This window comes from Bufo bufo, chromosome 3, assembly GCF_905171765.1.
Source record: "Bufo bufo chromosome 3, aBufBuf1.1, whole genome shotgun sequence".
Lineage (NCBI taxonomy): Eukaryota > Metazoa > Chordata > Amphibia > Anura > Bufonidae > Bufo > Bufo bufo.
Window position 1 is genome coordinate 340,034,271 of NC_053391.1, and position 270,237 is coordinate 340,304,507.

Genomic DNA, 270,237 nt, shown 5'->3' on the forward strand with positions numbered 1-270,237 from the left:
AGTATAATGAACCCCCAATTCCCCCCCACTGTATAATGACCACCTGTGGCCCTGCATTCAGAATAATAACCCCCAGTCGCCCCCATTTAGAATAATGACCCCCAGTAGCCCCCACACTGGGGGAATACTGTATGGAGGGGGCTCTGGGGGTATTTATACTGAATGGAGGGTCATTGGTGATCATTACTAAATGGGGGACACTGGGGGTCATTATACTATGTAAAGGGCCCTCACAGTATAATGACCCCACAGTGGCCCTCCATTCAGAATAATGACCCCCAGTCGCCCCCACACTGGGGGTTATACTGTATAGAGGGGGCACGAGGGGTTATTATATTTAATGGGGGCTCTGGTGGTCATTATGCTAAATGGAGGGTCAATGGGGATCATTATACTAAATGGGGGGCACTGGGAGTCATTATACTGTGTAAGGGACCCTCACAGTGTGATGAATGACCCCCCAGTGGCCCCCTCACATACCTATCATTGCAGGGGAGCTGGTGGTCCTGTCATTCACTAACCGCAGCTCCCAGCTCCCCACATGAACCTGGAGCCGGCCCTGAATGACCCCCAGTAGCCCCCACACGGGGGGAATACTGTATGGAGGGGGCTCTGGGGGTCATTATACTGAATGGAGGGTCATTGGTGATCATTATACTAAATGGGGGACACTGGGGGTCATTATACTATGTAAAGGGCCCTCACAGTATAATGACCCCACAGTGACCCTCCATTCAGAATAATGACCCCCAGTCGCCCCCCCACACTGGGGGTTATACTGTATGGAGGGGGCACGAGGGGTTATTATATTTAATGGGGGATCTGGTGGTCATTATGCTAAATGGAGGGTCAATGGGGATCATTATACTAAATGGGGGGCACTGGGAGTCATTATACTGTGTAAGGGACCCTCACAATGTGATGAATGACCCCCCAGTGGCCCCCTCACATACCTATCATTGCAGGGGAGCTGGCGGTCCTGTCATTCACTAACCGCAGCTCCCTGCGCTCCTTCTCTCCTCCGGCCCGCTGCAGCAGTGAGCCAGGCCTGGAGGAGAGAAGGAGATGTGCAGTGATGGAGCTAGAACTGACTGGGCCCCACAGCAAAATTTAGTACGCCCCCCTCCCCCCCCAATGTGTGTTCACATTACGTTTTTCCTATCGGTTTGATGTATAGAAATGTGCAGCACTCCACGTTTTTGTATCCTGCAGAGTCAAGTAAAAAATGCATACGTTAACGTATATGTTTTTTTACCATGGAACTGTATGGTGAACGGACGCCTCTGTACGGCATCAGTCTGAGGCATCTGTTAACGCAGACATTTTCAGTATGCATTAAATGGATGGCAAAAATGTGATGTGAACCCAGCCCTAGTGTCAGAATAAGCCCCAGTACACAGCGGAGCAGCGTGGCGGAGAGGGGAGGCCGCCATGTACTGACAGAGCGCTACCTGGTCCTGGTGGTCAGGGGTGAGGACTGTGCTTCCCAAGGATCATTTTCTACTGGAAAATACAGGGCACAGTATAATACACTAGAATCTATATACTATAAAGATATTAGCCCCACCCCCGAATAATCATACGATTAGGGGGTCATTTATTATATAGAAATACGTCTATATTAGGCGTATTTCTGACACAGATGTGGCGCAAAGGTCCTTAACACCGCAATCTGTATCTTTTCTCGCTCATGCCAGGTCTAAAAAAAGTGGTGTGGGCAGAAAGGGATACAGTTATGGCCATCCAGTTATTGGATACCACCGCCATATAGTGATAACACCGCCATATAGTGATAACACCGCCATACAAGGATAAAACCACCATACAGTGACCGGATAAAAGGGTATAAGAGGGCACAGTACAGGGAATGACTATGGGCACTGCACAGGGTGGGGGGCACAGTACGGGGTGGGGGGCACAGTCACATGACCCTGTGACGTTAGAAGGTCCTTATGGTGAATGCGGTTCAGATGCCACCATAATGAGAGGCAGAGGAGTGAGACAGGGGCCCGGGGCCCTGGATGGACAGGAGGGGTGGACACAGCAAGTAGGTTGAAGGGGCTCTGAGGGGGATTCATACAAGTAGTGGCAGGAGGTCTGTGCAGGGCAGCAATAGGAGATAGGAGGGTGGGACAGGAGCCCTGGATACATGAGGGAGGAAAGGAGACAGCAGGGGCTCCATGAGGATGAGATAGGACAGGATATGGGGGGGGGGGGCAGGTGTCATGGAGACAATCAGCTTAATAAAACAGTAACACAACTAAATAGAATGAAGCAGCAGTGTCCCCCCCCCCCTTTCCTTCTGTCCCACAGAGAAGAGACAGTCACAGTGCAGACTCACTTACAGACTGTCTCCACACTTCTCTGCTCCAGCTCCAGCCGTGCGGTCTCTCTCCAGTCTCCTCAGGTAGCGTGTGTCCTGTGTAGAGGGGGCGTGTCCTGTGTAGAGGGGGCGTGTCCTGAGTCTCTGCAGCTCAGAGGGCCCACCAGAGGGGTACTGCGTATGTGAAATGACAGCAGTGAGAGCTCCCATCTGTATTCATGGAAGTGCTCATAGCAGCTCAGTGGGCCCCCCCAGGAGCATTGGGCCCCGGCACTTGCCCGGGGATGCCGGGTTATGACGCCGGCCCTGGTTGTGATGCAGCGAGTCCGCCGTTGAGTAGGGAACCCGTTGTTAAAAATTTGAATCCCACCCCTGGTTATTCCATATGAGCATCTATTTTCTTACAATAATGGCTGTTATAGCTGGGGCCAGCTCCTTTTCTGCAGGAAAAAATATGGTGCAACATGCTTTCCCTATTGAGTCCACCAGAGCAGAAATCAAGCTTTGCAATTGCTCTCCACTCCACTCATCTCCACATGGTCCACACATTCCATACTGTGGAGCATACACCTTCTGTGATACCCAGCTTCCCTAATAGGTCCAAAAAGGCTGTCTTCGCTGCTTGGTTCTGGGCATAAAGCAGAGCAAGTTCTGCAGTTATATCTGATTACCAGTGGCATAACTAGATTTCTATAGGCCCCAGGGCAAACTTTGGATAGGGGCTCCCCCCTCCCCATAATATGTTGGAATGAATTGTAGTATGCTTCCGCTGATCACTACACAAACCTGAAGTGGCTACAGCATGTGTGAACTCCCAGACCATACAAATAAAATGATGCCCCCAATTAATAAAATATTAATGACCTGTTTTAATGTCCCTTACGCTAATAAAATGTATGTGATGAAATTGATTAAATTAAAATTAATTACCTGCTGGCTATGCTTCTGACTGTGCTCATGAAGTAAACATGGCACAATAATGGCGAATCTTCTTGCTCTCCACAGTGCTCCTCCCCTGCCCTTCCAAAGCCCCAACAGGTATTGGCTGCTCAAGTCAGCTGGTAGCCTATGCAGGATGGGAAATTAAAGTGCCCACCCTGGATGTACCATATAACTCAGTTCCAAACCGTCCATCACCCTCTGTGTCCACCACTATCTGCCCCCCCACCCAGAACCAGCACATACACCAGCAATCCATCAGCACCCCTCCAGCACCAGATATCAAAGGTCCTCCCATGCCCATGATAGAACCTTCAGTAATAGTAAATAATGCCCCCAATAATTGCCCCAGTAAAAAGGCCCCTATAGTGCCTGCTATATTCCCCAATAACAATAATACCCATATAGTGCTCCTGGTAATAATAATAACCACATAGTAACTCAGTATTAAAAATGCACCCTTAGTGACCCCGGTAATAAAAATAACCATTGTGTCGCCCCAGTAATAATAATAATAGTGCACCTAGTAGCCATATCTCCTATTGTGCCTCCAGTAATATTAGTGCCCCCTATTTTGTTTCTGATAATAATAATGGTAACAGTGTCTCCCAGTAATATACCCCCACTACCACAAGTGCTGTCCCTATACTGCCCCCAGTAATGTCCACCACTGCCCCCAGTAATATCCCTATAGTGACCACAGTAATTTTCCCCCAGTCTTCACCCACTGGTAATGGGACCCAGCATTGTTACTGAAGTTTATGCCGAGCCCCTGTCAGAGGGCTCATCACAGCAGCGTTACATCCACTCATTCCGGCATCTAAGAGGCCCCAGCGCTGCCCTACTGTCACGGCCATGGCTATGACCGTGACTCCTGAACCGCATGCGGTTGTCAGCGGTTTTCATTGGTGTTCAATCACAGGTGAGGGCTGTGGTATTGGCCTCACCTGAGGTTGCCGCTGGCAACAGTATGTATGTGGCAGCGTAGCAGGCTGAGCTGTGCCATGCAGCTCGCTACGCTGCGCATGCGGTTTTGTGTGTGATGTGTGGATGTGTGCACTGTGTTTTATGTTATTGTGTGCACGTTCCCTTTAAGTGGTGTTTTCCCTTCCCTGGTGTTGGAAGGGTTAATCCCCTTCCTAGTGTGTGTGATCACTGGGTGTGTCCGACTGTGGGGTGTGGCTTCTTGGCCTATAAAGCCTCACTGCTTTTGCAGGCCTTCAGGTTGCTTCAGCCATGCTTAGCTGAGAGCAGCCTCATGTATTTGTTACCTGCCAGTAAGAGCCACCCCTGTGGTCATAAACCTTTATGTCAAAACCTTAATGTCATAACCATAATGTCGCTTTAAGTTATTTCTAGTTATGTGTGATGTCCGTGTGATGTTTTATATGTGATTTTGTGCAGCTATGGATCTGGGTCCCTGTGTGGGGATGCGTTTGTGATCTGCACCCTGCTAACACAGGGATCCAGTCAGCAAGGCTGTGGCAGGTAGGTGGAACTCTTTGTTCACCTGCCATATCCATAGAGCTGTTTATGTCTCCCCTTTTCCTGCAGCTTGGCCGTTGAGACTCCTGCTCCTCCGTGTCTAGGAGGAGTGGGCTTGTCTTACTCAGCTCCTAGGTGAGGGTCATCTTGAGGGCTAGCAGGGACTTTTAGGTTCCGGAGCATGGGCCCTCCTACCATCAAGGTTGGCTCATGTAGCTAGGAGCCAGGGTCAGGTTAGGGATGCGTTTAGGAGGTGACCTGCTCCCTAATCCTGTCTTCATGGCCAAGCAGCCGTAACATCACCGGGCTCCACACGGCTGAGGATTTCCCCCATCCTCAGCCGTGACACCTACTGGTAGTATTCACGTATTGTGTGAGTGGGCGGAGCCTGACCAATGTACATCAGGCTCCTCCTACCCACTTAGTATGTGAATACTACTAGTAGGGCAGTGCTGGGGCCTGGTAGATGCAGGACCGAATGCTGTGATTAGCGCTCTGATGGGGGCCTGGCATGAAGTACACAGAAAAAGCCGGGCCCCATTAGATGTGAGTGCACCCTCCGGGAAAGTTACAACCCTGCTGATTTTAGATATAATCTGTATCTAAAATATTGACACTGGCAATCATTTCCCACCTTGTGCATTCCTCCTGAAAAGCACTGGAGGATAATCCCAAAATTTGCCAGTTTTGGAAATGGGCTCTATAGAAGTGTGTATTTAGCATGTATTACAACAGGCAGATGTTTGGTTTTGCTTTGTTTCTTCCTTTAAATCAACAGGAGTCAACAACTCACCTCCAGGCGCAAAGTGAAAGAGCATGAAAAATGCTGCGTTTATCTTGGCAACACATTTCAAAACCCAGGCTTGGATAGCGCTTATATTCACCTCATCTCCCCCGTAGATTGAGAAATAAAATGCCTTGTGGAGTTTCAGGAATTTTAGATTGATAGCAGTTTGGTGGTTCTTTTGGCTGCATAATGTCGGCCATCTATCTCTCATATATGTTATTATATCACATAGTTACATGATCAGAGATATTTGAAGAAAACTTCCCTGCTTAACAACTCCAGTTGCTTGTACAATCTGATTCTACTGTTGATTTTTTTAAACATATGTTTAGCTAAGCTTTAAAGAGGACCCATCACCACTTCTGACAAGTCTATGGCAGCAATTGTCATGGTGGGCAGGTAAGAGGAGGAGTTATAGAAGGTTACAGTGCCTGATAGGTGGCTCCTAGTAGATATCTGTCACACCTCGCCCACTTCCCACCACACCCCCTTTTCAGAAATTGCCAGGGACCACACAGAAATGCTACTTGTGATGAAATTTGTCGCAAGTGGTATATAATAGGTCATAAAAACTGTAGGGGTTAATTATTAAACAGAAATACGCCTATATTAGGTGTATTTCTGGTGTAGATTGTGGAGCAAATGACCTTTTCCCCGCTCACCCCAGGTCTAAAAAAAAGTGGGTGTGGCGTGGGCAAGGATGGGCCAGAAGGCCCGTCTCATTTACCATTTTATATGCCTGTTTTAGCCGTAGAAAATGGTCTAAATGTAAGACAGCAAGCAAGCTGTTTTACATTTAGAAGGGGCGGTGGATCCGCTGAAGGCAAATTCACCCCCCACGCAGGGCTTTATTAAGACATGCGTCTAAAATGCCAGTCTTAATAAATGTGTTCCTGTGTTTGCAACTTTTTTATGCCACAAAAGTGGTGCAGGGAGATGATAAATCTCACCTTATGTTCCTAGAAATTTGGGTGAGTGGAAATGATGTTTTGGTTTAGGATTCGTCATCTCTAAGGGCTGGCAGCTTGATGATGAGGGAATTAGAGCCTATAGATAGTGGGCAGGTTTAGATACTCGGCACCTTTACATGCTATTGTCCCTTTTCCTCTAATCATGCTGTTCTGGCACTGAAACATATCGGGGGACAATAGTGGATATTTATTTAGCATACACTGAGGTGCATCACTGTGGCTGAAAATACAAATGTAAAATCAAACACAATGCAACAGCACTCTGCAAACAATTTTACTAATGCTACATATACTATATAAATGAATATGAGCCAACTAACGTTGTGTTTTGTCTTTGCAGTATGTATTTGGAGGAGTGGCTGTGTGAAATATTAACACTAGTGTTAATCGAGCATGCTCAGCCGAACACTGTGTGTGCTCGAGTCAGTGTATTTAAATGTAATTTAGCATCTATTTCTGAAAAGTTTCTGCTGGGTTTTGAACTCCCAACCCCTTGTACACATTAGAGGCAAAGACCTTATCCACTCAGCTATAAAGCTGAATGCTAAACTGTGTCAGAAAAATCTCCCCAAGTGTCCCCAAGGACTAACTCCGTATATGGATATAGCGATATATGGAGTCAGAGCAGGGACTCCTAAGCCGAACTATAGTCCTGACACCCTCCCCTCTTTAGAGCAGGGGGTGCCTGGGGTTCTCCCATTGACTTCAATTGTGCTCAGGTGCTCGGTAGAACACCCGAGCATTGCAAAGTATTCTACTTGAGCACGCGAGCACTTTGGTGCTCGATCAACACTAATTAACACGATTGCTCACCTGATTGTGGGAACGTCAAGGTCTTGAAAGTGAGTTAGAAGTCCAGTGGCTGTTACAATCCAGATGACTGGAGTTGACTGAAGCAAGGCCTAATCAAACAACAGTCCAAGCTTAGTAACAGATAAATTGAATTAGTTCTAACATGAGGAAGAGGCATAGACATATAACCGTCCAAGTTTGGTACACCAATGAATGTTAACAGTTGTAGCATGAGGTAGAAGCGTAGTCAGGTAACAGTCCAAGTTCTGTAACAGCTAAGAAAAGTAGTTTGTAGGAACCTCAGAAGCAGTAGCTAAACTAGAGACTGGATCCAGCAAGGTAGAAGTGGGAAGGCCTGTCTTAAAGGGAATGTGTCATCAGAAAATGACATTGTTTAAATTACGTTTTTATGTTTAATATATTTTTAAAGAATTCTTGATTATGTTATTTTAAATTTCCCATGTCAATATCTAGAACCAAAAATCTAACCATATCTAAACCATAAATCTACCAATATCTAAACCATAAAATCCTGCAGTTTTTTGCACTGGCCACTAAGCCTAATAATGATTTTGAAAGCATATGTCATTTTTGGACAATGATCTCTGCATAAGTCACAGAATATGCCTAGAATATGCTTTCCCATATACAGTTGCAAGAAAAAGTATGTGAACCCTTTGGAATGATATGGATTTCTGCACAAATTGGTCATAAAATGTGATCTGATCTTCATCTAAGTCACAACAATAGACAATCACAGTCTGCTTAAACTAATAACACACACAGAATTAAATGTTACCATGTTTTTATTGAACACGCCATCTAAACATTCACAGTGCAGGTGGAAAAAGTATGTGAAACCCTAGACTAATGACAACTCCAAGAGCTAATTGGAGTGAGGTGTCAGCCAACTGGAGTCCAATCAATGAGATGAGATTGGAGGTGTTGGTTACAGCTGTCCTGCCCTATAAAAAACACACACCAGTTCTGGGTTTGCTTTTCACAAGAAGCATTGCCTGATGTGAATGATGCCTCGCACAAAAGAGCTCTCAGAAGACCTACGATTAAGAATTGTTGACTTGCATAAATCTGGAAAGGGTTATAAAAGTATCTCCAAAAGTCTTGCTGTTCATCAGTCCTCGGTAAGACAAATTGTCTATAAATGGAGAAAGTTCAGCACTGCTGCTACTCTCCCTAGGAGTGGCCGTCCTGTAAAGATGACTCCAAGAGCACAGTGCAGACTGCTCAATGAGGTGAAGAAGAATCCTAGAGTGTCAGCTAAAGACTTACAAAAGTCTCTGGTATATGCTAACATCCCTGTTAGCGAATCTACGATACGTAAAACACTAAAGAAGAATGAATTTCATGGGAGGATACCACAGAGGAAGCCACTGCTGTCGCAAAAAAATATTGCTGCACGTTTACAGTTTGCACAAGAGCACCTGGATGTTCCACAGCAGTACTAGCAAAATATTCTGTGGACAGATAAAACTAAAGTTGAGTTGTTTGGAAGAAACACACAACACTATGTGTGGAGAAAAAGAGGCACAGCACACCTACATCAAAACCTCATCCCAACTGTGAAGTATGGTGGTGGGGGCATCATGGTTTGGGGCTGTTTTGCTGCGTCAGGGCCTCAACGGATTGCTATCATCGAAGGAAAATTGAATTCCCAAGTTTATCAAGACATTTTGCAGGAGAACTTAAGGCCATGTGTCCGCTAGCTGAGGCTCAACAGAAGATAGGTGTTGCAATAGGACAACGACCCAAAGCATAGAATTAAATCAACAACAGAATGGCTTAAAAATAAGAAAATACGCCTTCTGGAGTGGCCCAGTCAGAGTCCTGACCTCAACCCAATTGAGATGCTGTGGCATGACCTCAAGAAAGCGATTCACACCAGACATCCCAAGAATATTGCTGAACTGAAACAGTTCTGTAAAGAGGAATGGTCAAGAATTACTCCTGACCGTTGTGCACGTCTAATCTGCAACTACAGGAAACGTTTGGTTGAAGTTATTGCTGCCAAAGGAGGTTCAACCAGTTATTAAATTCAAGGGTTCACATACTTTTTCCACCTGCACTGTGAATGTTTACATAGTATGTTTAATAAAAACATGGTAACATTTAATTCTTTGTGTGTTATTAGTTTAAGCAGACTGTGATTGTCTATTGTTGTGACTTAGATGAAGATCAGATCACATTTTATGACCAATTTGTGCAAAAATCCATATCATTCCAAAGGGTTCACATACTTTTTCTTGCAACTGTAAGTCAATAGGGTCAGCTCCAGACCATTGTGTCTATGACCCATGTTGCTACGGTAAAGCAGTTTTCTTAATGCTTTCTACATGCTGTTAAGAACAGCTCAGACAAGATGGCCACCCCATAATCATGTTCAGGAAATAGAATAAATAAATCTGCAATCAGAAAATAAAAACAGATTAGAAGAAAAGGATATGTGTTGCTATCTGGTTTTAACTGGCAGATAAGATTTTTTGGTGACACATTTCCTTTAATTAGGAAGTCCAAGGATGGAGCTAATTAGACAAGATTATCAAGGAGCAAGAAACTGTCCATCAGATTGAGAAAAGGAGCTGTCAAGAATTACCAGTAGCGCAGTAAGAAGAGATACTGTCTTGGAGGCAAGAGTTTCTGGGTTCAAATCCTGATAGACTGCTTCGTTGTTGGTTGAGCACTTCTAATTACCTATCCTTACCAGAGGCTGTTTTTAATTCTTCTAGTATAATGCTGGATCCTGTTCTCCCTGAATTAATTAGAGGTCAGTTGGCACAAGGAGAGAAGTCATTACAGAGTAGGGTCCCATCTAAAAGAAGGTACCTTGCCGGTTGCCGTGGTGGATGGGCACAAATTATTTTGATGAAAATATTTTTGCTAAGTAGCACATATTCATTTATATAGTTAATATATCATTAGTAAAATTCAATCTACAATCTATAAATGCTTGCAGAGTGCTGCTGCTTTGTGTTCGGTTATACTTTTACATGTTCAGCCACAGCAATGAACACCTGCACATTTATTTAATTTTATAGGATGTGTTAACTTTTACTAGTTACATTTTTAATGGCAGATATTAAGGGACATATCTTTTTATGTATCTAAAGTATGTATCTAATGCAAGAAAGACAGGGGGACAATAGCCCTAATTGCTGGGCAGCCAAGAGAGGCCAGAGGAATCTGAAGGGACAAGCTATTCTGACATCTGGTCACTGTGGTCTTATGACATATCTGCAAGTACACATCCTGTTTATTAAAATGCCCGATCATGCACATTAATGCCAGTTAGGCGTACTCAATAATAATACAAAGTGCTTATTTAACAGTGCCACTGTGTCCTCATAACTTTGCTACAAGGTTGGTTAGGATAATGTTAATGATAATGTAACCCTAACCCATAATGTGATGATGTAAGATGTGTTGAGGTAATGGCAGACAAGAAAGCTTAAGCAAGTGGTCAGAACTTCATGCTAAACATAAAAACATCATTTAAACATTAGGTCATTTTCTGATTATACATTCCCTTTAAGCCCTTGCTTAGTGGTTAGTTCAAAACTGATAGAAAGTAAATTCTACTGCCTATTTTCAGATTCAGTATCACACTACAATGCATTTACGATTATGGTTTCCTCTGCACATTCTTGTAACTACAGTGCTGTAAAAGTATTTCCGACTGAAGAGTACAATCAGTTGACACTATAGCTAGTGTGTAAACATTTGTGGTTTGGGGTTTTGGTTTTGTGTATGCAAAGCCAAGATTTTCTATCATGTCATGTACTAAGGGCAGACAAAGTATAGAAGGCAGAACTGAGGCATGGAAAACAATAACCTAAAACTGCTACATCTTGGTTTGGTATATTTTACACAAATGTTTTCACACAAAATGGTACTGTTCATTAGTAAATGTGATGCTTTTTATGACTTCTCTTAGCCACAAGCCTTTTTCTAGACACTTTTCAAAACTTGCAAGGGAAGTGTAAAACTTTAAAACACATAATAAATTTGGCATGTACTGGATGCATTCTTTTTTAATAAATACTTTGAGTTTTCAAAACTAGACAAATTGACGCATTTAATATACCAGAAGCACCAGCGCTATTGTACAAAATACTAATGTAAGAGCTGTTTTAATACATCAGAACTACTGTGCTGCAAAAATCAGCCACTAACATAGTATAAAACCTCATACAGTACATGGGAAGACAAGTACAAAAGCAGAGGTAGAGACAGAAACATAGTGAAAAGACAAAGAGGAAAAATGCATAAAAAGACATAGGGAGTGCCCAATGATGAACCCAAATGCGTTACACTGAACTTGGAAAAAAGCTGTCTGGTATTCCACTGTCGTTTGGAAACTGAACCAATGAAATCATGTTCTGTGTAATTTTTCATGTGTATTGTGGGCATAGACAGCAAAGTCCTTCATTCACTTTACCTCCTTAAGTCTGGCAAACCAATAGGCTGGTTGTCAGAGCCTTAGTTTGGCATGGATACATACTCATGTGGCATTGTATAGATGTGGAGCCACTGACTAGAGCAGTGATGGTGAACCTTTTAGAGACCGAGTGCCCAAACTGCAACCCAAAACCCACTTATTTATCGCAAAGTGCCAACACAGCAATTTAACCTGAATACTACAGTCCAATATAGTATATCTTCCATGTACTTCCTCATTTAACTATAATAGTCTGCCTGCATTCAGTGCACTGCTTGTGCCGTTCGTAGCGTGCACTGTGCTGATGAATGGCAGGAAACGTCTAAGGCATATTGGTACACCCAGGGCTCTAGAGGATTGGTAGGTCATATAAGGGAACTATGAATAGGGCAGGAATAAAAGGGTGTGGGTAATCTGTGTAATGTACCTTTTTCAGATCCATATTTCCAACAATATGTAGAGATAATGAGTATTAAGGCATGGAGTTTACCACCTGGAAAAAAGTTTCTAACCCACTTGTGTCCTACTAGAAATGACTTACATTTGTGTGTGAGCTGATGAAGTCTGCCCATTGTTCAAGAGTAAAGGTTATAGTAAAGTCTTTGTTCCAGTTCTAACTGCTAAAAGAGGTGGAGGTAGACAATGTGAGAATTTTATAAATGCAAGGCAACGCATGACAAATATTTCCTGGAGAGATGGCGGCAGTCAGAGGAAGTCCAAGAGTTGTGTGGGCTGCGCGTACTGCTAAGGCTACTTTCACACTAGCGTTCGGGGCTCCGCTTGTGAGCTCCGTTTGAAGGCTCTCACAAGCGGCCCCGAACGGATCCGTACTGCACCAATGCATTCTGAGTGGATGCGGATCCGCTCAGAATGCATCAGTTTGGCACCGTTTGTCCTCCGCTCCGCTCAGCAGACGGACACCCGAACGCTGCTTGCAGCGTTTTCGTGTCCGCCTGGCCGTGCGGAGCCAAACGGATCCGTCCAGACTTACAATGCAAGTCAATGGGGACGGATCCGTTTGACATTGACACAATATGGTGCAATTTCAAACGGATCCGTCCCCCATTGACTTTCAATGTAAAGTCAGGATTATACCATCAGATCGGAGTTTTCTCCAATCCGATGGTATATTTTAACTTGAAGCGTCCCCATCACCATGGGAACGCCTCTATGTTAGAATATACCATCGGATTTGAGTTACATCGTGAAACTCAAATCCGACAGTATATTCTAACACATAGGCGTTCCTATGGTGATGGGGACGCTTCAAGTTAGAATATACTGAGAACTGTGCACATGACTGCCCCCTGCTGCCTGGCAGGTGCTGCCAGGCAGCAGGGGGCAGACCCCCCCCCCTCCTGTATTTAACTTATTGGTGGCCAGTGCGGCCCCCCCTCCCTCCCCAGTATTAATTGTAACCAGTGCGGCCCCCCTCCCTCTATATTCATCGGTGGCCAGTGCGGATATTAAATATGAGCAGTGCGGTCTCCCCCTCCCTCCCTCACCAGTATTAAATATGAGCAGTGTGGTCTCCCCCTCCCTCCCTCCCCAGTATTAAATATGAGCAGTGCGGTCTCCCCCTCCCTCCCTCCCCAGTATTAAATATGAGCAGTGCGGCCTCCCCCTCCCTCTATTCATTGGTGGCCAGTGCGGATTCAAAGTATTGTGATCAGTGCGGCCTCCCATCTCTCCCCCCCCCCCCATCATTGGTGGCAGCGGAGAGTACCGATCGGAGTCCCAGTTTAAATCGCTGGGGCTCCGATCGGTTACCATGGCAGCCAAGACGCTATTGCAGTCTTGGCTGCCATGGTTACTTAGCAACAAATAGCAGCATTATACTTACCTGAAGAGCTGCGATCTATGTGACCGGCCGGGAGCTCCTCCTACTGGTAAGTGACAGGTCTATAGGCAATGCGCCGCACAGACCTGTCACTTTACCAGTAGGAGGAGCTCCCGGCCGGTCACATGGATCGCAGCTCTTCAGGTAAGTATAATGATTCTATTTGTTGCTAAGTAACCATGGCAGCCAAGACTGCAATAGCGTCTTGGCTGCCATGGTAACCGATCGGAGCCCCAGCGATTTAAACTGGGACTCCGATCGGTACTCTCCGCTGCCACCAATGATGGGGGGGGGGGGGGGAGAGAGGAGAGGCCGCACTGTTAACAATACTTTGAATCCGCACTGGCCACCAATGAATAGAGGGAGGGGGAGGCCGCACTGCTCATATTTAATACTGGGGAGGGAGGGAGGGAGGGGGAGACCGCACTGCTCATATTTAATACTGGGGAGGGAGGGGGAGACCGCACTGCTCATATTTAATACTGGGGAGGGAGGGAGGGGGAGACCGCACTGCTCATATTTAATACTGGGGAGGGAGGGAGGGGGAGACCGCACTGCTCATATAATATGAGTCATATTTAATATCCGCACTGGCCCCCGATGAATATAGAGGGAGGGGGGCCGCACTGGTTACAATTAATACTGGGGAGGGAGGGGGGGCCGCACTGGCCACCAATAAGTTAAATACAGGAGGGGGGGGGGGGTCTGCCCCCTGCTGCCTGGCAGCACCTGCCAGGCAGCAGGGGGCAGTCATGTGCACAGTTCTCAGTATATTCTAACTTGAAGCGTCCCCATCACCATGGGAACGCTTCTGTGTTTAGAATATACTGTCGGATCTGAGTTTTCCGAAGTGAAAAATCAGATCTGAAATAAACTGTTATGCAAACGGATCTGTTCTGAACGGATGCAAGCGTTTGCATTATAGGAGCGGATCCGTCTGATGAAACATCAGACGGACCCGCTCGAACGCTAGTGTGAAAGTAGCCTAAGATGAGAGGGCACAAGGATCAGGGCACTCCTGCAGGGAGGGAAGTGTTTTTCAAGTGGAGCCGTCTAAGAAACAGAAATTCCCAAACCAGTTAGCAAGAAACAATGTGCAAAACAGCCCCCCTTCCCCCTCTAAACTTGCGGGGGGCCAGGGTTCCCCAGAACTGGATAAAACTGGGATAGGTGAGGAAAAATAACCTTATTGGCGAACAAGTGAGCAGCAGAATTTAGAGTAGATGCAATAGTAGGATGAGAAGCAAGGATTCTAAGAGACTTGGGCTTGGTGTAAGGTAACGTAGAGATGAGAGAAGAAGAAAGTCTGTTCCATATGAATCCTCAATCCTGTGATAATACAATAGAATATAAAGGCCAATATGCCCATTTAATTTGGGATCAACCAACAAGGACTTTAGAATTTTATCAGGTATCCCTGTCTAGATAAAGTTTGTGAGCATTGATGAGAGAGATAAAAAGAAGAAAGGAGGTAAGTGAATTTGAACGGCCTGAAAAAGGCATAATATGCAGGGAAGAACATTTATTTTTAAGTCAGAGAAACACCCTAACCGCAAGAATGTACCTTTTGCCGACTCAGAGAAGTCCATTTTATTTATTTTTTGAGGCAGGGTGACAAGGTGAGTGAGTAAATATGGCACATTCCCTTACCAAGGAAAATCCCCAGGTACTTGATTGAGTCTCTTGCCCATTTGAATGAGAGAGAATCCCATAGATCCTTTACCATGGAGGGTGATGTTTAAACACTCAGACTTTTTGGTAATTTATTTCAAATTCAGTAACTGTGAGTATTTATGTAGATCCACCAAGAGATTGGGTGTTGAGATTCTGGATGACAAAACAAAGAATAGGAGATGTTCCTCACATGCCTCTACTCTATGGTGTACAAAGCCAAATGTATGTCACCAAGATCAGGGTATTTGCATACCTGGCAGAGAAAAGGATCTGGGCAAAGGACTAAAATCAAAGTGGACAGGGGGAAGCCCTGTCGGGTGCCATTGATGATGGGAAAGGATGAGGAGTGGAGGCCATTGACTTTTTCCCTCAATGTGTTCTAACTAGAGATGAGTAAATCAGTTTTAATTGAATAAGATTCTTATTAATTTCACATAAATCAGTCTGTCTGAATCCAAAGTTTTTGTGATTTTCTTCAGACGACTTGAGCAAAAACAGCGCCCAGAGCCATTTTACTGTAGAATTTGGTGAGGAAAACTACAGGAAGGAAGAAGATGGAGGATCCTGGGAGGGAGGTGGGAGAGGGTTTGCCTGACATAGATCAGGCAATCGTGCAAGATTTTGGCACCTGCTGCTGAGAACGCAATAGAATTCCATTTTGTGTTTCACTTGCAACCCGAGAGCCTGTGTCTTGGATTTGTCTGCCAAAATGCAGTACTAGCTGTGCTATGGACACACTATAGGGAGAGAACAGGGAGATATAATTGTGTAGATTTTAGGGTTTTATCAGGCAAAGTTTAGAGAGTGAGGTACTGGTCATTCTGAGATATTGTTTCATAGTTTATACATCTTGCTGGCAAGTACTATCATAGTTTATACAGCTTGTTGGAAAGTTCTATTCTGCCACAAACTCATTTTTTCTGTAGATGGACAGCCAGACAGCTTTTTCTGTAAAACTAAAAACCTAAGGTTTCTACAGTTTATAGGCTTATTGCTAGCACGCCAATGGCATACATTTGAAATTGGACATTTAGTGACATAGTTGGACATAGTGACATTTATCAATATAACCAAGTTAGTGAATGCATTCCGTTACTCAGAGATTGCATTCAGTTACAGTAAAGTTGCAAAGACATTTTACTGCAATGACATCATTAGTATACCTATGTTATTGAACGCATTGTATTAATGCAAGATAGCGTTAAGTTTCAGCAATGACACCATTAGTATACCTATCTTTATGGACACATTGTATTACTGAAAGATACCATTCAGTTACAGAAAAGGCATTTTACTGCCATAATGCCATTATTGCATCCATGTTATTGAATGCATTGTATTACTGCAAGACACTGTTCAGTTATAGCAGAGTTGTACATGCATTTTGCTGCAATAACGCCTTTGGAGTTTGAACGCATAGTCTTACTGCAAGATTCCTTTAAGTTACAGCAAAAGCATTTCACTGCAATAACGTGATTAGTATACCTGTGTTATTGAAAGGATTGCATTACTGCAAGAAAGCGTTCAATTACAGCAAGGGTATTTCACTGCAATAACACCATTAGTTAACTGTGTTATGTAACGTATTGTACTACTGCAAGATACTGTTCAATTACAGCAAAGGGATTTCGCTGCAAATACACCATTAGTATGCCCATCTTATTGAATGCATTGTATTACTGCAAGATTGCATTACATTACAGCACTGTGACAAAGGCATTTTACTGCAATAATGTCATTAGTATACCAGTTACTACAAGAGAATTTAGACTAGAACCTTCAGAATCACAGTTGCATATCCATGAAGCAAGCATGATTATAAATAATAAAATGGCTGCACACCATTATACATACAAACAATAGAGCTAAGAAATAGGGGTCATTCTAAATAAAAGTGGTACAATACCGACTATAAATGAGTCAATGGAAGCTCTTAGCGCACATATTTGATCAAACGTGTGTCGGGCCCATCTACCAGGCGTCAAGGTGGCTTCCACAGATGGGTCCCTAACACTAGTATACTGCCTCTCTTTGGACTTACCTAAGCCTACAATATTCAGGGCAGTGTAGGAACCAGCTACATACGTACTCTGCTCAGAAGTCCAGGTAGATGGGCGTGTTCAGTCTAAAAGAGGCGCTACCTTCAATATATACCACAAGAGAATTTAGACTAGAACCTTCAGAATCACAGGTGCATATCCATGAAGCAAGCATAATAAAAAAAAAAAAATGGCTGCACACCATTATACATACAAACAATAGAGCTAAGAAATGGGGGTCATTCTAAATAAAAGTGGTACAATACCGACTATAAATGAGTTAATGGTAGCTCTTAGCGCACATATGTGCTCAAACATGTGTCGGGCCCATCTACCAGGCGTCAAGGTGACTTCCGCAGATGGGTCCCTAACACTAAATATACTGCCTCTCTTTGGACTTACTTAAGCCTACAATATTCAGGGCAGTGTTTGTCTGGCAAGGTGCACCCCACCATGGACACCTACAGCAGATGATACAGTTAGGGACAGTACATGTCTTTCACAGCCTACTGGTTCATTGTTTTTTAGTGTCAGCGGAGAGGCAACAGCGTAGCATCAAGGCCAGGTCGAATTGACACCTCCACATTTGTGTCGGCCTTGTTTACACACCAGGCTTATATGCCTCCTCCATGGACATCCTCCCATCCTCAACAGAGGTAGGGCAGTGCGTCATTCCCATTTTCTCTCTCTCCTATCATATGGGTGAAATGTAGCATTGACATGCTGTACAGCAGAGCAGGCTCCTGCTGAAAGCTCTCTTGTAGTAGTGTGCTATTCAGAGCTTTCAAGTGAGCTGAGTGGGCTCAGGCCCACTGCCATAGTGCATCGGTAAGTGCTGTGCCAAGATGTATCAGCGATCTGTACACAGTACTTGTGTGGCCCCATTACTCAGTACAGTGAAATCCATACACACGTACACCGCTGACTTGTCAGCGATGTACAAATGTAGTGATTCTAAAGTGCTTCGAAGAGCCGAAGCTGACTATTTCTTTGGTAAAAAAAAGCTAAATCCATAAAAAAAAGTATAATCGAAAAATTATTTTTAGGAGATTTCCAACATTTTTTAATAAAGTTGTTTAAAAGTTTAGTAACTCTTTAACGGAAAAGTTAAAAAGGTATTGCTTTTCAAAGGGAGGAATTAGAAAACAAAAATGAGAGCAGCAAAATTGCCCCAGGAGTTAAAAGGAATCTGTCACCCTGATTTTGGACCATTATCTACAGTGATATGTGTAGTACTGCAGATATGTAGTCCAGATCACAATTTTTTTTATTTCTACTGCCTCTCGTTCCCCCTCTATCAGCGCTTAGAGCGGTGTTGAAATACATGAGGACTGCTGTGCATGCACACACAAGTCCTCTCCATTATGTTAGAACAACACAGCAGTCCTGACTTTGTATTTCAGTGCTGACAGCGAGGAACAGGGGGCAGCCGGAAAATATAAAATAGTGATCAGGACTCCTTATGTAGAGTGCTACTCATCCATTAGTGTAGATAATTGTCCAAAATCCAGGTGATAGATTCCATTTAAGGATGGATTCACATGTGACAGACTTTATTGTTAAAATTTCTGAAACTGTCTTTTTCATCCGAATACAGATTTTCAGTTGCAAAAATGTCTGCATTATGGTCAGGGATCTGCCACCTTCGGCACTCCAGCTGTTGTGAAACTACAACTCCCAGCATGCTCCATAAATTTCTATGTTAGTTCTTAGCAGAGCACATCAAGTATGCATGCTGAGAGTTGAGTGCCGGAGGTTGCCTACCCCTGCCCTAAGTGTTTTAACTATGACAAGTGCTCAGGTTTGCATAAAGAGGTCCCATTTCTGCACACATCCCTACAATCCCATAAAATCTGCTTTCCCTTTGGGCTCCTTCACACGCAACAGATTTTGTGGCAGAAAATTTCTGTAACAATCAGTTCCATGCATTTGAAACAGTCACGCAGAAGTCCATGTGCATGCCACCAAAATAACCCCATTCAAATAAATGGAACAGATTTTAATTTAAAGGGGTTTTCTCACCAAGACAAGTCCTTAAAGTGAATCCATCACCATTAAAATGCAGTCTGATCCGTAGGTAGCATTGAGGTGGTTAAAGAAAATGACATCACAACTACCTAAGGTGAGCATAAAGGTCATACAAACCCTTTTGCCTATCAGGTTTCACCTTATGGTCTTGTGCTCCTTATCCTTTTCTTCCAGCAACCACCACACTGCAGGTAGCATGTCGAAGAGCATGAGGAGCTAAACAGATTGATAGGGTACTTTTACACTTGCAGCAGAGGAATCCTGCCGGATCCGTAAAAACGTATGTTAAATAATGGCTTTTGTAAGATCGATCAGGATCCTGATCCATCTTACAAATGCATTGAAATGCCGGATCCGTCTTTCCGGTGTCATCCGGAAGGACGGATCCGGCATTGCGGTATTTTGAATGCCGAATCTGGCACTAATACATTCCTATGGGAAAAAGTCCCGGATCCGGCATTCAGGCAAGTGTTCCGGATTTTTGGCCGGAGATAAAACCGTAGCATGCTGCGGTGTTATCTCCGTCCTGAACAGTCAAAAAGACTGAACTGAAGACATCCTGATGCATCCTGAACGGATTGCTCTCCATTCAGAATGCATGGGGATAAAACTGATCAGTTCTTTTCCGGTATAGAGCCCCTAGGACGGAACTCAATGCCGGAAAAGAAAAACGCTAGTGTGAAAGTGCTCTTAGTATAAATTATTCATTTATATCCATGCTCATTGTGACTAAGGAATCGTATGGGCGGTCCTACTCAGTGACTGGCAACTTTCCCTGTCATTGATTAGGATCACCCACACAATTCCTTAGCTCACAATTTCAGTTGTACTGAATCTCTTACCAGAAAACTCTATATTTCAATCTGCTCAGCTCCTCCTGCTCTATAACAAGCTGCAGGTTACACTGCATTTCCACAGTGAGAAATTGCCTTTAAAAATAAATAAAGCTGATTGCTACAGAATTAAAGGGAGTGTCTCGCCACTCATTTTCATTGATAGGGAGATGTAGTATTACATGCCGGCCATTCAAATGAATGACAAACCAGCCATACATTGAAGGGATGAGCCCACCTGGGTTGGGAATCACTCTTACCATTCTGGCTCATAGAGTGTGGTCTCATGGAGAGAAACCATCCTTTATGATGTCCATATGCCCTGACAGAACAGATGGACAAGGGCTGTCTTAATTCTTTTACTATATTCAATTATAGTGAAGAGAACCAATAACTTCCTAGAGTAAGAGAAAAAATGTGTCTTACTTGTTCTCTTAGGAGAAGACACATGGGGTAACACTGCATATGTGTAACGGCAGGTGTGCTGTTCATTGGAACCACATGGCTGTTCCTCTGAACTGTTCTCCTAGGATTCTACGTTTAATACTCACTTAGTACACCGGGGGTTCTTTTATTTCTAAAGCAATGAGCAGGCAACGTTACCTACTGTACATTATAACCTACCCAGCACATACTTACCAAGACACCAAACCACATATTTAGATGACTTAATGCTGTCAGAAAACTACCAGTAAGCAAATATATTAACATGCTTTTGGTGCCAATAATTAAATGTACTAACATTCACTTATAGTATGGATAAAGAACAAAGAATTTCCAAGGTACGGTGAAGTCAGCTTTGAACATTCATTTTTCATTTTTCTATAGGGTGCTACGTGCATTTTTTTATTTTTCCCACACACCCGCTTTGATAAATCTATTTAGATACCACTAATATGGATTTTAAAAACAAATGATCGGTGTGCAGTCAAATACATAAAGGTACTCTATTTTTCAGAAGCGCGGCGAACTCCTTTACGATGTTAGGTGTTACTGAGCCTACTGGACTTACAGCGTATTTTAAACAATAAATGACTATTCAGTCAAGGTGCTAAATGGAGAAGCAGAAGAAGGATAGCAGATCAGTCATCAGCAGATTGTTAGTGGTTTCTGGGCAGCAACCGTTCCTTTTTTCTGCACCTTAACATGAGTGAACACAAAAAGGTAACAAAGATTTATTACAGTGGTTGAGCTTCACATTACATCAGCGCAGTAAAGTGCAAATCTGATTTAAACAGATTGAAGCTATTCCTTAGAAACATATATCTAAAACATCTAGATATCAACCCTTTTCCTAAACATTCAGAATTACTCACAGAATTTAATTTAGTTAACAGATGAATATGACATATAGTGTTTATCGTTCAATTAATCCTGGAAACCCCCAAAATTAATTTTGGCCACAGAAATAAAAATATCCAGCACAGATGTCCACTGATCAACATATGAAATTTCTGGAACCTAGAAATCACACTATCCTGTTTAGGCGCTTCATCACCAAATCTAAAAATGAGGTTTTACACCAAATGAACCAAGCAAGGTAGAATCAATTCTCAGTTAGACCCATGGACAAAAAATTTGGTGAGGTGCCCTTGTCCACTGAGGTTGAGTCTAGATGCTGCATACATTTTCACAGCATATGGTCTTCCTGACTAACCCACAGCCAGTCTATATGGTTCATAGTTACATTGTTGATAAGGTTGAAAAAACACCAGTCCATCAAGCCCAACGTATGATCCTATCACGTTAGTACAGGGGAAGTCAAAAACCTCTGTGAAGCAGGGGGCACATCAGAATAAATCCCTGGATCAATAAATCCCATCTCCAGTAACCTAGTACACATATAGTAATTTGTTGTATTGTTACACTTAATTAACCATCACATCATCAGTAATAGTGGAATCTTCTTTCCTCCGGATGAGTTGTCATAGTTACAGGCCAAGGTATAAAAAGATCACGGGTAAAATCTCAGTTCTGTACATTCATGTTTAAACATAGCAATTATATTGTCCCCCTCAGCCATTTTTATTCCAAACTAAATACCTAAGTGATAACCTGTCTTAGAACTGCAATTCACCAATTTCCATAAAGTAGCTCTCTGGGACTTTATCTATCTTTATAATAGGTCATCAATATCAGGTCAGTGTGGGTCCGACTCCTGGCATCCTCACTGATCAGCTGTTCTGCACTATATTACTTGCACGGACCATTTATATATTTGTATAGGTTAATCATATTCCCACTTAGACGTCTCTTCTCAAGACTAAATAAATGTAATTCTTTTAATCTTTCCTCGTAACCAAGACCCTCCATGCCCCTTAGCTCAGGACATCATTTATATGGACTGGTGGCCAGAACTAAGTTCCATATAAGGTCTCACCAAAGCTTTGTAAATTGGTAATATTACGTCCCTGTCCTGTGAGTACATATCTCTGTTAATTGTAGAGATTCTAAAAAATGGGGTACTCAAGGAAGAAATGTTGATTTGCAATATGCGGCAGTGGGGGTGCACAGTAAAAAATTGTGCAGGGTGGGGGTGTGACAATGCTGTGATTGTCTAGTGATGGTTGCCCCCTTTCAGTAGGTACAATGAGTAGCTGTGTCCATTAGTATACAGTCCATAAAAAATTGTCTTTATGTAGTACCACATAGAAATAATGTAAAAAATATATAATGTGGATAGAACATTAAAAGGATACAAGGTAAAAAATAATACGTAGAAAATAGTAGGTAAAAAATAAGTGGTATATCAGTCGGGTGCTGTACTTTAGTGTGGCGTCCCACACATTTGGTAAAGACTGCACCCCGACTGTTTACCTTCTTTGTGGGGTATGGATCTCCTGGCTGTTGGAGCAGCCTTACAGCGCTCAGCGATGTCTGTTTTCCCGGTCTTCTCGGCGTGCCGCGTGTGTGTGACGTCACTTTTCTGGCGTCTCGCGTGTCTTTGCCGGATTCGGTATTGGGATCTTCGCTGGTGGTCTTTTTTCGATCCAGGGGACTTGGATGAAGTCGGTGGTGTGGAAGCGCTTCCAAAAATAGGGTTCTTGGCAGGTTTCTACAGGGAGTGCAGAATTATTAGGCAAGTTGTATTTTTGAGGATTAATTTTATTATTGAACAACAACCATGTTCTCAATGAACCCAAAAAACTCATTAATATCAAAGCTGAATATTTTTGGAAGTAGTTTTTAGTTTGTTTTTAGTTTTAGCTATTTTAGGGGGATATCTGTGTGTGCAGGTGACTATTACTGTGCATAATTATTAGGCAACTTAACAAAAAACAAATATATACCCATTTCAATTATTTATTTTTACCACTGAAACCAATATAACATCTCAACATTCACAAATATACATTTCTGACATTCAAAAACAAAACATAAACAAATTAGTGATCAATATAGCCACCTTTCTTTGCAAGGACACTCAAAAGCCTGCCATCTATGGATTCTGTCAGTGTTTTGATCTGTTCACCATCAACATTGCGTGCAGCAGCAACCACAGCCTCCCAGACACTATTCAGAGAGGTGTACTGTTTTCCCTCCTTGTAAATCTCACATTTGATGATGGACCACAGGTTCTCAATGGGGTTCAGATCAGGTGAACAAGGAGGCCATGTCATTAGATTTTCTTCTTTTATACCCTTTCTTGCCAGCCACGCTGTGGAGTACTTGGACGCGTGTGATGGAGCATTGTCCTGCATGAAAATCATGTTTTTCTTGAAGGATGCAGACTTCTTCCTGTACCACTGCTTGAAGAAGGTGTCTTCCAGAAACTGGCAGTAGGACTGGGAGTTGAGCTTGACTCCATCCTCAACCCGAAAAGGCCCCACAAGCTCATCTTTGATGATACCAGCCCAAACCAGTACTCCACCTGCACCTTGCTGGCGTCTGAGTCGGACTGGAGCTCTCTGCCCTTAACCAATCCAGCCACGGGCCCATCCATCTGCCCCATCAAGACTCACTCTCATTTCATCAGTCCATAAAACCTTAGAAAAATCAGTCTTGAGATATTTCTTGGCCCAGTCTTGACGTTTCAGCTTGTGTGTCTTGTTCAGTGGTGGTCGTCTTTCAGCCTTTCTTACCTTGGCCATGTCTCTGAGTATTGCACACCTTGTGCTTTTGGGCACTCCAGTTAAGTTGCAGCTCTGAAATATGGCCAAACTGGTGGCAAGTGGCATCTTGGCAGCTGCACGCTTGACTTTTCTCAGTTCATGGGCAGTTATTTTGCGCCTTGGTTTTTCCACACGCTTCTTGCGACCCTGTTGACTATTTTGAATGAAACGCTTTATTGTTCGATGATCACGCTTCAGAAGCTTTGCAATTTTAAGAGTGCTGCATCCCTCTGCAAGATATCTCACTATTTTTGACTTTTCTGAGCCTGTCAAGTCCTTCTTTTGACCCATTTTGCCAAAGGAAAGGAAGTTGCCTAATAATTATGCACACGTAATATAGGGTGTTGATGTCATTAGACCACACCCCTTCTCATTACAGAGATGCACATCACCTAATATGCTTAATTGGTAGTAGGCTTTCGAGCCTATACAGCTTGGAGTAAGACAACATGCATAAAGAGGATGATGTGGTCAAAATACTCATTTGCCTAATAATTCTGCACGCAGTGTAGAGGGGAGTCACCAGACGCGTTTCGAAGGACTGAGCTGCCTTCTTCATCAGTGGTAGCCCTCTGACTGCTGTTGTACTGCCTTTTATGCTGCCCGTGGATCTTTCAAAAACCTGGACTGGATCTCATTTTATATGGTCCAGACTTTTGGATGTGGTGGTTCCATCGAAAATCTGGGTAAGTGTTGTTTTACTGTTTTCCTATGTGTAACTGTTTACTTTTTCTACTGCAGTTAGCGGTATGGTGTGTGTGCTGGTTATTGTTTTGGTGCTCTATTGTGATTTCTGTTGTGGTTTTGCGGTTTTTGCAGTGTCTATGTTTGCTGCGGTACCGCTGCGTTATCCGCCGGTCTGTTATGGGACTTTGCTTCTACTACCGCTGTGTTTTTCTAGTGGTTAGTTCTTTGTTGGTTGCTGGTTTCTATTATGCTCTGGATTCTGTGTTTCTTTTTCTGCGGTATTTTGTCCGTGTTGTGTTTTTGTTTGAGATGTTTGATATCTAAGGTGCCTTGTGTAATTTCTTGTTGTGGTTTTGATTTTTTGATTTTTTGTTTTTTTGTTTTGTTTCTGTTGTTGCCTTGCGGTATTGCTGCGTTTTTTCATGGTTGTTGTGTCAAGTGGTGGCGGGGGATGTATCTTTGGTGACATGGGTGATAGGTATATAAAGGTGAGTGGTTGGGGTAGTGTGTTCTGCCCTGGGTGCTGGCGAGGAAAGGATCTTTTGTTGCTGTGCGTTTTCTCCTTTGTGAATTTGGGTGCGTTTTTTGGATCTATTGTAGTGATTTGTGTGGTGTTTTTTCTGTTGATGGTGTGTGTTTCGAATAACTGGTGATCCATATTGGGGATATGTGTGTGTATTCCTGCAATGCCATAGTGTTTCTAAATACGTTTTTTGGTGCGTTTTTTGGTGCGTCTTTTCAGCACTGTGTTTTTGGGGGTATTAGAAAAAGTAAACAGTTACACATAGGAAAACAGTAAAACAACACTTACCCAGATTTTCGATGGAACCACCACATCCAAAAGTCTGGACCATATAAAATGAGATCCAGTCCAGGTTTTTGAAAGATCCACGGGCAGCATAAAAGGCAGTACAACAGCAGTCAGAGGGCTACCACTGATGAAGAAGGCAGCTCAGTCCTTCGAAACGCGTCTGCTGACTCCCCTCTAGAAACCTGCCAAGAACGCTATTTTTGGAAGCGCTTCCACACCACCGACTTCATTCAAGTCCCCTGGATCGAAAAAAGACCACCAGCGAAGATCCCAATACCGAATCCGGCAAAGACACGCGAGACGCCAGAAAAGTGACGTCACACACACGCGGCACGCCGAGAAGACCGGGAAAACAGACATCGCTGAGCGCTGTAAGGCTGCTCCAACAGTTAGGAGATCCATACCCCACAAATAAGGTAAACAGTCGGGGTGCAGTCTTTACCAAATGTGTGGGACGCCACACTAAAGTACAGCACCCGACTGATATACCACTTATTTTTTACCTACTATTTTCTACGTATTATTTTTTACCTTGTATCCTTTTAATGTTCTATCCACATTATATATTTTTTACATTATTTCTATGTGGTACTACATAAAGACAATTTTTTATGGACTGTATACTAATGGACACAGCTACTCATTGTACCTACTCAAAGGGGGCAACCATCACTAGACAATCACAGCATTGTCACACCCCCACCCTGCACAATTTTTTACTGTGCACCCCCACTGCCGCATATTGCAAATCAACATTTCTTCCTTGAGTACCCCATTTTTTTGAATCTCTACAATTTCAGAATATCTACTTCTCAAACCCATCCTTCTAAAAATAAATATATATCTTTTACCATCACCTGTGTATATTGCTTCTTTAGCACCTTGATAGATGTAGAGTGCCGGTCCTCCATTATATACCTTTATTGTTATAAACTACCCTCCTGATTGGGTGAATCAGTCCAGAACCAGAGCACCTATACATTGCAGTGATCAGGTGAGCCACCAATAACCTATCTTTCTCTCCTCAAATTTACAATCACCCACATTGGTGCCGCTCCCTAAACACTTACAATGGACATCTGGAATCATGCTGAGAGCAAGAGACTCAGAGTAGAACAATTCACATTTGAAACAGGAAACACTGAAATAAATAATGACAGATCCACCACTGAAACATTTAGAGAATTAGAATCCCTACTACACAAACAACTCCGCCAAAATTGGGAAATCAAATCCCTTGAATATTGTATTAAAAATAATAGAATCCCCAAAGGCCTACAATTAATAAAACTCCCAGCTCAAAACCTCTGCAATGCAGAATTCACCAAAGAGTGGGAAACATTTCTGATGACCCAATCCACCAACCTTACACAAATGATTATAAAGAGAAGAACCCAAATATTAAATGAGACCACTGAAAAAATTACACATATAAAGGAAACAATAGAACAACTACCAAAAGATGAGGAATATAACACATGGCAAGATAGACTTTGCAAAAGCTTAGACAAACTAGAACAGGAAATCATGGACAGAAAAATAAAAAAACTCAGATACACATTTGACAATATCCACACCACAAAAAAGCCACCACAAGAAAGAAACAGACAACCGGACCAAAATGAACCGGAAATAATACAATCAATCCTTAATATTCCGACCACCAATCGATTTGAAACCCTATCCAATGAGCATTTTTTAGACAAAACCCCCCCCCACCACAAACCACGAACCAGGAAGATGACACACCCCTCTCCATCCAGAGCACAACGCCTCCCCTCCCCACTTACACACCAATACAACCTGAGAAACAAACAAGAATACTACAACCAGGAACACACACCGCAACAATATTACAAACCCCCACAGACACAACACCAACACACGAACCACAACTACAGACAAGAGAACCCACGGAGACAACACTACAAACAACAGACACAAGAAGAAAGAACAAGACACGGAGAGGAAAACGAAAGAAGAAGATACCCCAACAGATACTAGAAGAATCAACAATAACAAATAACGACAACAATACAGTAATAAACCTCAGCACAAAAAACTTGACACCACCACAACTGAACCTCCTAAACAAAGGACTAAAATTTGCCCCAACCACAAAAATAGACAAATTCCACACATTCATTGGAATAGAGAAATTCATCAGAAAACTCTGCCTAAAAAAATATTTCATGAAAAACCCAATCACATCAAACATGACAATAGCCACAACCCACAAGCACACAGAATTAAAACCAAAATCAACCAAATTCCCCAGACAAGAAATCAGCCAAGAAATAGCCACATTTAGAAAATGTGTAGAATCCGACATCAGACGACTAAAACACAAAAAATTCAGAAATAATCTATCTAACCAAGAAATCCATGCAATCAAACAACTACAAATACAGAAAGACATCATTATCCGCCCCGCAGACAAAGGAGGAGCCACAGTAGTTCTAGATAAAGCCCAATACGAAATGGAATGCCTCAGATTACTATCAGACAACACCACATATCAAAAACTTTGTAAAGATCCCATCAACTCATATGACCAAATATTGAAAGACTACTGCCAAAAAGGATTAGACAACAATTTCTTACTTGAACAAGAAGCAAAATTCATCCTAAACACACCACAAAGACTCCCGATATTCTACTGTTTACCCAAAGTCCACAAAAGTCTAGAGAACCCACCAGGCCGCCCAATAATTTCCGGTATAGGATCATTCACATCAAACCTTTCACAACACATCGACAGATTACTCCAACCAGTTGTCAAAAACACAAACACATACATCAAAGACAGTACACAGATAATCAAGACAATGGAAAACATAGACTACAACCCCAACTGGATCTTAGGCACTCTAGACGTCCAATCACTATACACAATAATAGACCACAAACATGGGATCGCAGCATTAACCATACAACTAGAAAAAAGTAAGGAATTCAAAAAAGAACAAATAAACTACATAGCAGAAGGTGTTGAGTTAATTCTGGGACACAATTATTTCTCCTTTGACTCCACTTACTACCTACAAACCAGGGGCACAGCGATGGGCACCAGATTCGCCCCCAGCTATGCAAACCTCTTCATGTCACAATGGGAGGATGACCATATACAGCATCGGCTGGGGACGGATCTGGTGCTATGGAAACGTTACATCGACGATGTGGTCTTCATCTGGCAAAGAAGTGAAGCCGATCTAAAAATATTCCTGGAAGAAATAAACAATAACCAAATAAATCTACAATTCACAGCTAACATAAACAAAACTGAAATAGAATTCCTGGATTTAAACATCAAAGTAGAAGACAATAAACTCACATGCTGCACCTTCCACAAACCAACAGCAAAAAATAGTTTCATCCTCTACTCCAGTTGCCACCTTCCAAGATGGCTAAACAATATACCTGAAAGCCAATTCAGACGCCTGAGACGCAACTGTACAAAAGACGACACATTTGAGAAAGAAGCCGAGTCCCTAAAAGCACAATTTATTGAAAAAGAGTATCCCCTAAATAAAATAGAAACATCCCTCACTAAAGTAAGGAAACTAAACAGAACCTCTTTCTTCAATGACAAGCCCGAGAAGAAAGAGATAACACAAAAACAAACAAACGAAACCCCAAAACTGATATTACCCTTCAGCACACAACACAAAAATATCGAAAAAATTATCAACACTCACTGGCACCACATCCAAAAGGATAAAATGATAGGCCCATCCATCTCCACAAAACCCCACATCATATACACCAGGGCCCCAAACCTAGGCCTGAAAATCGCGTCATCGGTCAAAACACAACAGAAAAAACATAACCTAACAATAAGCACATGGCAAAATCTCAAAGGGTTCTATAGATGCAATCAGTGCTCCAATTGCAAAACCACCTCATTCAAGAAAAAAACCGAGAGAGTACAATCCACAACCACAGCACTAGAACACGAAATAAAAGAATTCCTTACCTGCAGCAGCACAAATTTAATTTACATCATCACCTGTCCCTGCAAAAAACAATACATCGGCAGAACAAAAAGAACTTTAAAAAAACGAATATCAGAACACATAAGCAACATCAAAAAAGGTTTCGAAACTCATTCACTCTCCAAACACTTCAAAACACACCACAAACAAGACCCATCAGGACTATCGTTTGCAGCACTGGAAAAGGTAAAAACAGATTGGAGAGGAGGAAACTACATAGCCAAGATGTCCCGTATTGAATCAAAGTTCATCTTTGAGTTCAATACAATCATACCAGGAGGCCTAAACGCCGACTTTGAACTATTCGGATTCCTATAAATCACCACAAAGAGTGGCCGCCGCTAATTGACTAGCGGTAGGCGTCCGGCTGTCTACCAGCACCCTTACCGACACTTGACACGTGGCCGCCACCCTACCGACACTGAAAAAAGAAGAAAAAGAAAAAGAAGAAATAGATAAACCTATAGAAAACACCATCAAAAAGACTGAAAAACCAACCACCGCAAGAATGACCAAAACAAAACAAACACAAAAAACACACAACTCGACACTGAGCCCCACAACCCCACAGCAGTACCACAAGAGACTTTAACAGACACTCCTAGATACCGCAACAATAAGCCCAACCACACACTACATAATACATAAAAACCAGATCCCAATAAACTGCGCCAAAAATGAGCATACAAACACAACCACATTAGACAATACACGTAGCACCACCAACACAATCCATCCCCACACCGAACACACCACCCTCACGTCACACAACATATCCCCATTTAGACATCACCATCCCACAAATATTCCCCAAAACACATCACAATCAAACACTGCAGTCACAACACTAAACAAAAATCACGTTAGGTCCCCTTAACACAGAGCTCACTCCAAAAAGCACCACAAATCCCTAATACCCCCAAAAACACAGTGCTGAAAAGACGCACCAAAAAGCGCACCAAAAAACGTATTTAGAAACACTATGGCATTGCAGGAATACACACACATATCCCCAATATGGATCACCAGTTATTCGAAACACACACCATCAACAGAAAAAACACCACACAAATCACTACAATAGATCCAAAAAACGCACCCAAATTCACAAAGGAGAAAACGCACAGCAACAAAAGATCCTTTCCTCGCCAGCACCCAGGGCAGAACACACTACCCCAACCACTCACCTTTATATACCTATCACCCATGTCACCAAAGATACATCCCCCGCCACCACTTGACACAACAACCATGAAAAAACGCAGCAATACCGCAAGGCAACAACAGAAACAAAACAAAAAATCAAAAAATCTAAAAATCAAAACCACAACAAGAAATTACACAAGGCACCTTAGATCTCAAACATCTCAAACAAAAACACAACACGGACAAAATACCGCAGAAAAAGAAACACAGAATCCAGAGCATAATAGAAACCAGCAACCAACAAAGAACTAACCACTAGAAAAACACAGCGGTAGTAGAAGCAAAGTCCCATAACAGACCGGCGGATAACGCAGCGGTACCGCAGCAAACATAGACACTGCAAAAACCGCAAAACCACAACAGAAATCACAATAGAGCACCAAAACAATAACCAGCACACACACCATACCGCTAACTGCAGTAGAAAAAGTAAACAGTTACACATAGGAAAACAGTAAAACAACACTTACCCAGATTTTCGATGGAACCACCACATCCAAAAGTCTGGACCATATAAAATGAGATCCAGTCCAGGTTTTTGAAAGATCCACGGGCAGCATAAAAGGCAGTACAACAGCAGTCAGAGGGCTACCACTGATGAAGAAGGCAGCTCAGTCCTTCGAAACGCGTCTGGTGACTCCCCTCTAGAAACCTGCCAAGAACCCTATTTTTGGAAGCGCTTCCACACCACCGACTTCATCCAAGTCCCCTGGATCGAAAAAAGACCACCAGCGAAGATCCCAATACCGAATCCGGCAAAGACACGCGAGACGCCAGAAAAGTGACGTCACACACACGCGGCACGCCGAGAAGACCGGGAAAACAGACATCGCTGAGAGCTGTAAGGCTGCTCCAACAGCCAGGAGATCCATACCCCACAAAGAAGGTAAACAGTCGGGGTGCAGTCTTTACCAAATGTGTGGGACGCCACACTAAAGTACAGCACCCGACTGATATACCACTTATTTTTTACCTACTATTTTCTACGTATTATTTTTTACCTTGTATCCTTTTAATGTTCTATCCACATTATATATTTTTTACATTATTTCTATGTGGTACTACATAAAGACAATTTTTTATGGACTATATACTAATGGACACAGCTACTCATTGTACCTACTGAAAGGGGGCAACCATCACTAGACAATCACAGCATTGTCACACCCCCACCCTGCACAATTTTTTACTGTGCACCCCCACTGCCGCATATTGCAAATCAACATTTCTTCCTTGAGTACCCCATTTTTTAGAATCTCTACAATTTTAGAATATCTACTTCTCAAACCCATCCTTCTAAAAATAAATATATATCTTTTACCATCACCTGTGTATATTGCTTCTTTAGCACCTTGATAGATGTAGAGTGCCGGCTCTCCATTATATACCTTTATTGTTATAAACTACCCTCCTGATTGGGTGAATCAGTCCAGAACCAGAGCACCTATACATTGCAGTGATCAGGTGAGCCACCAATAACCTATCTTTCTCATATCTCTGTTAATGCATGATAATATCCAGCTAGCCTTGGAAGCAGCTGATTGACATTGCGTGCCTTTATTTAGTCTATGATCTTAACTCAAATACGCTCAGCTCCTTCTCTACAAATGACTCTCCCGGCCCCTATTACTCCCCCTACGACATAAGATACATGCATAACTTTACATTTATACACACTGTCTCTTATTTGCCAAGTGTTTGTCCAAACACTCCAAGTCATCTACCGCAAGCCTTAGAGGAGCAGAGAAGAGGATGGGAGTGGTAGTGGTTCTGGCTGCAATAATTAATCACAGTGGCAATCCTCACACCTATGCTCCCAAGAGCAATGATAGGAGGGCACACCCTTTCTTCCCTCTGAGCACACTCTGATGTTGGGGCTCCTGCCTGATGGTAGATGTGGTACCTTTAGTGTTGTGGGGTTGGTGTGGGTGCAAGGCAGGAGACAAAGGTGCTGTGGTGCTCGAATCTGTAATCAGGCCAGTTGTAGAAAACAAACATGTCTCTCTTTACTAAAGTTAAAGGATTGTTCACCTTGATCCATACAGAGATATGCAGGTACATTAAAAAACATTAACATAATAAATAACATTACATAATATGGACAGTTTGCAAGTACCGTGTTTTGGGGTACTAGACATCTTCAATAGATTACACCATACTACATAGCTTGGTGTCATCTGCAAAAATAGAAGCAGTGCCATTAATCCCATTTTCTATTTCATTAACAAATATGTTAGACTGAGCTTTGAACCTTGGGGTACAATACATATATGCAGAGACAGTTTCCAACCCAGTTACAAACTATAGACCTTATTTTACCAATTAAAGTGGTAAATATTGATGACCTATAGTTCATTAATATCAGAAAGGTTGATGGATACCCAGAACCCCCGTCGATCAGCTGTCCTCAGCAGCCACCATTGTAAAAAATGAATACCGATGTAGCTGGAAATATCGCTCTTTCCACTAATTGTTTATGAGGGACAGTGAAAAATGTCTTTGCTAAGTCCAAGAAGACTATATTCATAGCCACACCTATCCAGGCTTCTATTCACCTATTCATGACAGAAAATCAGGTTAGGCTATTTTCATATGTACGTCTGTCCTCTTCAGAAAGCTGTTCCAGCATAAAATGCCGGGAATCGGCTGGATCTCTGCTGGACCCTTATAGTCAATGTGGTCCAGTGGGCAAGTGGCAGCATCCAGCCCTATCTGGAGAACTCTGCTGGAACAGCCTGCAGGAGAGCTCTGCCACAGATGGGAAACTAGCCTTAGTCTGACAACTGTTCTGGCTATCACTTATATTATTTACTGTACAATATCCTGTATATAGTACTTTAAGAGCCCCTCAAACTATTTTTCTATAACGGAGGTTAAACTCACTGGTCTATAATTACCTGGGGAAATCCTAAAGCCCTTTTTTTAAAATAGGCACCAAATGTACTTTGCACCAATGATTAGAACTGTAGGAAACTCTAGGAAAACTCTAACAACTCTAAACAGTGGCAGAGTAAAAACTAAAGTGAATTATTTAAGAACTCTTGGGTGTAATCCATCTGGACCTGGAGCCTTGTTCTCATTTACTTTATTTAGCTTAGCTTGGACCATATCCACATTCAGCTATTTAAGTATATTACTGGATGTATTAACAGCCCTGGCACCACCTTACATCAGCTCCTTTCTCTTCTTTTGTATATACAAAGCTAAAAAAAACATTTAGTAGCTCTGCCTTTCCCTGATCCCTAGTGACCATGTACCGATTACTACTATTTAATGATCTTACCTGCTCCGACTGTGGGTTTTTTAGCATGTTAATTTCTTTGTTTCCTTGTTTCCTTTATTTGGCCATCTACAATTAATTTTGTATTCCAGCTGAATGTATTTTTTACAGAAGTTCTTTGTAATTTTTCCAAGGCTACACAATTTATTTTTACATTTTTAGTTTTTTATTGCCCTTTTAACAGTTGGTAAGCAATGTGGGTTTTTTAGTCCTTTTTGCATGTTAGAGATAGATCATAAGACAGGTAGTCTAAAGATCGGCCAAATGTATCACAGTAGCTCTTGATGGATCACAGCTAGGCAATGTTGTCTAACTTTATTCCACCTCTTGGTTCACTTTCTTTTCGACAAAATTTAGTCATAAAATGGTACATCTTGAGTCACACTACTTTCCAGCCACATCAATTTACTGCTATGCTTTGCCCCCCTCAGCTAGTGAGGCGCAGTGGTTTATTCTTTTTGACTAGTTCCTTCATAAATATGTATACAATGAGATGTGCTAAGTTGTGCCAAAGAAAAATTGCCAAATGGTGTCATTTACACCAGAATTCATGGGCAGAAGTGTGGACCTATATTTTCACTAGACAGAGGCAGTTGTATGTGAAGCCTCATGAAGTGTAGTTCAACATCATCAACACCATAAAGTAGTTCTATAAGAAAAGAAGATGATTTTTTTGTTCTTCCATTCTTTGGCAAAGTCTATTGGAGCTTTTTCTTGCATACTACGGCGCTCATGCCTCTGCATTCAATAAGCACCTTTTGGTTTTTGTCTTCCAACCCTGTAAATCCCAGGCAGCTGCTGTTTGCCCATTGATGTCATAAAGTTTTTATTTCATTTTGCATTGTAAACTGAATGCATTACACTTTGAAGTTAGAACTGGACCAGTCACATTGTTCTCTGTAAGCCAAGTTCATGCCAGCAAAGCTATTTGGAATCGTGGGTAAATGTCTCCACCCACTACAGCTTCACTTATCAATATTAGGATCAAGATTCTAGTGACAATCTAGCGGTAGGGAATATTTACAGACTAACTGACTACAGGGTTTATGTTTTTCAGTTAATTATAAAAAAAAAACACCAAGTATAATAAAACCTTAATAACATTTTGCTTCTCCATTATTACACTTGAGCGCCATACTGCCACTTTAATTATACCATCCTTCAATTTTGAGCCCACAAGTTATATTTCTGTTAAGTTTCCATAACTTTCACACAAATAGCTCATGTGCATCTAAGGTGATGAGAAGATAATCCATTGGTATACGGAAGGGGAAGCCAAAAAGGTTAAGAAAATGAGTTTTTCTATCTCAATCTGGAAAATTTATAAAACTACATGAAAAAATAGGTCTTCTAACAACTGTACAAGGTTGGCCACCAAATCTTTCACCATCAGATAAACAATACTTTATATGTAGCTATCTTTATTACAATAGTTCCTAGTGTTATTACCTGAGAAAAGTGTTTTCAATTCTGGGCAAAATTCGTTACCATTACCAAGCATCTTTGAGCAGAACTGAAATTATTTTGCCATCTCTGCTGTATAAATCTCAGCCTTTGCTCCTGCAGTCTCCTACAGAAACCTCGAGAGAAACACTAGCCAATTACATTTCATTTCACAACATATTGGAAAATATCTTATTAGGGAAAGTGGAATCTTTCTTACCTTCTAGCAAGCTAAAGTTACTTTTCCTTCATTTAAACTCTATGTAAATGTTCTGAAATCTCATATTCACAAACAAATCCATCTAGTGTGAAACATTAAACAGAAGACAGGAGAGAATTGGCATTTTCTCAGTGTTTCAGTAAAACAGATGGAGAGAATATCAGAAGAATATCTGAGGGCAGTTAGTGCAGAACACAAAGCCCTTATATCACACTAGGATGGAGCCAACACTCATAGGCTAAAGTACCAGTATAGCCTGTATAGCAGCTACTATTGGGTCCATAAACTATAGTAGAGGGGGCATCACCACATTTTATTGACAGAAAAGTCCTTGGAATGAATTCAGATCACTGAGAAACTGAGGTATGTGACACATAAACACAATGGAGCACAAAACAACCATGAGCTTTTCATAATCTAATTGAGCAGGGCCCCAATTTAAGTTTGGCTATTGGGCCCTATGGTTACAGCATAGCGTCATGATAGATCCTCTTTTATGATAGCCAATAGAGTTAGAGGTAAGATGGATTTACGGGGGGCAAGTGTCAGGCTGATTACCGTAAATGAACACTAGTATGGTCTGGGTAAGGCCTCTTTCACACGAGCGTGGCGGATTGGCTCCGGATGCGTTCAGGGTGCGTTCAGTGAAACTCACACCATTTTGCAAGCAAGTTCAGTCAGTTTTGTCTGCGATTGCGTTCAGTTGTTAATTATTTTTTCCGTGCGGGTGCAATGCATTTCATGCGTTTTTCACGCGCGTGATTAACCCCTTCTCGACTTTTGACGTACCGTTACGTCATGGGAACCACTGAGTTCCCGCAATTTGACGTAATAGTACGTCATAGTGATCGCGCGGGCACCGGAGCGGTGCGCGCGATCACTGCAGGGGCCCGGCAGTCCGTGGTAGCCGGGCCCCTGCTGTATCCGCCGGCATCGTTGTAAAAGCCGATGCCGGCGGATTAACCCCTTCTATGCCGCGGTCTGCGCTGACCGCGACATAGAAGAGGTTTGTGTCGGGTGAAAGATCGAATCGAGTCCCCACACTGCTGTGGTGGGGACCCGATGCGACACAAGGCAGCCCGATGCCGTGCAGAGGCTGCCCAATGCCCTTGCACTGCATCGGGAACTGCCTTCTATGGGAGCCGAGGAGATCCAGCCTCAGGCTGGTTCTCCTAGGCCAGTGTTTCCCAACCAGCGTGCCTCCAGCTGTTTCAAAACTACAACTCCCAGCATACCCGGACAGCCTTTGGCTGTGCGGGCATGCTGGGAGTTGTAGTTCTGCAACAGCTGGAGGCACGCTGGTTGGGAAACACTGTCCTAGGCAACCTGTTAGTGTATGAATCAGTGTCATACACTAACAGGCAATGCATTACAATACAGATGTATTGTAATGCATTGCAGAGGGGATAAGACCCCCAAAAGTGAATGTCATAAATAAAGTAAAGTAAAAAAAAAAGTTAAAAAAGGGGTTTTAATAAAATTAATAAAGTAATAAAATTAATAAAGTAAAAAAGAAAAAAAAAACGCCCCTTTACCCTTATTTTATAATAAAAAACATAAAAAACAAACAAATCCCACAGATATTAGGTATCACCGCGTCTGTAATGACCGGCTCTATAAATATATCACATGATCCACCCTGTCCGATAAACACCATAAAAAAATAAAATAAAAACAGTGTAAAAAAAAGCCATTTTTGTCACCTTACATCACAAAAAGTGCAACACCAAGCGATCAAAAAGGCGTATGGCCCCCAAAATGATATCAATAAAACCGTCACCTCATCCCGCAAAAAATTAGCCCCTACCTAAGACAATCGCCCAAAAAAAAAAAAAACTATAGCTCTCAGAACATGGAGACACTAAAACATAATTTTTTTTCTTTCAAAACTGCTATTATTGTGCTAAAGTGACATACATAAAAAAATATATACATATTAGGTATCGCCACGTCCGTAACAAACAGCTCTATAAAAATATTACATGACCTAACCACTCAGGTGAACACCGTAAAAAAAAATAATGTGTAAAAAAAAAAGCCATTTTTGTCACATTACATCACATAAATTGCACCAGCAAGTGATCAAAAAGGCGTATGCCCCCCAAAATAGTACCAATCAGACCGTCACCACATCCTGCAAATAATGAGACCCTACCTAAGAGAATCGGTCAAAAAATACAGAAACTATGGCTCTCAGACTATGGAGACACTAAAATATGATTTTTTTTTACTTCAAAACTGCTATTATTGTGCTAAAGTGAAAAAAAATTTAAAAAAAGTATACATATTAGGTATCGCCACGTCCATAACAAACAGCTCTATAAAAATATCACATGACCTAACAACTCAGGTGAACACCGTAAAAAAAAACTGTGTAAAAAAAAGCAATTTTTGTCACATTCCATCGCAAAAATTGCAACAGCAAGTGATCAAAAAGGCGTATGTCCCCCAAAATAGTACCAATCAGACCGACACCTCATCCCGCAAAAAAATTAGACCATACCAAAGAGAATCGGTCAAAAAATAAAAAAGCTATGGCTCTCAGACTATGGAGACACTAAAATATGATTATTTTTTGCTTCAAAACTGCTATTATTGTGCTAAAGTGAAAAAAATAAAAAAAAGTATACATATTAGGTATCGCCACATCCGTAACAAACAGCTCTATAAAAATATCACATGAACTAACCACTAGCCATATTTGTCACATTACATCACAAAAATTGCAACAGCAAGTGATCAAAAAGCGGTTTTTGGGTGGTTTCTATTATGTAAGCCTCACAAAGTGACTTCAGACCTGAACTGGTCCTTGAAAAGTGGGTTTTTGAAAATTTCTGAAAGATTCAACTTCTAAGCCTTGTAACATCCCCAAAAAATAAAATGTCATTCCCAAAATGATCCAAACATGAAGTAGACATATGGGGAATGTAAAGTAATAACTATTTTTGTAGGTATTACTATGTATTATAGAAGGAGAGAAATTGAAACGTGGAAATTTGCTAATTTTTCCCAATTTTTGGCAAATTTGGTATTTTTTTATAAATAAAAATAAAACATTTTTACTCCATTTTACCAGTGTCATGAAGTACAATATGTGACGAAAAAACAATCTCAGAATGGCCTGGATAAGTCAAAGCGTTTTAAAGTTATCACCACATAAAGTGACACTGGTCAGATTTGCAAAAAATGGCCTGGGCAGGAAGGTGAAAACAGGCCCGGGGTTGAAGGGGTTAAAAACTGAATGTTTATAAACAACATCTCTTAGCAACCATCAGTGAAAAACGCATTGCACCCGTACTTGCTTCCGGATGCAATGAGTTTTTCACTGAAGCCTCATTCACTTCTATGGGGCCAGGGCTGCGTGTAAAACGCAGAATATAGAACATGCTGCGTTTTTCACGCAACGCTGAACTGATGCGTGAAAAAACACAGTACACATGTACACATACCGATTGAAATGAATGGGTCAGGATTTAGTGCGGGTGCTATGCGTTCACGTCACGCATCGCACCAGCGCGGAAAACTCGCTCTTGTGAAAGGGGCCTAAAGGTGTCGTAGATCACCCAATGAACAAGCAAAATGCTCATTCATTGGGTGCAATCATTGTTTATGCAGCACATGAAATCCTCATTTCTGAGCAGCAGATCATTGTTCCCACAGAATCAATGAATCTGTATGAGGATAAGTGATTGCAGCCATTTTTCATCCCCATACAGTGTAAATGCAGCTCTTACCTCCACTGATGAGCAGGTAGTTATCAGGAAGGAACAGTTAATTCCTGATAATTGCCTGCTCAGTTGGCACATGTAAAGGCACGTTTAGAGGCCAATTATCATGAATGCTAATACTGATAATTGGCTCTGTGAAAGGGTACCACTAATCATCTGAGCAAAATGCTTGTTTGTCGGGTGATAACATCTTTCATGCTGCATCTAAAATGGTCATTTGTCAGCAGCACATCTCCCTGTATGCTGCCAATAACATGCAAAGTGAAAGGGGGATGAACAATCGTAATAATGATCATTCGTCCCCCTTTCATTTAGCATGGGGCCACTTGAAAAGTCCTTCAAGCAAGCACCAGTTGACTTGTCAATGGGCGCTGGTTACTGACCCCACATCAGCCCATGAAGTGGACATTAAATGAGCTTTCCGAGATGTTAATACTGATGACCTATCCTCTGGAAAGATCATCAGTATCTGATCGGTCGGGGTCAGACACCCAGGGCCCCCGCCGATACCCTGTTTGAAAAGGCATCAGCATTCTTGTGAGTGCTGTGGCCTTCTCACATCTTTTCCCCTGCCAGTGGCGACATGTTCATCTGTCACGTGGCCTAGGTGCAGCTCAGCCCCGTAGAAGTAAATGGGGTTGAGCGCGATATCAAGCACAGCCGCTATACATTTTATGGTGCTGCACTTAGTAAGCTGTGAGAAGGCCACGGCGCTCACAGGACCACCAGTTCCTTCTCAAACGGCTGAGTGTCGGACCTCCACCGATCAGATACCGATGACCTATAATCTATGTACTTCAAATGAAGATGACATGTGTCTTAAAAACTGTGTTTAGTATTGATTGCATGCCATTTCATAGAAATCTTTTAAATGCAAACTTCCGGCTTTGCATTTTTAATAGGGTCTTTTTATCCTACAGAGGGACTTGACGTATGATCTGTGAGAGACTTTCCTGGAAGCACCAGCTGTTGTAAGTATGATTGTGCATTTCCCAATCACAACTGGGAATAATGTCCAAGAGAAACCCAGTGAAACGGAGAGGAGGACTCTTTTTCTGAGCAATTGATATCTCCCTCACATATTCTGACACTTTTGTGGTATCTGATTTTCTCACAGCAATTTGCTGCAGTGTCATTTCTCCGCGGCCTCCAGGCATTGTGTCAAGGTGTTAATGACAGTAGGTTCGGAATGTGCTAATTCTCATTATCATGTGTTTATTGGGAGGAGGAGAAGGAGAGAATGAAACTTCTTTTTATTGCACACAATTTGAGAACATAGGTGTAATGTGGGAATTCTAACAAGCAGGAGGCGAAGGCATTAGTCCACTCTAGTGAAATCCCTTCAGCTTCATGCAAGAGAGTCCATTATGTGACAATGCAGGAAAACAGCATTAGGCGAGCGTAATGGCTGGGACACTGTTTGCACTGTGTCAGCATTACAATATTGAGGCCAGGCTTTACACTCATGTGGTAGGAATTTCATTGAAAGAAAATGTTTATAAAAAGCATCTACAATCCTGTATCCGCCGATAATGCAGATGATCAAAAACAGATAGAAATGGACAAGCCTAGTCAAACAATTCCGTTTTGTAGTGGACTTTGGCCTATCTTCATCCTTCAACTATTGTTAACATACACATTGATAGTGATAATTGTTAAAGGGGCTGTGCCAAGGTTTAAACTCTTCCCTATCCATATTATAGGAGATAAGTGTCTGTTCGGTGGGACTGCTGCCGATCACAAAAATGGGGATCCCATCCACCATATAAGTATAACCACGGTCAAGCATGGGCATTCATCTCTATGGGACTGCTGGAGATAGCTAAGTGCTGTACTCTGCCATTTTTGGCAATCCCATAGAGATCATTAGAGTGGCAGTACACATAGGAACCCGTTTTCATCATCAGTGGGGCTCCCAGTGGTTGGAGCCCCATCAATAAGACACTTATCCCCCCCTTGGTGGATAGGTGATAAGCTTAAATCTTGGCATGACCACTTTAACCCGTTAGTGACCACCAATATGCCTTTTTTAATGACGAGCCTTAGGCTTGACTGCAGCCTAGTCTAAGCACTGCATTGGCTCTCTCATGACAGCTGGGCTCCTGTTCTAATGGCCCAGATCAGCATAAAAGCAATCCATGCTGTTTAACACCGTAGATGCCGTGGTCAATAGTGACTGTGACATTTATGTGTTTTAGAGGGAGGGGGCTTCTCAACCATTGGGGTGCTGTTGTCTTTACATGGCAGCGGGGTGCCTAATGAAGTGCAGTGAAGTGTATACCTATCAGGCTGTATATCTCTGATGCAGACTTATAGTACATGTCAGCATAGTATTGACAGCGTAATACACTGTACTGCTTGAGCAGTACAGTGTATTGTAGAAGCGATAAGATGATTGCCTGTCAGAGTCCTGCACTACACAATTATCATGCAACTTATCCTGCATCGTGAATTGCATACAAAATGAATAAATAAATTGAGAATTGCAGTTTTTTTTGCTTGTTTGCTTATTTACATCCCCCATCCAGAAAGAGTTAATAAAAGTTAATCAGTAAGTTATGTGCACCCCAAAATGGTGCCAATAAAAACTATAACATGTCCTTCAAAAACAAGCCCTCATATGTAGGGATGAGCAAACTTGTCTTTTACAAGTTCAAGTTTGGGGTTTGGGTTTTATTACAATTCCATTATGGATTCCGTTACCACAGTCCATAACAGAATTCTATGACGGAATCCATCACGGAATGTTTTTGAGAGGACAGATGTATCCGTTATGCGGCCCATCGACTTCTATTATGATGGAATGCCAAATGGAATGCCTCTTAAAGGCATTCCGTTTTGGCCGTGGCACCGGAATCCATAACGGAATTGTAATAATACCCAAACCCTTGAACCGGAACTTGTAAAATAAAATTTCGCTCATCCCTACTCATATGGCTATATTGACAAAAAGCCAAAATAGTTATAGCTCTTGGAATCCAAATTGCTTGGTCACTAAGCCCCAAAACAGGCTGGTCAGTAAGGGGTTAACAATATGATCACTATGATTGCCACAGATTTGCAGCATGGATTCCACAGCACCAATCCACAGCACAATTCCACGAAAAACACAAGCCATGAATCATTACAATAAAGTAGGAAAGCTGCAGAAAAATACCTGTGTATCCATCTTCAAATGTAGCCTGCTATTTTCAGATTATAATGCCGATTTTGCAAAGTATCAAAAAATGAACCTTGCTGTAAGTGAAACATTGCAGGCTAAGCCATTATCCGTGCACCTCAGTGATAGGAATATTACCTCTACATTCTGTTTGTTTACAGTGCTCGGTGAATTGGGCGTTTACACCCCGCCAGACAGGACATGTCACTGTGCATGAGAACAATGACTCGCATGTGGTTTCTGTGAATGCTGGCATTCTACACAGAAAGCGATATGTTACACAGAACCCCTTCTCTTCTGAGTGATGTCATGGTGCTGAGGCAGAGCTCTTGTCAGCTACACAATAAACAGGTTTACTGGTAAAGAGTTCTATTCCACCATCATCTATAATCCAGAGTCCACATTCTGTCACTATGTGTAGCTTTATGAGTTTTATATTTCGATGACCCCTTTGATTGCACTTCCTTTAGATATGTACCTTTCTAGACTTAAAAGGGTCTTCCGAGATCAGAATACTTTTTAAAAATTTAGGAAATGTCATAAACAGCAAAAACGAAAAAAAAAAATACTCACCTGTTCCATCAACCCATCACTACAGTGCCGCCACTCTGATGGTCTCTGCCTGTGTTTGTTGATTTTCCTGCAGCAGTGATATGTAGTACATAGCCACTGCAGCCAGTCACACAAGTACCACACAAGTCCACTGAGGCCAGTGTTTGGTCTCAACAGTCACATCAGTGTATGATGCATCACTGCTGCAAGCAAAACAATAGTGGGCACAGACGACTGGATTGACTGTGCTGGATTGAGGGAAGATTAACTGACTGAGTAATGGTTCTAGGTTATTTTATGGCATTTCCTCCCTTTCACCATGTTTTCTGATCTATGTACTGGAGTGGTGGGGGATTTATGACTCGAGTAATGTTTATTTTGTTGCTTTTTATGGCATTTCCTCCCTTTTGGACAACTTTTTTCCAATCTTGGAAAACCCCTATTACTTTATGTAGTTCATATTTAGAAACTAATGCATGAATATATTTTCTTCTAGGAAAAATCTGATTAATAGCACATTCTGATATGAGGAATCGCCTGGCCTGACTGCCGCCAAGCTTCTTCCCCTTTGTTATCTCAACTGCCCAGGATTTCAGCTCAAGTCTACCTGTTACCGCTGCGTTAACCAAACTTTAGCAAACTAAGGTTTAGAACCAAATTAAAACTCTATCTGGCATCACTATTGGGAATGTTTTTGTCCTAGGTGATTGACACATCTAGAAAAAGGCACATGTCTACTGAAAGATGCCCCCACCATACTAGCACCTGTCTTTTCTGGACACTAAAGGGGGGCATTTTCTTTCAAGAGGCCATGGAAAGGCTCTTTGATCACCCGCTGCCTAACAAGAGACATCTTATTGTCAGCTAAGGTGCAAAGTATCCAAAAGAGGCCGTTAAAAATAGTTTAAAAAAAATACACTACTGCTTTAGGTTTTACCGGTCTCTTTAATTAGTTAAATGGGATTACGGTTCTTTGGTAATTGTTATTTCCTTATGCTTATGTTATAATGGTGGGCGAATATCATTCAATACAAAGAAATTCCATACTATAGACTGCTATGTTGAGATATATAAATTAATAGAGGTCTTTTTGTCGCCATCCCCAAGGTTCACACTTGGTGACCGTATTCAGGCTCAGCGTTGATATAAAAAAAAGTTATGGACCCCTTTTAGAATGAAGCATTTTATATCTCACTAGTTCCTGGTGTAGAACTGAGCAGCAAAGAGTTAAAATCCTCTGTCAATCCCTAGAGGAGGTGGCACTGGCATGCAACAGATATCTGGCTTAAGTTAGAGGGGAAAAACTGGATGCTTTGGTCATTTAAAAAAGTGAGAGGGAAAGTGAGAGTCAGTCGTCTGCATGAAAGTGGATGGAGCCAGAGCAGCAAACACGCTGGGTCTTCTCACTGCTTGAACACTTGGTTTTGCTGATGGGCTACAATACAGACACAGCCAGACCCCTCTCTCTCTCCTCTCTCTGAAATCCAGTTGGAGTTATCACTAGCTGTCTTCTGCGAGCCAATATTTAGCATTGAATTCTATTCTCCTTTAAATCAGAAGAATCAAATCCACATTTCTGGAGACTTTTATACATTTTCTTTGGCTTTTGGGGAGATTTTCTTGCAAGGATTGCTTATTAAAACACATCCATTCTCTCCGTCAAGTGGAATTTATATTGAAGGTAAGATTTGGGGAATTTTAAGAAATATTTTTTAAGCTTTCATGTTGATTTCTACACCTTTTCTGTGAGGGATAGGAGACAAAAGCCTGACTCCACAATTAGGAAGAGTGAAAATCATTTGTACTTCTGTTTGTATAGGCAGAATATGTACCATGATATCTCCTGAAGGCAAAATGCAAACAGTTTAGTTTCGCAGGAGAAACAGACATCTTCAATGGTCAGAAGGCATTGATTTACTGACAGGCACTTTTTGAAACAGATGCAGAAGAGCTGAATGTGTTGTTTGACTCTTTGGAGCTGTGTTGCTTGTGCATCATGACAATTCTCTGAGTTGAGCTACTGTAGTAGGCTTATCTGGAGTCCTATGTAAAATCACATTGTGATATCACCAGGAGCTCAGGCGACCTGAGCTCTGCTACATACGTTTCGTAATTTGGTGTGGAAGTCAAGACTGTAGCAGCAAAAAACACCAAAAAAGTTCTAAAACTATTTTCTGTTGTTGCTTTTCACTTTGTTTAACAGGCTTGGTGCCAAGAAGATCCTTTAGTTATCAGATTTGGAATTTAACATTCATTAGGATAAAAGTATGTTTTTTTTGGGGGGGGGAAGGTTCTTCTTGCACGATTTGGATCACGGAACAGAGAGCGTGAGGTTTGCTCTGTAATATGTGCATGTGTTTAGAGAAAAGTAGCTTCTGCAAGGTCAAATTTACAATTCCATTTTAATTTAAAACAGACATAACTAGGTCGTAGTTAGTTACTCCACAACAGAGAGAGGGCGTGGAGATATTTTTCTTTATATATTTTCTCAAACAATTTTCCCTCTTTGTGAAGAGCTTGGAAACAAATTGACTTCAGCACTTGTGCGAGTTTTGTGACATTTTGCCCATGCTTAAGCAATGAGTCTTTTTTGACCTATTGCACTTTACATTTTAATTTTCATTTAGTGGCCACTGATGCAAGCTGGAAAAAGTAACTAAAAAATGGCATCCTTTATGTCTATATATATTAAGCTAAATTACCATATTTTCTGAAACCAAGGAGAAGCTAGATGAAGACAGAAGCAAATACAGTACAAGTGGGTCCTAGAAGAAATGGTATGTATTGTCTTACAGATGGCCACCTAGCAGACAGATCAAAAAGATCAGCATTATCACTAAGAAAATCTCTGATCTGAAACTACATTCCCCCCAAAATTTTGACATACTGTATCCTGCACATTGAAAGCCCATACAGGTAGATAGATCTCCTTTATTTCAACACCATTTCTTATAGGGAGAGCTACATCCATTCTCAAATAGGTCAAATAACTAACCGCTCACAAAATTTCAAGAGAAATATTAAAATCAGCATAAAACCTTGAACTACTCAAAAAAGATTACGGTTTGTAGCGTGTTGGTCAAATTCTTCCAGTTTCCTCAAATCTCAAGATTAAATATGCCTCCTTGAAGTCTAGTCAGTGAGATACGGTATATACAATTCTGAGAAGCTGGGCTTCCTCGCTGAAGGTAGTGTTTTACCCTAGCTTGTTACCGTGCCAGGAACATGTGCTTTCTCTTCTTGGCACGCCCACTGATTAAAAGCTTTCATTTATGAGCTAACAAATCTGCTAACACCTGATACCTCTTTAGCTGCCGCTTTGAGTCCACATAAGCGGGGGACCTGGCAGTGTTACAGTAAAAAGTATCATTTTCTGCTTTTCAGGAGACGTACAAAGCTCCGATGACTGAGCTGATTAAATCTTTCCTAGCTAATAACCTAATATTATATTGGATTGCCCTGTGTAACAATAGTCTATGTCTCAATAAAGAAACACTTTCTAGTTTTGCAAAAAGACACATTTTGTCTCATGGTCCACCCTGGGTAACCTTATCCAGTTATGTGGAGAAGTAGAAGCCAAGGTGACATCACACGCACGTTTATTAATGACATGCTCTTCAGGCTGAAGATTTAATCCTATACTGTATATGCCAGAGGCAAATTTGCTGCTAGAGGGAGTTTTGGGCCAGCATAGTGTTTCTCTCATTCGTTTTGGCATGATTTCTATAGATTACAAAAAGCATACTCCTTCTCTATCTCGTTAAATGGTCTAATCTTCATCCAGGTTTTTTTTTTTTTTTACTCATAAAATTGTCATCACACATATGGAAATTGAAGAAAAAGGAAAAGCAAGCTGAACCAAGAGAACTGTGAGGTTCACAGTAATGATCGCTTACTTCAGATATCAAAGATGTTGATATGAGAGTTGTTATGTAGGGAGGACCTGTCACTTCTCCTGATATATGTGTTGCAATGAATAATTTTATTCTACCTGTAATAACAATGGATCAGTTATCAGTTGGGGAAGGGGGGGTGTCCCTACATAGACTGATAGTGTCCAATCAGATCTGACAAAGTCAACAAAAGGAGTAGCACAACACTGAGGTCTAATAAAACCTGCTCCAGAATTGGTATTTTTTGACATGTCAGTAGTGGTGGTGGTAGGTCCTCTTTAAGGTGCTAGATCAGATGATATAAAAATTGTAAGGTCAACCTACTATTTATTTTCTATGATGGAGGGTGCTTGATCAAGTTTTATCTTTGTTGCATTATTAAGGCACTGCTGTAGTCAGTGACTGTTTGATTGAGTTTTATCTTTGTCATATTATTAGGGCACTGTGACTGCAGTTTATAGTGAAGTAGTTTTAATTTAACTCCTGACTCAATACAAGCTTGCCATTCGACTCTGTCCATCAACCCCATGCAGAAGATCTGATTGTTCAGACTGTTTTATGTCTTTAGACATAGAATCCCAGTAAAAAGTCATTTTTATTTTATAATGAAGCGAACTATGATAATAGATCAGGGATCAGCAACCTTCGGTACTCCAGCTGCTGTGAAACTACAACTCCCATCACGCAAACATACTGAGCTGTTCTTCTAACTCCCATAGAAGTGAATGGAGCATTTTTGGAGTTGTAGTTTCTGAACAGCTGGAGTGCCGGAGGTTGCTGTTCCCTGTTCTATATTATAGTCAAACAAATTAAATAATTAGGTAACTGTGTTTCTTTTAAAGAGCATCTTTCAAAATGATCATCCCTATTAAACCAGGGATATTGCCTGGTAGGGTTGATCATGTTGAGTAAAACAATATATTTATTTTCTAAAAAGGGTTAATAATGGTCAAAATATATTGACTTTTATATTTATGTAGTTGGAGCACCAGAGGAATGGCCATAGAGCTAGGAGCACCCTTTGTGCAATGCCCGTGCTCCCTGTCCCCCCCCGCCCTCCACTCCTTTCAGTGACTGGACTAGACATCTCATCTAGCCTGGTGTTCTCAATGCATCGGCAAGGCTCAGTGCTTCACTAGCAACTAGCATATTGAATCAGACGGTTCTTCCTGAGTTTGGGAAGCAGCAGATCCATTGAGCAAGTGCCCAGCCAGTGGATCTGATGTGTGCTGTTTTCCGAGCTTATCAGATCTACTGCACAGGAGCCATGGTGCTCCAACAATGTAATTTACATAAACATAAAAGTTAATATATCATGGCCATTATTAACTCTTCATAGAAAATAAAGATACCATTTTACTCAGCGTGATTAACCATACTAGGCAATATGCCTGGTTTAAAAGGGTTAATCATGCTGACAGAGGCTCTTTAAGAAAAAAAATAGACATTACTCAAGATTGAAACCAATGAGACTGGATTCCAGCATTTCTTCAGAGATGCATCTATGAACTCAACATGACTTAGTAGGTAGGACTTTTAATACTGAGCTAGGAGGTGTTTTTCTTTTTAAACCTACATTATCCTTAGGCCATTTTCACATATTCGGTATTTGGTCATTATTTTGCAACTGTATTTGTAAGCCAAAACCATGAGTAGGTCCAAAACACAAAAGAGTATCTGTCAATCACTGACCATGGCATTACCAGCCTCAGCCTGTGATTGACTGAGCTAGCCTTTCCTGGAATTTCCAGCACATCTAGTATGTCCAGTTAGGACCAGAAAATGAAGAGAAGTGTGAACCAGAACAACAGTAGGTAATTGGTGGAGGTGAGTAGTGATTCTTTTTTGTTATTAAAGGGCATCTGCAGATTTGTACCTATGAAACTGGCTGACCTGTTGCTTTTGCTCTTGGCAGCTGAAGGTATCTGTGGTGGTCCCATGTTCATATGTGCTCCCATTGCTAAGAAAAAGTATGGTTTAATATATACAAATGAGCCTCTAGGAGCATTGAAGGCATTGCTGTTACACCTAGAGGCTCAGCTCTCTCTGCAACTGCTGCAGCCCCTGCACTTTGATTGACTTTAGGAGGTCAGGACCAGGTGTGATGATGTTTTCACTGCTTGACCCTGTCAATCAAAGTACAGAGGATGCGGCAGTTGCAGAGAGAGCAGAGCCTCTAGGAGTAACAGCAACGCGCTCATTGCTCCTAGAGGTTGATTTGCATATATAATTTTTTTTTTATAAGCAATGCAGGCACATATGAATATGGGGCCAACACAGATGCCTTCAGCTGTCAAGCACACATGCAACAGATCAGCCAGTTTCATAGATACAAGTCTGCTGACAGATGCCCTTCAACCTCTGCTAAACCTTATTCTTGAAATCTTGCTGGAAAATCCCCTTTATAAAACAGGACCCATTGGTATGCAACACAAGGGGACAACAGTCTGTGCAGGCCATGTGCCTAAACCCTTGGGATGCTGTCAAAAGTTTCTTTGCTCTGAAGAATTTAAACTTTAGCTACAGTATCTCTGTATCTGTCTCTGATATTGAATGAGAAGGATTCTTAACACTTTGATCCTGCAAAATCATTTAACTTTTCAGTTAAAGCTATTTTCTGGTGATCACCTTGTCACCTTCTTGTAAGTTCTGCAGACAGCTGCGACAGCTCCTGTATCTTAAATGAGTCCTCCACAGAGGAGCATTTCAGATCTCAGATTCCTAAATTCTGTGACTTGAGGTAAAAAGTGAGGGATTGGAAGAGATTTATCAAAACTAGTAACTAATAAGATTCCTTTTGAAAAAGTGATCTGGTCAGTTGCAATGAGAAACTGTTCCACTTTACTTTGCATGACTTTTGATAAATCTTTTTTGTGTTTAATTCCAGTCAAAGAGGTTCTACTTTTTTGATCTTTTCAACACATACTATACCACCTAACATTCCCATATTTGTGGAATTGTTCTTCAAAACTGACATCAAAGGGGCTGGCTTTATGCAAATATTCCCCAAGTTGGGAGGATTTGTGGACATTCCTATGAGGCAATGTGGTTGGGCTTAACAATGGTCCATGAATGGGAGTACAAATGTTGGGAGGTATGCTTTTAACGAAATATACTGTAAATGTTAGCTTTCAGTTGAGACTGGAGTTGCCTTTTAACATTTACAGTTCTGCCATTATAGTAGATGATAACAGGAGACTTGCCATTAAAGGGGTTGGCCACTTTCTGGCTACTGTTCATCAAAGTGTTTGTAAGATGATACTAATATAGCCTTTGTTGATATTCTGCACAACTTTCTGCATTTCAAATGGTACTATGCTTACTTGGTGGACAGGTCTCTTGTGCAGTCTACACAGAGGTCCTGTTAAAAAAAAATGGCTGCTGAAGGAGGGTCATGTGAACAGGTAAATCACTCAGTCTCATCTATTCAAACTTACTGCACCTGCCATCTCCACTTGCACTGTTGGGTGTTTTACAATGGAGGAAGCTGAGTGATGTGTCTGGTCACATGATCCACCAGCAGCCATCTTACGGACAGGACCTCTATCTAGACCGCACAAAAGATTTGCTCAACAAGGGGACATTGCTTATGAAATATAGCAAATGGAACAGAATATCAACAAAGCCTATATTAATAGTGTCATATAGTCAACTTACATACACATTGGTCAATAGTAATCAGAAAATGGACAATCCCTAATAATTTGGCTACTCTATATTTCTACAGAGTTATCAGCAGTATGTTCCTTGTGTGCAGGGTTGTGTTACTTCTACTCTTTATATGATGGCTAAACATTACAAGTAAAATGATGGGAGATGAGAAGTTGTCTGTGTTTATTATAATTGGACTTTATATAATGGGCCTGATGATCTGAGGACATGTAAATATAGTTTGTAATTATGTTGTGATTAGGGAAGCAGATGTCAAAACTGTTTAGTATCTCAAGTGTTTACTGTTCATCTGATTCGACATAACAAATGATACCACCCATAATTGCTTATCAGATGACGACAGCAGAAAGAATCACTGTCGTCCCTGGCCGCCTCCAAGTGATGTCATAGAGGATGAGAAATACAAGCTATTAGTAACTGCTTATGTAAAGTTATATCAGTGGCCCAACTGGAGATCACAAATGTCTTCTTGCCAGGTAGCATCTATTAGGCAGGAAGCGGCTTATGAGATGATCCTATAGGAGCTTACTTTCCAATGCTTAGCAAGTTACAGTATGCATGTGCCAAATAGTTTTCATTTGTGCATCGGTGCTGTTATGTATAAGACATAAATATCATCATTGATGATATCTGCCAACAACCAAAGGTGTGTGAACCTTGTCAAGGAAATTAACTATTGTATATTTTTTACCTTATTTAGTTGCTTTGTCTCTATGAGAGAAGCAGTGGCAAAGGCGTTTTGTGGTAGAGCCCCCTCCTTTTTGCATTGGGATGACCATGGTTCGGCTGATAGCTAAGTTTGGCCATACTAGACTAGTTTGTTAGTCATGACTCTAGTCCTTGATGGGAAACACATTTATTATGTTGTCTGAGAAGTACAAGCAGTTGTAGCTATATAAGGCAGGACTCTGTAAAATTGTTGCAAATGTAAAGGAGTAAATCCTATAATTTGGTTTCCCTTTTGATTAACTGCTACATAAAATGGTTGTGGAACCACTTTGCCAACTAACCAGTTTGGTGTAGGGCTAAACCCTAAGGGTTTTATTCTGGAGCCTCCCCAGTATTCACCATTTAACCCCTGTACAGGGATCTGGACTTTGCAGCAGAGGAGTCACCAGACTGCTAACTCCTGGGATATCCCTGGTGTAGTTGGCAGCTTACACTCATGGGTCAGAGAAACTAGTGCAAAGCACCAGAGACACATACTAGGCATTAATTCAGAACCAGGTAGAATACAGGAAAATCCAAGGCAAACACATAATACAGGCAAGAGAAAACTTAGATCACTGGCAGAAGGACAGACTTCAGGAACCCAGACATAACCATTACAGGAACCCATTAATACATGTGTAGAAACTTAGTAAGACAGACTTCAAGAACCCACAGAGACATAACGGTCACTAGAAGGCAGTGGTCAAGACATCTAGGTGAACGGAAACACAAGATGCTCACACTATCGCTACAGGGCATAGTTCAGATACAGCGGGTACAGGAAAACAGACAGACAGATAATGCTCCAAACAGACTTTAGCAGAGCACATACAAATCCAAGACAAGGTCAAGCAAAGTACATAGTAATGCATAGAACAGACTCACAGTAAAGGCATACAAAACTAGGTTAGAATTCAGACAAACGGAACAATCCAGATGCAAACTTAAGAAATAAACTCCAACACAGGGGTCAGACAGACTTCAAATGGATCAAAACAGGACATGACATATTGCACAACCAGGGCAGGACACAGGACTCAAGCATATACCCGATACAGAACTCAGGTATATATAGCAGACTTAACAAACACATTAGAGACCATTAGCTCATACAATACAGAACAGAGAAAAGGTATAAGTACATTAAGGCAGAATTCACACCACAAACACCTGAGGCCAGGACACACAGAACAATGGCTACATGAACTACCACTGAACGGCACCATTTCAAACCCACAAGCAGACAATTTCTGAATCCATGGTACAATAGCGACAAATGAAATGTCATTATAATATTAAAATTCACAGTGGGATTTTGGTGATCATATCAAACCAACCTGAAAAATGTATGCTGCCTGATAATAATTGGATTTGATGAAATTGTTCATTTTCGTTATTATGTATAATTGTTAAAAAATTATCTGAAATTCTCAGTCCTATATGTGTAAATCCAGTATTTCCTATAAATTAGATACTTGGCCAAGGGAGGTGACTGAGACTTCACCAATCAGCGCTCTCAGAAGCTCAGCACCATTTGTTCCACCGTTAACTATGAATAGCAAATGGTCATATTCCAGACAAATCAAAAGAAAGCTCAACTCAATAGGGGCCAAAGACCTTCCTAACCTCTTTAGTTATGTGTTGGTAGATCATGATAATATTTTGATGGTGGGCTCTAGAGCTCTTCTCCTTGGTTCTTCTCCTGGCATACTTGGTCATACTCTTATATCCCAAGAACTGTATAGAACACTTTTTCAACTATCTCCCTGCACATGTTCATCCACAATACTGATGCAGGATGGCTGAAGTGCCAGTTACAGGATCTGCTGGTTCTACATTCTGCATTTTGAGGAATTTAGACTATATTCCAGTTGATGTAATGTTTCTTTAAGCAGATGAGTATATGGTTTTAATATAATTTTATACCTCATGGTACAATTTGAATCACAGGCTATGTAGACATTTTGAAGATTACCCTTGGGTGCACTGTGATTTCTGTAGGTTGTGGCTCATGGTTACAATTTTGTTGTTATGTGAGTTGTTAGTAAATCTCCCATCTCCTCAGGCAAAAAATATATAATCTGGAAAAATGTGGTTCAGAATCCATGGCAGAAATTGGAGGGTAACTCTCAGATTTCTACCAGGGCCTGAAATATGAACTGCTGGTGAGTCCACACACAGATGAGCACATTTCAATGAGTGTCAAGATGTGACATGTCACTTCTTAAAGTTGATTTCCAATTTGCATAGGATAGGTCATCAATATCTGTAGCCCAGAGAACCCCTTTAATAAAGTGATCTAGATAGCCAGCATCCATGTTTGCTCTACCTTTTCGTACTTACATTAGTTGACATTTTTTGTACAAGGCTTACTTTCACACTCGCGTTGTGCTGCCGGTTTTGAGATCCGCATGGGCTCTCAAAACCTCAGCACAACGCTTCAGTTTGTCCCTATTCATTGTCAATGGAGAGAAAACTGAACAAATCAAAATGGAGTGCACCAGAATGTATTCCATTTCAGTAGTTTGCATTCCCATGCTGGACACAAAATCGTTGCAAGATCCGGCGCCCATTGACTTACAATGGTTTTAGAGCTTGATCCGTTGCTTTCTTTTTGATATAATAAAACCGGATCTGTTCTGAACAAGTCTAGCCGGTTGTTGAAACTGAAGTGTTTTGCTGTGGTTTTTGTGAACCCCTGCCGGATCTCAAAACCGTAACGCAAAAATGCTTATGTGAAAGTAGTAGGTTATGGCCAAGTGAGGAGATACTGTAGCTTAATTCAATATAGCAATGACACAAACCTGCTGTTCGTACTGAACAGCTGAAGTATGACTGAATCAGAATTAAATTTGAAGATGCTGGATGGCTCACTAACATACTGGACCTCTTAACTGCCCCTCTAGACTCTCTGAATTGTGCCATGAGCTGTACTGGGCATATGTGGCAGAGTCTGGGAGACTTTATGCGTGCAAATCCTAATTGTTGTCAGCGGCAAAAAGTCAAAAAGTCAATAAAAAACTAAATGGCCTTTAATATTACCCCTTCATTTGCTGAAAAACACAATGCCATGTCATATTTAGCATATAACACTACTTACACATCACACATATGTCCTTATATAGTTTATACACATCAAATAGCACTCCTCTGTACAAAAGAGCAATCTGCTAAGGCCATCCCAACGTCTCCTCTGAACATTACTCTCTACAAAGCAGATCAAGCATCTGCTGAACATAAATCGACTATATTAATCCGCACTGCAACTATTTTACAGCGTCATCCTGTTTTTCTTTCGAAATTTGAATCTGGCAAGAAGAAGCATTCCTTACACTCTTTTAAAACAGTCTTTAAGAGCTGGAAGTAAAATTTGACCTGAATATGTTGCACTATACATTGAATCCTGCATGAACAGATAAGAAAAACTGAGTATAGCAAGAAGGACTAGAAAAGCATAGCAAATATAAAAACATTCGAATAGCTTTTAGTGACGAGCGAGCATGCTCGTCCGAATACCTGTTCGGCTCGAGCATCTCTATGCTCGGCAGATGCGAGTGCTCGGCTGAAAAATTTGGGTGCTCGAATACAATTTAATACAATGGAAGTCAATGGGAGACAACCAGGCACCCCCTGCTCAGAAGACAAGAAGGTGTCTGGTTCATAAAAAAAGGTTAGAAATTGATGGAAACCCCATCAAAATGGTTTAGCAACAGCATTAAGAGGATAGCTGGATGCGTCTTAGATTCCTATTAAGTATGACATACAATAGACAACCACACAAAGGCTATATGCTAAAAGCCAGGTACGTACAAGCCATCAATCTATCCATAAGACAGATGACAGGCTTAGTCAGCATACCTTACAATGGAAGCCTTGTGCACTATGAGATATTCCAAACTGGCTCTCATTTGACTGAGAATGAGTGAACCTTAAAGTTATTTTGCATCTGTTGGATCGCTTGGGTGGACCTGCACACCTAGATCAATATAATTAGGGAGACAAAAAGTTTTCCGATTGTCCTAACATAATATTCAATAACCTTTCTATACAGTTTTGTCATGTAAAAACTCATTTGCATAAACATGGGCTTATGGGGAAGACATGCAAATGAGCAGAATCTGCCCTGTTTTTCAGCTGTCATAAGACTATGAAACCAATAGATGGCGCTATGGAGTTATGAACAGCGCCCTCTATTGGTTTTACAGTCTTATGACAAGTCTAATATTCTTGTCAGAAGACTATGAAACCAATAGAGGGCTCTATGGAATTATGAACAGTGCCCTCTATTGGTTTTACAGTCTTATGACAAGTCTAATATTCTTGTCAGAAGACTCTGAAACCAATAGAGGGCGCTGTTCATAACTCAATAGCGCCCTCTATTTGTTTCATAGTCTTCTGACAAGAATATTAGACTGTATTCTTATGACAAGCTTATTAGCCTTTTGCATGGAAAATTAGTCATTAGAATATTCGCGATTAGAATATTCGCGATCTACACTAGGATGATATCTGACACTGGGAAATCTGGGTAATAACTCAGTGATAAAATCTGACACTGGGAAATCTGGATAATAACTGTCGATCTATCTGAGTTATTACCCAGCTTTTCCAGTGTCAGATATTATCACTGACTTACTACATAATTATTACATAATAATCGCTATATTGCTATATATTCGTTTTTTAGAATATTCGTAATATTCTAAAAAAAGAATATATAGCAATATAGTGGATATATGTGTTCGGGCTGAACACCGAATATTTTGGTGCTCGCTCATCACTAATAGCTATACCTTGTAAGTAATATGTCTATTTGAAGGACCGTAAAAGCTTTTCAAAGGAAATAGGAAGTGACATAAATAATAAATTAGAGGGTTTCCACTCAAATATGTTCATGCCATAAAAGTCTTCTTGGTGGGGGTTCAACAGCTGGGGTCTAAACTGATCCCAGGAATGAGGAGTCCTCGTCCCTGATCTCAGGAAACACACTTAGTGGTTACATTCTACTGAAATGAATGAGAGATATAGAAACAACCAGGGAGCACACTTGACTGTGTCTATCATGGGCATTGCTAGGGTCGAAAAAGATCCAGGGCCCAAGCCACAACAAATAAGTCCCTTCTCCCCCCACACCGCATTTTGCTGTACTTGTTATACAGCAGCACATACCTGTCATATCCAGTGCCTCCAGGTGACGTCTCCTCCAATGTAGATCTTCTCTGTCATCATCTTTTCCATTTGGTATGTACAACGTCTTTCAGACACACCTCGTCTCTGCAGAGTGTGACACACAGACATCTTAGCTCCATCACTTTTCTGTCGTCATCATCCCCTAACCTGGAGTCCCCACAGTGTTATCCCGCTGCTCGCTGTGCTCCCCAATATCACCAAATACTATCCTGAAGAAAATAACTGCCATACAGATAGACCCCCCCCATAGTAATAGTGCTCCTCATAGTCCCACCAATAGTAATTCCCTTCTAGAATGCCTTCATTAGTACTACTGCCCACTACAGTGTCCCCAACAGTGATAATGCTCCCCAAGAGTGTCCCTATTAGTAATACTGCCACTACAGTGCCCCCAATCGTGCTAACGCTCTCCAAGAGTGCCCCCATTAGTAGAAGAGCCCTCCAGTATTAATAATACCCTCACAGAGCTCCCAGTAGAAATAAGGCCCCCTATTTTTCCCCCAGTGGTAAAAAAGCTATCTACAGACCCCTCAGTAGTAATAAGACCCCCTTAGTGCTCTTTGTAGAAAAAAGGCGGATCTATAATTCCCTCCTATAGAGCCCCCAGTAGAAATAAGAATGCCTTAAATGTCCCCTGGATTTGCAGTGCCCCCTGTAGTTATATTCCTACCTCCACTATATAGTCCCATGTAAATAACATCACACCATCTCTCCAGCCCCCTCAAATATACAGTCCCATGTAAATAACATCCCTCTCTATCTAGAGCTCCCTCCAACATACAGTCCCATGTAAATAACACCACTCCCTATAGCCCAGGCAGCTTCTTTCTGCCTGTTGGTTTCCTGACACACTCAGGCCTTGGGACACTGACTGGGAGCTTTTGTCACGCTGCCTGTCCAGGAGCCTGTTCTGCTGTGTTACTGAGTCTTGCCAACACAACACACCTCTATATTCCTGCTGCACTGCCACTGCTGCTGTTCTTCTTGTGGGTCCCTAAAAACTTTTTAGCAAAAGCCAAGGCTGCACAGCTTGCACTCTGTCTCAGGCTATTGCTGAGCTGAGCCTCACTTCCTGCCAGCCCAGTACTGATCAGACGAGCGAGGAGCAGCCGAGCCAGCCTGACTTCCTGTGCACCCACAGGATAACTAGTAAGAGGAGAAGTGAGGAGGAGCCAGCAGCCAATCAGGTTAAAAGATCCACTGCAGTCGTTGCTGCCATACTTAGCGCAGCGGTATTGCGCTGGCGCCCACGGAACCCGGCTGTGTGAGTGAGTCAGCTGAGCCAGCCCAGAAATCAGATGTCATGCCGCAGCTGATGTAAGCAGAGTAGCTGCCTTAATAGATGTAATATCGCAGTGTGCAGCACTGCAGCCAGTCACAACCAGTCTCCCGAGTCCTGAGGTTTGGGGCAAAGGTAGTTTGATTCGGGGCCCTGGCCCCGGATAAAAAGCCCTAGCAACGCCCCTGGTGTCTATATTATTTCATTTCAGTGAGTAGCCACCTCTACACCAGAAGTGGATTTGAGACCGCCTTATTCAGTATATATTCATTTCAGACATTTAAAAGTGCCTCTGGGTTCTGGCACTGTATCAATACCGTATTTTTCGCCCTATAGGATGCACCGGCCCATAAGACGCACCTAGGTTTTTGAGGAGGAAAATAAGAAAAAATATATTTTTAACCAAAAGGTGTGCTTTTGGTGGGTTTGATCTAATGGGGGATTATGGGGGATTTGTGGATGGCACTGTCATGTGGGGAATCTGTGGATGGCACTGTTATGGGGGGAGCTGTGGATGGCATTATGATGGGGGGGCCTGTGGATGGCATTATGATGGTGGGGGGGATCTGTGGATAGCATTATGATTATGGGGGGATCTGTGGATGGCATTATGATGGGGGGGATCTGTGGATGACACTGCTATATGTGTCATCCACAGATCCCCCCATAACAGTCCCATCCACAGATCCCCCCCTCATAATGCCATCCACAGACCCTCCCATCATTATCCCATTCACAGATTCCTAGGGAGGGACTGTAGTAGGCGGGGAGAGCGGCGGGGCTGTGCAGGCACTGTACTCTGGTCCCGCAGCTCAGTATGTACTGTATTATACGTAGTGTTAATCATTAGATCTAAACTAAATAATAATGATGCGCTCCCCCTGCTCCCCATGTGCTCACCGGTACATGTCACCCTCCTGTAGTAAGCACTAGCAGCTAGCAGGCAGGCCGGGCGGCCGTAACTCACGTGCCTGCTCCACCTACTTTATTCATAACACTACGTATGATTAACACTACGTATAATACAGTACATTCTGAGCTGCGGGGCCAGAGTACAGTGCCTGCACAGCCCCGCCGCTCTCCCCGCCTACTACAATCCCTTCTCCCTCTTCACTAATACATCGCAGACTGCGATGCTGCAGCATCGCAAACTGCGATGTAAATTGCCAGTATTCGCCCCATAAGACGCAGGGGCACTTTCCCCCCACTTTTGGGGGGGGGAAGTGCGTCTTATGGGGCGAAAAATACAGTAAGTGTTAATAGCATGGAAGAGTGAACAGAAAAGGGCAGTAAGCCAATTCTTTCCAGTGTAAGGTACATATACTGATTGGCATGGAACATGATGGAGTTTATAGTTCTCATCATTCAAAGTGAACTATACCACTTGTACCATCTTACTATTACTAATTTTTCTCCACAAAAGTGGCCCTTCACTGTAGGTAGAACAGACTGTTTTTTTATTGATGAAACTATTATTATGTGTTGCTATGTAATTATTATATAGTTATGCTCTATTACGGGCTTTAGGCATTTAAGCAGCTCCCGCTTTAGACAAACTGTCCAACCATGTATTACATGGTTGGCCATTGATCTTAAAGGGCACTTGTCAGCAGATTTGTACCTATGAAACTGGTTACACCTATGTAACTCTTCCTGGCCCTGTCAATCAAAGAGTAGAGGGGACAGCAGTTGCAGAGAGAGCAGAGCCTCTAGGTCAGTGGTCCCCAACCTTTTTTGCACCAAGGACCAGTTTCACGGACAACAATTTTCCCAGGGACCGGGTGGGGTGGGGGGTTATGGGGCGGGGCTTAGTGGGTGGGCGGGGCTTAGGGGTGCTGGTCACTTTTAAATGTGAGGTACATGGGGGGGTACTAATGTAATAGCACCATGTACCTCAGATTAATAATAGGTGACCTTATGGCAGGGCTTGACAAATTTCCTTGGAATCTAAGAGCCAGCTAAAAAAGTTAGGAGCCATTTTTTTTTTTACTTTATAAAGCCTTATTTTCAGCTACAAAAATAACACGTGACACTGACGTCACTGTATGTATAATCCCTGCGCTGTGACGTCACTGAGGAGAATATATATCAGTACGGGAACATATAGAGAAGTCATCAGATGATTTGGCCATTCAGTAGTCTTAGTTCTTATAGGAGCTGCAACCCGGCGTTCCAAGACTCCTGAATGGGTAAATCATATGATAACGTATCTAAATGTTCCTATACTGAGATATATTCTCCTCAGGAGACAAGGAAAGCTGGGTGACAGACAGCCTGTATACCACACAGCTCTCCTAGGAGCTGCCACCCAGCTTTCTGTGTGGTATACAGGCTGTCACCCAGCTTTCCTAGAAAGGGACAGATTTAAGAAGTGGCCGAATGGTAACTGCAGGGATGGAGCACGGAGCAGGAATGGCCACCAGTTGTGGCTAGCAGGAGCTCCGGCCTAATGACAGGGTATGCAGCTCCCCGCTGGGTTCATGGCCGTGCTCGAGGCCAACTTGGCTGCAGCAGGCAGACATTACAAACTTTGCAGAGCGCATCATTTACCGCCGCAGAGCCGGCCGTGCAGGGACCTGGCAGCACTTGGTGCCCCGGGATGTTACGCTGCCCGCAGCCCCATCATGTCCCCAGCTGTATACAGCAGGAGGAATGATGATGGGCTGATTGTCTTCCCTCCACTTGTCAGCGAGTGCAGCGTCACTACCTGTGCTCCCGCTCTGCCTCCCCTGCACTAACTCTTCTCCCCCCGCCAAGGCTCTCTCACCGGGACACGGGCTCTGATGTCTGCCGGCCGGGCTCTGGTAAAGGCTTCGCCATTTTCAACTGCCCTGGAGATGATGCGCTGCGACCGATAGACGGGTAAGTGCACAGATGACAGACATGTGTCGACTCGACACTATCACCATGCCGGCTGCTCGCACAAATCCCCATCCCCCCGTGTAATGAATGGATCACAGATGTGAGGCGCGACATTGGCAGGGCAGATCGCGGAACGACACTCAGTGATGCACAGGAGATAGGAACCTGTTATGTGTCACCCTCGCCGTCTGCCCCCTGTCCAACTCAACACAGTCTGACTGGTTACCTGCTGCCCGTAGCCGCCTCATACTCCCGCTGAGGGCACCGGACAGAGCTCTGAATTTTACCGCAACATGAGCCCTAAGTCTGCGCGCTCTCTGGTACCAGCCAGTCCACCAGGGCTACAGTCTCTAGGGCCGCCCCTGGCAACGGCCAGTGCGTCATAGAGCATTAACCTATCACGGACGTCTCCGCTCCTCTGTACTACCGCGGCCCGGAAAACAATCTTCCAGGGCCCGGTCCTGGGCCGCGGCCCGGTGGTTTGGGACCGCTGCTCTAGGTGTAACCAGTTTTATAGGTACAAATCTGCTGACAGGTGCCACTTAATGGCCACCACCTAGTACTACATTTCCTGGTAGCGTCAAATATAGAATATGAAATATTTTCAGTTGTTTCACACTTGTTTGTTATGTATATAATTCCACATGTGTTAATTCATAGTTTTGATGCCTTCATAGTCATGAAAATAAAGAAAACTCTTTGAATGAGAAGGTGTGTCCAAACTTTTGGTCTGTACTGTATCTGTTTTAGTAAGAAGTTCATATAAGAACCTAGATGCCAGTATGTACATACTTTAATAAACATACAGATAAAACTCTCCATCCTCCAAAATATACAGTGTATTCGGAAAGTCTTCAGTTTGTTATGTGTTGGCTTTGTGCTAAAATTAAAAAAAAAATCACATTTTCCCACATCAATCTGCACTTGATCCCCCTTAATGAGAAAGTGAAAACAGAATTTTAGAAATTTTTGGTAATTATTTAAAAAGGAAAAACTAAAACTTTTCATGGACATAAGTATTCAGTTCATTTGCTATGACATTAGAAATTTTGCTCTAGGGGCCTCCCATTTCTCTTGATAATTTTTTAGATTTTTCTACGCCTTGTTTGGATTTGATATAGAAAAATACACCCTGTCTATATAAGATCTCACAGCTGACAATGCATATCAGAGCAAAAGCCAAGCCATGAGGAGAAAAGAACTATCTATAGAGCCCAGAGACAATATTGTCTGTGGAGGCACAGATCTGGAGAAGGGTACAAAACAATTTTGCTGCACTGGAAGTTCCCAAGAGCACAGTGGCCTAGTTTGACATAAGTTTGGAACAACCAAGACTCTTACTAGAGCTAGCCACCCCACCAAACTAAGCAACCAATGGAGAAGAGCCTTGGTAAGAGAAGTGACCAAGAACTCCATGGTCACTCTGGCTGAACTTCAAAGATCTTTTGTGCAAATGGGAGAAAATTCCAGAAGATCAACAATCACTGCAGCACTCCTGCAATCTTGACTTTATGGCAGAGTAGACATAAAGAATACTCTCCTCAGTACGTAAAGGACTCTCAGACAGTGAGAAACAAGATTCTCTAGTCTGATGAAACCAAGATGAACGTTTTGGCCTCAATTCTAATTGTCATGTTTGGAGGAAACCAGACACTGCTCATCACTTGCCCAGTACAATTCCTACAGTGAAGCATGGTGGCAGCATCATGATGGTGGAATGTTTTTCAGTGGCAGGGACAGGGGTATGGGTCAGAGTTGAGGGAAAGCTGAATGGAGTAAAGCACAGAGATATTCTTAAAAACCTCACCCAGAGTTCTCTGAACAGACTGAGCCAAAAGTTTACCTTCCAACAAGACAATGACTCTAAGAAGATAGACAAGACCACTCTGTGAATGTCCTTGAGTGGCTCACCCAGAACCCTAACTTGAACTTAATTTAACATCTTTGGAGAGACCTGAAAATGGCTGACTACTGATGGACCCCATCCAACCTGACAGAGCTTGAGAGGATCTGCAGAGAAGAATTGCAGAAAATCCACTAATTCAGGTGTGCAATATTTATGGTATCATACCCAAGAAGACTGGAGTCTGTTATCATGGCCAAAGGTGCTTCAACTAAGTACTGAGTAAAGGGCCTGAATACTTATGTCAATGCAAGATTTTAGTTTCCCAATTTTAATAAATTAGCAAAAATTTTGAACATTCTGTCTTATGGGGTATTGAGTGCAGAATGATGAAGACAAATTTGACTTTTTTTTTAAAGGCTGCAACATAAAAAATGTAAAAAATTAAAATTGTTTTAAAGAGGTTGTCTCATCATGGACAATGGGGGCATATCGCTAGGATATGCCCCCATTTTCTTGTAGGTTTTTATTGCACACATCCTTGTTCCTTCTGGTGAATTGAACTGTGGCCCTGTGGTATCTGGCACCAAGATGTTAACAGTAGTTCCTTTAAGTTCTTTAAATTGTGAGGTGGAGCCTCTATTGATCAGCCCCCAGATGCTTGAACAGATTTAAATCTGGGGAATTTAGAGGCTAACACCTTGTACTCTTTGTCATATTCCTCAAACAATTCCTCAACAATTTTTGCAGGGCATATACTCCCGCTGATAGAGGCCACTGCTATTAAGGAATACTGCTACTATATATATGGGTATACTTAGTCTGAAACAATGTTTAGATAGGCAATAGCTGTCAAAGTAACATCCACACCAATGCCAGGACCAAGATCTTCCCAGTAGAACACTGCCAAAGCACCATACTACTTATTTTACATAGTACATCCTCATGCCCTTTCTTTCCCAGGTAAATGATGCAAGCAAATTATGTGTGATTCATCGTTCCATTGCTCCATGGTCCAGTATTGATCCTCCATTGTAGGTTGTTTTAGTGGTGGATGGGCGTCATTATGAGAACTCTGACAGCACTGTCATACCTCTATATCTTATGCAACATTAACTTTTTCAGCAATTCTTCCACAGTAGCTCTTCTCTGGGACTGGACCAGATGGGCTAGCCTTCACTGATCCTTTGGTGCTCAGGCCCCTGTCACTGGTTCAGCAATTGCCCTTCCTCTGACCTCTTTCATACTGATCACTGCATATCAGAAACACCCCAGAAGACATTTTGGAGATGCTCTAACCCAGTTTTAAAATTCATTTAGATCCCACTACTTGACACATGTTATTGCCATGAGATAATTAATGTTAATCACTTTACCAGCTATGAATTTTATGTTATATATTGAGCATTGGCTAATGTATTGATTACTTATTGAGTTTTATGTTATGGCTGATCAGTGAAATATTTCCATGGCATTCTCTAAAGTGGCCTTTTTGCAGCTATTTTTCTCCATTAAATTCAAAGGAAAAATATTTAAATAAAAAACGGATCTTTTTAATGCAGTACCACACATGTGGTTTTCAAGCAAAAATAAAATTTCCTAAAATGACACGCCGTCGCCAAAAATCGTATGTCAAACATGCATTTTTTTTGCATGGTTTTCTTTGTTTGATAGTGCCATGATTGGCAACCACATCATTATCACCCGTGTATATTGACCATAACAGGGCCTTTACTGGGTTGTGTCTATATGAAAATCATGGAAAGTGTTAAGGATTGTGCAATATAACATTTCTTCCCTCTGCCAGTGAAGCACTCTACACCTCATTTCGGAAACTTCCTGAGCAGCTCCAAAACACAAAATTGCATTAAGCAAGTCATTTACATACCTAAAATGACACATTTGTTATACATTATTAATTTCCCAACACCAAATGTGGTAACTATCCCATCTAATGCCTAACACTATTGATAATTATTTCCATGTGTCAAGCAGAACATGCAGCTTTAATATAAGTCCTCAACAGAAGGCTTCCATGTTCTATCAGTCTTTTTTGTTCTCCTATATTCTGTAATATTCATATCTGGTAGTTCTAATGCTCACATTTTCACCATTTGAATACTCTGTATATCGCTTCTCCTGCTCTGAAGCCATGAAAGCATTTTTATCTTGGGATAGTTGCAGGAATACCTTATGAAAAGTACAACTTCCTCACATCTCCCATGAGCCATCCACTCAGAGCATGACCTCTTGTTCAAACACATTTTAGGATATAATTCCTCTGTCTTGTGTGTATTTTATGGGTCTCTTACCATGCATAAATTCTGTTAAGTGAGGGGGTAATGTGTCTGTAAAACAGAGCAATAGTGACCCCTGACCATTAACTAACCGCACTCAGTACTGAGCATGTTGTCTTTGTTATTTATGGGCATGAATAATTCCAGCACAGTAAGCCAACCAGCATCATTTGTAACTCAGCAGCTTTCAAGATATCTGTCAACTGTGAGATGTAGTCAGGAGTACTTCTAGACTGTACCCTTAACATTACAGAGAGATTTTAAGTTATAGCATATATCATGCAGCTGGCTATATTCTATAAAAATACTTCTCAAGTCAACGATTGCTATTATGTCTCAATCTTGGCAAAAAAAAAGTCTATGTGGGGCAAGAGGTAGTCAGAGTCAGGGCCGTCTTTAATATTGATTGGACCCTGGGCAAAAATTTACTTGGGCCCCCTGGATCCTGCCTTCCCACACCTTAGCAGGCAATCACGCCCTCCACCACAACACACACATAAAAAATCCACACACCTGGTAGAGTCCAGTGAATGACTGTAAATACTTCCAGTTCTGAAGACTCCAGCGGCTCAGGATCAGTGCTCTGGACAGCTGGGCTCAGGCTGGAAGTGGGCACCTCTCTGCAGGAAGGAGACCAGGGCTCGGCTCACCCTAGTGTTACAGTTCACCCCACAGTATGCAGTATATCACCCTATAGTATACAGCACCACACAGTATACAGTATAGCACCCCACACTATATAGTACCCCACAGTATATAGTAGAGCAGTATAGCAGCCCACAGTATACAGCACCCCACAGTATACAACACCTCACAGTATACAGTAGAGCAGTATAGCAGCCCACAGTATACAGCACCCCACAGTATACAACACCTCACAGTATACAACACCTCACTGTATACAGCACCCCAAAATATACACGATACAGCCCCCCACACTATACAGTACAGCAGTATAGCACTCCACACTATACCGCACCCACAGTATACAGACCCCCACAGTATACAGCCCCCCACACAGTATACAGCCCCCCACACAGTATACAGCCCCCCACACAGTATACAGCCCCCCACACTATACAGGCCCCCACACTATACAGGCCCCCCACACTATACAGGCCCCCCAACACAGTATACAGCCCCCCACACAGTATACAGCCCCCCCACACAGTATACAGCCCCCCACACAGTATACAGCCCCCCACACAGTATACAGCCCCCCACACACACAGTATACAGCCCCCACACAGTATACAGCCCACCACACAGTATACAGCCCCCCCACACAGTATACAGCCCACCCACACAGTATACAGCCCCCCCACACAGTATACAGCCCCACACACAGTATACAGCCCCCCACACAGTATACAGGCCCCCACACAGTATACAGCCCACCACACAGTATAAGCCCCCCCTCCCACAGTATACAGCCCCCCCACACACAGTATACAGCCCCCCACACAGTATACAGCCCAGCACACAGTATACAGGCCCCCACACAGTATACAGCCCCCCACACAGTATATAAGCCTCCCACACAGTATACAGCCCACCACACAGTATACAGCCCACCACACAGTATAAGGCCCCCACACAGTATACAGCCAAGCACACAGTATACAGGCCCCCACACAGTATACAGCCCAGCACACAGTATACAGGCCCCCACACAGTATACAGCCCCCCACACAGTATATAAGCCTAGGAAGGGGGGGCAAAAGAGTGAAAATAAAAGAGTCCAATTGCCCCCCGAAACAATGCCAGAACAGGTCAGAAGCACAGAGGTTAAGAAATGATAAGCTCAGAGTCCTGTCTACAAATGCTCGCAGTTTAGGTAAAAAAATCAATGAACTTGGGTCAATAATGGCATCTGAAAATGTAGATTTAGTGGCTGTTACGGAGACATGGTTTAATGAAAGAAATGACTGGGACATAACCATACCAGGGTACTCTTTATACAGAAGAGACAGAGAAGGCAAGAAAGGAGGAGGAGTGGCCCTGTATGTGAAAGATAGCATTAAATCTAACCTAATACAAGTTGGTGAGGCCAACATAGAGTCAGTTTGGGTTACGTTGCAGTTTGCTAACCATGCAGTAACTCGTGTAGGTGTGATATATAGACCACCTGGTCAAGTTTAAGAACTAGATGATCTACTAGTTGAAGAAATAGCTAAAATGACAATGAAAGGAGAAGTTATCATTACTGGAGATTTCAATCTTCCAGATATAAACTGGAAAACCAAAATAGCAAGTTCTGCCAGGAGTACAGATATTCTAAATTCCCTACTGGGGTTATCTCTACAACAAGTGGTTGAGGAGCCAACCCGGAGGGAGGCCATTTTGGATTTGGTATTCACAAATGGGGATTCGGTATATGATGTCATTGTAGGCGAAACCTTGGGATCTAGTGATCACCAGTCAGTGTGGTTTAATATAAGAACTGTGAAAGAGTCCCACCACACAAAAACAAAAGTTTTAGATTTTAGAAAAACTGACTTTTCAAAAATGAAATTAGTCATAAATGAGTCCTTATTAGACTGGAACGGATTACATGGAGTCCAGGAGAAATGGGACTACTTAAAAGGTGCATTATTGAAGGCAACAGAAAATTGCATTAGACTTGTCAGTAAAAGCAAAAAAAGGAAGAGACCACTGTGGTACTCAGCAGAAGTGGCCCAAATCATTAAAAATAAAAAGCTAGCATTTTGTAATTATAAAAAAAAACCAGAGCAATGAAGATAAGGAAATCTACAAGATTAGGCAGAGAGAGGCCAAGCAAGTTATAAGAACTTCTAAAGCGCAGGCAGAAGAAAAACTAGCTCAGTCTATGAAAAAAGGGGATAAGACATTCTTCAGATATATAAATGAAAAAAGGAAATTAAAACAAGGAATAACTAAATTAAAAACAAAGGACGGAAGGTATGTAGAAGAGAATAAAGGGCTAGCCGACTGCCTTAATGAATACTTCTGTTCAGTTTTTACAAAAGAAAAAGGAGAAGGACCTCCACTAGAAAGGATGACTAATAAATCATTTGATGCATGTATCTTTACAGAGGAAGATGTTCTAAGTTTGCTGTCTAAGGTGAAGACAAATAAGTCACAGGGGCCTGATGAGATACACCCAAAATTATTAAAAGAGCTTAGTGGTGAGCTGGCAAAACCGCTAACAGATTTATTTAACCAATCATTAGTAACAGGAGTCGTCCCGGAAGATTGGAAATTGGCAAATGTCGTGCCCATTCACAAGAAAGGTAGTAGGGAGGAATCGAGCAACTATAGACCAGTGAGTCTGACATCAATAGTAGGCAAATTAATGCAAACCCTATTAAAGGATAGGATTGTGGAACATCTAAAATCCTATGGATTGCAAGATGAAAAACAACATGGGTTTACTTCAGGGAGATCATGTCAAACAAATCTTATAGATTTTTTTGACTGGGTGACTAAAATAATAGACGGTGGAGGTGCAGTAGACATCGCATATCTAGATTTTAGTAAGGCTTTTGACACTGTCCCACATAGAAGACTTATCAATAAACTGCAGTCATTGAGCATGGACTCCCATATTGTTGAGTGGATTAGGCAGTGGCTGAGTGACAGACAGCAGAGGGTTGTAGTCAATGGAGAACATTCAAAACAAGGTCATGTTACCAGTGGGGTTCCACAGGGATCTGTACTGGGACCAATTTTGTTTAATATCTTCATAAGTGATATTGCAAAAGGCCTCGATGGTAAGGTTTGTCTTTTTGCTGATGACACAAAGATACGTAACAGGGTTGATGTTCCTGGAGGGAAATGCCAAATGGAAAAGGATTTAGGAAAACTAGAAGAATGGTCAGAACTCTGGCAACTGAAATTTAATGTGGATAAGTGCAAGATAATGCACCTGGGGCGTAAAAACCCAAGGGCAGAATATAGAATATTTGACACAGTCCTGACCTCAGTATCTGAGGAAAGGGATTTAGGAGTAATTATTTCAGAAGACTTAAAGGTGGGAAGACAATGTAATAGAGCAGCACGAAATGCCAGCAGAATGCTTGGATGTATAGGGAGAGGTATAAGCAGTAGAAAGAGTGAAGTGCTTATGCCGCTGTACAGAACACTGGTGAGACCTCACTTGGAGTATTGTGCGCAGTACTGGAGGCCATATCTCCAGAAGGATATAGATACTCTAGAGAGAGTTCAGAGAAGAGCTACTAAACTAGTACATGGATTGCAGGATAAAACTTACCAGGAAAGGTTAAAGGACCTTAATATGTATAGCTTGGAAGAAAGAAGAGACAGAGGGGATATGATAGAAACTTTTAAATATATAAAGGGAATCAACTCGGTAAAGGAGAAGAGCATATTTAAAAGAAGAAAAACTACCACAAGAGGACACAGTTTTAAATTAGAGGGGCAAAGGTTTAAAAGTAATATCAGGAAGTATTACTTTACTGAGAGAGTAGTGGATGCATGGAATAGCCTTCCTGCAGAAGTGGTAGCTGCAAATACAGTGAAGGGGTTTAAGCATGCATGGGAAAGGCATAAGGCCATCCTTCATATAAGATAGGGCCAGGGGCTATCCATAGTATTTAGTATATTGGGCAGACTAGATGGGCCAAATGGTTCTTATCTGCCGACACATTCTATGTTTCTATGTTTCTCCCACACAGTATACAGCCCACCACACAGTATACAGCCCACCACACAGTATACAGCCCACCACACAGTATAAGGCCCCCACACAGTATAAGGCCCCCACACAGTATACAGGCCCCCACACAGTATACAGCACCCCACTATACAGTAGTTTACAGTATATTAACATAACAGCCCCTGTCACCTCTGATGTAATCTTCACACAAAAAAGCTCCACAGTTAATTCCTGCTAGGACCTGTAATGACCTCATAGCCATGTGACCAGTAATTGCTAGGTTACTGGTCACATGGTGATGATGTCATTAAGGTCCTTGATCACAACTTAAACACAGTACGATGCCTGTGTAGGCTAGCTGACAGCTTGACAACCGGGGCAGTAGCTAGCAGGGCCCAAGAGGCAGCTGCCTTGGGCCCCCCAGGAGCAACTTGGCCCGGGGCAGCTGCCCCTTTTGCCCCTTGGTAAAGACGGCCCTGGTCAGAGTAGGTGGTAAGCTATTGCACCATTCACCATTCACTAATCACTGTATAATTAAGAAAAATAGGAATTGGTGGGAAAAAATTCAACAAGGGACCACTAAATTAAAGAGGCTGTGCTAAGTTAGCAAGATATCCCCTATCCAAAGGACAAGGGATAGTTAACTGATTGGGGATTGTACAACCGCTAGGACCGCTACCGGGCCTGAGAAAGGGGGTCCCATCCCAACAACAGGCCTAACATGTGCCATGCCGCTCCATTTATTTTCTGTGGAACCGCTAGAGATGGCTCGGTCTGCTGCTCCATCAGGATGAGGGATTGGTGGGACCACTGTTCTCAGGATTGGTGGGACCCCCACCACTCAGTTATCCCCTAAAGTCCATTAACATCAGGGCACATTCAGAAACTACCACATTTAGCATCAACACACTTTTGCCTTTGTTCTTTGGAACACTACAGGTTATTAAAGAGCACTCCAACTAAAACTGATACAATGCCGCCTAGCACTGGGTCAATTTGCCATTTTCCCCCATCAAATTGAGTCCTATTCTGGAGAAACCCATTAGGCCATTTCCAAATAATCTGGGTGTATACAGTTTTTGGGTGTTAACTTCATTCTGTACTTCCCTGTTCCTAGTGTCACTATTCAGTGTATTATGCGCACTGTCTTTATTACTTACTGATATCAGTATGAACAGTGCTCATGGTCCTATGCAAATAGGAGAATATATACATGGGAAGATAGATTAAAAATTTATGGTATATAAACAAATATGCAAAGCAATTATTATTACCAATTTTTATTAGTTTTATGTTCAAATGTAGGAAGAAAAAGGTTAACTAGTGACATGCTATAAAGCTGTAATACCATTTCCAACCTCTAAATTCATTTTCAGTTTGCATCCTATGAAGTAAACACAGCAATAACACAAACTCTCTCCTGCCATAAATTGTAGGCCGATAGCTGTTGCCCACACTGATACACTGTAACAAACTCTGCAAACCTCACTACTCTCATATGATATCCTCCAGTCCAAAGACCACAAACCCCACACTCCCTGAGGCTGACGTCGCTGAGTCTGACTGGTTTGTTTTCATTCCGACACACGTGGAGCGCTGTTAACTGAATGAGCGGACTTGTTTGCATTCACATTACTACTTCTATACCATCTCTGGTGTAGTATTTGGACCAACTTGGAAGACCCACACTGCATAAGAGAGAGTTCACATCTCAGTTTCATTTACTGTTCTTCTGATCCATCAGAAGAACAGAAAAAACAAACAGGATCCTGTAAAAAAAAAATCCTGTTGCACATTTGGCATTGCCATTTCTGTTTGAGATAGTTTTTTTAGACTGAAAAAACTGCATTCCGTCTTTAAAAGGGGATATGTCCACCAATCTTTTATCAGGAGTAAACGTGTGGGGACCAGGAGAGAACTAGGATTCAGTTTAGTGCTTATACTATTTGTTTTAAAGAATTCTGTAGTGTAAGGCCCCATTAACATTACCATAGGACCGCTGTGTCCATGGGTCCGCAAAACATGGGTCCACAAAACCGGACACCGGCGGTGTGAACTCCACACCACAAGATACGGCAACAGATAGGACATGTCCTATGTTTTACAGAGCAGAGGCACGGACTCAGAAGCCCATGCCTCTGCTCTGCAAAATATAGGACATGTCCTATTTTTTGCTATATCTTGGGGTTCGTGGACCGATTCAAGTCAATGGGTCTGCAACACGGGCATGGCAGCCATACAGTTGTGTGAATGGGGCCTTACTGATATAGGTATCTGAGTAGGAATTAGACTAGCTAATAGTAACATTGATAATATGTACTAGTGTGTTGCCCTGGTGGAGTGTGAGGAAGCCATTTGTGGTCTTTGGCCTAGAGGATATTAAGTGAGTGCGGTGACATTTTCCATTTTGAAATAGGTAGTTGAACAGGTGCCAATTTTTCATTAGCAGCCTGATATAGCTGCTATTCAAGTATTATGATTTGGGGATTATGCAAGCTACTGCAGTATGGCTATATCCCTAGTCATTTTTATTCTGGTATGTGGAGTCTACATAATCTATATGGGGCTATATAGCACCACCTGGAATCAGATACTATATCATAGAAAGGAACTACAGGTGAAACTCGAAAAATTAGAATATCGTGCAAAGTTCATTTATTTCAGTAATGCAACTTAAAAGGTGAAACTAACATATGAGATAGACTCATTACATGCCAAGCAAGATATTTCATGCTTTTATTTGTTATAATTTGGATGATTATGGCTTACAGCTTATGGAACCCCAAAGTCACAATCTCAGGTACCCTTTGCTCAGGGGGTATGGATTAGTTAGCTGACTAGAGTGTGACACTTTGAGCCTAGAATATTGAACCTTTTCATAAAATTCTAATTTTAAGCTGCATTAATGCAATTCCTTTTAATTAGCATTACTGAAATAAATAGACTTTTGCCCGATATTCAAATTTTCAGAGTTTCACCTGTATACAGGACTTTGTGTGCCGCTGTACCATACTTCATTGGGTGCCATATTTACAGAGCTATTCACCCCTAGAAGCAATGCTCTTGTATAACTTTTATGAGATTCTGATATTGATGAATTATCCTCAGCATAGGTCACCATTATCAGATCGGCGGGGGTCTGACACTCTGCACCACCACCGATCAGCTGTTTGAAGAGGCTGCAGCTCCAATCATTCACTTGAATGCGCCATGACTGATGAATGTGACGTCACTGACCTAGAAAGGTGCCGTGGCACTCAATTGAGCATTGTGTCCTCTTCAAAAAGCTGATCAGTTGGGAAGTGTTGGGGGTCAGGCCCCCACCAACCTGATATTGATGATCTATCCAGAAGTTTAGGCCATCAATATCAAAATCTCGGACAGCCTTTACTGAATTTACTAATCCTCCAGATCACGCAGTCTGCAATGGTAAAACACTCGGTAACACTGACATGGAAAAGGATCTAGGAATTTTAATAAACAGCAAACTAAGCAGTAAAAAACAGTGTCAGGCAGCTGCTGCCAAGGCCAATAAGATAATGGGTTGCATCAAAAGGGGCATGGATGCCTGTAATAAGAACATATTCCTACTACTTTACAAATCACTAGTCAGACCACACATGGAGTACTGTGTACAATTCTGGGCTCCTGTGAACAAGGCAGACATAGCAGAGCTGGAGAGGGTCCAGAGGAGGGCAACTAAAGTAATAACTGGAATGGGGCAACTACAAGTACCCTGAAAGATTATCAGAATTAGGGTTATTCACTTTAGAAAAAAGACGACTGAGGGGAGATCTAATGACTATGTATAAATATATCAGGGGTCAGTACAGAGATCTATCCCATCATCTATTTATCCCCGGGACTGTGACTGTGACGAGAGGACATCCTCTGCGTTTGGAGGAAAGAAGGTTTGTACACAAACATAGAAAAGGATTCTTTACAGTAAGAGCAGTGAGACTATGGAACTCTGTGCCTGAGGAGGTGGTGATGGTGAGTACAATAAAAGAGTTCAAGAGGGGCTTGGATGTGTTTCTGGAGTGTAATAATATTACAGGCTATAGCTACTAGAGAGGGGTCGTTGATTATTCTGATTGCCTGTTTGGAGTCGGGAAGGAATTTTTTATTCCCCTAAAGTGGGGAAAATTGGCTTCTACCTCACAGGGGTTTTTTTGCCTCCTCTGGATCAACTTGCAGGATAACAGGCCGAACTGGATGGAGAAATGTCTTTTTTCGGCCTTATGTACTATGTTACTATGTTACATGATACAACTGATAAATTGGGTTATAATACTAAAAGTTCAATTATTTTTATGACTTGATGATAGTAGTTCTTGTTAAAGGAAGATATGATTTTTGGTAATTTTCCTTTTGTTTCCACTTTATTTTCTACATTTCGAAATGCATTTGGCAAGGCTTTCCTCTTTCACATTCCTTTTACAGTGTTACAGACGTTATAGTTTAGTTGTAGTAGCTATCCATGGAGCCAATCTAAATCAAGACCCTGTTTCCAGTTTTACTGTTACCATAGGACATATTAGCTCTAGTATTTTATCTAAAGCTTTAACTGCATGTGCAGGAAACCATTCTAAGTCAGCCGTGAACCATGTGAAGCAGCAGTGTTGACTTTCTAGAAGTCTGCTTAGCAGTGGAAGACATTTAAGTCTCATTTTACACTCTATAGCCTTCCAGTTGGCCAGACTAATAGACACAGCAATATAATGCATTCCTGTTGCTCCACTGAGAACACTATATTTTGATTATCTATAGTCCAAAAAGTTCCATGTGTGTAGCCTAACAACACCCCAGATAATTGTATTTATTTGGATAAACTCCATACCTCCAAACTGTTCCTAGTTTGTGAAAGGGCTGAAGATCTTCTTGTCTCTAATTCATTGCAAATTTTCTATGTTTGGCTAGATCTTTATGCATAAAGTAGCAATTTAATTCCTACATTCAGTCCAGTGATTCCCAGTCTTATTACCTCATGGGAATTCTTGGAAAAGTTTCTATCCTTAAGGGACCCCTTATGCCATTTCTTCTTCAAAGAAGCTCGGCGTAGGGTTGCATAACCCATTCTATAATTCTTGCCCATTGCTATAATTTGGCTCAGATATATTAACTGCTTTGCCATGCGTCTTTGAGCTGGCTGAAATCAGATCCTGGCCACCCTGGTTGGGTTGGGATACCCTGATTATCACCTTTTGATTTGGGTATAACAAAAAATCAGAGGGCCTGATAACAAATTTTTTATCTGGCCCCCTTCAATTGTGGCCTAATACACATTCATGCATAAATACTGTATATACACATATGTACACATGAACATACACGAGTTGCAAATACAGTATATGTACACATAGAAATTATTACATTTTGTAGTTTTACTACTTTTTTGTGAAATCATAACAAAAAATAAAAATAAAGTCACAAAACTGTATTTTTTAAAGATCCCTAGACAAAGTTATAACCAGGAGCTGTTAAAAAGACTTTCAAAACATACCTAGTCAGGTCCTCAAGCCATGTGGAAGAACATCATGGGTTCCACAGAAGAGGATGAGAAGAAATCTGTGTGCGTTATATTTCTGTGAGTGTGTGTGTATAATGTGTCTGATGTTTGTAGTTATACTGGGGGATGTGTTTAGGAGGTCGGTCTGGGGTCTGTATTACAGTAGTTTTTGGAGTCAGGATTCTGCAATTATTTATGGTTTTAGGGTTCTGTATCTCTGTATCTCTTGTATCTTGTGTCTGCATTAGTTTGGGGGTCTGGTAGGAGGTTTGCATTTTCTCTTGGGTCTTTTTCTGTCTGGTCTTGTATCTTAAATTATTCTAAGGCCTGTAGCTATACTGCGGCCATGTTTAGTGATTCTGGTCTGGGGTCTGCATCAATTTAAGAGTCTGGTCTGAGTTTTGTATTTACTGTGAAGTCTGAATTTCTTTTCTGTGGTCTGTAGTTATTCTGCTGTCTGTATTTATTCTGAGGGTCTGGGGTCTGTATATATTCTGTATATATTCTGGGATTTTGCCTGGCAGCTGTATTTATTCTGGGGTCTCATCTAGGGGGTGGATGTATTTCAGGGTTTAAACTGCATTTACTCTGGGGGTCTGCATTTATTTTTGTGCTTGGACTCAGCTCTAAATTTATTCTTGGGTCTGTAGTTATACTGGTGGCTGTGTTTCAAGGGACTGCACTGGAGTCTGTATCAGTTTAATAGTCTAGTATCAGGTTTATATTTACCCTAGGGTCTGAATTTATTAGCTTTTTTTGGTCTGTAGTTTTTCTGGGGTCTTGTGAGTGTGTTTATTCTGCGGTCTAATCTCGGATGTGTATTGATTCCGGGGTCTCATGTGGGGTCCATATTTTTTTGGGTCTTCTGGGTCCTGGGTTTATTATGAGTTTTGTTCTGAGGTCTGTAATAATTTTGCGGTCTATTTATTCTAGGCTAAGTGGTATATACTTATTTTGAGGGCTTTATTCTGGTCCCTATATTTATTTTGAAGTCGTTGGTTTGTAATCATTTTGAGGGTGTGATGAAAGAGTCATAGGGACTATTTGTGAACACATTAGGTTATTCATTTTTGGGTGCATACCCTACATAAATGGGATAAATTCCCTGTATTTCCATGATGTACATTGACTACTCTAAAGTAGTACAGTATGGTCACTGATTTCAAGCTAAGCCATATACGCAAGCCCAGTGTTTTTGATGGTAAAACCTAAGCATAACACAGTCATACACACATATATAACATACACATTCATAATAGATAGATAGATAATAGATACATATGAGATAGATAGATAGATAGATAGATAGATAGATAGATAGATAGAGCGAAACAGTAAAGGGAATTGTATGGGGAGGCAGGTATTTTCCTCCCAGTGTGTGCTGCTGGACTTATTAGCGGCCAGGTGGGGTCAAACACCGGACGGGACTCAAGTGCCGGTCCGGGTTTTGACAACACCTAGCTGCCTTTAAAAGACAGCTGGGTTCAGCAGAAAGGATCTCTGTATTGGGATTTGAGGCTTGTGCTGGGCTTGGAGGTCTGAGACCAGTGTGAGGAGAAACAGGCCGCCTAAAGTCTGTTCATGGACTCTTTGAGGCAGAACTGCCAGCTGGGTGTAAAATAACACCAAAACCAAAAGGTGACTTTTTGTGTTAAATGTAACTTTTTGTTTATGAACTTGCCAAGAGTGTGAATAAACACTGAACTGGTTGGTGCCTCTATACTGCGTCCGCTTATCCTGTCTACCAGATCGAATCCTCACAATAGATAGATAGATACCGTGCCTTGCAAAAGTATTCACCCCCCCTTGACTTTTTTTTGTATTTTGGTGCCTCACAACCTGGAATTAACATAGATTGTTTGCATCATTTAATTTACAGAACATGCCCACAACTTTGAAGATGTTGTTTTTTATTTATTTATTGTGAAGCAAACAACAAATAGGACAAAATAACAGAAAAAGTCAATGTGCATAACTATTCACCCCCTAAAGTCAATACTTTTTAGAGCCACCTTTTGCGGCAATCACAGCTCCAAGTCACTTTGGATAAGTCTCTATGAGCTTTCCACATCTTACCACTGGGATTTTTGCCCATTCCTCCTTGCAAAACTACTCCAGCTCCTTCAAGTCTGATCACAGATTTTCTATTGGATTGAGATCTGGGCATTGACTAGGCCATTCCAACACATGTACATGTTTCCCCTTAAACCACTCAAGTGTTGCTTAAGCAGTGTGTTTGGGGTCATTGTCCTGCTGGAAGGTGAACCTCCGTCCTAGCCTCAAATCACGCACAGAGTGGTACAGGTTTTGCTCAAGAATATCCCTGTATTTAACACCATCCATCTCTCCCTCAACTCTGACAAGTTTCCCAGTCCCGGCTGCTGAAAAACATCCCCACAGCATGATGCTGCCACCACCATGTCTCACTGTGGGGATGGTGTTCTTTGGGTGATGTGATGTATTGCGTTTGCGCCAGACATAGCGTTTTCTTTGATGGCCAAAAAGTAAAATTTTAGTCCCATCAGACTAGAGCACCTTCCTCCGTACATTTTGGGAGTCTCCCACATGCCTTTTTTGCAAACTCACAACGTGCCTTTTTGTTTTTAGCTGAAAGTAATGGCTTTCTTCTGGCCACTCTGCATAAAGCCCAACTCTATGGAGCGTATGGCTTATTGTTGTCCTATGTACAGATACTCCAGTCTCTGCTGTGGAACTCTACAGCTCCTCCAGGGTTACCTTAGGTCTCTGTGCTGATTCTCGGATCAATTCCCTCCTTGCCCGGTCCGTGAGTTTTGGTGGGCGGCCGTCTCTTGGCAGGTTTGCTGTTGTGCCATGTTCTTTCCATTTGGTTATGATAGATTTGATGGTGCTCCTGGGGATCATCAAAGATTTGGATATTTTTTTATAACCTAACCCTGACTTGTACTTCTCAACAACATTGTCCCTTACTTGGTGGAGAGTTCCTTGGTCTTCATGGCAGTGTTTAGTTAGTGATGCCTCTTGCTTAGGTGTTGCAGCCCCTGGGGTCTTTCAAAAAAGGTGTGTATATGTAATGACATATCATGTGACTCTTAGATTGCACACAGGTGGACATCATTTCACTAGTTATGTGACTTCTGAAGGTAATTGGTTGCACCAGAGCTTTTTATGGGCTTCCTAACAAAGGGGCGAATACATACGCACAGGCCAGTTTTCTGTTTTCTATTTCTAAACAATAGCTTTATTTATATATTTTTCTCATTTCACTTTACCAACTTAGACTATTGAGTTCTGATCCATCACATAAAATTCAGATTAACAAAGCAAATTTAAGGCTGTAATGTAACAAAATACGAAAAAAGTCAAGGGGGGTGAATACTTTTGCAAGGCACTGTAGATGCAGAGGACATAGCTTATACAACATTTCACAGTGTCATCTATAGGTTAGCTTCTAAAATATCTGAAAAACCTGTAGTTCATGCACAAGAGTGAGCCCTGTTCATGAGTGGAAAAGATTTAAAAAAAATATTTTTCTCATGAGAAAAATGACTTTATTTACTCATTTTTCTTTCCTATCTAACAGAAGTATATATATATATGACATATGTTAGAGACAATGGTATAGAACTGACTGGGCCCCACAGAAAATTTATGAACACTTTTAACCCACCCCCCTTTTTCCCAGCAACCCTCACTCCTGTGAGTCTCCTACTCATATATACTGCATGTCATGTCACGGTATATACTGTCACTGTACTTAATTTCATTGTATAATACTGCTGATGAGGGGCCTGACAATAAAATCTTTCCGTCCTCTCGGATCGGCCCCTTCTAAGTTTGGGCCCCGTAGCAGCCGCTTCTTCTACTTCCACTATAGCTGTGCCCCTGACTTGGATTGACTTGTGGTAGTGGGAAAATCCACCTCTGCCATGTCTACAGTGGAGACCAAGCAACATAAGCCAAACATTTTTCAACTAACCACTCTTCGGCTAGTCCCCTGCTGAAGATGGAACTAAGGACTAGTTTTTCTCTGCCATATTTCTGCAAGAGTTTCTTTCTCTCCAATTTGTAACTAAAAATCCATGAGTCTAGTGACAGGTTTAGTAAACGTCCAAATTCAAGACAACAAACTTTGAGCAAATCTTCACGTGATAAAATACAGTTACCGTCATAGCTGTCATATTTTTCAATTATAATGCTCATGGAATGAAAATAATACGTTAGATTTGGCGGACTTGAGTCTTTTTTTCAACCTTGCTTGTACCACTGCAGTACTGGAAAGAATTTTAGACTGTGCAATGCGACCTATTCATCTCAAAATAAAGTGCAGAAGCAGAGGGAAATATGCCCATTATAAAGTATTGCAGGATTTATTTCTATTAAATAAGTTATTGTGTACAGACATAATTCCTTCTCTGCACGCACTTGTCGGTATATGCCGGGAACAGATCTCAGTAGGCTACTAAAGCAACAAGTTCATGTCTTTGCAATGAATTTTACAGATAAAATAACATAATTTATTATGCCCAATTAAAGAAATTGAGTTATATGTGTATAATTTATGCAGTTACTGTACTGGAAATCTACCTCTTCTAATAGCTTTTCAGTTGACTATAGAGCACACAATACAAGAAGACACATATTAAAGGGACACTTCCATCAAAATGGGGTATTTTTTTTAAACTGAATCTTCATAGAAAATATTTTTCTTAGAATTTTTGAATGTCTTTCTTTTCCAGTTCAGCAGTGCTATACCATTTAAAATTAAATACTAAATATTGTCCTTCTATGGCTGTCAGTGCAAAGAGATAAACCTCCTATGTAGACCTGTAATCTACTGTTAGTTTACTGCTGTTGTGAGGGACAGACCTTTTTTTGTTAGTATAATTGATTTGTAGAATTGGGATAACAGTATGGCAGCTCTATTGGTCTCTTGATAGACCAAGATAAAGAGCACTGCACTTACCAGTGACTGAGAAAGTCCTACAAGGCTGTCGGCCATGAAATTGGCCAGGAAATTAAGAGCCAGGGCAGGAGGTAAAATACATGGGGTGACTTAAAAAATGTCACCCATAAAATAATCCACCTTTTTCAAATAATTATGTGAGACTCACAATGTTGTTTTTCCTGATTTTCTAAATTGAGCCAAAGCCAGTAGTGAATTCAGCAGAATTATAAGCCTTTCCTTGATATGTTCCTTATCTTTTGAATTTAATTTTGGATTCAAAATCTGCATCAAAAGCTATGGCTTTTTTTGTTTAAAAAAACCACAAAAAACACTGTGTGAAACCATTAGGGATGAGTGTTCTGTCTTCATGCATGTTCACACAGTGTGCAGTCTGACATTCAGCATGAACCATTCCTGTCTTCCAAATAAGAGGACTGTTCTTTGTAGTCTAACTTGTTTATTGGTCAACAGGTTGTACTCTCTGCGCGATGCAAGTGAGTGAGAGATTGTACAAGTGTGCGATTGATTGATTGATAAAACAGGATTGTTTGGTAAAACTACAAGAATACAAATATCAAATTTAAGTATAAAGTATAGAATAGCATGTACTGTAACATTTGCATAACACTGAAGAATATGGTAAAATGGCTGCCTAACATAAGATTACATGTCTAGCTAACAGTAGTAAAAACTCCCTGAGTAACAATTATAACTAACTGAACAGCTCTGTATAACATAATGTCCCTGAAATAAAGGTAGATGTCTCACCAGATATGACTTTACAAGGATGGTGGAGTTTGAGAAGGAGACATGCATAGGATAGCTCTGCTGATGTGTCCTGGAGACTGAAGGGTTCTCTTTCCCAGGATGCTTTGCCCTCCCACAATGCAGTGCACCACCCACAATGCAGCAGTCTTTGTAAAAACAAAGTGTAGTACAACTTAACACCGCTAGATGGTGCTATAACCACACTAATCACTACAGAAATACCAAGACTCTGGCAGAATGAACTGGAATAATTTCTGCTGGGCAGAACAATGAGCGAATCGACTTCGGATAAAACATCAGAAGTCAATACTGTATGGAGCAGGAGCTTCGTACAGTATTAGAATATATTGGCTCCGATGAGACGAAGTTATTACCTTGGAACCGAACCCGAGTTTGGGAAATGTTTTTTTTACAGTACAAATTAATTTATGAAGTTATTACCCGAAGTCTAGCGAGACTTCAGTTCATCGCAGCCAATACATTCTAATACTGTACGGAGCTCCTGCTCCATTCAGTATTGGAACAAAGTTTTATGCGAATCGATTTTGGATATTTTATCCGAAGTCAATTCGCTCATCCCTAGAAACCAAAAACAAATCCTCCTTGACTTCAAATCTGACATCAGAATAACTCCCTGGATCAATGACCCATGTCCAATATTCTAACACATCGAATGTCTAATATTATTTCAAGAAATGCATCCAGACCACTTTTAAACAGTTTCATTTAATTAACCATTACACCATTATATGATGGACAGTTCAATAGTCTCACTGCTTTTACAGTAAATAATCACTTTCTGTGACCTTATTTGCAAGTTGTAGAAAGCTGGGGACAGTCCCAGTGGACATCAGTATGGTGGCCATTTGTGGTTGCCACCACAGGTCTCTGTTACAATTAGAGATAACACAGAATGAAATGTTTAATGGAGTTGTCCAGGATTTACTGAAATTTTGCTTAAAAAAAAACAAACCATTGCACACAAATTAAATTCCCTGCCAATCCAGCACCACCACTACAGTGGTCTCAACTGGTCCTTCAGCAATGGTGTCACATATATCATTCATGTAACTTCTGCAGCTAATCACTGGCCTCAGCAGTGATGTTTGCATGTAAGGCACGCAGTGGTCATGTGAGTCATGGTATGTGGTTATTTGGTTGCATTGCCCATTTCCAGCTCTTAGACAAATATTGTAAAATCTAGGATAACCCCTTGAAGATCTTACCACACAAAGGCACTTTGCAATATGTTAGGCAGAATACTCTTCATCAGTTAACCTTGTAGATAAAAATTTATTTTATTTCTCTATGTTCAAATAATTAGTAACTCGTGAAAACATCTGCAATGGGTCACACTATATACCTTATTATACATACATGTTGTATCCAACAATTATTCTTTTATTTCATGTTCGATACCTCCTGCCGCAATAACACGACCTCAAGTAGTTGGAGACAATTATTTTTATTTACAAATACGTATTTGTAAATAAAAAGAAGTGTCTACAACTACTTGAGGTCGTGTTATTGCGCCAGGAGGTATCGAAAACGATGGACCACCAATACTCCACACCCATCTATTGTCTCTCATCACTCCTCCAGGAGGACTTGCAACTCCACAAGTGAGGAGCGAACGATACCGGCAGCACCGACCACTATCTAAACATATGCCTACACTAGTGTTGTGCCTATGCTTGCACAACACGAAAAGGTAAGCATAACCATTACCTTTTTTAAACCAACTCATTATGAAACTATTCCCCTATGAGCGCCTCTCCCTTTCTTGCCACATATGCTTTATTTCATGTTGTTATGTCCAGGTCTGCAAGTGTTCCATGATCATTTAAGAAGGGTACTGTTTTTCAGCCACACTAGATTATTTATTAACTTCCTATTTTATATATATCACCATACTTACTAAATCACAAGAAACAGGGCAATTCAACCATTGTCAGCCACTTTAGCAGGTATGGAGCTGTTTTTCTGTTTTTTAGTTACTCAGTTGTGCAACCTGCACAAAGGTATTCAAAAATATCATCCTGCTCCTGTAATCTCTTGTCTATTAGTCTTGTCTATGTTATGTCTTTTGGTCATACCTATGTGCCTTTCAAACCTACTGCTAGGACACCATCAGCATAGAGTTTGTATGTTCTCCCCTTGATTGAGTGAGTTTTTTCTGGGCACTCCAGTTTCCTCCCATACTCCAAAAACATATTGAAGTTTAATTGGAATATAGATTGTGAGTCCCAGTGGGGGCATGGACCAGATCATCTCTGTACGGTGGTTTTAAATACTATATAAATGAATAAAATAATAAATAATACTTAGATTAGCTCACACAGGGAAGATACTCCTACAGAAAGGCTGGAACGTCCACATAACAGCTCATATGCACCCTCGGATGAGCTAGCGGTGGAAATTTGTACTCTGAGAGTCTCCATTCACCTCAATGTAGGTCACAGTTTTGTAGAAAATGTAAAACATGTTATGACTGCAATATAAAAATTCTGTAATATAGTAATAAAAGTATACTATGAGTAACATCTGTAAAATGATAACAAATGTCTCAAAATAAATTGAAGTTACAATGCGTTAGTCCAGATTCCCTGCAATTTTCACCGTTTTTACTGGACATGTTGTATGGCTCTGACTTTTCTTTCTTGATTATGCAAATGGAAGGATGTAAGAACAAAGTCAAAAGGACTTCGTGTTTTGCTGTACTGAAACATTTGTGCCCTTTTGTAGAACAGCTGATTCAGAGATTCTGCTCTGTTCTCTCTGCCATTGTCCTCTCTCGTCAGTTCCGATATAGAGAATGCAACAACTTCATTAATCACAACTCATCAGTTTAAGCTAATGTAGTTGATTATTCTCATTCACTAAATTCATGGTCAAGTGCCATATCCTGAGATCTAACAGCATAACTGCCTGACCGGAGCGCTAGACTTCATATACTGGATGATTATATAAACGAACAATATACATCACACCAAATAGGCAGGCCTGTGTGAGAATTTGTGGCAACAGTTATTCTACAAATCTGCAAATCTTCAAAATGTATCTGTGAAATGCCTGGTGAAGAAAGAAAAAAGATATCAAGACAAAAAAAACAAATACAAACACATTTTGTTGATTTTGTTAATTATTATTAATTATATTTTTTTATTAAAGGGATAATCCCATGATTAATGTACAAAAATTAAAATCAGACATGACATATAGTACACCACAATCTCTTTCCAACAACTCTAGAACCAGCCCTGTACCTCACATGAATCCAGAGGTCTCCTTATGCATTGCTCCAATTAATGTGCTAGATTTATTTCAAGCTGGCACTTCAGAGGGGGTGTCATTTCTACCGCAGCTCAGGGATGTGTCCTTTCTGCTGCAGTTCTCTCTCTATCAGAACGCAGCAGGCAGTTGAAGGATGGAACTGAGCATGCGAGTCCACCTCAGCAAGGTGGACAGAGAAATAAGAAAAAGAACAAACAGCAGGTGGCACTATACAGATAGATACCATTAAATAACTTGGTGGCTATACGATTCTTTTAAATTATATGCAATAAAAAAAGTATTCAGATCTACAGTAGGTGCTGGTTTGAAAACTTGCTGAGTATTTTTTGTGGGACAACCCCTTTAAATTGAGTTTCTAGGAATTGCAGCACAGAGGCTCAATGGTTAACACCGCTGCCTTATAGCTCTGGGTTCTGTGCTTGAATAAAATGAAGGCCAAAAACGACACTGAATTTATATGCTCTCCATGGGTTTCCTTCCACTCTAAAAGACATACTGATTGGGAATTTAAATTGTGAGCTCCCCTGGAAACAGTGATTGATGGTAATGTCTATAAAAGTGATGCAGAATTTGATGGCATTTAGAAGCAAGAGAAATGAAATAAATAATAATGTGATGACTTCAAGATGTCATTAATATCTGATTGGTTGGAGTTTGTCATAGTATAGTGGCCGTGCTTGGTATTGCAGCTCAGTCACATCCACATAAAGGAACTCCCAAGCCAGAATAATAAGAAAAAAACATAACCTGCTTTGTCTTAACTAGTGATGAGCGGCAGGGGCAATATTCGAATTTGCGATATTTCGCAAATATTTTGTAGAATATTCGTCATATATTCATGAATTTGAGAACATTATATAAACAAAATCCAGCCCTTCCTATACATTCAAGCTCATACGCACTATCACCAGAAGGGGGAGAGGGAGTTCAAGACATGGCTGCAGCCTGAGAAAACAACGCACTGCTTTTCACAGTCTGCAATTGTGATGAAACAAGAGCAAAAAACAAGACACATGTGGAGATTATGTTACATTGTGTTGATTCTTTTTTCTTTGTTTGGATTCTGAGTTTAGTGGCCATTCAAATGAGAAGGATAAGCAGAAAGATCATGTGATCTAAGGAGGTTATATCACAGGCTGAGGAAGAGTCTGCAGCTCTTGCCCAAGTACCATATCCCCTTCCAACTGCTGATCTGCAGGAGTGCTGGGAGTCATAACCCCATCCATTCATATATTAATGACTAGGGATGAGCGAACACCTGGAAGTTCGGGTTCGCCGGGTTCGGCCGAACTTCGGCTCAAAGATCGGGTTCGGAAACCGAACTTGACCCGAACTTGACCCCGAACCTCATTGAAGTCAATGGGTACCCGAACTTTGGGAAAAATGCCTGTAAAATAGACATAGTAAGGGCTAGAGGGCTCCAAAAGTAAGCAAAAAGGGGGTAAGATCAGGACAATTGCCCTGCAAACAAATGTGGATTGGGAAATTACTTAAAATAACATAGAATACTAAAAAATTAAAAATAATAATCTTGAACTATGAGGCGGAGGTCAAAGTGGAGTAGGAGGTTGAGGAGGCGGTGGATGTGGTGGTGTAGGTGGAAGCGGCGGTGGAGGAGATAACCAACACTGTTTTTGTTGTTGTTTTTTTTTATTTTATTTTTTTATAAATTTGGAAAGACACCAAAACATTGGGAAATAGAAAAGAGAATGCAAAGAGAAAGTGCACTGGAGTATAACAATGGCTGGGCGCGTCCGGTATACTTGTTTACTCAGCACAAGGTATGAACAAGTCCTGAGGGATCCATGCCTGGTTCATTTTAATAAACGTGAGCTTATCCACATTGGCTGTGGATAGGTGGCTGCGCTTGTCTGTGATAACGCCCCCTGCCGTGCTAAACACACGTTCGGACAATACACTGGCCACAGGGCAGGCCAGCACATCCAAGGCGTAAAGGGCAAGCTCAGACCATGTGCCCAATTTGGAGACGCAGAAGTTGAAGGGGGCAGATCCGTCATTCAGTACGTGTAGGAGTGTGCACACGTACTGTTCCACCATGTTGTTGAAATGCTGCCTCCTGCTAAGACGTTCCATATCAGCTGGTGGTGCTGGTTGTTGTCGAGTGCTGACAAAGCTTTTCCACATTTCGGCCATGCTAACCCTTCCTTCTGAGGTGCTGGCGGTGCCCCAGCTGGGTTGGCGACTTCTTCCTCCTCCTCTGCCTTTGCCTAGGCTGTCAGGTGGGAATGCCATCAGCAGCGCATCTACCAGCGTGCGCTTGTACTAGTGCATCTTCCTATCACTCTCCAGTGACGGAATTAAGGATGGCACGTTGCCTTGTAGTGGGGATCGAGCAGGGTGGCCACCCAGTAATCAGCACTGGTTAGAATCGCTCATGTGTGCCAGGATGCCCAGAGGCAATGACAAACTGTCCTCTGTGAGATGTGTATCGTCTGTGTCCTCTGTATCCCCCCAGCCACGCTCCAGTGATGCCCATGAGCTGCTTTGCGTGCCACCCTGCTGTGAACACGATTCCTCCTCCTCATTATCCTCCTCCTCCACATCCTCCAGAACTGTACCCTGGCTGGACAGTTGTGTACCTGGCCTCTATTGGTGCAGGAACCCACTCTCCGAGCCACTTGTGAATGACATAGAAGTGGGATAGTAACGCTGAGGACGGCGTCATCGGCACTGGCCATGTTGGTGAAGTACTCGAAACAGCGCAACACGGCACACACGTCCTGCATGGAGGCCCACTCGGTGGTGAAGTTGTGCTGTTCCACAGACTGACTCACCCGTGCGTGCTGCAACTGAAACTCCACTATCGCCTGCTGCTACTCGCTCAGTCTCTCCAGCATGTGCAAGGTGGAGTTCCACCTTGTGGGTATGTTGCATATGAGGTGGTGAGCGGGAAGGCCTAAGTTATGCTGCACCGAAGACAGGTGAGCAGCAGCAGGGTGAGAATGCGCTTTCTGAAGCAGCTCTGACATATCAGGGTAATTTTTAAGGAACCTCTGCACCACCAAATTCAGCACATGGCCAGGCAAGGGATGTGCATTAAACCGGCTACTCCCAGAGCTTCTACGAGATGTCACTCGTTATCTCACACCACCAGGCCGGGCTTGAGGCTCAGTGGCACCAACCACTCATCGGTCTGTTATTCCATGCCCGTACACAGCTCCTGCGTGGTGTGAGGTTTTCCCCCAAACAGATGAGTTTCAAAACTGCCTGCTGTTGTTTCCCCCTGGCTGTGCTGAAGTTGGTGGTGAAGGTGTTACGCTGTTACGCTGACTGGATGAGGAGGTGTTAGAGGAGGAAGTGGAGTAGAAGGAAACAGGAGGCAAAGAAAAACGTCCTGCAATCCTCTGTGGCGGAAGGACATGCACCAATGTCATGCACCACTGCTATCCGCCTCAGGCCCAGCCGCCACTGCATTTACCCAGTGAGCAGTTAGGGAGATATAACATCCATGCCCGTGCTTACTGGTCCACATATCGGTGGTTATGTGGACCTTGCCACAGATGGCGTTGCGCAGTGCACACCTAATTTTGACAGCTGAACGCTTCCATGGGCAGAGGCGGCTCTAGACTTTGTGAGGCCTTAGGCGAAACCTAAACATGAGGCCCCCACAAAGATCGTTGGGATGCCTGTGATCTCCCGTACGGCGCCCCGTCTCAGTCCTCAAGAAATAAGCTGTGTCAACCACCGCACGGAGCGGTGGTGTGGTCAACACTCCCCCTCCATGCATCTCCATGGAAGACTTGGAGATACACAAGTGCTGTATCTGCGGCTCTCCCATAGATACATGGAGGGGGAGTGTTGACCACCGCTCCGGGTACAAGGAGATCCGGAGTACCATACTGGAGATCGTGGGGGATCCCAACGGCCAGATCCCCCCGATCAGACACTTATCTCCTATCCTTTGGATAGTGGATTTATTTTCCTATCCCGAAGTATCCCTTTAATATGCAGTGACATCACAGTAAAGGGTTAATATGCACAGTGACAACACAGTACAGGGCTTATATTAACAGTGCATATTAAACACTTTGCATTAACTCTGGCCCAGTTCTCTAAATCGACCCTCCCCCCACACACAGCATTTTGCTGTACTTGCTATACAGCAGCACATACCTGTCACATCCAGGGCCTCCAGGTGACGTCTCCTCGGATGTAGATCTTCTCTGTCATAGTCTTCTCCATTCAGTCCGGACACTTCTCTCAGCCGCCTCGTATCTGCAGAGTGTGACACACAGACATCTTAGTGTCCTCACATTTCTATCATCATCCCCCAACCTGGAGTCCCCACAGTGCTATCCTGCTGCTCGCTGTGTCCCCCAATACCCCCAAATACTATCCTGAAGAAATAATAGTGCCCCCAAAGTAATAGTGCTCCTCATATTAATAGTAATAGTGCTCCTCATGGTGCTCCACCAATAGTAATTCCCTTCTAGAATGCCCCCATTATGTAATTTGCCCGCCACACTGCCCCCATCATGTAATTTGCCCCCACACTGCCCCATTATGTAATTTTCCGCCACACTGCCCCCATTAAGTAATTTGCCCCCATTAAGTAATTTGCCCCCCACACTGCCTCCATTAATTAATTTGCCCCCCACACTGCCTCCATTAAGTAATTTGCCCCCCACACTGCCCCCATTAAGTAATTTGCCCCCACACTGCCCCCATTAAGTAATTTGCCCCATTAAGTAATTTTCCCCCCACACTGCCCCCATTAAGTAATTTGCCCCCCACACTGCCTCCATTAATTAATTTGCCCCCCACACTGCCTCCATTAAGTAATTTGCCCCCCACACTGCCCCCATTAAGTAATTTGCCCCCACACTGCCCCCATTAAGTAATTTGCCCCCCACACTTCCCCATTAAGTAATTTGTCCGCCACACTGCCCCCATTAAGTAATTTGTCCGCCACACTGCCCCCATTAAGTAATTTGTCCACCACACTGCCCCCATTAAGTAATTTGTCCCCCACACTGCCCCCATTAAGTAATTTGTCCCCCACACTGCCCCCATTAAGTAATTTGTCCGCCACACTGCCCCCATTAAGTAATTTGTCCACCACACTGCCCCATTAAGTAATTTGTCCCCCACACTGCCCCCATTAAGTAATTTGTCCCCCACACTGCCCCATTAAGTAATTTGCCCCCCACACTGCCCCCATTAAGTAATTTGCCCCCACACTGCCCCATTAAGTAATTTGCCCCCACACTGCCCTATTAAGTAATTTGCCCCCCACACTGCCCCCATTAAGTAATTTGCCCCCCACACTGCCCCCATTAAGTAATGTGTCCGCCACACTGCCCCATTAAGTAATTTGCCCCCCACACTGCCCCCATTAAGTAATTTGCCCCCCACACTGCCCCCATTAAGTAATTTGCCCCCCACACTGCCAGGGAGGGGGACTCGGAGGGGGGGGGTACAGCAGCCAGCAGGACAAGGACACACACCTGAACACCTTGGAGGATTCTTTTTCGGTTCAGTGGCACCAGTCCACACTCCACAGTGACAGTCCACCACCACTGACACTGTCTTCAGGGCGGTGCTGGCGGCAGCCAGAATGGTCAGGTCAGGTCACCGGACAACAGACACAGCCGGTGAGGTGAGCAGGGACCTGGCAGCTGGCGCTCCTTCTCTCCCTGCCTGTGCAGCACTCTGAGGGCAGGGCGGGTCTGCCGTTGCATTTAGAGACGTTCCTTCTGCGGTGGCACGCTCTGAGCCCCAGCAGCCTCTGCTCTCTTAAAGAGGCAGAGAGCAGAGGGGCTTGAGCAGCCTGGCCACGGCGGCTCGTCTGAAGTTAATGTCTTTACCTAACTAGAACTAGGTCCGGAGGAGCAGACAATTAAATTGCGGCGGTGTCAGGTGCTGGTGGGAGCTAGAGCGAGGCCCCCACCAGCGCGAGGCCTTAGGCGGTGGCCTAAGTGGCCTAATGGAAGAGCCGCCTCTGTCCATGGGACAGTGTGAAGATGATCGGTGATGGTGACGGAGGTGATGGCGTTGCTTTCACATCCTCTGTTTACTAGGTGGCAGGTGCCATTGTCTCTCCAGAGGGGGAGGAAGAGGCCAAGACTGCAGCAGAAGAGGGAGCAGGATAATCCAGAGATCTTTCGTGGTTTTTGAGGTGTTTACTCCATTGCAGCTCATGCTTTGCATTTAGATGCTTGGTCATGCAGGTGGTGCTCAGGTTTAGAACATTTATGCCTCGCTTCAGGCTTTGATTGCACTCGCGTCTTGTCGTCAGCACATTGTCTGAAGAACTGCCATGCCAGGGAACTCCTTGGAGCTGGCTTCGGTGTGCTCAGTCTCTGGGTGCGGTGGGCAGTAGCAGGCATACTGGCTAGGGGACGGCTGCTCCGCTTTTGCACCCTGCTCCCTCTTTCGCTGTGCGGCTGGCGCTGTGTGCCCAACACCTCTTCCTCCAAACTGCACACGTTACTCGCATGACCTTGATTCCATGTGGGGTCTAGGACCTCATCATCCTCCACATCATCTTCCACCCACTCTTCATCCCTACCATCCTTGCCGGTCTGCACACTGCAGAAAGCCGCAGCAGTTGTACCTCACACAAAAAATGGGAATATTTCACCCACCGAACTAACAGACAGATTAACAATTATATTTTTGTGTCAGGGGCGCAAAGATAGTGCATTGCACCCACAAAAGATCGCTATAGTTCACCCACAGAATTAACAGCCAGATTTAGTATTACATTTTTGTGTTAGGGGTGCAGCCTTTCAACAAGCTTTATTAAATGCCCGAACACCGAACTCGAACCCGAAACTTCTCCGGCAAAGTTTGGGTTCGGGTCCGGGTACCCGAACTCGCAAAGTTCAGTACGGACCCAAACTTTACAGTTCGGGTTCGCGCAGCACTATTAATGAACTATCCTGAATATTAAAGTCCAGGAAACCCCCTTTAATGCACACATTCATCCAAAACTGAAAATTTATGAATGCAGTCATATCACTGCTACAACCAAGTAAACAGAGGGTGGCAAGGAGAGTAAATAATATTTCTTATATTGCTTCATCACATTTCCCCCCACTGCTTTCAGCTAATTTTTGCCCAACTTGAACAACCCCTTCCCGTTTGGTTTACTCCATGATCATCTCAACATTCAAGCTCCCATTAAACAAAGCTTCTGAAAAGTTATGACATGTTAACAAATTTGTATAAAATAATAAGTACCATTTAAATATATTCCATGTATTCTGGCATTACTTGATAGAACATAAGCTATAGAATTGGCGTTCAACTTGTGTCCTCCAACTCCTTATGTTGTTATCAAGAGTTAAGAGTTGTAGCTGGTCTATAGAATAAAGGTTGAGTACACCATGAAATCAATAAACAATGGCAGATTTCACATGGAGTCATCTAGTTATCATGCATCCTTAATACTTTCTACACACAGTAAATCAAATGTATAAATGGACCAGTATCCTTCCAGTAAAGAAATGTCTTGTGGATAGAAACTAGATCCACATAAAGGTATTCCAGATAAACAAACATCTCAAACCAACAAACATTTTATTTTTAATGTCACTATACATTAGGATTATGACACAACTGTTTGTTGGATTATCATATGAGTTAGTTTTGCGTCAAGTGTTTCTAATTTTTTGCTGTCCTAACCATACCATGCTATGTTCCTTTCTGGAACACTATGATGAATAATACAAGGGGTATTTCAATGAATCATTTGGTTACATTTGTAGAGACAATGCAACTATAATAAAGACTATTTTTTTAGTTTGCTAAAAAAAAATGTACAAAAATATTATATCTAATCCAATCAGTTTGAAAGGAATTTAATTGGATACAACAGGTTTTAGCAGAACTAGAAAACTCTGCCTCAGTTCATAGCCCTGAGGTCATTCTGAGGGGAAAAAAATGAAAGATTTTCAAAACAATGAGACAGATTTGGAATGAAGTCAAACATCTGTAATGTTTGGGAAGCCATCCTAACCTGGCAAAGAAACTTGGGATGTAAACAGTGGTACGGTTAGACTCATACATCACTAAAGTCATGCAAACCTAATTATACACACAATAGCTTTCCAGTAAATCAGACTAATAGGTATTCTTGAAGTCCAACGGTAGATCATAAAAACTATATTGGGTATTCCATAGCCACAAGTCAATAGCCCTATTTAGTGCATTATGCATTAGTAGGTATCTAAATGTAGATTTTCAAAAGTCCAGCCTCCACCTCCTCTGCATTTTATTTTCATAAGAAATGGTCCAAAGACCCAAGAACTGCTACCACAATGTGACTGGCGCTTGAGAGTGTTAATTCATTTCATCATCTGCTGGCTGAACACAGCACAAGTTCAGACTCATTGCATGTATTCAATAGGCCTTGATTCTTAAGCTAACATAGAACTAAGCCAGATGTTTATACACTGGTAACAGCTGGACTAATTGATTAATGAGGTGCTAATTATACTAAACTGAAAATTTTGGGATAACTCTCATTGAAATATCTATAAACATATACTCTGCATGCCTACCTCTTGCAATTTCACATCTGCAAGTTCTTAAGTCATAATATGATTCAGAAGTACTTATAGACCAACTGGCAAGACACATTCTCTTTTCATGTAGACTTTACCTAGTTTGGTACATGTCCTCACCTTTTACTAAGGTTTTCTGTTCTGAAAGGGTGTTTCTGGTTTTCATCAATACCCTTTAAGATAATCATTTATGAAGGTAGCTGTAATTTTGGAATGTATTTCTTTAACCTTTTTTGCTCCAATTCTCTATTCTGGGCTGTGGTCACCTAAACATGTTCATCCTTCTTTCTTTACTGTGGTGTTATGTACATGGGCATGTCAAAGCTGAAACAAGAACAGGGGAGTGTATATGCGACTAACTGGATGGGAGGAGCTAAAAACTAGCTGGGTGTTGTTAGGGGTGGTAGTGGAGCTTTGGTAGAGAAAGAAGACGTGCATCATGGGGTTTGGTTGTATACAACAACAGGAAGTGCTACATACAGGATGTAAACCAGAGCGATCTGTTAACATAGTATAAACAAGAGAGTCCAAATGTAAAAAAGCATGGGGAACATGTAAAAGGGGTAAACAACTACATGAGCATATTTGTTAAAAACTATAAATATCCCCAAAAAAAACTTTAAGGGTCTTTTGCATAGGCTGATGATCGACTGGATAAATGTTCGTAAGAATATTCACTTACAATTATTGCCTATGTAAATAGTTTACCATTTACATCGGTCAATTATCAGTAACCAGTATTCGATAATTGGTGCAATAATGTGACCTTCTTAATGGGCCATAACCCCTTCCCCCTGCATGTGATTTGGTTGTTATTGCACAAGCAATTTTTTACATGTTGTGATTGTTGACTTCCAAGAGGTATAACTTTTTTATTTTTTCCATCGATGTAGCTGTATGAGGGCCTGTTTCTTACGAAACAAGTTATAGTTTTTATTGGCACCATTTTGGTGTGCAAATAAACTACTGATTAACTTTTATTAATTCTTATTTTGGAGAGATGGGAAAAAATACCAATATTGACAAAGATTTTGTGGGTCATTTATCAAGACTGGAGTTTTATACGCCAGTCTTAACAACTCCCTATATCTGGTGGACAGATCTGCCGAAGTTATGAAGAGGCGCAGGCCTCTACATAACTTCAGTGCTTCCAGCGCCAGTCTAAATGTAAGCCAGCTTCTATACATTTAGACCATTTTCTACACCTAAAGCAGGCACAGAAAATGATAAATGAGACGGCCCGGCTCCTTCCCCTCCCATGTCACTCCCACTTTTTTGATCTGGCGCGAGCGGGGAAAAGTCACAGATTGCGGCGCAAGTAGCTCCTGCGCCGCAGTCTAGCCAAAGATACACCTAATTTAGGTGTATTTTAAATTTTGCATTTTTCAGCATAAATAACAAGATAACTTTACTCCACACCTTTTCAAAGTTCTGTTATGCCTCCTTTGTTTATATGCTGTGGGGGCATAAAACAACAATCAGTGAACTCTCCCTCATATATTTGTGGGTGTGAGCAAACTACCCAGCCCCTCCCCCTACAATTCAGATATAGATATATAGATTAGATATACACTCACCTAAAGAATTATTAGGAACACCATACTAATCGGGTGTTAGACAGCCCTTTTGCCTTCAGAATTGCCTTAATTCTATGTGGCATTGATTCAACAAGGTGCTGATAGCATTCTTTAGAAATGTTGGCCCATATTGATAGGATAGCATCTTGCAGTTGATGGAGATTTGAGGGATGCACATCCAGGGCACGAAGCTCCCGTTCCACCACATCCCAAAGATGCTCTATTGGGTTGAGATCTGGTGACTGTGGGGGCCATTTTAGTACAGTGAACTCATTGTCATGTTGTCATGTTCAAGAAACCAATTTGAAATGATTCGAGCTTTGTGACATGGTGCATTATCCTGCTGGAAGTAGCCATAAGAGGATAGATACGTGTTCTCATTCTGTTTACGCCAAATTCGGACTCTACCATTTGAATGTTTCAACAGAAATCGAGACTCATCAGACCAGGCAACATTTTTCCAGTCTTCAACAGTCCAATTTTGGTGAGCTTGTGCTTTTTCCTATTTGTAGTGGAGATGAGTAGTACCCGGTGGGGTCTTCTGCTGTTGTAGCCCATCCGCCTCAAGGTTGTGCGTGTTGTGGCTTCACAAATTCTTTGCTGCATACCTCGGTTGTAACGAGTGGTTATTTCAGTCAACGTTGCTCTTCTATCAGCTTGAATCAGTCGGCCCATTCTCCTCTGACCTCTAGCATCCACAAGGCATTTTTCCCCACAGGACTGCCGCATACTGGATTCTTTGTAAACCCTAGAAATGGTTGTGCGTGAAAATACCAGTAACTGAGCAGATTGTGAAATACTCAGACCGGCCGTCTGGCACCAACAACCATGCCACGCTCAAAATTGCTTAAATCACCTTTCTTTCCCATTCTGACATTCAGTTTGGAGTTCAGGAGATTGTCTTGACCAGGACCACACCCCTAAATGCATTGAAGCAACTGCCATGTGATTGGTTGACTAGATAATTGCATTAATGAGAAATAGAACAGGTGTTCCTAATAATTCTTTAGGTGAGTGTATATGTGTGTATATATATATTTTTATATATATAGCAATATATTTATAGATATAGATCTATGTATACATAGATATGGATGAATATATTCTTATATGCACATAGAATTACCTATGTGCGTCTGGTTGTGGGGGGGTTTATGGGCCGGATCACTTGTGACAAGAATGCTGTTTTGGCAGGGCTGCTCTGCACTGGTGAGAGATCGCGCATGCGTGATTCTTCATAGGAGCCGGCCGGCAGCAAGATGCTGAGAGAAGCCTGGTGGATGACGTTGGGGGTCACATAATCCGCAGCACTGCAGGTGAAACAGGACCACAAGGAAATATAAAGTAATTTACAAAAGGACTGTTTAAATCGGACAACCCCTTTAAGGTGTTGAGATTGAAGAAGCATTTATCTGAGGTTTAGATTTTTTCAGTTTTTATGTAATTTTTACTTTTTGTAGAGTATGGTATTTGTAAATATGTATATTTTACTTTTTTTAGGGGACACACCATCAGATGGTAGTTGTAGACTGTAGGTAATAAGAAACTATTTCATGCAATATGCAATGGTTCCATTTGTAATATATTTGTGCATATACAGTATGTGCACTCAACAAGGTGCGTTTAATTTCTGTGTTGGTCTCCATTAGTATTTTCTTTTAAAGTATAACTGTCATTTCAGTTTATTTTAATATAGTGTAGGAGCAGGGATGTTAAATAGTTTTGTTATACACTTTATTAGGAAAATGTGTTTTCTTTGTACTAGAAAATTGTGCAGTCTTCTTAGCAATATTCTAACTGAGCATTGCTAAGAAGAATCTGCCATTAGTCTTTAGTGTTGAGCACGAATATTCGAATAGCGAATTTTTATCGCGAAAATCGCCACTTCGAGAATTCGTGAATATTTAGAATATAGTGCTATATATTCGTTATATCGAATATTCTGCATTTTTTTCTATCTGAACACATGATTCCTCTCTGCTTCTTGCTTGTGGGCCAATGAGAAGGAAGCAATGTCAAGTTCACAACAATACTTAGTGCACAAATCAGTAATCTGTAGTTAGACCTGCTAAAATGTGAAGTTGCACGTAGTGCGATAAAATATTCTAATCACTGCCGATTAGCGCAATAGCGAATATATTGGAGCACTTGACTCTATCTGCATATAAAGCTATTCTAATGTTCTACCGTGCCAACCATTTTCACCAGTCTCAGGAAACCTATACCAGCTTGAAAAATGTAGCCAAAGTGACCCACGCCTGGATTTCGCGTTACGAATTCACATTACACAATTTTTACATTGCCGATTTATCGCATTCAATAAAATTATCTTGAATTCTCGAAATTCGCGAATATATAACAAATATTCTACAAAATATTTGTGAAATATCGCGAATTCGAATATAGCCTCTGCCGTTCATCACTATTAGTCTTCAGTTCTACTGATAGCAGAAAACACCTGTGTGTAACATGCAGAAGTTTCCAGCCTGCATACCACAAGGTGAACCTCATAAAAAAACTGAATTTCAATTTTTGCCCTCCTCACCCCCAAAAAATGAGATATACACCAAAATGGTGCCAATAAAAACTAAAGCTTGTGCCACAAAAAATAAGCCCTCCCATAGCTCAGTCAACAAAAAATAAAAAAGTTATGGCTCTTAAAAACCATTTCAGTAAATTCCATGTTAGAAAATCTAGATGCAGCTCCTTCCCTCCTGAGCCCTGGCGTTTCTGCAAGCAGTAGTTTACGGCCACAAATGGGGTATTTCTGTACTCAAGAGAAAATGGGTAGCAAATTGTGGGGTGATATTCCCCTGTTATCCCTTGAGAACAAGAAAGTTTGGGCCTAACGCACCATTTTCGTGAAAAAAAAAAAGAAATTGCTGTGTGCCCATGCAGTGGTTTATGATCACATATGGGGTGTTTCTGTAAACTTCAGAATCAGGGTAATAAATACTGAGGTTTGTTTTGCTGTTAAACCTTGATGTGTTACAGGTGAAATGGATTAAAATGGAAAATTTGCTGCGAAAAATGAAATTTTGAAATTTTACCTCCATATTGCTGTGGAATACTTAAAGGGTTAACAACATTTCTAAAATCTGTGTTAAATAGTTTGAGGCATTTAGTTTCTAAAATTGGGTAATTTATGGGTGGTTTTGATTATGTAAGCTTCTCAAAGTGACTTCAGAACTGAATTGATCGTCAAAAAAAAGTTGATTTTGGAAATTTTCTTGAAAATTTCAAAAATTGCTTCTAAACTTCTAAATCTTCTAAAGGCCTAAAAAAAAAAAAAATAATAATACCATTGCCAAAATTATGCCAACATAAAGTAGACATACAATATGTTGAATGTGAAAGTATTTTATGAGGTATCACTATTTGTCATAAAAGCAGAGAGATTTAAATTTAGAAAATAGTAAATTTTTTCAAATTTTTGGTAAATTTTGGGGGTTTTTTTATGAAGAAAGGTAAAACATATTAACTCAAATTTATCATTAACCTGACTTATATAACGTGTCACGAAAAAACATTCTTATAATGGCTTGGATAAGTAAAAGCATTCCAAAGTTGCCACATAATGTCAGGTTCGCAAAATTAAGGTTTGTCTGGAAGGGGGTAAATGGCCTGGTCTGGAAGTGGTCAATGTTTGCTCTATTTAAGGTAATATGTGATCCTACTTTTAGGCATCATTGAAGGGGTTATCCCACAAAAAGAATTTATTACCTATTCACACAGTTAATCTCATAGAGTCATTTCACGTATCACTATTTTGAATTTAGGTTATAATCTACATCATTACAGTTCTCATCTGCTATTTCCTGGAAGGTACTGATTTTCCTTCTCGAGATTTAGGTAGATGGGAGTCTTTAAAGCAGTGCTCACTTGAAAAAGGAAGAAAGCTGTATCTCTAGCTCTAACACCTGTAATGTATAAAAATGGGTGTGTGACTAAGGAATTTAATATATAGCATGTGAAATACATCTACTGATTTCATCTTCCAGCCTCATTTCTTATACTATGCAGCTAAAAGCATAAGTAATACTGCAGAATTACTATAACCTCCTCTGGTAACGTGGATCTCCATACACCACTGTAATCTAGCAAGTGATTTAAACCAGACTAGACTGGGTAATGTTACTAAAAGGGAAGTCATTATATAAAACTTTTAGGCAATCAAGTTATTTTTTTGTTGGCTTTCTGTTACATTTCACTTTTTTTCTCGCTGTACTTTTGCTCTGGGAAAGAGCAAAATGCCAATGAAACCTTCCAATTTTATGGTGTTCTGGGTGTGAAGTTTCATCAAAATGTTCTGTTCACATTTCAGAGGTCTTCACTCTAAGGCCCTTAAAAACGCTACAGCTGTAGAAAACAAGACATATCGCAGCTACTCTGGAGATTATGTATGGGTGGTGTGACAGCTTTTTAAAAGTATTAAATAAGTCCATTATTTTATTTCAACCTGAATTTTTTACTATATGCTATTACAATTACAGTCCTGATCAAAAGTTTAAGACCACTTGAAAAATTCCAAAAAATCATATTAAGCATGGCTGGATCTTAACAAGGTTCCAAGTAGAACTTCAACATGCAACAAGAAGAAATGGGAGTGAGACAAAACATTTTTTGAGCATTCAATTTAATGAAAACAACGAATAAACTGAAACAGGCTGTTTTTCAGCTGATCAAAAGTTTAGGACCACATGCCTTTAAAAGGCCAAATCTGTGCAAAGATGTGGATTCATTGTCATTTTCTGTCAGGTAGTCACACGTTGTGATGGCAAAGGCAAAAAAACTCTCCCTTTTTGAACGTGGTCGGGTTGCTGAACTGCATATGCAGGGTCTCTCACAGTGCGCCATCGCTGCTGAGGTGGGATGCAGTAAGACAGTCATTTGGAATTTCTTAAATTCTTAAATGATCCTGAGGGTTATGGAACAAAAAAGTAAAGTGGAAGACCCCAAATTTTTTTATCAGCACTGAGCCAGACGATCCAATTGGCTGTCCGTCAAGACACTGGACAATCCTCGACCCAAATTAAGCCCCTTACTGATGCAGACTGCAGCCCCATAAACATCAGACGGCATCTGAGACTGAAGAACTTCAAAAACAAAACGCGTCTTCAAAGACCTCATCTCCTTGAACGCCACAGAACTGCTCGTTTGGACTTTGCAAGAGAGCACCAAACATGGGACATTCAAAGGTGGAAGAAAGTTTTATTCTCTGATGAGAAAAAATGTAACCTTGAGGGGGCGCCATAATGGTCTGGGGTGCTTTTTCCTTCAGTGGAACAATGGAGCTTCAGGAAGTGCAGGGGCGTCAAACGGCCGCTGGCTATGTCCAGATGTTGCCGAGAGCATTCCTCATGACTGAGGGCCCTCGTCTGTGTGGTAACGACTGGGTTTTTCAACAGGACAACGCTACAGTGCACAATGCCCGCAGGACAAGGGACTTCTTCCAGGAGAATAACATCACTCTTTTGGCCCATCCTGCGTGTTCCCCTGATCTAAATCCAATTGAGAACCTTTGGGGATGGATGGCAAGGGAAGTTTACAAAAATGGACAACAGTTCCAGACAGTAGATGGCCTTCGTGCAGCCGTCTTCACCACTTGGAGAAATGTTCCCACTCACCTCATGGAAACGCTTGCATCAAGCATGCCGAAACGAATTTTTGAAGTGATAAACAATAACGGCGGAGCTACTCATTACTGAGTTCATGTTTGGAGGTTGGATTTCTGTTTTGGGGGGGTTCAGTTTTTTTTGGAGGTGTGGTCCTAAACTTTTGATCAGCTGAAAAACAGCCTGTTTCAGTTTATTCGTTGTTTTCATTAAATTGAATGCTCAAAAAATGTTTTGTCTCACTCCCATTTCTTCTTGTTGCATGTTGAAGCTCTACTTGGAACCTTGTTAACCGCCTCACGTCCGCCCATAGGATATAAACGTCCTATGGGTGGACGTCTATTTCTGACAGCACGTTTTAAAACGTCCTGTCAGAAATAGCAGCTGCACGCTAATCGTGCAGCTGCTGATCGGGTTGCCCGCTGTCAGTGACAGCAGGGCAACCCTAAGACAAGGCAGGGACAGTGCCCAGGTGTCCCTGCCTTCACGATTGCTGCAGACACAGCGCTCACCGAGCGCTGTGTCTGCAGAGCATGTGACCGCCGTGACCGGAGAGTGCAGGAGCTGTGTGAGGTCTCTCAGAGACCTCGATCAGCCCTGCTGTGAGGCTGTACAGCGCAGGATTGCTGCTGTACAGCCTCTATAGGGGTGCATTTGTCCTGTAACTGGGGCTACTATGTCAGCCCCAGTTACAGGAGAAATCAACAGTGTAAAAAAAAATAAAAAGTGAAGTAAATGTCCCCCAGAGGTCTTGTATGACCTTATGGGGGACGAAAAGTGTAAAATAAAATAAAAATAAAATAAAGGGTTGAAAAAATAAAATAAAAAAAAGTTTCACATGTAAAAAAAAAAAAAAATCCCAAGTAAGGAATAAAAAAAAAAAATTCAAAATAGAAAAAATAAAATAAAATAGACATATTTAGTATTTCCGCGTCCGTAAAAACCAGCTCTATAAAAATATCACATGACCTAACCCCTCGGGTGAACACCGTAAAAAATAAATAAAAAAAACAGTGTCAAAACAAGCAATTTTTGTCACCTTGAATCACAAAAGGTGCAACACCAAGTGATCAAAAACGCGTATGTCCCACAAAATGGTACCAATAAAACCGTCACCTCATCCCGCAAAAAATGAGCCCCTACATAAGAAAATCTCTCAAAAAATAAAAAAACTATAGCTCTTAGAACATGGAGACACTAAAACATCATTTTTTTGGTTTCAAAAATGCTATTATTGTGTTAAAGTGAAACAAATGAAAAAAAGTATACATATTAGGTATTGCCGCGTCCGTAAAAACCAGCTCTATAAAAATATCACATGACCTAACCCCTCGGGTGAACACCGTAAAAAAAAAAAAAAAAAAACTGTGTCAAAACAAGCAATTTTTGTCACCTTGCATCACAAAAGGTGCAACACCAAGTGATCAAAAACGCGTATGTCCCACAAAATGGTACCAATAAAACCGTCACCTCATCCCGCAAAAAATGAGCCCCTACATAAGAAAATCTCTCAAAAAATAAAAAAACTATAGCTCTCAGAACATGGACACATTAAAACATAATTTTTTTGTTTCAAAAATGCTATTATTGTGTAAAACTTTAATAAATGAGAAAAAGTATACATATTAGGTATCGCCACGTCCGTAACAATCTGCTCTATAATAATGTCACTTGACTGAACCCCTCAGGTGAACGCTGTAAAAATAAATAAATAGAAACTGTGCTAAAACAACCAATTTTTTGGTCACCTTGCCCCATAAAGTGTTATAATGAATGATCAAAAAATCATATGTACCCAAAAATAGTACTAATAAAACTGGCACCTTATCCCCTAGTTTCCAAAATGGGGTCACTTCTTGGGAGTTTCTACTGTAAGGGTGCATCAGGGGGCTTCAAATGGGACATGGCATCTAAAAACCATGTGGAGTTCCTTTCCTTCTGCGCCCTGTCGTGTGCCCATACAGCAGTTTACGACCACATGTGGGGTGTTTCTGTAAACCGCAGAATCTGGGTAATAAATATTGAGTTTTGTTTGGCTGTTAACCATCGATGTGTTAAAGAAAAAAATTGATTAAAATGGAAAATCTGCCAAAAAAGTGAAATTTAAAAATTTGATCTCCATTTTCCTTTAATTCTTGTGGAACGCCTAAAGGGTTAACAAAGTTTGTAAAATCGGTTTTGAATACCTTGAGGGGTGTAGTTTCTACAATGGGGTCATTTATGGGGGTATCCACTATGTAGGCCCCACAAAGTGACTTCAGACCTGAACTGGTCCTTATAAAGTGGGTTTTGGCATTTTTCTTAAAAATTTGAAGAATTGCTTCTAAACTTCTAAGCCTTCTAACGTCCTAAAAAAATAAAATGACATTTCCAAAATGATGCCAACATAAAGTAGACATATGGGGAATGTTAAATAATAAATAGAACCTAGGACCCCAGTGCTGCAAGGCACCAGTGCTAACCACCAAGTATCTTTTACTTTTCAGTTCACACATACTTGCTACTTTTTTTGGTCTATCACATAATATCCCAATAAAATACATTTAAATTTGTGGGTGTAATGTAAAAAAAATGTAGAAAAGTTCAAGGCACAGTATATGCCAGTTAAGTATTAACCCCTTCATTATGCAATGGTTTTCTGTTTTTCAATCCCTGCCTTCCCAGATCCATACATTTTTAATGTTAGATAGCCTTATAGGAAGTTGTTTTTTGTGGGACGAGTGTTACTTTCTAATGACATTATTTAATATTACTTATGATGTAGTCTGAACCTGGAAAAAATAATTCAAATGGTACAGAGTTCCCTATGCAGTAAAACTGACCAGTTTCTTTCATTTTCCAGGTCAGTATGATTACAGCAATACCACAATTATATAATTTATCACGTGTTTTAATACTGAAAAAAAATATGGGAAAAAATAATATGGAAAAAAATTCTCACCCCCATAACGTTTTTATATTTCCTATGAAGATGTGTAAGGCCTTGTTTTGTGCGAGACGATCTGTAGTTTTTATTGACACTATTCTGAAGCATGTATACATTTTTATTCTATTATTTGGGGAGGTGAAGTGAACTGCAAATCAACCACTTTATTCATCATAAGGGACAAATATGTTTATATTTTAATCATTCAGGTTTTTTTGGGATGCGAAGTTGCATATCATATTTACTTTTTATTGTTTAATTATTTTATTATGAGGAAAAAAATTAATAAAATTGTTTTATATTTGAAAACTTTTTTTACTTATCTTTTATTTATTTAATGCACTTATATAGTGCTACTATATTCTGCAGCACTTTACAGACATTAGCATCCAACTGTCCCCAATGAGTCTCACAATCTAAGGTCCCTATCAGTATGTCTTTGGCGTGTGGGAGGAAACTGGAGGAAACCCATGCAAACACAGGGAGAACATACAAACTCCATGCAGATGTTGTCCTTGGTCGGATTTGAACCTAGGACCCCAGCACTGCAGGGCACCAGTGCTAACCACTGAGCCACCGTGCTGCCCATCAATGAAAGTTTAAGCCCCTTACTGGGCTTGAAAATGCAATCCACAGTGTATGACAGATTTGCCATTTTCTTCTGCCACCTGCAGGCCTCCATAACAACTACTGCTATAATATCCTAGAACTCTTTAGAGACAGCCAGGCTATTAGAATGAACAACTTCCCTGATCTCCACTCAGGAAAGTTCTCCAGACACTGGGAGCACAGCGCTCCTGGGGAAAGCTGGCATCTGAGAGTTAAATATCTGCAATGGGCATAATTGCTGATCACAAAAATTAGCCCCAAGGGTCTACTGTGAGTAACAGTACGTACTTAGTGGCTATGGCGCCTGCTCAACCCTGAAGCATGCGCCATCTTTAAATAGACATTCAACCATACATGTACTGCGCATATCAAGGGATTAATGCATTTTATTGCACCAAGATGCCATGCATTACTGAGCACATTGTGCTGCAATAACAGCATTTATATACCAGTTAATTGTTAACCCATTGTATTGTATCATTATTACTTACACCCTTGTGCTATAACAACAGCATGTACTGAATGAGAGAGTTGATAAGCTCAAAAATAGTCCTTGTACAGGGTTACCCTTGTTAAGCTAAAACTTAACTTTTAGGCCTCTTTCACGCGGGCGTCACGGATTTGGGCCGGATGCGTTCAGGGTGCGTTCAGGGAAAATCGTGCGATTTTGCTTGCGAGTGCTTCAGTTTTGCATCACGTTTTTCCCGCGTGTGTGACATGCGAATGGCATGCGTTTTTCACGCGCGTGAGAAAAAAACGTATCCATCCACTACATTGAACTTTACTCCCAACATATATCAAAACCCCAAGCATACATTATATTAGTGGAAAGGTAAATTTGTGGCCGAGTTTTGGTTGTGTGGTTGGTTAGTGTGTTGGGTAATAGGTTTTAATTTTATAGGAATAAATTACATTTTAAAGAGGGTATGTGAAATATGTATTAATACCTCATTACTGTAAAGATACATTTTAGCACTATTATTAAATGTATGCCAGTATCACCATCATAATTAAGAAAGTAGTAGTTGGCCTTATTATCAAATACTAAAAACTATCATTACATGTGTCATGTCACTAAACTACATCTGTATTGTCTAGACCAGGGATGGCCAACCTGCGGCTCTCCAGCTGTTGTAAAACTTCAACTCCCACCATGCCCTGCTGTAGCCTGGTAGCTGTAGGCAGTCTGGGCATGCTGGGAGTTGTAGTTTTGCAACAGCTGTAGAGCCTCAGGTTGGCCATCCCTGGTCTAGACTATTGTGTGCATAATGGATATTAAAATGTTTGGAAGTTTATTTGGAAGATATGTATAATGAATTGACAAATGTCGAATAAAGTCATTCTATTGGTTAATATAATTTAAATTCAACTAAATTCATACGTATGTGTGTAAATGGTTTATAAATCATGTTTATATAGTAACGTGTATTTCGGTTCTATAAATGTATAGGAAACGTGTACAATTATTGTGTTCTATCAGTGTGTGCTAAAAAAATTAAATTAATTATTTTATGTGTATAAGAAAGACCGCAAACAAGGAAATAAATGAAAACAAAACTCTGAGTACTTAAGGAAACTTTAAAAAAAAATATTAACTAACAAAAAATATACATCACAAATTACAAATTAAGATAACGGTTGGGTGAACCTGGCGGAGTCTGAAATTGCAACCCATGGTAGGTGCTTGGGGAATGAGGGATAGAGTGCTGTGATGTAGCAGCTTGGGAGGCGGAGGGGCCAGGATGGCCATATGTAGTATCGCCATACGGTTGCCTGTATGGCCTACTTTGTGGCCCATAATGATCCCTACTTGTAGGGTATTGTGGCGGCCCCTGGGGAACCTGGGAAATTGGCTGGGGCCCAGATATGTGCCCATATGTTCTCCAATTTTCCACGCCAAAAAATATGTCAGACGGATCATGAGGAGGAATGGCAGCATCCACAACAATGCCGATAGCCGCCTCAGTTCTCAGCAAAAGGTGTGGTGGCACACTCCTCAAATGATGCGCCAGACTTTTGGCAAAATGGTCCAAATGGTCCTCCTGCATGGGGCGTCTTCTGGGTCTGCTGCTTATTGACAAAGTGGGGGGGGACCCTGTCCAGAGGTAGTACCATGCGTGGCTGTTGATGTGGATGTCTCCACACTTTCTGCAGGTGGGCCAGATGTAGTGTCCTCCTCACAGGTGCTTGAGTGCTATGGTGCAGACTCATCACCTTCCTCTTCAAGGTTGTCCTCCGTTCTAACAATAAACATTTTTTAAAAATTATTAATATATCAACACACTGTTGTAATTAAATTAGTCACGTTACATCCTACTACCATATATAAAATACATTTACCACATAGTACTACAGTAAACAGGACCTGTCACCACTTCTGACAATCCTGTTAAATAGCTTCATGCATTCCCTATTTCATAACAATTCTGGAGCATCTATTCTTATGAATCTATGTAGTGTCCAGTGGCGTACCAACCATATAGGCAGACCACGCAGCTGCTATGGGGCCCGTGAGGAAGAGGGGCCCGCAGTGGAGGAGAGGCCCCGCCCCCTAATTGCTACGGTCTATCTTTCTAAAGCTAAAGGACCTTTGATGATGTCATCACAGGTCCTGTAAGGGAACTGCACAGTGTAAAGTGTAGATCCCAGGTTAGAACAGTGCATCTGCCAGGACCTGTGATGACATCATCTTCAGCATCACAGGTCCTGCAGTATCTAGCAAAGGAACTGCACCAAAAATGGTGTAGTTCCTAGGTTTGAAAGGTACATCTGCCAGGACCTGTGATGACATCATCACAGGTCCTTCAACCCCTAACAGTAAGTATTAGAAGTTCACAATCAGCTCTGCATTGATCCATGCAGACTGGAATGGAGTGGTAAGAGGAGGTCCTCCACTTCTTGTCATTTACCCCCCCCCCCCCCCCATGCCCTGTTTTTACTGATTGCACACCAATGTATAATACTTCAGACAGGTACAGTGACCACTACCTCATGTACCTCCCACACAGTGACCATAATGCATAACTGACGACATATTTCTATAAACAATGCATCTACAGTATTATACCTTGTATGCCTCACATCTATATATATATTAAACAGTATTATAGATGCAATATATACAGATATATAATATATATTGCAGTGTACTGATATGTGAGGTACGAGGTATAATATATGCAGTGTGTATAGATATGTTGTATATACAGCAGTGTACTGATATGTTAGGTACGAGGTATAATAGATGAAGTGTGTATAGGTATATTGTATATACAGTATTGGATTGATATGTGAGGTACGAGCTGTAATTTATACCTCACATATCAGTACACTGCTATATTTACTATATACCTGTACACACTGCATCTATGATACCTAGTACCTCACATATCAGTACACTGCTATATATAAATATATCTGTACACACTGCATCTATTATACCTCGTACCTCACATTACACTACTGTATATACTATATACCTGTACAGACTGCATATAATATACCCTGTACTGCACATATCAATACACTTCTGTATATACTATATACCTGTACACACTGCATATATTATACCATGTTCCTCACATATCAGTACACTGCTGTATACACTATACATCTGTACACACTGCATCTATTATACCTCTTTTGTGTGCCAGGCCTGTTTTGTAATCCCAATCCGGCCCTGATGCATAAATTATAAAACGCAGCAGCGAACATAGTTCATGGAACAAAGAGAGAGGCCTGGAATGGGTAGTGGGAGGGGCTATAAAAGGGGAATGGGGGCCCAATTTAGATTCTTGCTATGGGGCCAAGTGATTTCTATGAACGCCCCTGGTAGTGTCGTTCCTTTATTATTCCTGCTACAAAATATAATTTAATTGATATTAGCCTTCAATAAAAGGGGACAGAGGGGTTGTAAACAGTTGGGGGGGGGGGGGGGGGGTCTACCTGCACAGACTCATTATTAGATCCAATCACTGCTGCCATGTTTATGAGTGCAGGTAACCACCCCCAACTTATTAGTACCCCTCTGTACCCTTATTGAAGGCTAATATCATTTTAATTATAAATTCTAGCAGGAATAATAAAGGGACGACACTACATAGATTCATAAGAATAGATGCTCCACAATTGGTATGAAATGGGGAATGCATGAAGCTATTCAAACAGGAATGTCAGAAGTGGTGACAGCTCCTGTTTAAATAACCAACATATTACATATGTGGTCATGTAGAAACATTAGATAAATTAGAAGTGGCATAGCTGGTCATAGCAAATTATCACGTTACCCTTGGGAATGTTGCTCACCTACTTTGGAAAAAGAAAGGAGGATTCGGCTTTGTTGTTATCGCCAAATATAACATCTCTAATTTACGGAATGTAAAATATTACAGTACCAACATAGTCAACATACAGTGTGTATAGATAAACATGTAGTGGTCATTGTTTAATAATAACTTACGGACTCTGATTGATGGTCGGACGCAGGAACATGAGCTGTTCCTGATACATATAGGGCCTTTCTCTGTAAGTGACCTAACTACTGCGGCTTTTAATTAGCTCCTTCCGGAATTGGTCCCGGCAGCTCCGCCAGTGGTTCTTGACTTCATCAACTTTGTTAAAAACCTACAAGAAAGAAACATTTTCCAAACAATACAATACCAAAGGACAGCGTATGACATGTGCTATGCTAGGGAGGACAGCGTAGATCACACATGTTTAGATTGGCCACTTACCTAACCTCTGTCGACTTTGGCCTTTACTTTGCTCCCATATTGCCGAAAAGACCTCCTGGGCTACTTGCACCCATGTGGCGTCCTTAATAGAGCGGTCTTGGTATTCCCACGAACGGTTGTCCCAAATGCAGGGCCACTCCTGCACGAGGCCAATGAGCCTCTCAACATCCATAGGTTTTGAGCCTTTGAAGATGCTTAAATCATTACGCAAGGGCAGGAGACTCTCAAAGCACACGTTTGTCATTACACAGTCTGAAGCCAGCCACTGAGAAACTGAACTTCCTGTCTTCAATCCATTCACTGTTGCTTAGTTACTTGCGTTTACAACGGAATGCAGTGCATCCGGATGCACTGCGTTTTTCACGCATTGCCATTCATTTCTATGGGGCCTGCGTTGCGTGAAAAACTTACAAAATAGAGCATGCTGCGATTTTGACGCAACTCACAAGTGATGCGTGAAAAACAACGCTCATGTACACAGCCCCATAGAAATGAATGGGTCCGGATTCAGTGCGGGTGCATGCGCGGAAATCTCGCCCGTGTGAAAGAGGCCTTACTATTTATTCTAAAAGAAAATACTATCGGGGTACTGCTATCACTCTATCATGGTATAAAGATCACATCTATCATCTGATAGGATATTGGAGTGAGGTGTTGGCTTAAAGTGCACATGAAATTCTGGTGGGCGGATAATCCAAACAAACTAACTAACTAACTAAATTGAGTGGTCTCAAACAGCAGAAAAATGCTCAAAACCCCAAATGCTGTTGCGCATTTATAGATGAGGGAGCAAATCCTGCACATGTGATCCGTTGCTAACAGTAATCCCCAGCAAAAATGCATACAATGGAGGATGACAGCAACAGACCACATGTGCCACAAAGACATCCTACACAGGTCTTAAAATCAGAAAATGCTCAAAACCCCAAATGCTGTTGTGCATTTCTAACTGGGGGAACAAATCCTGCACACGTGGTCTGTTGCTAACAGCAATCCCCAGCAAAAATGCATACAATGGAGGATGCCTACAGAGGACCAATGTACCAAATGGACATCCAAAATTTTTTAGGATAGCCCAATGTGCGGATGTGATGGATTATATACAACAAAACATTACAAAAATTGGTGCACTACAATGGTAAATGCAATTGACAATATATGGCTAAACCACTCTGATAAAAAAAAAAAAGAGACTTTCACCAATATAGTCTTATATCAAGAACATGCCGAAGCCCGCGCACCTCGTCAAGGTCTCTCATAGTGGTACGGGACGTAAGGCTAACCTACCTGTGCCAGTGGGCAGTTACAGGGGCCGTATGGGCAATTACAGGGGCATGAAGTCCGACACACAGCAAACAACTCCCAGGTTGCCTCCAGCGTGAAATCACTCATACAATGGGAGGAGGAAGGAAGCTGTGAGTCCCACTTATCACTGACTAAGGAGATGCAGGCCGCACAGGTGCACCAGAGCTTGGCTCATAATACTAAATCATATATACAAACTAACTAAATAGAGTGGTCTTAAACGGCAGAAAAATGCTCAAAACCCCAAATGCTGATAATCCACCAGTATTTTGGGATGAATCTGTAGGTATCCAGATTAACCAAGGTCTAGTGGTCTCAGTGTGGTCTGGCTACAGGCTACTTATTAGATTCTTCCAAAGTAGCCGAGGATTTTGTGATTTCTCGCTTTTGTAAGCAGTCATACATAGGACCTATTTATATACCAGTTACCCTTTAACGCATTTTATTGCTTCAAGATTACTGTGCATTATTACTGAATGTAGTGAGAAATAACAGCATTTATATACCAGTTACCCAATTAGAAGAAGTGGATCAGCACTCACTTTTTGATGCTAATAAATCTTCACTTGATTGCCATAAGCAGAATACAGCCTAAACAGCCTTTTTCAAACAAGAACCAGTTACCCATTAATACATTGTATTGTGTCAAGATACCATGCATTATTAGTGAATGTCTTGTACTATATTAACTACATTAATATAACAGGCATTCCGCACATTGTATTACCACTGTAAATTGTTAATACCAGTGTGTATTGTCTTTGCAGTAGGTTAGGGACATTTATTTGGGCATCTGTCTTTAAATTACAGAAAAAACTATTGCAATTTTGCTAGTACCATTTAAAAATCTGTGTAGCAAACCTATGACTTTTTTTTAAAGGGCTCATAATAAAATGTCTGATAAACAGAAAAATGGAAAACTAGAGACCTCTGCCTCATCATTCAAGAATCAGAATGTGGGTAGTGCAAACAGCAGTAGCAGCAGCACCAAGCTTACATCCAGCCAGTAGTAGTAGTAGGACACAGTTCTTCCTTGCTTCCGCTCTTCCACATTATTATTGAGAAGAAAAAGGATGAGACTGAACTGGGTGGTTCATTCCTCCTCTCAGTCACAGCAGGATGATGTGGATGTCACCTCTTATTCTGACACTGCCTCAGGGCCAGGGTTCACAGTATTCCTCCTGCTCCTCCTTCTTGCAGCTCCAGAAAAGCTTTTTACTTGCATCATCTCTGTCTTCACTGATCCCTCCTAAAGGGTGCCTTACTTTTTCTTAAGAAATTGGAACAAATCCCCATGTGCCATGGAAAATACTCAAGGGAGTCTCCATGTTGTTCACAAGTTGTGTGAGAACAGTGTTTGAACTGCAATAAGCAGGTTCAGGGGGAGGTGGGGGACCCCATGAATAGCTGTGTTTATGGTAGTAGTAGTACTGGCACTTGTGGTGTTGGCTGTAGGGGCAGCGGTAGCAACAGTGGTGCTTGGGACAAATACAGTGCAGGTTATCGGGAGGGGGGGCAAGGAGCCCACAATGACATATGTATCACAGACTGATAAAAGTGGCACGGACATTGAGGACTCTCATGGTGATTGTGTGTTGGACAGGACCTAGGACCTGCTTCTATTATGTTCAGTTTGGAATCTGGTGATGCTGCTGAAACTGTGGGCACAGGCACAAAATGTGCTAGACCTAAGTAAGCCAAGTTCGGTTGCGGCTAGCTCTGTGTGAGTATCTCCAATCTGGCAGTTTTTCCTCACAGTGCCAGAAGACACGATGGAGAAAAATCTGATTATTGCTGGACAGCCATATTTAATACCCTCTCCGTCAAAGCAAACTGCTCCCAAATTGCTGTATTATCAGGACACACTGTGTATGCAGCTTGCTGCAGCTTTTGACAAGCAGACTCTTTCTGCCCACATGTCTGACTGGGAGGCCCCTCTTCAGGCCCCGCAGATTTACCCACCTCCCCCCAACTCCACTACCACAAGCAGCAGAAGCAGTAACAGTCAGTTCAGTCTCATGAACATGATGGAGCAGTTTTTTCATACCGCCTTATCAACCAGGTTCAGTCCTACATGGACTGTCGCCTTTCTCCGGCACTTACCATGTTTCCTGACCGCATGGACTTATGGGGCGACCAAATTGGAACAGTGTCCGGAAGTGGCCCAGTTTGCTCTGTCTGTAATGTCTTGTCCAGACTCCTGTGTTATATCAGAGAGGGTTTTCAGCGTGGCAGGTGGTGTTGTTGCTAGAATACCCAGATGTTGACTTTTATGCCGGACAGTCTGGTTTCCTCGCACCCTGTCCTCCCTCCTGCATAAGGCCTAGACGGACGCTTGGGTGTCGTCATTTTCAGTGGCTCCACACTTAGGGCTCATGCACACGAACATTGTTGTTTTGCGGTTCGTTTTTCACAGATCTGTTGTTCCATATCTGAGGGGTTTTTTTTCTCTCTGATTTAAGTCCTCTTCCGTTCCGTTATTCCACAAAACATATCCGTATGGTTTCCGTGCGGATCGGAAACGGAAACAGTAACTTATTAATCACCAAACACATGAGCAATATGGGCTGGGCATAGCATTTTTACAGTATGGATCCGCAAAATACGGATGAAATACGGATGACATACGGATGTGTTCCGTGTGTGTTCCGTATTTTTTGCGGACCAATTGACTTGAATGGGGCCTCGGACCGTGATTTGCAGACAATAATAGGACATGCACTACTTTTTTGCTGAACGGAAATACGGAAACGGAATGCACACGGAGTACCTTCCATTGTTTTTGCGGACCCATTGAGGTGAATGATTCCGCATACGGTCCGCAAAAAAAACCTAAACGGAAGTGGAAAGAAAATACGTTTGTGTGCATGAGCCCTTAGACAGAAATATTGTGCTGTCTGAGCGTGAGCTGCAGCCATAAACTAACTGAAGCTTTTCCTCATCCCCAGTCAGTTAGTAGAGTCCAGCTGACATGTCACTCCGTGCACAGTCCACCTTCAGGTCTTCATGTATTTTTTTATATCTTTATTTTCATTTTTTTGTCTGACACTGCTACTGGGAGGGGGCATGGCTTTGCAGAGCCCTCCTTTTTGGGGTGAAGCACGTGGCCGACCTAGTTTTCACACCCAAACAAACAAAGTTGTCCTCTACCATTGTAAAAAAACATCACTTTTGTCAAAATGAATGAAGCATATTAACACTCCTCTGGCAGAGGCCGATGAATAGATCTGACATTGCTGATGGTATCTATTTATAGCCGATCTCATCATGTCACTGACGCTGTCTGCCTACCTATCATCATGTTCCGTTCTGTATGGCTGGTGCTGCCACCGCCGCAGATGAAAATCACTAATTCTAATCCCATTACTGCCACCTCCATTACCCCTACACAATCCACCACTAATACGAGTACTACCCCAACACAGCTGAACCCACATCTCCTTACTGCCTTGTCAGTTCTATGATGTGCTGCTACTCTTGGCGCTGCTATTGAAGCTACTATTTCTCCTACACACCTTACCCTTTCCACTATTACCCCTACATAACTTATCCTTTCCACAAACACACTGTACTGCTGCTGCTCCCAAATAAAACGGAGAATCTTTCCAATTTTTTCCAGGCTTGTTCAGCTTTAGAACAACCCACTGTTTCTTCTGACAATTAACACTTGTGTGTATAAATACAAGCAGCTATTCTGCCCCATTAACACCTAATTTTTGAACGCTTGCGGAGAACAAGCTGCTGTTTTTCATGACATTAACATTTGTGTTGTGGGCCAGGGATCTGCCCCTTTTAAGGCATCATTTTTGGATGGTTGGTCAGAGCCAAGTACATTCCTCCAGGCGCTGCTGCCTGAGCGGTCAGCCATTTAGACATGGCAACAGAAGACACCAGCCATGCAGACACGGCCTCCTGAAAAGAAAACTGCAGGTCTCCCGCTCCAGGGACAGGAAACCACTGAGGTTAGAGAGAGGCTCCACCTTTTTATTCTGCAGGTTTCCTGTCCCTGCGGGCGGATCCTCTCTCTGTTGTGCTGTCGTGGGGGAAGGGAAAAACTATGTTTTCTGTTTGTAATGATTTTATCAAAAACCTGGTTAGAAGGGCCTGGCCTCTTGGAGCAGGGAAAGTTGGGTGGGTCCTTGCTCCAATTAGCCATTTCAGGTATTTGTTGTAACTGTGGCTAATCACCTGAAAAGCTGGGTGTGCTATAAAATGGCAGACAGCACACTAGCTGGGGGCCCCTCTGCTCCTCGTAAAGCTCTGATGTGAGTAAAAAGTAACTGTGTGGTTTGTTTATGGTGCTGGGTACAAGGCTCAGTTTCCTTTAGTTAGAAACTGCTTGATGTCTAGAGGTAGCAGCCAGACGACCAGGGTTTTCTTTTATTTTGTACTGTTTTGCTTAATACCTTTGCCTGCAAAAGCCAATAAAACTGGCTGAGGCCAGTTGCACCATACTTGCTTTGACTGCACTGTGTTTTGTGCGCCAACAGCACCCGTCTATCCCAGGAGACAGTGATCCCATGAGCTAATCCCATTACAATATATATATTGTAGTTATTGAAGGATGAAACTGAGCATGTGCTGCCACCTCAGAGCTGAGCAAATAAATAAGAAAAAAAGCAAACAGCAGGTGGCGCTACATAGATACATTTAGCTAGCAAGAGTTCAGCTTGGTCCACCCTCTTCCCTCAGTGCTTTGTGGCAAGGGGCAAGGGAGCACCTAGCCTCTCTGCTGCCTGAGGCTAAAATTGAACCCCCCCTGCGCCCCCATGCCAAATTCTCAACCTAACCCCTTCCCTCCAGCCCTACTGTTAAAGACATACTTGGAAAATGTTACATACAGTGCTACACAACATACAGGGTAATACAGCACCACATACCTCTTACATCCAGTGACGTCTCCTCTGATGTAGATATTCTCTTTCCTCATCTTCTCCTTTCAGACTGGACCACCATGATGATTTCTTTCAGCTGTGTCATGACTCTGCACAGTTTGACAAACAGACATCTTAGTTTACTACTTTAGTATTATCCTCCCCAACTTCTCAACATCCCATCCTGCCACCCCCAATACTATGGCCCCTGTGCTCCCCAACACTATACTGCAGAAACAGTCCCCCTGAAAATATTGGTACCATACAGATAGCGCCCCCTTCAGTAATTATTTGCACACAGTGCCCTAAAAAATAACTGCACCCAGCAAATAGTGTCCCTGACACTAATAGTGTAAACATAATGTCTCCCAAAAGTAATTGTGCTAACTCAGTGAAACTTTTAGAGACCGAGTGCCCAAACTGCAACCCAAAACCCACTTATTTATCGCAAAGTGCCAACACAGCAATTTAACTTGAATATTACAGTCCAATATAGTATATCTTCCATGTACTTTATCATTTAGCTATAATAGCCTGCCTACATTTAATCCAAACCCCCCATGTCCAACATTATACATTTACTACCCTTTTCTGACACTGTTGATATGCATATCAAAAGTGTTCATAGCAGGGGTCCCAGCTCTGAGATCCCTGCTGATCTTTATAATCTGCTTCTCCTCACTGCTGAGGAGGATGGTGAAGACGTCCCATAGACTTTATATTGAGACTTCAGTACAGCGCTCAGCAGTGAGGAAAAGCACCGCTGTGCTGAGAGCTTCAGACTGCTTGTTATAAATATCAGTGGGGGTCTTAGAGCTGGGACCCCCACTAAAGCCCACTGTCCACCACTGTAACATCAGGGACCCCACTGCCCAGCAAGGCCGCTTACCCTGCCAGGCACCTTTGGGTAAAGATTGCGCACCACTGCATTAGCCTCCCGCTTCATATCTTTAAAGCGGTGCGCTGAATGCTCCAGCAGCCCATTCAAAACGTCCAATAACAAAGCTCCTTTCTGTAAGGAGCTTTGTTATTGGTTGTTTCAGGCAGCAGCATTGCTGTGCTGCCTGTGCCCTTCACAGTGCTTACTGCGCTGATGAATGACGAGAAAAGTATAAGGAGTATTGGTATGCCTTAGACTTTTTCCAGGGAGTGCGTGCCCACAGAGAGGGCTCTGAGTGCCACTTCTAGCACACTTGTATAGGTTCGCCATCACTGTGCTAAGCTGATGCCCAACACAGTATCAGTGCTCCTCAAAGTCCCACCAATAGAAATAATTATCTGCTAGTGCAGTGTTACAGTGCCCCCAATAGTAATAATGCCCCCATTGTGCCCATACTAGTAAACATGTTCCCCATTTCCCCCCAGTAGTAATACACTGATGAGCAAAAGGGTAACAATTTGTAGTGTACAAGAAGAAAAATATTGTTCCGCCATCAGGAGCAAAACAGTAACAATGCAGTTACATGACAATAATCTGCATAACTAATCATATGCTAAATAGCTGCAAGTCCAATTTATATATGAGATAGCCACAATGATTGTCTATAAAATGATGGTAGTCTCACATTCAAAGCTGTAGTGGATGGTGAGATATGGAGCCTGAAGGTGAAAAGTTCAAAACATTGTTACCTTGTTACCCTTTTGCTCGTCAGTTTAAGTCTCCTTATAATGTGTGCCAGTACAAAAAAAATACCACCTTACAATGTGTGCCAGTGCAGAAAACATCACCTTGTAATGTGTGCCAGTACACAAAATACCCCCTTACATTTCAGATCAGACCCCCATATCAGATCCTCAGATCAGACCCCCATATCACTCCTCAGATCAGACCCCATATCAGATCCTCAAATCAGACCCCCATATCAGATCTTCAGACCCCCTTATCAGATCCTCAGACCCCCATATCAGATCTTCGGACCCCCATATCAGACCTCATATCAGAGTCAGACCCCCATATCAGAACACAGATAACACCCAAAATTAATAAATAAACTTAGCTCTCCTGCTCAGCTACTCCTTTACAGGTCCGGCATCATCTCCTGCAGTCCCCGCTGAACTTCTCTGGCCCTTTGCTGCACCTGACTGTGTCAGGTCCTAGTGCATGCTGTGCGTCCTGATGCTGTACCCAGTCAAGACACAGCAGCGCAGCCCGGAGAAGACCAGGGAGGACGGATGAGTATAGCACTTGCAGTGCTTTACTCCCCCCGCTTAATGCAGACTAGTGAGCTCTTCCATAATGGAAGTGCTCACTAGTATTACTTTTATAAGATACACTGTGTCTTATAAAGCGAAAGATACCATAATTGGTAATGCGCTTCTTGCAAGGGGGTTCTGTGGGCCCCCCAGCTTAGGACCCAGTCGCAATTGCGACAACTATAGCTACACCACTGTACATAATATTGAATAACTTCAGGTGCTGGTTTGAAAACTGTAGAATATTTTTCATAGGACAATCCCTTTAAGTAGATGTATTTTCTATTACAGTACCTGTCCTGAGACGGACAATCTACAAGTATAAGCATATAATTAAAAAAACTTTCAGCATTTGCCTCATTTACTCATCGAGTTTGTTAAGGAAAGTACCTGAGAACTTCTATTCAGTATAATATAGGACTATAGTGATAAATGTTAGCTGCAATCTAGTAGATGACGTCTCTGGCCATTTCATTTGGTCTAGTGCACTGCCGCTGCTTAGGTCATTTACTGTAATGACATCCAGATCGCTCTATGATGTAGAAGTAGTTCTCATATTGTACGGCATATTAAATTATGTGCACATGCAGGCCATGGTTCTTAGGGTGGTTGGAAACCAGGCAATTTGACACAATCCAATTTTTCTGGGCGGATGTCTTGCAGTAAATTGTAAAATTCCATCTTCTGCCTCAGTACTGTGGATTTGTAGCATGTTTAACACATTAACCCCAGGAAACATCAGCACTTGTCATTACATGATGTGTATGTCAAGACATCTCTCCTTTCTTCTCATTCTCCTTCCATCTCCCACATCTGGATCTTGTCTTGCCCTGTCGACTAATCCCACGAGACCCAGTTTACAGTAGAGAATACCATGATATGTCCAGAAAACGGCAGTACCTATATATATATATATATATATATATATATACACATATAAGTAGTATTTAAAAATATCTGGGATGCCAGATCTGTGGATCTGTGTAGCCTCGAACAGGGATGGGGCAATAATATCTGGTTTACATTACTTCTGCAAATCCTCATGTTTGTTTGAAACAGCTGAAGCCAAAAGAGCATGTGGCTATAAAACTAGGAGCGGTTTCAAGATAAGGTCTTCTCAGTTAAAATCTAAATTGTTGTTGTGACGAGTATGGTTTTATTTTCAGATATCTGTCTGAAGTGGAATTAACATAGGCCATACATTTTAATTCAAAAGTAATACCACGTTCACAACATGCAGCTACTTCAGGCTGGGAGCTGGACACAACTGATATACAAGAAAATGGATCAGCCAGCACTCACCCTGTGCATGCTGCACGGGATAGGAGCAATCTCCACTAATGCTATACAACTTATATACAGTCCTGATCAAAAGTTTAAGACCACTTGAAAAATCATATTTTACATTGTTGGATCTTAACAAGGTTCCAAGTAGAGCTTCAACATGCAACAAGTAGAAATGAGAGTGAGACAAAACATTTTTTGAGCATTCAATTAATTGAAAATAACGATTAAACTGAAACAGGCTGTTTTTCAGCTGATCCAAATTTTAGGACCACATGCCTTTAAAAGGCCAAATCTGTGCAAAGATGTGGATTCATTGTCATTTTCTGTCAGGTAGTCACACATTGTGATGGCAAAGGCAAAAAAACTCTCCCTTTTTGAACGTGGTGGGGTTGTTGAACTGCATAAGCAGGGTCTCTCACAGCGCGCCATCGCTGCTGAGGTGGGACGCAGTAAGACAGTCATTTGGAATTTCTTAAATGATCCTGAGGGTTATGGAACAAAGAAGTCAAGTGGAAGACCCCAAAAAATTTCATCAGCACTGAGCCGGAGTATCCAATTGGCTGTCCGTCAAGACACTGGACGATCCTCGACCCAAATTAAGGCCCTTACTGGTGCTGACTGCAGCCCCATAACCATCAGACGGCATCTATGACCTTGTCTCCTTGAACGCCACAGAACTGCTCGTTTGGACTTTTCAAGAGAGCACCAAACATGGGACATTCAAAGGTGGAAGAAAGTTTTATTCTCTGATGAGAAAAAATGTAACCTTGATGTCCTGATGGTTTCCAACGTACTGGCATGACAAGCTGATCCCACCTGAGATGTTTTCTACGCGCCACAGTGGAGGGGGCACCATAATGGTCTGGGGTGCTTTTTCCTTCAGTGGAACAATGGAGCTTCAGGAAGTGCAGGGGCGTCAAACGGCCGCTGGCAATGTCCAGATGTTGCCGAGAGCATTCCTCATGACTGAGGGCCCTCGTCTGTGTGGTAACGACTGGGTTTTTCAACAGGACAACGTTACAGTACACAATGCCCGCAGGACAAGGGACTTCTTCCAGGAGAATAACATCACTCTTTTGGCCCATCCTGCGTGTTCCCCTGATCTAAATCCAATTGAGAACCTTTGGGGATGGATGGCAAGGGAAGTTTACAAAAATGGACAACAGTTCCAGACAGTAGGTGGCCTTCGTGCGGCCGTCTTCACACTTGGAGAAATGTTTCCACTCACCTCATGGAAACGCTTGCATCAAGCATGCCGACACGAATTTTTGAAGTGATAAACAATAACGGCGGAGCTACTCATTACTGAGTTCATGTTTGGAAGTTGGATTTCTGTTTTGGGGGGGTTTAATTTTTTTTTGGAGGTGTGGTCCTAAACTTTTGATCACCTGAAAAACAGCCTGTTTTAGTTTATTCGTTGTTTTCATTAAATTGAATGCTCAAAAAATGTTTTGTCTCACTCCCATTTCTTCTTGTTGCATGTTGAAGCTCTACTTGGAACCTTGTTAAGATCCAGCCATGCTAAATAGGATTTTTTGCCATTTTTCAAGTGGTCTTAAACTTTTGATCAGGACTTTATATATATATATATATATATATATATATATACACAGATCCGATGTCTGTACACTGACAGCGCCGGACAGAAAAACTGAGCATGCAGCATTTTTCTGTCCGGGCCTATTTGACATTGGGTATTACAACTGAACTGATACACCGTATGACAACGATCCCACAGAAAATGATGGGATCAGTTCTGGCTTCAGTTCCACATTTTCTGCTTCACGCTGGAGGGGAACTGAACCCGATCACCGGACATATGTGAAGGGGGCCTCAGCATTACATTATATAGACCAAATCTACTGTATTTTGTAAGCACAACATTTACGAACCAAATACAATGAAATCCATTGATCTCATGATTAAAATGAAAAATGAAAATCAGACATTATATAGTACATGACAGTCTCTTCCTACACAAAGCTAGAACCAACTGGATACCTAACATGGATCCAGAGATCTTCTCATTAATTGCTCTGCTAGATTCACTTCAAGCTGACAGCTCAGAAGGTGTGTCCTTTCTCAGGAGGCATGTCCTTTCTGCTGTAGCTCTCTCCCTATCACAGCTCAGGGGATGTTTTCTTTTCTCAGGAGCCATTTCCTTTCTGCTGCAGCTCTCTCCCTATCACAGCTCAGGGAGTGCGTCCTTTCTGCTGCAGCTCTATCCCCAGCACAGTTCAGGATTGTTCTTCCTCGGGTATTGTTTTTTCCTGTAACTGTCACTGCTTATAACAATAGATACAGCTGGTGGCAGTTGAAGATGGAACTTAGCATATGTGGAAAAAAGCAAACAGCAGATGGCGATATACAGAAAATTTTTATTGAATAGCTCAACGGCTATACTAAAGTTTCAATTACACACGCAATTTATAATATAGCCTTTGTTGATATTCTGTTCTATATTCTATATTTCATAACGTATGTCCCCTTGTTAGCCAAGTCTTTTGTGCTGTCTACATGTAAGTCCTGTCCATAAAATGAAAGCTTATGGAGGGTCATAACGCCAGGCAAAAATAACTCCAGACACATCACTCAACCCCTTTCATTCCAATACACAGCACCTGCCATCCGCACTTACACGGTTGGGAGTTTAGTGCAAGTGTAGTATGTCTGAGTATTGTGTCTGATCACATGATCATCCATCAGCGGCCATCTTAAGGACCAGACCTCTATGCAGACAGCACAGAAGATTTACCCAAAAAAGACACATGGCTTATGAAATATAGCAAACATCTCAGAATATCAACAAAGACTATACTATAAAATGCCATATAGTCATCTTACCAACACATTGGTCAACAGTAGCAAGAAAATGGCCAACCCCTTTAAAGGCACCCACTCTACATGGAAGTATGCTTAATAAATTAACTTTGGGGGAGAAAGACTCCTTTTAAGCTTTCAGAAGCATTACACATATATCGACCATTCAAGGGGTTGTCTTATTTCCACTTAGGGCCCCTTTTTTGAGCCAGAGTAAAGTACTGCTCAGCAATTTAATTTTATTTGAATGGCCAGGCCACATTTAATACTACGATTTTCCCTGTACTGACCACTGTAAGCTATATGTGCAGCAGGCCGAACTTTCCCTTTTTACCTGGGATTTGTTCCAAATATACAGAATTCATCACAAACTACTGACTGATCCTACTAAAAACAAAGACGTGGGTTCAATTAGATAAATGCAAAAATTACAGTCACCCAATTATTTTAGGGAAACATCTGCTTGAAACTAAACTTTTCCAGTTGCTAAGAAAGCTTCAAATGATTTGCCAAACCATTTGAGATGTATTCATTTGTATATTGAGTTCTTTTACATAGTTTATCTTTAGAAAAATGTGTTTGATTTATCTAGCTAAAAATATGAAAAACTAAGCGTCATGCTGTGCATGGAATGAGGAAAGTCCAAATATGAGGATAGATTTAGATGATCAAAAATGTTTTCCACTTCTAACAAATGGTAGAACAAATGTCTTCACAACTGGATAATCACAAGTAACAGATGTGGGAAATGATCATGGTACACACAGAAAATCTAGAAAATTATTTTCTTTTTTAATCCAGTGATTCAGAATTATGGTTCATCAATCATCAAAACAGTCCCAAAGATGAGTCCCCAAAATGCCACATGGCATTTTGGGGGTCCTGCAATTATTTTTATTACTTAAAAAAAATAAAAATAAATGAGATCTCTATGCAGTTTGGTAGTCTCATTCTCTTAAAAGCTGCACACTCCATGCATTTCATAAAAAATCGGAGTAGGGGGAGACAGAGGTGACAGTCGCATCCAGTCATAGTGCCCAAATTGGCCTAATAGGTCCCTCTGCCTTTTGTCTCTCTTTTTTTTAAAACAGATTATTATTTTTTTTATAGTGACATCTGCCTATATACAGAATCTTTCCATTGTACAACCATGATACATATCAAAAGTATACAGACATATATCCATTAGTCACAGTCAGAGATATTTTCCAACTTATATCCCACCCTTCCCTCACCCAAACTCCCCGCCAGTGATGGCCAGTTCGCATTGTTCGCCCGCGAACATATGCGGGCTGCCATCTTTTTTCACAAGTCCGGCAAGGCACAGGTAAGCCCCATACCTGTGCGCGAGCCGGTCTTAAAACAAGTGTGGTCAGCAGGAGCAGGCAGTTCCGAGAACAGCATTTGTTTTTAGACCGGCTCGCGGCACAGGCACAGGTAAGGGCTTACCTGTGCCTCGCCGGACTTGTGAAAAAAGATGGCAGCCCGCATATTTTCGAGGGCAAATAATGCGAACTGGCCATCACTGCTCCCCGCTACCCTTTCCCAACCCCACCCCTTCTCATTCTCATTGTGGTCTCAGGTACAAGCATCCATCCCTGTCTCCTCTGTCCCACAACTAAGTAACTCTCAGAGTACGAGTAGCCAGAGTGCTATTGGTTATCCATGGCAACCATAATTTGTCAAATTTAGATGCCACTCCGCTCTTCTGGAATACCGCCTTTTCTTGTATGACCATAGAGTTTCACCTTCCTCACAAAGTCAACTGTTAATGGTGGAGATGTTTGTATCCAGTGGTATGCAATGAGCTTCCTAGCAACACAGAGTAATCTTCCCGCCGCCATTTTCTTGTGTTCTGTCAAATGTAGATCCTCCACCAAACCTAGTATACATATTTTAGGGTCTTTCCGCAGGGTCACTTGATAACAGTCAGAGATTATCTTTAACACTGAATCCCAGTAAGAGATAAGCATTCGATATTGCCAGAGCATGTGTATCATCCCTGCCCCCTCCTCCCCACACCTAGGGCAGCAATCGTCCGACTGAACACCTATCGTACATAAAAATATCAGTGTCTTGTACACTCAATGTATGATATAAAATTGTGACAGCTTGGCGCCTTTGCACAGAGACATTTTGGGGACTGCTTCCAGAATATGCGACCATTCAGCCTCCGTTATCCCTTCTACCTCCTGCTCCCATTTTGTGATCCTGGATAATGGGTGTTTCATGAGAAACCTATCTAAAAGTAGTCGGTCTACCAGCAAAATCATTCCTCAGTTTACTGCACCTGGGCTCAACAATTTGAGGAAGGCATCCTCCGAGCACCTCACAGGGGTACTTCTATGCATGGTGTCAAAAGGATGCCTAAATTTCAAATACTGATCTATGAGCATCTATGAGGCAGATGGAATTCCTCCTGCAACTTTATAAAAGCTTTAAGGACATTATTCTCCAATACGTGATCCAGTCTAGCTATTCCACTTTTCTCCCACGCCTCAAATCTCTCCAGTACCCTAAATTCTGGGAGCTTATCATTCCTTCATAAAGGAGAGAAAATAGTATACATTGATATATCTCAAAGCTGACGTATTTTCCCCCATACCTTACCAAAAAACTCAACAATTGCAGGACTTCGACCTCCAGTAACTCCTCCCCCCCTTCCAGCCACGCCACCAGATCCTTGCATCCCGAGATATTACATAGTATCTGAGTGGAAACATCCCATCTATTGGGGTTGTTCCAATATTGCATATGTTGACTTTGTGCTGCCAAATAATAAATCCAGGGGTTTGGCAGGGCTACACCGTCCTCTGTCTTGTTATACTGCAAAGTTTCCAGTTTAAGTCTGGCTTGTCCCTTTTTCCACACTAAGTCTCTGAAGCTAGCATTAATCTAGCATGGAACCTATCCAGGGGAATCCATATGGGGGCATTGTGGAGCACTTAGAGAAGCTGGAGCATCTTTATCAGGTTTTCCCCCCTGCCTATGATCTAGAGAAAAAGTTTACACCAGGCAGATACCTTCTCCTTAAAAGTTGTTAGTAAAAGGGAGAAGGTTCAGTTTTTCTTAATTAGATACCGATGGAGTGACCTCTATCCCGAGGTACTTGAATTGGGACACGCATGGAATGGACACTTCTCGGTGAGTGGAGACAGTAGACTGCCCATCTATCAACATCAATGCGGACTTACCCCAGTTAATGGTGAGGCCATACAGGTTACCAAATTTCCTAATTATGTCCATTGCTGTCAAGGAAGCCGCCATATCCCCAGAACTAGCAGGGTATCATCTGCATACAGCGCTGTCTTACTCTCCAGCCCCCCATATATAAACCCCTGTACACTCTGAGAGCATCGGATATATACAGCCAGAGGCTTTATGGCTATGGCAAACAGGGGAGACAGGGGGCATCCTTGTCTTGTTCCCCTTTACAGAAAAAACTGTCTTGAAATCCCCCCATTTGCTCTCACTCGGACCGAGGGTCTAGATTAGAGACCTTTAACCCAAGATACAAAGCGGTCCCCAAAGCCAAAAGACCCCATCACTTGCCACAAGTACCTCCACTCCACACTATCAAACGTCTTGGTGGCGTCTAGTGATAAGATTGCCCTGTTCCCCACATTATCCGACTGTACTTGCAAACTCATAAAGACCCGTCTAATATTTATGGAGGTAGATTTCCCGTGCATGAAGCCCGTTTGGTCTTCATGGATAATGGACAGGATCACTCTAGCCAATCTATTGACGAGTATTTTGGCCAGGATCTTGATATCAGTGGTTAGGAGAGAGATAGGCCTATAGGAGTCTGCTAACTGAGGGTCTTTTCCTGACTTAGAGAGAACCACTATCAGTGACTCCTGCATTGAGGATGGCCCAAGAGCCAGACCTCCAGAGAATAAATAAATGCCTGCAGGAGATGAGAGGATAAAGAATCCCTATATGTTTTGTAGATCTCTATGGGCAACCCATCTAACGCCAGAGCCTTATCATTAGCCATCCATTGTATTGCCAATTCCACCTCTTCAATAGTAATAGGGGCATCCAGCATATCTCTGCTTTCCATCGATAGAGTAGAGAGTTGAACCTTAGTCAAAAATCCAGATATCTCCTCATCAGAGGGGGAAACTTTAGAGGTGTATAGTGTGTAGAACTCTGCCAGTCAAGACACCCTCCTGATTAGATACCACCATACCTGACTCTGTCCGGAGCGAGGTTATATACAGGTGAAACTCGAAAAATTAAAATATCGTGCAGATTATATTTATTTCAGTAATGCAATTTAAAAGGTGAAACTAACATATGAGATAGACTCATTACATGCAAAGCGAGATATTTCAAGCCATTATTTGTTATAATTTGGATGATTATGGCTTACAGCTTATGAAAACCCCAAAGTCACAATCTCAGGTATCCTTTGCTCAGGGGGTATGGATTAATTAGCTGACTAGAGTGTGACACTTTGAGCCTAGAATATTGAACAATTTCACAATATTCTAATTTTAAGTTGCATTACTGAAATAAATGAACTTTTGCACGATATTCTAATTTTTCGAGTTTCACCTGTAGTTCGATTTCTGCTGCACCCTTACCACCATAGCAAGCATATGTCCCGCCTGTTCTCCCTCTTCAAAGTGTTGTTGCCTATAGAGCTGCAGCTTCCTATTTGCCATGTCAAGTAAATGATCATTCCAGTCATCTTGAGCCACCTTTAATCTTCCTCCATTATCAGACGAGGGGAGCTGAACAAAGGCCTCTTCTGCCTCACACAGCGCCCTATCTTTCTCTCTGGACTTCAACTTTACTTTATGTATGTCGCTTATATACAGTCCGCTAAGATATGCCTTCATGGCATCCCACACCATATGGGGTGAGGTGGTTCCCTTGTTGGTTTGGAAAAACTCCACCAGGCCCTCCCTAATTTGATCCTTGCCTTGCACCACCTTTATCCACAAAGAATGCAGCCGCCATATTGACAGACCACAGGGCCCCTGCTCTCCCACTGACAATCTCAAGCTCATAGGAGTATGATCCGACAGGGACCTAGGTAAGTATTCCATAGTCCGAACCATAGGTAGAAAGCGCTGATTGGATAAGGCAAGGTTGATGCGGGACAAGGAAGAATACATAGAGGAACAACAGGAGTACTGGCGTTTGTCACCATGCTTAGCTCTCCAGACATCTATTAAACCCACTTCAGCTACCAAGCGTCCAAATGAGGTGAGCCCCGACACCGACCCCACTGCCACTACCCCGTGTCTGTCCAAGGAGGTACTAATCACATTATTAAAGTCTCCCACAATCGGACAGGGTACCTCTGAATATTGAGCTATGAATGCCAGCACCCAATTGAGAGGCACACTAGTATACGGTGGGGGAATATATATATTGGATAGTATCATCTGCACATCCTGTACAATACATAGCATACATATAAACTGACCCTCCGGATCCACCTCTGCATTCAAGAATTTAATTGGTATATTCTTGTACACCAGCACGCTGACTTCTCTAGAATGACTATTGTGCATAGCATGAAGAGCAAAGCCCTGCCAGTTTTTGCTCATTAAGTGTACCCTATCTGTTGCCATATGAGTCTCCTGAAGACAATATATTGCAGGAGCGCGGCGCAGAAGGAATTGAAAAATTCCCATCCGCTTGGTTGGGTCAGCCATCCCTCTGACATTCCAACAAACAATCGATACCTGAGGTGCCATAATGTCCTATAATGTAGTAACCGTACCATGGAGTGTTTCGCCCTAACCCCCCACCTCCCCATAGCCTTTGCAACAACCCGAGACCAGAATTAGAATCCCACCTAGCCTCCTCCACCCCAACAACCCGCAGAACTTACAAAATTAAGTATGCGCCATCCACCAATGGGCGAGTACTAAATACCCAACTATTAGCGCAACACAAGTCCCTAAACTGGAAACTATAAGCCCAAAATAAACTGCAGAGTGAACTATATAAGGCACTGTCACTTCCCCACTCCTTTCCGTGCTCTCCTCTTCCAAAACTAAAGAGGGCTAGCACGATAGGTGTTGTAGTGCTCCACACCTCCCCAGCAGTAATGTAAAACATCAAAAATAACATAAAAGGATATGCTCTGTCCTTTCAGATAGAGTCCACTCGGTGTCTAATCTGTGTCTCATGCTGATCCAACCATTGCAGCCCGACAATGGATCCTCGAAGAAATGTGTTCCTCCCAATGCCACTATCCTCAGCTTGGCGGTAAAAAGCATAGTGTATTGTATCTGTAAGGCCCTCAGCCGCTTCTTGATGTCAAGAAATTTCACTCGTCGCTCACCTCAGTGAAGTAGTCAGGATACACAGATATTTTACTGCCTATGATAGTGAAATCAGCTTGATCACAAGCTTTCTGCAGGATAGTGTCCCGATCTATGTAATGTAAAATCTTGGCCAGTATAGGTCGAGGTGGCCTTCCAGGTAGTAGAGAGCGCATAGGCACACGGTGGGCCCTTTCTACTACATGCAAGACCGATAGGCCGCCGTCCTCAAACTTTTGTGCCAGCCATTTTTCAATAAACTCTGTGGGATTATTCCCCTCCATCTGCTCCGGTACCCCAACCAGACACATATTGTTAGGGCACGATCGGTTCTCTAAATCATCCACTTTAAGGAATGAGGCCTCTATATCCTGCTCTGCTCTCTTTGTTATCGTAGTTAGGGAGGCAATCGCATCCTCCATGTCTGAGACCCTTTTCTCCACCTCCTTGGTGCGCTCTGCCACCTTGTGCAGATCATGTTGGATAAGAGACAAGTCCTCCTGCAGCCCCCCCATCTGTGTAGTGAGTAGTGACAAGGAGTAATTACATGTTGTCAGTGCCGCCATTGCATCTTAAAGCATGGGCTCCTTACCAGTCCTTTCAACACAAACATGGCGCCGGGGATGCTGTGGCTGTGGTGAGATGCTGTGGCTGTGGCTGTGGTGAGATGCTGTGGCTGTGGCTGTTTTGTGAGGGTATGGCCTCCTCAGATGATTCCCCATTAGGGTTCACACTACCGCTGCCCTGATCGCGTCTTCCTCAGTGTAAATGGTGCTTGGTTCCTTGGCCTTCCAGCCAGCCTTCTCCAGCCATGCCATGATGTAGCGCCATGGCTCCCTCTTCCCCGGCGCCATCTCGGGTTTCAACATGTGGAGAGAGCATCTGCTGTCTCCGAGGTATTGCCTGGTTGTAGCTCCCATTAGGGTTCTTTTCTGTGGTGTTACAGGTGCGTTCATGCAGCACATCAGTATAAGTTCAGGATCATGTGCAGGAGCTCCGGGCACAGCGTCCTACTCCATTGCTTGTCAGGCCACGCCACCCCCCCTTCCCCTTCTCTCTTTTAGTATCATGTTCAGGATTTTGTCTTCGGATTTAGGTGTAGATTCAACTGACATTCCACCATCATTTCATACCCCATTCATATTTCAGGAAAAAAACTGTGTGGAATAATGAACACGCTGCTGATTTTAGAAGCTACATTATGTAAATTATTGACACATTATGTTGGAGGCCCATGCCCATCCCAGTTCCGCTCTCCCTGGCAAGCATGGATGCCACGCTACTCAACCATTCCCCTGTGTTGTGACAAGACAGACCTATGGGCCTTCCTCTCCTTCTTTCTGTTGGACATGGGTGCCAGAGTAGCTGGATTATTCTGCTTGTAAGCCACAGCCTTCTTGCCAATAGTACTTCTCACTGCCTGCAGGCTGTACATGCTCCCTCTCGCTCTTAAAGGGCCAGTGTGCACCCTCATCTGCCTTAGTCTGTGGCTGGCCACCTAGAGGTATGTAAATACACCTTTCTCTGTGAGAGAGTAATTGGACAATGAATTCTTGTCTGCTAGAATCCTGCAAAGGTGTGATGTTCTATGTTTGTCTGCCTGTGTACTGTCTTGTGCTTGTTTCCTGGATTTGACACTTTGCTGCCTGACCTGACCTCTGCCTGACCTGACCTCTGCCTGTTCTTGAGCTACCTGTCCTGACCTTGGACTTGGCATGTACTCTGCCTTCCCTGATCCTGGCCTGTCCCTGACTATGGTTTTGTCTAATCCCTTGGTGCTCCACACTGGTGTTTTTTTAACTCCCCATGGGTCAGCAGTCACTAGAACAGAGGTAACTAAGAGAGGTAGTAGCCTGGTCCTTCTTCTGCAGCAAAGTACAGATCCCTGTATAGGGGTTAAAGGGTGAAAACCATGTGGGGACACTTACATAATGCTCTTGGGAGTAACTCAAGCTAATTTTGTCCAGGTAACACAGTGGATCCACATATGTTGCGCAACAGATAGAAAGATAGATACGTCAATAGATAGATGAATAGATAGATAGATAGATAGATAGATAGACAGATACAGAGAAATAGGTAGATTGATAGTTAAATAACTTAAATATCTTAACCAAACAAGGGATAACCAACTGTTTGTTTATGAAGAAAACTAGCTAGGTAATAAAATCTTGTGAGCACAGCACTTTTGGCATTGATCCAATAAAAGGAAGAATGACAAGTAAGCTACCACTTTCATAGAAACATTAGCAGAGACTAGGCTGCGGCTTCACATGGTAGACAATGAGAAATTGCTGTTTGTGAATTGGGAAGGAAAAATTAGAGGTTTGCTGCACAAATAATTGACTATTTGATTACAAATTGAATGACTGTAGACTTTAGCACATACAACCAGTTGTTGGATTATTTTATCCTGTATAAACATTATTTTATTCTTTGGAGCATTTGTCACATTGAAGAATAGTCCTATTACTTATGTCACACTGTTCACATTATGTTCAATGTAAATAATGACAGGCATGTATATGTTAATGTTTCCGATATATGTAGCTAATAATGAGAACATCTGACTTCCCAACATGTGCAGAAACGCATTTAATTATGCATTTCATCTTGTGTTCTTGTCTGCATTATAACAGCACCTGACAGTGGTAACTTTCAAGGTTTCAGGACCTGTCCTTGGTTGAACTCAGCCAAGTTTCCGATCCAACATATGAGTGTTCAAAATTGTCTGACAATAGTAAACAGTGTAGTGCAGATGCTTCCTTCTAATAGAGAACAATAGATTCAGCTCCAAGTCATCAAAAGAAAAAACCTGAATAGAAAAACCGTTTGGCCATAATTTAGTTTTCATAGAGACATTTGCTTACTGTGATGTTCACCATGGGGAAAAAAGAGTTGAGTTTTCATGTACATAAAATATGTGCTGGGTGGGTGACTACTCCTCACGTTCCAGGACGGGTCTTGACTGGCCTATATAAAAATCTCAGCCAGCAGTGTCAGGTGGTGGGTGGTAATTACCTCTATTTCTGACAGAGGAGCTCTGGCAATCGCTGGATTGGGATCTGAGCCGTGTGCTAGGCTGAAGGCCTAAGTTTCGGAGGTCTCCTCTGTCCTGAGCAATGCTGATCGGGTGGGAACTAACACCTAGGATAACAGGTGACTGTTTTGCTGTATGAACTGTCTAGGTGTGAACGAACACCAAAACTGCAAATGGACTGTCGTACTGTTTTGTTGCCATAAGTGTGAATAAAACACTGACGTTTTTGAGTTACAAACTGGTCTTTGCCTCTATACTGCGTCCGCTTGTCCTGTCTACCAGAGCGAATCCCCACTATATATATATATATATATATATATAGCTTGACGAGGGCCTCATTGAGTAGGCCGAAACGTTGCTGGGGAATTAAAGTTTGGGGTCTTCACCCGTTCACCATTATCTGGAAGTGCTGCCTCGTTCTTTGGAAATTATATATATATATATATATATATATATAAATATATATATATATATATATATATATATATATATAGAGGAATAAATACATCGCAGCACATCCATAAGGTGAAAATGTGGGATCCTTTATTCACCCAAGCAGCAACGTTTCGGTCCGCTTGCTGGGACCATTTTCAAGGCTTGAAAATGGTCCCAGCAAGCGGACCGAAACGTTGCTGCTTGGGTGAATAAAGGATCCCACATTTTCACCTTATGGATGTGCTGCGGTGTATTTATTCCTCTGGATGTTTGACACTGTGGTCGAGTGTCGATACCGCTGGCACCCAACATTTGCTAAAAGGAGTGCTGCCCTGAACTCTCATCTATATATATATATATATATATATATATATATATGTAGGAAAAAGGCAGGACTCCAAGGAAATAAAATAAAAAAAACACTTTATTCACCTCAGTGGCAATGGCGACGTTACGGCTCTATACCAGAGCCTTTCTCAAGCAAAGTAACAGGACATTGTGAACAATATATATATATACACCCACAACTGATTACATCATATCATGTGACCAATACATAATTACTGCATTAACTGCTTAATATCTGAATACAAAAATTAAAAACATGTCTTAATCTCAAAACTTGCATGATTAGTGACAATAAAAAATATTCCAGCTAATATTTTTTATTGTCAGTAATCATGCAAGTTTTGAGATTAAGACATGTTTTACATTTTTGTATTCAGATATTAAGGAGTTAATGCACTAATTATGTATTGGTCACATGATATGATGTCCTCAGTTGTGGGTGTATATATATTGTTCACAATGTCCTGTTACTTTGCTTGAGAAAGGCTCTGGTATAGAGCCGTAACGTCGCCATTGCCACTGAGGTGAATAAAGTGTTGTTTTTTTTTTTTTTTTCCTTGGAGTCCTGCCTTTTTCCTACTTATTATTGTGGGATTGGCTTTTCCCAGCGGGCCGTGCACCCATTACTTGTTGGAGGCTGTGCTGCCTTTTTTTATATATATATATATATATATATATATATATACACTCACCTAAAGAATTATTAGGAACACCTGTTCTATTTCTCATTAATGCAATTATCTAGTCAACCAATCACATGGCAGTTGCTTCAATGCATTTAGGGGTGTGGTCCTGGTCAAGACAATCTCCTGAACTCCAAACTGAATGTCAGAATGGGAAAGAAAGGTGATTTAAGTAATTTTGAGCGTGGTATGGTTGTTGGTGCCAGACGGACCGTCTGAGTATTTCACAATCTGCTCAGTTACTGGGATTTTCACGCACAACCATTTCTAGGGTTTACAAAGAATGGTGTGAAAAGGGAAAAACATCCAGTATGCGGCAGTCCTGTGGGCAAAAATGCCTTGTGGATGCTAGAGGTCAGAGGAGAATGGGCCGACTGATTCAAGCTGATAGAAGAGCAACGTTGACTGAAATAACCACTCGTTACAACCGAGGTATGCAGCAAAGCATTTGTGAAGCCACAACACGCACAACCTTGAGGCGGATGGGCTACAAAAGCAGAAGACCCCACCGGGTACCACTTATCTCTACTACAAATAGGAAAAGGAGGCTACAATTTGCACGAGCTCACCAAAATTGGACTGTTGAAGACTGGAAAAAATGTTGCCTGGTCTGATGAGTCTCGATTTCTGTTGAGACATTCAAATGGTAGAGTCCGAATTTGGCGTAAGCAGAATGAGAACATGTATCCATCCTCTGATGGCTACTTCCAGCAGGATAATGCACCATGTCACAAAGCTCTAATCATTTCAAATTGGTTTCTTGAACATGACAATGAGTTCACTGTACTAAAATGGCCCCCACAGTCACCAGATCTCAACCCAATAGAGCATCTTTGGGATGTGGTGGAACGGGAGCTTCGAGCCCTGGATGTGCATCCCTCAAATCTCCATCAACTGCAAGATGCTATCGTATCAATATGGGCCAACATTTCTAAAGAATGCTATCAGCACCTTGTTGAATCAATGCCACATAGAATTAAGGCAGTTCTGAAGGCAAAAGGGGGTCCAACACCGTATTAGTATGGTGTTCCTAATAATTCTTTAGGTGAGTGTATATGTGTGTGTGTAAAAGGCTCATTTCTGACTGAAATTTGGCCACACAAAAGAAAACAATCCTCACAGCAGGGTATAATCCAGTTCAGTGGGATAAACAGCAAAGGGAATACAGTCCACAGAACTCTGCTTACTGGTCACAAGGGTAGCAAAGCTCTAGATCCTCCTCCTCGGTATCCCTCAGGTGTGTTAACCTCAGCATTAACTCCCTTCTTTAGTGGGATCCACATGCAAGTCTCTCCAGACAGCTGGTCTTCTGTAAGGGTTCCTCCACTTCTTTCAGAGCAATGGGTCTTCTTTCAGTATCTCCTAGGTTGCTGGTTGCAGCATCAGCTCCACTATGGTTTATATCCAGGTCGCTCCGAAGATCCCTGTCTCCTCTTTAGCTCATGTCTTAAAATACCTGAGTAGGGGGCATCTTGGGCAGTTTCTAGTGCCTCTTATCAGAGAAGGCTGCTTTCATTAATCAGAGCACAGAAAGAAGCATCTCAGGCATCCAGACAATAGATGTGCAGCCGGGAAGGTGTGCAGTGTCCCGATTGTCTATTCTCAATGAGAGTTTATCTGGAGGACCCTGACAGCTAGAATGAGAAGCCAGCTAAGGCTACTTTAACACTCGCGTTTGGTGCGGATCCGTCATGGATCTGCACAAACGCATCTGTTCAGATAATACAACCGCATGCATCCGTTTAGAATGGATCCGTTTGTATTATCTTTAACATAGCCAAAACGGATCCGTCTTGAACACCACTATAAGTCAATGGGGGACGGATCCCTTTTCTATTGTGCCATATTGTGTCAGTAAAAACGGATCCGTCTCCATTGACTTACATTGTGTGTCAGGACGGATCAGTTTGGCTCATTTGGCTTTGCAAGCAGCATTTTGGTGTCTGCCTCCAAAGCGAAATGGAGGCGGAACGGAGCCAAACTGATGCATTCTGAGCGGGTCCTTATCCATTCAGAATGCATTTAGGGCAAAACTGATCCGTTTTGGACCGCTTGTGAGATCCATGAACGGATCTCACAAACGGAAACCAAAACGCGAGTGTGAAAGTACCTAAGCTTATTCAATTATAACCTACTGGGTTGTTCTCCAGACCATGGTAGACTATTCAGACAATACACATGACAACGCAAAAAGGCAACACTCACATAAAACTATGTGAAATATGAAATAATGGTAAAATATAAGCCAAAATCATACATTAAATGCACTTAACATAATACACCTTCTCTTCTTAGGGGTCCGATAGAAGAGAGCAACATACTGCTCAGTGTGTGTCTTTTGGGGGCTGACTTTATAGGAAAGAGCTGCCCACTGTGCTGTCCTCTACAGTAACAAATGGCAAAACTGCACATATTTCCCTGCCAATGGACAACGAGACACTCTTCCAGGTTAATGGGTGCCGACTGCACATACACTGAATGTCTTCACATATCGAGAAATGAACAGAGCCTTTTAGGAGGTACACTTTGACTTTAGTGGGGCTGTGGCCACAGACTCCTGCTCACAGATAAAAAAATAAAAGAAAATTCCAATCACCAGTCCAGGTAGATGTATTGCTGAATGAAACAGCATATAATAAAGAGCCACTACTAGGTCACATGTGACTTGGGAACATTTAGCCACTGAGGCCAGTTATTGACTGCAGTGGTGCACATGACCCCATCTGTGTGAAAGTTGACAGAAGAGGACCAGAAATCGTGTGAAAGGAGCCTGGGAGACAAAATGTGGGCAGTAGGTGAGTATTGATTTCTCCACAGGTATTGTTTGGTGGTGGATAAAAAATAAAAAAATGGAGCATCCCTTTATGTGCAGAAAGACTTGGAAAAACGTAAATTCCACAATGCTTGTGGCATGCAGTGTTTTAATGATGAATCTTAAGACAAAGGATAGGCAAAAATATACAGTATCTAAAGGTGCCCATACATCTTTAATAGCTGTCAGCCAAACTTGTTTGGCAGGTAGCTACCACTCCCTCATACATATGACCTCTCTGCTCAGTGAATGAATACAGTATATGTTGTCATTGTGGTGAGGGGAGAAAGCTACTTCCAGACACCTCTGGTGGCGTCTTATCTCCTTGGTGTTGGAATTCAGATTCTGGAGCTCCCTGTAAACACTGGATTGTCATCCCGGCCCACCACAAATGTGGGATTCGGCTAAAAATAATTTGTGCATGAGGGGCATAACGCCTCATATTTGCAAATGTACATATATTATGTGTAAATGTAATATAAAACTTACACTATGAAACTGAGATGGACTATAACACCCTACAGTGTTAACACGAGCAGAAATATTCAATCTAGACATACATGTGATCACTTTTGTTTGATGTATGCTTCAGTCATTGACAATCATTAACGTATGTAGTAGATGAGATCCAACCATTCATCTGACCTGATTCATTGCTAAGCAAAGGCCCATGCACTTTTGACAGATTAGACCAAAGCCTGGCCAGATTTGAGTCATTCTTGACTTCATGTCCATGTGTGCAGTCCTTTTGAGCTAACCGGTTCTAAAACGGCCCATAACCCCTTCCTGACCACCTAATGTAAATTTACATAGGCAGTCGGGTATTTTAAACAACAGGCACAGGAGGATAATGTATGCGATTGATGGTAATGTCTATCACACACATTTAACCCCTAAGATGCTGTGGTCAAATGTGACCATGGTATCTGGGAGCTCAAAAACGGGAACGGGCACTCGGGGCCGGCTCCCCCTAACAAGTAACTGGATGATGTGTTTGGCAGCCTGTCCTACTGAATGATCCAAGGTTGTCGCACATAGATTCCTATGGAGAGGCTGCCTGTGGCAGGGCTCCATAGGAAAGTGGTAAAATTGTCATGTCAATGAGAGGGGAACTATTAAAAAATAAAAAGAAATACATAAAAAATGTAAAAAATAAACATCATGGGCATTGGTGCATGTGAAAACGCCTGTGTTATTAACATATGAAAATATTTATCCCATATGGCAAATGGTGAAACAGAAAAAAAAATCAATATGGCCGATTAGCCGGTTTTTGGTTGCTTCACCTCCCTCAAAAAATTGAATAAAAAATTATTAAAAAGTCGCACATACTATAAAGTGGTATCAATAAAAACTACAGATTGTCCCGCAAAAAATGAGCCCCCACACAGCTCCAAACACATAAAATTAAAAAGTTTTTGGAGTCTTAATATGGTGATGCAAAGAACAAATTTGCTTTTTCCAAAGTTTTTTTTTTTTTTGTATTAAAATGCAACAAAATACGTATGTGGTATCTTTGTAATAGTACTGACCCGGAGAATGAACTTAACAGGTCAGTTTTGTGCTTTGTGCAGGGCCTGAAATGGCACACTGCATGACACAGGATTTTTCCCTTTGGTGGCCTTTGTGCATTTCAACTCGTTGATAGTGCTTGTCCTTAAGGAAACTATGTAGAGCTTTTGTTTTTTAGAAATCATGGCACCACTTAGTTCGACTACATTAAATAAATAGAGAGAAACTACTGCAAAGATTTACAGTCCTCAATATTACACTTTGTTCCAGTTGCTATGGGAATTTCAGTAGTAACTTTACATGACTGTCACATTTTTATCTTTACTTCTTCTTCCAAGGCCCATTGAGAGTCTTGAACAGTAGTCAGGAAGAATTACAAGCAAATATGTTTAGATGACAGAAAAAGTCAGAAACTCCCCAGGGTCTGTCTATACAGTGGCTTATTATTGAGAAAGTGTTTTACTTAAATGCAACTGGTTTCACTCAGCGCGTGGCCAGTGACAACAGAGGATCATTCTCCTCTGATAGCTGTTTAGTCCTATGTAAAACTTTATTTTACTTGTGTAGACAGAGATAAATTGGCATAAGCTTCTCGTTATAAGGCAGTAGGTGTTCTGCACGACAGGGAACACTAGAAAAAATGGACCATTGAGTACACAATGTACATATAGAAGATCATAGTTGAGATTCTTCCTACAATGGAAGACTGAACATAAAGGGAACACAAAAAGCTTGATTGGTTGTAGTCACTTGAGATATCATAAAAACAGTTATATACTGTGACGGTACCAATCTCGCCACATTGCATTGGAGAAGCCTGGTTGCCCGCCTGCTTCCTTTAGACTATGGCCCCATGTTGAAACGCTTGATTTTCCCCTGCAAAGACACGAAAGCCGGGTCATTTGGTACTTGCCCTATGTGAACAGTGATACCCCAGATAGCTATGCCATGGAGCCCATTCGGATAACAAAAGACTATGTGAAAGACTTTGGCTCCATGGCGATTCTATTGTATTCGTGTAGTCTGAGTGCCATTCACCTAATAATATGCACTCAGACCTGAGCTACCTGGGGATATGTTAAATGTCTGTGTTTACTGTAATGGTTGTGACATTGTATATTTGAATAGTGATTTCTGTCCTGTTGTCCCCACGTGTACAATGGCGATGTCTCTTTGTCCTGAGAGATAATTGAATTAGTCCTCGGTTGTCTCCAGGGCAGAGACGAGGAAACCAGGATGCATTGTGGGGATGTATTGTGTCTATGTATCCTGAATTGCTGCCTCTGTCCTTGGAGATAAATTGGATTACTTCCCAATTATCTCCAGGACAGAAGACTCTGTAAAACTGTGTATTCTCCTGCCTGTGATAATTACATTAACCCATTGTGTAAGGTAATTGTATCACAGGTAGAGGGGAGGATTTTGTGTGGGAGTGTCTGGGTGTATTGTACGTGTTTATTGGTTGTTTTTACAAAACTCTGTGGGTGGTACTAATGTGTAAGAATGTGTATAAGAACAATAAACACACAGCTCTGCCTGTCCACTGCTTGACCCTCAACACAGAGCTTGGTCTCGTTCTTGGGGGGATTCACTGTATGCTGTTAGAGACTAATTGCTAGGAGTGTAAGCCACTTGGGTGCGCTTCCTATTCGTCTGCTAGCAGCTATTCGTGAGGTTCCGTTCGGGAGTTTGGTGTTCTGTAAGTAGCTGTGCCTGTAGCTCTGGAAGGGGAAGATAGGCTAAACGTTTTTAACCCCTTTTATGCCCGGGGTGTCTTTACATATACAATATAGCAACAGATCAGTTTATTAGACTATATAAATATATATATATATATAAATATATATATATATACACACACTGAACAAAAATATAAACGCAACACTTTCGGTTTTGCTCCCATTTTGCATGAGCTGAACTCAAAGATCTGATGCATTTCTACATACACAAAAGACCCATTACTATAAAATATTATTCACAAATCTGTCTAAACCTGTGTTAGTGAGCACTTCTCCTTTGCCGAGATAATCTATCCCACCTCACAGGTGTGGCATATAGAGGTGCTGACTAGACAGCATGAATATTGCACAGGTGTGCCTTAGACTGCCCACAATAAAAGGGCACTCTGAAATGTGCAGTTTCATCACACAGCACAATGCAACAGATGTCGCAACGTTTGAGGGAGCGTGCAATTGGCATGATGTCTGCAGGAATGTCTACCAGAGCTGTTGCCCGTGCAATGAATGTTCATTTCTCTACCATAAGCCATCTCCAAAGGTGTTTCAGAGAATTTGGTAGCACATCCAACTGGCCTCACAACTGCAGACCACGTGTAACCACACTAGCCCAGGACCTCCACATCCAGCATGTTCACGTCCATGATCGTCTGAGACCAGCCACCTGGACAGCTGCAGCAACAATCGGTTTGCATAACCAAAGAATTTCTGCACAAACTGTCAGAAACTGTCTCAGGGAAGCTCATCTGCATGCTAGTCGTCCTCATCGGGGTCTGGACCTGACTGCAGTTCGTCGTCGTAACTGACTTGAGTGGGCAAATGCTCACATTCGATGGCGTCTGGCACATTGGAGAGGCTTTCTGTTCACGGATGAGTCCCAGTTTTCACTGTTCAGGGCAGATGGCAGACAGCGTGTGTGGCGTCGTGTGGGTGAGCGGTTTGCTGACATCAACGTTGTGGATAGAGTGGCCCATGGTGGTGGTGGGGTTATGGTATGCGCAGGTGTATGTTACGGACAACGAACACTGGTGAATTTTATTGATGGCATTTTGAATGCACAGAGATACCATGACGAGATCCTGAGGCCCATTGTTGTGCCATTCATCCACCACTATCACCTCATGTTGCAGCATGATAATGCACGGGCACATATTGCAAGGATCTGTACACAATTCCTGGAAGCTGAAAACATCCCAGTTCTTGCATGGCCAGCATACTCACCGGACATGTCACCCATTGAGCATGTTTGGGATGCTCTGGATCGGCATATACGACAGCATGTTCCAGTTCCCGTCAATATTCTGCAACTTCGCACAGCTAATGAAGAGGAGTGGACCAACATTCCACAGGCCACAATCAACAACCTGATCAACTCTATGCGACGAAGATGTGTTGCACTGCGTGAGGCAAATGGTGGCCACACCAGATACTGACTGGTTCCCCCCCCCCCCCCAATAAGGCTAAATTGTGCACATTTCAGAGTGGCATTTATTGTGGGCAGTCCTTGATATGCCACACCTGTGAGGTGGGATGGATTATCTCGGCAAAGGAGAAGTTCTCACTAACACAGATTTAGACAGAACAATATTTGAGAATAATGGGTCTTTTGTGTATGCAGAAAATGTTTCAGATCTTTGAGTTCAGCTCATGCAAAATGGGAGCAAAACCAATAGTGTTGCTTTTATATTTTTGTTCAGTGTATATATATATATATATATATATATATATATATATAATATATATATACCTTCCCAACCCTGGGATTTTCTGTTTCAATTTTTTTGTTTTTCACTCCCTTCCTTCCTGGAGCCATAACTTTTTTTATTTTTCCGTTCACATAGCTATATGGGGGCCTTTTTTTCTGCAGGACAAGTTGCACTTTCTAACAGCACCATTTAGTAGAGCATACAATGTAGTGGGAAGCTGGAAAAAAAATTCTAAATGGGGTGGAGTTGAAAACAATAACATAATTCTGTCATATTGACTTGTCACCTTCATTCCTTCATTCTCCGGGTCAGGATGATTACAGTGATAATACATTTTTATAGTTTTTCTTGTCTAAGGCTCCATTCACACGTCCGTTTAATGGGTTTGCATCAGTTCCGCAAATTGCGGAACAGGTGCGGACCCATTCATTCTCTATGGAGAGCACACTCAAGGCTACCACAATGAATGAACAGTTCTCCCCATTGTTGCAAGGGGGAGCATTCGGGCCCAGGGATCACAGCACACCAGCAGAAAAGCCTCTCATATGCCATGGTCACAATTGATCACGGCATCTGAGGAGTTAAATGTCTGTAATCGGCATTAACGATGATCACAGATATTAGCCCTAAGTGTCTGCTGTTTAAAAACAGCAGAACCTCGATGGCTATGAAGCATGCTCAGATTCTGAGAGGGAGCTATGTTTATAGACCTGACTTTTTGTGTACCTATAGCAAATTTTAAGAATCTTCTAAACTCCTGACATAATATATGTATTTCATATTTTTACATAGTCTGGAAATGACTGTAGTGTAAGATTTAATGGGGCTCTAAGAGACCAGAATTTTCACAAGTCATGTAGGGTGCAGCGATTAAAAAGAAGACCGCTGTCACTGGTAGTCTGGTGCCAGAGCTGAGCTCCCTGCTCCTCCACTTATGGTCCCTGCTTAACCAGAAGCATGATGATATGTCTATATGAACGTCACCACTGCCGAACAATCAATGGGCTCAGCAGTTTCAGTAGTTACATGCCATGCTTGCATACATTGCTACTAATTGTAATAAGGATTACCTTGCAGATAAACATTTCTCTGTACAGAAGTATCACAAACTGGGATTAGTTTGCTCCCCCAATGACAATCTCTCTGTGCTCTCTGTGCTGACTGCTAATTTTCAGTGCAGATTAATGGCTAATTTTCAGTGCAGATTAATGGCTAAATAAAAAATCATCCAAAATTCTAAAAAGACTTGCTTCCACTTGCAAAGCTTCGTATGAGGGTGAGGGGGTGGTGCCTCACTACACTGTTCTACAATAGATGGTAATGATACAATCCTACCTATGATATGCCATCATGGCTGAATAGCCTGATGGGAAAACTCCCCATTATTTAGTATATGCAAGTGCCAGAAGATAGTGTGTAGTGAGGCTCTGTCTCCTCACCCTCTAGGCAGCTCTGCAATTGGAAGCAACCAGTCCTGCTAACATTTTAGGACAGGTTGCTGGCAGCCATTTTAAATCATTCCAGGAAACCCCCTTTTACGGATGAAGCCTATTTTGACCATAAGACGCTGCCCCATTTTTCGAATCTGATACGTGTCACTTTATGTAGTAACTAGACAATAAGCCTGATACAATAACGAGTGCTAGAACAGTAGTGCATAAACATTAGTAGGAACAGTCTATATTAAATGGCAAGGGGACGGCTGGCACTGACTGGTGGTGCTGAAATGGCTGGCACTGACTGGTGGCTGAGACTGCTGGCACTGTGGCTGGTGGCACTGACTGATGGCTGAGACGGCTGGCATTGACTGGTGGCTGAGACTGCTGGCACTTTGACTGGTGGCTGGTGGCACTGACTGATGGCTGAGATGACTGGCACTGACTGATGGCTGAGACTGCTGGCAGTGACTGGTGGCAGAGACTGCTGGCAGCAGCTGCTGTCTGTGGCTGAGAGTGCTGGGACTGTGCGGCTTTGTGATGCATGGACAGTAATGGTGGCACTCCAACGTGGAGAGCACACCATAACCTGCCCTCATTGTACAACCTTCACAGTAGTTTTGTACAGATGTGTGCCCCCTAACAGTAGTTATGCCCATATTGTGCCCCCTCACAGTAGTTATGCCCTCTCTGTGCCCCTTTTCGCAGTTGTAATGCCCTCATTGTGCCCCTTCACAGTTACCATAATAATCCCCATTGTGCCCCCTTCACAGTAATAGTCCCCATTGTCCCCTTCATAGTAATAATTCCCATTGTGCATCCTTTATAGCAATAATCCCCATTGTGTTCCCTTCATAGTAATAATCCCCATTGTGCCCCCTTTATAGTAATAATGACCACTGTGCCCCCTTCATAGTAGAAATCCCCACTGTGCCTACTTCACAGTAAAAATGCCCACTGTGCACCCCTACATAGTAATAATGCCCACTGTGCCCCATTCACAGTAATAGTGCCCTCTGTGCCACCTTCATTGTAGTTATGACCTCTGGCTCTGTGCCCCCTCCATAGTAAATATTCCCATTGTGCCCCCTTCACATTAGCAATGCCCTCTGTGCCCCCTCCATAGTAGTAATGCCCTCTGTGTTCCCTCCATAGTAAAGTCCTCTGTGACCCCTCCATAGTAATAAAGTCCTTTGTTCCCCCTCCATAGTAACAAAGACCTCTGTGCCCCCTCCATAGTAATAAAGTCCTCTGTGCCCCTCCATAGTAATAAAGATCTCTGTGCCCCCTCCATAGTAATAATGCCCTCTGTGCCCCCTCCATAGTAATAAAGTCCTCTGTGCCCCCTCTGTATAAAAAACAAAACAAAAAAAAAACATAGTAACTACTCACCTTGTCCCGTTCCTGAAGCTCACATACCTCTCTTCACTGCAGGCACAGATCGCTCTGCAGCACTGTGTGGGTGGATCTTATGCAGATTTCCGGGCTGCAGGCTCCACCCACACAGGCAGGCAGCGCGATCTGTGTCTGCAGGCTGAATGGTGGAGCCGGGAGAAGTCTTCCTGCTTCACCATTCAGAGCCCTGTCGGCCTGGGAGCACAGGGAGATGAGCGGTGAGTGACAGGACCCAGCTCCCAGCAATGAGCATTTCCAGGGCATGGCAGGCTTCCAAACATAGAAGACCCGGAGGCCTTTGGGGCCACTGTGGGAAAGAGGGAGCCCTTCCTTCTGTACAATACATAGATGCAACAGTTGCTACAGACTAAGCCATTGCAGCAGGTTGGCAGCTGCATATTACAGCAGACACTCAATGCTGATGGCGGTGGCTCCATTCCTGATCCACTGTCATCACTATGCCATAAATGTACAGCATGGTGTGGGAATGACCCCCTTGCCATGCCATGTTTTGCATTTATGGCATGGTGCAGGAAGAGGTTAAACAAACATGTGCTTGTAGCAATTTTGTTCTAAAGAACCAATGTTAAAAATGCTAACAAAAATGCTGCAAAGAATGCAGCAAAAGATTGAGACACATTTGCTAATAGTGCATCTAGACTTTGGCACAAAATTGCTCCAAAATGTGGTGCAATTTGATTTGTCGACTTTTAGAGAAATTATTTGCCCCTAGTCCAAAAAGGGCGTTATGGATTATTATAAATGGGGTGTGTCTTTGTTAGATAGAGGATGTGGCATAAAATGCCAAAATTGTACCACAATTCTGATGTAAAAGGTTGTTTGTGGTTGCGTCATTTATAGTATTAGTATATCTGCACCATGTGTGTAATTCAAGCTGAAGTGTGACTGCAGAGCCCAATTCACTTTCATGTCATATTTCAAAAGATACATGTAAGAAAAAGTGGAGAAGGAACTTCATAAATACATGGGTCCTTAGTTTTTGAAACTTTTTAGTGCATTTTACTCCAATATAATGTCTATTCTGCAGTGTGACATTTATTAACCATTAGAAATTAGCAAAAACAGTTTGGTTCAAGTCGAATTTAATCTAAATTTTTTATAAATCTGTGTTGAAACCCAATTTCACAATTTCACAAACCCAATTTTACAATTCAATTCGAGTTAATTTCTTAGAATGGCAGTCGCATTTCTCAGATTAGAAGACAAGAAAGATGAAGGAGGATCACATGACCCCAGGAGGTGTCTTTGTATACACACCAGCAGATGCCACGTGGCAAATAACAATGCAGACCGACTATAAAGTGCGGTCTTCATTAGTTAAACAAGAGGCTGCTGCAGTCTAATTGGCCAAGCGATATTCAACCCCAGCATAGCAGTGCACTGAATGCCCCACGACTGCGCCTTTTGGTCATACCCTTAAGATTGCTAATGCTGGTTTGGCGTTAAAGAGCTTGAAAGGAATTGCACAGAGTCTTAGGAGACCCCAGAATGGAATCCACAACTTGTCAGGGCAATTGGGGCACTTTCAATTCATGATAAATTTATTTGGACCTAAATCGAATCTGAATTGAATTTCAGGAAATTCATTCATTATTACTATTAACTATTTGCAGTACATTAGTAATAAGTACATTATTGCAGTAATATGCAGTACATGCAGTAATAAGTACATTATTGCAGTAATATGCAGTACATGCAGTAATAAGTACATTATTTTAAAAAAGCAAATAGTAGAACTGGCTTAACGCTTAGCCAAAATTTACAAACATTATTGAACTGCAAGGTGTTTTTTTTTTAGATATCTCTACTTCACACAGACCCAAGTGTGATAAAAAGTGTCAGAATTTTAGCCACTGTGAAAGTTAATAGTTTAAAAGGCAGTGTATAACATACATTTTTGTAATGAGTCAAAAATTGGTCTAGCCTTAAATTACCGCAGATTTTGGCTATACACAGTGTGGGACACGGTGGGCAATGATAATTGTCCTCCATTGTGTTTCTTACTAATACAAAGTTGTGGCAAACATAGCATACATTTCTCCATGTATTATATAGCAATTTCATTACAAAGCATTCTCGCAAATGCACAGCAACAATTAATGTTGTGGGGGGGGTCGCTCTGGTAGACACTTGGTAGCTGTGCAGGAAGCAGGGACACAGACAGGATAAAGTCCAATTTAAGTGTTTTTATTTAACACTTAGATATTCCAACAAAAGCATAGCCTTAGCAAATAGGCTTAAACAAACAAAACCCTGCTCGGCTGAGCCAGTACCTAATACAACACGACAGTCCCTGACTATACGTTGGACTGGCTACCCGGCCCACAGGTACAAAGGGTAAGTATTGGGTGGCACATGCATTACCTTCTATAGTTCAGTAGTCAGCTTCTCCAGATATGGCCAAACTGCTAAGCTCTACACTTAGCTTTAAATTAGGCCTCAATGACCCATGTGACTCTCAGCTTTGTGCTATGGAAGCCCAGGACAGAAGCCCGGGTGGGGTGAGCGTCCTACTGTCGACCTCACTCACTGCAGTATAAGCAGGTCCCAGTACATATTTTACAATCTGTCTATGTTAGCTATGGTTAACACAGACAAAACAGGCTATCAACCCTGCGCATCCTGTGTCTGAGTTAACCTTTCAGTTCCCAGAGACACACCCAAGGCTTACCACCCACAGTTTAACCATTTCAAAGGCAGATATCGGTTCTCCCAAATCATGTCCTTCTCACAATGTACACATGAATTCTGCTATATCTAAAACTCATTTTACAAGGAGATGTTTCTCAATTAAAACCCTACAGGTCTGTGAGAAAAAAATCATTGGCCTGCCTGACAAACACCATCAACAGAATGCACCATCAATAGCTGTAAGCTGAATGAGCTCATTCGGCCAACAGCTATCACTTATGACTCCTCCATACACAAGCAAAGTGTCTACATGTTTTCAATGGACCTGTGGAGGAAGGACCTGTGGTGGTGGCTTATATCTTGAAATTTAGCATACCCAATCCTTTTCTCCCAGAACATTGAGGGAAGAGTTGAGAGTGACCACATACATTAGATTGTCAACCAGCCCCACTGAAAACTGCATTTTCAACCGACAGTAATGTGTATGGACGTCTTTAGTGGCAGTTAGCATAGGCAACCTAGGAATTCAAATTCTTTCTGGTTTTACAGAATATAGGCTACTGTAAACAATGGTCATGCTAATACACAGTCAAGTGACATTATTATGACCACTTCTGACTTTATGTCGGCAGTGCTTAGCTGAAGGAAGTCACGTGTTGCGACCTGGCTAGGTGGTTAGAAAAGGTGTGCGATATGCTGTCTGCACACATATCCCTTGTTAATATTATGGGTAAAAGGGCCGATTTATCAGAATTGCAAAAAGGAATGATTATTAGCTTTTGGGACAAGGTTAGCAATATTTCTGAAACTTCACAGTTTGTAAACCTTTCGTGTGCTGCTGTAGTGAAAGTGTATAGTGAGTAAAAAAATGGTTTCATTGCAAATAAGCGATGTGGAAACTGAGGAGCACCTGGTGCCATTGATGTGACAGGTGAACATCAGCTACGAAGGTGCGCTAGGGCGTACTGAAAAGCTACAGTGACGCATCTCACTGCCAAAATGAACCAGGAGGCTGCCAGACATGTCTTTAAAATAACAGTTCAGGAAAACCTTACTGTGTATGGGGCTCCAAAGCAGATGGATGGCAATATCAAAGATTGACCTCTGCTGATTAGCAAAGGTTTCCTTTCTCTAATGAGTCATGTTTTCTGCTCCATCGAACGGATGGATGTTGGCGTGACAGGCAAGAAAGAAATAGAGAACAAACACCCTGTAACAATTGCTGGAAAAACACAAGCTGGTGGTGGCAGTGTTTTGGTCTGGGAAATGTGTTCATGGCATTCTCTGGGCCCACTCATCCATGTGGAAGGCACTCTCAACTGATATGGGTATGAATCTGCAACATGCGCCCCTCCTCCAGGGCTGATCATGTCCTAGGTTGATCAGAATTCTGAGTAGTGTGGGGCAGCCTCAATAGTTTTTTGTGTCTCACAGTGCTCCTACCTGGATACCGTCACTCCCCAGGGTTAGCTCCGAAGCAATAAAGGGGAGAGTAATAGTGGAGGTGGAGAAATAAGTCAAGTCCAGACTTTATATTGTTCAACAGCTTTACTTGAATAGACTTGCATCCAGACAATATTCAGGCTTTTTTCTTGGTTCCAGCAGGTTGTGGCATAAATTGGCAGGTAAACTTAAATATTCTGCTTTATCTCTCTGCTGTGTTAAACTCAGCTTTAGTCTGGCAGCTGGACTTTAGGACTGTTCTGGTACCTCTGTAGTGGGGGGTACCTTTGACTGTTGACCCCCTTGCACTATTCTGTCACTAAATTAATAAAGAGTCATGGTGCTCTATGAGCTGCCTCCCTCTGGAGGGATTCCTGCTGCAGGAGGGGGGCCTCCCTTCACTGCTACATCTTTGCATATCTTAATCCTACGCTAGAATCCCTAAGCCTGACTAGACACTTCCTGTAACCCCTCTCTTGGTAGGAAACAGGACTAGCCCACTTCTGCCCAAAAGGGGGAGAATGGAATGGTAAGTTCCCTTCTATCTAACGCTCTGTCTGCCATATACGCTGCCACCTGTTTGTAAAACAGGCATATAACATGTAATACAGCTAATACAAGTTACATAGCAGAACAATTAATGCACAGTGTAAGAGGACCTGGAATAAATACACAGATGGCATTATGATGTAGGAATGGTAATACCACTCTGAGGTATTACAAATCCATCCTTGCAGATCATGTATACACATACATGCTGATTGCCTTACCTGGGTTGGATGGGATCTTCCAGCAAGACAATGTGACATGTCACATGGTTCTAAATGTCCAACATTGGTTGGAAGAGCATTACCAAGACTTTCAAATATTACCCCGGCCCTCTTATTTCTCAGATTTGAACCCATTGCATCTGTGGGACCACCTCAATCGTCATGTTCACTCTATGGATCATCCCCCACTCACCCTCCAGCAGCTGTGGGTTGCACTGCAGTCATCAAGGCTCCAGATACCTGTGACAACCTACTAGGACCTTATTGAGTTACTCCCCGGCCATCTAGCTGTTGTCTGTGCTGCATACAGTGATTACTCTGGATATCAGCTGGTGGTCATAATATCTTGACTCAACTGTGTAACTGACCAAGAAGCAAACCATACTTTATTACTAAATGTCAGTGTTTGCTGTCCTGCTTCCACATAAAAAACTGCAGAAAATCCTTTGTCAGTAATATTTTATTTCTTATCATTCAATTCCAATCTATGAACATTTATGACACTACTTTGTGAAATCTCAAATATGCCTACTCTCATGAACCATAAACCATCACCCCATTTTGCAATTGATGTGTATGTCTTGAGCACGCAGTTTGTGCTTTCTTTAAGTCTTTAAAGCTTTCAAAAGACTTTAGAGTCACTGCAGACAAGACACTTGTAGGTCCATTTCTCACAAAGCCTTTCCTAAACATTTAATTGTTCTTGCAGAACACCAACATTGTTATGACATCTTAGTCAAACATGTTCTGCTTCCCACTTGCCAAGACACTAATATCATATTCCCTTTTTCTATATAATCATTCATTGGCTTTGGTTGAGCTCTTAGGCTGGTACTTTTAATAAAACAATGGAGCTAAAATTAGGCTGGAATATATTAAGGCTTGCCAGTTTACACACAGTAAAATCTGTATAAGGGTCATGTTCGTGTGAGATATAGTTCATGCAGGAATTTACTCTAAATGGCACCACAGCAAATTCTAGAATAACTCCTCTAGCTAGATCATCAGCCTAAAGAAAGCCCTCACATCTATTAATTAACCCTTACACAACTGCTAGTCTCACTGTTGCTTGGTATTCCTAACTATTTAGATGGGTTGTATGCTTCTTTATAATACTTTTAGATAATCTCATAAAATAAAGATGATTACTGTTTGTCAGAGTGAATTAACTTGCATTGCTGCCACAGTGGAAGTATACATGGTAGTCATTGAAATCAATGTGCCATGTATGTAATGTACAGTCAGGATTGGTTATCCAGATATGTACACGGTAGTTACTCTTGACTATGGGTCAAAGCCAGGTTCACATCACCATTTAGATTTCCATTCTTCTGATCCGTCAGAAGAACAGAAAAAAATCCTTTATTTTTTAATTTTATTTTTTAAATGACTTTATTTTTGATATGTAGTTTCTTTTTTCAATAGGCCTTGCCACTATATTTCTAGTCTGTCATATGAACAGAGAGCACTCTAGGACATTTTTTCAGATGGTGGTATTTTTTTTTTATATACATCGTTGTCATTTTTTTTCCTTTAATTTATCATTTTCTCCAATAAAAATGCAAATATACAATAATTTTAGTGTCTGCATATATATATATACAATAACACAAAAAAAAAAAAATAGGCCTTATTATTATACATTTTGGATAGCAGTACCGGAGTGTAATATACAGTCAGGTCCATAAATATTGGGACATCGACACAATTCTAACATTTTTGGCTCTATACACCACCACAATGGATTTGAAATGAAATGAACAAGATGTGCTTTAACTGCAGACTGTCAGCTTTAATTTTAGGGTATTTACATCCAAATCAGGTGAACAGTGTAGGAATTACAACAGTTTGCATATGTGCCTCCCACTTGTTAAGGAACCAAATGTAATGGGACAGAATAATAATCATAAATCAAACCTGGCAATAGGTTGACAATACAATAGCCGAGTCAAGTCAATAAAGTTGTTACCCAGGTTCATCCGGTCCATTATCTGCCAGAGAAAGGACCACTCTCCACCCTGTCAAAGGCCATATATATAACCTACATAGAGAAATGCCAGACCGCTGGTACTAATTGATTCTTTATTACAAAAACACATTATAATTTAACAACATACATGATTAAAAGAATCAGTGCAGGAGATAAAAAAGCAGCATCGCTGGAGGAGACATACAATGAACGGAGTCCCTATCCTTAACCATGATTAATCAAAAAATTGCATGCATGGAATCATACATTGTAGGAAACAGGACAATTACCCATACAGAGTCTCCTCCAGGATGGCGCCAACCCCAACGCGCGTTTCGGCGTACCTTCGTCTGGGGGTAGCGTCATCACTGGAGGACAGGGTTTAAATATAAATGACAGCCAATCAACATACCAGTAATCATCAGTTTATGCATCACCGGACTGCGCCGGAATTAGTCTGATGGACTTCCTAGATGCCGGCATCTGAAGGAACACGTGACCACCCGGAAACATGTGATCCGCTTCTGGTCACGTGATCCGGATGACGTCACTTGAACGCGCACAACAAAGTCGCAGCCCAGTGGCGTCATCCAACCTTACTACATGATTCGGATCCATCATATTAGCATATACGTACATTGAAAGGCAGAGGAGACATACATAAGCAATAGAGATATATCGGAGTACACATACAATAATTATCTTGATATAGATATACAGGAATGTATAAAAGATTACATACACACGTTACACACCAAATTACATTCTGCGTTGTTTGTGCCCATTTAGTATCCTTTTTGTCAGTTCCCTAAAAAATCCATTATTTTAGAGCGAAGAAAGAAGTCCTGCATGGAAGACTTTTTATCCCATCTAAAATAATGGCCCTCTGAAGGAACTGACCAAATCTGATGCAAAACTAGCACAATTGATGCTCAAAAAGCATCCTTTTTTTAAAAAAAATCTGCTCTTTTGAAAGATTAGAAGAAAGGAAAAAAAAATGTAATGATGTGAATCTGGACTAACTCATGGAGAGCCTCTAGTAACTCAAAATTCCTTGAAAGCACATTTTCTAAACTAGACAATCCTTTTTTTTTTCCATAAGAAAAAAAAAACTAGGAGGAATCTAGTAAGACAGTCGTTTTGATAATGGAAAAAAAAAAAAAGTTGCTAAATTGTTTTTGCCAATAATGCTTGTGCAAAACTGTGAAATATTTGGACGCCAGTTTTCTAGCGCAATTGCCATGACAAATTCCACCTTTAAAGGGATTATCTGGGTTCAGAGCTAAACCCAGACAATTTACAGGCTAGGGCAGTGCTAAAACCCACCCATTAGTGACGGTGATGTCACCGGGTTCACTGCTGGGCAGAAGCCCAGCTAGTGGCCCTTGGAGCTTCATATAGGACAGCTTTAGCCTATTAGTGTTGGTGGGCTTTATTGCATGAATATCCCTCTACAGGTTCTGCCAAAATATTCTCAATGAATTACTGCAAATTCCCAACTTTTTCACTTTATCTCCCTGGAACAACTACCTTCTGTTGATCTTCAGGTCAAACACTAGAATTTGCTTCTAATATCTAGTATTTATAGCTCTAACAATAACTGCAAGTTGTCCTGGTCCCATGGTAACGAAAAACCTAACTATATTACTATATCGGCACAGTATTTCTTAGTTGGAATCCTGCTGGAAGATAGTATTCGATTTTTACCAGGCGTCAAAGTTAAAAAGTTCCAGGTTTAACTTAAGTACATCCAGAGGGCATTCTTCCAGTATTCTATTGGCTCATTCTGGTGGTCTTTGGCATTTGGCAACTATAATGGACAATAATATTCTTCTTGGTGAGTAGTAGAGTTTTCTGTGCTATTTTTGTCCTATGCTTGCTCAATGGACAGTTCATGCACACTGACATTAGGCATTGCGGGTGAGGACTGCAAATCATTACAAGTCACTCTGGAGTTCCTTTTGATAGTACAGGATATAATTTAACTTGCTAATAGAGCCATTTGTTCTGGACAACAGCTCCTGGAAAGAATAACAATGGTGTTGAAAAGTTCCCTAAATCTTGTGAAGCATGAAATCTTTAGAATCTGTTTTGTAATTTCTTCCAGTCACATGAGCATGAACAGATCAAGGCTTGGCAATTGCTCATAGACCTGTTAGGTGTAGTCTCGGTTTTAAGTGCTTTAATATAGAATGAATGACTGTCCAGATTTCGAATGTAGGCCCGCTCCTGACAGCAAACCTAAAGTTTATATCTTCTCAAAAAAATAAATATCTGCTATTATCTCTTATTGGTTAGAAAAACGTTATTTCACCTGCAGTGATGGGTAGCTTAGTATAGAGAAGAGAATAATAATAGCATCCCTGCTTAGGCTTTTTTCACATTTGCGGTATAGTTCCGGCAGGCTGTTCCAGCAGATAATGCAACATTTTTTGTCCTGCTGAATCCAGGCATATTTTCCAGCTGGACCCCACTAAAGTCAATCGGACTGGCAGGCATTGTGGTAACAACCAGCCAGAACTATACCACAAGTGTGAAACTAGCCTTATGTAGTGCAGTAAAGGGTTTAGTGGTAGCATCCCTGTTGGTCTAAGATAGTAAAAGGCGTAATAGTACCATTCCTTGTAGGCAAAGGAAGGAAATAGTTTCATGATAACATCCCTTGTGGGTTAGGGTAGTGAAGGGATTTATAACAACAGCAGTTTGTAGATTGCTCATACCAATATATACTGAATTATCAGCAAATCACAGTGCGGTTTAGACAATTATTATGGTTATGTAATTTGGGGGATGATGGGATTCTGACTGGGATGATGCAATGTCTGTGCAATGTATGAGAGACCTCTGGGTAGCGTGAGTAGTGAATGACAGAAGCAAGATACCTGCTTTAAAACTCCCTGTGGGCCCTTGTGAAGCTAAATATTCCTCAGAATGTTTCTGACAAAACTGTGAATGTTGCATGGCATTATTTTTTTTTATCTTCTCGAGTGTTATGTGATTAATTGCGTCTTTGCACAATTTGCATGCCTTATATGTAGATCTGACAATAAAAGACAAATTTATGTACGGTACATATTCTGAAAATTTTAAAGGGTTCACAAGCTGCAAAATACCACTATAAAAAATAGTTCTATTCATTGGTAAGTAGCATACAAAGTATAAAGTATTCTCTGGCCAACTGAAAGCCACACAGACCACGAATCACGATATATCATTATCTATAAAAAAAAAAAAAATGATGTCATTAGATATAAAAATACACAGCTTGTACTAAAGTTACATTTGGTTGATAATAGAAAAATCACATAATGTTTTTGGCAACCTTGTTTACAGTGTTTTAACGTTAGTTTTATGTTTGTGGTCTTTTAGATTTATTGAGTGTCTTCTTTCTCAACATTTTATGTGTTCTGGACAAATTTGTGTTTTTTTGTTTTCTACAACTGGAGTGAACTGAGCTTACATACTTTACACATCCCTTAAAGTTGCTTGGAAATCAAGTTTGCAATCACCCTGCCAATATATTATTACTTTAAACAAAGATTTTTTCAGTCTTTTTGGTTGAGTCCCAAATCATGTCCATAAATCAGCTTTGTGACCCATTCGCTTCTTCCCTAATAATATGTTTCCTTTTTTTAAATAATTGAATGATATTAAACATCAAATATTGTGTTATTCATCACACCATGAAAATAAAAGAAATTACCATATTTTTCTCTCTATAAGGGCTCGTTCACACGAACATATTTTGCATTCCATATACGGGCCGTTTTCTGCGTTCCAGATACGGTCCGTATATGGTCCGTATACGGAACTATTTATTTCAATGGGTCCGCAAAAGGTGCGGACAGCACTCTGTGTGCTGTCCACATCCGTTGCTCTGTTCCGTGGCCCCACAAAAATTCCTATCCTTTTCAATAATAGGCCTCCTGTTCCGTTCTGCAAATCGTGCAAGGCACATGGGCGCCATCCGTGATTTGCGGATCCGCAATTTGCGGACCACAAAAAATGGCACGGTCGCGTGAACGAGCCCTAAGACTTTCTCTCCCAAAAATGGGGGAAAAATGGCAGTGTGTCTTGTGAAACAAATACTAATGAGCACTTTACTCACCGCTTTATGGTCTTCTACCGTAGCCCCACTGTGCTATATCCTAATTGCATACAGCGTCAGGACGTACTGTGCGTAAGTGTGCACTGTGACTTGAAGTGTCACAGTGCGACATCAGGTCACATTGCAGAGCTGCAGAAAGAGTACACTGGATCTCCCGAATGGCTGTGCTGTCCAGAGCAGGAAAGGTAAGTTCTTTTATTTATTTTATGTCTGATCTGAGATCTGATAAAGATTGGGTGTCTGATTTAGGGGTCTGATCTGAGGTCTGATGAGGATTGTGGGTCTGATTTGGGGGTCTGATCTGAAGTCTGATGAAGATTGGGGGTCTAATGAAGATTGGGGGTCTAATCTGAGGTCTAATTTGGGGGACTGATCTGATCTCTGATGAAGATTGGGGGTCTAATTTGGTGGGCTGACCTGAGGTCTGATGAGGATTAGTGGGGTCTGATTTCAGGCTCTGATTTGAGGTCTGATGAGGATTGGGGGTCTGATCTGGTGTCTGATGAGGATTGGGGGTCTGGTGAAGATTGGGAGTCTGAAGAAGGTCTGATGAGGATTGGGGTCAAATGTAAGGTCTGGTTTGCAGATTGAGGGTCTGATTTGAAAGTCTTATCTGAGGTCTAATGAGGAGTGGATGAAAATAAAAAATTACACTCAATTCATCCACTTGATCGAGTAAAACCCGTCAAAAGACCTGCAGCTAGCGTGAAGATGTCACCATATGATCACGCTGGCTACTAGGTGACGTCATCAGTGATGACATCACCACCAGTGATGACATCAATCAAAATTAGAGCAGACGGCCTCTCTGTGAGCAAGTGAGTAAATTTTAACTCTGGAATAACCGTTGAGCACCTGATTGTGAGTCTCAGATGCCACGATCAAAGTTGGACGTGGCATCTGAGGGGTTAAATGATGTGGGGCAGTGTAATCGCCATTCCCCATCATTGCATCTGCTCCACACAATGAAAAGCGATTTGTGACGAAGTAATTCGCAACAAATCAAATTTCTTGATGAATTGAATTTTTCAAAACTTCGCTCATCCCTTCTGATGAGGATTGAAGGTCTGATGAAAAATATATTTATTTTCTTATTTGCCTCCTCTAAAACGTAAGTGCGTCTTATAGGGCGAAAAATACGATATATGGAATCATGGAAATATTTTAGTAATTCTTTTATTAGTGGTTTTTTATACAGAGTATGAATAACAGAACCTAAAGGGCAGACACCCCCTGTCACAACTGGTATTTACATGAATGGTCCCTGTAATGGTATGGCCACACAGTCAGGTTTCTTGAATCTAAAACCAGGAGTGAGTCCTTTGAACCTTCTCTCCTTTTCTGATCTACTCCTGATTTTGGCTTCCAAAACTGCATGCAGAAACCTGACTGTGTGACCGTACCCTAAAAACTTTTCAAAAATGGAGTTTCTGAAGTAAAGTAAATGAAGACAAACCAAGTAAAATATATTTGCTACACTGTGACTAAAGCCAATCATATGTATGAGATAGCTTTTGGCTGGACATTTTTAGGGATTTCTCTCGACTCTACTATAAGCATATATGACATGCTCAGTTCGGCTAGGCCTGCATGTTTACGTCAATGGGGACAGAGGGATAAGCTGCTGTTAAACACCTCTGGCAGTGACTGCTCTCCCATGGGAACAAGGGATTAGGTATATTAAAATCCAACATTCCTGATCCCTCTTTCTCCCAGCATCTGCCTTTGGAGGACATTCAGAAGGCCCCGTACACATCAATGGCCTGCCAAATACAACTAATGATGGCCCCTATCTAATGGGTCTGGACAGCTTAACCCCCATAATGTTAGATTTGTTGCAGAAACTTCAGCAATTATCCTGAACATCTGAATGGAGCTGCAGAAACAACAAATGTTAGGAATATCCTCAGCACTCTATGTTGTCTTTAATAATCAAATGTGACTTTTATTCTCCAAGCATAGTGACATTTCAAGTACAGTCTTTTTCAAGCTTAAAAATGAATCTCTAGTTGAAATGTTGTTATGCTTAGTGAATAAAAGTCGCATTTAATCATTGAGGACAACATGGAGTGCTGAGGATATTCCTATCATTTGATTTTGCTAGAGCCTTGAAGCTAGAGCCTAACACTGAGCGTGAATACTTTCTCCACGTCCTTGTCACCCATGTAACCACTTTTAAGATGAAGAAGTAAAACAAGGATTTCACACTGGTGAGTGTCACAGCTTTTTCTCTTTTAATCCTTTGCATATATTGACTATTCTCCCTGTTGAACACCACCACCGTATCATAAGAAGTGTCAGTATTCTCAGCCATAGAGCCTTAGTGACCAGCAGTGCTGACCATCTATGCATTTTCCCTTCTTATAGAGCCTAACACTGCTTAAACCGCCAGATTTTTTTGCATACCACCCACTGAGGAGTGCTGCATTTTTGTTTGTACTTTCTATAGCTGCAGAAACAACCCTTTTCAGAAGCATTTTTAGTTTTTTAGACCCCATTCCCCGTATGCAGAAAACTTTAATATACTGTATAATGTATATCACCCACTTCAGGTCACAATTTGCATAGCAATGAATATATTTTACTTTACTCATCATACTTCATAAGAGCAAATTATCATATATTACTACCAAAACAATTAAAAGCATTAAAGAGGTATTCTCATCACTTGGATACACTATTACTGCATGATCGGTGGGAATCGATTCAGACCTCCAGCCCCTTCTCAGTCTTTCCCCTCGCACCCGTCTATGTTCATTCAAGTAACTGGGCGGGCTGCAGCACCCTGCACAGCCAGGTAGTCAGGAGCATTGCTGTGCAAGGAAACATCTGATTGGTATTGATGGAATGAGAAAATTTCTTCTATGTTCAACTGGGCAGTGACTACAATCAGTACTATGGTACTGATTGCCAGCTCCCCTGGTTCTTTACCTGCCCTGCCACCCCAATACAGCTATCTTTACATATTTAAATAGAACAATATTCCTTGGCCAATGCAAGTTTATGATTCATAAATATCACTTTTATCCAATCATTCATACCCCACAAAAAATAATGTCAATTTAAGACAATTGCAAATACTCAAAAAATCATAGAAAAATATTGACATTTTATTGAAGCTACAAAAACACACAAATTTAAAATTACCGTATACAGAGGAGACTGCATGCATCTTTTAAGTCTGCTGTAACCTTATTTTCTTCTAATAAGGTTTTATCACTGGTTTTCATTTGACTTTTTTACATGAAAATCCAATTTCATTGAGAGGATTTCCAAACTTTCTGGCTTTTTTATACAGTTTTGGAAGCCAGAACCAGGAGTGGATCATACACAGAGAGAAAATATAACGGACAGATATGACTCTTTTTTTTATTCTCTCGTCCTTTTGATTTCAAAATCTGCATCAGGAAACCTTGTGGCCTCATCCTTACTGTTGTGTCAAAAAATTGATGCCTGTTTCCACCCATTTGCTTTTCACTTGTTACGCTATACATTTTCTATTCCCATATATTACCTTGAGTTTTCTTTTTTGGTGCTTTGACGTTTTCCTTGGTCTGCCTTTATGTTTTCTTTTTATAGTTTACCAATCTTTTGCCACACTCTGTATTGGATTTTTATCTTGAAGAAGTTTTATATCCTTTCCATTGTTTCAGTTGGCCTCTTTCTTGCTGAGGCCATGTTCATTTGTAGACCTTGGACCAGTATTTGTTTTAGAAATTCAAATTACTGAGTGAGTCCATCATTTTATTTCTCAACATTGAGTGATTCCATAAAGTTTCCCTGTACTTGATCAGGGAAATCATATGCTATTAATCAAACCAATTTACTTTCATTTGAGGTATGTTTCTTCAAGCCAAAATATTTAGCTATGACATTAGGATTATCTTGTGTAATATCTGTAAATTGTATATTTGCTAACAAGGAAAAATGTTGTGTGACCATTCTGCAAGTGTGGTTATTCCATATTTGTTGCCACAGGTTGTTTGGTTACATGAAACAGGTATTTAAAGGGGTTGTCCCACAAAATATAGTCAACATTTTTTCAAAGCAGCATGTGGATCTGAATACTTTTCTAATTGAACATAACAAAAAATGTAGTATAGCCAATGAGTTCTTTAATAAAAATGCATCTGTAGAGCGCCACCTGCTGTTTGTTCACTTTCTTATTTCAATGTCCACCTAGCTGAGGTAGAAAAGCATGCTCAGTTCCACTCTTCAACTGCCACCAGTCATATCTTCTATTAGAAGCTGTGACAGATACAGGGAGACAACTGAAGCTGAAAGGACATAGCCCCTGTGAAAGGACTTGCCCTCTTAGAAGGAACATGTCTCCTGAGCTGCTAGCTTTAAATAAATCTAGCAGAGTAATTAAAGCAATGAATTGGAAAATCACTGGATTCATATGAGGCACAGGGCTGTTTATAGCTTTGTTAGAATGACATTGTCTTCCACTATATGAAGTGCAGTTTTTATTTTTACATCAGTTATGGGATAACCCCTTAAAGTTTATGATTCAAAATATTGTGGATATTCAGGTGTTAATTAGCCATTCTATATTTAATATTAGCCGTTAATGAGCCAAGAAGACCCATAGCCCAAATGCATTCAATGTACTGTATGGAGACCTGTTGACCTGAGGTTCATTGGGCCCTCCAGTGGCAATAACTCTGATGGCCCATTTATAAAATAAATGATTTCACATCCATTTTTAATCACATCATAATGTTTGTTGTAATCATTGCCTAGATAATTTGAAAATGGACCTATAAACAATAGACTATTGTGCAAGGGATCTGCTTCACACTCAGCTGCAAATGGGGTTGCCTTCCACTGGACCCTTTATTACTTTACCTTCTGTTACCTTTACCTTTTATCACTGTGTTAGAGCCTAAGCCTAGACCCAGACCCCCTGGTTCTCTGACTGGCCAATCCATTCCTAGACATTGCATGCTTGGTAAAGGTTTTTAGGTAGACACTCATTGTTTTTCCTTTGACTGCACAGAGTAAAAATAGAGAAATAAGTGAAAAATGTAATGAAAATATATGAAGATGCTAAAGATGTTAATATAATTCCTAAGTAGTAAAATTGAAAATACACATCTTATGTACAATATTTACATAATTGAAATTGTAGATATTTTCATTGCAATATAAAAAAATAAAAAATAAAGGCAGACCAAGCAAAATAAAATAAAAGCTTTCTCCAGGACATTACCAGTGTTTATCCATATACAGTATCTCCTCATAGTGAAAGAATTCTCATGAAATTATCAATGTATTTAAAGGGGTTGTCCAGGAATGATTGAAAAATGGTTGTCCTAGAGTGTGAGCAGGACTGGTTGCCACCACTTGAGGAGCTGCCTCAGGGGTGAGGGGACTGGGCCTCACTATACACTACATTGCTCTACAATAGATGGTAATGTGATCCTACCTATGACACGCCATCATAACTGAGCAGCCTGACAGAACCGCTTACCAATGTGTAGTATATCCAAGTGCCAGACCGTAGTTTGTAGTGAGAGTCCACCCCCTTGTTCCCCTAGGCAGGTTGCTTGTGGCTATTTTAAATCATTTTTGGAGAAGCCCTTTAAATTTAGATACTACTGACATACCTAAAAACTTGATCATTAATTAAGGCATTGGCATAAAACATACAGTACAGACCAAAAGTTTGGACACACCTTCTCATTCAAAGAGTTTTCCTTATTTTCATGACTATGAAGGCATCAAAACTATGAATTAACACATGTGGAATTATATACATAACAAACAAGTGTGAAACAACTGAAAATATGTCATATTCTAGGTTCTTCAAAGTAGCCACCTTTTGCTTTGATTACTGCTTTGCACACTCTTGGCATTCTCTTGATGAGCTTCAAGAGGTAGTCCCCTGAAATGGTTTTCACTTCACAGGTGTGCCCTGTCAGGTTTAATAAGTGGGATTTCTTGCCTAATAAATGGGGTTGGGACCATCAGTTGCGTTGAGGAGAAGTCAGGTGGATACACAGCTGATAGTTCTACTGAATAAACTGTTAGAATTAGTATTATGGCAAGAAAAAAGCAGCTAAGTAAAGAAAAACGAGTGGCCATCATTACTTTAAGAAATGAAGGTCAGTCAGTCAGCCGAAAAATTGGGAAAACTTTGAAAGTAAGGGCTATTTGACCATGAAGGAGAGTGATGGGGTGCTGCACCAGATTACCTGGCCTCCACAGTCACCGGACCTGAACCCAATCGAGATGGTTTGGGGTGAGCTGGACCGCAGAGTGAAGGCAAAAGGGCCAACAAGTGCTAAGCATCTCTGGGAACTCCTTCAAGACTGTTGGAAGACCATTTCAGGGGACTACCTCTTGAAGCTCATCAAGAGAATGCCAAGAGTGTGCAAAGCAGTAATCAAAGCAAAAGGTGGCTACTTTGAAGAACCTAGAATATGACATATTTTCAGTTGTTTCACACTTGTTTGTTATGTATATAATTCCACATGTGTTAATTCATAGTTTTGATGCCTTCATAGTCATGAAAATAAAGAAAACTCTTTGAATGAGAAGGTATGTCCAAACTTTTGGTCTGTACTGTACATGACACATTACAATGCCTGATCATGAAGACTTTATTAAAGCAATGTAAACATGTAACAAAAAAACATATGTATGTTAACTGGAGATTAGCAAATTTTCCAAAAAATGTTTCAGGTCAGATTTGGTCAAATCAGCCATCAGCTTTGATTCAGTCCAAACTGAAAGTACCCCACTTGCCATGAAAATTTGTGTATGACACACTGAGGTCTACTAGGATTGTATCCACCCCCCTGCAAGCTCTTTAACACCAAGACAGCATTAGTAGAGACAAAGTCACAGAAACATATACTGCTATAGTTAAATTAAAGCGGTTCTGCAGTTTTTTTAAACTGATGAGCTATCCTCTGGATAGATCATCAGCATCTGATCGGCGGGGGTCTGACACCAGGAACCCCTGCTGATCAGCTGTTTGAGAAGGCAGCGACGCTGGCAGTAGCGCCGCGGCCTTCTCAGCGTTTACTGCAGGACTAGTGATGTCACGACTAGTATCAACTTGCCTGGGTGGGTCTAAGCTCTGTTCACTTGAATGGAGCTTAGCCCCGCCCAAGCCATTGATACTAGTCGTGACGTCACTGGGTTTGCGGTAAACAGCGAGAAGGCCGCGGCACTACTGCCAGTGTCGCTTCCTTATCAAACAGCTGATCGGCAGGGGTCCCCGGTGTCAACCCCCGCCGATCAGATGCTGATGATCTATCCAGAGGATAGCTCATCAGTTTAAAAAAACTGCAGAACCCCTTTAATTCTAACAACAAACAACCATTTAAAACACACTAAAAAAAATATTAAAGAAAAAAATAATAATATCCCTTTTAGTGGAAGATGCTTTCTTCTCTGTCTTCTGATCTGTAAAATAGAGTCACCATTTTGTGGCTTTATTTTTGCTGGACAAATCCACAAAAATTTGGACTTCTTAGAAACCTAACTTCTTAATAACATTTTGCAGGCCATTTTCAGTGTCTGCAGGATGCCATGAAAACTTGTTCAAAAATGTTTTAAGGCTACTTTCACACTAGCGTTCGGAGCGGATCCGTCTGATGTTTCATCAGACGGATCCGCTCCTATAATGCAGACGTTTGCATCCGTTCAGAACGGATCCGTCTACATTATAACTGCAAGCAGCGTTCAGGTGTCCGCTCACTGAGCGGAGCGGAGGCTGAGCGCTGGCAGGCGGATGCATTCTCAGTGGATCCGCCTCCACTGAGAATGCATTGGGGCCAGACGGATGCGTTCAGGACCGCTCGTGAGCCCCTTCAAACGGAGCTCACGAGCGGACACCTGAACGCAGGTGTGAAAGTAGCCTAAGTGGTGTTTTATTTAGATGTAATGTTGTTTTCTTTTTTCTTCTTCATGTATCAGAAATTTTGACCTACAGTATATAATTAATAAGAGACATTTCAAAAGTAGTGTTGCAAAAAGAAAAGTTGCTTTGTAATTGATTCATAATGTGTTGTACACACACTGTGATTTTATTGTGTCATCTTGACTAAAGTCCTTTCCTGCACATCACAATGTTACATACTACAGAGTATACCCTTTCATCTTATCCTTAAATACCCTGACTAAGTCAAAGAAGTTTGCGGGCACCCCTGGTCTTTTCACCAACATAGAAGAGGAATCTTTACTGTAGGAACAGTAAGACGGTGGAAAGACTATTAAAAGGTTTTAAATGAGCTTTTCCTTGAATGTTATAATATTACAAGAGACTTTAGATGCAGACTTTTGGAGATGGGTTGTTGACCCAAGGTTTTATGAGTTTCATTTTCGGAGCAGAGAAATTGTTTTTTTCTTAATATGAAAAATTTTGCCTCATAGGGGATTTTGCCTCATGAGTGATTTTGTCTCAAGGGGGTCATTGCATGAAAATAGGGTGAACTGAGAAGATGTTTTCAAAAAACATTGTTACTGCTAACATAATGTGAATACAATTATCCATACAGCTATTTAACCTCTATATTTAACCTCTATAGTCAAACAACTTTAGAATGGCTGATTGACATTCAATGTGGCACAGACTGGACGTATTTTGGAATATGTTTTTTAGGCAGGACGTATTTTGGAATATGTTTTTTAGGCAGGACGTATTTTGGAATATGTTTTTTAGGCAGGACGTATTTTGGAATTGACATCTCTCCTCAGTCAATTACAAGTGCTGTCATTGTGATGTGGATATCACTGAAGTGCTTGCTGCCTGAGGGGGTATCTATAAGACATGCCATAATAGATGTCACTTTGAAACTTATCCACCCCAACAATCTAAGTTGTACAAATACTGGGGATATAAAAAGTTACATCTGGTTGTTATCCACAAGTAAATTAATTAAACTTACTAATGTACTTTAAATCTGAATTGTCCACCATTGACTTGATTATTTCTCCTGGTTCCATAATTTCCACTTACACATTGTCACGCTCTAGTGTGGGAGGGAAACCCCCACACTGAACATAGGAGGGAAAGGGAAAAGGAAATAAGGCCTGATAACTAGGGAAGGAAGATGGACACCTAGTGAAAACCCCAATCAAAGCCCTGACTGACTACCAGTATGAACAAACCCCAGAGGTAGGTGAGTTCATACACAGGAATACCTAAAGTCCTATCTAACCCTAAAGGACCCTGGTACTAATGACAGGAATGAGACAACCTGTTCCTCCAAAAGGAAGGATGAACGGGAGTCTCCCTAAGGCCTAATACAAATCAACAAAGAAATGTAGCACACAGAACAGCCAAAATACAAAGGGAAAGGTAACACTTAACTTGCAAGAAGCTATGGCAGCACCAGGAACTCAGCTGAGATCCAAACACTAGCTATCCACAGGTCCAACTGAAGCTATAAACCGCACAGCATTGTGGAAGGGACAACTATAAATAGGGAAAGTTAAAATGACCACAATAGCAACACCTGGAGGTTAAGGACGTGGCCAGTACCAGAAACAACACAGACGTCCGTGACACACATTTGTTCTAACACAGTCGAAAAGTTTATTCCCCTTCACTATAAAGTAAAAATGCATTCAAAAATAGAAACTCTTACTTTAATCAGTTAACAAAATGCAAAGCTAATGAACAAGAGAAATCTAAATCAAACTAATATTCAGTGTGACCACCTTTTGTCTTCATAACAGCATCAATTCTTCTAGATACACTTGCACACAGTTTTTGAAAGAACTCGCCAGGGATGTTGTTTCAAACATCTTAGAGAACTAACCACAGATCTTCTGTGGATGTAGGCTTGCTAAGATCCTCCTGTCTCTTCATGTAATCCCAGAAAGACACAATGATGTTGAGATCAGGGCTTTGTGGGGGCCAAATTTTTACTTTTCAGGACTCCATGTTCTTCTGTTAACAATTTACACTTCCATTTTTGAAAACATTCTTACTTTGCAGAATTTTTCCACACCTGCCTAAAATATTTGCACAGTGCTGCCCCCCATTGTCCCTAACTACTTGCAGTACAAGTACTAGATGGCTAGACTGCAACTAGTCGATAGTCCCTATGCTACTTAAGTGCAGAGACAGACAAACAAACACAATACCAGAGTCATCAAAAATGGGTTAGAACCGAACGGGCTATGCAGTACCAGAACAGGAGACGGAGAATGCACAGAAGACGATCCAAGGTCAGAAACACAGGATATCAATAAGTGAAACAGGAATGAGGAACAAGGAACCTAGCTAGTGAGCCAAACAAAACTATCACTGGCAATGGTATATGGCCAGAAAGGGATTTAATTAGAGTGCTAAGTCCCTAATCAGAACCTGATAGGTCCATGACTCTGAGCTCCATTAGTCAGAAACACAAGAACACAGTAATAGAGCAGCTGAGCTAATCAGCCCACTTCTAATCTCCCCCAGCACATGCCCGCTGCAGGGAGAAACAGAGCATTGCATACTGGTATTAAGGATGTGGTTGCGTCACCAGGGGGCGTGGCTCAGCAGTGCTACTCTGCCGACGCTGCTGTGCTGAGTCTGAGGACTGCGCTGCTGGAGCCAGGACAGGTAAGCATTTAAAACACATGCAATAAAAATATTGCATACTATTCTATCATTATTGGAAAAAAATTTTTTATACATGTCACATTTTCTGGTAACTCCACCTGCTGATTCTTCTGTGGCTGAAATTCCACTTTTTCTGCATTTAGTGGAGGCCTAACATGCTCATTAGCGTCCCTGTTCTCTTTCTGCTCTGCTGATGCTGGGAAAGTGATCTCATAGAGAAGTAGGTGATGCTGCCAAGACACCTTTCTTTCATTTGTTCATTACATTCATTCATCCCTACTTCTAAACTCATAGTGGCACTGTGGTTAGTGGTTTTCCCTGGTGCCTTGCAGTGCTGGGGCCCTAGGTTCAAATCTTACCAGTGACAACATCTGCATGGAGTTTGTATGTTTTTCCGTGTTTGTGTGTTTTACTGGTAGAGAACATAGACTGTGAGCTCCACTGGTGACAGCAAGTGATGATAATGTCTGTAAAGCCCTGTGGAATATGTTGGTGCTACACTGATGAAACTGAACGGAACTGGTGGGTAACCTCAATTAAGACTTAACTTTTAATACATCATTAAAATATCCAAAAAGGATGCAGAAGGTCACCCGCCAGGGTGCAACACACTTGTCACAAATCACTCAGTGGTGAATGAATACAATAATGCTATATTAGTTCCAAGAGAACTAAGAGGGAGCGGGAGGTGGGAGGGGAAGGGAAAACTGGGTCTATTTCAACTAGTAAACCCTCCTCTAGTAGTGGAGCAAGCTGACCCTAAACATCCCTAGGTGTCCCTATGCCACGCCATTTGACAACCCAGCTTCGTCGAGGAAGGGAGCAAACAAGGGAACTAACACCTGGCACAATAAAGGATACACTGAGAAAAGCTACATAAAGCAATTAAGCAGGTATATATAGTCCTGCCCAAACACATATAGATATGCACACGATAGCAAGCAGTATATAGCTATATCCCAGTACCACTCTGACCAACGCGTTTCATTGGCATGAGGCCAACTCATCAGAGGACTTGAATTAATAAAATACAGCAATGAAATAACAAAAAATAAACTACATAAAGTGCAAAAAACAAGTGAAACTTAGCTTAGCAACAACAGCAAACGCTCCATCTGGTCAATCTAATGGAGTACTTTTTCCTCATGGCATAGCCCTCTACTTTCTCTGAAGCTGATAGTCATCCAGCCGGGCTTGTGGCGGCAGCGCATGTAAAGGCGTGCAAATGGGCCTTTAAAGGCAGCCGCATTGCACATAAGCCGCATCCCATCCGGCACATGACCCGTCACGTGACCAGAGAGCCATGACATCACAGTCACATGGTCAGATCAAAACATGATCAGAGAGCCATGACATCACAGTCACATGGACCATCATGTGATCAAACGGAGGCCGGATCAGCAGTCACAAGATCAATGTAGGGAGTGTCTGTAGTATACCAGGCGGATAAAACAAAGGAGAGGATGTCAGTTAAGCCACAGAAATCCCTATCAGTTTCTCCAGGGTGGTGCTACAATTAGGCGCAGATCAAAGCAAAAACAGACCAAGGCAGTATAAAATGGCTCTGCCAGGTCTGAATAAAGGCTCAATATGACAGGATTAGTCAATATACTAGGACCAGACAGTCCCTATAGAGTGGTGAGATTAGGAGATTCCATTAAGGCAAAGCATCATCACTGGACGTCACCGCAGAGGGAGCACATGGTGAAATCAAATGAAACAGCCATAGAAAAGCTGTTCATTTAACCCCTTACGTTGCACGTTTTCAAGCTCAAAGATCCACCAGGTCTCCCTCTGCAGTACTCTCCTCTCCCAGTCCCCAACCCTTTGTAAGGGGGGATGGATTCAATCCGCATAAACATCACCTTAGAAAAATCACCCCATGTAGAAGTTCAACATGTTTAGTCAGAGGAGTATCCCTTTTGTGACACATATCCCTCAGGTGCTCTCCCACTCTTGTTCGAAATTCTCGGGTAGTTTTATCCACATACTCAATTCCACAGCCGCATACCCATCTATAGATCACTCCCTTAGATCAACAATTGATAAAACTTTTGATGGTATATTTTTTGTGTGTAACATTACTAATAAAAGTGCGGCCTTGGATAATGTGTGAGCAAGCTACGCAGCCACTACAGCAGTAACATCCACGGATGGGATGTAACCATCCCCCGTTATATTTGGATGTCCCACTGTAGTGGTTATGGAGGAGATGGTCACGTAAATTGTGTTCTCTGCTCTAAGTGATTTGTGGGGCCTCCGCTATCACATCACTGATGTCAGGATCAATTTTAAGGATACCCCAGTGTCTAGAGATGATCTTCCTCACCTCATCAGCTCCCCCATCGAATGTAGCTTTCAAGCAAAGTCCTTCCCCTTCTGTTCTTTCTCACTAGTTAAGGCTCTCTGATACGTCTTCCTCAATCTCGCTATCCACTACAGCTTTGAACGTGAGACTACCATCATTTTGGCTGTCTCAGACATAATTTTGACTTGCAACTATTTAGAATATGGTTAATTATGCAGATTCTTGCCATGTAACAGCATTGTTACTGTTTTGCTCCTAAAATTCAAAATTTTAATTTTTATTATTTTTTTAGTATTTTCTAAATCCACCTTTGGCTTTCAACACTGATTGAATCCTTCTGGGCATGCTCTCGATCATATTCAAGCATGTCTTGACCAAAATCTGTTCTCAGGTCTCTTCTACACGTTCCCAATGTTGGTACATACTGGTCGACTCACTTGGGTATGAATACAGCTATTTCTCAACTTTACCCATAAGTGTTCGATTGGGTTGAGGTCTGGGGACTGCGGGGCCATTCCAGTACCTCTTCTTTATTGTCATTTGCCAATCTCGACATATGCTTCAGGTAGTTGTCCTGCTGGAAGACTATGTCGTCCATTTCATACCCATAGTACTCGAGTGTACGAAGAAACTTGTCTTGTAGGATACTCATATATAGCTCAGCATCGAGACCACCATCAATCCTGGTCAAGTATCCAACACCTTTGGCTGTGAAACAACCCCACAAAACTTGACAGTTCCTTCAATTTCTCAATCCGTTAGCCCCCTTTTCTCTTGTTTCTTCCAGGCGCATTTGCACCCATCAGAGCCTAGTCGATTGAGTTTCATCTCATCACTCCAAATGACCTGTTTCCAATCTTCTACTGTCCGCTGTTCATACTTTTTTTTGCAAGCTCGAGTTGACGCTTCTTATGACGATATTGAAGTTGAGGCTTCTTCACCTTTTTTGGACCACCATTCCAGACTTGTGTAATGTGTATCGCACGGTGCTTTCATGGACATCAATGACCTCATTATTACTAAGCATTCGAGCCACCTCCACTGCCATGTTTGTCACGCTAGAACTAATAGACCTTGTGATGAGTCGACTTGTTGACTCCTATATTTTGCCTTGACATCCACCTCTTGGCTTTGGAATGAATGGACAGCTTCATTTTGTATTCTTCCAAATGTCATGGCACTCACATGATGCAGTTTGGCAATTTTCTTGTCCGAGATACCGCTATCAATGAGCTGGATGATGCTGTTTCTCTTTTCTTGGGAAATCTTTTGCATGGCTGCTCCTGGATTCAAGTGACCTTTCACTTGGGAATCAACCTAATAACACACTGATTGTTCTACCACCAGGAGCAAAACATTAACAATGCAGTTATATGACAAAAATCTGCATAACTAATCATATGCTAAATAGTTGCAAGTTCAATTTAGGTATGATATAGCCACGATGATTGTCTGTAAAATGATGGTAGTTTTACATTCAAAGCTGTAGTGGATGGTGAGATATGGAGCCTGAAAGTAAAAAGCTCAAAACATTGTTACCCTTTTGCTCGTCAGTGTAAATAAGAAAGTAAGAACCCAAAAATTGTTGATAAGTGTTTTTGCATTGATGTAAAATAATGCTGTCCCTCAGCCTAGATAATTTATTTATTATTTTGTGGGATAACCGCTTAGTTAGTAAATGAACTTCAGTCATCTAACAAACAGAAGAACAAAACAATGATAAATTGTAATTCGAAGATAAATCTGCCCCTGTGGTGGCAGAAAAGCTACTTTAGCGCTTCGTCATTTACTTTAATGTCAACAAAAATCCACTTGTCCAAGTAGCATGCAACTTCTAAAGAAGATTTTATATCAGCAGAAGAAGAATATGTGACCACGTCCACATGGTTGCATTTTTTATATTGAAGTCAGAGGGAGGATGATCATGACATTTAGAATGTGGATTACACTGCAGAAAATAAGCATTTGACCTAGGTTTACAATGAATTGAAGATATAGGAACAGCTGAATGCAATCTCCTATTTAGATAATTAAGAGTGACCTTGCATACACAAATGCTGCAACACTGGAGAAAATGTAAAAAAAAATAAAAAATATGGAAAAATATATTCTCAATTTATATCACTAGCTGTAATCTTGCTCTAATATTAGAATTTGCCAAGACTGCATTACTAATATACATAATAAAACACAATAACCATGGGAATATGGGTACAAACTACATTATTAGTCTACTTTCACAATTGCGTTTTGGCTTTCCGTTTGTGAGATCTGTTCAGGGCTCTCACAAGCGGTCCAAAACGGATAAGTTTGCATTCAAATGCATTCTGAATGGAAAAGGATCCGCTCAGAATGCATCAGTTTGCCTCCGTTAAGTCTCCATTCCGCTTTGGAGACGGACACCAAAACGCTGCTTGCAGCGTTTTGGTGTCCGTCTGATGAAACTGAGCCAAATTTTTTCACTGGCACCACCATGACGGATTCGCACAAATCGTGTGAAAGTAGCTTTACAAGCAAAATCAGCAAATGTTTCACCATAATAGATGGTGTGGTATCACTGTCAAGGTTTATAGTGTAGATGCTTTAAAATATATTTGTAGAGTTAAAAGAGGGCGAGAGACTAGAACCCAGTAAGTTGTCCAAATGTTCACATAAAAGAATCAGTTGTTAAGTCATTTCTTGGAGTGCCGTGTGTTAAGCTGTTTCCTGGAATTGATTGGGCGGCTGTTCCAGACCCTATGCTCTCCCGCTGAGAATGGTTTCCTTCTGATTGTGTTGGATAGGAATCAAGGGACATCAAGGAACACAACATAAAAAGTTTTGTTACTTGATAACGGGCAAAAACGTTGTCAAGTGGATTATTACTATTTACTGATGTATTCTTTGGTGTGAGTAGATTTGTGAATAGATACTGCAGGACTACATCACCCATGATATCTCACCGTCCGATGTATGTTGTTTTCTATCTGCATTATGTGTTACTTTATTATTATGGATGATAAAGTCATGGAGGCTTAAAGACAAGATTTCCATATTACAGGCCTTCAAGTCAATTAAGGTTTAAAAGGCTATGATAAAAATTCCACCTACTGCATAGCAGATGGTATGTCAACAAGAGAGCAAAATCGTCAAGATAATAAGACAATTTTATATCAAATATGTTTAACTGTATAAAATGTGTTGTACTCATTGTACATTTATCACAATGTGGTCTATAACAAATGCCAATACCATTTTATATATAATAGTGGAAAAATGAAAAAGAAGACCTGGAAAATGTAATGCAATTGAGCTGAGATTGACAAAGTGTAAACTGCTAGTAGTGCCTGGTCAATGATCACATAAACCAGGTGGTGCGCCCTTTATTTTAGTTTTTTTTTGCAGGGTGTATTTTGAGGCAGGGTAACATTACTTACATACTGGATGGCATCTCCCCTTGCTGTGATACAGTCTACTACTCTGGTCATACAGATGCTGGGTATGATCCTGTGGTATGTCATTTTTCACCTCTAGCTCTCTGAGAAGCTGTGGCAGATGTTCTTCTGTACCTCTTGCATGATGTTCTTTGTTTTGGTTTCACTTTGTCATCTCTTTTCCTTCTCCCAGCTGTCATCTATTTACACTGATTGCCTCCCTTTATATTCCCTCCCATACTGCCTCACTTTGAGGTTTATACTACTTCCTGGATTGTGTTCACTGCAAGAGGCTGCAACTGCTGGTTCCTCAGATAAGTGTTTTCCTTTATTTGTGTTTCCGTTCTGGCTAGGTGACCCTGACTCCCTCCGTATTAAGTGCAGGGAGCAGGTGGTCGTGTCCCCTCACTATTATAGGGTTTTCAGGTGTCACTCAGTCTAGGCAAAGCAGTCAGGGAGAGCTCTAGGGGTTTTATAGGGCTCACCCATATGTTCCTTAGTTTGGGATCAAGTCAGTCGGATGTTTATTTATAACTTCCAGTTTTCTGCAACACCATCCGTAACATTATAAACCGCCATAACCGTCTTAAGCATGGATCCGGTTTCAGCCTTGATTGACCGCATGCAGGGTCTTTCACTGGAGGTAGCAGATCTCCGTAAAACTGTGTCTCAGTTTCAGGTGACCAGTTCTGCTTGCGTTCATGGAGTTTTTTCCGAGCCTAAGATCTCGCTTCCGGATACGTTCTCCGGGGGTAGTGAGAATTTTGTTCGTTTTAGAGAGGCTTGCAAACTCCATTTTCGCCTACTTCCCCATTCCTCTGGTGATGAGGAGCAGAGGGTGGGGATCATCATCTCGCTGACCAGGGATAACGCTCAGTTTTGGGCCTTTTGCTGCCGGTGGGGGCACGGCCCCTCCAATCGGTGGATGAATCTTTTGTAGCACTGGGCAGATATATGATGACCCGGATCGTATTGCTCTGGCTGAATCTAAACTGCGTCTTTTATGCCAAGGTAAACAGTCCGCAGAGATATAGTGTTCAGAATTTCGGAGATGGGCAGCTGATACTGGTTGGAATGATGCTGCACTCCGAAGTCAATTTTGCCATGGTCTTTCGGAGGGATTGAAAGATGCATTTGCCTTTCATGAGAGACCTGCCTCCTTGGAGTCTGCCATGTCTCGAGCTGTTCGTATTGACAGGCGTCTTAGAGAGAGAGGAGAGATCACTCCTTACTGTCATATTCAGTTCAAGGACAGTGGGGCGGTCTCATTCAGGGCGCAGGGGCCTCAGCCTCTCTCAATCCCCTCTGAGGAAGAGGCCATGCAGCTGGGTTTTCTTGCCTCTGATAGTAGAGGATTCAGCTCTCAGAGGAGGGTTTGTTTCTGTTGTGGAGGTATAAATCATTTGGCAAATGTTTGCCCCGCTAGGAGATTCAGGGAGTTTTCTGAGGGTAATAAAGAAACAAAAAGAAAAAAAACCTCTAAAAACTTTCCATCTGTTACTATTGGCAAGGTTGATGCGGAAATTGAAGGTTTGCCGTTTGCTTGTAGTTCCCGTTTTGTCCTACCTGCCAGGGTGGCGCTAGATAGCAAGAACATTGTTTGTGAGATTTTTGTAGATAGTGGAGCAGCTGTCAATCTCATTGATAATCAATTTACTATAACACATGGTTTCCAGGTATGCACTTTGGGAAAGGATATATCTGTTTTTGCTATCGATTCCGCTCCACTTTCTCAAAAATTGTTAAAGGGCATAGTTCACAATATCCGTTTGACTGTGGGTGATGCTCATGTTGAGGATATGTCATGTTTCGTCCTAAGCGGATTACCTACTCCTCTAGTGTTGGGGCTACCCTGGCTCACTAAACATAACTCCACCATTGATTGGCAAGCAAGGCAAATAAATGGTTGGAGTGACTTTTGCAGAGAGAATTGCCTCACGGCGTCTCTTTCAGAGGTTTCTATCAAGACTGTGCCATCTTTTCTTTCTGAATTTTCGGATGTGTTTTCAGAGAGTGGTATCCAGGAGCTGCCCCCTTCACCGGGAGTACGATTGCCCTATTAATCTCATCCCAGGCGCCAAGCTGCCAAAATCACGTTTATATAATCTCCCAACCTGAAAGTGTGGCTATGCGTACTTATATCTCTAAGAGCCTGAGAAAGGGACACATCCGACCCTCGAAGTCACCTGTTGCCGCAGTTTTTTTTTTTTGTTAAGAAAAAAGATGGTTCTTTAAGACCATGTATGGATTTCAGGGAGCTGAACTGTATCACAATTCGTGACCCTTATTCGCTTCCTCTGATCCCGGACCTGTTTAACCAGATTGTTGGGGCTAAAGTTTTTTCTAAGTTGGATTTAAGAGGGACATACAACCTGGTCAGGGTCAGGGAAGGGGACGAATGGAAGACGGCCTTCAATACCCCTGAGGGCCATTTCGAGAAATTGGTTATGCCCTTTGGTTTGATGAATGCTCCAGCCGTCTTCTAACATTTTGTGAAAAGCATTTTTTATCTTTTAATGGGGAAATCTGTACTGGTGTATCTAGATGACATTTTGATTTTTTCTCCTGATTTCAAAACTCAGAGGGACCACCTACGTCAGGTCTTGCTCATTCTGCGGGAGAATAAATTGTACGCTAAACTGGAAAAATGTGTGTTTGCGGTTCCAGAAATTCAATTTCTGGGTTTTCTTCTCTCCGCTTCTGGTTTTCACGAGGATCCTGAGAAGGTCCGCGCTGTGCTTGATTGGGAGCTTCCGGAGAATCAGAAGGCTCTGATGCGGTTTTCGGGTTTTGCCAATTATTACAGGAAGTCCATTTTGAATTATTCCTCTGTTGTTAAGCCAATCACTTATATGACTAAAAAGGGGGTAGATTTTTCCTCCTGGTCGGTAGATGCGCTTAAGGCCTTTTCTAGTATCAAAGAGAGTTTTGCTTCCGCTCCCATCTTGGTACAACCTGATGTCTCTCTGCCTTTCATTGTTGAGGTGGACGCTTCTGAGGTGGGTGTGGGTGCGGTCTTGTCTCAGGGTCCCTCTCCTGTCAAATGGCGACCGTGTGCCTTTTTCTCAAGGAAACTCTCCTCCGCAGAGAGAAATTACGATGTGGGAGATAGGGAGTTGTTGGCCATCAAATTAGCTTTTGAGGAATGGCGCCATTGGCTAGAGGGAGCCAGACATCCTATTACCATGTTTACCGACCATAAGAATCTGGCCTACTTGGAATCAGCCAAGCGTCTGAACCCGAGACAGGCCAGATGGTCTTTATTCTTTTCTAGGTTTAATTTTGTTGTCACGTTCAGCCCTGGGGTTAAAAATGTGAAGGCTGACACACATCAAGTCCTCTCTAGTAGTAAGAGATACCACAATGGTATGGAAGGCCCTCAGAACTCATTTTCATCTCCCTTACCAGATATCTAAACACCTCCCTTTACGTGGAAACCCATCTTTTTTACCAGGCAGAGATAGTGTATTTTTTAGAGAATGGGCCCACAAGGGGATAAATAAACTAGGCGACATGTTCCATGAATCTGAGGGAAGGTGGGCGACCTGGCAGGAATTAAAAAGCAAATTAGCATTAGGAAATTCCTCATTCATGCCATATTCCCAAGTTAAAAGTTACTGTAGGAACTTATCTAGAGACCTTTCGAGGGAATGGAGATCCAATGACTTTGACTGGTTTCTAAGTTTTAAAACAAAGAGGTCATTGTCACTGTTACACCACGTGCTGAGAGACAGGTGGAGAGCTAAAGACCCTAAGGGAATATTTAAAAAATGGGGTGAAAAACTGGAGGTGCTGGAGGTGCATGAGACAGTCTGGTCAGGAATCTCAGCAATGCGTAAGGCCATAATAAATGAAAAGTGGAGAGAAACCCACTTAAAAATTCTGCATCATGCTATTTATGGGTTCGACATTCCTAGTTCCCCAGCTAACCCAGGTAGGATTATCGCATGCCCTAAGTGTGACACCCCTAAGACAGACTTATACCATGGTCTATGGAAATGCTTGAAACTAAACAGATACTGGGAGGAAATTAGTCAGATGTTGGGTAGGATTAGTACAATACGAGCGACAATCACGCCATCAGTGGCAATACTACATAGTGAGGTGGTGAACCAAGCAGTTAATCAGGCCTCAGAGAAGAAAGGAGGTGAATTTTCTAAAATACCACTGGTAGGCCATAAACTGTTCATGGTAGCCAAAAGATGCTTGTTGCAGCTATGGCTATCAACTGAAATCCCAACGCAAGTTATGGTGGTAGCCCAAATGCGCAACCTATTCCATTTGGAATGGTTGGAAGCGCTAAACGGTAAAGAGACGCTTGGACAGCGCTTATTTCAAACATGGAAAGGGTTTATTTTGGCGTATGTACCATGCTCAGAATACACGAGAATAATGAGCCCATTCAAATTGACAACTTGGTATCTTAAAGAAGAACTGAAAGGAGATTTGGGTCCTTTGGGAACATCCGGATAAAACTCAGCAGTTATTTCCAGACTTGTCAGGAGGCCAAGTGTAACTACTGTTAGAAAGAGGAGGATAACTTACCATGTCAGTAATGGTTGCCCACACAGAGACACCTCTATTGCGAATAGGGTATCCTTGAAATAAATCTGGGATAACAGATCTTCATAAGTTGGTGGGGGAAGGAGGGGGTGGAGACCAGGAGGTTCGTCAGTTATGTGAAAATCTGATTAATGGGGAGGGGGGAGGTGGGGGACGGGAGAAAAAAAGAAAATTGAGATTCCAGCGATATTATTTTATCTGAACTTTATTATACTATGTTTGATGTAATGCAATGCTAAATGGAGGAAAATGTAATGACTCCAAATTGCTTGACATGTGTAATTTGATGTACAATTGTATGGATTCTCACAAACTTAATAAAAATATATTATAAAAAAAAAAAAAAATGTGAAGGCTGATGCCCTGTCACGTTGTTTTCCGGGAGGGGGGAACTTTAAAGACCCGGGTCCCATTTTGGCTGAAGGGGTGGTCGTCTCTGCTCTTTATCCTGATTTGGAGGCAGAGGTTCAGGCAGCCCAGGCAGAGGCTCCTGATCTTTGTCCTCCTGGGAGGTTGTTTGTGCCTCTCGCTTTACGACACAAGGTTTTTAAGGAGCACCACGATACTGTCCTTGCTGGGCACCCGGGGAGTAGAGCCACAGTGGATCTCATTGCTCAGAGATTCTGGTGCCCGGCTCTTCGTAAGACGGCTGAGGGTTTTGTGGCAGCCTGCGAGACATGCGCTCGTGCCAAGGTCCCTCATTCACGGCCATCGGGTTCTCTCCTCCCGTTACCCATTCCTTCCCGTCCTTGGACGCATCTGTCCATGGACTTCATTACGGACCTGCCTCGTTCCTCGGGCAAGACTGTGATTCTGGTAGTAGTGGACCGTTTTAGCAAAATGGCGCATTTCATTCCCTTTCCTGGGTTACCCAATGCTAAAACGCTGGCGCAAGCATTTGTTGATCACATTGTCAAATTGCATGGCATTCCTTCAGACATAGTTTCTGATAGGGGCACGCAGTTTGTTTCCAGATTCTGGAAGGCCTTCTGTTCTCGCTTGGGGGGTTCAGTTGTTGTTCTCTTCTGCTTTTCACCCGCAGTCGAATGGTCAGACCGAACGCGTCAATCAGAATCTGGAGACATATCTGCGCTGTTTTGTAGCAGAGAATCAGGAGGATTGGTGTTCATTTTTGTCCCTTGCAGAGTTTGCTTTAAATAACCATCGCCAGGAGTCCTCGGATAAGTCACAATTTTTTGGTGCATATGGGTTTCATCCGCAGTTTGTGACATTCTCTGGAGAGGGGTCTTCTGGTTTACCTGATGAGGAGAGATTTTCCTCATCTTTGTCATTTATTTGGCAAAAGATTCAGGGTAATCTGAAGAGGATGAGTGAGAGATATAAGCGCGTGGCGGATAAGAGACGTGTGCCTGGTCCGGACCTGAATGTGGGTTATCTGGTGTGGTTGTCTACAAAGAATATCAAACTGAAGGTTCCCTCCTGGAAGTTGGGTCCTAAGTTTATTGGGCCTTACAAGATCTTGTCCGTCATCAATCCCGTGTCCTTCCGTCTTGATCTTCCTCAGACTTGGAAGATCCATAATGTTTTTCACAGGTCCCTATTAAAACCGTATGTCCAACGCACTGTACCCTCCTCTTTGCCTCCTCCTCCAATTGTTGTTGATGGTAATCTTGAATTTCAGGTCTCTAGGATTGTGGATTCTCGCATTATCCGCGGTTCTCTGCAGTACCTCGTTCATTGGGAGGGTTATGGTCCTGAGGAGAGGATGTGGGTCCCAGTAGCGGACATTAAGGCCACTCGTCTTATCAGGCTTTTACCAGCTGCAGTACATCCTTTCTATGTACTGGCGCCCAGGACTGAACTGCGTATTCCAGCAAATTTTAGCCGTTTATACTTGTTACCTAAAGGGATACATTTTTTAGTGCAATTACTCAATGTTGTTCACTTCTTGGAAATGATAATGGTGGCCATGCTGTCATTTTTAAACCATATGAAGAACAATAATGTTAGAAAGAAAGTAGATTCCTATAAGGGAAGCATATTACAGCTATAGGTCTGTACTACTACTAGGAATACTGAAAGAATACACCAGACATGTAGAGGTCATTTATCAAAACCAGATTTGCATGCACTATTCTGTCATTTCAGTGTAGGCACAGAAATGCATGACTAAATGACCCACTTAGGAGGAGTTGAGGGAAGGTTTATAGGGCAGTCCTGTTCTCACCATGAGTATGGTGTAGAGACACACATAGCCTGTGTGTGCCAGGCCTGAGGGGAAAGTGTCTGGAGCACACACCAGGGGTCATAGGGGAAGCTGACAAATTTGTAAGTGAGGAAGCTAGAACCACTGTATGCCCAAAGAGCCTTATCTGGGCTAGATCAAACCATATTTCTGCTTTGTTCTTCTGGTTGTACCAGTTAAGTTTTGCCTCTCTGTGGAGATGAATTGTTCTTATTGACTTCTGGGAACTCTAGGAAAGTTTTATTTACTGCAATTTGTGAGCCTCCATTCCTTGTTCCACTATATTACTATCACATCTGATATGGCAGGTAACAGACGTGCAGCGAGGAGGGGAGGGAAAGGGAGTACCCTTTCACTAGGGAGAGGGAAGAGTGGTGACCCTTAACTCATATAGCACTGGCACCTGGCTGCCCTGACGTCCCTAGATGGGCTGCTAACCTGTACGCCAATCACGTGCCTTGTCCCTGGCTTACCCTGAAATAAGCCCCAGATAGTGAGTAGGGCGATGGAAGCACTAGTCCTCACCACTGACACCTAGGGAAACAAAAGGGAAAGGACAAACAACACAAACACCACAAACAATCCAAGAAGGGAGACAACAAACAGGAGAGAACCGGAGATCCGACAGCACCAGTTCCAACAGTTCCTCAGCAACTCCAACTCCACTAGAGGTCAGAATAGAAGATCTGGAGAGAAGGTCTATATCTGGCAACAAGGGAAGCAGAAGGGGAGAATATATAGTAGCTGGAGTGGCTGACAGAGAACAGCTGAAAGGGAAAGCTACAGATTCCTAAATAGGACAAAAAGGATTGTAACCCTAAGCAGGAAAACCTGGCCCGGAATCCATTCCCACCACTAGGTTATGGAGCGATCTCTTGAAACCGAGCGAGTAGCCATCCGCTGCGACCTTCTGACCCCAGGCACAACAGGGTCAGCGATAGGTCGTGACACCCCCGTGACAATTACATGATCTACTGCTGTCCCCTTGGCATACATGTACCCTATAGACTGGTAAATCTCAGTATAAAGTCACCAGCATCTCCTGCTGGTTCAAGTTTCAATCTGCCTGTCATTACCCTTTCCTAGTGAAATGCTCATTGGCCAAACATGGAGAGACTTACTTGACAAGGGCCATAAGCAGGAGTGGGTGTCTTTCACTAGTGCAGCACAGTCATGTATGAAGAAAACATGGCAGTGGTACAAGCGCAATGGGTAATGACTGCTATGGGGCCACTGGGGTGTGTGAAAATGGAGCATGCAAAAAATGTTGCTGCAGCATCCACCACATGCCGCATGCAATTGCTCTGGGTCCCTTGATAGATCACAAAAATAGATCCCCCACAGAAAAAGTTTGAGTACTCCTTCTCTAGAATGTATACTAAAGTATAAAAGTTGATAGTAATGGTAATAGAGTTGTATTTTTTTTATTTCTTTTATTCCTCTTTATATAAAAGTCTTTTTTTTTACAGTTTTGTGAAGTAATGTAGATATCTGTGCAAAAAAATTCAAATAGTGAGATATCTGTGCAAAAAAAATTGAATTCATTTTCAGGGATACTTTATTCTTTACAGCGCACCCACAATCAATATTTTATTGCTTTATAGATTGCCCTATAGTGACATCTACTGGTCACATTGAAGAACATACTATCACCCTGTATTAACACTTCTTTAAGCATTTACAATTCTAACACATTCTTTGTTACATTTTGATCTAAAATGTTACAGATTTAAGGAGAGGCTTATCAAACTGGTGTAAAGTAGAACTGGCTGAGTTGCCCATAGCAACCAATCAGATTCTACCTTTCAATTTTCACAGCTCCTTTAGAAAATGAAAGGTGGAATCTGATTGGTTGCTATGGGCAACTCAGCCAGTTCTACTTTACACCAGTATGATAAATCTCCACCTTAATGTCCATTTTGAATATTTTATTTGCTAATCATAGATTTCTCTGCTATACACAGTCAGGTTTTCCCTCTGGTAGTACATTAAGTGGCCTGTATTAAGAAGGTCAGGCCCAGAATGTGATTTACATTCACATGTAATGCATGTGTGATCTTATCTTAGCACTTATTTTTAATGGAAACAGAACCCTAGGGATTGAAATATTAAAGGAGGTTTCAAAGAGCTTTTTTTTTTTACAATAAAAAGCATTGTGGGAACACTGCTCTGGTCTGGTCGCTGCGCTTCACTTTCTGGTCCATGTTGATACACTAGAAATGTGCCCAACCACAGCCTGAGGTGGGTCCGAGAGGTAGCTGCAGACTATCATGGAGTTGATAAATGAGTCCTTATTTTAAACCCCTTCTAAACACGTAATCTTACAAAATATATATTCCTGGAAAACCCATTTATGGTGCTTTTACACATAGAAATTTTACTGAAGTTCGGCATTTTTTTTATCTTTTTTTTTACTGTATAAACACCAGCTCCAGATATTAGCTCAAGGTTTACAGAGAGTATTGAAAGCAGGTCACATAAGCATTTTTTTGCTACTGCCTTTTTTTGTTGTTGTTTGTGACTTTTTTCAAAAACGCAGCATGATGTAGCTCGTTGTGTTTTTTTCATTCATTGTCACATCACTTTCTCTATAGGGGAAAATGCCATGAGGAAAATGCTAGTGGTAGAACACACTTGGGGTCATTCACTATCCAGAAATACGCCTATATTAGGTGTATTTCTGGCGCAGATTGCAGTGGAAATGTTATTTGGGCTGAAATATGTGAATTTTCCCCCCTCAGTCAGGTCTAAAAAAGGGAAGGAGATGGGTCGGCAGATCCGTCTCATTCATCATCTTTTACACCTATTTTAGGTGTAGAAAATGGTCAAAATGTAAGGATGTAATGGAAGCTGGCTTACATTTAGACCGGCGCTGGATGAGCTGAAGTTATGTAAAGGCCGACACCTCTTCATAACTTCAGCAGATCCACTGCCAGCGTCTAAAATGCCGGTCTTAATAAATGACCCCCACTGTTTGCAAAAAACACCCGAAAAATAATGCTATAAAAAAACACAGTTGTGCAAAAAATAAAAAATCTGTGTAACATGCAGAGGCTTCTTGTCACTACTCCAGTCCAATGAACATGTGTTCTATCACTGCCCAGGGGGGTAGCTATAGGGGAAGCAGGGGAAGCTGCAACAGTATTACACAATGAAATGATATACAGCGACAGTATAGACCAGGGATGCTCAACCTGCGGCCCTCCAGCTGTTGCAAAACTACAACTCCCACCATGCCCTTCTGTATGCTAATAGCTGTAGGCTGTCCAGGAATGATGGGGGTTGTAGTTTTGAAACAGCTGGAGGGCCGCAGGTTGAGCATGCCTGGTATAGACAGTGTAGGAAACAGATGGAACAGCTGCCAGCCCTGGTCTGAGAGAGCGATCTTTACTAGCCACAGGAATGGGGGTGGCATGAAAGGAAGGGGTCGCTAAAAAATTACTGGAGGAGGGGGTCCCCATTCAAAAATTTGCTGTGGGGCCCATTCATTTTTAGCTACGCCACTGTGACTGCCTATCACCCTGTCTATCTGTTTTGTTACATACAGGTGTCTTCAGCGCTCAGTAGAACTGAAGACTGAAGACGGACTCTCTTTATCAGTGCTCAGTTACAGCTTTGCTAAGATGACACTTATACCCTGTTTTCTAGTACAAAAAACAAATTTCCCTAATAAAGTATATTACAAAAATGTTTAGCATCCCCACACAAATGTTTATCACCCACCAATCTGTCAGATCATTGGTCCATGTAAAAGGACCTTAAAGGGAACCTGTCACCGGGATTTTGGGTATAGAGCTGAGGACATGGGTTGCTAGATGGCCACTAGCACATCCGCAATACCCAGTCCTCATAGTTCTGTGTGCTTTTATTGTGTAAATAAAACCGATTTGATAAATATGCAAATTAACATAAAAGAGTCATATCTTACTTGTGTGATCAGAGAAGAGTCATATTTTCAAGCTCTGACTCATCTCAGGTTAATTTGCATATGTATACACAATACACAATAAAAGCACACAGAGCTATGGGGCCATCTAGCAACTTCAGCGCTATACACAAAATCCCGGTGACAAGTTCCCTTTAAGACAGGTGTTTCATATGCTTGTGTTAGCAAATATTCCAAAGGAACAAGATGCTCCAAAGGTATTAAGAGGCATAGGTGTCTTAATAAATTTGGCACATCGGCTGTAAGTCTGTGCACCAAATAAAGTTTCTGCCGTGAATTATAGTGGATCTGTCGGAGGCCATACCAGCTCCCACTTAGTACCAGCCACTTTTCTCGACCCTGCCCAGCCATGATAGAGGCATAATAACAATGACAAATCTGTCCTTACACCTGGAGCAAGTGTGTCCTTCAGATGGACAGTGTGTGTGCTACATTGAAGATACTCCACACAACAGCTGAAAAATACCAGTATATTCTTTCACATAATTGTCTACCTTTTGTGAGAGGACAGGCGAGTGTACAACCAGCCGATATATAGAAGACCTAGTGTCCCATAGCACAGCTCAGAATGGGTTCATTATGCTGCTTGGACTAAAGGGTCTGATGTTTGCTTCAGAGAGAGGACTGGTGAAACCCCATTCTCAGGATCCTGGCGGGCCCAGAAGTCCCACTCGCTGTAATCTGATATTTATCACCTATCCTGTGGGTATCATGGTGTGGTTCCAGTGTGTGTATGTAGAGCACATTTATACTGCTTTTGAAGTCTTCTAATCAGTATCTTCCAATAAAGGTGAATTATTCCTAATATACTTCATTGTTTTGTGATTTTGTGGAGTGTTAGGTGTACACACCCTCTTCGGTTTTAGGCTTTTGTTGATAAATATTTATCATGGGATAAACCCTTGAAGAAAGCTAAATTCTCATTTGGTTGATAACTATCATTTCTGATCCCCCATACACATGCACATCAAGTTAATTGTTCACGTAAGTGTTCTCAGTAGGAAGAGGGGAGGAATTCACTGCCAGACTCTGGTTCTAGCTGTGGCTTCCCTCCCTGAGAACAAGAGGATTGTTCAGTTGAAATCCAACATGCCCAATGCATCTGCCATCAGGAGGCTCCTACACACATTAGATGGTTGGCAGGTCAGCAGTCAAGCAGTTTCAACCAAAATACTTCAAACGTTGATGGCCTGCATAAAGACCACCCATCAGTAAGATTGACTCTATTGAACTAGACATACTGCTTGGAAGGGTTGACCTGAACATACTGCCTGGTAGGGTTGACCTGAGTGTTTCAGTAGACAAAGGGGCAGGGCCAGTACTGGAAAGCTAAGCTGCGTTGAGGAGCTAGCCTCCCTTCAGCGCATTTTAGCCTTCAGTTACATAAACAATGAAAGGCTTTTTTCTTGGAAACACAACCAATTTTTCCAAAACAGGTATCACTTTATTTGGCAGGATCAACCCTGCCAGCCGAGTTGATCCTGCTGACAGGTGCTCTTTACGCGGGGCTGATATTGAAGAATTTTAGTCCACAGGAAATGTTTTATGTATCCTGGTCCATATGATTGTACAGTGCTGTGGAATATGTAGGTTCTATATACAGGAAGGTCTACCAGCCTTTGTATTAACACCTCCTTTTTGCTGTGTTGTCTGCAGGTACCCTTGAAGATTCATGTAGTGCCTTGAGTGACAACATAAATGGAACTCGATCCAAGTTCAGAATGTCAGAAGAACTACCTGCCACTTAGAGTTCATGGAGCAGATGATATGAATTTCAGATTTTTCCCTGTACCAGGCATGTACAGACTTGCACTTGTCATCAGACTCGACAGATACTGAAACAACCACAAGGGTGGCACAGACTCCCTCCAATCCGCCGGCTTTGCATGCACTCAGTGCTGGAGAGTTACTATGCAGTTTGGACTGTTCACTGTGCTTGTCTTGATCTTGATGGATATTGCAGAAAGCAGCAAGGTTTTGAAGGGGAGGAGACACAGAAGTAAGTACAACTCCCATCAAGCCCTGCCTGTACTTCAACACACTATTTCATTTCATTTCCAGGCAGATACATAATTCAGAAAAATAAAATGCTATTTCTTTTTGGCTTTCAGTCCAGCAGCGTAGTTTTAATTCTTGACCACTTTCAAGATTTCTCTTTACTGTCAGTAAATTGTATCACTGATATACTTACATACAGATTTTATTAGTTAATTAATTTTTTTTTTTTTTTTTTTTGCGAAATTGCTGTAAAGCCACTGCATTTATACAGAAATATACTGTATATTATAGTAGACATACACTTTACTTCTAACAACTAAGGCTGAGTTCACATCTGCATTAACTTTCCAAGGAACAGAAAAGCAGGGGAAAAAATGGATCAGTCAAATGGATAGAGACAAAAAGAACATCTTCAGTTTCTAGCCATCAACCATTGACTATAAGGTTAGAAAAAAACCAAAAAACAGAAAGCTCCTTTTCGCCATATATCTGACATTTATGGCGGGAAGAAAAATTCTGCAGACACAACTTTTTCCTCCTTCAAAATTAGTGGAAGCCTAATGGAGTGGATACTGACAATAATTAATACCAGATGTTCAAAAGCACCCATTCAAAAAATGGAACATGAAACAGATACCTCCCAAAATTTTGGGACGATCAAAGATGGTCACTTAGGCTACCTTCACACTTGCGTTGTTGGTTCTCAATACTGGAAAAAACTTTTCCTTGCATCAGGATGTCTTCCGTTAAGGCAGCATCTCATTTTGTGACCGGACACAAAACCTCTGAAAGCTGCAGTTTTGTGTCCGGTCATAAAAACGGATCCGGCACTGAAAACAATGGAGCCTAAAAAAAAAAACTGATCTGTCGCCATTGACTTTTAATGTATTTAGTAACGGATCAGTTTATTTCCGTTTTAATTTCTCACAACCACATTCTAACAGAACGGATGCATTCTGAAATGCAAAATCAAAATTAATCTGTTTATTTCTGGTATGGAGATCCTCTGCCGGATCTCAATGCCGGAATTAACAAGGTAAGTGTCAAAGTAGCCTTATGGTTCGTTGTGTGAAAGATCAATTTTTCCTGCATATCTATACACTTCAATGGGTTTCTTTTAGTAATAGCGCAAAAATGATCTGAATATAGAAATTTCTAAAATCCAATTGCATCAAATAATAAAATAGTATACAAGGCAGGCTCCAATATACAGATAGGAACCACTTTCTGGATCAATATTGTAAATGTAATAATGCAAATATATACCTCAGATCAAAAAACAAGGAGCAAAGTGGGACAGAGGGACTTGGTTCAAATGTAGGAACTATCCCTCCAAAAGAGGGACACTTGGGAGGTCTGCGTATGTATGCCATTTTTTTGTTCCCCTGATGGAACAGAATAATGGAGAAGTTAACATGGATGTCTACTCAGCCTAAGGGCTCATGCACACAAACTTATATTTTTTCTGCGTCGGTTCCGGGTTTTTTTGCTGCCCATATGCAGCAGAACCATTCATGTCCATGGAGCCGCAAAAAAACGGGAATGACTCTGTGTGTATTCCGTTTCCGTATGTCTGTGCCGCAAAAATATAGTACATGTCCATATTAAGGACAAGGATAGGACTGTTCTATTAGCCGCCAGCTGTTCCGTTCCGCAAAATGCAGAATGCACGCGGCCACAATTTACGAACCCTACAGTAAAATGCCCCCTTATCTGCCCCCACACAGTATAATGCCACCTTATGTGGCCCTACAGTTAATGCCCCCATATGCACCAACACAGTATAATGCATCTTTATGTGCCCACAGTATACTGCCCCTTATGTGCCCCCACAGTATGCCACCTTATGTGCTCTGTAAGAAGGTACAAGGAATCATCGTGGATGATAGGTACGTGTCATGGAGGTTACTGGCCTCGGAGTAAGAGCCGGTTTTTATGTGTCAGCAGCATTTGCTGTTTGACACCTTGGTACTTAGCATGGCTGGAATAGCTGATCCGGGACGGCTCTTACTGGGAGTAGTCAAAGTGCTGTGGGTAACTACTCCCCACGTTCCAGGCCGGGTTTTGCCAGGCATAAAAAACAGCCAGCACTGCCAGGTGGAGAGAATTACCCCCATCTGACAGTGGAGCTCATCAGTTCTGTATTGCTGGGATCTGAGGCCTGTGCTGGGCTGGAGAGCGGAGACCTGTGTGTCAGGGGAACAGGCCGCCTAAAGCCTGTATTTAAACTTTCTGAGGCAGAATATAGTCGCTCATGTGTGCCAGGCTGCCCAGAGGCAATGACAAGCTGTCCTCTGTGGGAGGTGTATCGTCTGTGTCCTCTGTATCCCCCCAGCCACGCTCCATTGATGCCCATAAGCTGCTTCGGGTGCCACCCTGCTGTGAAAACAGTTCCTCCTCCTCCTCATCCTCCTTGTCCTGCAGAACTGTGCCCTGCCTAGACAGTTGTGTACCTGGCCTCTGTTGGTGCAGGAACCCACCCTCTGAGCCACTTGTGAATGACTGGCCTGATAACCGTGGAAATGATCTCTCTTCGTCCTCCTCTTCCTCCTGTGCCACATCCTCTTCCATCATCGCCCAAAGTGTTTTCTCAAGGAGACAAAGAAATGGGATAGTAACGCTGTGGACTGCGTCATCGGCACTGGCCATGTTGGTGGAGTACTAGAAACAGCGCGACACGGCACACACGTCCCGCATGGAGGCCCACTTGTTGGTGGTGAAGTGGTGCTGTTCCGCAGAGCCACTCACCCGTGCGTGCTGCAGCTGAAACTCCACTATCGCCTGCTGCTGCTCGCACAGTCTCTCCAGCATGTGCAAGGTGGAGTTCCACCTTGTGGGCACGTCGCATATGAGGCGGTGAGAGGGAAGGCCGAAGTTATGCTGCAGCGCAGACAGGCGAGCAACAGCAGGGTGAGAACGCCAAAAGAGTGCACAGACACCCCGCATGCTCTGACATATTGGGGTAATTTTTCAGGAACCTCTGCACCACCAAATTCAGCACATGCGCCAGGCAAGGGATGTGTGTCAAACTGGCTATCCCCAGAGCTGCTACGAGATTTCGCCCATTATCGCACACCACCAAGCCAGGCTTGAGGCTCAGTGGCACCAACCAGTCATCGGTCTGTTGTTCCATGCCCGTCCACAGCTCCTGCGCAGTGTCGGTTTTTCCCCCCAAACAGATGAGTTTCAAAACTGCCTGCTGTCATTTCCCCCTGGCTGTGCTGAATTTGGTGGTGAAGGTGTTAAGCTGACTGGATGAGGAGGAGGAGGAAGCGGAGTAGGAGGAGAAGGAACAGGAAGCAACGAGAAATGTCCTGCAATCCTCGGTGGTGGAAGGACAAGCACCAAACTCCTATCCGCCTCAAGCCCAGCCGCCACTGCATTTACCCAGTGTGGAGATATAACGTTCCTGCCCGTGCTTACTGGTCCACGTATCGGTAGTTATGTGGACCTTGCCACAGATGGGTTGCGCGGTGCACACCTGATTTTGTCCGCCACTTGACACTTTGTCCGCCACTTGATTGTGCAGGGCAGGGATGGCTCGCCTGGAAAAGTAGTGGTGGCTGGGAACCACGTACTGTGGGACAGCCACCGCGATAAGGTTTTTAAATTCTCTGTCTCCACCAGACAGAATGACATCATTTCAAAGGCCAGGAATTTTGAAATGCTGGCATTCAGGACCAGGGATCGCAGGTAGGTAGGGGGGTACTTCCTCTTTATCTCCAGTGTTTGGGGGATGAACAGCTGAACGCTTCCATGGGACAGTGTGGACATGCTGGGTGACGGTGGTGGAGGTGCTGGTGTTGCTGCCACATCCTCTGTTTGTGGGGTGGCAGGTGGCACTGTCACTCCAGCGGGGGAGAAAGAGGCCAAGGCTACAGCAGAAGAGGGATCAAGAGGAGCCTGAGATCTTTTGTGGTTTTTCAGGTGTGTACTCCACTGCAGCTCGTGCTTTGCATTTAGATGCCTGGTCATGCAGGTGGTGCTCAGGTTTAGAACATTTATGCCTCGCTTCAGCCTCTGATTCAGGCTCTGATTGCAATGTGCGTCTTGTCGTCAGCACATTGTTTGAAGAAGTGCCACGCCAGGGAACGCCTTGGAGCTGGCTTTGGTGTGCTCAGTCCCTGGGTGCGGTGGGCAGTAGCAGGCGTACTGGCTAGAGGACTGCCACTCTGTTTTTGCACACTGCTCCCTCTTTTGCTGTGCGGCTGGCGCTGTGTGACCACCACATCTTCCTCCGAATTGCACATGTCACTCGCATGACCTTGATTTCATGTGGGTTCTAGGACCTCATTATCCTCCACATCATCTTCCACCCACTCTTCACCCCTGATCTCCCCTTCCGGTCTGCACATGCCAGAAAGCCGCAGCAGTTGGCACCTGTGTTTTGTCATCATCATCAGAGACGTGCTGCGGTGGTCCTCCCATGTCCACATCCTGAAACATAAGTGGTTGGGCATCAGTGCACTCAATCTCTTCCACTTCTGGTGCAGGGCTAGGTGGATGGCTGACGGAAACCCCGCCAGCAGAGTCATCAAAAATCATAAGAGACTTCAGCATGACTTGGGGCTCAGACTGCTTGCCTGATTTGCAAGGAGGTGAGGTGAAAGAAAGATGCCCATGGGCTGCAGGTGCCAACTCTGCGGTTTCAGCAGGGGACCGGGTGGGTGACAATGTTATAGAACTGAAGGCACTGTCAGTCATCCTATCTACTACCGCCTCTACTTGTTCTGGCCTCACCATTCGTACACCTGTATTCGGGCCTACAAAATAACGCTGAACATCCTGTCACCTATGTGCACCTGAGGAAGGTGTTTCATTTGGGCGTGTAGCTGGCACAGATCAACCACGTCCACGTCCTCTCCCTGCAACAGGAGCTCGAGCAGCACCAGGACCAAGTCCCTTATTTGATGCTCTCCTCATTCTTTGAGGTCACCCACCGAACTAACAGACGGATTAACTATATTAATTTCCCTGTCACGTATGCAGTGCAGGTGTACTTCACACCAAAAATGGGTATATGACGCACACCTAACTAACAGAAGGATTAACTATTATATTTTTGTGTCAGGGGTACAAAAATGGTGCATTGCACCCACAAAAAATCACTATAGATCACCCACAGAATTAACAGCCAGATTTATTATTATATTTCTGTGTCAGGGGTGCAAAGCTGGTGTATTGCACCCATAAAAATCATTATAGGTCACCCACAAAACAAATAGCCAGAATCCTAACACTCTCCCTCACTTCAGCTGCCTGCTTCCTGTCTCTGCACTAATCAGAGCTGATGGGCGGCGCTACACATGATCCAGCTTGTATAGAGGCTGGGTCACATGATGCACCGGCCAATCACAGCCATGCCATTACTAGGCATGGCTGTGATGGCTTCTCAGTGCCCACAGCTTAAAAGCTTGTTGATTAGCTGCCTTGTAGCCTTTCAAAAGCTTTATTAAATGCCCGAACACCGAACTCGAACCCAAACTTTTCCGGCAAAGTTCGGGTCCGGGTACCTGAAACTCGTAAAGTTCGGTATGGACCCGAACTTTTCAGTTCGGGTTCGCTCAACACTAATTGTTAGCCAAAACCAGGATCGGGTCAAAAACACAGAACAGGTTTAGTGAGGAGTTCATTCATCTACATAACTCATATTTCTAATGAATCCCTATCTCTGTACATAGCTATAATGTAATGCCTCCGATGAGGCTTTTTCAAGATGGCGGCGGGTAAATCGAGACTACAGTAGTCTCATGCAAGCACTGTTACTGTAAGTAGCGGCGTATGCATTAATGTTCCTGTATGTGCGGCACAATCATTAACAAACCTTCGGTTCGGATTTGTATTGTAATACATTGATGCATTAATACATTAATGATATACTTACAGTACCGGTGCATGCATGAGACTACTGAAGCCTCGCGTTATCCACCGCCATCTAGAAAGAGCCTCATCGGAGGCGATACATTATAGCCATGTACTGCTCTAGGAATATGAGTTTGTCCTGCTTTGGTTCACTCATCACTAGTGTAAATGTTTCCATTACACCCTATCTCTATATAGGCTGCGTCTCTGGTTTTGGCTCACAATGACTGATGGAAATCACTGATCAAACACTGACCAAATACTGACTGTGTGAAAGATGCTTAAGGCCTCATGCACACGACTGTAGTTTTTGTCCACATACAATCCACATTTTTTGGGGATCGGCCAAGGACTCATTCATTTATAAAAAGATAAAACACGTCCTATTCTTGTGCTTTTTGCAGACAAGTATAGGACATTACTGCAGAAGTTAAAAAGGAAAAGGTGGCATGCACTCGGCCGGGATTCGTGTTTTGCAGATCCGTGATTTACGGACCACAAAACTCTTACAACTGTGTGCATGAGCCCTAAGACTGAACAGCCCCTTTAAAAAAAAATGTGTCACCATGAGATCTCCTTAAATATGGTGTTTGCCCTAATAATATTGAGATAGTGGGCACAGGAGTAGCAAGTGATTCTAATTGGAACCTCTTAAATATATACATATATATACATATCTATACCCTAAAATACAACATTTTGAATTTTGAGTAACATATGTTTCAGTTTTTCTATATAATTTTAACCATTGTTTTTTACTGAATGATTCATTCAGATGGCTTTTGTATTGTGCAATATAGAAGTTCACAAGAATGATGTCTCATTGATTGCTATCTGGTTAATCAGTCAATGAAGGGAAAACATGTTACTTTTGTGCGATGCTTCATTTTTCAATATGTACTTAAAAGGTTTGTCTCATCACAGACAATGGGGGCATATCGCTAGGATATGCCCCCATTGTCTTATAGGTGCGAGTCCCGTACGTATATCGGGAACGGAGCCCCGCAAGGTGGTGGCTGGAGGACTCCGGTCCAGCCACCATTAAGCACGCTCTCCATAGAAGTGAATGGGAGTGTACCGCGCATGCGCAGCCCCCGCTCCCATTCACTTCTATAGGCCCCACGAAAATAGCCGAGTCAGCGCTTGGCTTTTTTCGGCAGTCCCATAGAAAATGAATAGAGGGCAGCTGCGCATGCACAGTGTGCCCTCCAACACTTTCGGGGCTTTGTTCTCGATATAGGTGTGGGTGCCAGTGGGGACCCACACCTATAAGACAATGGGGGCAGATCCTAGCGATATGCCCCCATTGTCTGTGATGAGACAACCCCTTTAAGGGTCCATTCAGATGACCGTAAGTGTTTTGCGGTCTGCAAATTGCGGATCCGCAAAACATGGTTACAGGCTGTGTGGAACGCACATGGCCAGCCCTATATATGCTTATAATGCCTATATAGGGCTGTGTGTCCGCATCTGAATGGACCCTTATGTACATATCACAGGTTGAAATATGAAACATAAATGTTAAATCTATTGCATTAATGAGCCCCATGTCTAAGGAAAATAGTAGTGTCTAATGATGAAGCAGATCTATACATCTGGTGTTGTAATATGAAGATCTTACTCTTAAATGCACATTTTATAACAGAGCCAAATACCATGTGTAATTTATAATACAGGCGTCTTTTTATGTCTATTATCTATAGATCTAATATATATGTACTTATCTATTATTTATCTAATATCTATTACTTATTGATCTAATATCTATCTACTATGTATCTATCTATTATATACAGTGCATTTAGAAAGTCTCATAATAAAACAAAAGTTCACATTTTTCCCTATCAATCTGCACTCAATATCCCATAATGAGAAAACGGAATGTTTGAAATCTTTTATTGAATTTATTGAAAAGGAAAAACTAAAATCTTGCATTGACATAACAATTCAGACTCTTTGCGTACTTAGTTGAAGCACCTCAGGCAACGATTACAGCTTCATTCTTCTTGGGTATGATGCAACAAGGTTTGCACACCAGGTCAGGATTTAAGCATTTTCTGCCATTCTTCTCTGCAGATCCTCTCAAGTTCTGTCAGGTTGGTTGGGGACCATCGGTGGACAGCCATTTTCAGGTCTCTCCAGAGATATTCGATTAGGTTCAAGTCAGGGTTTTTAGGGTCGTTATCTTGTTGGAAGGTAAACCTTTAGCCCAGACTGAAGCCCAGAGCACTCAGGTTTTCATTAAGAATATCTCTGTACTTTGCTCCACTCAGCTTTTCTTCAACTCTGACCAGTCTTCCAGTCCCAGCTGCTGAAGTATACCCCAACATCATGTTGCTGCCACCACTATGCATTACTGTAGTGATGGTATTGAGTAAATGATTTGCAGTGCCAAGTTTGCTCCAGACATTATGCTGAGAATTGAGGCCAAAAAGTTCAAACTTGGTTTCATAAGACCAAAAAAGCTTGTTTCTCACAGTCTGAGAGTCCTTAAGGTGCTTTTTTGGAAATTCCAGGTGGGGTTTTATGTGTCTTTTACTTAGGATAGACTTATTTCTGGCCACTTTGCCATAAAGCCCAGATTGGTGGAATGCTGCAGTGATGACCGTTTGAAAGATTTTCCCATCTGCACATAGGATCTTTGGAGCTCAGCTAAAATAACCATTATTTTCTTGGTCACCTCTCTTAGGGTACTTTCACACTAGCGTTTTTCTTTTCCGGCACTGAGCTCCGTCCTAGGGGCTCAATACCGGAAAAGTTTCACTGATCAGTTTTATCCCCATGCATTCTGAATGGAGAGAAATCTGTTCAGGATGCATCAGGATGTCATCAGTTCAGTCACTGAACAGCGTTTTGGATGGAAAAAATACCGCAGCATGCTGCAGTATTATCTCCGTCCAAAATTCCGGATCAGTTGCCCGAATGCCAGATCCGGCATTAATTTACATTGATATGTATTAGTGCCGGATCTGGCATTAAAAATACCACAATGCCTGATCTGTCCTTCCGGTCTGCGCATGTGCAGACCAGTAAAAATGTGAAAAATATATATAACGGATCCGTTTCTCCGTTCTTGAAATGCATTTGTAAGACGGATCCGCATCCAGATCCATCTACAAATGCTGTCCGTTTGCATGCAGATTGCCTGATCCAGCAGGCAGTTCCGGCGACGAAACTGCTTGCCGGATCACTCTGCCGCAAGTGTGAAAGTAGCCTTACCAAGGCCCTTTTCCTTTGATTACTTAGTTTAGTGGGGCTGCCAGCACTAGGAAGAGTCCTGGTCATTCCAAACTTATTCGATTTAAGAATTATGAAGGCCACTGTGTTTCTGCGAACTTTCAGTTGAGTAGACTTTATTGTACTCTTCTCCAGACCTGTGCATCAACACAATACTGTTTATGATCTCTACAGGCAGGTCTTTCCTCCTCATGGCTTGGTTTTTGCTCTGATATGTATTGTCAGCTGCGAGATCATATATGTGTGTGTCTTTTCAAATCATGTCCAATCAAATGAATTTACCACTGGTGGACTCCAATCAAGGTATAGAAACATATCAAAGATTATCAAGAGAAATGGGAGGTCGCCAGTTACAATTTCAAGAGTCATAGTTAAAATTTTAGTTTTTCCTGTTCAATAAATTTGCAAACATTAAATTCTGTTTTCTCTTACTCTCTATGGCGTATTGAGTGCAGATTGATAGGGTCTGAAAAGTTTCTGAATGTATGGTTTCTGTATAATTATCTATTTTTTATATCTAAATGGACCCAATTCTCTCTGTCCTTGTTTCCGCTTGAAATGTTGCAATTGATACTGACCTTTTTACTATATGACTTTAGAAAGTGTCTGTCTGACTTATGACTCTATAGTTTGAAAAAAAAATAGTGCAGAAGAACATGTGCATATAGAAGTAATGAAGATTTCAAAGTACCATGTTGTAAAGTATTTGATTACAAAAATGTTTTTTTAAAGGGGTGGTCCAAGATTCTGATATTGATGGCCTATCCTCTGAATAGATCATCAATATCAGTTGGGATGGGGCACCTCCTGGCACCCCCACCATTCAGCTGCTGGAAGAGATCGCGGTGCTCCAGAGAGCAGCACAGCCTCTTTTTAGGCCTGTGACGTCACCTTCATCAGTCACATAGCCTAGCTGCAGCCCAGTCCCATTCTAAATGGGGATGAGCTGTGATACCAAGCACAGCCACTATCCAATGGATGGTGCTGTGCCTAGTAAGCTGCAAGGAGGGTGTGGTGCTCACAGCAGTGCTGCCACCTTCTCAAACAGCAGGGGTGCTGGAAGCTGTACTCTTGCCCATCAGATATTGATGATCTATTCTGAGGATAGGTCATCAATATTAAACCCTTTTAAGCAAGTGCAGGTAGACTTTAAGATTGGGCTTACCTTTCTGTACTATTGAGATATGATTAAGGAGTGATTTTAAAATATGTGAGCCAAGCTGACCATGTTACATGTATGGACTTTTATTTTGGATAAAGGCTAAAGTATATATTAAGGTTCCTTACTTCTGGGTCTGTTCCATGTATCTGTTGAGAGAACTGGTGAGCTGATCATCGGCCATATTTTATTTTATCCTACAGTTGCAAGAAAAAGTATGTGAACCCTTTGGAATGATATGGATTTCTGCACAAATTGGTCATAAAAAGTGATCTGATCTTCATCTAAGTCACAACAATAGACAATCACAGTCTGCTTAAACCAGTGGTGCCCAACCATTTATCGTCTGAGGGCCGCACTAGACTTGGTATAAATTTCACGGGCCGGAACCAGGTAGCTTTGCCAGAAAGAACATATCTGGCATAACTACTGTGAGGGGGCACATATCAGGGTATAACTACTGTGAGGAGGGCACATATCAGGGCATAACTACTGTGAAGAGGGCACATATCAGGGCATAACTACTGTGAGGGGGCACAAGTGAGCATTACTACTGTGAAAAATGAACATATCTGGCATAACTACTGTGAGGGGGCACATATCTGGGCATAACTACTGTGAGGGGGCACATATCAGGGTATAACTACTGTGAGGAGGGCATATATCAGGGCATAACTATTGTGAAGAGGGTACATATCTGGGCATAACTACTGTGAGGGGGCACATATCTGGGCATAACTACTGTGAGGGGGCATGTGTGAGCATTAAATCTGTAAAGAGGGCACATATCTTGGCATTATTACTGTGAGGGGGCACATATCTAGGCATAACTACTGTGAGGGGGCATGTGTGAGCATTACGTCTGTGAGGACGGGAACATATCTTGGCATTATTACTGTGAGGGTGCACATATCTGGGCATAACTACTGTGAGGGGGCACATATCTGGGCATAACTACTGTGAGGGGGCACATATCTGTGCATAACTACTTTGAGTGGGCATGTGTGAGCATTACGTCTGTGAAGAGGGCACATATCTTGGCATTATTACTGTGAGGGGGCACATATCTGGGCATAACTACTGTGAGGGGGCATGTGTGAGCATTACGTCTGTGAAGAGGGCAGATATCTTGGCATTATTAATGTGAGGGGGCACATATCTGGGCATAACTTCTGTGAGGGGGCATGTGTGAGCATTACTACTGTGAAGAGGGCACATATCTTGGCATTATTATTGTGAGGGGGCATGTGATGTATACATGTGTGTAATGTATGTAGTGCAGTATGTGATGATCACACACTGCACTACATACATTACACACATGTACAGTCGTGGCCAAAAGTTTTGAAAATTACACAAATATTAGTTTTCACAAAGTTTGCTGCTAAACTGCTTTTAGATCTTTGTTTCAGTTGTTTCTGTGATGTAGTGAAATATAATTACACGCACTTCATATGTTTCAAAGGCTTTTATCGACAATTACATGACATTTATGCAAAGAGTCAGTATTTGCAGTGTTGGGCCTTCTTTTTCAGGACCTCTGCAATTCGACTGGGCATGCTCTCAATCAACTTCTGGGCCAATTCCTGACTGATAGCAACCCATTCTTTCATAATCACTTCTTGGAGTTTGTCAGAATTAGTGGGTTTTTGTTTGTCCACCCGCCTCTTGAGGATTGACCACAAGTTCTCAATGGGATAAGGATCTGGGGAGTTTCCAGGCCATGGACCCAAAATGTCAACGCTTTGGTCCCCGAGCCACTTAGTTATCACTTTTGCCTTATGGCACGGTGCTCCATCGTGCTGGAAAATGCATTGTTCTTCACCAAACTGTTGTTGGATTGTTGGAAGAAGTTGCTGTTGGAGGGTGTTTTGGTACCATTCTTTATTCATGGCTGTGTTTTTGGGCAAAATTGTGAGTGAGCCCACTCCCTTGGATGAGAAGCAACCAGACACATGAATGGTCTCAGGATGCTTTACTGTTGGCATGACACAGGACTGATGGTAGCGCTCACCTTTTCTTTTCCGGACAAGCCTTTTTCCAGATGCCCCAAACAATCGGAAAGAGGCTTCATCGGAGAATATGACTTTGCCCCAGTCCTCAGCAGTCCATTCACCATACTTTCTGCAGAAGATCAATCTGTCCCTGATGTTTTTTTTGGAGAGAAGTGGCGTCTTTGCTAGCCTTCTTGACACCAGGCCATCTTCCAAAAGTCTTTGCCTCACTGTGCGTACAGATGCGCTCACACCTGCCTGCTGCCATTCCAGAGCAAGCTCTGCACTGGTGGCACTCTGATCCCGCAGCTGAATCCTCTTCAGGAGACGATCCTGGCGCTTGCTGGACTTTCTTGGACGCCCTGAAGCCTTCTTAACAAGAATTGAATCTCTTTCCTTGAAGTTCTTGATGATCCTATAAATTGTTGATTGAGGTGCAATCTTAGTAGCCACAATATCCTTGCCTGTGAAGCCATTTTTATGCAACGCAATGATGGCTGCACGCGTTTCTTTGCAGGTCACCATGGTTAACAATGGAAGAACAATGATTTCAAGCATCACCCTCCTTTTAACATCTGCCATTTTAATCCAATCAGCCTGACATAATGATCTCCAGCTTTGTGCTAGTCAACATTCTCACCTGAGTTAACAAGACGATTACTGAAATGATCTCAGCAGGTCCTTTAATGACAGCAATGAAATGCAGTGGAAAGTTTTTTTGGGGATTAAGTTAATTTTCATGGCAAAGAAGGACTATGCAATTCATCTGATCACTCTTCATAACATTCTGGAGTATATGCAAATTGCTATTATAAAAACTTAAGCAGCAACTTTTCCAATTTCCAATATTTATGTAATTCTCAAAACTTTTGGACACGACTGTATACATCACATACTGCGCTGTCACCTTCTTCTGCAGGTCTACCTTGATGTCTGGTCTTTAGGCTTCAGTCAGATCCTCCACGGCCATGCTTGCGCAGTGTGCCCGACACCACCAGGAGCTGGCCCCTCCTCCTTTCATCTCCCGCCAGCTTCTCCTACATCAGGGCGCTCTATCGCTCCAGTGCCCACTAATCTTACCAATCAGGGGCGTAGGAAGAAATGACTGGGCCCCATAGAAAAAAAATCTATGGCCCCCCCCCTCCCGGATCTCCCACCCCCACATACCTATCGGACTGCGCGGGCCTCATGACACAGCTTCGCGGGCTGCATTTGGCCCGCGGGCCGTAGGTTGGGCATCACTGGCTTAAACGAATAACACACAAAGAATTAAATGTTACCATGTTTTTATTAAACACACCATGTAAACATTCACAGTGCAGGTGGAAAAAGTATGTGAACCCTTGGATTTAATAACTGGTTGAACCTCCTTTGGTAGCAATAACTTCAACCAAACATTTCCTGTAGTTGCAGATCAGACGTGCACAACAGTCGGGAGTAATTCTTGACCATTCCTCTTCACAGAACTGTTTCAGTTCAGCAATATTCTTGAAATGTCTGGTGTGAATTGCTTTCTTGAGGTCATGCCACAGCATCTCAATCGGGTTGAGGTCAAGACTCTGACTGGGCCACTCCAGAAGGCGTATTTTCATCTGTTTAAGCAATTCTGTTGTTGATTTACTTCTATGCTTTGGGTCGTTGTCCTGTTGCAACACCCATCTTCTGTTGAGCTTCAGCTGGTGGACAGATGGCCTTAAGTTCTCCTGCAAAATGTCTTGATAAGCTTGGGAATAAATTTTTCCTTCGATGATAGCAATCCGTCCAGGCCCTGACGCTGCAAAGCAGCCCCAAACCATGATGCCCCCACCACCATGCTTCACAGTTGGGATGAGGTTTTGATGTTGGTGTGCTGTGCCTATTTTTCTCCACACATAGTGTTGTCTGTTTCTTCCAAACAACTCAACTTTGGTTTCATCTGTCCACAGAATATTTAGCCAGTACTGCTGTGGAACATCCAGGTGCTCTTGTGCAAACTGTAAACGTGCAGCAATGTTTTTTTGGAAACAAGTAGCTTCCTCTGTGGTATCCTCCCATGAAAGCCATTCTTGTTTAGTGTTTTACGTATCGTAGATTCGCTAACAGGGATGTTAGCATATGCCAGAGACTTTTGTAAGTCTTTAGCTGACACTCTAGGATTCTTCTTCACCTCATTGAGCAGTCTGCGCTGTGTTCTTGCAGTCATCTTTACAGGACGGCCACTCCTAGGGAGAATAGCAGCAGTGCTGAACTTTCTCCATTTATAGACAATTTGTCTTACCGTGGACTGATGAACAGCAAGGCTTTTGGAAATACTTTTATAGCCCTTTCCAGCTTTATGCAAGTCAACAATTCTTAATCATAGGTCTTCTGAGAGCTCTTTTGTATGAGGCATCATTCACATCAGGCAATGCTTCTTGTGAAAAGCAAACCCAAAACTAGTGTGTGTTTTTTATAGGGCAGGGCAGCTGTAATCAACACCTCCAATCTCATCTCATTGATTGGACTCCAGTTGGCTGACACCTCACTCCAATTAGCTCTTGGAGATGTCATTAGTCTAGGGGTTTACATACTTTTTCCACCTGCACTGTAAATGTTTACATGGTGGGTTCAATAAAAACATGGTAACATTTAATTCTTTGTGTGTTATTAGTTTAAGCATACTGTGATTGTCTATTGTTGTGACTTAGGTGAAGATCAGATCACATTTTATGACCAATTTGTGCAGAAATCCATATCATTCCAAAGGGTTCACATACTTTTTCTTGCAACTGTATATGGAGTTGTGGGCATTCACTCCAACATCCTGGGGAGCATGGCACAATTTTCTTTCTTTCAGATTCATGTGGAATGAAATTATTTGGAGGCATATAGAGATATAATAGAGCACCTTAACCCCTTACGGACACATGACGTACTGGTACGGCATGTTTCCCGAGTCCTTAAACTTCTTAGTGTGCTGTATTACGACCCTGTGCAACACAGACGTTGCTTTTAGCATGTCATGTTCTAATCAATAAACTTTACCTACTTGAAATGTTTTAAATGTACTTAAATTATTTATTTCAATTCAGTAAAAAAGAGAGAAGGGCTGCCCTGTTCATTGCCCTATGATGACATTGCTTGGATTGTGTCCCGCTTGGCTCATTGGTTGTATGTTTTGCAAACCTTGGAGGCTGGCATGTGACTGATGCTATGTAATCTGCAGTAAATGCTTGTCTAAGGGATGTAATGAAGTGAGCTTTACACTGGAATTATCCAACTATTTTTTAGCTAATCATGAGATCAGAAAGGAAAGCACAAACAGACTGACGAAGCCTTTTCAAAATGTCCTTCCCATTATATAAGATGACTCTTTTAAAGCTTTGAATATTTAGTCTTGTGTAATGCTTAGAAAATGTGGTCAATAATATATACCCTTATTTATATTTTTGAATAAACTGCATTAGGGGAATTGTACAAATCATATGTACTGTATATAGCCATAGGAACAATACAATGCAATTGGGGAGCAACATATATCTTAATCTGAAAAATAAGTAATATAGTAATAACATTTAATGTTTAATTGTTTCTAAGAGACAACCATAACATTTATCCAATACTCGGATGACTGGCCATCGATCCTTCCTTTGAGGTCAGGAAATTTATATAAATTTGAGATGTATCTGAGTCCAAATTCTTGGTGATTTTATTAAGTACATTTTGAGGAGAGTCCTAGGTGACCTTGAGTGTCATACACAAATTTTCAAGCCAAATTGAGCACTTTTGGCTCAAGAAGAATCTCTTCAGTCTTAAATCGGTCAACTGATGTGGCCAAATTGAACTCGAATTGAATGTTTAACAATTTGTTAATCTCTACTTACAGTCATATTTTAAAATATACCCAGTTATGATCTTCTCAGTAATACGATTCTTTCCATATGTTCAAACTACTGCTAACGTAACTTGCCAGTTAATTTGGTCAGATAATAATAATAACCATAATAATAATATTTTTTTTATAGAGCACCGCCATATTCTGCAGTATTTTACAAATTCTGAGGGTTCAGAGGGTACAAATAAAATCCATCACAACGTAACTGGCCAATATACAACTGAAACATTAGAAGTGAGGGCCTTGCTGACAACAGCTTACAATCTATGAGGAAATGGGGGTGACACAAAAGGTAGTCAAGCCAGTATTGTACTGAAAGCAGTGGTGTAGGCTGATCTGCTTCGGGTGTGGGACTGTTAGAAGATCGAGTTCAGGCCTGAGGAGTTGGTGGGTGATAGGCTACTCAGGGAACAGTCATTAGGAAGCTTGATAAGCCTGCCTAAAAATATGTGTTATTAAGGCACGCTGGAAGGTTGAGAAGTTGGGAATTGACCTGATATTCCGGGGTAGAGCATTCCAGTTAATTAGTTATTTTCATGGACATGAGGTCTATCTCATGGTATTTATCTTTTCCACGTCATCATGGGGATCTCCGAGTATGTATACCTTATTACTGATTAACCCTGTGACAGTGAACAGTTCAGTTCAACATTACCAAAGGACAAATACTTTAAAGGAGAACTACCAGAAGAATGTATAATTGTAAGGCAAAATGGGACAGCTATACTAAGACTGACGTTTCATATGCCAGTCATAGTCTGAAGTCCGTAGACGCAAAATGGGCCAAAGTTATTAAGAGGCATAGAGAGTCCATGCATCAGAAATTCGAAACTACACCTGCTTTGAGCTGAGGTAGATTTCAACTATAACTTACTCCAGCTTCTGACATAAATTATAGTAACTCTGTTGGACCACTGGATGCCATGCTCCACTTTTATTGCTACTTTTGAAAAGTGATGATGAAGGAGAAAAGTCACAAATTTTGCATTTTGCTGTAAAAGCATTGATGAATCTGCCATTATATTCTTCCCATTGTACAGCAGGCACAGGCTTTAAAAAAACTGCTTGAATGTGCTGAAGGCTACATGACTTCCCAGCTCTCAGATTGTTCTCATATGGAATTGTAGGCTAGGAATTCAGAATTATTTAGATTTTACAAAAAACCTGTCTGAAGTATTAAATTCAATTTAGTTCTTTGCTGTGCATAATCTGCAGTGTAATAAATGTTCATATTCCTGTTCAGCTCAAACTGGCAAGCACAGGGGTTAATCCAGCCATAAGAGATTTTAACATGTTATATGGACATGTAAGGAGGTCAGGCTTTACCTGGGAACATTTGAATGGTATGCATGCCTTCCCACTCTAGGATGGCAGAAGGAATCAGTCAGACACAGGCATAACTTAAGCAAGTTGGTTTACTGGTCTCATATGGGGCAACAGGGTTAGTGGCTACAACAGTTGTATGACAGTCAACATGCTTAGGGTACTTTCACACTAGCGTTTTTGTTTTCCGGTATTGAGTTCCGTCACAGGGGCTCAATACCGGGAAAAAAATGATCAGTTTTATCCTAATGCATTCTGAATGGAGAGCATTCTGTTCAGTATGTATCAGGATGCATCAGTTCAGTCCCTCTTACGTTTTTTTGGCCGGAGAAAATACCGCAGCATGCTGCAGTTTTCTCTCCAGCCAAAACTCCTGAACACTTGCGGGGAATGCCGGCATTATTTTCCATTGAAATGCATTAATGCCGGATCCAGTCCCAAGTGTTCTGGAAAAACTAATCCGGTCTTGCGGTCTGCGCATGCGCAGACCTTTAAAAATGTTAAAAAGATAAATACCGGATCCGTTTTTCCGGATGACAACAGGAAAGACTGATCCAGTATTGCAATACATTTGTCAGACGGATTCGCATCCGGATCCGTCTGACAAATGCATCCGTTTGCGTCCGGATTGCCTGCCGGAATCCTCTGCCGCAAGTGTGAAAGTACCCTTAGTCGTTATAATCTAATGACAGGCAACATACTTAGTAGTTACAGTCTTATAACAGGCAACATACTTAGTGGTTACAGTCTAATAACAGGCAACATACTTAGTGGTTACAGTCTGACAACAGGCAACAAACTTATTGGTTACAGTCTGACAACAGGCAACATACTTAGTGGTTACAGTCTGACAACAGGCAACATACTTAGTGGTTACAGTCTGACAACAGGCAACATACTTAGTGGTTACAGTCTGACATCAGGCAACATACTTAGTGGTTACAGTCTGGTCTGACAACAGGCAACATACTTAGTGGTTACAGTCTGACAGCAGGCAACAGGCTTAGTGGTTTTGCCAATAGTTGTAACAGGAAAATATAAAACAGACCCTTTAAGAGACAACAACTCACGGAGAGTTGCACCCAGCTCTTTGGGTGTTGACACTCTGGCTGTGCTCTCTTCAGATCTTCAGAGTGTCAGTAATGAAGATGGCTGGATAGGCAATCTGTACTCTCCTCTCTTCAGGTTGGGTTATCTCTCCTCGACCCATTCTAACTCTCACCCTTCACAGTTGCAGTATCTCCTTACTCACAACTAATGATGCATTTAGACATGCTGAGCAAGCAGGCAATTATCAGGAAGGGACCAATCTTTTCTAATAACTGTCTGCTCGTCAGTGAAGGTAAAGTCTACATGCAGAGATCACCTCCACTGTAAGGGAACAAGTCCTCGCTACTGTCATAGCTTGCCCTCATACAGATTAATTGTTTCTGGGCAGCAGATCACTGTTCACACAGTATTATGCTGCATGAAAGATAATTTTACCTGATGAACGAGCGTTTTGTTTGTTCATGGATGGGGGATTGGCAGCACATTTAGAAGACAATCCCAGTTCTGACTATTCGCCTGTCAGAGGGCCATAATGGAGAAATAGTGGTAAAAAGTATAATTGTCACAGACCACCACCATTAAAACTTAGCCTTTATTAGAAAATACTATAAAAACAAAAACAAAAAGTGCTGTCTTAGTGTAGTATAGGCCAATCAGGGCTTAGGGATGGGAAAGTAAGGATCTGATCCCTACTATCTGGCTCAATGCACTTTTTGGTATTTTTATAGTATTTTCTAATGAAGGCTAAGTATTAATTGGGTGGTCTGCAACTATAGCACATTTACATGGGGAGATTATTGTGTGTTTGTAGTATCATTAGTTTCTGATAATCTGCCTGGCAATTGTGTTGTATAACTTCATCCTAACTGTGCACATAATCTTTCAGCAGTCTCAGTATCGCTCCTCACGACGCACACAGTGGATAGGTTTTGTGGTCTTGACCTGGTTTACCCCACGTTTCTCTAGCTGCTTCAGGGTGCAGAAGCTAGGAAACATAAATGGCTGCATCTCTCCACTGTGACACTGCACACATGCTCTGTGGCCCTATCTATGCCCTGAGGATGTGTATCCATATGACTAGCACCTCACAAGTTTACTTGCTAGCCGAATAAAATGGAGGACTATAGCTGGATCTATCTTCAGCTGGATCTCTCTCCAATAACTTGTTCATTTTTCAGTCTCGCACACATGAATGTATGCATTTCAGCACACAATACAGTAACAGTATGCTAAACAGAACAGTATTGTGCACTGCACTATATCAAATTGTTTCTCTTTAAAGGGAGTCTGTCATCACAGTTTCACCTTTTTAACCCTTCCCATAGCTTTCTAGCAGCATTACAGTTGATAAAAACGTTAGCTTTATAAGCAATCGTGGACTTATAAAACTGGCAAAAATAATTTTAGTAGGATATGCAAATGAAGGCTCGCAAGTGCCCAGGGGCGGCGTCAACCTCGTAGGTGCCCAGGCAGCGCTGCCTTATCGTCGCTTCCCCCTGCCCAGTCTTTCCCTCTGCCCGCCCATCTTTTTACTTCTTTCGCTGAGATCCCGCGCCTGCTCACTGAGTCCGTCGGCCGGCGCATGCGCACTCCGATGTCCATTCCTGGTACGGCATCAGAGTAATTAATGCGCATGCGCCGGCTAACGGGTTAACTGTCGCAGATCGCAGCTACCTCTCATAGAGGTCAGGTGTCGCTGTATTTGAATAAATGGGCAAGTTATCTTCATTGGTGGAAGTGGAAGATTCTCATCGGAGTCCCAGCAGTGTAATCCTGGGGCTCCGATCAGTTATCATGGCAGCCAGGACGCTACTGAAGCCCTGGCTGCCATAATCAGCTCCCTGCTGCAGTGTGTACTATGCACAGGACAGCAGGGAGAGTGTAAAGTCATATTCACCCTGATAGATCTCTATTAGGGTGAATAGGACAAGGGATCCAGGTACTAGCCCCTAAGGGGGAAATAGTTATTAAATAAAAAAACAAAAACAAAATATTAAGTATAAATATTTAATCTTAGATATATAATGGCATCTCTTCATTTAACAACAGACTTGTGTAGCAATTTAATTTTTTTTTTTAAATGAAAATGCACAAAATATTGGTATAAATTATCGGCTATCGGCCTGAAAGTTCACAGGTTATCGGCTCTAAAAAAATCTATATCGGTCGATCCCTAGTCCCGGGTGTCAGACCCCCACCAATCAGATACTGATGACCTATCCACAGTCATATGATATCAGGCGTTCCTCTTAGAACGCTCCAGCACTGATATAACCTCCAGAGACATTACATCATATATGACTGATATCAGCCGCTCCTCTTATAATGCTCTAGTACTGATATACCCGTATTTTTTGCCCTATAAGAAGCACCGGCCCATAAGACGCACCTAGGTTTTTGGGGAGGAAAATAATAAAAAAAAATTTTTTAACCAAAAGGTGTGCTTTTGGTGGGTTTGGAACTAATGGTGGTATGTGGATGGCACTATTACTGGGGATCTGTTATGGGGGGATCTGTGAAGGACACTGTTATGGGGGGATCTGTGAAGGACACTGTTATGGGGGGATTTGGGGATGGCACTGTTATGGGGGATCTGTGGATGACGGACTGTTATGGGGGGATCTGTGGATGACGCACTGTTATGGGGGATCTGTGGATGACGCACTGTTATGGGGGATCTGTGGATGACGCACTGTTATGGGGGGATCTGTGACGGACACTATTATGGGGGGTATCTGTGAAGGATACTTTTACAGGGGGGTATCTGTGAAGGATACTGTTACAGGGGGGATCTGTGGATGGCACTGTTATGGGGGATCTGTGGATGGCACTGTTATGGAGGGGGATCTGTGGATGGCACTGTTATGGAGGGGGATCTGTGGGTGGCACTGTTATGGAGGGGGATCTGTGGGTGGCACTGTTATGGGGGATCTGTGGATGGCACTGCTATGGGGGATCTGTGGATGGCACTGTTATGGAGGGGGATCTGTGGGTGGCACTGTTATGGAGGGGGATCTGTGGGTGGCACTGTTATGGAGGGGGATCTGTGGGTGGCACTGTTATGGGGGATCTGTGGATGGCACTGCTATGGGGGATCTGTGGATGGCACTGTTATGGAGGGGGATCTGTGGGTGGCACTGTTATGGAGGGGGATCTGTGGGTGGCACTGTTATGGAGGGGGGTCTGTGGGTGGCACTGTTATGGAGGGGGATCTGTGGGTGGCACTGTTATGGAGGGGGATCTGTGGGTGGCACTGTTATGGGGGATCTGTGGATGGCACTGTTATATATGTGCCATCCACAGACCCCCCACCCCACGCACCAGTGCTGCAGTATGCAAATATAAAATGTTTCATTCAATTAAAAGTGATTAAACATGCCCCCTCACTCCTAATATTACCGTACACCCTAACAGCTTTCATTCATAAAGTAGGCGGCGCAGGCACGTGACATCAGTGAGTGACGCTGCCGCCTGCCCGGCCTGCCTGCCTGCATTCTACAGAAGCTGTTAGGGTGTACGGTAATATTAAAAGTGGAGGGGCATGTTTAATCACTTTTAATTGAATAAGACATTTTATATTTGTATAGTGCAGAACTGGAGCGGCGGGGCCGCAGTACAGTGACTGCACCGCCCCGCCGCAATTGCCGGCCCCCAGCTCCTCCTCCCAGTCTCTCCCGGCTCGCTCATACATATCGCTTTTGCGATGTAAAAATGTCAGCATTCGCCCCATAAGACGCAGGGGCATTTCCCCCCCATTTTTTTAGGGGAAAAAGTGCGTCTTATGGGGCGAAAAATACGGTAACCTCCAGAGACATTACATCCTAGATGACTGATATCAGCCGCTCCTCTTATAACGCTCCAGTACTGATATAACCTCCAGAGACATTACATATTATGTGGGGGTGAGGGGCTGGGAAAGTGTGAAATGCCACTGATGAGAGGGAAGAGGGGGACACTGGGAGACATAACTTCTTGCTCTGTATAAAGTATAGGTGAGATAGTTGGTGGGCAAAGGTCTGTGAGGGGCTGGAACAACAGGGGGAAACAAGATGTGCAGGGGCAGCAGCTTCAGGACTCTCCTAACTTCCCAGGTCCCCCCCACAGTAACTTACCACAGTTCTGCTGTGTGGAGTAGTGGGACCAGTGAGAGAAGAGAACTGAACTTTATACTGGAGGCACAGTAACACAGGAGGTCAGAGAGAGCAGAGTCTCCATTATCTCCTGCTGCTGCCTCGGCTCCTCCCGCTCCGCCCCCTCCTCACACATGATGGAATATCACACTGCAGAGAGGAGGGGGGGGAGCTGTCCGCTCATGTCGGGTCGGTGAAGTTTACTTTGGAGAAAGGAACAAGCGCTGCAAGGTATTGTGCTGTCCCTTTCACCAAAGTAAAATTATATGTGTGCCAGTGCTGCAGTCCAGCACCTGATAACAGCCAGGCGCCTGAAAGTATAGTAACTGCACTGCTGGTGGCTCTGGCTGTAGTATAAGCAGACAGGCAAGGGGCCCACCGGGCATTTCACCGGCTTCCCGGTGAGCCAGTCAGACCCTGTATATTATATATATATATATATATATATATATATACCCGCTGTATCTGGTTACCTCTCTGGAATTCCTGGATTCCAGGCCCATATCAGTACACTACATTGCTAAAGTCTCTCATCAGCTTAAAAGCACAGCACATATGGTGTATCAAACATGGATACAAATTACATAGCATATGGAGAGAGAGATAATGGTATAAAGTAATGCACTAACATAACAGTTGAATAGTTTAACCAATATCAACAAGTTAACAGGGAAGGATACTTGTAAAACTGGCAAGACTGTTTTCAACCTTCAACCAGGTGTAACAATAATCAGAAAACCTTAACTGACCTGACAAACCTGGCAATACTTTGACCCATACAGAGGTCTTCTTCACCTATGAAATGTTATATGTGTGTTTGTTATGTTGGATCAATAAAGGTCCAGGGATTCCTGGTAGTCCTTCATCCCCATTCCTTACTTGTGTGCTACTAGGAAACCATAAAGTGTGCTGCAGACTGTTACATGTTACATGGCCATGTCAATAGATCACAAACGCTTGAATCACAACAATTTCCAAAAAGAAAGGTTGCCATGAGTAACCAAACCACATCATTTTGCTGTGGAAGTGCTGGTGTTGGTTTTCCTCTGAGTTCCTGCTCGTCCACATACTTCAGAGATAAGTGTCTCTTTTTCCTTTTGTTTGTGGTTTTTTCCCTTCCTTTTGGTATTAGGCCTGAGGGGGTCTCCTGTTTCTTCAGCTTGGAAGGAACAGGCCATCTTTTGTCCTGACACTATCTCCAGGGCCCTGTCAGGGTGAGATAGGGCCTAGGTTACGGCGTATGAACATTCCTACCATCGAGGTCTGTTCATACTGTTAGTAGTCAGGGCACAGATTAGGGACTCATTAGGTGGTGACCATTCCCCTATCCCTAGTTTCCAGGCCTAGTACCTTTCCCTCCTCCCTCCTGTGTTCGGTGTGGAGTGTTTTCCCCACACCGCGCCGTGACATTATCAACTGCCAAAAAACATAATTTTTGTTTGTGTCAGTAAGGCTATGGATCCTATTGCTGCACTGGCTGGACAATTGCAGGGTCTGTCTTTGGAGGTAGCTGACCTCAGCATGCAGATCAAATAGTTACCAGGCCTATCCTGAACCTAAGGTTGCACTTCCGGAACAATTTTCGGGGGAAAGCGATAATTTCATTCGGTTCAGAGAGTTGTGGAAATTGAACTTTAAGTTACGTCTAGTGATGATCGAGCATGCTCGGCTGAACACAAGTTCGGCTCGAGCATCTTGATACTCGGCAAATGGCGGTATTCGGCCGAATACCGTATGTGCTCGAGTGCAATGCTCAAGTCTCCGCCCCGCATGTTTCTTGGCTGCTACGCAGCCAATAAACGTGCAGGTAAGTACTGCCGTTACTGTAATGCCGTAGCCATGTTGGCTGCTGGCATTACAGTGATTGGCTGGCCGGAACGCGTCATCAGGTGCTATATAGCACCCGATGACGCATGTTCGGCTCATTCTTAGTCAGGGAGAGCTGTGCTGAGGAAGGGACAGACAGGGTAGGGAGTGGTTTAAGAATATTTTTACCACCAAAACTTTTCAGAGACCCAAAAGTCCCTTTAAGGACTATTGTGTGTGGCAGCAGCAATATCTTTTTTGAGCGCATCCTGCACTAAATAGCGTACAATAGTTAGGCCGATGCACACATCAGCATTAGCTGCGCCACATCTCCAGTGTAAAGTGTGCGCATCCAAAAAATATCTGTGACATCCAGTGTACTTTTTCCATAGCCATAGACGGTGTCCGCTGCGGACAGTGGCATTATCCCCCCAAAAAATCGGGACATCCAGTGTACTTTTTCCGTAGACGGTGTCCGCTGCACCACATCTCCAGTGTAAAGTGTGCGCATCCCAAAAATATCTGTGACATCCAGTGTACTTTTCCATAGACGATGTCCGCTGCGGACAGTGGCATTAGCTGCGCCACATCTTCAGTGTAAGGCTCCATTCACACGTCCGCAACGTGTTTTGCGGATCCACGGAGCTGCGGATCCGCAAAACACGGAAAGCGGCAATGTGCGTTCCGCATTTTGCGGACCGCACATTGCCGGCACTAATAGAATATGCCTGTTCTTGTCTGCAATTGCGGACAAGAATAGGACATGTTCTATTTTTTTGCGGAACGGAAGCGCGGACCCGGAAGTGCGGATCCGCAATTGCGTGTCCAGGCAGCACATCGTGCTGCCCCATAGGAATGAATGTGTCCACAATTCCGTTCCGCAAAATGCGGAACGAAATTGCGGACGTGTGAATGGAGCCTAAGGGTACTTTCACACTAGCGTTTTTCTTTTCCGGCATAGAGTTCCGTCCTAGGGGCTCTATACCGGAAAAATAACTAATCAGTTTTATCCCCATGCATTCTGAATGGAGAGCAATCCATTCAGGATGCATCAGGATGTCTTCAGTTCAGTCTTTTTGACTGTTCAGGATGGAGATAATACCGCACCATGCTACGGTTTTATCTCCGGCCAAAAAAACTGAACACTTGTCTGAATGCCGGATCAGGCTTTTTTTCCCAAGGAATGTATTAGTGTGCAGATCATTAAAAATGTGGATAAAAAATAGAAACTGATCTGTTTGTCCGTATGACAAGCGGACAGACGGATCCGTTCTTGCAATGCATTTGTGAGACAGACCCGCATCCGGATACGTCTACAAATGATGTCCGGTTGCATGCAGATTGCCTGATCCGGCAGGCAGTTCCGGAGACAGAACTGCTTGCCGGATCACTCTGCCTCAAGTGTGAAAGTACCTTAAAGTGTGCGCATCCAAATAATATCTGTGACATCCAGTGTACTTTTTTAATAGGCGGTGTCCGCTTCTGACAGTGACATTAGCTGCGCCTCTTCTCCAGTGTAAAGTGTGCGCATCCAAAAAATATCTGTGACATACAGTGTACTTTTTCAATAGACAGTGTCCGCTGTACAGTGACATTAGCTGCGCCACATCTCCAGTGGAAAGTGTGCGCATCCCAAAAATATCTGTGACATCCAATGTACTTTTTCCGTAGACAGTGTCCGCTTCTGAGAGTGACATTAGCTGCGCCACATCTCCAGTGTAAAGTGTGCGCATCCAGAAAAATATCTGACATCCAGTGTACTTTTTCCGTAGACGGTGTACTTTGGTACTTGGTAACACTAGTTACGTCTGCTCTCATCTGGGGATGAGAGTAAAATAGTTAGTATTATCATTTCATTGCTTAAAGGGGATGCTCAGTCTTGGGCTTTTTCTCTACCGGTCGGTAGATTAATTTTCAGAGCTCTAGGTCTTATTTGCGATGACCCGGATCGGATCTCCCTGGCCGAGACCAAGTTACGTGGTGTACGGCAGGGAGTGCGTTCTTCAGAGATCTATTGCTCTGAATTTTGGAGATGGGCTACTGATACGGAGTGGAATGATCCAGCTCTCCATAGCCAATTCTGCCAGGGATTATCCGAGAGGCTACAGGACGCTTTTGCTTTTCACGAAAATCCCGAATCATTGGAATCGGCTTTGTCCCTTGCTGTACATATAGATAGACGCCTGAGAGAGAAATCTAAGTTCCCTCACTCTCAGGACGAAGTTTGGGCTGTGTTCTCCAATATTAGAAGCATCATACTTACTTGCTGGCTGCTGCGCTGTCTGTGTCCGGCCAGGAGCTCCTCATACTGGTAAGTGACAGATCATTAAGCAATGCGCCGCACAGACCTGTCACTTACCAGTAGGAGGAGCTCCCGGCCGGACACAGACAGCGCAGCAGCCAGCAGGTAAGTATGATGCTTCTAATATTGTAATATTGCTAAGTAACCATGGCAACCAGGCCTGCAGTAGCGTCCTGGTTGCCATGGTTACCGATCGGAGCCCCAGAGCGATTAAACTGGGACTCCGATCGGAATCTCCGCTGCCACCAATGATCGGGGGGGAGGGGAGGCCGCACACTGGCCACCAATGATATTAATACAATAGAGGGGGGGCCGGGGGGGGCGCACACTGGCCACCAATGATATTAATACAATAGAGGGGGGGCCGGGGGGGCCGCACACTGGCCGCCACCAATGATATTACAATAGAGGGAGGGGGGGTGGCCGGGGGAGGCCGCACACTGGCCACCAATGATGTTACAATAGGGGGGGGCGGGGGGGGCCGCACACTGGCCACCAATGATATTACAATAGAGGGAGGGGGGGCTGGGGGAGGCCGCACACTGGCCACCAATGATATTACAATAGGGGGGGGCGGGGGGGGCCGCACACTGGCCACCAATGATATTCAAACTGGGGAGGGAGGGGGGTCTGCCCCCTGCTGCCTGGCAGCCCCTGATCTCTTATAGGGGGCTATGATATGCACAATTAACCCCTCAGGTGCAGCACCTGAGGGGTTAATTGTGCGGATCACAGCCCCCTGTAAGAGATCGGATGCTGCCAGGCAGCAGGGGGCAGTCATGTACACAGTTCATAGTATATTCTAACTAGAAGCGTCCCCATCACTATGGGAACGCCTCTGTGTTAGAATATACTGTCGGATATGAGTTTTCACGAAGTGAAAACTCATCTCTGAAAAAGCTTTTATGCAGACGGATCTTCGGATCCGTCTGTATGAAAGTAGCCTACGGCCACGGATCACGGACGCGGATGCCAATCTTGTGTGCATCTGTGTTCTTTCACGGACCCATTGACTTGAATGGGTCCGTGAACCGTTTTCCGTCAAAAAAATAGGACAGGTCATATTTTTTGGACGGACAGGAAACACGGATCACGGATGCGGCTGCAAAACGGTGCATTTTCCGTTTTTTCCACGGAAAATGGAAAACGGCACAACGGCCACAGATGCACACAACGGTCGTGTGCATGAGGCCTAAGTCATAAGAAGGGAGTATGTTTTTTCTGTGCAAAAAGGGGACATTTTGTTAATGTCTGTCCTTATGTTCGGCATCAAGGTGAAAACAAAAGAAAGAAAATGTCTAATTCCCATCTTACTCTTGGTCCTGTGGGTGGGGAGACAGAGAACTTTCTTTTGTCATTTACTGGTAGTACCCAATTTCTCCTGTCTGCCGAGGTGGCGCTAGAGTCCAAAACTGTGGGAATTAAGGTGTTTATTGACAGTGGGGCAGGGGTTAACCTAGTCGATGGTCAGTTCGTCCGTATGCATAGGTTGACAACAAGTGCATTAGAGAAAAATATTTCGGTGTTTGCAATAGATTCCGCACCACTTACTCAGAAATATTGGTCACAAATGGTGCAGGACATCCGTTTAAGAGTGGGTGATTTAAATCAGGGATTCATTTTGTGTTTTGTGCTGGAGGGTCTGCCTGCTCCATTGGTTCTGGGTTTACCATGGTTTAGCAAACATAATCCTACCATTGATTGGCAAGCAAGACAGATTCTCGATTGGAGTGAATATTGCATGGACAACTGCCTTAATACATCGCTTTCTGTCTTGACCACTAACTTTGTTCCCTCCTTCATTTCAGATTTTTCTGATGTATTCTCTGAGAGTGGTTGCCAGGGGTTACCCCCACATCAGGAATATGATTGTCCTATCAATCTTATTCCCGGAGCGAAGTTTCCCAAATATTGGCTATATAACCCAAAAGAGCGGTCATGCGACGGTATGTTGCCGAGAGTTCGGCTAAGGGACATATTAGACCTTCCAAGTCCCCAGTGGCGGCAGGGTTTTTCTTTGTAAAGAAGAAAGACGGAACTCTTAGGTCATGTTTGGACTTCCATGAGCTCAATCGGATTATGGTCCGTGATCCGTACCCCCTTCCTTTAAATCCTGACTTGTTTAATGAGATTATCGGTGCCAAGGTGTTCTCCAAATTGGAATTAAGGGGGGCATATAATCTGGTCAGGATCAAGGAAGGGGATGAATGGAAGATGGCGTTTAATACCCCAGTGCGTCATTTTAAGGAGATTGGTCATGCCTTTTGGGTTAACTAATGCTTTTGCGGTTTGCCAGCATTTTTTTAATGATATCTTTCATCATCTGGAGGGGAGGTTTGTTGTTGTGTGTCTGGATTACATACTAATTTATTCTCCAGACATGGAGACTCATCAGGATCATGTGAGACAGGTTTTACAGATCCTAAGAGAGAATAAATTGTATGCTAAGATGGAGAAGTGTGTATTTGCAGTTCAGGTAGTGCAATTCCTGTGGTATCTACTCTCATCTTCAGGTTTTCGTATGGATCCAGGGAAGGTCCATGCTGTGTTGGGATCGACCCAAAAATTTAAAGGCGCTTTTGCAGTTTTTGGGGTTCACCAACTACTACCCTAATTCATTTTGAACTACTCGTCTGTGGTTAAACCTTTAACGGACATAACTAGGAAGGGTTCAGATGTCTTAACCTGGTCTGATGCGGCATTACAAGCTTTCTCAGCAGTGAAGGAATGTTTTGCTTCTGCTCCTATACTGGTGCAATCGGATGTGTCACAGCCATTCATTGTGGAGGTTGACGCATCCGAGGTAGGGGTAGGAGCAGTCTTGTCGCAGGGTCCTTCACCTAGTAAATGGCGCCCATGTGCATTCTTCTCTAAGAAACTTTAGGCCACAGAGAGAAAATATGACGTGGGTAATAGAGAGTTGCTGGCCTCAAGTTGGCTTTTGAGTAGTGTTTTGCTTCTGCTCCTATACTAGTGCAACCGGATGTGTCACAGCCATTCATTGTGGAGGTTGACGCATCCAAGGTAGGGGTAGGAGCAGTCTTGTCGCAGGGTCCTTGACCTAGTAAATGGTGCCCATGTGCATTCTTCTCTAAGAAACTTTAGGCCGCAGAGAGAAAATATGATGTGCGTAATAGAGAGTTGCTGGCCATCAAGTTGGCTTTTGAGGAGTGGCGTCATTGGTTGGAGGGAGCAATTCATCCTATTACTGTGCTTACCGATCACAAAAATCTGGCTTACTTGGAGTCGGCTAAACGATTGAACCCAAGGCAGGCCAGATGGTCGTTGTTTTTTACCAGATTTAATTTCAACGTCACCTATCGCCCTGGGGTCAAGAATGTCAAGGCTTATGCTTTGTCACATAGCTTTCCTGGGGGGAAGGTGATTCGGAAGATCCTGTTCCAATATTGTCTGAGGGGGTAGATATATCCGCCCTATATCCCGACCTTGAGGCAGAAGTGATGAAGACCCAGGGAGATGCTCTGGATTCTTGTCCTCTGGGGAAGTTGTTTGTTCCTTCTGAATTACGTCACAAAGTGTTTGAGGAACATCACTGTACGGTTCTCACAGGTCATCCTGGGAACCAATCCACTGTTGATCTCATCTCTTGTAGATTCTGGTGGCCGGGGTTGTGCGAGTGTGTTGAGAACTATGTGTCAGCTTGTAGTACTTGTGCACGGGCTAAGATGACAGACACTCGGCCTTCCGGATCTTTACTTCCATTACCCATCCCGACCTTGGACTCATTTATCAATAGATTTTATCACAGATTTACCTAATTCTTCAGGGAAAACTGTGATTTTGGTGGTTGTTTATCGCTTTAGTAAGATGGCGCACTTTATAGCATTGCTTGGTTTACCTAATGCTAAGACTCTTGCACAAGTGTTTGTCGACAACATCATGAAATTACATGATATTGCCATAAATAACCGTAGACAGGAGTCCACTGATAAGTCGCCGTTTTTTGGGGCATATGGGTTCCACCCGCAATTTGGCATATTTTCTGCTACAGAGACTTCTGGTATATCTGAAGAGAAACTACTTTCCTGTTCTTTGTCATCTATTTGGCGGAAAATTCAAAATAATCAGAAAAAATTGGGCAACAAGTATAAACGTATGGCTGACAAGAGACGTATGAATGGTCCGGACCTGAGAGTGGGTGATTCTGTGTGGCTGTCCACAAGAAACATTAAGATGAAAGTACCTTCTTGGAAGTTGGGTCCACAGTTTATTGGTCCATATAAGATCACTGCCATTATTAATCTAATAGCCTTTCATCTTGAACTTCCTCAGGCTTTGAAAATTCATAATGTGCTCCATAAGTCTTTGTTGAAAAGATGTGTCGAACCTGTTGAGCCGTCCTCCTTGCCTCCTGCTCCTGTCATGGTGGATGGTAATCTGAAATTTCAGATCTCCAGGATAGTTGACTCCAGAATTCTCCGTAGATCCCTCCAGTATCTCACTTACTGGAGGGGTTACGAACCAGAGGAGAGGATGTTGGTTCCAGCGGCCGACGTTAATGCTAGTCGTCTGGTGAAAGCCTTTCACTGAGCTCATCCAGAAAAAGTCAGTCCTGGGAGTCCGGAGGCCACACGTAGAAGGGGGGTACTGTTATGGTCTCTACTGGGACAGGGGTCAGAAGATCTAGGAGACTGGCTGCACGTAATGCGAGCTGCCAGCCTCTCTGGTTTTACTTTTCTGTGTTGTTGCTGGGTATGACCACACCTCTGGTCTCAGGTGTAGTTTAAGTGGTAATTCCTACTCCTCTATTTAGTCTGACCTCACCCATCATGCTATGCGGTTGATAACTCCTGTTCGTCTGCATACTTCGGAGTTAAGTGTCTCATTTTCTTTTGTTTGTGTTTTTTCCCTTCCTTTTGGTATTAGGGATGAGGGGGGTCTCCTGTTCCTTCAGCTTGGAAGGAACAGGCCATCCGTTGTCCTGACACTATCTCCAGGGCCCAGTTAGGGTGAGATAGGGCCTAGGTTATGGCGTATGAACATTCCTACCATCGAGGTCTGTTCATACTGTTAGTAGTCAGGGCACAGATTAGGGACTCATTAGGTGGTGACCATTCCCCTATGCCTAGTTTCCAGGCCTAGTATCTTTCCCCCCTCCCTCCTGTGTTCGGTGTGGAGTGTTTTTCCCACACCGCGCTGTGACACCATCCCCTCTGCTCTGAGTGACTGCGGTGTAGTCGTCTACTGGTTGGATGATGCATCTGTCCATAGAGCAGAGGGGAGGGTCTGTGAGGCAGCTCAATGCAGAGAGCACTTCTCATTGAAGCTCCACCTACAGTGTACTTGCAGAAGGAGAATATGGCAAAATAAAACAACATATTAATAACACATAAATCTTGATGATAAAAGCATGGCTGAAACTGCTGATAGCATCCCTTTAAATCTATCAAGACTTTTTATCTTGTTACTTGTGGCAATAAGAATCGGCACTACAATATGTATTATCTCGAAAGTTAAAGGGACTTTTATGGCATAATATCTGGATATTCCACTAAAAGTGTTATTAGTGGGTGTCTGATTGCCGGTTCTCAGATCCAGTGGATATGCCAAGAAAACCAGTTTAACAAGTCATTTTGCATGATACATACCAGTGGTCTGTAAGACTATTAACATTTAAGAAGAAAAAGAATTTAGAACAAGGTAACCACAAACCACAAGCTCCACATTGTGTCCAGGATCTGCTGGAATAAAAAGGGATGTAATTTGCTTTGGCTGTTTACAGGATATAAGAAGCTGTTAAGGGACAAGAATACAAATAATCACACATTCCTTCAAGTCATTGGGTTGTAAACACTCCCAGCATAGAAAGGGTTCGGCATTTTTGTGAAACCATAGTCACCACAGACACATAAGACAAACTGCTGCTTATAATGACAATACCTGACACTGCCGAACATGATATATTTTATTGTTCTGAATTTCAAGGTCTACAGCAGTAATAATTAATTAACAGTTACTAGGTGAATATATACAGCATATACCCCCGTCACCATATGTTTCATCACATTTATGTATTACTTAAATGTAAAAGTAGTATGAACTGGGGTAATTTACATGCAGAGGCGCCACCAGTTCTCCATACGTTGCAGCATTCTAGACCTGGGCACACTGAAATCGAGGTTTATACTATACCTTGACTAGTAGACATCAGTTTTACACAATATCTACAAATATAAGGCCCCTTTCACACGGGCGAATATTCCGCGCGGATGCGATGCGTGAGTTGAACGCATTGCACCCGGACTGAATCATGACCCATTCATTTCTATGGGGCTGTGCACACGAGCGGTGATTTTCACGCATCACTTGTGCGTTGCGTGAAAATCGCAGCATGCTCCTCTTTGTGCGTTTTTCACGTAACGCAGGCCCCATAGAAATGAATGGGGTTGCGTGAAAATCGCAAGCATCCGCAAGCAAGTGCGGATGTGGTGTGATTTTCACGCATGGTTGCTAGGAGACGATCGGGATGGAGACCCGATCATTATTATTTTCCCTTATAACATGGATATAAGGGAAAATATACTGAATACAGAATGCATAGTAAAATAGCGCTGGAGGGGTTAAAAAAATAAATAAATAATTAAACTCACCTTAGTCCACTTGATCGCGCACCCCGGCTTCTCTTCTGTCTCCTTCTTTGCTGATTGCAGGAAAAGAACCTGTGGTGACGTCACTCCGGTCATCACATGATCCATCACATGATCTTTTACCATGGTGATGGATCATGTGATGGACCATGTGATGACCGGAGTGACGTCACCACAGGTCCTTTTCCTGCAATCAGCAAAGAAGGAGACAGAAGAGAAGCCGGGCTGCGCGATCAAGTGGACTAAGGTGAGTTTAATTATTATTATTATTATTATTTTAACCCCTCCAGCCCTATTTTACTATGCATTCTGTATTCAGAATGCTATTATTTTCCCTTATAACCATGTTATAAGGGAAAATAATACAATCTACAGAACACTGATCCCAAGCCCGAACTTCTGTGAAGAAGTTCGGGTTTGGGTACCAAACATGCGCGATTTCTCTCACGCGAGTGCAAAACGCATTACAATGTTTTGCACTCACGCGGAAAAATCGTTCCAGCAACGCACCCGCACCTTTTCCCGCAACGCCCGTGTGAAAGGGGCTTAACAGTCAATACATACAAGAAGCGAAGTAACAGCAGCTCTACCAGACCTTTAACCTTGTGGTAGAAGTTCAATAAATGGTGGTGCAGGCAGTGTTGGGGCTTACCATGGAGGTCCCAGCAGATACTATGAAGTAGAAAACTGGAGCACTCTGGGGGAAATTTATCAAACTGGTGTAAAGTATAACTGGCTTAATTGGTTGCTATGGACGACGTTTCGCACATAGCAACCAATCAGATTCCACCGTTCATTTTTGACTGCTACTTTTGGAAAATGAAAGGTGGAATCTGATTGGTTGGTATGGGCAAAACATCGCATTTTAAGTTGGTGAAAAAACCTTAATTAATACCCTTAAATAATAACCTTAAGCGATGTGACTTGCTAGAAAGGGGCAAGTCTTAATATTTGAGGATGTGCAGCAGAATTATGGTGCAAAGAAAGCCAACCAAAGGGTGGTATGAACTTAGACTAGACTTTATCATCCTTCCTGAGCCACTGTGATAAATCTGGCATATACTATACTGTCTAAATATTAGACTGAATCATTAAATCTGCTCACTTTGTATTATGGAGATTGTTGTACAATTCTTCAAAACTTTATGGATTCTTCTTCTGCAAAGGGCACTTTTTGCAAATGGTAGAAGTGAGTGATTGGTACTTGCTCCTTTAAATCCATACCAACCAGGAAATCATCTGGATAGCATTTGTTTTTTTCTTTTAATGATCGTGTGGGATGTCAAGGTTGTCAGAGCTCTGTGGTTCCGATGCCAACTTCCAGCAACGGAGCTACACCCAAACAGCTGATCGTCAGGGGTACGGAGTGTCAGATGCCAACTGATCACCTAGTGATGGCCAGCTCAGAGCATAAGCCCTCACATAGTAAATATTTTAAATAATGGACTTTATAAAGTTCTTGCAACAGAAAGCATAATTATTGGGATAGAGCTAGCTATGGTTCACATCATCACAGTTTCTTTGCATTGCTGCTTTGTATATAGAGGAACATAGGAATAAATACAATGAACAAACCTATGATGTATATCAAAATGATTCCATATTAAAAAATATATATATAAAATGATCCCAGAAAAAAAGGCTTTAAATTAAGATAATACTTTTTACAAATTAAGTGATTTTCTACTGAAATCTTTCTTTCAACAGGAAGTACAGACGTGAGCCAAAGCTGCACCAAAGGCTGTGAGGCTTGTTCCGAGTTTAACGGTTGTGTCAAGTGCTTACCTAAGCTTTTTATCCTTTTGGAAAGAAATGACATACGACAAACTGGGGTCTGTTTGCAATCCTGCCCTAAAGGCTACTATGGTGATCGGAATCGGGATATTAGCAAGTGCATGAGTAAGTTGACCGTCAGGGTACGGCCACAGGATTAGGTTTCCTGAAGCAGTTTCTGAAGCCAAGATCAGAAGTGGATCATAAAAAGAGAAAGTATGAAGATATGACTTCTCTTGTTTGTTTGTTTGTTTTATTCACTCCTGGTTTTAGCTTCCAAAACTGCATGAAGAAACCTAGACGTATGGCCGTACCCTTAAATAAAGTATAGAAATGTCTTATTTATCATGAGTGATTTTCTATGTTCTTATTGGGTATATTAAGGTTAAGAAACCAACTGCTATTGTCCGTCACTTGAAGGGCAAAACCAGCCATCTAAATAAAGGGACCATTTGCTATGTCATAGTTACATATTAACAGGTTTCTTGGTGGTCTATAAAGGTTGCTATATACAAAAATGCTTCTTCTTTTTTTTTCCAGCTAACCGTAATAGCACATAAGGAGCCCAATTGCATATGATTCCACCCAGTGTCCATGAAACCCCATCTTGGCCACACATAATAATCAACCAAATAAGAAGAAAAGTCACCAGCACTTGAGGGGAAAATATTTTTTGCACAAAAACATCTGTTGAAAATCCATTAAAAATACATGACACAGAGCCCCAGTCAATCTACTGACGTATTTTGAACCTGGCTGCAGGTTCTTACTTATAGCCATCCTCAAGTCTATGAGTAAGAACTTTTGCAGCTAGGTTCGAAACATGTCAGCAGATTGACCCATGGCCCCATGTCATGTGTTCTTAATGGATTTTTAATAAACTGATGTTTTTATGCAAAAGATAATTTCCCCTCAAGTGTTAGACTTTTCATCCTATTTGGTGTATAAATGTTACTATATACATTAGAAGAATGTCAGACAAACCTGCCAATTTTGGTGGGACTTGCTGATCATCTAATGTATATGATGGAATCCTAACGCTCTTCCAATGCCAGATGTCAGGGTAAAGAATAGTCTGGCATGTTGAATTTCATCATGCCCAATAATTTCTTCTCAAGGACAATAAGCCAACAGCGACTTACTCCCTTTTCCTTAGTGCATGTTATTGGGGAAGGAGGGTCAGAAGGAGTAGCTGTCGGCCAAACAACCCCTAGTGGTCTAAGGCATTACAAGGGGTTAGTTGGTATTGTCCAGGCTCCTGTGCTGCACTGCTGTAAGTTGAACGAGGTTAGCCTGTCTTAAGCGTATGGCTTTCAGCTTACCTTTTCTCCCCTGCACTTATGTTGCAGAATAAAGGATAGGGAGGACAGGTTGGCTTCTGATTTATTGGTGGCATGGTTTTGTAAAGCAGAGCACTCAATGTAAATATGTCTCTTGCCTGATTACTGGAGCATGTTATCATCTTCATACTCAGGTTGCTCCTGGAGCCAGCTTCAGTGCTCCTTTTGCCATCCCCTAAACCTTTTCCACAGCTCAATTTCTATAATCAATAAATGAGCAGCTATTGGATACATCATGGCCACACAGGAAAGGTGCAAGTAGACCCAGACTGATTAAAGACTATTGAGTCTGCTTAAAGGGATTGTCCAAGTATGTTTTTTTATTTTAGGAAACTGCAGACAGGTTGATAAACAACTTTCCCAGACCCCTCCTCTACAGCACTCCTGCCCCATCCTCTTTTCTGTGATGCAGCCAATGACATACTGTTTTGGGTGCAGCAGTGATGCCCCATATACCACTGCAGCCAATCACTGGCCTTAGCAGTCTTGTGCCGTACACCACTGAGGAGAGCAATTGGTTGCAGCGATGTCTGGGACATCACCACTGCGGCCAAAATAGGATGTCATGGCATTGGTTGCAGCCAGCAAAACAGGATAAAGTGGCAGCACTGGAATGGCAGTGGCTAGGAAAGGGAGTGTAAGGCTGTTTTATTTTACTTTATCAGCCTGCCTGCAGTTTGCTATAATATAGAAAATATTTGGCCTCTTTGCTTTTGTGATCTATTTGTATCTGATTTGGATTAATAAGTCTCAAGATTGAAAATATTCCTCACATCTGCCATCTCATTTTAATATGAAAATGAATGGCCAAGGAGCGTATGGGGAACCAAATTTCCAGTGTTGCCAAAGGGATATAAATCTGTCCTGGTCATGTAACGGACACACTGGTGAAGGACTGTTCAGTTATCAGAGGTGTGCCTTATAACAAGCCATGCAGTTGTCCACCACATGACCAGAGCAGTTCTGCATCCACTGGAAGTAAGCAATGAATGTTCTGGTTGAATGACAGCAATGAAAGCAGTGATACAGAAAGTACATTGGAAAATTGTATAACCTTTCATTCTGCTATAAATAACTATTATTTGCTGGAAACAGAATACTCCTCTAACCACAAAAAAGATGCATCCAGATATTTAGAATCTACAGATACATGATATTCAAATATATGGAAGTTATGAATTGGATTATTGTTATTCATTGACAATTATTATTATTCATTTTTCTAGGATGCAAAATGACTAACTGTGAGGAATGCTTCAGCAAGACATTTTGCACAAATTGTAATGATGGTTTCTACTTACATAAAGGAGTATGTTACTCCACCTGTCCAGATGGATTTATTGCAGCAAACGGCACAAAGGAATGCAGCTCCGGTAAGTCTAATATAAGTTCAACTTTACAAAGTTTCACCAAAATACATGCTCCAGACATAGGTAACTGCATGTCTGTACAGTTGCATATGTTTAAAAAAAAATACACAGTCAAGTCACATTATTATTACAACTTCCTACTTTTGATGTCGGCAGCATGTAGGAAATCACGTGTCATGACCTGGCTTAGTCGGTACAAGGTGTGCGATAGGCTGTCTGCACATACGTTCCTCGTTGCTGTCATGGGTAAATGGGGTGATTATCAGAGTTTCAAAAACGGATTATTATTGGCCTTGGGACCAAGGGTGGCAGTAATTCTGAAACTGCCCAGTTTGTGAATTGTTTGCATGCTGCTGTGGTGAAAATGTATAGTAAGGGGACAAATGGGACCGTTGCGAATAAATGACATAGAAACCGTGAAGCACCGGGTCCCATTGATGTGAAAGGTAATGTTGGCTAAGAAGCTGTTCGGGGGCGGACCGACACACTACAGTGGGGCAGCTTACTGCCAAAATGAACCAGACGTGTGTCTAAATCAACAGTTAAGCAAACCCTACAGCTTATGGGGCTCAGAAGCAGATGAATGGCCAATGCACCTCTGCTAATGAAGTTACATCGGAATTGGAACTCTGCTGATTAGCAAAGAGTTGTTCTCTCTGATGAGACACAATTTCTGCTCTATCGAATGGATGAAGGTTGGCATGTCAGGTGAGAAACATCAGAGAACAAACACCCTGCAACCATTGCTGGAAGAACACAAGGTGATGGTGGCAGTATTATGGTCTAATTTTTTAGGCCCACTCATCCATATGGAAGACACTCAACTGATTGGGGTATGAATCTATCCTTGCAGATCATGTACACTTATACATGCTGATTGTCTTCCCTGAGGTCGATGGCATCTTCCAGCAAGACAATGTAACATGTCACACAGCTAGAAATGTCCAGCGTTGGTTAGAAGAGTACGATCAAAACTACGATCAAGTACTACCCTGGCCCCCTAATTTCCCAGATTGAACCCGATTGGTCATCTGTGAGACCATCTCGATCATCATGTTCGCTCTATGGATCCTCCCTCACACATCCTCCAGCAGCTGTGGGATGGACTGCGGTCAGCATGGCTCCAGATACCTTTGACAACCTACCTTATTGAGTTACTCCAGGCCAGCTAGCTGTCCATGCTACACTCGGCAGTTACTCTGGATAGCTGGTGGTCATAATAATGTAACTCAACTGTGTATATACTTTATGGTATATATATTTATTGCCTTACTCTAAAATGCAAAGAGGTATCTGACAGGAAAAGAGAACCATCTTGCTTGCGCCACCTTTTGGAAGTGGTTCCCTTTGAGTCAAAGTCCGACCTTTTAAGAAGCCCAACATGACAAGTGAAAATAACCAAGCCAAATATCCATTCATAGACAGCTGTTTCAGGGTGTTTGCCCCTCATCCGTACACAGTAGGATTTGGGCTGGCTGAGTGCGATGTTTAATTTGTCAGTGTTTGTTGAGAAGGGATCTATGAGCAGGAAGGATTATAGCACAAATAGTTAGAAATAATTATAATTTTACATTCTGATCCAACTCAATCCAACACTTTTGTGTTTCAGCACAATGTGAAATGAGTGAATGGGGACCATGGAGTCCATGTACTCCTAAAGGAAAAAAATGTGGAAGAAAAAATGGATTTGAAGAAAGAAGTAGGAAGGTTCTAAAGGCACCACTAGGAGGTGAATCTCTCTGTCCACCTACTACAGAGAAGAGGAAATGCACAATGGCCACAAACCCATGCCCTAGAGGTAGGTGTTTAAATGTGTTTAAGGGAGGTTAAGTGTACTTGCCTAACAATTCCTGATACTTGAAACAGATGCAGAAGTATCATTTGCAAGTTGGGAGGATGGGGGCATAGTCAAATAATGCTATGTGATGACAGTAGTACTTTATGTGGTTACCGTGGATTATAGACAGCTACAGTATCTTCAATAACTTCTTAACTTATATTAAATTACATATAGATATTATCAAATTAGATGGGGAAAAAATCTTTAATTAGGTGGTGGGTCTATATCTACTTTTTGTACTATGATCTAAAGCTGGTCACACAAAGAAGCCACTTTCTAAGCAACTTACTGTTCACAGTTGGTCTGTAAAGGTCATCATTCTACATATCTAAAAGTTTCTGCTGGTAACGAATCAACTTTTCTACAGTTCTCTGCCTTAGGCCTTTGTTTGACATGCTTTTTAGTGTCATACAAAGGTAATAACAGCCTTCAGAAAATAGTATAAATCGGACGTTTTATCCGGCTGATATTTCTAGTTTTTGTTTCTGAATAGTCTCTGTATACACGGTGTCAGGATTGGACTGGCCCATCAGACTACTAGAGGATCCTCCGGTGGGCCCAAGCTCTGATGATAATATATCCCTAATAAAACAGGGCCCTTAAGGTCCGATATACACAGAGGGTGGGCCCTCAGAATCATTTCCTCTAGTGGGCCTAAGGAACTTCAGTCCAGTGCTGCACAGTGTTCAAGGTAAACACTTATGACAGTAATATCTGAAATGGGCCTGTAACAGATTCCATAGAGTGACATCCATCACTCGTAGGCTTTCTTGCTTAAAAAAATAAAGTATGTTGTATAATATGCTTTTTTCTGGTGGTCCGTCTGTATAGGAAAGTACAACTTGCTGTGCTTTTTCCTGTATATACATGAAATGTAGTGCCCAAACACTGTATGCACTTAGTCTTAATCTATAACAAAATGCAGAATAATGATAACCACAAATGGTCTCCACTGAACTATGTTTGGAACCAAAATTAGCATTTAGAAGCACCAATTTACTACTGGGGACCATAGTTATCAGATAGAAAACCTTTTGAGACACAGGCTCAAAAGTAGAGAAGTTTTTGTGTTTTTATATATACAAGCAAAAGTTTGCTTACCCTAACTTCAAGAGCTCCTCTTTGTTGATTTGGAGGCAAGGAAAAGAGATTTATTCATAGATCTAGTCCTAAAACACATAGATGGGAATTGTTAGTTGCTGCAGATGTTTTTCCCATTTTTATTTAAGTGTTTCCAGAGAAAACATATAAGTGTAACCCAACGAAAATAAAATGAAGACTTCTTGTCCTTAGTGACTAATGTTTTCGCATTATGTATGAGAGCAGATAACCACTGAAACTCACAAATCCTCCAGACCTCCAAATCGGCAGCGCAATAAAGTGTTTGGATTGGCTGCCAGGTCTGGTGGGCCAAACGAAATCAGACATGACTATAATAAAGGCTTCACCGCGAATACATATTAGACTCCCAGTAAAATACAGGGCCTGTGGGTGATGATATAAGGGTCGTCTGTGCAGCCGCCTGCCCTCTTAACAGTAGGTTCAAGTGAACTCAAGCAGTGCCACAGGCGTCTTAGTGGCTGAGCTTACAGAAGTGGACTTCTGTTTAAGATACCTTCCTGCTCCAGGAATTTCTTTGGAGTGAACTTGTAGACTCTGGTTTAGTCTGATAACGTATGATTTGTTAAAAGGGCATTAATTAAAAGGGGCCAGCTTACATTCTTCCTGTATAAACTTGGCTGGACCCCCGGATGTTATCTCCAAAACAAAACCTCAAGCTTTAGAGCTGCAAAATATCAACACAGGGAGAATAACTGCAGAAACGAATCTATCTACAATATGCCTGCTCCTTCTCAACACCCACGGACTGCAAAGAATCTTACACAGCTGCGTCCAACACATCAGTCTGAACAGACACATTGCTTCTTAAGGTATACAAACACTATGCAAACACAAAGATATCAGTTGAGCAGCTCAGTTTCGAACACAAGATTTCATTAATGTTATTAATCTTTATTAGTAGACCCCCATCATCCAATTTACTTCTTAGGACTCAGAAATCTATTTGGTCATATGTGAGTTATGCCTCCAGATCCTTAATTTCCAAAGGTACCACCACCAATGTCTGGCAGTTTCAAACCATAGAGTCATCATTCAATTTTCCCCAGACATAAATAGGAATTCCATATCCATAGTGAGTCAAGGGTCCGATTTCTATCATTTTTGCCATCACTGACTGTAGCTATGACATCCTTCAAGCATCTTTAAAGACATGGGGCAGTGGTTAGCACTGGTGCCTTGCAGCACTTGGGTCCTAGGTTGGAATCCAAGGGCAACATCAGCATGGAGTTTGTATATTCTCCCTGTGGTACTTCAGTTTCCTCCCACACTCCAAAGATACTGATAGGGAACTTAGATTGTGAGCCCCATTAAGGGCAGCCCAGCGCTAATGTCTGTAAAGCACTGTGGAATATAGTAGCGCTATATCAGTGCATAAAGTTTAAAAAAATCACTGACTGTAGCTATAACATACCTCAAGCATCTTGAAAGACACAAGTGAAAATGGTTAGCTAGTTATTGACAGTTGGAACTGAGTAGGTGCAACCATGCTCAGTAGACAGACATGCACATTACTATATGGACTAAACACCAGGGGCACCTTTACAATCAAGAGAATATCTCACAACTGGAGCATTTTTGGTACAGAAACGAAATAACAAAAGTAACATAGTAACATAGTACATAAGGCCTAAAAAAGACATTTGACCATCCAGTTCGGCCTGTTATTCTGCAAGTTGACAAAAAAAACTGTGAGGTAGAAGCCAATTTTCCCCACTTTAGGGGAATAAAATATTCCTTCCCGACTCCAATCAGGCAATCAGAATAACTCCCTGGATCAACGACCCATCTCTAGTAGCTATAGCCTATAATATTATTACACTCAAGAAATACATCCAGGCCCCTCTTGAACTCTTTTAGTGAACTCACCATCACCACCTCCTCAGGCAGAGAGTTCCATAGTCTCACTGCTCTTACCGTAAAGAATCCTTTTCTATGTTTGTGTACAAACCTTCTTTCCTCCAGACGCAGAGGATGTCCCCTCGTCACAGTCACAGTCCTGGGGATAAATAGATGATAGGATAGATCTGTGTACTGACCCCTAATATATTTATATATAGTAATTAGATCTCCCCTCAGTCATCTTTTTTCTAAAGTGAATAACCATAATTTTGATAATCTTTCAGGGTATTGTAGTTGCCCCATTGCAGTTATTACTTTAGTTGCCCTCCTCTGGACCCTCTCCAGCTCTGCTATGTCTGCCTTGTTCACAGGAGCCCAGAACTGTACACAGTACTCCATGTGTGGTCTGACTAGAGATTTGTAAAGTGGTAGGACTATGTTCTCATCACGGGCATCTATGCCCGTTTTGATGCAACCCATTATCTTATTGACCTTGGCAGCAGCTGCCTGACACAGGTTGTTACGGCTTAGTTTGCTCTTTATTAAAAATTCCTAGATCCTTTTCCATGTCAGTGTTACCATTTAGTATGTACAGGTGACTTGCATTATTCCTTCCCATGTGCATAACCTTACATTTGTCAGTGTTAAACCTCATCTGCCACTTATCTGCCAAAGCCTCCAATCTATCCAGATCCCTCTGTAGTAGTATACTGTCCTCTTCAGTGTTAATTACTTTACACAGTTTAGTGTCATCTGCGAAAATTGATATTTTACCATGCAAGCCTTCTACAAGATCATTAATAAATATATTGAAGAGAATATGGCCCAATACGGACCCCTGAGGTACCCCACTAGTGACAGTGACCCAATCTGAGTGTGTACCATTAATAACCACCCTCTGTTTTCTATCACTGACCCAGTTACTTACCCACATACAGACATTTTCTCCCAGTCCGAGCATTCTCATTTTATATACTTACCTTTTATGTGGTACAGTGTCAAATGCTTTGGAGAAGTCCAGATATACGACATCCAAAGATACACCGCTGTCAAGTCTAGAACTTACTTCCTCATAGAAACTGATGAAATTAGTTTGGCATGACCGATCCCTCATGAAGCCATGCTGATATGGCGTTATTTGCTTATTTCCGTTGAGATGCTCTAAGATAGCATCTCTTAGCAAACCTTCAAACAGTTTACCCACAACAGATGTTAAACTTACCAGCCTATAGTTTCCAGGCTCTGTTTTTGGACCTTTTTTGAATATTGCCACCACATTTGCCATGCGCCAATCCTGTGGAACACTCCCTGTCAGTATAGAGTCCGCAAATATCTGAAATAAGGGTCTGGCTATGACATTACTTATTTCCCTTAGGATACGTGGGTGTATGCCATCCGCTCCTGGCGATTTGTCTATTTTAATTTTTTTAAGTCGCTGTTGTACTTCTTCCTGGGTCAGACAGGACACTTTTAATGGGGAAATTATTTTTACATTCAGCATTTCATCTGACAGTTTATTTTCCTCAGTGACTATATTGGAGAAAAAAATATTTAACAGCTTTGCTTTCTCCTCGTCGCTCTCTGCGACTCCCCCCTCATTACTCTTTAAAGGGCCGACACCTTCAGATTTATACTTTTTAACATTTATATAATTGAAGAACATTTTAGGGTTAGTTTTACTCTCTTTGGCAATTAATCTCTCAGTCTCTAGTTTGGCCTCTTTTATTTGTTTTTTACATGTTCTATTTTTTTCCTTATAGTTTTTCAGTGCTTCCGTGCTACCCTCCTGTTTTAGTGATTTATATGCTTTCTTTTTGTCATTTATTGCTTTCTTTACAGTTCTATTTATCCACATTGGTTTCTTTTTGTTCCTTAACCTTTTATTCCCATACGGTATGTCTCACAATGAGATTTTAGGATGCTTTTAAAGATATCCCATTTTGTGGCTGTATTTTTATTTTTGAGGACTTTGTCCCAGTTAGTTAGGCCTATGGACTCTCTTAGTTGGCTAAATTTTGCTTTTTTGAAGTTTGTTATTTTTGTTCTTCGGTGTAGAAACGCTCTTTTGAATGATAATTGGAAGGTTATTACTTTATGGTCACTATTTACCAGGTGTCCCCCAACCTGCACGTCTGTTGTTCTGTCAGGCCTATTGGTTAATACTAAGTCCAGTATGGCCATCCCTCTAGTCGGGTCCTGAACCAGTTGGGAGAGGTAATTGTCTTTGGTTATTGCCAAGAACCTGTTTCCTTTATGAGATATACAAGTTTCAGTTTACCAGTCTATATCTGGGTAGTTGAAGTCCCCCATAATGACCACCTCATTATGATTTGCCGCCTTGTCTATCTCATTTAGTAGTAGGTTTTCTGTGGACTCTGGTATATTAGGTGGTTTATAGTAAACTCCTATTAGTAATTTGTTATTGTTTTTAGCTCCATGTATCTCTACCCACAGTGACTCCACATGTTCATGTCCCTCACTTGTATTTTCCCGGAGTGTGGTCTTTAGACAGGACTTTACATAAAGGCATACCCCCCCCCCCCCCCAATCCGGTTTTGACGATCCTTTCTAAACAGACTGTAACCTTGTACATTAACCGCCCAGTCACAGCTATCATCCAGCCATGTCTCAGTTATTCCCACTATCTCTTAGTCCTCCTCACATATCACTAATTCCAGTTCCCCAGTAACTTGTTTTTTTATGCCTCATTGTATTAAAATAATATTTAATGGTGGCACAACCCATTTAGCATTTAAAAATGCTGAATGATACAAAAGGGAGGCAAAAACACCTAGAAGAGACACAGACAAATCTGACACACAGAGGAAATATTATTTTCTTATCCCACACTTGCAACTGCACAAATCCCTGGATCCATATATATCATTAATTGCTGCTCATCTCTATGGCTCCATTATTGATGTAGCCCATAGCAGCTGATATGCCTGTTACCCCATTAGTTACGCTCTACAGTATGGAACCTGAGACACTCCCAGTTGAAAAATATTACAATCAGTAAATAAATTGTAAGAAAAAAACTTACGACCAGTTAATAAATTGCATGGGTTTAACATACCTAGCATTATTTTTCTAATGTCCTACTTCTATGTTAAATCTAAGTATAAAACACCTTACAAGTGGCACTGCTACTCTAGTAAGGACTGTAAGGTACTTTATTAGTTCCTCATGCCATAACCTTGACACACTTTTCAGTTGTATCTGGCAAAAGCCCAAGTCATTCATTATTACGCATTAAAGGAGTCACAAGTTGAAGCCACTTCTGTTTGCTTATGAGATGTAATGTGGTTTCTGGAAAGTGTTTGTTCGTGTGAAACAAGCTAAAGATGAAGGATTGCAAACTGTTTCAGCCTAATGTTTGCCTGCATACTGTGTTCTCATTAGGACAATGCATTTTGCATGTACACAGAATATTCTATAGGATTCAAATAATGCTCTAATAAAAAGATGGTACATGTTAACACAAAGTGGAATATTTTTAAAGTCAGTTTTCCAGTGTCTGAATTTGTGCCAACTTTATAAAGTGTTGCATGATGCTTGATAAATGTACATTTAAGACTAATTCTTCTGTCTTGAAATTTGACTCCACTTTCTATGCCAACTCTGTACTGAATAAGATTGCAACAACTTTTTTTAAAGTCTCCATTGGTAAATCTGGCGTCAGTCAACTACACATGCTAACCATGTTAATTTTCCAACTCATTTTTCTAAACCTGGGTGGTTTAAAAATGCAAAATGTTGGCTTTTTGAAGCCATAATTCTGGAGTGCAAGGTTTGATAAATTCCGCCAGAGTTTCCAGAATATATACAGTGCATTTGAAAAGTCTCCAGACCTTTTCAATTTGTTCACATTTTGTTGTTATGGTACAGCCTTGTGCTAAAATAAAAGGAAATTGAAAAATTCCCCCATCATTCTGCACTCAATACCCCATAATGAAAAAGTGAAAACAGAATGTTCACAATCTTTGCTAATTTATTGAAAAGGAAAAACTGAAATCTTACATTGATGAAAGTAGTCAAAGCCTTTATTCAGTACTTGGTAGACAGCCATTTTCAAGTCTCTCCAGAGATGTTTTATTGAGTTCAAGTCAGGGCTCTGGCGGGGCCACTCAATGACATTCAGAGTTGTCCCTAAGCCATTGCTGTGTTGTCTTGGCTGTAGGCTTAGGGTCATTGTCCTGTTCGTCTGAGTCCAGATCACACTGGGTGCGGTTTATCTCTATACTGTACTTTGCTCCATTCAGCTTTCCCTCATCTCTGAAAGGTCTCCCAGTGCCAGCGACTGAAAAACACCCCCACAGCATGATGTTGCCACTACATGCTTCACTGTAGGGATGGTATTGGGCAGTGCCTGATTTCCTCCAAACATGATGCTTAGAATTAAAGCCAAAAAGTTTAATTTTGGTTTCATCAGACCACAGAATCTTGTTTTTTACAGTCTGAGAGTCATTTAGGTGCAGTTTGCAAACATTTGTGTTTTATTAATGCCTTTTACTGAGAGGAGGCTTCTTTCTAGTCACTCTGCAATAAAACCCAGATTGGTCATGTGCTGCAGTGATGGTTGACCCTCTGGACGTTTCTCCCATCTGCACACAGGATCTTTGGAGCTCAGCCAGAGTGACCATTGGTTATTAGTCACCTCTCTTACCAAGGACATTTTCCCCCCAATTACCAGCTCTACAAAGAGTCCTGGTTAGTGTTGGGAGAGCATGCTCGGCCGAACACTTTTTTACTCGAGCATCGTGATGCTCGGCACATGGCGGTGTTCGGCCGAACACCACATGTGCTCGAGCACGATGCTCGAGTCTCCTCCGTCACGTTTGTTGGCTGCTACGCAGCCAATAAACATGTGCGGAGATACTGGCACTCCGTGTAATGCCGTAGCCATGTTGGTTACTGGCATTACAGTGATTGGCTGGCCGGAACGCGTCATCGGGTGCTATATAACACCTGATGACACGTGGTTCGGCTCAGTTTTAGTCAGGGAGAGCTGCAGGAGAAGGAACAGATAGTGTAAGGACAGGAATTGTTATTTTTTTTTTAGGCAGGGTTTACTAGTGAAAGGTGTTAGAGACCCAAAAGTCCTTTTAAGGACTATTGTTTTATCTGACTGCTATATATATTATTAGCGCAACCTGTGCTGAATTGTGTGCAATTGTTTGGCCGCTACTGACAGTGACACAACCTCTGCTACATCTGTTGTGTTACATTTGCGCTGTGAAATTCAACGCAATTGTTTGGCCGCTGGTGACAGCGACATTACCTGCGCTACATCTCCTGTATAACGTTTGCGCGTCCTAAATATCAGTGACATTCAGTTTAATATTTTTGCTGCTGGTGACATTCAGTTTCATTCATTTGCACATACACTGTACCACTGTACGTGTGACATACTTGCAAGCATATATACCATTTAACCACCTCAGCCCCCAGTGCTTAAACACCCTGAAAGACCAGGCCACTTTTTACACTTCTGCACTACACTACTTTCACCGTTTATTGCTCGGTCATGCAACTTACCACCCAAATGAATTTTACCTCCTTTTGTTCTCACTAATAGAGCTTTCATTTGGTGGTATTTCATTGCTGCTGACATTTTTCCTTTTTTTGTTATTAATCGAAATTTAACGATTTTTTTGCAAAAAAATAAAATTTTTCAATTTCAGTTGTAAAATTTTGCAAAAAAAACGAGATCCATATATAAATTTTGCTCTAAATTTATTGTTCTACATGTCTTTGATAAAAAAAAAAATGTTTGGGTAAAAAAAAAAATGGTTTGGGTAAAAGTTATAGCGTTTACAAACTATGGTACAAAAATGTGAATTTCCGCTTTTTGCAGCAGCTCTGACTTTCTGAGCACCTGTCATGTTTCCTGAGGTTCTACAATGCCCAGACAGTACAAACACCCCACAAATGACCCCATTTCAGAAAGTAGACACCCTAAGGTATTCGCTGATGGGCATAGTGAGTTCATAGAACTTTTTATTTTTTGTCACAAGTTAGCGGAAAATGATGATTTTTTTTTTTTTTTTTTCTTACAAAGTCTCATATTCCACTAACTTGTGACAAAAAAAAAAAAATTCTAGGAACTCGCCATGCCCCTCACGGAATACCTTGGGGTGTCTTCTTTCCAAAATGGGGTCACTTGTGGAGTAGTTATACTGCCCTGGAATTCTAGGGGCCCAAATGTGTAGTAAGGAGTTTGTAATCAAATTCTGTAAAAAATGACCAGTGAAATCCGAAAGGTGCTCTTTGGAATATGGGCCCCTTTGCCCACCTAGGCTGCAAAAAATGTGGTATCTCCGTATTCAGGAGAAGTTGGGGAATGTGTTTTGGGGTGTCATTTTACATATACCCATGCTGGGTGAGATAAATATCTTGGTCAAATGCCAACTTTGTATAAAAAAATTGTAAAAGTTGTCTTTTGCCAAGATATTTCTCTCACCCAGCATGGGTATATGTAAAATGACACCCCAAAACACATTCCCCAACTTCTCCTGAATACGGAGATACCACATGTGTGACACTTTTTTGCAGCCTAGGTGGGCAAAGGGGCCCATATTCCTTTTAGGAGGGCATTTTTAGACATTTGGATACCAGACTTCTTCTCACGCTTTGGGGCCCCTAGAATGCCAGGGCAGTATAAATACCCCACATGTGACCCCATTTTGGAAAGAAGACACCCCAAGGTATTCAATGAGGGGCATGGCGAGTTCATAGAAATTTTTTTTTTTTGGCACAAGTTAGCGGAAATTGATATTTTTTATTTTTTTCTCACAAAGTCTCCCTTTCCGCTAACTTGGGACAAAAATTTCAATCTTTCATGGACTCAATATGCCCCTCACGGAATACCTGGGGGTGTCTTCTTTCCGAAATGGGGTCACATGTGGGGTATTTATACTGCCCTGGCATTCTAGGGGCCCTAAAGCGTGAGAAGAAGTCTGGAATATAAATGTCTAAAAAAATTTACGCATTTGGATTCCGTGAGGGGTATGGTGAGTTCATGTGAGATTTTATTTTTTGACACAAGTTAGTGGAATATGAGACTTTGTAAGAAAAAAAAAAAAAATTCCGCTAACTTGGGCCAAAAAAATGTCTGAATGGAGCCTTACAGAGGGGTGATCAATGACAGGGGGGTGATCAATGACAGGGGGGGTGATCAATGACAGGGGGGTGATCAGAGAGTCTATATGGGGTGATCACCCCCCTGTCATTGATCACCCCCCTGTAAGGCTCCATTCAGATGTCCGTATGTGTTTTGTGGATCCGATCCATGTATCTGTGGATCCGTAAAATTCATACGGACCTCTGAATGCAGCCTTACAGGGGGTTATCAATGACAGGGGGGTGATCAGGGAGTCTATATGGGGTGATCACCTCCGTCATTGATCACTCCCCTGTAAGGCTGCATTCAGACGTCCGTATGTGTTTTGCGGATCCGATCCATCTATCAGTGGATCCGTAAAATTCATACGGACCTCTGAATGCAGCCTTACAGGGGGTTATCAATGACAGGGGGGTGATCAATGACAGGGGGGTGATCAGGGAGTCTATATGGGGTGATCAGGGGTGATCAGGGGTGATCAAGGGTGAATAAGGGGTTAATAAGTGACGGGGGGGTGTAGTGTAGTGGTGCTTGGTGCAACATATTACTGAGCTACCTGTGTCCTCTGGTGGTCGATCCAAACAAAGGGGACCACCAGAGGACCAGGTAGCAGGTATATTAGACGCTGTTATCAAAACAGCGTCTAATATACCTGTTAGGGGTTAAAAAAAACACATCTCCAGCCTGCCAGCAAACGATCGCCGCTGGCAGGCTGGAGATCAACTCTCTTACCTTCCGTTCCTGTGAGAGCGCGGGCCCGTGTGCGCGCGTTCACAGGAAATCTCGCGTCTCGCGAGATGACGCGTATATCCGTGATTGTGCGCAGCGCTGCCACCTCCGGAACGCGAATCTGCGTTAGGCGGTCCGGAGGTGGTTAATATGCGCAAAGCGAGCAGTAAGAGACGGGGAAGTGGCCGTGCTGTGGCCCTGGGCGCGGTGAAACTGTGCCTGCTGCCAGAGCACAAGAAACACACTCATCCACGATACCTAGCTTCATTTCCCAGTTTGCAGAACACTACTCTCGAAGTCACACCAGTGCGACCAGGTGGTCGGTTGGATTGCAGCAGATAATGCTTCCAGTCGGTTAAGCACCACCCTGTATTCCACAAAGTCCAGTCTCAGTAGCCAAGAGTCTGGTCAACCGAATCCTCACACTGATCCTCCTTCCTCCCACCATGGAGAGTCTTGGCAAACAAGTGATCCCACACTCGGATATTCCGAGGAGCTCTTTTCATCGCCATTCCTTTATTTGGCCCTCTCGCCAAGCCCGCTTGAAGAGAGACATGAGGAGATCTTGTGCACTGATTCTCAAACTCTTGAGCATCTACGGTCAAAAAAAGATGACGGTGGGGAGCGGCAATTAGTGTTTCACGAGGTGGATGATGATGATGAGACACAATTGCCAATAAGTCAACCGCAATTAGTGTCTCAAGAGGTTCATGATGAGGATGAGACAGTTGTCAATAAGTGAGGTTCTTGTTAGGTCAACAAGTCAGGAGGATGACCCGAGTGAGGAAGTGGAAGAGGAGGTGCTGGACGATGAAATCACTGACCCAACCTGGGAAGGTGGCAAGCCGAGCGAGGACAGCAGTACAGAGGGGAATGGATCCGCAGCACCGCAACAGGCTGAACGAGGCAGTAGGGTGGCAAAAGGGAGAAGGCGGGCCACAACAAACAGGCCCGCAACTGTTCCCCGGAGCACCCCCTTGCAGCAATCTCCCTTGCAAAGAAGTAGATGTTCCGCAGTCTGGCGCTTTTTTGAGGAAAGTGCGGACAATAAAAGAATTGTCATTTGCAACCTGTAATGTACCAAAATGAGCAGGAGCGTGAATACTAGCAACCTCACCACCACCAGCATGATCCGCCACATGGCATCAAAGCACCCTAATAGGTGGGCCGAACGCCTGGGTCCACAACCAGTGTCTGCGGGTCACATCACTGTCTCCTATTCCCCTGTGTTACGTGCTGGCCAATCCCCTGTCCAAGAAGCAGGCCTGGATGCCTCCTGCCTTGCACCTGGACCTTCACAAGCACCATCAGCTAGCACATCTACTTCTGTATCTCAGTGCAGCATACAGAAGTCCATTCCCCGGGCATTTGAACGAAAGCAAAAATACCCAGCCACCCTCCCACAGGCCATATCACTAAATGCGCACCTTTCCAAATTGCTGGCCCTGGAAATGTTGCCATTTAGGCTTGTGGACACTGAGGCTTTCCGCAGCCTGATGGCGGCGGCAGTCCCTCATTACTCAGTCCCCAGCCGCTACTATTTTTCCCGGTGTGAACATTTTACCAACATACCAATTATGTTTATTTTTTATTGTTCATTTTGATTAGTAAATTAGTAAAAAAAATTGTATATATATTTTTTTTTATATTAAAGCTTGCACCATACCCGCAATACTATTGCAGTCTATGTGATTATTACAGGCTGCCTGTCAGGCCATGCCTGCCGCATGGCTTTATAGGCAGTAAACTATAACAGGCCTGGGCCTTCACAAGGCCCCAGGTTGCGATAACAAACGGTCAGAGCCCCACGATTTAGCTCTTTTTGTCTAACCCCACCACCGTCACTATTGACAGTTATCTCCAACCCCGGTCACTGCTGGCGGGTACCTGTTGTATAATACAACAGGTACCCACCACATATGGAGCAAGCACAACCATGAACTTGGCCCATAGAACTACTTAACACATGACATACAGGTACGTCATATGGAGTTAAGAGGTTAATTGGTTAAAGGGGTTATCCAGTTTCTTAAACAGCCCCCCCATGTGCCGGGCCCCTTACAGGTAATATACATACCCCGCTCTCTGCACCGCTCCTGGTCCCCGCAGCGCCACTGCTGCTTCTCCCTGTACATGGATGAAAACATCCAGACGGGGACGATCCTCCCTAGCGTCTTCCACGATGCTAGGGAGGCTCGTCCCCGTCCCCGCCTGCCATTGGCTGCTCCCTCCCAACACCGGATGTTTTCATCCATGTACAGGGAGAAGCAGCAGCGGCAGTGCGGGAACAGGAGAGGTGTCGGGAGCAGGGAGGGGTAAGTATATTACCTGTGAGTTCCCAGCACACGGGGGGGATAACCCCTTTAAATCTCAGCTCTTCTAGTAGAAGGTGCTATACAGTGATTGACAGCCCTTCCTAAATGCACAGTCATACACAGATAGCTGTCAGTCTCTGAAACCTTGTTTCTTTTATAACATTTCTATTCAACTGTTTCTAGGAAAGCTTGGTGCAGTCATTAGGACTGACTGGCAAAATGCCGTTTTTGATGTTCATTTTTAGCAAAAAAGACAAGTATAAGCCCGTTCTATAAATTTTCTCTTTTTAGAATTCCATCTTGTTTTGTGTTGAAAAACTGCATCAGAAACTGCAACAAACTGCTTTGTGTGAATCTGACCTGAGGCTCACTTCCCATTTTTGTTGCCACTGTGACGTCCAGCTTTACGAGACTCCTGAGTAGCAAATCTGTAATGCAGCAGTATGGCTATCACTGAAAAGCACTATTAAAACATAACTTTTAAATCATATCCTAGAAACCATAGGTAGGACCCAAAGTGAAAAAGAAACAAACATAGATCAAAGCTGTACAAGGGCAGGTAAAAGATAAATAATGGGCAGGGGAGGGGGGAATAAAGAGGAATATGTTCCCTAATTATGACCCTAAAAGTACTCCTGCAAACGCGGTAACACCCTGATGGTGGAGGCACTTCACACTCAAACCTATCCCTAGATACCTTCATACATCCTGCAAAAAAAGGGAAATTACAATTCACAAAGGTAGATCAGGTATTAAGCTGCCATCATAGTTTTGTCGCAGTAACGTGCTGTCACAGATCTCATTCGAATGCGGGTTCAGGGGTCCAGTACCAACTATAGAGAAACAGGCAGCAGTGAAAGTCAGCAAATGAATCATAAATGAAGAAAAAAACAGTACAAGGTAATGCGCTGATCCAGGTAATAACACCTAGCTCACTCTGCCCTAATGTTAGGTATTGATAGCAAAGATACTAAGCAAACAACCTAGTAATATAATGAACCAACTCAGTCCTGATAGTAGTGCTGATAACAGGTGATACAGCAGTATGGGCTAGGGTCATGTATATCTCTTTGGCTTTCTATACATTCATCTTAGTTTAGTGTTTTTCACTCATCGCTAGTGTTGAGCGAATGTAAGTATCTGAAGTAGATTTCGATCCAAATTTCAAGGAAAATTTGCTTCACTGCAAAGCCAAATTTCCCTAAATTTTCCCTGAAATGGCAGTAAAAAAAAAAAATAGATCATACTTACCTCATCCATTTGAGCATGAAGAGGCCTCCGTGGCCATCTTGCTAGAAGAATCCCATGCGATATGTCGTGCGTGGTGATGTATGACGTCACCCCACTGTACAGCGTGATGACATCTTCACACGCTGGCTCTTTCAGCAAGATGGTCGCGGGGCCTCTTCACGCTCAAATGGATAAGGTAAGTACAGTATAGGAAGTATAATACCATATTTTCCCCTCTCTGCTACATCGATAGTTACTTTGATTAGCCTTTCCTACTGTTATTCCAATTTTACTTATACAGCCATATTAGTACTGCATTGTGGACATTGGGTGTATGATGCAGATGCATCATATTTGGTCCCAAATTTGTGGAAATTGTTATTCTTTTTGGCCATGAGAATTTACATTATCATATGGGGATTATCACAATAGTATAATCTGATTTGCGCACATATTATTGCCTCCATTTTGTATTGTTTGATTTGTGGAGTTTGTCTTTTATATGTAGTCCCCTGATGAACTGATCCCAGAGAATGGTTCAGAGAAACGCATCGGGACAAAGTTTGCATTCCTGGGACATATGGTATGTGCTCCTTTCTTCCACTGGTGATCATATTTGGACGCCACTGGTTTATTTGGGAGCATATATGTATTATGTGCGATTATTTATCTATGTTGTGACTTAATTATTTTCTGATACATGCATTGACCAATGACATTACTGGTCGACTATAGTCATAATAGGTCTCTTCTCGGGTGGCGGTATCTATCCCTTGCAGGGACATATAGAGCTTATCAGGAGGTTCCTGACACGAGATTGCCCCTATCCGCGCGGCCATTCCGTTTTTCTAGGCAGGGCTTGTAGTTTAATGGGGCAAGTGTGAGGGTTAGATATTTTTCCTTTCCTTGTCCCGTCCAGCCTTATTGCCAATTTCTTTTTTTTGGGCACAATCTGGGTGAGTTTTAATGATCATCAGTAAAGGTTACGTTTTACACTGGTGAAGGTACTCTGTGATTATAAGGTAAGTACAACATATTATTTTTTTTTTTAATGATTAAACCTTGAAAGGCCTTAATATTAATATCGGATGCCGCGATCAGCAATGAACGCGGCATCTGAACGGTTCAATGTTGGGGGGGGGCAGCGCAATCACCATTTCCAGTCATTACGCCTGCTATTTACAAAGTAATGCACTTCATGACAAAGTAATTTGCCACAAAGCAAATTTTTTTTTAAATTCGATGAAGAAACAAAATAAAATTTTTAACAACTTCGCTCATATCTACTTATCACATAAACTGTGCAATAAATGGTCCTCCAGCAATCTATAGGCACAGCTTTACTGCTGTATGGCAAGGGCCAACACTCATTTTCTATATAATACCAGGTGATTTATTGGGGAATAAGTATAACTGTAGAGATTCCTCATTAATCTCTTCCATGAGGGACTGCCACCAGAGAATAACGTGTTAACGATTCTAGAATCTGGTTGTTCTTTTTTATGGAGAGTATAAAAAGGTCCTCTTTAACTGCATCTACTTACACAGGACATAAATAATAGGAACTGTTGTGCAACTAGATCCTTATGGGGCCCCTGAGCAATTACCATTTATGGAACTGAAGGAATACATTTCCCGTAACAATGTGGTATGGTTGGGTTATAATTTACCATGCAGAATGCTTTGTGTAAAAAGAAGCATTAATGTCCATGGAAGGGCTATAGCAATGTTTACACTTTAAGTTACTAAAACTTAAAGTGATCCTGGACTGTGGTGTTTAAAATGAGCCAAAATTGTAACCCACGTCTCGAGCGGAACACCTAAATGTTACAATAGAGGTCTTTAAGAAAAGCTACAGTATGTACAGTCAAAATAGTATATACAGCAAATCTTTCACTTAATCTGCATACATTTGCTTTTGGTTGCTGCTTGTATTAGTGTTTTTTTACGCTATTTAGTCATGTCCATACCAATAATTTGTGGTTAGAATTCACCATTTAAATATTGTTGCATATGTATTTGAATATCACATATCAGGGTGCATGAATTTTTGGGTGAGGGAGCTTATGCAAACATCTGCCGAATAGAGCTGGAATATATGTACTGCTATGGCAAAAAAACTGTGACCAATTCTGTGCATGTATCTGCCACTCAGCCGCCTCTAAACTCCTGTCACTCTCTTCCTCCTTCGGCCTCTCACAGTGGTCTTCCGCTCCCACCCACAGAGATGGTCACACTCTGGATCTTATCTTTACCCGCCTCTGCTCCCTATCTAACCTTTCTAATTTGTCTCTCCCCCTATCGGACCACAACCTACTCACCTTCTCTTCATTGGTCTTCTGCTGCTCCCTCGGTCCACACACTAACACACCCCCGCAGGAACCTTAAACATCTTGACTTTCGCTTGTTTTCTGACTCTCTTCTGCCACTCTCTACTATTTGTTCCCTCCAAGACCCAGATGCTGCCACCACCCTGTACAACACCACAATAAGTACAGCTCTGGACTCAGTTGCCCCCCTCACACACAACAAAACCAGGAAAATCAACAGACAACCATGGCACACCGACCTGACCAAAAAACTCAGACAAGCTTCCAGGGCTGCTGAGCGATGATGGAAGAAATGCCATTCTAAAGATCAATTCACTGCATACAAGCAATCCCTCCTCATATTCAAATCCTCACTTGCTGATGCAAAACAGAAGGCAGGAAAATCACCACTATAGACTCCTTCCAATAATCCGTGCATATAGGGAAGCAATAAGGCCACAGAAAGCAGCAGAGCCTCCATTCATTCGCCTCTGTCAGAGACCAAAGGATAACCGCAATAGTGAAGCACCATCACATAAACGGAATAAGGCTACATTCACACGTCAGTATTTTTCTATATCCCGATTTTCGGTCCGTTTTTTGCGGATCCGTTGTTCCTGAAAATGTTTCCGTATGTCATCCGTATGTCATCCGTTTTTTGCGGATCCGCAAAAAACGGAAACATGTATAAATTTCAATAAGCAAATAAAGTTGTTTGGATTTCTTTGAAAAAAAAATAAAATTTAAATGTAATTTCCAGGAACGGAATCCGCATAAAACGGATGACATACGTAATGACATCCGAATGTCTTCCGTTTTTTGCGGATCCATTGACTTTGTATTGTACCAGGATCCGAATTTTGCGGAAAAGAATAGGACATGTTTTATATTTAAATGGACATGCGGAACGGAACAACGGAAACAGACAGCAGACATTGTTTTTTTCACACATTTTTTCCAGGACCCATTGAAAATGAATGGGTCCAGATCTGGTCCAGATCTGTTCCGCAAAAAACGGAACAGATCAGGAAAGAAAAAACGGACGTGTGAATGGACCCTAAAAGGAATTTATTATACTCACAAAGGTGAATAGAAAACAGGCAGTATATAATTTCCAATTTCATACACCCGACCCGGGTTTTACTCCAAAAAGCTTCGTCAGGGGCATCTGGATAAATTCCTTTTATTTTGTTTATGTGATGGTGCTTCACTATTGCGGTTATCCTTTGGTCTCTGAGAGAGGCGAATGAGTGGAGGCTCTGCTGCTTTCTGTGGCCTTATTGCTTCCCTATATCCACGGATTATTGGAAGTAGCCTATAGTGGTGATTTTCCTGCCTTCTCGAGCAGCGCGGTCCAACTGGAAAAGGATTGATATTTATGCGAATTGTACCCACTTCCCGATTGGGACCTGCGATGAGGAAAAAGGCAACATACTAGAGACTTTTTATTTATTTATCCTTTTGATGCAAAACAGGCCTACTTCTCATCTCTTATATCTTCCCTGGCCCACAGCCCTAAACAACTTTTTAACACTTTTAACTCCCTTCTCCGTCCCCCAGTGCCCCCACCCTATCTTTTCATTTTAGCTGAGGACTTTGCCGCATACTTCAAACAAAAGATAGTCAACATCAGAGAAAGCTTTAGTACACAGTCCCCACAGACCCTCTACACAACTGCTCAGTCCTCTACTCCCAAAACCTGCTTCTCCACCATTACAGAAGAAAAACTCTCCACTCTACTCTCCAGATCACATCTCACCACCTGTGCACTTGACCCAATCCCATCCCACCTCATCCCTAACCTCACCACAGTGTTTATCACAGTCCTAACTCATCTCTTCAACCTATCACTAACCTCTGGTGTCTTCCCCTCTGGTTTTAAACATGCTACCATTACACCCATCCTCAAAAATCCTTCACTTGACCCAACTTCTTTGTTCAGTTATCACCCCATATCACTTTTTCCGTATGCCTCAAAGCTACTTGAACAACATGTTCATTCTGAATTGTCCTCTCACCTCTCCTCCTGCTTCCTCTTTGACCATCTACAATCTGGCTTCTGACCCTACCACTCAACGGAGACTGCCCTTACCAAATGACCTACTAACAGCCAAAACCAAAAAACATTACTCTGTCCTCCTTCTCCTTGACCTGTCCTCTGCCTTTGACACTGTCGAACACTCCATTTTGTTGCAAACTCTCTCATCTCTTGGCATCCCTGACCTGGCCCTCTCCTGGATCACATCATGCCTCACAGATGGGACATTTAGTGTCTCCTACTCTCACACCACCTCCTTGTCTCATTCCCTCTCTGTTGGTGTCCCACAAGGCTCTGTCCTAGGACTCCTGCTCTTCTCTATCTACACTTTCGGTCTGGGACATCTCATAGAGTCCCATGACTTTCAGTATCACTTTTATGCTGACGACACACAAATCTACCTCTCTGGTCCAGATATCACCACCTTATTATCCAGAATCCCACAATGCCTATCTTCCATATCATTCTTTCTTCTCCTCTCGCTTTCTAAAACTTAACATAGATAAAACAGAATTACCCATCTTTCCCCCAACTTTCTCAACCCCCCCAACAGACCTATCTATTATGATCAATGGATGCACACTCTCCCCGGTCAACCAAGTCCGCTGCCTTGGAGTGACCTTCGATTCTGCCCTCTCCTTCTGACCGCACATCCAAGCCCTTTCCACCACCTGCTGCCTCCAACTCAAAAACATCTCCCGCATCCGCGCTTTCCTCAACTTTGAATCTTCGAAAATGCTTGTACATGCCCTCATCATCTCCCTCCTAGACTACTGCAACATTCTCCTCTGTGGCCTTCCATCTAGCACTCTCACACCCCTCCAATCTATCCTCAACTCTGCTGCCCGACTAATCCACCTCTCACCCTGTTACTCTTCTGTCTCTCCCCTCTGCCAATTCATTTACTGGCTCCCCATTGCCCAGCGAATTCAGTTCAAAATACTAACAAATACATATAAGGCCGTCCACATCCTGTTCCCTCCTGACATTTCTGAGCTACTTTCCCGATACATCCCCACACGCAATCTCCGATCCTCACAAGACCTCCTTCTCTCCTGTCCTCTTATCACCTCTTCCCATAATCGCCTCCAAGATTTCTCCCGTGCATCCCCCACACTCTGGAACTCGCTACCCCAACATATCAGACTGTCACCTACAGTGGAATCCTTCAAAAGAAACCTAAAAACCCACCTCTTCAGACAAGCCTACAACCAGTGACCCTGCTGCCTCTATACCGCCATGACCAACTTCACCCTCACCTACTGTGTCCTTCTCCCATAGATTCTAAGCCCTGACGGGCAGGGCCCTCTCTCCTTCTGTACCAGTTGTTAACTCGTCTTGTTCATGTTTAGTGCAATTGTCTGTATTATGTATGTATACCCCTTTTCATATGTACAGCGCTATGGAATGAATGGCACTTTAATAATAAATAATAATAATGTAGCTACATATGTGCAAATAGTGGGCACCCCAGTTGCTAGGCAACATGATCTAACAAATCCAGCAGAATGTATTAAGGAAGGAGGGCTTCAAGAAAAGAGAGATTTCACCTATTGTATTGTTTTTGAGCTATTTGAAAACTGGCTAATGATATTTTATGTTTGTCAGTGGACCTCACCAATTTTGATACTCATTGACTTTTTTTATTTTTTTATGCCTAATTCTGTGGAATCTGGCAATACTGTACCACTGTGACGTATGTTCCCTTACTTCCCACTATACTTGTTTTCAGCTTTGAAGCTCCCAGAACAAATAAGGAGGGAGAGATCAAACTTACAGAAAAGCAAGACACTCCTGTTGTCTTCAGAAGCAGTCTAGAAGCAGTTCTTTTATCAAGCCCAGGATCTCAGCTAGCTCTGACACGCTATCAGCTATCTTCTGGGCCTCTGTTAGTAGGCGCGGGCAGTGTACTGTAAATTAGGTGGAAGCGAGACCCCTAGTGGCCATAACTTTACAACTTGTTTTCGGGTGGATGCAGGCATATTTTTTAAATGAAGTGATTTAGAAATTTGCTATTTACCCCATTCTCTATTACATGAAATTTTGTGAAAGTACAGTGACTCTTTAAGCATTCTTCTTTAAATGCAGTTACTAAACAAAATTTTATGTATTGCAACAGGAAATAACAAGAAGAACAATGAAAAAGGAAACAGGAACAAAAACCAAAACACGGGGAAAGGAAATAAGAAGAAAAAAAAACAACAAAGAGTAACATCAGTGCCCATCACTCCTTCTGTCCCAACAAAGTAGCTGTCACTATAGAGTCCAGCAACAAAAAGAGAATAATGCTGCTATATATCTAAGACGCTTTCTTGAACTGGAGCACTGCTACAACATAAGCACCTACACCATTGGCGAATGATTGGCAAACTCTTACGGTTTATACTGCCATAAGCATTGGACAATTTTACCCAGGACTTCTGCAGATGAAGAAAGGGTAAAGAGCTATTTCTTGATCAATATAGGAAAGATGTGACTTTCTAGTCATAAGATAACACCTTGGAGCTGATACTAAAGATCATTTCAACTCCGGTAGAAAGGCTGAAAGTGGTTTGGAGAAACATTAATGAACTGTGTGTCGCCTAGAGTATTCCCCATTGTTCCCCTCCCTCTCTTTAAGTCTGTGTTTTCAGATGTTTGTATGACTTAATCTTTGGGGAGTGTATGTTAAACATTTGTGACCCATGGTCGTGGTCATCACTATGGAACTACTTCAGAAAAAAACAAGACAATTAAAGAAGCGGGCACACTTCTGAAGGAGGACGTTAAGGAGACATATCAATGAGTAGGGGGCAGTGACAGTGAACTAAAGAAGTTTTATTTTCAAATGGATTTCTAAGTGTTTTATTGTTACAAAAAGAAGGTAATTAAATAATAACATAAGAAAAAAAGAGTGATGGTATGAGTTAACACACACATAGTAGACAATGAGTATGATCCTGCTATTCGTTACAAGGCCATACACATTAGAAGAATGTTGGCCGAACCCAACGATTTTGACGGACCTGCTGAGCATCTAATGTGTATGGGGGTTTCCTGACTCGTGCCAGCTATCAGGGGAAAAAGGGGTCACGCATACTGGACTTTAATAAGCCCGATCCTTTTAAACTTAAAGAGAATCTGTCACCAATTTTATGATTTCCTAATTAAGGGAAGGAAACTAGTAACAAGATGCTGGGTTACTTTCTTTTATTAACTTTTGTAATAAACAGCTCCAGAGCAGACCAGTGAACACTGAATATTCATGAGCTCCTGACTTTTTCTGCCCCCCTGGTGTAAATTCAGTTGGGAAAAACTGCCAATGGCAGGGAATGGAGAAAGCCAGCAGCTCATAAATATTAGAACTCATTGGCATGCGCTGGAGCTGTTAGAATCTAGCAACACAAAATTGGAGAAGCCACCATCAGAGGTTTCTAGCAGTAGCTTTTTGCCCTCTACCTCTTGAGAATGCATGCAACTAAGCTGAGCCCAGCATGCATGCACATTGGGGAGTCGGAAAGAGCAGCTGACGCCTGTCAAAGGTACATAACCAGCATATAGTAAGTCTCAGGAACTACTATTTAAAGAGCCTCATATTTAGGAATGTTCTCACACTTTGCTGACAATGAAATGAATTAAATTAATTCGTACCCAAAATATCTACTTGCAAGCAAACACTGGACAGTAGTAGAGTGGTGAAGATCTTCTGCGCCAAGGCAAGACCATAAACTGAATTTAGACCTCACCAAGAAAAAACAATGCCTGAGTGATCCTACTTTAGCCTATGGGTTGTACAGCAACTGGCATTGCTATAGGTAGGTCTATGAGATGCTTGGGCCACAATTAGATTATTAGAAACATAGAAACATAGAATGTGTTGGCAGATAAGAACCAAACTAAAAAATGAAGCTTTTTCGTGTCTTAGCAGAAACATGGACTAAAAGCAAATTTTCAACATAAAATTTACAGCACTACCTACTTATCAATGCAATGCATATCATAATCAAATGTTGACACTGAAGATTTGAGGACCATGACCATAAGTGACATATATATTTTACTAAATAAAATACAAACCGGATTCCAAAAAAGTTGGGACACTAAACAAATTGTGAATAAAAACTGAATGCAATGATGTGGAGATGGCAAATGTCAATACTTTATTTGTAATAGAACGTAGATGACAGATCAAACGTTTAATCCGAGTAAATGTATCATTTTAAAGGAAAAATACGTTGATTCCAATTTTCACGGTGTCAACAAATCCCCAAAAAGTTAGGACAAGTAGCAATAAGAGGCTGGAAAAAGTAAATTTGAGCATAACGAAGAGCTGGAAGACCAATTAACACTAATTAGGTCAATTGGCAACATGATTGGGTATAAAAAGAGCTTCTCAGAGTGGCAGTGTCTCTCAGAAGCCAAGATGGGTAGAGGATCATCAATTCTCACAATGTTGCGCAGAAAGATAGTGGAGCAATATCAGAAAGGTGTTACCCAGCGAAAAATTCCAAAGACTTTGCATCTATCATCATCAACTGTGCATAACATCATCCGAAGATTCAGAGAATCTGGAACAATCTCTGTGCGTAAGGGTCAAGGCCGTAAAACCATACTGGATGCCCGTGATCTCCGGGCCCTTAAACGACACTGCACCACAAACAGGAATGCTACTGTAAAGGAAATCACAGAATGGGCTCAGGATTACTTCCAGAAACCATTATCAGTGAACACAATCCACTGTGCCATCCGCCGTTGCCATCTGAAACTCTACAGTGCAAAGAAGAAGCCATTTCTAAGCAAGATCCACAAGCTCAGGCGTTTTCACTGGGCCAGGGATCATTTAAAATGGAGTGTGGCAAAATGGAAGACTGTTCTGTGGTCAGACGAGTCACGATTCGAAGTTCTTTTTGGAAATCTGGGACACCATGTCATCCGGACCAAAGAGGACAAGGACAACCCAAGTTGTTATCAACGCTCAGTTCAGAAGCCTGCATCTCTGATGGTATGGGGTTGCATGAGTGCGTGTGGCATGGGCAGCTTGCATGTCTGGAAAGGCACCATCAATGCAGAAAAATATATTCAGGTTCTAGAACAACATATGCTCCCATCCAGACGTCATCTCTTTCAGGGAAGACTCTGCATTTTTCAACAAGATAATGCCAGACCACATTCTGCATCAATCACAACATCATGGCTGCGTAGGAGAAGGATCCGGGTACTGAAATGGCCAGTCTGCAGTCCAGATCTTTCACCTATAGAGAACATTTGGCGCATCATAAAGAGGAAGGTGCAACAAAGAAGGCCCAAGACGATTGAACAGTTAGAGGCCTGTATTAGACAAGAATGGGAGAGCATTCCTATTTCTAAACTTGAGAAACTGGTCTCCTCGGTCCCCAGACGTCTGATGAGTGTTGTAAGAAGAAGGGGAGATGCCACACAGTGGTGAAAATGGCCTTGTCCCAACTTTTTGGGGATTTAATGACACCATGAAATTCTGATTCAACATATTTTTCCCTTAAAATGGTACATTTTCTCAGTTTAAACTGTTGTTCCGTGATTTATGTTCTATTCTGAAAAAAATATTAGAAGTTGGCACCTCCACATCATTGCATTCAGTTTTTATTTGTATAGTGTCCCAACTTTTTTGGAATCCGGTATGATACCCATTTGGGAAAGGTTTATCGAAGCTGTAAAGAAGAGGAATAGAGGTTTCTCATAGCAAGCAACAGATTTTAAATTTTATTTTTAGGCTCTTTGGTATATAAAAACAGCAATCAAATGACCTGCTCTGGGCATCTTCTCCACTTTTTATCTAAACTAGGTTTGATAAATGTCATCAATTTTGTTCTAACCATAAAGCCAACATTTTGAGATAATCGCATACTGTTCATGTCCCATATCTTTCATGTTCTGTGTCTACAGCTCCTATACAGGCCTACATAGTTACAGACTACAAACCCTGTGTATAGTCTGATCCTGCAGTCATATGTTACTCCCTTCCTTCTGGCCATCTTCTAATGCCCTAGCCGGGAGCAGACGGAGTAACACATGACTGTAGGTTCAGACTACACAAGGTTATTATGTTGTCTAGAACCATGGAGACACATAGGTCTCTATGGTAGTTGTCAACACAAATGGTAACATAATTTACAAAGTTGCATAATTTTATTTTATTTTTTTTCAATAATTGATGTGAAAGTATTATATGCAGTATACAGATCCATTCATAAACACATTTGACTATGCATTTTAATCTAGTGATGTTGCAGGATCCTGATATATATCAGCCAAGCATATACAAAAAGGATACCTTTTTAGAAAAAGTTTGAACATTAAAATCTATGGTCACATCAGTGTATATGTCAGGAGATGTTACAACCACCACAGAAGTGGTCTGAATTTAGCCTTTGGGCATGAAACAATCTCATATATTGTCTCTTTGAATGTCGTGCAGTCTCAAATAACTGTTTTATTTTTGGCGTTATATTTAACAACTTCCAGACGGAGCCAGTTTTTACCTTCCTGACCAAATCTGACGTGTCACTTTATATGGTAATAACTTTAAATGCTTTTACTTATCCATGCAATTCTGGGACTTTCTTTCATGACACATCATACTGTACTCCATGAGAAAAAGAAAAATCCTCCAGCACGGTCGTCCGCTGTTAAAATCCAAGCTTTATTCGGTATACAGTACAGACCAAAAGTTTGGACACACCTTTTCATTCAAAGAGTTTTCTTTATTTTCATGACTATGAAGGCATCAAAACTATAAATTAACACATGTGGAATTATATACATAACAAACAAGTGTGAAACAACTGAAAATATGTCATATTCTAGGTTCTTCAAAGTAGCCACCTTTTGCTTTGATTACTGCTTTGCACACTCTTGGCATTCTCTTGATGAGCTTCAAGAGGTAGTCCCCTGAAATGGTCTTCCAACAGTCTTGAAGGAGTTCCCAGAGATGCTTAGCACTTGTTGGCCCTTTTGCCTTCACTCTGCAGTCCAGCTCACCCCAAACCATCTCGATTGGGTTCAGGTCCCGTGACTGTGGAGGCCGGGTCATCTGGCGCAGCACCCCATCACTCTCCTTCATGGTCAAATAGCCCTTACTTTCAAAGTTTTCCCAATTTTTCGGCTGACTGACTGACCTTCATTTCTTAAAGTAAAGATGGCCACTCGTTTTTCTTTACTTAGCTGCTTTTTTCTTGCCATAATACAAATTCTAACAGTCTATTCAGTAGGACTATCAGCTGTGTATCCACCTGACTTCTCCTCAACGCAACTGATGGTCCCAACTCCATTTATAAGGCAAGAAATTCCACTTATTAAACCTGACAGGGCACACCTGTGAAGTGAAAACCATTTCAGGGGACTACCTCTTGAAGCTCATCAAGAGAATGTCATGAGTGTGCAAAGCAGTAATCAAAACAAAAGGTGGCTACTTTGAAGAACCTAGAATATGACATATTTTCAGTTGTATCACACTTGTTTGTTATGAATCTAATTCCACATGTGTTAATTCATAGTTTTGATGCCTTCAGTGTGAATCTACAATTTTCATAGTCATGAAAATAAAGAAAACTCTTTGAATGAGAAGGTGTGTCCAAACTTTTGGTCTGTACTGTACATTAAAAGTACAGGAGCGTGTGCCATAACACATTTTAACATCAAGTCTTAGTCATAACCTACTGTTCTACTAATCCACCTTCCTTTAAAAGAGCAAGCATGCCCTTCATGACATGTGCACTCACATGTGTGTGCATTATTGATCCACCCAATCCATGTCATATACAAACTTAAAACTATGTAAATCAAATCAAAAAAGGAAGATACATATAAATACAGATGCGGGAATAAGAGTATCCATTCAATATTCAAATATCAGATCAAGTCTATGATTTAATCCCTTTGAAATTCTGTTGTTTAACAAAAAACAATTTTAACAGTAGGATTCACGATTCAATACCTTTCCATGCAAGTCACCTCCCCTGCAGGGGTTAAAAACTCTTTCAATGCCTGTTACATCCAAGCTAGCCACATTAGGGCTCTTTCACACTTGCGTTGTCCGGATCCGGCGTGTACTCCATTTGCCGGAATTACACGCCGGATCCGGAAAAACGCAAGTGAACTGAAAGCATTTGAAGACGGATCCGTCTTCAAAATGCGTTCAGTGTTACTATGGCAGCCAGGACGCTATTAAAGTCCTGGCTGCCATAGTAGTAGTGGGGAGTGGGGAAGCAGTATACTTACCGTCCGTGCGGCTCCCGGGGCGCTCCAGAATGACGTCAGAGCGCCCCATGCGCATGGATGACGTGTCCATGTGATCACGTCACCCATGCGCGTGGGGCGCCCTGACGTAACTCTGGAGCCGCACGGACGGTAAGTATACTGCTCCCCCGCTCCCCACTACACTTTACCATGGCAAACAGGACTTTAGCGTCTTGGCAGCCATGGTAACCATTGAGAAAAAGCTAAACGTCGGATCCGGCAATGCGCCAAAACGACGTTTAGCTTAAGGCCGGATCCGGATTAATGCCTTTCAATGGGCATTAATTCCGGATCCGGCCTTGCGGCAAGTGTTCAGGGTTTTTGGCCGGAGCAAAAAGCGCAGCATGCTGCGGTATTTTCTCGGGCCAAAAAACGTTCCGGTCCGGAACTGAAGACATCCTGATGCATCCTGAACGGATTTCTCTCCATTCAGAATGCATGGGGATAATCCTGATCAGGATTCTTCCGGGATAGAGCCCCGACGACGGAACTCTATGCCGGAAGAAAAGAACGCAAGTGTGAAAGAGCCCTTACTCCTGATGAGGGAGTTTTTGCTTCTTGGAAATTGGAGATTTATGTATATCTCCGTTTTCTATCCCTTCTATTCTATTCCTAGCATGTTGCCCTTGTTTCCCATACAACCCGATTATCCTGTGTATAATTACACCTCTTCCAGTCCTTCATATTCCCCAAGAGCAACACACAACCCTCGCAGATACTTATATATAAAAATAGTTTACTGATAACATAGAGATGACAAAGCAATGGACATTATACATAAAGATACAGATAACACAATACATAGAGGACACCACCACACACAGCCACCTCCGTTCCTGTGCACCCTGGATGCTAAGCAAAAGTGGCTAATAATGTGTATGTATATACAGTATATCCAGAGTCCACTAATATACAGTCTACTGGATCTACTCTTCTAACCAACTCACATCCAGTACCTGACCATTAGTACATGTACAGTACAGACCAAAAGTTTGGACACACCTTCTCATTCAAAGAGTTTTCTTTATTTTCATGACTATGAAGGCATCAAAACTATGAATTAACACATGTGGAATTATATACATAACAAACAAGTGTGAAACACCTGAAAATATGTCATATTCTAGGTTCTTCAAAGTAGCCACCTTTTGCTTTGATTACTGCTTTGCACACTCTTGGCATTCTCTTGATAAGCTTCAAGACGTAGTCCCCTGAAATGGTCTTCCAACAGTCTTGAAGGAGTTCCTAGAGATGCTTAGCACTTGTTGGCCCTTTTGCCTTCACTCTGCGGTCCAGCTCACCCCAAACTATCTTGATTGGGTTCAGGTCCGGTGACTGTGGAGGCCAGGTCATCTGGCGCAGCACCCCATCACTCTCCTTCATGGTCAAATAGCCCTTACTTTCAAAGTTTTCCCAATTTTTCAGCTGACTGACTGACCTTCATTTCTTAAAGTAATGATGGCCACTTGTTTTTCTTAACTTAGCAGCTTTTTTCTTGCCATAATACAAATTCTAACAGTCTATTCAGTAGGTCTATCAGCTGTGTATCCACCTGACTTCTCCTCATCGCAACTGATGGTCCCAACCCCATTTATAAGGCAAGAAATCCCACTTATTAAACCTGACAGGGCACACCTGTGAAGTGAAAACCATTTCAGGGGACTACCTCTTGAAGCTCATCAAGAGAATGCCAAGAGTGTGCAAAGCAGTAATCAAAGCAAAAGGTGGCTACTTTGAAGAACCTAGAATATGATATATTTTCAGTTGTTTCACACTTGTTTGTTATGTATATAATTCCACATGTGTTAATTCATAGTTTTGATGCCTTAAGTGTGAATCTACAATTTTCATAGTCATGAAAATAAAGAAAACTCTTTGAATGAGAAGGTGTGTCCAAACTTTTGGTCTGTACTGTACATATAGAGACTCATGCATACTGCAAGTATCTATATGTACACATATAAAGTCTACTGGGATATTATACTTATATACATACCCACATACGCACACATATAACTTAGCTTGCTCCTGAAATGCTGTTCATCCATCGGTGTCCAGGAAGAGAAGCGCCAGCCCCACTCCCAACTTTCACCTATATGTTCCTGTGTCCCAGCCCCCCCACCATAGACTCAACCCTGTGACCACCCAAATATCTTCCCCCATCTCTTGGTCAAGAGGATGTTGTTCAACTGCGTTCACAATGTGTGCTTCCTGCCTTAGATATGCTAACAAGGGACACAATGCTACTGGTCATAATACCACTGGGTCCAATTATTAGGCATATTTGTGTGGTCATCAGGATGAGGTTCTGGCTGAAAGCCATATTTCCCTTAACATATCCCCCTGTTGTCTGTATACCAACACACTATGTTGGAAGCCTGGTCTGTGTGTGGAAGTGTTTACAATAAGAACAAACACAATACATTATAAGCATTTTTGGCCAATCGGTTGATTCATCTTCTTATGCATGGATGGTTCTGATGTTCATCTGGGATTTCATCTGGGATCATCTGGTGGCTTCATGATGGGTACAGATGTCTGGTCATCTTCTTAGATCAAGGGAAATCATTGTGTCTCTGGGCATTTCTCCACCTGAACACAACAGTCTGCTCCTCAGGGGAGCACACCTCAACAGCTGCAGTTCTGAAAATCCATCAGGAGATATCATGGCCTCCCCCTGTTGACAGTATTTGTAGATAACACTTGGCACTCTTAGTAGGTACATTACAAAACTGAGGCTATATATCACAACCCAGTGGGAGTTCCCACTTGCAACGGATGCGCCAAGGTTCTGCGTCCGACTGGACAGTTGCAATTTATGCAGAGCGCCTCTGCGGATCACTGTGGGGTCAACCCATTCCCTCGCAGAATCCCCAATAGGGAGAGCTATGCCCCACAACCTACTGGCTGCGCCGCAGACTTTGTGGGCTAGCACCCAAATTACACGCCATGTATCCATGGTAGTTAGTTACTACCGTTAATGGGACCAGTCAGTTTTGGCCTGACTGAACGCCTACTTATAAGTGCCAGTGACAGACAGGGAGATAGACTGCCATTTCTCCATACTCTTTAGTGACCCAATTCAGAAGCTGACAGTACAGGGTTTACCTGAGTAAGACACACTGGAGATATGCAATGACATGCCCGTATGATGACACTCTGAGCCAAGTTTAGGGAGCAACATACCTTGGCACCAAAAATTAGAACTATATATTACCGTATTTTTCGCCCCATAAGACGTACTTTTTCTCCCCCCAAAATGGGGGGAAAATGCCCCTGCATCTTATGGGGCGAATGCTGGCAGTTTTACATCGCTGGCTGCGATGTATGTGAGAGCGGGGGGGGGGGGACTGGGAGGAGGAGCTGGGGGCCGGCAATAGCGGCGGGGCAGTGCAGTCAGTGTACTATAGCCCCGCCCCGCCGCTCCGGTATACTAATATAAAATGTCTTATTCAATTAATAGTTATTAAACATGCCCCCTCACTTCTAATAGTACCTTACTTCCTAACCGCTTCAGTACAATGCCGGCAGGCAGGCCGGGCGGGCGGCAGCGTGACTCCCTGATGTCACGTGCCTGCGCCGCCTTCTTTATGAATGAAGCAGGCGGCACAGGCATGTGACATCAGTGAATGACGCCCCGGCCGCCCAGCCTGCCTGCCTGCGTTGTACAGAAGCTGTTAGGATGTATGTTATGGGCTGGGGGGGTCTGTGGATGGCGCTGTTATGGGTTGGGGGTCTGAGGATGGCACATATATAACAGTGCCATCCACAGATCCCCCCTGTAACAGTGCCAGCCACAGATCCTGTAACAGTGCCAGCCACAGATCCCCCTGTAACAGTGCAAGCCACAGATCCCCCATAACAGTGTCCGTCACAGATCCCCCCCATAACAGTGTCCGCCATCCACAGATCCCCCATAACAGTGTCTGTCATCCACAGATCCCCCCATAACAGTGTCCGTCATCCACAGATCCCACCATAACAGTGTCCGTCATCCACAGATCCCCCCATAACAGTGTCTGTCATCCACAGATCCCCTCATAACAGTGTCCGTCATCCACAGATCCCCCCATAACAGTGTCCGTCATCCACAGATCCCCAGTAATAGTGCCATCCACATTAGTTCCAAACCCACCAAAAGCACACCTTTTAGTTAAAAATATTTTTTTTCTTATTTTCCTCCGCAAAAACCTAGGTGCGTCTTATGGGCCGGTGCGTCTTATAGGGCGAAAAATATGGTATATGCCGTCCTAGTGATATAGGCGAGGGCCGCCTCACAACCAGACTTTGTTATTTATTTATTTTTTAAAGGTACCTGCCCAACATGAAAAGAGCACTCCCAGACTGAACTGTCCTATTGTACAAGAAATTATCCTTTATGAACCAACATTATTGCCAATTGATGCAAGCAAAAGAGCTCATCTAAAATCCATTGTCTCCTCATGGTTGAGGGACAATACCATCTGTTTGTGAGCTGTATGGCCTTACCCCTACAATAGAGAGTCATAAATTCCTAACCGCTCCCCCAACAGACACCTGGGTGTAGAGATGAAAGACAAGAACTCTATCACATTTGCATTACATACTGAGGACAAACAAACAAAAGGTTCTGTAACAGTAAACCTAACCCCCCTCCCTGTGTTGGTGACCATGCACTGGGGCTATTATGGGTTTACATTGATTGCAGGCTCTGGCCAGTATATGGGGGACCCCTGAGTTACATATTATGGCCAGATCTTTAGAGATCCCCACCACAAATCTATTATAACAGATTCCCAGTAGGGATATCTGTTGTAATGGTGTATTTTTGCAGCCCTGTTTCATGTGTAGCCTGTTGGCTCACAAATGAAACAGGTCTCTGTCTCTGCAATTGTATGTGTGGTTGAAAGCCACCCCGCCTTACATCTCTGTGCGGACAGAGTCGTTTTATGTGTCCAGATTGCAGACAATGGAAACACTGTATATTCGCCCACTTTCTTCTTTGAAGAGCACTAGAATACACAGATATTTTGTTAGCTGCCATCCCCTTTAACATGCAGCCATCTTGCATTTTTTAATTAAATGCTACCTGCTTCCTTATTTTTATGGACTTGTGACCCTTTAGTAAATCCTGCCTGACCTGCTCTATTACCATTGCTGCTTCAATCAGTGATGTCTCCTTAGCTGCATCCAAATGAATTGTGGTATCAAGATATGGAAACTTCTCCACAAACATACGTATCATGCCTCGTGGGGCTCCTACACCATGATCCTTTGTCACCTTCATATACATAGCTTCAAACCTTCCACAAAGAGACAAGGGTTCATCATGGATAGTAGGCCTGAAGTTACTTAGGACCTTTGGGCTGACGTCCGTATGCCCTGTTACCAATTTCATGAGGACGGAAAGCCTGTCTTCCTCATCATGAAATAGTCCATTCCTGGAGGCAATTTTTTCTATGACCTCATATCTTTGAAAGATGTGTAGGCAACCATAGCTTGAACAGTTCCATGCGATATTCTGGAGGGACAGAAAATTTCTGGCAATGTCCCTCAAAAGTATCACAGGAAGTGAAAGGATCTGCGTCTGGATCATATGTAGGAATCAGTTTTCATATCTTTAGCAGAAATTGCATCCTCTCCATGTTATGGAAAGAATACAATTCTGCCGCATTGCTATGACACGTCTGTAAGTTGGAAGTGGTCTGTCCCATGCCACCTCCTAATCCACGAATGGTGTCACCAGCAGCACTTTGTACAGCTATTGGAGTGGAATCAGTCTGATTGGAGGCAGCCATAGGAGCGGTCTACCTCTCATCTGTCCCCCTGTTTGCACTCAAAACACAAATTTGCTTTGAGTGCAAATCTTTGTGATGTGAGAGCTCAGTTATGGTCTTCTGCATATTACTAATTGTCTCATCTCTCTTTATTAACTCGGTCCTCAGGTCAGCAATTATCACCTCTGTAGAGGCTGCTTTTTCCTTATAGCCCGTTATCTCCATATACAGCTGTATAAAAACTTTATCAACATCTGTATAGTATTTTTCTTTCTCAGCTAACTGAGACTGCAGCAGGCTGATCTGACTGTCTTTTTCTTTGTGTTGTGTTTCTAGACTAGAAACCTGTTTAACCGCTTCTGCACAACAACAACAATGCAAATTTACAGGGGGCTTTGTCTCTTCAAAGGATTCCACCTTCTCCAGCTTGCTAATGGCATCATCAAATATGCACATCAGCTTAGCAAGCATGTGAAGCCGCTTGGAAGTTTGTTTGAGTACACCACGCTTAGCAATGTGCAATTTGTCATAGGAATCAGCTTGATCTACCAGAGATTCCCATAACATTTGCACAGATTCATTTGATCTAGGCAATACAGGGTTAAATGTACTGTATCTACTTAACTTTTCAAAAGTCCCATGTCCTGCTTTGTCACTCATGGTCATCCCTGCAATCTGTGTGTTACTACTGAAAGCGTCTTTTACCAACCAGCAGATTCTACTGAAGGACTTGAAAAAAATGAAAGAAAAAAACAAAAAATACAAAACAAAAACAAGCACCTTACAGGTTATAATGGGGAACAAAGGAAACAGTCAGTAACCTAGGAACGTCACTTAAATAGGTTCTCTGTAATTAATTGAACTCACACTAGGACTCAATGAAACTGTGTTACCTGTCCGAATCTCCCAGGTCTAAAAACCTAAATTCACAGTATAACAGTAATTTCAACAGTATATCCTAACAGAGATCAATTAAAACATTTGGGCCTAGCTCGCCATTGATGAGGGAGTTTTTGCTTCTTGGAAATTGGAGATTTATGTATATCTCCGTTTTCGATCCCTTCTATTCTATTCCTAGCATGTTGCCCTTGTTTCCCATACAACCCGATTATCCTGCTTATAATTACACCTCTTCCAGTCCTTCATATACCCCAGGAGCAACACACAACCCTCGCAGATACTTATATATAAATAGTTTACTGATAACATAGAGATGACAAAGAAATGGACAATATACATAAAGATACAGATAACACAATACATAGAGGACACCACCACACACAGCCACCTCCGTTCCTGCCCTCCCTGGATGCTAAGCAAATGTGGCTAATATTGTGCATGTATATAAAGTATATCCAGAGTCCACCATTATACCATCTACTGGATCTACTCTTCTACCCAGTACCTGACCATTAGTACATGTACATATAGAGACTCATGCATAAACAGCATATACACTCACCTAAAGAATTATTAGGAACACCTGTTCTATTTCTCATTAATGCAATTATCTAGTCAACCAATCACATGGCAGTTGCTTCAATGCATTTAGGGGTGTGGTCCTGGTCAAGACAATCTCCTGAACTCCAAACTGAATGTCAGAATGGGAAAGAAAGGTGATTTAAGCAATTTTGAGCATGGCATGGTTTGTTGGTGCCAGACGGGCCGGTCTGAGTATTTCACAATCTGCTCAGTTATTGGGATTTTCACGCACAACCATTTCTAGGGTTTACAAAGAATGGTGTGAAAAGGGAAAAACATCCAGTATGCGGCAGTCCTGTGGGCAAAAATGCCTTGTGGATGCTAGAGGTCAGAGGAGAATGGGCCGACTGATTCAAGCTGATAGAAGAGCAACGTTGACTGAAATAACCACTCGTTACAACCGAGGTATGCAGCAAAGCATTTGTGAAGCCAGAACACGCACAACCTTGAGGCGGATGGGCTACAACAGCAGAAGACCCCACCGGGTACCACTCATCTCCACTACAAATAGGAAAAAGAGGCTACAGTTTGCATGAGCTCACCAAAATTGGACTGTTGAAGACTGGAAAAATATTGCCTGGTCTGATGAGTCTCGATTTCTGTTGAGACATTCAAATGGTAGAGTCCGAATTTGGCGTAAACAGAATAAGAACATGTATCCATCCTCTGATGGCTACTTCCAGCAGGATAATGCACCATGTCACAAAGCTCGAATCATTTCAAATTGGTTTCTTGAACATGACAATGAGTTCACTGTACTAAAATGGCCCCCACAGTCACCAGATCTCAACCCAATAGAGTATCTTTGGGATGTGGTGGAACGGGAGCTTCGTGCCCTGGATGTGCATCCCTCAAATCTCCATCAACTGCAAGATGCTATCCTATCAATATGGGCCAACATTTCTAAAGAATGCTATCAGCACCTTGTTGAATCAATGCCACGTAGAATTAAGGCAGTTCTGAAGGCAAAAGGGGGTCCAACATCGTATTAGTATGGTGTTCCTAATAATTTTTTAGGTGAGTGTATATTCTAACTGGTAATACAATTGCAGACTGCAAATATCTATATGTACACATATAAAGTCTACTGGGATATTATACTTATAAACATACACACATAAGCACACATATAACTTAGCTTGCTCCTGAAATGCTGTTCATCCATAAGTGTCCAGGAAGAGAAGCCCCAGCCATACTCCCAACTTTCACCTATATGTTTCTGTGTCCCAGCCCCCCCCCCCCCCCCACCATAGACTCCACCCTGTGACCACCCAAATATCTTCTCCCATCTCTTGGTCAAGAGGATGTTGTTCAACTGCTTTCACAATGTGTCCTTCCTGCCTTAGATATGCTAACAAGGGACACAATGCTACTGGTCATAATACCACTGGGTCCAATTATTAGGCATATTTGTGTGGTCATCAAGATGAGGTTCTGGCTGAAAGCCACATTTCCCTTAACAACTCCCTAAAGTGTTCGGATAACATGGAGATGTTCACCACTTTTTTATTAGTCACATCAGAAAAATGTTTTCTTATGCGTGTTTTCAGACTATTGGTGGTGCACCCTACATATTGGAGGTCACACTCCTGGCACCTGGCTACATAAACCATATTGGCTGTGTTACAGTTAATGTATGTTTTTATCCGATAAGTGTCTTGAGTAACACTAGAGATTACTGCATTACCTGTTTTTATGTGTGAACAGAGCCTACACTAAGAATGTCCACACCTATAGCAACCAGTAGTTTTTAACCAGGTCTGCAGTTTAGGTGGATTGTCAGTGAATAGACTTAGAAATACAGTTAGGTCCATATATGTTTGGACAGAGACAACATTTTTCAAATTTTTGTTCTGTACATTACCACAATGGATTTTGAACAAAACAATTCAGATGCAGTTGAAGTTCAGACTTTCGGCTTTAATTCAGTGGGTTGAACAAAATAATTGCATAAATATGCGAGGAACTAAAGCATTTTTTTTAACTCAATCCCTTCATTTCAGGGGCTCAAAAGTAAATGACCAAATTAAATAATTGTAAATAAAATGTTAATTTCTAATACTTGGTTGAAACCCCTTTGTTGGCAATGACTGCCTGAAGTCTTGAACTCATGGACATCGCCAGACGCTGTGTTTCCTCCTTTTTAATGCTCTGCCAGGCTTTTTTATTGCAGAGGTTTTCAGCTGCTGTTTGTTCGTGGGCCTTTCTGTCTGAAGTTTAGTCTTTAACAAGTGAAATGCATGCTCTATTGGGTTCAGATCAGGTGACTGACTTGGCCATTCAAGAATATTCCACTTCTTTGCTTTAATAAACTCATGGGTTGCTTTGGTCGGCTTTCATAATACAGATGGATAGTGACCCAAAACATAAAGCCAATCAGTTTGGCTGCATTTGGCTGGATTTGAGCACACAGTCTCTGAAAACACCAGAATTCATCCGGCTGCTTCTGTCCTGTGGCACATCATCAATAAACACTAGGACCCAGTGCCACTGGCAGCCATGCATGCCCAAGCCTATATCCTGGAGAGTGTTGTTCACTTGGTTGGCTGTTGTGAAGGGGTTTCTCTTCACCATGGTAATTATTCTGCGATCATCCACCACTGTTGTCTTCCGTGGGCGCCCAGGTCTTTTTGCATTGTTGAGGTCACTGGTGCTTTCTTTCTTTTTCAGGATGTACCAAACTGTAGATTTTGCCACTCCTAATAGTGTAGCAATTTCTCGGATGGGTTTTTTCTGTTTTCGCAGATAAAAGATGACTTGTTTCATCTGCATGGAGAGCTCCTTTGACCGCATGTTTACTTCTCAGCAAAATCTTCAAAATGCAAGCACCACACCTCAAATCAACTCCAGGCCTTTTATGTGCTTAATTGAGAATGAAATAATGAAGGAATTGCCCACACCTGGCCATGAAACAGCCTTTGAGTCAATTGGCCAATTACTTTTGGTCCCTTTAAAAACAGGTTGCCACATGTAAAGGAGCTGAAACTCCTAAACCCTTCATCCGATACCCTCAAATGAAAGCTAAAAGTCTGGACTTTATGCCCATGCCCATTATTTAACTATAACTTGAATATGTTTTAGTAAACAGGTAAAACAAACTAAATTTGTGTCAGTGTCCAAATATATATGGACCTAACTGTAGTTTGGAACCCAATGTAGGTGCTCTTCTGCTCACTATTTTAATGCCAGGGTCTAAAATAGCTTTTAATTTCTCATCCTGAAAAAGGGTAGGAAGACATCTGTGTATAATTTTTGATAAGTGTGTGAACTGGGGGCTATATGTAGTGACAGAGTCATTTGTTTAGTTTTGTCTTATTTTCTTTATCATATCCCCAGTTTAGATTTTTTGGGTGATCTACTGCGTACCACGTGTCTGATTTTTATCCCATCCTATCCTCTAAATCTAATATGTAATGTCTCTAGCTCCTTTTCAAAGGTAATGTTTTCTGTGCAGTTGTGGTGTAACCTAATGCCCTACTCATACAGAATGCTATTTATCACATGCCGGGGGTGGCATGAGGATGCCAACAGCACAGTATTCCCACTAATGTCCTTCCTATAGTTATTGGACACTGCTCTATTACCTTAATTAGACAGCTGGCTATGGAATGGAATATCCCTGTTGGTTATATGATGTGTAAAATTAAGATTCATGTCATTCTTGTTTATGTATTTGACAAAATGTCCAAATTCTATGTCGGTGGAGTCCCATACCATAATCAGATCATCTATAAATCTTCCATACCGAACAATGTTTGGTATGCAGCACGCCAGACCTGCAGGGTATAGCGAAGCGAGGTCACGGTTAAAGGCAATCGAGGGTTGCTCACTGTATTGGAGAACCCTGGGCAGGCATGCGGCAGTGAAGGAGAGGTAGACACAGTTCCTCTGGGGCACACTCTGTATATAGGGACCAGGCCTGATGGTGGATGAGGTGCCCTGGATGTTACAGGTATTTTTAGTGCCTGGGGCAAGGTCCCTGTTGGATGCGTGACGCCAGTGCCTGTAACGGTGGCACACCGATTTATAGCTGGAATAACTGAGGTACACAGATGGTATAGTGAACCAAACGTTGCTTTACTGAACAGTCCAACTTTGTACATACAGATGTTAACACAGTCCTTTAGATCACAGCTTTACAAGCAGGCTTTATTCCACACAATGGCAGGTATTAATTATGCAAGATACTCAGAGGGTAAATCCACAATGCACTCAGAATCAGGTTGTACCTTTCCTCAGAAATAGCGTACACTGTCCTTTCTAGAACTCCTGTCTGGCTTCAATCCCAAGGCCCGGATGCCTAAATGGTGGCTTAAATCCTTGGTATATATATATCTTCCTCTCGTATTAAATTCTTGCTTTTCTTTCTATAGCATCTGCCTATCAGGGTTACTTATCTTTGCTTGGATGAGGAAGGACTGCGGGTTTCTCCCAGGAGGTGCTGTCCTGCAACTGGGGTGTCTCTACTGAGCTAATCCTAGCCTCAGGAGCTTCAGGTGGACGAAGTAACTCCTCTAGTCCCCTGGAATGAACTAACACTCCCCTGTCTGGGCCTTCCTATTTATATCTAGGGCTCTCTATCTCCCTCTAACGTCTGGGAGGCTAAACTACACCCTGACAGGCCTGACACCCAGCTAACACAGGGAAATGCATACACATAACATTAAATGTAATAAAGACACATTAACCCCTTTTGTGCAGTGCCCACCTTTACCTAGTGGGACACTACAGGTAGGATTATGTTTTTGTCGCTCATAAGGTATAGCTCCTCCCAATGGGCCATATATATATTTGCAAATGAGGGGGAGAATTTCGCACCCATAGATGCCCCCCTCGTTTGCAAATAGAAAGTTCCATTAAAGGAGAATTAGTTATGTTCCAGGAGGAACTCCACCGACATGTATATATATTCTTTTAAACGCTGGGCTATACGTACTGTATATATCTAAGTGATTTTCAAGCATGACAGACCTAAATGATGTGGAATGGAGGGATATAAAGCCACCACATCACACATGGACCATTTATAGCTCTCCCTCCATTCCAATCTACTTACCATATCAAGCACATGTTTTGTGTCCCTGATATAGCTAGGGATTTTCTGTACCAGAGGCTGAAGAAAATGGTCCACCCAGGCTCCCAATCGCTTCCCCAAGCTCCCTATACCCACCACTATGGGTCTTAGGAGCGGCGGGAAAACACCTTTATGCACCTTGGGGAGTGAGTGGAAGATTGGGGTGACTGGATGTTGAACAAATAAATAATCTTTCATCTTTTTATTTATGTTTCAAAGGTTATTTATTGAAGTTTAGAAACAGTATATCATAAAATACAGCAAAATAAAAAGATACATGAAAAGAACAATGAGTGGATAACATTCCAATAAGTGTACAGATATGGGTACATAGGAAAATATTGGGGTTACATAGTCACGTAAATCACTGGTCAGATGCACTAGATATAAATAATAACATAGCACGTCACATGAGTGAGTTATCTATAAGGTAATACAATAGCGAAAATCGGTAGAGTTGGAAGAGGACAACCAGGGCTCCCAGAACTTCTCAAAGGCGCCCAATGTATCTGTGTGGATGGAATTAAGCCTTTCATATAAGAGTATCCTATTGGTTCTATCTAGTACCACTTGGAAACTGACCGTAGTAGAACGTAATTTGAAAGCTATATGACTTTGAGCAGCTAGGAGTATGTACTGTGATAGCTTGAATTTAGCAAATGTTAACCAAGAGGGTATATACGATGTAATTTGTCTGGGACCATATAGGTTCTATGAAGTATTTTGATCGATGTTTCTGCTAAGGTGGTTTGCCAACTGCCCTTAGTCAAAGTCTTGGAGCACTGGTGCCATCTGGAGGCTGGGTAGGCTAGATCCAGATCCTCCTCCCAAGCCTTCATATATGGTAGCTTCGCTCCCTCTGGAACAGCATTAAGTGTCCCATAAATCCTAGACAGCAAACCCCATTTATATAAAGAGTATATAATAGAACGTTCAAAGGGTGTAAAATCTAAAGTGGTGTTAGATGGTTGTAGAGAGCGTAAAAAATAAATACCTGATTAGCGTTGAACAGTTCCCTCATAGGGAGGTCATGTTTTTCCTTAAAGTCATCTATAGATATAAGTTTACCTCTGGATAGGAAATTGTGTAAAGAACAAAGCTTATGGGAGATCCACCAGGCAAATGTGTGTGCTTGGAGTCCAGGAGGGAACACAGGATTACCCAGAATATATTCTAGCGGGGAGTTGTTAGACTGTAAAGAGGATGTAACCTGACTGATCGCCAGAGGAGCAGCGAATAAGGGGGTAAGAGGGACCTTGTGCGGACAATAGGCGGTAAGGGGAGTCGGGACCAAGTCAGGGCCCTCCAAGTATACGGGGCAAACAATGATAGCTCCAAAGATATCCACAGAGGATGGGCTCAAGGTGTGTCAGAAACAGTTGTACCAATCGGGCCTCTTTATAATATTTAAGGAAGTCAGGAACTGAAAGGCCTTGTGGCGACACATTGTTTGCCGAGATATACGAGGACGCTTTTCAGCACACACGAACTTCAGGACCTCTGCTTGCAAAACTTTCAGATCAGTACTGGGTACCGGCACTGGGAGGGTTCTAAATAAATAAAGAAGTCTGGGAAGGACCACCATTCTAATAATGTGAATCCTGCCTATTCAGGAAACTGGGAGGGATCTCCTGTCCCGGAGCTCCTCTCTAATTTTGCGATAAAGAGGAGGATAGTTAGTTTTAAATACCGTATCTAATCTACTGGGCAATGATATTCCCATATATGGGATGTAGTTATGTTTGATCTGGAATGGGAACTTTTGTGATAGGAGAGATCTAATCTGGAGCGGGGTGTTACAAAGAAGGAGCTCCGATTTGGAATGATTGATAGAGAGCCCTGAGACAGCAGAGAAAGAGTCTAACACCTTCAATAGGGATGGGAATGACAGGACAGGTTTAGTGACGGCGAGGAGGAGGTCGTCAGTGAAGAGATTTAACTTACGCTCAATGTTACCCACAGAAAGACCAGTAATATCAGGGTGAGATCTGATGTGAATAGCAAGGGGTTCCATTGCAAGAGCAAATAAAGCCGGGGACAAGGGGCAGCCCTGAAGTGTACCCCTCTGGATCTGAATGGGTGAAAAATGAGTCACACAGAGTTTCAAGTAAGCTTCAGAAGTGGAGTATAAATATTGGATTACCCTAAAAAAAGATCCACTGATGCCCATAGCGCCTAGAACTTGTGAAAGATAATCCCAAGCCACAGTGTCCAAGGCTTTTTCAATATCAAGAGCTAGGACTGCTAGTGGGATATGAGTCCTATTGGCCTCTTGAATTAAGTTCAAGATTTTTCGGATGTTATCTGGCGCTTCCCTACCCGGTATAAAACCAACCTGATCTTTATGTACAAGTTCTGGTAACAACCGGTTAAGCCGGCGAGCCAAAATAGAGGTGAGTTTTGTTATCTAAATTGAGGAGGGAGATTGGTTTGTAATTAGAGGGCACCAGGGGGTCTCTATTTGGTTTAGGTATTACAGTAATCTTAGCGGAGAGGAACTCCGAGGAAGCATAGCTCCTTGTAAAAGATGGTTGCAGTGATGGACAATATGTGGGATCAATAGGGGGGCAAATTTTTTATAATAAAGTGCTGACAGACCATCAGGTCCAGGGGCCTTACCCACCTTCAAGGCTTTGATGGTGTATTCCTCCTCCTCTGCGGTGACCACTCCGTTAAGACTAGCTAGTGCGTCAGGAGATACCTGAGGGAGTGGGATAGATGTTAAAAAGTTGCCCTCGGCGGTCCCTGGGCCCACCGAAGGCCTGATATATAGCTTCTGATAGAACTCCTGGAAGGTATCATAAATGGAATCAGGATTAGTGGTAGTATGTCCTGATCGGGTACGGATTCGGAAAACCTGATTAATCTGCCTAGCTTTCAACTGACGGGCCAGCATTTTATCTGGTTTGTTGGCATACTTATAATAGTAAGAGGCAGTCCATCAGAGAGCCTTTTCAGTGTTATGGGAAAGCAGCATATTCAGCTGCAGCTTAGTGTCCTTTACAGCTTTGAGAAGGTAGAGTGATGGAGCCCTTTGATGTGCTCGGACCAGTCCACACAGTTTAGATTCCAAAGCAATCTGAGTGGAATTCCGTTCTTTCTTAAGCCGGGATGCCACTCCTATAAGTTTCCCTCGCATGAAAGCCTTATGAGTGAACCATATTAACATGTGGTCTACCTCTGGAGTGACATTCTCAGTAAAGAAGGTCTGCAGCTCAGCCTGGAGCTGATCATGTATAGTGGGGCGAGTTAAGAGAGACTCATTCAGTCTCCAGGAAAATTGAGTGCAGCCCCGACTCTTGAAGGCAAGCTCCGCCAGAGCCATATCATGATCAGACCATGGCGACACAATGTGCCTGGAGTATAGCAAGTATGGCAAACAAGAGGCAGAGGCCAGGATTATATCGATTAAATCTACCATCAGGGTCAATAATAGACTGAGATATAGAGAATGGGAATGAGTTTCTTAGCATTGTAACCACACCCCGGCTTTTAGAACAGTATGTGGAGGAAAAAAATCTAGTTTACTGCGGGTGAAGGTATTTGGGTGAAAATTGGGAGTGAAGTGCAACTCCTGGTGGCAGACGACATTGAGCGCATATTTCAAGTGAGTGGAAAAAGACATACGGGGAGTAAAATCCCCTTACACTATGGGTTAGGATCTTACAGATGATAGAATAATAAGGAAAGTTGTATGGGTACGAAAGAGTGCCCGATGTCACTACCTGCAGGGGTCCCCCTGCTACTACAAACCAAAAATGACCAGTGACTACTTAATATAGGGACAGAGAAAAAAAAACAGGGGAACAGTAAAACAAGAAAAAGTTAACATAGTGCTAGAAAGCACATAACAACATGGAAAAAAGTAGTGCCAAGCCTGACAGAATATAGGACAATCTGCCAGATGGGGGGAGGCCGAGGGCTTCACCTGTCACTGGCTCCACCCCAGATAGCCCTAATGTAGGAGTCAACATGAAAGTCCATCATGCCAAATCCCTGTGAAAAATTGGGGATAAGTCTAAAGAGAAAAAGAAAAAAGGAAAAGAAGGGGAGAAAGGAAAAAAAAAACTGTAATAAAAAGGAAAAGCAAACACTTGCAATGGGTGTCCTGAGCAGAGCAGTCCTGCCATCCTTCTAGTCGTGAAGAGGTAGTAGATGATCCTTGATGGTTATGCCTCAGGGGGCAGGCGAACGAGGTGTAGAGGAAGAGATAGCTGGCACCTTGGTCCAGACCCTGGCCGGTCGCTGTGGTTTCGGCGGAGCAGTAGGTGTTGGTGACTGCTCCATCGGTATCCCCGCACGTTGTAGAACCTCACAGCCTTCAGACGGTGAGTGCACTGTAGGGGTACGGGAGTTCAGTTGGATGGAGAGGGCAAACGGGAACCCCATCTATAGCGCACCTGCACCTTTTGTAAGACTTGTGCTATCGGTCCCATCTCCCTGCGTCTGCGGAGTGTATAGACGGTGCCAGGTCAGCATATAAATGAACTTAGGAGCGTAGCCCGGGTAAGGTGGTCAAGTTCCGGGATGTCGCCAAGATCTGGTCTCTCACCTCCGGATAGTGAAACTTAAGTACAACATCTCTCGGGAGCTCTGAAGCTCTGGGTTTTCCCAAGGCCCTATGAACTCTGTCCATTCGGAGCTGGCTTGTATCAGCTTGAGAAACCAGGGCCGCAAGCAAAGTGAGCAGGGTAGCAGATAGATCGGAGAAAGTCTCTGGGAGGCCCCTGACCCTCAAATTGCCTCTGCGTGACCTATTTTATAGGTCTTCAATTTTCAGCTCAGGGGCAGCCAACTGGGCTGCGTGGGAGTTGATGTCCTCCCTGTCTGCACCAATGGCATCTGAGATATCATCTGTCCGCATCTCCAGGTCAGACACTCTGTTTCCTAAGTCTTGGATTTGGCGGGTAAATTCTGCCTCGGCCTGCAAGAGTTCAGTACAGAACAAAGATGCGATGTTCTTTTACAAATCTGCCTGACCTTGGTCTGGAACGGCTGAGTCAGTGGAAGAGGCAGGGCTTGCAGGAGACTCCATGGGGTCTGCCATGATGGAGTGCCTGGTGAGTCGGAATATCTCCGATAGCATCTGCGACGGAGCTAGGGTGCCCATAGTTGTCTTTCCCTTGGTTCAGGTCATCCTCAGGGTGCAGAGCGGTGCTCGCAGAAGCATGACCTCCTCGTGAGCCGCGCGCATGCGCCCCCCATCTTTTCATTTATTACACCCAGAGAGATCTCTTTGTTCAGTAATTTCCCTAGCCCTTCTCTGAAAGCAAAGGAGGGATCTGTATTCAACTTGCAATATGTGCTATTATCACTCAATAGGTTTTCATTCAGGATTTTATATAAAACTGCATTTAAGACATCATACTTCGTGCTTTGTGACCTCACGCTGTTGAGCGCCTGTAACAGGAGAGGTGAGTTGATTTATTTCATTTTGTCTGATGTAAGGTCTGATTACCATGGGGGTGTGATCAGAGGTCTGATTGCGGGTCTAAAAAACATTGGGGGTCTGAGCTCAGGTAAGACTGGGGCTCTTATTAACATTGGGGTCTGATTGGGGCTCTGAGCTGAGGTCTGATTAACATTTGGGGTCTGATTGGGGGTTTTATCTGAGGTCTGATACAAAAAAAAAATCTTATTTTCCTCCTCTAAAACCTAGGTGCATATTATGGGCAGGTGTATCTTATAGGGTTAAAAATACGGTAGTTATTACTTAACATTCACCATATGTCTATATTATGCGGGCATCATTTTGTAAATGTCTTTTTATTTTTTAGGACATTAGAAGGCTTAAAGTTGCCAAGAAAATATCCAAAAACTACTTTTTAAAGGGACAATTCAGTTCTGAAGTAACTTTGAGGGGCTTACATAATAGAAGCTACCCACAAATGACCATATTTTAGAAACTACACCCCTCAAATTATTCATAACTGATTTTAGAAACTTAGGTGTTTTTTTCTTGTAAGACAGCAAGGGTTAACAGCAAAACAAACCTCAATATTTATTACCTTAACTCTGCAGTTTACAGAAACATCCTATATGTGGTTATAAACTAGGGCAGATTTTGCTGGACTAGTTTTTGGGTGTCATGTAGCATTTGAAGAGACCCTGACAGGGGCATAGCTAGGGCCCAACTAAAACATTTTTACGCCCATACCCCCCTTCACTTGCAATAAAACCTTTGAGAAAACCAATTTGTCTTTGTATCGTCAGCTCATGGAGGCTCATGGAGGGTATTCTTTGATATGAGGCAGGGGCCAGGACACATACCTGCTGAATTTGAATGAAAGAAGCAGTGGAGTGCCTAAGGTGTTTGGCACCAGGGGCAGGTATTTTCTCTGGAACCCCCCATACTTTAAAACATTGTGCCCCTCACAGTTGTTATGCCTTCATTTTTCCCCCTTGCAGTAGTTATGCCCAGTGGCGTCTCTAGCTTTCAAATTTTGGGGGGGCACACTGGGGGCGAGGACAAAAGTAGGGGGGGCAGCTATAACAACAATACATTTAGACAAGTACGCTTAGAAATGCTGCGATACTTTACCCAATACCTAAAAACGCAACAGGGAAGAAAAGTCCTGCTGTCTGTGGTTTAAAAAATAAAATAAAAAATCACTCAGATTTCAACATGTCCTAGCTGCCTGTGGATGACACTTTTATAGGGAGAGGGATCTGTGGGTGACACTGCTATGGGGGGGTCTGTGAATGACACTGCTATGGGGGGGGTCTGTGGATGACACATACCGTATATAGCATCTTATGCTATATGTGTCATCCACAGATCCACCCCATGACAGTGTCATCCCCATTTCCCCCTCTATAACAGTGTCATCCACAGATCCCCCTCTCTATAACAGTGTCATCCACAGATCCCCCTCCCCGCCTCTCACAGGAGTGTACATTTGACATTTCTAAACTGTAATCCATATCCTGCAGTAACTTTAAATCTGGATTCAGCGTCCGCTCATCTCTACTAGTACCTTAACCTTACACCACTCAGCTAGCTTCGGTAACAGGGCCAGGCTACAGCCTACAGGTACTGCCTGTTAGTTGTTACCGAGCGAGTGCTGATTTCTGCAGGTCAGAGGGTACGGATTACAGTTTAGAAGAAATGTACACTCCTGTGAGCGGTCCAGTGGCGGATCCAGAGCCTGGTCTCGGGAGGGGCACTTCCAGATTATTTTCTGTCCGCCGCCACAGAACAAGGGTGCTTATAAAACAGACTACACAGTGTAGAGGTATACTGTACATTGTGTGGCACAGTGTAGAGGTATACTGTACATTGTGTGGCACAGTGTAGCGGTATACTGTACATTGTGTGGCACAGTGTAGAGGTATACTGTACATTGTGTGGCACAGTGTAGAGGTATACTGTACATTGTGTGGCACAGTGTAGCGGTATACTGTACATTGTGTGGCACAGTGTATCGGTATACTGTACATTGTGTGGCACAGTGTAGCGGTATACTGTACATTGTGTGGCACAGTGTAGCGATATACTGTACATTGTGTGGCACAGTGTATGCTATATGTGTATAACATAAACATATTTCACATGAAAACTTACAGTTACTTGGCTTTGCCCTTGGGGATCTCGGACACCACTTCAACACTTTGGCCGGGGTTCGGTGGAGCTGATGTTGTGTTTCATCCTAATGAGAAAGATTTCATAATAAGGATTTGGATAAGGGGCAGAGGGATAGCAGAGCAGGGAGAGGCTGGTGCTGCTACTAGGGGGTCATACCATGGGGGAGTAATAAAGCCCACCATAATGCCCCCCGAGTAGAAATTATTCTCCTTATAATGTGACAGTGCAAAAAATACCCCCTTGTAATGCCCCTAGTTGAGCTAATGTCCCCCATAATGTGCCAGTATAAAATACCCCTATATAGTGCCCCCAGTAAATGCCTCCATAGTGCTCCTCTCCCCCCTTCCTCCTAGTGCCCCCCATAATGTACCAGTATAAAATGCCCCAGTAGATGCCCTCAGTGTCCCCCATAATTTGCAAGTATAAAATACTCCTTCTTAGTGCCCCCGTAGATGACTCCATAGTACTTCTCTCCCCCCTTCCCCATAGTACCCACCATAATGTGTCCCAGTATAAAATGCTCCTGTACAGAGCCCCCCATATAAAATACCCCTTCTTTGTGGCCTCAGTAGATGCCCCTATAGTGCCCACCAATAACGTGCCAGTAACAAGTGCCCCCATCACGTGCCAGTAACAAGTGCCCCCATCACGTGCCAGTAACAAGAGCCCCCATCACATGCCAGTAACAAGAGCCCCCATCATGTGCCAGTAACAAGAGCCCCCCAATACGTGCCAGTAACAAGAGCCCCCATCACGTGCCACTAATAAGCCCCCCCATCACATGCCACTAATAAGGCCCCCCATCATGTGCCAGTAATAAGCCCCCCATCATGTGCCAGTAATAAGCCCCCCATCATGTGCCAGTAATTAGCCCCCCAATGTGCCAGTAATAAGCCCCCCCAATGTGCCAGTAATAAGCCCCCCCAATGTGCCAGTAATAAGCCCCCCCCAATGTGCCAGTAATAAGCCCCCCCACCCCCCAATGTGCCAGTAATAAGCCCCCCCAATGTGCCAGTAATAAGCCCCCCCCTCAATGTGCCAGTAACAAGCCATGCCCCCCAATGTGCCAGTAACAAGCCCCCCCCCCCCCCCCCGTCCCGCACTGTATGGCTCAGGCGCCGCCTGCGCCGGCCTCTGATAGGCTGCCGGCCTAGTGCCTGCAGCCTATCAGAGGAAGGGGAAGGGACACGCCTCTCCCTTCCCTGCACCACCGCAGCACAGGCTGGCAGATGACTATGGAGATGAGCGCAATGGAAGCACTCATCTCCCTGTGCCCGACTGCGGCGGCTCACTTGTGGGGGGCATTTTAGTTGGGGGGGCACATGGGGGGGCACAGCATGATGTAGGGGGGCCGTGGCCCCCTCTGGCCCCCCCCCCGGCGACGCCACTGGTTATGCCCACACTGTGCCCCTCACAGTAGTTATGCCCTCACTATGCCCCTTCACAGTAGTAATGCCTCTTTGTGCCCCCTCAGTGTTAATAAAATTAAAAATAAAAAAAACTGTAACTACTCACCTTATACCGTTCCTGATAATCAGATGCCCTCCAGCACTCCCCAGCAGGCACAGATCACACTGTGTGGGAAGAATGCATAGGCAGATTCCTGGGCTCTGTGCCTGCAAGGCAGAATGGTGGAGCAGCTGGCCTGGAGGAGGGAAGGAGTGCTGGGAGCTGAGCGGTCAGC

General features: G+C 42.4%; 1 protein-coding gene across 3 annotated transcripts; it reads left to right on the plus strand.

The window, feature by feature from the left end:
• Window positions 1-44,699: 44,699 nt before the first annotated feature.
• Window positions 44,700-243,471, plus strand: RSPO1 (R-spondin 1). 3 transcript variants are annotated; one of them, XM_040424433.1, is made up of 7 exons: window positions 44,700-45,039; window positions 45,986-46,135; window positions 181,710-182,052; window positions 217,083-217,274; window positions 219,715-219,861; window positions 221,468-221,656; window positions 242,523-243,471. In XM_040424433.1, exons 3-7 carry the CDS (start codon window positions 181,965-181,967, stop codon window positions 242,651-242,653), a joined length of 747 nt encoding a protein of 248 aa, XP_040280367.1. In that variant the 5' UTR covers window positions 44,700-45,039; window positions 45,986-46,135; window positions 181,710-181,964; the 3' UTR covers window positions 242,654-243,471. The 3 variants fall into 3 exon arrangements, with proteins under 3 accessions (XP_040280367.1, XP_040280364.1, XP_040280365.1); XM_040424430.1 differs by lacking the exon at window positions 45,986-46,135 and adding an exon at window positions 82,551-82,659; XM_040424431.1 differs by lacking the exon at window positions 45,986-46,135.
• Window positions 243,472-270,237: the final 26,766 nt, after the last annotated feature.

Excerpts from the sequence above, each read along its gene's own strand:
- RSPO1 (XM_040424433.1), top strand. The coding sequence starts at position 181,965 with ATGCAGTTTGGACTGTTCACTGTGCTTGTCTTGATCTTGATGGATATT. Across the intron at positions 217,275-219,714 it reads GGATATTAGCAAGTGCATGA|GATGCAAAATGACTAACTGT; the intron begins GTAAGTTGACCG and ends TCATTTTTCTAG. Across the intron at positions 221,657-242,522 it reads CACAAACCCATGCCCTAGAG|GAAATAACAAGAAGAACAAT; the intron begins GTAGGTGTTTAA and ends GTATTGCAACAG.